The sequence below is a fragment of the Asterias amurensis genome, chromosome 2 (assembly GCF_032118995.1).
Source record: "Asterias amurensis chromosome 2, ASM3211899v1".
NCBI classification, from domain to species: domain Eukaryota; kingdom Metazoa; phylum Echinodermata; class Asteroidea; order Forcipulatida; family Asteriidae; genus Asterias; species Asterias amurensis.
The window spans coordinates 19509191-19769957 of NC_092649.1; the positions used below are offsets into that span (position 1 = coordinate 19509191).

The 260767-nt window shown below is 38.7% G+C and overlaps 8 protein-coding genes and 1 long non-coding RNA gene across 13 annotated transcripts; 3 read left to right on the plus strand and 6 right to left on the minus strand.

Moving 5' to 3' along the window:
• Positions 1-650: 650 nt before the first annotated feature.
• Positions 651-56875, minus strand: LOC139954116 (cilia- and flagella-associated protein 54-like). Of its 2 annotated transcripts, XM_071953779.1 has the most exons (61): positions 56691-56875; positions 54588-54693; positions 53288-53431; positions 52868-53039; positions 52311-52369; positions 51683-51826; positions 50680-50793; positions 49930-50031; positions 46515-46619; positions 44530-44731; positions 43517-43731; positions 42823-42982; positions 39737-39825; positions 39382-39516; positions 38528-38666; positions 37909-38004; positions 37292-37539; positions 36512-36763; positions 35962-36123; positions 35424-35609; positions 34645-34737; positions 33852-34034; positions 33094-33236; positions 32300-32447; positions 31419-31574; positions 30478-30678; positions 29517-29712; positions 28686-28778; positions 28108-28234; positions 27772-27886; positions 26946-27104; positions 26100-26204; positions 25588-25685; positions 24888-25102; positions 23838-24025; positions 22702-22929; positions 22008-22225; positions 21089-21342; positions 20399-20554; positions 19540-19728; positions 18373-18460; positions 17349-17531; positions 16571-16838; positions 15876-15962; positions 15271-15393; positions 14905-14958; positions 13927-14078; positions 12820-12956; positions 12491-12588; positions 11921-11984; positions 10032-10212; positions 9463-9668; positions 8503-8672; positions 7806-7997; positions 6768-6946; positions 6010-6246; positions 5543-5696; positions 4566-4845; positions 2887-3890; positions 2135-2218; positions 651-1143 (listed from the first exon to the last, which is right to left on the minus strand). In XM_071953779.1, the coding sequence occupies exons 1-61, from the start codon at positions 56873-56875 to the stop codon at positions 1021-1023; spliced, it is 10344 nt and encodes a 3447-aa protein (XP_071809880.1). In that variant the 3' UTR covers positions 651-1020. The 2 variants fall into 2 exon arrangements, with proteins under 2 accessions (XP_071809880.1, XP_071809881.1); XM_071953780.1 differs by lacking the exon at positions 46515-46619.
• A 1348-nt stretch (positions 56876-58223) lies between these two features.
• On the minus strand, positions 58224-64644 carry LOC139933966 (uncharacterized). The gene is made up of 4 exons (XM_071928215.1): positions 64401-64644; positions 63729-63842; positions 61678-61755; positions 58224-61095 (listed from the first exon to the last, which is right to left on the minus strand). Exons 1-4 carry the CDS (start codon positions 64440-64442, stop codon positions 60274-60276), a joined length of 1056 nt encoding a protein of 351 aa, XP_071784316.1. The 5' UTR covers positions 64443-64644; the 3' UTR covers positions 58224-60273.
• A 154-nt stretch (positions 64645-64798) lies between these two features.
• Positions 64799-71805, plus strand: LOC139954526 (uncharacterized). Its single transcript, XM_071954369.1, has 10 exons — positions 64799-64841; positions 65329-65432; positions 65634-65811; positions 66142-66293; positions 67599-67735; positions 68220-68323; positions 68651-70178; positions 70537-70662; positions 70800-70960; positions 71333-71805. The coding sequence occupies exons 2-10, from the start codon at positions 65383-65385 to the stop codon at positions 71468-71470; spliced, it is 2574 nt and encodes an 857-aa protein (XP_071810470.1). The 5' UTR covers positions 64799-64841; positions 65329-65382; the 3' UTR covers positions 71471-71805.
• A 199-nt stretch (positions 71806-72004) lies between these two features.
• Positions 72005-77221, minus strand: LOC139954527 (uncharacterized). Its single transcript, XM_071954370.1, has 3 exons — positions 77064-77221; positions 74244-74499; positions 72005-74009 (listed from the first exon to the last, which is right to left on the minus strand). Exons 1-2 carry the CDS (start codon positions 77133-77135, stop codon positions 74269-74271), a joined length of 303 nt encoding a protein of 100 aa, XP_071810471.1. The 5' UTR covers positions 77136-77221; the 3' UTR covers positions 72005-74009; positions 74244-74268.
• Positions 77222-77848: 627 nt separating this feature from the next.
• On the minus strand, positions 77849-130626 carry LOC139952173 (cAMP-dependent protein kinase type II regulatory subunit-like). Of its 2 annotated transcripts, XM_071951196.1 has the most exons (13): positions 130166-130624; positions 117178-117213; positions 111825-111880; positions 110866-110949; positions 103341-103382; positions 102751-102815; positions 98598-98739; positions 96860-96961; positions 95764-95838; positions 94564-94629; positions 85673-85730; positions 85221-85289; positions 77849-83201 (listed from the first exon to the last, which is right to left on the minus strand). In XM_071951196.1, exons 1-13 carry the CDS (start codon positions 130365-130367, stop codon positions 83086-83088), a joined length of 1113 nt encoding a protein of 370 aa, XP_071807297.1. In that variant the 5' UTR covers positions 130368-130624; the 3' UTR covers positions 77849-83085. The 2 variants fall into 2 exon arrangements, with proteins under 2 accessions (XP_071807297.1, XP_071807307.1); XM_071951206.1 differs by lacking the exons at positions 77849-83201; positions 85221-85289; positions 85673-85730 and adding an exon at positions 88911-92904 and having other exon boundaries at positions 130166-130626.
• Positions 130627-134564: 3938 nt separating this feature from the next.
• On the plus strand, positions 134565-139549 carry LOC139933991 (uncharacterized). The gene is made up of 4 exons (XR_011785667.1): positions 134565-134640; positions 136020-136080; positions 136659-136824; positions 137949-139549. It is a non-coding gene; the product is annotated as an uncharacterized lncRNA (long non-coding RNA).
• A 19860-nt stretch (positions 139550-159409) lies between these two features.
• Positions 159410-167686, minus strand: LOC139954160 (polyglutamine-binding protein 1-like). Its single transcript, XM_071953857.1, has 8 exons — positions 167384-167686; positions 166527-166625; positions 166049-166193; positions 165524-165582; positions 164949-165088; positions 161773-161866; positions 160761-160839; positions 159410-160305 (listed from the first exon to the last, which is right to left on the minus strand). Exons 2-8 carry the CDS (start codon positions 166597-166599, stop codon positions 160170-160172), a joined length of 726 nt encoding a protein of 241 aa, XP_071809958.1. The 5' UTR covers positions 166600-166625; positions 167384-167686; the 3' UTR covers positions 159410-160169.
• Positions 167687-167784: 98 nt separating this feature from the next.
• Positions 167785-179524, plus strand: LOC139952249 (uncharacterized). Its single transcript, XM_071951327.1, has 12 exons — positions 167785-168081; positions 168473-168608; positions 169361-169429; positions 170086-170162; positions 171276-171326; positions 171718-171782; positions 172145-172264; positions 172808-172888; positions 173353-173491; positions 174067-174149; positions 174755-174851; positions 175528-179524. Exons 1-12 carry the CDS (start codon positions 167872-167874, stop codon positions 175753-175755), a joined length of 1356 nt encoding a protein of 451 aa, XP_071807428.1. The 5' UTR covers positions 167785-167871; the 3' UTR covers positions 175756-179524.
• Positions 179525-179808: 284 nt separating this feature from the next.
• LOC139952231 (uncharacterized) lies at positions 179809-256228 on the minus strand. 3 transcript variants are annotated; one of them, XM_071951307.1, is made up of 63 exons: positions 256083-256228; positions 251078-251322; positions 249858-249946; positions 243771-243827; positions 242005-242123; positions 239945-240017; positions 239282-239430; positions 233547-233591; positions 233163-233346; positions 231752-231858; positions 230889-231046; positions 229974-230056; positions 229035-229089; positions 228645-228802; positions 227837-227953; positions 226989-227101; positions 226658-226709; positions 225956-226216; positions 224887-225003; positions 223929-224166; positions 223344-223498; positions 222431-222537; positions 221428-221539; positions 220834-220965; positions 220113-220265; positions 219511-219675; positions 218409-218517; positions 217559-217693; positions 216731-216863; positions 214786-216214; positions 213195-213367; positions 212725-212832; positions 211945-212225; positions 211433-211622; positions 207931-208054; positions 207442-207648; positions 206569-206740; positions 205938-206087; positions 205054-205158; positions 204720-204812; positions 203814-203999; positions 202411-203163; positions 201649-201942; positions 200933-201005; positions 200245-200418; positions 199115-199313; positions 198054-198133; positions 196922-197172; positions 195565-195626; positions 194828-195006; positions 194166-194346; positions 192837-193010; positions 191240-191556; positions 190162-190249; positions 189087-189165; positions 188399-188535; positions 187660-187817; positions 186220-186444; positions 185780-185843; positions 185235-185424; positions 184480-184602; positions 183605-183751; positions 179809-182437 (listed from the first exon to the last, which is right to left on the minus strand). In XM_071951307.1, exons 2-63 carry the CDS (start codon positions 251181-251183, stop codon positions 182178-182180), a joined length of 10908 nt encoding a protein of 3635 aa, XP_071807408.1. In that variant the 5' UTR covers positions 251184-251322; positions 256083-256228; the 3' UTR covers positions 179809-182177. The 3 variants fall into 3 exon arrangements, with proteins under 3 accessions (XP_071807408.1, XP_071807417.1, XP_071807400.1); XM_071951316.1 differs by having other exon boundaries at positions 216121-216214; positions 217559-217696; XM_071951299.1 differs by having other exon boundaries at positions 217559-217696.
• Between the last annotated feature and the right edge of the window lie 4539 nt (positions 256229-260767).

The window sequence follows — 260767 nt, forward strand, 5'->3', positions numbered from 1 at the left end:
AACTGTGTAATACAATCAGTGACTTCATTTCTACCATTGACCCTATTGGGTTTGAGCAATTAATAAACTTTTGGTTGTTTTTAAATGGAGTACCTAGCTTGTTTGGGGTGTCTCAGTCACAAATTGCCTAACTGTCCCTTACAAATAGTCTTTTATCTCTTGTCAATTGTCCTCTCTAGTCAAGGGGCAACAAGTTTCTGCAAGTGGTGGAATTCGAGAGGGGGTGGGGTGCCCCCGTACAAAAATCCAGATGTAGTGCCCCTCACACAAAATAAACACAGAAAACATGCTTCTCCCCACCCGCTGGAAGGCAAAATGCCCCACCCCCTTAAAGGAACACGTTGCCTTGGATCGGACGAGTTGGTCTATAAAAAGCGTTTGAAACCGTTTGTTATGAAACGTATATGGTTAGAAAGATGTTTTAAAAGTAGAATATAATGATCCACACAAGTATCTCTCAAAATTGCACGGTTTTCTTTTTACGTCGCGAACTATCACGGTCGGCCATTTATGGGGGTCAAAATTTTGACCCCCATAAATGGCCGACCGTGTTATTGGACGAGGTAAAAAGAAAACCACGCAGTTTCGAGGCATATTTGTGTAGATCATTGTATTCTACTTTTACATCATCTTTCTAACCATTTGCATTTTATAATAAACGGTCAAAAACGCTTTTCAAAGACCAACTCGACCGATCCAAGGCAACGTGTTCCTTTAAGAAGCTCTATGAAGTTGGGAACTAACTAGATTTGAAGTGACTCTAGGTCGACCCAAATAAATTTTGGTTTCAGACAGGCAAGCTTAACATAACATTTACGTTGGTTCGGCTCATGACAAGATCAACGTCTGAAACCGAGGCGCTCCAGAGTTGTTCCAAACAACTGCAACTGTAGATCTTTTGACTTCTAGCGCGTCCAGTCGCTCCTAACTGTTTCAGACGTCAAACTTTTCATATACTTAATTCCCAATTTGGTTCGGCACGGCTCTGGCGCGCCTGTCTGAAATGAGTGATAGTTTGAGCTATTGTTGTAGCATCGGTGCTAGCCACTCGTACAGCTTGCTTCCTTTCAGATGGTCTCCGTAGCTTGGATCAAACAACTGCTCTAGACTGTGAATACGAGGCAGCTGAACTTCAAATGGAATCTATAGGCAAGAAAAAAACATGGGACTTATTGAAATGATAATTAAGAATAATGAGAGAAAAAGACAGAATGTAAGACGCTAGTTTCAGAAGCCATTTTCGTGTTAATTTTTAAGAGTGTTTTTCTGGGGGTTGAACGAAGAAAAATTGACTTGAGCAGAATTTGAACTAATGACCGTCAGGTTAACGTGCAGGCGCTCTACCAACTGAGCTATCTGTCCCACCCCTTGTTGGCATGACAAATTTGGGTTGAAAAAATAAAATTTTATTAGAGTGGGATTTTAACTTCCGGATTAACGTGCCGGCGCTCTACCAGCTATCTAGCCCTATGTTGGCGGTCTCCCTATTTTGTCAATATTCATGTTCAGGGGTGTAAGTAAAAAGCCATACAACCCTTAACTGTCATGTTGCAAGAAACCACAACCAAGTTTACAATACAACATGGGAAGCGGCAGCAGAGGGATCACCCAAGGGGATGCAACTTTTTATTTCACGCATCAAGTAAAATACCCCAAGGGAAACTGACTGGGGTAAATTTAAAACAAGTTTTAGGGTTAAACAAAGAAAACTTTACCAGAGTGGATCAGAAGCAGGCATGATATTTGGTGCTAGGAAAACAGTAGGATCATTTGATCAAGTACAAGGGCTGACCTACATGAACACATGGTGTTGGCTTGAGAAGACCTGTTAGGCTATTTATTCCCAATTTTTTCAGATTTTTCCAATGGCAAACAAAATTGGAAATCAGACTCAAGTAGGTAGAATATCATGCAACCGTTTGCTTCCTGGTGTGATCCCCAGCTGTCACACCCAAGTTTACAATACAACCTGGGAAGCATTATTTAAATAATGTCTGAAATAATCATCCAAAATGAAACTAGAAGCTTAATGAAAGTATTGACCTGGGGAAACTGGCTTCATTGTCTTGTTTGCTGATGATTCTTTCCATCAACGCCAAAAGTAAGGAACTATTTTAATTGAGAGGTGTCTTACCGGTTTTGGATCTTGTTGATCTTGCTCCGGTGGTTTGTAGTTGAGTAGATCTTGCACCATCTCCACACACTGTTTTAACAAGGCCTAAAAATGACAGAGAATTAAGTTGTAAATGTCAAACTGAACAAATTCTCTTGTCCAAGAGAGCATCCCACGGTCTTGGCCGAGCGATGAAGCACACCAAACTCAAGCTTTGGTGTTTCTAATCAGAAGAGTGTGGGTTTGACGTGTGTGTCCTTTAAGCCAAATACCTTTTTAAGCAAAACACTTTATTGCTTGGTCATTTGGATGAGACGTAAAGCCATGTGGGTCCCGTGTGTTGTGTAATGTACACGAAAGGACCAACTACACTTATGGCAAAGAAAAGGTGTTTGAGGCAGTGGTAGCCTAATATGCTGTAGCACCTTGTAAACCTTTATACGGTGCTACATAATTTGTATGATAATTAAAACAAATTCTGTTATTCAAGAGTGTAGATACACACGCTATATAAGACTAAATATTATTATTATATAATGTTTATCATTGTCATTCTCTTATCTTGTGTATCTCTGAAAATCCTTAGACCATGAGTCAACATAAACAGGGACTAAACTTAAATTAATGTAGAACGCTTAGCAATCTTAGCTACAGTATCCTTACTGAGCTGTTGGTACTAATGGAATATTTAAACATTACGCTTGACATAAAATGATAGCTATTGATTTGTAAAATCCTGGTTAAATCTACAAACACAAAGACAAATGCCTTACCTCCAGATTTTCATCCCGTTTGACTTTTGCAGACAGCTGTGCAATGCGAGCTGTCCTCTTTGATTTCCTGTTGGTGGGTTTACCGGGCGTAATAGTCCCATCCTTAGTGGGCGTACCCGATGGGGTACTCGGTGGCTTGGGTTTCTCCACCTTCTCAGCTTGTAGGGAGATCTCCGCTTTTTGTCTGAGGACGGCAAGTCGATCGTGGAGATCTGTCACCACGGGCAGTGAGAGGGTCATACTGCCTACGATGGGACGGGGTGGGTCTGGGGTGGACGATTTCGCCGAAGACGCCTTCGGTGTTGGAGGGGAACTGATGGCGTAGAGTAACAGGATCTGCCTGATTGTGGATGTGCTTGAGTCGTGAGTGGACGGCTGATACCATTGTAGGTATATCTCATTCTCGCTGGACGATGACTGAAGTTTATCCACTCCTTTGGGGGCGTTCTTGTTTGTGTCATCCCCGGCTAGTTTGCTATTGAAACAAAAGAAATTCTCTGGATAGGTCTTCGACGGGATTGAGAGCTCAGTGGCTGCTCCTGTAAAAGGTAGAGCAAGACCTTGCGGTGGTTTGTTAGCCTGACAGCTCGTGGCGAACACTTGGAGGTGGGTGTTAAGGAATCCGAGCATGCTTCGTAGACGTATCAAGCTGTCTCCGCAGAGTAGAGGAAGACGGACAACCTCGTGGTTCACCCCGGTGTCGAACCCGCTGTGATTCACAAACCCAAGATCGAAGCCAGCTCCGAGGCTACCACTCTCGGCCTGGGGGCCCTCGGCGTCCACCCCGAGCCCCATGGAGTCTAGGTTACAGGTGCGCTGGAGGATTGAGGTGTAGCTCAATAGGTGGATCCAACTGATTGAGGATGGTTTGGTCGACCCCGTGATGAAAGGCAATGGGGACGGTGAACCACTGGATAAGAGGTCGTCTTCCAAGTCGGGCTTTAGCTCGTTTAAAGTCTCCAGGGTCTGCTTGATGCCAGTCGGGGGAGAACTGCTTCGCTCCACTGTAGAGGAAAAACAGAGGAAAAACAAACTTACAACACTCCAATTTAATTGATGGAAATTTGCATCGGGTAAAAATAGATTAATTTTGGTTTACCGACTGTATACTCAGTACTTTCCCGAGCTCTGTGAAAAATCACAGACATATAACTCGAGAGGGATTTGAACCCATGACCTTTGCAATTATAGATCAACTAGACCAACCCTCCAGTTATTTTCCAAATGTTTCTGGTTTTTGTTTTGCACAGAATGTTGGTTATGTGAGTGTTCGGAAATTCATAAGACAATGGGCTCCTCATTTCATTTTATTTCATTTATTTATTCCGGTTAAGAAGCCAAGGACTCTCAGAAAAGTGAACGTAGTCACTGTACTAGCCAAGAACCCAATGGAGAGAAAGACAATGAAGGAAGTTTAAGTTTTAGATGTGACAGGAAAATTGTTGGTAATTATTCTCTGAGTCAGGTAGGACTGAAAACCCAAAGAGGTAAGATGTCACTACTGGGTTCTTTTACAAGTATTATAAACAGGACCAATGGCTTTACGCCCCATCCGAAGCATCATGAAGCAATAAAACTGTCATGAATGTCATGTCATGAATGAAATTTAGTTACAAAAAACAAAAAAATTACACAAGTTCAAATAGTTGGTAACAAAACTTCAATTGCCTCTGAATTACCTTTCTTAGAGCTCTTCAAATCCTGCATCACGAAGTCCGGAATCAGACCTTTGACCCTGTCCTTTAAGGTCAGAGAGGTCAATGAGGGGTCACCAATCAGCAGAGCCAAGGTACGTTGGGCCAAGGCAACTGTAGTAGCCGCCTGTACAGCTGTCCAAGCTGCTGTTAATTCTTTGTTCCGTTCAGCGACGGCTTCTTTCTCGGCTAGATCTCTCTTGGTGGGCGCCTTGGAGGCAGTGGGGGTGCGAGAGCCTTTCTTGGAGGCAGACGAGGACGAGGTCTGAGGAAAGAGGATCAAACTCGCTCAAATTTCAGTTTCTTATCACCATTATCAAACTAAAGGCCCGGTCACACAGGCCTCCATAACGAGATCGAGAACGTTATCAATACACCCCCTCGATTGGTTGAATAAGTGTGGGCGTATTCTGTGCGGAGCAATTCAACCAATTCTCTTTGCTCCATTTTCGTTCTCGTTCTCGTAATCCGGGCCTGTGTGACCAGGCCTTTAGGTAGCATTAAGACCATTCATATCAGCAAGAGGCTGGTCAACCATTCAATTTCATCGATTGTAAATTATAGAAATTGCAGAATTTCAACTGAGGAATGGTGAAAATGTAGTCTTGAAAGTCTACTGTGGAATAGAATGACTGAAACAAGCCTGAATGAGAAGAAAGAAAATCTTAATTTGGGAGGCTAATCATCCTTACTCGCAGTTAAGAGCTGAATTGCAAAGGACGCGGCTACAACATGTTCGAGAAGCAGGCATGCAAGGGCGCCTTTGGCAGCTAGCCACATCAAACTAATTATGACCAAACAACTTGTTTGAATTAGGGATCTAGGGTGGTGTGGTTGATAAAATTGAATGTATTTTTGCCAAAATTGGTGAGGAAAACCTTTATTACTTGTTTACACACTTTTGACAAACGATTTGTAACGTATTTAAAAAGGAAGATGGCTGACGCAGAGTCCAGACTTACCCTAGATTTCTTCTTTTTCTCCGGTGACGGAATGTTTGCGGTAGCTTTAGGCTCATCACGCTCCGCTTGCTGTAACTCATTGATTACCTTCAACCTCTGGCTAGCGCTGTCCAGATACAAAAGGGCAATCTCTAGATAGGCTTGGCGTATCACACTAAAGAAGAAGACAAAATACTGTCATCAGTTTGGCTGAGAAAGAAGAAGGGCAATCCAAGTGCCCTTTGTTATGGGTAATAGGGTAACATAGAGTAATTTTATGTATCGCCTTCCGCGATATGCTTTGTTTCACCTGTACATAGTGGGACAACAGGTTCTGGAAAACATGCCTTTTGAAATCCCTTTCTAGGGTTATTCCAGACCTTTGTCCTATTTTTGCATCGGGGATGAAGAATAAAGTAATTTGCCTGTCGATTATGTTTTTGTTTTTTTTCAAAACTAACATCTACTAGACCATTTTGAACACCTACCCTAAATCATGATTAGCCCCCATGCTGACTCGGACAGCTTCAAGCAGGGTTATGACAACTGCCCTCGGTTGGTAGGCTCTACATCGTGCAAGTTGACGTTGGACCTTGCCGAGATGGAGTAAGAACTCCGCTACGAGGCTACCTTCTTGTCTGGCGCAGACGCGAGCTAATTCCAGCCCGGTGGAGAGAACCCCAGCGGCATTCAGCCAGGGATCAGGGCTGATATCACCAAGAGATCTGCAGAGATTAGGAAGGGATTAGGATTTACAAAAAAGATCTGATGATCAAATTCAAAATGCTGAAAAAGGGGCTAAGGGAGGAATGCAGGATTGAATAGGTGGTAAGGCCGGGTCTGAAATGGTGACTTCGGCTTCAGCTACAGTTAGATAGGCAGACTCGTGCAATCTAGCTTAAGCTGTCGCCGTTTTGGGCACGGCCTTACTCAAGGCCACTTCAAGGTGAGGGCTACACATAACTGACTTGGGCTCTGACCCGAATAAACCACATTGCCACCTACTCACGAGGTTACCCCCCTTCACAGTCTGTAAGGATATCGGCATGGGTATCATCTACTAGGACTCTGGCTCGTTGAGCAGAGCGCACTACCTTCCCAACAAGCAATTAATTAAGTGCACTGCTCAAGTGCACAGGCGGAATGACCGAGATTCGAACCCACACTCTGCTGCTGACAACACCAGAGCTTAGGTCCGGTGTACTAGACCGCACGGCAAAGACGCAAGATGCACAACTCTACTTACTTTTCAGCGTTCTTGGCTTGTTCCCGGGTAGCTTGTCGTGCCAGGGCATGGCCAATCCTCATCTTAACCTTACCCAAGTACAGTAGATGAGGTAAATAGATGTTGAGAAGAGGGTCCGTCGGAGTAGAGAGACATGGAGTGGAGATGTTCCTCTCGATCTTCTCACCAAGTAGCATCATCTTTCAAAATAAACAAAGAAAATATTTATTTCTGAAATCAAGTTTTTGGCCATGACATAAATCCCTACTCTCTGTGAATGAAGATGTATGTTAAATAACTTGCTTGCAGAAATTTCAGCTTCATTAGTCGTCAAGTTTTTGAGGGAAAAAATCACAGAGCAATGATTTCAGGAGAGTCGCGTAAATCCATTTCATGCTAATTTTCATTAAATTGTTTTACTCATTTCTCAAAAACTACAGCACCTCAGCATATAATATTTTAAGGGAAGCTTTCTATCATCATTACCTTTAAACCGTGTAAATTTCATGTAAATCTGTAGACGCGCCTGCGTACAACACCGGGGAACAGTTCCAAAATCATAAAGCGCATGACAAGTAGACTGCACTGAGCTTGTCATACGTACGTCCATGTGCAAATCACATACGCATTTGAAAACCGCAAAGATAGCATCTTGAACGAGACAGACCAGTGAAAATGGACCATGAGAATTGGTTGGCAAAAATAAGGAAACATCCTGCTGTTTTGTACCATCTAATGGTCGTGTAATGCAGATGCGTTTGTGCCTCTTCTTAGTGCACAACTCTATGGCGTTTGCCAACCAATGAGAGACTTTGGGACGCTAGGGGGCAGCAGACTTACCAGGTAAATTTCAACTATTTACGTAGTTCTGAGCGTGCGCACATGACCGAGAACAATGGATTTTACCTGGCAAGTCTGCTGCCACCGAGCGTCCCAAAAGTCTCCCATAGGGTCTGTACGCATGCGTGAGTGCAACTAGCATACTTCAAGGGAAGGGTCAATTTGACTCATGGTCATGAATATGTATGAGGTATAGTAATGTTAGATTCTTGAGCTCACCTGATTCAGTAGGATCTCCTGGGCCTCCGAGTAGGCAGCCAGGGTGTGCTTTGTGATCGGTTCACCCTTCTCCTTCTGGTAGGTATGAGCTGATAACCCTTGAAGATCGGTTAGCTGAATCTTGGCTAGAGCAAGGAGGAGACAACCAGGGGAAGACAGGGTCTGTTGATGCTCCAAGAGACTCACAACCTCCTGTTAGAAAGAGTCAATCAGAGTTGGTTATTTCCATGATGAGGAAATTCTGGGGGTTTTTCCTGTTGGCGTTTAACAATTTGATGTTTGAAGCATTGTCTGGTGTGGATCCTATGAAAAACTAGGTGCGAGTACAGTCATGTATAAAACTTTCTGAGAAGCGTTGTGGTTTCAAATACTATTCTCTGCCATCTTCAGGTGAAGAATTTGTGCGAAACATCAAGCCCACACCCCTTCTCTTAGCAATAAGTAACTTGGTTCTTTAACGTGCATAAAACAACACCTAATGCAAACGCATGGACATTTTCATTTTACAAAGGTCGTTTCCTTTGGAAAACTTGTGAGAGGGCACCGATTCCAAGATCAGGGGCAACAAAAGATGAAGTAATCATGGTCAGGTGACTTGCTGAAGTGCCAGGACCGGGACTTGAATCCAAACTCTACTCGTCATGTGAAACACCAGAGTTTGAGTCCACCAGGACACAACACATTTATCACATCATACCTGAAGAGTTTGTTTAATATCATCCAGCGATCGTCCTTCTTGTAGATCCAGAAGAGCGCCCTCCATCAGGAACTCAGCTTGCATCTCGTTGTCACCGCAAGCTTCAGCCTCCGTCAGTCCCTGCATGCAGAAATGACGACAGTCCAAGCCATCCAAAGGACTCACTGTACCTGGAGGTGCGAGAGGAAGTAAAGTTTAGATGAATTAATATGCAAACTTTTGTAGTAATGCATGCTCAGTGCAACGGGTGGCTTGGTTTAGAATCAAAACGAATACCATCCGTTTACAAGAACAGGTCTTAATCATACTCACTGTACCTGGAGGTGCGAGAGGAAGTAAAGTTTAGATGAATTATTATGCAAACTTTTGTAGTAATGCATGCTCAGTGCAACGGGTGGCTTGGTTTAGAATCAAAACGAATACCATCCGTTTACAAGAACAGGTCTTAATCATTCAAGCTAGGATCATAGATTGCTAAATAGTCCAAAAATTAATGATTGTATAAACTTATTCGGTGAGAAGCACTGCAGCTGTTGATAGTGTGAATTATTTTAAGACAGGATTCCCTTCCAAATATGGTTTTGATAATTTTGTCACCCAAAAAAAATTAGACCTAAAAAATTATTCATGCTTTAGTTGTTTCTCAGATTTGGTTGGTTTTCATTCAAGCATGCTGCGGCCAGAGATGTGGTTTTTACTTGCTGTCACCAAAACGTGGAACGATTTTAAGGTCATATGAAAAAACCCTGGATTTTTTGCTTTTTTCTCAGCGAGCAGAAACTCTGTTCACATGTCACTTTTACTATATCTTTCTTTATAATTTTGCCTACAAATCAACATTACGTTGACAAAATCCATAAATCATACTCATGGAAGAAAGGTCAACTATAATTCTAGTACAAGCTGGTCTTGCAAAAATTGATCATGAAATTTCATTGCCCTCTCCTCTAAAATACCTACTTTCAACCAACGACATGCCCCTGACACGCCCCATCAGGCACTTCACCAAAGCTAGACGGCAATCCAACCATAGCCTGGCGTCCAGACGTGATCTGCTCTGGAAGTTCTGGTACTGGTACTGACTGGGGCTTTCGATATCCATCGGGGTTGGTACAGGCTGGGAATCCATGTGGAGTCTCATCTTACTGCCCTTGAAGGATGACAACCTGTGTGGAGCACAAAAAGTAGCTCAACATATTTATGCTTACCAGAATATGTTTACCAATCAAAACACCATGTCACATGTACAATATATGACTGAAATGTGTTAAGCAATATTCCCAGAGTTTGCCCTTAACGTTTAGAGTTACTAGCCAGCAGGACCAGTTAGCTTGTCTTTTCATGGTCCATATTTTTAGGTTTTCTCTTTCAAAGTTGTCATTAGCTTTGGCATTGCAGGGTTAGTGACTAGTCCTAGGTAGCTTGGTGGGATTAAAACCCACAACCTTGTGATTGCAAGTCCTGCAGACTAACCAGTGGCCCACGGCAACTGTTGTCACCAGCGACGATATATTTCATCCCAACCTTACCTGCGTGGTACTTTGGATTTCTTAACCTCGTCAAACAAGTTGCTTCCTTGTAGAGCCGTCATAGCGGACAGGACGACCTGGGCACTGGTTGCTACTAGATGAAGCTCTCTATAGACTGACGCTAACTCTAGCTTAGCTAGGACGATAAGTTCCAACTCGGCTGCAGATTGACCCCCAGCTGCTGCTCATCAATAAAGGAAATAAATAGCATTGCCCAATTAGTTAATTACCCAATTGAGAACTAAGCAGAAGGGACAACCGTTTAAAACAATAAGGGAATAAAAGGGTAGCGACTAGTTTTTTCATGGCCGTTTAGAACCGGCAGGGTCGAATTAATCACACGGAAATTTGACCCTACAAGGTTTTAAATGGCCGTGAAAGAACTAGTAGTCTACCCTTTTATTCCCATTCATTCAAATACCTTTTTGGTTAAAAGGCGTAATAAAGTAAGAAACTCTGTAAACTTATCCGTTTCTGACGTGCTTGAGCTCTGTATGTTTCTACCTCCATGGTATGTACATGTTACATGTACATGTACGACATCCGCGTGTTGCATGCCTATTTCCGACAGTTTCCGGTCCTGTTTAGCGCATGCGCGTATAGTCTTGGTGCAACATGTTCTGCAACACAGCGCGGTCAACTCACCAACATCGCCCGTAACAAGAAACGTCTTGCATCAAGACTAGCGCGGAGTATCCGCTTTAACCGGTTATAAACACTGGTCATTATCAAAGGTTTAAACACCCCCACGTGACGCGCTCTCCACCAATAGGAATAGCGAAACTGTATGAGGTATTTATGAATGAATGTTAAAGGTAGGGTCATAGATTGTTAAATACTGAAAGAATTAGTGCCCATAAAAACTTACTTGGTGTGAGCACTGCATGTGTTGATAGTAGAAACTGATTTGACAAAGGATTCTCTTCAAAGTACTATGGTTTGAATAATTTTTCACCCAAAACATTTGGATCTGAGAAATGATTTATGCACAAGTTTTTCTACTGAGGGATTTTGTTCTTGCGAATGCTGTGGCCAGAGATGTGGTTGGTATCAGCTGTCACCTTTAAGCTAAATCTAAATGTGGATGGACTTGATGTCCATGTGAAAATACCATAACAGTTTTTCTGCTGTTTTCTCAGCAGATACATTGTATTCATTCTACAAGCATGCAACTTTGGGAAAATTTTCGAAGGCATAACGCAAGTGTGGAGCGGGGCAGTCGAAATGCCACGGGACATGAGACCCACAATGGTACCCAAGAAAATGTTGAGGTTTATTATGCTCTAAGGTGCATTGTTAGCATGTACTAGGCTTATTTTACATTATTGTAATTGTACATTGTTGTTGCCAGGCATATACTAAGTATTATTTTAGCGCCGATCATTTTTCAAAAACACGAAATTCAGCGGAAACGCGGAAGAGTTGCATGCCTGATTCTATGGTAAAGTAAGGAGACAAGTGGAAGAACCGAGACTCAAACCCACACTCTGCTGATCAGAAACAACAGAGCTCGAGTCCAGTGCTCTTAACCGCTAGGACATGACACTCAGATTGGGATTTCAGTCCCTACCTCTCTGCAAGGTTTTTCCCTAGAATAAAGCCCGGTTCATACTTCCTGCGAATGCGAAGCGAATTTGTTGTAAATTTGATGTCATTAACCCTCCTTTCGCAGCGATATTCGCAAGTGAGTTGAGCAAAGTTGAACTGCTGCGAAATATTCGTTGCGAATTTGTGACGTCAACATTCGCCTCGAATTCGCATTCGCAGGAAGTATGAACCGAGCTTAATTCTCTGGGGTTTTCCTCCCACATCTAAAAACTGAAACTTCCTTCCTTGTCTTCTCTCATTTGGATTCTTAGCTAGTACAGTGATTAAGTTTTCAATCTCACCTTGTCCTTGAATAATCTCGACCATAATCTTCAGTGTTTGTTCTGCAGTCCTTAACAATCCTCCCTGTAAAAATACAAATTACTAAAATTACAAATGTAATTAATTTTTTTTAGTGGTGTAAGGTATTTTCAGGCCCGTTCCTTAAATTTTGAAAAGGGTAAGGGCACCCAGGCATTTCTGTATAGCACTCATAAACATCACTCATGACACTCCAACATTCAGTATTTTCTTGAACCCCGGTATGTAGGTCAAGGTACATTTTGAAGTGTGAGACTGATTTCTTTACATAGCCCCATGTACTGGTTTACAAGGTGCTGTGGTGCATATGCTGCCAATTAAACCAGGAACACAAGGCAAACCCCTTCTCTTTATGATAAGTGCACTTTGTTCTTTTACGTGCGTTACACAACACACAGGACCTATGTCTTTACATCCCATCCGAATGACACAGCAATAATGATTTAGTGTTTGCTTAATTTGGGGGACTATGGGGCAGAGGGGGGGGGGGAAGGGGATGGATGGGGGGGGGGAAGGGGGTGGAGGGGGGGGGGGAGAGGGTTGAGATATACCTTGACAGCTTCCAATGTGAGTGGTCTCTTCCCTCCTGTAAACTTCTTGCCAGTGTCTTCAGTAATCGTCAGACTTTCCACTGAGCCTTCCTCGGATGCTAATGTAAAAATAGAAAAAAAAATAAACCCACAACGTCGTCAATTCATCAGGCAAACTCGGGAAAGTGTGATACTTCTAAAATAGCAAGTTATATACCACAAGTGAAACTGAATGGGAAAAACTATAAAAAAAAAGTGACTTGAGCGAGACTTGAACCAGTGACTTCTGCATTAACGTGACGGCGCTCTAGCATCTGAGCTGTCTATGTTTAGAGGCACCTCTTGCTTACCTAGTGCATTCTCTAATGTGATCTTAGTGTGAATCTTTTCAGTCTTCTTTGATACAATTGACGTCGGCGGTTTGCTGATTGTGGTACTGGTGGTTGGGCTTGGTTTCCGCTGTTGAGGCTCAGGAGTAGAGTTAAGTCTTTAAAACGAAGAGAAAAAAGCAAAACAAAGGAAACAATGAACACATTTTCCAAACAATAGTTTAAAGGCAGTGGACACTATTGGTAATTGTCAAAGACTAGCCTTCACAGTTGGTGTTACTCAACATAAGCATTAAAAAACAAACCTGTGAAAATTTGAGCTCAATCGGTCATCGAACTTGCGAGATATTAATGAAAGAAAAAACGCCCATCACACGAAGTTGTGTGCGTTTAGATGGTTGATTTCCAGACCTCAAGTTCTAAACCTAAGGTCTCGAAATCAAGTTCGTGGAAAATTACTTCTTTCTCGAAAACTATGGCACTTCAGAGGGAGCTGTTTCTCACAATGTTTTATACCATCAACCTCTCCCCATTACTCGTCACCAAGAAAGGATTTATGCTAATAATTATTTCGAGTAACTACCAATAGTGTCCACTGCCTTTAAAGGTAGGGTCATAAATTGTTAAATACTCCAAAAATTAATGGCCATAAAAACTTACTCGGTGAGGAGCACTGCAGCTGTTACTAGTATAAACTATTTTGAGAGAGATTCCCTTCGAAGTATTATACTGTAGAAAATGTTCATGTAAATCTGTAAACGATTCATGCATGAATTATTTCTCAGATGTGTTATAAATGATGTTCGTTTGCGATTGCTGCGGCCAGCGATGTGATTGATACCCGCTGTCACCTCCATAGTTGTGGATGGATTCAATGTTTTATAAGATAACAGTAACAGTTTACTGGAAGCAGAGGGGCAAAGTCTACTGGGTTCTTCTAGGTGCAATTTGCAACACACAATAATGGTTAAGTGTCTTGCTTAAGGATACAAGTGTCAAAACTAGGACTCAAACCCACACTCTGCTGTTTAGAACACCAGAGCTTGAGTCTGGTTCACTTGACCACTAGGCCACAACACGCCACCTTTTTATCAACAAACCCTAGAGGCAATCTAACAGTTAACTTACATGACAAAGTCTTGATCCGGCATAACTTGTATAGTAGATGAGATCGCTACCATGAGGTGTGCCTGAGCAAGGGACAGGTGACATGTCAGGTGGGGTCCGTACAGTGTAGCTAAGGACGGTGATAGTCTCTTGTCAATCAGTGTTTCTAACATCTGTATAAGAAACAGAGAAAAAATATTGAAATTACTGCTGGTGAAAAGACTATGCGGACCAAATTAATTCTTAGTTGACTTGCCTGCAGTAGAAGTCCAGCAACAAAGTCCAGCATTTTCCTGAAGCGGTCAGAGCATACTAATTGAAACACTGAGTCATTAACTACCGGTGCCCAATTTCATAGCTCTGCTTATCGCTGAATTTTGCGCTTACTATCAACATTCTCTGCTTGCATGGTAAGCGCCGAATTTCTGCGCAAGCTGTGTAAGGGAAGAATGGCTAGTAACATGGAGTACACACTAGCACAAGCCCAAATGCCCTGCTAACCCAAGAAATACGCTTGACGTAAGCAAGTGCCGATTCTTTGCTTAAGGTAAGCAGAGTCATAAATTTGGCCCAGGTTATTTCAGAACCAACACTACTCAGGAGAGAGATATTCACATAGAGTAATATCGCAAACTTATTTTAATAGCAGCATTTGAATAGCAGATCATGAGTAGATAGGTAGCATATTGTGCCACAGCACCTTGTAAACCATTACCGGTTGCTATGTTATAGGAGTAGGTCTCATAATTCAAATCGTAGTCCATCATACCTTAAGTGACTTGGGCATCACTGAGTGATGTATATTCGCGCTATAACCAGTATCAGCATGTGACCGCCAGGGCAAGGAGTGAAATACTGTGTTCAAAGCTGGTGTCTGGCGATATTCACAAGCCTTGAAGTGTGTTGTCAGATGTTCAGGCTACAGAGAGACCCTACTCTTTCCTTGAAACCCATCCTCCCCCCACTCTCAACCAATGAATATTTCATAGGATTACTTACCTTGAGATTGGTCGGTTCCATCACAGGCTTGCAGGAATTAAACTTCTGAGAAGACTGTAGAAAAAAATCAAAATTTAATCAGACATGGGGGCAGAATTTTACAGAAGAATTTCAATGCACAAGATATATATTGCACCCTGGATTAAAGATAAACTTTATCCAAGATATGATAGCAATATAGATTTTCTGCTTTTTAATAAAAGGGCATTTATAAATAAATGAGTAGCGAGGCGATAAAGAACATTGCCTTTAGCTCAGTCCTTTATCACAGGGCCACAAAAGATCTCATTGACTACTATTTTATTTCTCTTATAAAAGTAACAGTTTGGATAATCCAGAGTATTTAATGAACTTTGAGTTACTTACCATCTTTGATTCCACCTGTCTGAAGTTGTTATCGGCAGTCTGTGGTAGCCGTTCTCCATGAAGCAGACGAGATAGGACGGTAAAGGCTTCATTGTACAGACTCAATTCAGTCAAGATTCTCACCTTTTGTAAAGAAACAGTACAATTTATTAATAATATTGGTAGTGGGTTCTTATTTATTGCTCAAATTCATCACTCTTCATCGCGCTACAATTCCTAAGATTAATCCTAAGCTAGGAAGATTTTCGTGAAATCAATGGCTAGTCCCTCGGAAAAATTTTTCCTTAACCTTCAAGCTCCCTTTGGAGTATACAGCCTGTGCTGCCAAATACGTAGCGCACTAAGCTAAACCAATCACAAGAACCTTCATTTCGAAGTAATGTGGTTATGTTAAAAGATAAAAGTTTTTATGCCTCATTGTTTGAATCTGAGAGGCATAACGCTTTTCAGAGTGTGTATTCCTATTATAGATTATTCTTCCTGCGTGGACATATTTGCTCGGGAATATCGGTAGTATTTTAAAAGCGCGACATTTATATAGGATTAAAACAATTGAATGGTTTCAAGAACCAAAGGTATACTTTGCCTTTAAATGGTAAATGTACCTTGAGGATACGTCCATCCACAGCTCGTTGTAAATCTCTGCAGACAAAAGTTGTCATATACTGGTACAACGTCAGTAGAGGTAGAACCTACGACAAAAACAAAACAACCAGAGATTGAATTATCAATAGACATCAAGAGAGTAAACTCTTAATAAGTTCTAAAAATGTTCCTTGACAATGACTAGAGCAAGTAAGTAGGATTCGAAACTTTGAATGGTGGAAATACAATATGGAAAGGTTTGCGGTAACACCATGTAATGACTATCTCTAATGAGTTGGGGTGGTTCTGAAAAGAATCGTTGGTTTCAACTCGACGTTTCGATCAGTATCGTCTTCTGGAGAAAGCATTGAGACCAATCAAGAAGTCATTCCGCGGTAGTGAAGTTAATGACGAGAAGTTCCCTCGATCCAACGAAGCAAAAGTACTAGTCCCTGCAGATTTTCTACCTTCCAACCAGGCAGTGGTTAGAAACAGGACAGTTTCCTCGCTTTCCACCTTCAGTCCCTACCTGATTGCGTGGTTTTTCCCCTTTGGGGTTTTCCTGCCAAATCTAAAACTGTACATTTCTTCTTGTTTCTTATTCATCCTGTTATTAGCTCTAATTGTGCTGTTGGATGTGTAATCTAATCAAATGAAAGAATAGTTCTGTAAACGAAAATGTTGTGGATTTTACTTCAGAGTAAGAAGAGCTTACCATTAGGTTATGCCTGCCTCTGGACAGCTCCTCAGCAACCCATCTCAGCGATGCCAACAATGTCCTCCCATCACAGCGGTACTTATCCGATAGTAGGTCAACGCCTGGGATTAGGTACTGCACCTCACAACCCTCTCCGATCTCATACAGAGCATAGTCCCTGTCTGCAGTAGGGTGGGGCAGGGAGGCGCGGAATAACGCCTTGAAGAGGAACGCAGACAGGAAGCAGCTCTCCATGCGCAGACCAAGGTCAGAGGTCAAGATGTACCTGCGCAGAGTTGAAGAGAGATGTTTAAAAAAAACATTTACAGATTGACAGAAATTTAAGAGTGTAAATTGCAATCGTCAAGTCAATACTATTCAGTGCTAAGCAAGTTTTGTGCTAAAACAGGCTTTTTGAAATTGAGCCCTGGATGATGCAAAGTATATGAACAGTGATAAACTATAACATACTGACTTGTGACGATGACTAGAGCCAGCTATTCAAAATGTTGAGACCAATTAGAACTCATTCAGCGGTAGTGAAGTTAATAACGCGAAGTCCCCTTGATTCACTAAAGCTAAAGCAGTAGTCCCGGCTGATTTTCTACTATTTCGCCCAGGTAGTAGTTAAAAAGCAGGACAGTTCTTTTCAGAACTGAAAAGTCTCCCAAATTCAAAAAATCTACTCTGCAGTAGTAGAATATAAAGGAAGACAAGTTCTCTAAATAACACGATCAGCCTAGCAAGTAGACACACAGACGATGTTACCCCAAACTAAATATTTATTACCACTTACTGAGCAATCTTTGACGCCAGCACGGCCCCTAGAAGACAGCCCCACATCCCGCATCGATCCAGTAGCTGATTGCTGATGTCATACTGTGACCTTTGACCTGTCAGCAACTTACGCCATCCATGCAGACTGTCATTGGTATTCAGGATGAGATCCAGAGATTCCGCCCACCATTTAAATGCAGCTCTGTAGTATACAAAAACAATCTTTATCAAATATCAACATTACACCATTTTAATGCTGGTCTGTAAGTACAAAAAAATACTGATAAGATATCAACACTAAGATCACAAGTTTCTAAGGAAACCAGTGCACTAGTATAAAACGAAAAAGTAGGTGAATCCGTCTCAAATGGCTATTGAAACCAATCAGATTCTTTGCAGTGTGATTAAGGACCAAGCTGAAGATGAACAATGTGCAACTACCATGTCTCTCTTTTGGGGAGTCATTTCCTTTGTGCATATTTTGATTCGCCAATGTAGGTGAGTTGCACATTGTGCAAGGGGGTCTAAATAAAAGACAGCAAAAAAAGTAACTCGGCTGTTGTAAAAGCACCTATATTTTAAAATTGTTACTCATATTCTAAAAATTAAAATACCAGGAGACGGACAATTTAATTACGGTGATTTTGACACCTTGTTGTTACAATCAGTCGAGTATTGTTGTTGTGGTAAGTGATTACAAGTGAAAAGTGCCGATTTCCATTGTTGCAGTAATTCCTATTGACAAGAACCGCTTTTCAAAATTCCCTCTATAAGCTTTACGCTGAATCAGAGGAGAGATCATTCATGTCAATAGGAGTTACTGCAACAATGGAAATGGGCACTTTTTACCTGTATGCGCTTACCGCGACAACAATACTCGACCGATTCTAACATACAAGGTGTCAAAATCCCCGTAATAAAATTTTCCGTCTCCTGGTATTATCATTTTCAGATTATGATTAACAATTTTAAACTTGTAGGTGCTTTTACAACGGCCTAGTTACTTTTTTGGCTGTCTTTATTATTTGTGAACCAAATCTGACCTTATATTAGCAGCATGGTAGTACAAGTTTCCTAGTTCATGCATGGCCTGAGCAGCAAGGCCTAGCTGCTTCCTTGCTAGTAGCATCTCTGAAAGGGGAAAACAAAAATTATAACCACAAACATGAAAGTATGAGGAAAACAACAACCCCTTCATAAAGCTTAAAACCAAAACAAAAAAGATGTATATATGACAGCTTTGTTAACAACTGTTGTGTCTGCGATTTGGGATTGGACAAAGAAAATTAGGCTAGAGCGAAATTTGAACTTGCGACGTCCAGATTAACGTGCCAGCACTTTACCAACTAAGCTATATAGCTCTAATGTAGACAGTCTCTCTGTTTATTACTTGATAATTTCTAAGTAATATTTTTCCTGACGATGACAAGAGCAAGTATAGTTGAAACGTTAAGACAAATTAATTCCGAAAATGTACTCCGCGGTAGTAGAATATAAAGTAAGACAGTTCTCTAAAGAACAAAATCTACCTTGTAACATAACATAACAATTAAAATTTATAAGGCACTATTCCATCAAGATCATAGCGCACTAGAAGGAAATTAACATGGAAAAAGGTGAGTTTTAAGGACTTTACGAAAAGCAGATAGAGTATTAGATTCCCTAATGGCAGTTGGGAGATTGTTCCAAATCATCGGCCCAGCTACACTGAAAGCCTTTTGACCTACAATTTTGTTTGCTCGGGGAACATTCAAGCGAGTGATGTCACGTGTGGACCGAAGAAATTGTGGAGGAGTGTAATGTGACAGTAAAATGGTAATATATTGAGGTGTAGTTTTTTTAAAGCATTTAAAAACGAGAAGAGCAATCTTAAAATTGATTCGTTCTCTAATTGGTAGCCAATGAAGTTCCCTAAGTGATGGGGTAGTATGTTCTCTCAAGGGTGTGGAACATATTAAACGAGCTGCACTATTTTGTACTCTTTGAACTCTGTCCAATTCATATGAGGTTGCACCATTAAAAAGAGATTGCCATAGTCAATACGAGCGAGGACTAAAGCTCTGACAACATGATGGAGAGTATCCTTATCCAGGTACCGTTTGATTCTCCTGAAGTTAAGTAGATACACACATGGTGTTACCGCAAACCAAATATATATTGATATATTTCCTTCTCACAATGCTAGTTTTATAATAGAATAAACTAATTACCGATTGTTTTATCATATGATGTGATGACCACTCCAAGCTGTGACTTTGGTAAAGCCGACGTCTGTACCTCGGACATGATCTTAAACTCAGCTTTAGACAGATCAGGAGGAACGGTCATTTGTGGCTGGCCGTCGGTCTCAGAGAAACCAACTCGGCTGTTGAGAGTCTGATGGCTCGGTACGGCTGGTGCTATGTTTAAAAAATAAAATTAAAAAATAACCCAGCTGGAATTCAAGGTAAGGTGGTCTGTAGTAGAAGATATGGGCCACATTTTAGCTGCTTAGGCAGACAAGGCTGCTTAACAGCAGTCTTTCAAAGGCAGTGGAGACTTTTGGTAATAACTCAAAATAGTTCTTGGCATAAAACCTTACTTGGTAACGAGTCATGGGGAGCTGTTGATAGTATTAAACACTGTAAGAAATGGCTCCCTCTGAAGTAACAAAGTTTTCAAGAAAGAACTAATTTTCCACGAATTTGATCTCGAGACCTCAGAATTAGAATTTGAGGTCTCGAAATCAAGCATCTGAAAGCGCACATCTTCGTGTGACAAGGGTGTTTTTTGTTTCATTATTATCTTGCAACTTTGACGACCAGTTGAGCTTAAATATTCACAGGTTCGTTATTTTATGCATGTTGAGATACATCTAGTGAGAAGACTGGTCTTTGAAAATTACCAATAGTGTCCAGTCTCTTGAAGCTGAAATATGCACTCTTTTTCAAACTTCGCTACACTCACAAACTTTGTGGGACCAGCATCAACTTGCAACACTATCTTTATAATGAATCATTTCAGACAAACTGTACACACTGAAGTGCCAAAAGTATAAAGTAACTTAGCCTGGTTTATTTCTCCACTTACCATTTTGTTGTGTGGCTAGGTACAAGACGAGCAGTCTACGGCTATGCTGTAATGCTCTAGCTGTGTAGTTACTGGCACTCAGAGCCTGTTTGAATCCTGCCAGGCTGTCGTCAATATCCAATGGGACGCATACACGCTTGCCTGCATCTGATGCACCTTTAAAATAATATTAAAATACTTTTCTTAAATTTGCCAACATTTATCAAGATATTTTAAGCCAGCAAAATTAGAACAACCTTTGCAGTACATTCAATTTATTTAGCTTATAAATAGTTGTTCAAAAAAAGTCGGAAGCGATTGAACATGACCTAACCTAATGAAGTCCAAAATTGTTATCCACCAAAAATTACTATTTTACCAAAAATTATTGTTCTACCAACAATACACAAGGACATGTTCCGATATTAAACAATTTTTACTCACAAATACCTGGGACAGTTTATCCATTCTGATTGGTTGAGAGAGTTAGATTTGATAGATGTTTTAAAAATTTGGATCAGGAAAAAAAAATGTAGCGAGCGCGCTAATTTCATGGTAAAGTGCATATTTGGCATACATATTCACGAAACAAGTTTTGAATTCTTACATATTCATGAAACCATATTAGAATGCTTACATATTCATGAAATAAGGTTTAAATTATTCATGGTTTACAGAATCTTCCTATTGTATGAAACAATCCAAACTCACCTCCATAAACGTCATGTCCTTCCGGATCGATCCGTCCGCCAACATCTATTGCCTTGAGGTTGGTTGGATCAATCTCCACAATCAGTTGCACGTTCATGTAGTTCCTAGCTGTGATGGGTTCACCGCCGAGTTTCTCCGAGGCCAACTTGAAGTGCGGCTGGACGGGGGGCGGACCTCCGTAGGCCTGCAGACGCGAGATGAGCTTACGCTGGGCTTGGACCAAGAGGGGAGTCACATATTCAGAATAACGCTCTCTGTGGAAATTCAAGACAAATTGAAGACAATGTAAATATCAATCTTGCTAGTATTAATCAGAAACGGATGTGCTTTTAACTTGGATTTCTGTTAAGGGCATAAACCTAAAACAAATTCTTTGTAGCTTTGGGTTGGATAAAGGAAAATTGACTAGAGCGGGACACGAGTCTGCAACCTCCAGATTAGCGTGCCAGCCCTATGTATGTAGCCCTACGATGGGGATGACCCTATTTTGTCAATATCTTTGTTTGGGAGTGCCAGTCAGAAGCCATTTGACCTGTAACTGCTGTATAAGCAGGGATAACAACCAAGGGTATGATCTACTTTCGAGTCCATCATCCACTCTTCAACTGTTAGGCCAGATATCGGCGCATCTCACAGCCTTCTCCTTTGCTGCCCCCTGGGCCCAATTTCATGGCTCTGCTTAACGTAAGCAAAGAAGCAGGGAGGTCTGCGCTTACATCAAGCGTATTTCACAGGTTAGCGTACTCCACGTAACTAGACATTCTATGCTTACACGGCTAGCAAGTAACCAGAGAATTTGCGGTAAGCAGAGCCATGAAATTGGGCCATGGTCTTCAAGGCAGCACTGCTCCTCAAGTTTACATTATTACCGGGGGAAGATACCGAACACTTTGCTGCATTTTTTTCTTATTTGACTTACTGAGAGAGGACATTGAATCTCATGGCAATATCTGCTAGACATTCCCACTGCTGCTCGTAATACAACATCTCTAAGACGCGTAGGACCAGCCGTCTCATCCAGCGTGAATCCATCGTGCTGATGTCATCCAGGGGATTCTCAAACTTCAGACTAGCCCCGCCCTTCTCATCCGAGACAGTCCCCACCCAGCTGTTGACCAAGACAGGTTTCTTTGACTTCTATAATTGAGAGGAAAAAGTCAAGTCAACTATGATATTTTGGTTTGCGATAACACCATGTGTCTAAATGGGATTTGAGGCATTGCATGGTGAGGTATCAATGTATGGTTTGCGGTAATACATGTGTGTATCTACTTGCTGGGTAGATTGCGTTATTTTGAAAACTCATCAAGCTTTATACTCTACTACCGCAAAGTAGATTTGGCAGTTTTAAGCCAAGCCACAGCGAAAAATGTAAATCTCAAACAAGCATTTGGACATAAGGCATGGGTATGTTCTCCATGAACACGGTGACAAAATTTGCCAGGGAAGAGATTCTGAATAAAAAGAAAAAAGACTGAAATTTATTCGTCACGGGAGGGGAATACACTTTAACAGGGGTTTTCCTTAACTTTTTTTCACTCGCTGAACTGAAAACAATAGATGTTTTTTTAAAAGTCAAAAAGTTGGAAGAATCATATCCCTGATGTGAATACCTTCTGTACAGTTTCTGCTTCATTCTGCAGGCACACCATCATATCAAGTAAGCAATCCACAGCGACTAGGAACGGCTTCCACACCACACTCCTCAATGCCTCCACGGAGAGCAGACCATTGGTATGACCGCTAGCGAAGGTATGAAGGAGGGAGGTATGGGCGCAGTTCCAAAGGGCACGGCAGGCATTCTGAAGTAGGCTCCAATGGCTGCCTCGATGAGCAAGGACCTGAAAATAATTCAGTTAGATTCAGATAAATTTTGATCAACAGCTTTTTTTTAAAGTTTGTAATCTTTTCATTGCACTTTGATTCCTTTATTATCTCATTTGAAAAAGACGTCTTTTTACCCACCTCGAACCCAATCAGAGTGTGCATCTGTGTATCTGAAACGCGCGTACAAACGTTACGTGTACGAGGATGATGAATAGTCTGTTGGGGTGTTATAAAACCATTCCATTTTCCCTCGGCTGCGCCTCGGGAAAATAGAAGGCTCTGGGGATCACCTCGGGAGTCGTAGCTTTAACCATGGCACTCAAAGCAGTCAATATTTGTATACTATCAACCTCTCCCCATTACTTGTTACCAGTAAGTTTTTATGCAAATAATTACTGCCTTTAATTGGTTGCCTATCTCGCTACCAGGAATAGATGCTCCTTATAGTCGCTGATTCCACCTTTTGTTATTAGATTCATTCATCTGTTACTTTTTGTACCATTCACTGCATCTGATGAAGTAGTTGTTGCTGCGAAAGCTTATGCTGTTTTTCATGTAATTATTTTATCTTTTAGTGCTACATGTACTTCTACCCCTTGAGTGGGCGAGGCTATTCTCATTTTGCAAAGAGCACCTCCATTGGAAAATCTAAAAATCTATGGGAAACCTTTTAAAGGAGCATCAAAGGACCAAGGGCAACACAGGCTACGACCTCCATGTAATGAGAGACTTTTGAGATGCTGGCGGCAGCAGACATAATGGTCTTTTTTACGACTCTGAATGGCGAGCACATGCTCAGCATTGCCCGTGTAGTTCTGAGCATGCGCACTACTGTCCAAAAGTCTCGCATTCCAGGGCCTGAAAAACAGACTTATGAATACCCTGTGTTGACTACTTCATATAAAGAGCAACAGAAACTCGCCACTGCCTTCTTGAGATGGTCGAACGTCTTCTTGAGGCTCTCCACAGTGGCTTGGGTTGTAATACCAGCGTAGTCTGCATGATGATGATGTGCCTTAGCAGCTCTCTCACTATCCATAGAGCGATAGGTCCTCATAGTGTCCGATTCCTTGTCATCAGGGGGTAAGGGGACTACAGGCACCGGCTCACCTAAACACAGGAGTTAAAGCGCAACAATTTCAGAATACCACAACTTTTGGGTGTGTGATCTTGGCCCAATTTCGTAGAATAAGGTAACCAGCCAAGCTACCAAGTCACATGTAGGATGTGTGACTGGTATCCTGCTCTTTTCTGCTTAGCAGAAGCTTGTTTAGCAATATTTTCTGCTTAAGCAACTCTATGAAAGTGGGCCCAGTGTACAATTCCATAAAGCACCCAAGCACAAAAACTTGCTAAGCACAAAAAACCTGGCTGAGCATAAACAGGATACCTGCCAACATTCCATTAAGTTTGCGCTGTTGCAACTGGTGCTCGCTCATATTTTGCTTAGCAAAGACATTTTCTAAGCAATATTTTCGGCAAAAGACTTTTCATCTTTTATTGGGCCCTTTGAGACAAGGTTCCATATTTTAACCTGACACTACCTGTGATTCACATTACATCCACAAGTAACAATAATGGTTACAAATGCCTGGCTCTTACAGAAAACATCTCTTTCATATAAAGATTCTAACCTTGGATCTAACAAAGCTATTTTAATTTATTGTGACTCATGGTACATACACTTAAAGTAAGTAGTGCTTCTAGCCCAATGGCCCATAGAATGAGTGCCTTTTGCAGTCCAGATCCCAACCTAAGGTCTGACATCACTTGTTGAATGTGACTCATTTTACATCTACTTGCCCACTGAAGCAAGAGCAGCTCTATCTCTATAGGTAGTACCTTACACCACTTGCTGCATATATGTGACTCATGTAACAAGAGCAGCTACCTCTAAAGGAAGTTGATGTACCTTCCAATCAAGGACCTAATACCACTTGCTGAGTAAGTGACTCGTGTTACATCTACTTACCCACTGTAACGAGTGCAGCTACCTCTATAGCTGAAGGTTGCAGCTTATATTCGTCCCCAGCATCCATCTGTTGAAGCTGAACAATGACAGGGTCGTTCATGGATGGTCTGGTCTCATCTTGTCTGGTGGTAGCACGGGAAGGTCCGCCATCCCACCCAACGACGAGGGTACCTGCCGTCTCAAAAGTAAACCACTCATTGTCTAGGTAGGCAGATCTGAAAATAAATCATCACTCATTGAGTCATTTTTTTTTTTTAAATGGAAGGTGTTCTTTGGTTACATAGAGTTATATATAAGAACTAGAGGGCGCACTGGCCTTTATACACGCCCCGGCATGCGCGCAGGCGGCCATTTTCTAAGTTGAACAAACAGCATCGCGTGAGCGTTCAATAAAAAACCCTCAAACGTGTATTTCATATTCAACGCGCGTACAGAATGGCGTGCTTGTCATCTTGCGGTCCCGCCGCGTTTGTGCAAGCAGCATCACCACAGTGCGCCCTCTAGTTCTTATATATAACTCTTTGGTTGGTTATCACTTCAGGTAGATTTTTATCACATCATCAAAAGATTGGTTTATTTTCAGGAAACTTTCTGCAGGATCGGGGAGAGTCTGCAATCTTCAAAGCTACAGGATTGGAAGTATTGTACCGACTTCTGGAAGTTAACTGTATGCTGACCATTGTGTGACCTTTGACCTTACCTGTATATATCACCTGCTGCTGGTCCCATCAGTTTGTCTCTCTTTCCGATTTTGTTCAAGAATTGAGCGAAGTGGCACAATCCTTGCAGAATGTTTAACTGAAAGCAGCAAATTATAAAAATTTCTTATATTATAAGACTTTAAGACTAACTTCAAAATTCTGCCTGATTTTGATTGATTCTGTAGCGACTTAACTAAGCCATGAGGCCATGCATTCTGATTTCATCAGGCTTTAAAAAGTTTTGTAGACACATGTGCATTTGGGGTTAAACAAAGACAGTTAAAGGAAGGAACAGGGTGAATGGCTTCTGACTGGTACCCATGATCAAAGATAAAGATATTGCCAACAGGGATTCATAGCTCAGTTGATAGAGCACAGCAGGTGCCTGTTAAGCACAAAATTGACCGTTAAGCAGCTCTATGAAATTGGGCCCAGGGATCTCATGTAAAAGCACATTGATACATAAATTTCAAATGCTCCATATAAGAACTTGTTATTATTATCCCCTGACCTGTGTCCTCCATGGGATCTCATCAGCGCATATCTTCCTCAGTCTCTGCTTCTTCTTCTGGGTGTGATAGAACTCCGGAAGTATCTGCTCCAACTTCTCAAACGCCTGTCCACAAAAGTACCAACAACCACAATCAATAATGAACCAAACAGGGTGCAATCTACCCAACAACCACATGAACAGAGTTATACATAAAATAAACTTCTGGAACAGGGAATACTGCGCTTACGTCAAGCGTATTTCACAGGTAAAAATTTCATTGCAGCAGGTAGTTGCATTTTTGAGATATCGCTGAAAATCCGGAGCAAATATATGCAAGCAGGAAGAATAATCTTTTATAGGAATACACAATCTGATGAACGTTACTGACAATAATGCTGCTCAGATTCAAATTAGGGGGCACAAAACTGATACATTTTTTACATAATCACATTACTTTGAAATGAAATATTTCTCAAAATGCTTTATTGACCCATTTCACCTGACGTCATCATCAAAAAAATCTTGAATGCGCCATACTGGTGGGCAATTACACTGTACGTTTTTATATATAACTCTATGATGTGCGTTATGCAGTGAAAGTGCACGTTTTAGGCGATGCGGCATTAATACACATAAACCTAACTTGCCCACCAACATGGTGAGCGTGGATCAGTCGCCGCGTATGACGCGCGTGCAAGGGGTCAATACTGTTGAAAGCTGCTGTAAACTTCTACAACCAAAACTTGTTATGCCTGTAATTTTAGGAGTGATGACAAAACATATACCTTCACTTCAAGTTTTCATGACAAAAAACACACAAAGGTTCAAAAAGTCTTCTCCGTTTCCTTTTCTACAGTTTCTTACCTGAAGTTCCTTCTGCTCTTGTTGAGCCTTAGCAGCATCAGACATCTTCAACTGATTGGATCGAAGATGGACAAGAAGCTGAAATTTCTTCTTCTTTCTCCTGGGACTCTTGAGGTCCGACGGCGACTTGGCCGGCACTTGGAGGGTAGCTGGCTTGTTCTAAAATTATTCACAAATAAAGGTTATAATAAGGGGTCGTTCACAGTTATCAACATTTTCACAAGCGTAATAAAAACCGTACATATTTTCAATACCCCCTCCCTCCACCTTAGTAAAAGTGTACAAAGAATTTTGTTTCCTCAAACTATTCTAAATAGAGATACTTGAATATAAATTACATGCAAATCCTATTTATTACAAGCACAGGTATGAGCAACATAAGAACGTTCATCTTAAACAGATATCTAATCCGTACTTTCCTGCATTGGGAGAGGTTGGTAGTATAAAACATTGCGAGAAACGGCTCCCTCTGAAGTAATGTAGTTTTCGAGAAAGAAATAATTCTCCACGAATTTGATTTTGAGACCTCAGATTTAGAAATTGAGATCTCGAAATGAAATCAAGCATCTGAAAGCATGCAACTACGTGTGACAACAGTGTTTTTTCCTTTCATTAATATCTCGCAACTTCAACGACCGATTGAGCTCAAATTTTTAAAGGTTTGTTGTTTTATGCACATGTTGAGATACACCAAGTGAGAAGACTGGTCTTTGACAATTAACAATAGTGTCCAGTGTCTTTAAGAACACAAGTGTAACAACCAGGACTCCAACCCACACTCTACTGAACAGGAACATGAAAGCTTGAGTCCTGTAAGTTTGATTACCTTGGTGTATTCAATAACGGCAGCGGTGTATTTCTTAGGGTCATCTCCAGCTACCGTTACTCCTCCAGGCTGCTTAGATAAGGTGGCTTTGACTGCTGACAACTGCTCATTACGCCTTCAAGAACAGACAAGAATCAAGCGGAAAAAATGAGCAATGAGTTCCAATGTGATAGAGTCTTACTTTTTATGCTTGACAATGACGCAAGAAGAGGTGCGTTGGACATTCTGAAGTTTAGTAATTAGATATTATTTTTTTACACCAATCAAAAGGCTGTAGCAGTAGTTTGCAGTCCTATTCCATACCAATAACCTGAATTACTGTAACCATATGAATACCTGATAAGCCATAAGACACTATCCTCACACCACTCAATGGCAGTGTCTACAAGTCCTTCACTTAACGCCTTCTGCACGACCTGCACCACAAACTCAAGGAAACGAGCTCGGCGGCGAAACTTCACAACTGCAACACAAAACAAAATAATACATAAACAATAAAAGTACATTTGATAATCAGTTTGACATTATTGGCGAGTTTGACTTCAAGTAACATTACTATATATACAGGGCTCGAAATAACCCACCACACGCCCAGCAATTGACGTATAAAAGTGCCCCGTGCAATATTTTTAACAGAAATTTGTTTATGAATGAGAATAAAAGAGTTTTGACTTATTCTCAACAGGCGTTTAAAACCTTACACGGTCATGGCAAAAAAACAAAAAAACTCGCTTGTCTGTTTGAAACGGCCAATTGAGACCTCGTCGCAGGGTCGGAGCCATTGGATAAAGGAACTTGCCTTTGGCTTTATCAATTAAATCACGGCCACGACCTGGCTGGTTTTAAACGTCCGTTTAAGACATTGTCGGGAACTCTTTTATTCCTTTCCTAAAAAATATTTATAACTAGAATACCTTCTTTGTAGGCATATCTACTCGGCAGAGCAGCAATGAAAGCATGTAGGATATTAGGATCCTCAGACCCTGTCAGTTCGTCGGCGTTGTGAGCTAGAAAGAAATCAAGAAAACATTACAACTAGGTAGGATTTAAAGCTTAAGATGTTGAAGATACAATAAAGTAAGGTTTGCGAAGACACCATGCAATACATCTTTATGAGCTGTGGTGGTTCTAAGAGGAAAACCGGTGGTCTAACAACTCAACGTTTCGATCTGTATGCTCTGATCGTCTTTAGGAGAATGCTGGGCTCTGTTGCTGTAAGCTGCATTAAAATCCCCATCAGAAATCCTCTGAATCCCTATAAAGAGACCAGCATCTGAAATACTCTTCAGACTCCTGATGATGACTAGAGCAGGCTAGTCCAAATGTTGAGACCAATTTAGAACTCACTCAGCTGCAGTGAAGTTAATAACGAGAAGTCCCCTCAATCCACTATTAAAGCGAAAGTAGTAGAGTCTTGTGTTTCTTCTGCAAAACTGAAGTTTATTCTGTCAAGTCTCATATCTCTTTGGTCAAGCCGGGCCAATTTCCTACCTTCCGCCCAGGTAGTAGGTAATAAGCAGAACAGTTCTGTTCAGATTAAACTAGGGTAACAAATCTTCTCTGTGGCAGTAGAATAAATAGCAAGACAAGTTCTCGAAGATCAAATCTATTCAGCAAAATTGGTATACACACATGGTGTTACTTCAAACTGAATGTATACATTGATACCTCTCCATGCAATGTCTCAAAGCCCATAGGCTACATGATAAATATTTAGAATATGAGAAGTTCATGAGCATACATACCTAGTTTAGACAGCTTCAGCATGTGTGCTTCAAGGGCTCTCAGCTCTTCATTCTTAGGTCCCTCTACGTTATAGATGGTCTGGCCGAAGCGTCGAGGGCGTTTCTTCTTAACTGCTTGCGCGCCGCCCTGACCGGCGCCTCCGTCTACATCCTCAATGAAATCAATTGCTTCTGCTTTGCCTTTCTGCTCAGATTCCTAGGATGGAAATATACTACAAGAGTCAATGTCTGAATGCAACTCAAGTTTCATTCTTTAGGGTTTCAAACTTGACTTCAAACTTGCCCTCATACACTTAAGGCTGATGTTGTAAGCTTTGCATGGTGTGAAGGATAAAACCAAACTAGAAATAATAGTAAACTTGCAGGTACAACCATGTAATAATTCTCATTTGATGGAGTGTTGGCTCTGAAAAGAGCGGGTTTGGCCCTGGCGTTTTGACCAAAGAGATATGAGACTTGACAGAATAAACTTCAATTTTGCAGAAGAAACACAAGACTCTATCTTAAAGCCATTGGACACTTTCGGTACAGAAAAAAAAAAAAGGTTCACAGATTTACAAATAACTTACAGGGTTTACAGAAGGTAATGGTGAAAGACCCCTTGAAATATTATTCCATGAAATGCTTTACTTTTTCAGAAAACATTAAAACAATATCGATTCTCGATATCGAGAATTACAGATTTATTTCAAACACATGTCATGACACGGTGAATCGTGCGGAAACAAGGGTGGGTTTTCCCGTTATTTTCTTCAGACTCCGATGACCGATTGAACCTAAGTTTTCACAGGTTTGTTATTTTATATAGAAGTTGTCATACACGAAGTGTGGGCCTTGGACATTACTGTTTACCGAAAGTGTCCAATGGCTTTAAGAATTGCTTTCCATAGACTTGCAAAATAGTTTTAAAGTCCTAATGAAAGCTCTGGTATAAAAGAATCTTTGTGTAACAACTTCTCACCTTCTCAATAGCCAGCATCTTCTTTCCCGTCTCAGTGATGTAATTAGCCAGTGATTTCTGCTTCCAGACCCTTAGTACCTTCGCCATGTGGTAAGTAATAACAGCTATCATGTGATGGAGACTATCGGAGATGGATTGCTGACGACGATGGCGGAGGCTAGCTGGCATCTCTAAGAGGATGGCGTAGCAGCGAGTCAGAACCTGAGAAGAGAAAACAGTTAAGTAAACTCTGAGAAAAGTAGTCATATTGGCATTTTAGGACACCAAGTTTTTATTCAGATAGACCGTATGTATGTCCTAATCCCCATGTTTGGCAGCAAAGGATTCCAGTTGAAAACCGAGTCTTAGTAACACCGGCAATCACAGAGTTATTAATTCCTAAACACATACATCACTTTATCAAAACACAAAAACAAGACGAGTGTGTAGAGACAAACCAATGCATACTACACTTTATAAAAAGGATAGGCAAAGTCTCATTACGCATGTTTGGTAACCATGTTAGCGCTATAGTTACAATGGATAAAGTGTTGCATCGTAATATGTCACTCCATGGAAACACAGAATATGGCAAATCTAGTCACAAATCGATCGTGCAAAGTAGTGTGCTTACAAAACTTATGCACATTTGGTCGTGAAACATAAAAGCATTTAACATATTAAGAACTTGTACAAAAACCGACTTACAAAACTTGATTTTTAACCCACACAACAGGGCCTACATTTCATAAAGCTGTTAAGCAGAAAATACTGCCTAGCAAATTTTGTTGCTTAGCAAAAATTGAGATGGGCACCAGCCACAACAATGCAAACTTAGTTTAATTTGGGCTGGTAACCTGTTTCTGCTAAGCAATACTAGTCTGTGCTTAGCAAGTTTTTGTGCTTACAGGCTTTTGGGCCCTGTTCATAGCACGGTCAACGACAACTGCTTCTACACTTACCTGCACAACTGGAGTAGATGGGATCTTGTAGTGTATAATAGGAGCCAACAATCCATAGCACTGCACTACGGCTTGTAGGGCCAGGTTGGACTCATTTAGCCATCCAGCTAGCTCCATAGCTACTAGCATTCGCTCACACTCTGCTAACCGCTGTAACTGTGATTAGTAATCAAAAGAGAAGTGCTTAGAGGCACTGTAACTACTTTAAACTAATTGTTACCATAAAAACTTACTTGGTAACAAGCAATGGAAAGCTGTTGATAGTATGAAACATTTAGCCTTCAAGAAAGACTCTGCTAGGGTCGAAACATCAGGCCATTAACTATTTTTTGCAGTATAAAATATTGTGAGAAACAGCTCCCTCTGAAGTATTGTAGTCTTTTAGAAAGAGGTAATTTCTCACTCAAATATTTAAAGACTTTTAGCCTGAAAACTTTTTTAGGCATCTGAAAGCACACAAATTTGTGTAACAAGGTATTTTTTTTCTTTTCATTATTCTCTTGCAACTGCCATGACCAATCGAGTCCACATTTTCACAGACGTATATGGCAAATGGTTTATCTGCAAAAGTTGAATAGCGAGTTCTTGGAACAAGAAAAAGGGAGTAAGAGGTAGGCGCACAAAGATGTCTTTGTTGAGATTTCAATTTGAGCATGTCCATGATATATTCAGGAGCTTCTTTAAAAGCTTCTTCTTCCACATCTAAAATGTGATGAATTGATCAATGCCTCTTTATTTGAATCTGAGAAACAGCTCGGTGCCTCTCGCCAAGTAAGTTTTTACATCCAGCATTGTTTGGATTATTTAACAATCATGTTACATCCAAAAATATGTTTACTATTGTGTTACCATGACAGGACAAAACTAATGACTTTGCTAACCTGTCCTTTGGAGTATGGTCCTTGATCACAGAGTTTATCGCAGTAAATCTGTCCTTCCCTGACGCTCACATCAACGTTGATGAAGATACTAGTCAGAAACATTCGTAGGACTACCGGGGAAGCAACGCCACAGGTCTTGACATTCAGTCTGGGTAAAAAGAAACAAATCCATACCATTTCAAAAAACAAAAACATAATTTCAACAAAGTAGTATAGATCTAATAATAATAACTATTTTTTTTACAAACAGCTTTCATAACAATTGACCTAGGAAAGACTTATTTCTTCAAAACAAGCAATTAAAATCCTGGACCTTGTCTTTATGGAACAGGCGTCACATGAATGGCATTATTTGTCAGAAACTGTGTGCTTCATAAGTGCTGTTTATTGTTGGTTACTTTTAGACATTGTAATAGAAAATTACAATTTCTTTTTAGAGGTTTAGTTGTTGTTTGTTTGTTTAGATGATCTTCCTGTCAAGGGAACTCAGCAAACTCCCAAAAGGGGTTATAAACACCAAGCAGGTAACAGCCAATCACTCTCATACAAACATTGGTTTAACATCTATGATTATGAATCGCACTAATCAAGAGATTGTGATTCAGTAACTAAGACAACAATACTTATTTGAGTCATTGTGAAATCAGCAGCTAGCTTGGTAGGATTTGAACCCACAACCTTGTTAATGCAAGTCTTGTGGTCTGAACACTTGACCGTGGTGCCTTTTACCAAGGAGACAATGCCTTGGTGCCCTTGCTCTTTCAAAACGAAGCATCAGGAAGGGTTGGACTTACTTTCTGAGAGTAAGACGGAAGTCTTCTCTTGCGGTCTTCAGCTCAATATCAGATTCAGGAGGTGGTACTGGAGCTACAAAGTGATCCCATAGTACTCTACTTGCAGTCAGACCTATAGGGTAGCATCCCACTTGATATGCAGCCTGTTAAGAACAAAAAAGATTATATCAATCAGAAGACATTTAAAAGACATTTATATAGCACTAAAATAAAAATAAAAATTCAAAGGTGCTCAAGACAGTTACATGAAATTAATAACAATACACTTGTTGACAAATTATTTGAGCAGTTTCCTTGAAAATATGAATAGTCTGAGCATCCTTGATGTGATTTGGAAGAGTGTTCCAAAAGAACCACAAGGGAAACTGACTGGGCAAATTTTCAAATGCTTTTGGGTTGAACAACGAAAATTTGACTACAGGGGGACTTGAACCAACGACCTCCGGTTTAAAGTGCTGGTGCTCCACCAGCTGAGCTGAACAAGTTTTTCAACAACAAAAAGTGAAAATCACAAAGCAATGTTTTCAGGAGAGTCGTGTATTCTGTTGTACATGCTAAAATAGTTTTCGTCTTACTGAGATGAACATTATTTTTGTGAAATTGTTTTACTCATTTCTCAAAAACTACAGCAAGTAATATTTTAAGCTTTCTACTATCATTATCTTCAAACCGTGTAAGTTTAATGTAAATCTGTGGACTGTTTTGTTTTGTGTCGTACAAAAAGTATCAAAAACCTGTAATGACTCAGTAGCACCTACCTGACTAAGGAATGCCCATGTCATTAGTATTGGAAGGGGGTGGGATGCCAGGATAGACTTAGTCGTATCTCCGATGCTATCACCAATCAGGGTTCCATTGGCCGTGTAAGCAGCTACAGCAAAGACGTACTTCTCGTTAGTCTGGAGACCAGAGACGTGAAGCTCGCAATCGTACGCCGGAACCTAGAAGTAAAATACCAACACATCATCAGCCAAGGTCTCATTTGATAAATGAATGAAATGAGTACAACTTTTCTCAGTGAATCTTAGACTGGTCCCCTGTCTTCATCCGCAAGGATAAAATCAGACACTGGCCTTACAGGCCTAATGATTTCAATGGATACAATGATTTCATTGGATAAACGTGCTGTGATGTGTGCTTTTCATATTCGTGTTATGATTGGTCCGAGGTAATGTAGTGAGCATGGACTTCAGACCGTCTACATGCAGGGTAAGTGTGCATACTGTTGTGAAAATCATGTAGTATTGTTTTATTCACGTGTGAAAAGACTGTGAATCTTTGTGTAAAATTAATTGAAGGTCAAAGGTAAATTTGTAAGGACCTGTTCAGGCTAGTATTTGGCGTTAATAATTCACTGTACTCATTTAATATTTTATTCTACCATGCATAAACAGGTCACCGGATTGTGTATATACCAATTACGGATTATTCTTTCTGCGTGGAAGGTATGCTTTGCCTTTAACACTTTTAGTTTTTTTAATTTCATATACCACTACAACTCATCCGAGAGATTAAATCACGAACCTCACTTGATAGATAAAACAGTCTTACCTCTTCACCAGTGCCAGGTAAGAAGTAGTCATTCAACCTGACCTTAACGTTGCTACCACTAGCAAGTCTGCCAAACAACCTGTACCACGCCACCTAGATTATAACCACAAGACAATCAAACATTTATAGAGTAGAAATATAAGACTGTGTCCGAAATGGCGGCTGCAGCTACGGAAAGAGATCTAGAGCTGCCAACATTTGCATCTTGCAATCAAGGAGACTTTGTACAACAATTAGGGAGATATTTAGAATTACATTCACATGATAGGGCCAAAGTTTCAGGGACGTTTTCGAATTTGTTCATCGTAACATGGAAAGTTTGGTTTATTTTCAAGGAACCTTCTACAGAATCAGGAGTTGACAGCTCTGCTAGATTCTCAGGTCATCATGCCCTGAAGTGTGGAGTAAGGAGGCGTCCTTAACAACACCCTCAGCAACAGTCCAATTCTGCGCTTACGATCACAATTCCCCACTTACGTGCAAGCGCTGAATTTCTGCGCTAGCCTTGTAAGTGTAGAATGCCTGGTAACGCTGAGTACGCATACGCAGAAGCCAAAATTACCCGTTTACCCGTGAAATATGCTTGCCGTAAGCACAGAATTTCTGCTTCCATAAGCGCCGATTCCTTGCTTACGGTAAGCAGAGCCATGAAATTGGGCCAGGCAGGGACTGAAAACTCAATCCACATAGTGCCCCCGACGTGATTAGACCCAGGGTCTTTAAGGTGGAAGGTGAGTAACCTGTACACCAAACCGTTCTTAGAGAAGTTCTGAACTTACCTTTTGTTTTGGTTTGAAAGGTCCTGGTCTGAACACCATGGTAGTGTCTGTGCGGCTGAGGAGCAAGGGAGCTGGTGGGACGCCTGACTCACGGACACTGGTTGACCGGCCCTGCTTCTGGGGAGCATTGTTACTGAACAGTTTGAACTCCTGGTCTTGAGCTTTGGTCACCTGACTAATAGCGTCCTGATGATAAAGAATAATTGGGTTAAAATAAAACAGACGAGGAGTTACCATAGGAATGAAAGCCTGGATTCACCCTTGAGGTCAAGACCATTTTCATTTTGAAAGAGGCACTTCAATTGGAAGAGTCAAAAGGAAACTTTTGAAGGGGCACCAAGGCCAAGATCAGGGCCCAATTTCATAAAGCCTGTAAGCACAAAAACTTGCCAAGCAGAATCACGTTGCCAACAGAAATAACATTAAGTTTACATCGTTTTGGCTTGTGCCCCAATCAATTTTTGCTTAGCAAAGAAATTTGTTAAGCAGTATTTTGGACCTGAATTATGTGGTCGAAAACAAACAAAAAATAACAAACCTGTAAATATTCTGACTGTGCTTGAGTCGGGGTGCCAGACTTGGTCATGGATAAAGCCCTCTGCATGAGGAACAGAGCTTTAGAGACCATGTTCTTACCACAGCTAGAGAGAAGCTCTTCATGGGTGTCGATGTGGACGATGTGCCCATCACCTCGCTGAATCTAAACGTTCAAATCAGAGAGAGAAAAAATGTTCAGGAAAAAAGATGATTTTAGAATCATCAAACTATGTGTCACAATCACATTTAGTTCAATCCTAAACCATCTCAGCTCCCTGGGGAGTATACAGTATGTGCAACAAATTTGCGCTACCGAGCTAAATTAATTACCAGAACCATCTTTGCCCTAAAAGATACACATTTACCCCTGGGTGGAGAGAAGTTACGGCAATTACAGTAAAGTGTGTAGCTCAGGGACACAAATGTCATAACCAGAACTCAAACCCACACTCTGCTGAACAAAGACACCAGAGCTTGAGTTCAGGGGTCTTATCTGCTCAGACACGACACCCCGGGAAACTGATTTCCTAGCCCTCTCTTCCAATACATACCAGTTGCGGCTCACTTGTGGCTCTACTCTTCTGTCCTTTGCTGGACGCCGCCTTGGTCTTCACACTACCGCCGTTTAATGAGTTAGCCAGTTTGATGCACACTCTGTGGTACATGTACAGCAACTCAAGATGGAGATCCATGATCGTGTTGTGAACCCCCTCTGGATTATCAACAGCTTTCTCGGTTGTTGTGTCTTTATCGGCCGCGTCAAGAACGCCGGTATTTTTTGAAGACTTTGTAGATGTGGTGTCCTATTTAGGAAAAGACTTTAAGTTTGTAAAATAACACAAAAATTGCATGTTTTAAGACGGTACTTTGAAAGTAGGGTATTACTGTCAAAGACTAGTATCCTCACTTTAGTGTAACATGTGCATAAAATAACAAACTATAAGAACAAAAAATGGGCCAAATTGGTTATCAAAGTTGCAGGGAAAAAAATTACAATGAAAGGCTTCATGCCTGAAGCCTTTCTCAGATTCAAATTTTGGGGTGAAAAATTATCTCTTTCTCTGAAACTAAATTCCTTCAAAGGGGAAGGTTTCTATAACAATGTTTTATAATATCAATAGCTCTTCAGTGCTTTTTATCAAGTAAGATTTTATAGTAAATTCCAAAAGTTCACCCTGCCTTTAATATCAAATTTGCTCCAACTTTCAACTGATTTTGGCAAGACGCAATTTTTTTTAGTGCGTAGCTACTTTTTGCGTTTAAGCAGCTCTATAATTTGGGCCTCAATATCTAAGATGAACTATGCGAAGTGTGCTTTAAAGAATCCATACCTTAACCCAGCTGACATCAGCAATAGACTTCCCATCTGTAAGCGCCACAATCTGCCTGGCGTTAGACATCCCCTGAAGAGCTCGCTCTAGTATCTCCCGAGCGGCTAAGAGTTGCTCCCTGCCGCCCAGCTTCAAGATGGAGGCCGTGTAGAGAGACGTGCTGGTTCGACCCAGGCCCGTCGTCGTATCACGTCCGCCCTCGCTGGCTCCTTGTGATTTGGCCGGGGACTTGGGGACTGGGGTGGCATCTGCAGAAATAATAAGTGGATGATGATACACATTTGTCTTAGATCATGGGGTATTCAATACAACAGCAGAAGTGGATCTTAAATTATACAAAGACTGATGAGTGTGGAGTAGATTACAAAGATAAGTTGGAGCTTGGTCAGATAATAATTTACATGTAAGTACTGCATTCTTGTATTTGATTCTTTGCAAAACTAGTAGCCAATGCAGGGTCTGTATTAGAGGTGATGTACGCTTTGATTCATGTAAACAAACGAAGTATGAAGTCGTGGCCTTATACACACGTGGCGGATCCATGCAAAGGGCAAAATCAAATTGATTGTTCTTTTAATAAAAATGCTTTTAATTTATTTGTAAGCTATATAAGTTACCTTTCTGGAGAGTAGAAACAGACTGGTTATCAGCCTCTGTTGATTGCCTTCCACCGGAACCAGTCTCACCACTCATTGCCTTCATCTTCAACTTTCCTACAAAATGAAAAATATCAGGGGATAGGGTTCATACAACTCTACTTCTACTACATCTATATAGGACTAAAACAATCGAACTGTTCAAAAAACCAAAGGTATACTTTTTAACAAGATTTTAACATTAGTTTCTGGTGGAGGTCAAGATATGAATGTCTTTAATTTCTTTAAAGGCACTGGACACCTTTGGTAATCGTCAAAGATCAGTATTTTCGCTTGCTGTGTCCCAACATATGCATAAAATACAAAATCTGTGAAAGCTTTGACTCAATTGGTCAACACAAATCCAAGAGAATAATAAAAAGAAAACACACCCTTGTTGCACAAATTTAAAAGTATTTTAATATTTGAGAGAGAAATTACCTCTTCCTCAAAACCTATGTTGCTTAAGAGAGAGCCGTTTCTTACAATGTTTTATACTATCAACAGCTCTCCATTGCTCGTCACCAAGTAAGCTTTTATGTTAACAATTATTTTTAGTAATTACCAACAGTGTCCAGTGCCTTTAAACTTTAAACAGTACCTGTGTCAGGCTCATTAGCAGCGTTGTTCTCCAGGACTAGAGCCAGACGGATGGCAACCTCAGCCGTCACTCCAGAGTCCATGGTGCTAATCCCACACCAGTACATCACCTCGTGGACAATGCTTAGGATGTGAACCCACTAAACAAATCAAACAAACCGAAAGGTTCAGCATTATAAGACAGCTAAAAAACAACTCCATTTCATGTATTCGTTTTGGTAATCACTCTTAACATAAATGTTTTCTCGATTAGAAACCTCCGGCAGCTTCTGAATAGGTAGGATTTGAAACTTTGCATGGTGGAGATAAGATATAGAAGAGTTTGCGGTAACACCATGTAATAACAATCTCTAAATGAGTTGGAAGACTCAGAAGACGATCAGAGCATACTGATCGAAACGTCGAGTTAACCCAACGGTTCTTTTCAGAACCACCCCAACTTATTTAGAGATTGTAATTACATGGTGTTACCGCAAACTCTTCTATAGCTTCTGAATAGTATAAAGCATCTTGAAAACCATTTCACTTTGAAGTAATGTGGTTGTAAAAAGATATCAGTTTCATGCCCTTAAAATTATTATCTGAGATTGTGTGTTTCTATTAGGTATTATTCTTCCTGCGTGGACATATTCGCTCCAGATTTTTGCAACATCTTACAAACAATACCACCTTCAGAAAATTAAATTTTCACATGTTAGTTTGATTGTATACATTTACATTTATATAGGAATAAAAGAATAAAAGAATAAAACTGTTAACAAAAAAATTAAACAACAAATACATCTTTAGTGCTGCTGCAATGTTTTGGTCAATTACCATAAAGACACTGACAATGTTTCTCTTCAGTCTACTCACTTTATTAGGCTGATCAATCTTCTGCAGGTACTTCACACTGTCTGATGCTCCGGTCTGAACCTTCTGGAAGACGGACTTGCAACGATTCCAAAGGAAGAGTGTTGCGTCAGCTACCATGTCTCTATCAACAGATTCCTATGAAACAATCAAATGTATAAAGCTGTGTTCGCATTTTTGGTTCCATGCCTAGAAAAATCTTTACAAATGGGTCTCATAACTAAACAACAAAGACCTGTCTTCAAAAAAAAATAATTAAAGAGCACTTTGAGACGCCTGAAATTGCATTTCATTGCTTTTGTTGTTTTTCTTCAACCAGTGTTTACTGAGGATAATAATAATAATAGTAATGACTTACTGCCATTGGGTCTTTAGCGCATGAATAGAGCACCTCTGCCAGTTGCACCATGTCATCATTCAGTGGTAAAGCGGAACGCTGCTGAGGAGCTGTAAACAACAACAAATAAACAACAACAATTCATTTATCAATAGAATGAGACACAAGCAATTGGCTATGGGTTTTGAACCCTACATATTGCAACAAGTTTCATAACAATATTGTTTGTTTGATTTAAAAAACAGTTGACGGCCTGACGCTCCGACATTGGCAAAGTCTCTCAAAGGCTTTGTAACAGGTTAAAAAGGTATTGCATTCTGCTCTAGCAGTCATGCCCCTAGTGGGTGATACCCACTCGTACTGCATCTCTTTGGATATCATTGCCTGGTGCATGTTTCCCCTTACCTATGAACTGTCATCTTTTAGGAGGAATATCAATTCCTACCTTCAGCTCCACTGAGTTTCTGCATTTCTCTGTTTTTTTCCTTGTAGCCCTTTACCTAGAGTGGCTTTTAGTCTTGTTTTGGGCGAACTTGCATACAAAAAATATATAAACTAGAGATTGAGAGTTTGTGAACAAACTCAAGGTGTTCGGTTTCCGGGAGTAAAAACCTGGATTAAAAAACAAATATTACACCTTGCTTTGTTCTCAAGATTTGTAATAATAGATTCAAATTACAAAAACTGTCAAAACCACATGATTACGTCATCTAGTAAAAGTGTATGTTTGGTGACGTCATCGGTAATATTTGTTTTAAACCAGACCTTTGCCAGACTTGTATGGTGTGATGGTAAAGCATCAAAGGATGTTCATTTCGACCTAAAAGACAATAAACCACGCCCTTTCAAATCATTTCACAGTCACTTCCCGTTTAAACAGGTCAAAAGGTCAACGAAAGTTCACCAACATATCCATTTCTGTCAAGTACGTAAAGCCCTTTCATATGATGTACAGATTGTCAAAATAGCTTATGTAGTTTAGGAAATATGAACTTAGGAAATATTGACTGACGACTGAAGAAAAGACTGTAAGGGGCATGTATGTTTTAACCGCCTTGAACGAAGACTATTCTTCATGAAGCTTTTTCGCGCTCTATTGATAATATTTTTAAAAAAAAAAGTTAAAAAAAAAACGTGGATCAAAAATAATGATTTTTTGAAATAATAATTTGAATCTTTATTACTCAAGAATGGATGACGTCATGACCTAACTAACACATTATTCCACTCCTAATGCATATCTAACTATGTGCGAAGTTTCAAGTTCATGCGAGTTTGGGAAGTGTGCTTTTGTTCGAGGACAAGGGACGAAGAGAAGAAGAAGATGAAAATCTGGATTGTTTTATTGATTTGTTTGTACTAAAGTTTTGTTTAATCCGGCAGTTTATTTTAGCAAGACCACTCCTAATTGCTTGGGCCTTATGCTTTAACCATTCTGTTTTCTTTGAGTGTTTTGTATTGTAACATCCATGTCTGTGCATGGAGGTAGAAATAGATTAGTTTACGTAACGTCCTTTCCTACTAGAGAAAGTTTGAAAGGGCTTATGTTATTTCAGAGATTTTTTTTCTTCAAAATATTTAACTCAAAATAACTTGGATAGTTGTTTTAACAAATAATCAAAACAATTGATGATTATGCTAAGTTCAAGAAGTAATAGATATCGTAATACTGACGTGAATTCCGTGGGCCCAAAACGCCCTTCACCCGGGGGGAGTGGTCGATCGATGTAACGTCTCTATTCTTCTCGGTGTTTAACCAAAACATGACCAATGTTCGTCATTTTGTACTGTTGTTTTCTCACATAATTAAAAGTCCCATGAATCACTGAAGTAGGTGGCCATCTCAGCGAAACTTCGTCTTCAATTCCACATTGACCACTAAGCCATCAGAAGGGTAACATTTGAACAATTTGACGCTGAAGATTGAAATGAAATCGTTTTCGCAGCGTTCTGCATAGCTATATAGCTCTATGCATATCACGCTATGGCACAGAGTACAACAAACTTGGCAGCATGCCACCAAATAAATTATGCCTAATACACTACACGTGTACGCCACAAGTGTTACGCACAAAATGGGATCACGTCTGCGAGGCATTTACGGAATTTTTAACGAACTTTCCGATGATGTGTCGATTGTAACAACCCATCACGTAGATCAAAAGTTATGATTTTTTAAAATAATAAACTTTGAAAATTCATAACTCAAGAATTGATGACGTCATCGTGACATAACTCAAACGGTTTCTTCTCCTTATACATATCTAACTATGTGTGAAGTTTCAACTTTATATGTGCTTGGGAAGTGTGATTTTTTTAGCGGACAATCGCCGCTAATAAGCAGAATGGACGATCACTGGAGCGTGCTCTGCTGCACCGCTAATACACGTGCAATGTTTATGCACATACCAATGGGGATTTACGTTGTTCTTTAGACGTGAATTTTGAAATTTTCAACCTCTCTTTTGAGCCGGAAGACAACATCAAAATGGGGTCATGTCTGTGGGGCGTTTACGGAGTTTTCAATGACGATTCCGATGATGTTTCGATTGTAAAAATCCCTCATGTAGATCAAAAGTTATGATTTTTTGAATTAATAAACTTTGAATATTCATAACTCAAGAATTGATGACGTCATCATAACGTAACTCACACGGTTTCTTCTCCTAATAAATATCTAACTATGTGTGAAGTTTCAAGTTCATACGATGTTTGGAAAGATGTTTTTGTAGGGGGACAAGGGACGTACAGAAGAAGAAGAAGAAGAAGAAGAAGAAGAAGAAGAAGAAGTATCAATAAAAAAAAAAAACCGAACAAAAATAAGAGGTGTTTCGGGCTGTTGGCCCGAACACCTAAAAACCATGCCTGCATTCTTACACGGACTATGACTAGGGGGTGACCCTGTTTGATCCCCAGGGGTAGATGGCAATGTGCCCCTGGGGGTTGAATTAGGTCGACAGCCCAAATCAGTTAAGTGTAGCTCTCACCTTGAAGTGACCATTTTTTCCCATAAAAAATATTGTTATAATAAGTTTTCAAGAACCAGCTAATACTATTTTGGTTAATTGTTGAGATTAAGCTGATACAGTCGATGTGACTCTACTTACTCTGTGAGCGTGGCAGTGGTTGCGATGGCCCATCAGCAATGCTACTATCTTCAGCATGTGAATAAGGTTTCTTAGACTTCCTGGCTGGGTTGAGAGGATCCATGGCTTGTAGGATCTCAAGACTCTTCATCTCAGCGGTGTAGCGCTGATCATTCTGACCCTGCAGTCAAATCAAATACAGAGATATGTAGCATGGAGAATTTCAGGCTTTAAAGAATTATTAAATTCTTTGACGCTTAACAAAGAAAGTTATGCCATGTATTTTTTAATGTTTGTCCTCTCCACCACCACAATAATAAGATCCTTCTGTCTACAGCCAGTTCTCACCACACATATACCGAGGGATCAAGTCACCTGCACCACCACTTATCTCATCTATCTTGCAAAGTTTGTGGTGTTCAACATATAGGTGAAACAAGAACTACACTAAATCTTCCTAATCACTCCATTTCCGACATGATTTTACAGGGCATTAAGGCACTAGGAAACCGCAGACCGACTGTTTGTCTGAGTTTGGAGAAACTGTAGAAAAGACACCTCCAGACCAACCAACTATTTTTTTCATTTATACCATTGGTTGGTAAGCAGTTTGCAGTCAGCTAATTTTATTTTCTCACTTCTCAAAATTGTTCGTAAAAAAAGTGCTGTAAACGTCATTTCAATAAAGATAGAGCAGTATTCAAACAGTATGTACCTTCAGATATTCCAGGACCATTTCCACAAGAGTCTCGTACACCTCCCACTGTTCAAAGTTATATGCCCATTTGACAAACTTGACGATAGCACCGATGGGTATGCCATCCTTAGACTGGGCAGCTTGATCCATCAGGCTCTTTTTATCAGGTGTGACCCCTCCTAGGCTGATATCGGTGGCTGTGTGGGGGCCTCGTGGGTTGTGCCCTCCCCCTCCTAGAAAACAAACGATCAACAAACAAAAGTTAATTTTATTTTTTCTAAAAGATTTTGTGGTGTACATTAATAAGCCTGGCTACCATGGACAGGGCATCGTAATGATATCTCTCGTCAATAACCCCTTGTAGGGATGTACTGACAAAGTACGCTAATTGGCTACCAGGGCGACTACTTTGCATGAGTGCTTGTCAAAATTGCTTGGGAAATTGCAACTATTTTTATCCGGTTCCATTTATAATGCTTCATGTTTTTACATGGTCACCCAAAACTGCGTACAGTTAGACACATCACAAGATCGAAGAAGAATGAGAGGGCTCTTTTGCGGGTTACCCTACTTGATTGAGCGTGTGTACAGTGGATCCAAGGGTCATGAGCCAGCAAGGCATGCCGGGGAAAAAAAAATGGCGCGGCGAGACCGATCGACCCTGGGAAACGAGGTATGGTTACGCTGGCAAACTCTACCTGGTAAGTAGACACACACAAGGTGTTACTGCAAACCAAATATACGTTGGCATTATGGTTCTCCTGGCACAAATGAAGTATTGACATCGTAGATAGGCAGAATTCAACAGATTGCAATTTTTAGAACCTTTTTCTGACTATTGACCCCTTGCACGCGCGTCACACGCAGCGACTGATGCCACGCTCACCATGTTGGTGGTCAAGAGGCTTACGTGTAAACGCTGCGTCACCAAAAAATGCGCACTTCACTGAATAACACACGTTGACATTGACCACCAAAATGGCGCATCCAAGATTATTCTGATGATGACGTCAGGTGAAATGGGTTAATACCTGAAATAATCTCCAGACCAGCAAAGAACAGTTCAGTGTACGTGTCCAGAATGTGGTCCTCAGTGTCCGGAGCCGCAGGGCTGGTCAGTAACGTCCGGCGGGTACTGTCCGCTAAAGTCTCAATGATTGCCATGAACTGAGCAGCGCTGCCCTCGAACATGTCGGACAGGAGTTTCTCCACGGCAGTACGAGGCCACGGTAGCTGTAAGATTAGACAGATGGGATTAAGAGGGATCAAGTACTAGATTGCTGATGGCTACACTTACATTTTAAAAACAATACAAGTTTAATATAATTGGAACATTTAGGCAACAACAAGGTTAGAGACATGATATGTTTACTCCAGTTTCATAAATTGAGGAAACCTTCTATTTAAAAATTACCTTCTAGAGCCCTTCTTACACTCTAGCTCCAACCCCAAATAGACCGATCCATTAAGCTCAACCCCTTTGGGTATTGACCAATCACAACCCATTGCGCAACCAAAAATCTGACAAATTAAGTCTGTGAGCGTATGCTTGGCTTGTGCCGCAGAGTTGTGCAGAATGGCATTGGAGAGGCTCACATGTTCTTGCTGACACGTGTGCCATTGGCGGAGCCTAGTGGATTGGTCTATGGGTTCAAAGCATAAAAGTATTTTAGATCATTAATCAAATACAATAGATGTCATAAAATGTGTAAACATTTAATAAATAAAATGAGACTTGAATTTATACAGTAGAGCTGTCAATGAAAAAACTGATCAACATGCACTAAATAATATTCCTTGCAATTTCATGCATTCAAACAACCTGTTTATTAACATGTAATTCCATTGATTGGTCAGTGAATGATCATGTGGTATTCATGTATTTTCATTGATTGGTCAGTAAATGATCATGTGACATAGGGTCATCAGGTCAATCGGTGAGGTCAGTCAGACCACTAATGACCCATGCGTAAAAAGCCAATACTTTTCAGTTGTGTTTTTATTTATGAATTAATAGCAGTTGCCTCATGAAATTTGGCTGTGCCCGAATTAGCGGCTACCGCTATGGCTGGATAGCCGTGTCATCATGCGTTGAAGTATAGGACATCCTTAGCAACACCCTTAGCAACAGCAGTAGCAATAGCTGTAGCCACCAATTCGGATATGGCCTTTGTCCGTTATACATGCACTTAAGTGAATATCTGTGTAGCTCAAAACTTAGAATTTGGGTTACTTAAGAGAAAAAAACAATGCAAGCATATTTTTTTTTAAAGGAAATTGGCAGTGGGCATTGTAAACTGTAATATCTTTAATGTCTAAATCACACAGAAGCCATAGAGACCACAGCCTCAGTTGCCCCTAGTCTTGGCCTATGTGCCCCTTCAAACATTTCCCATAGATTTTTTCAGTGGAAGTGCACCACTTGCAAAATGTACATGGCCTTGCCATCTCTGAGTTGTAATTCCAGGCCTGTATCTTTCAAAAAAGGTAACGTTGCTTTCATAGAAAATACCACAATCATAGGAAGTCTCAGGGCTTGAATTTCCTTCATGAAGGGGCACAGCAAGTTTCATCCGGTAAGGGGCACTTCTATGAGGAAAATGTTAATTCATATTGGAACTTGAAGGGTCTCGCAACAAAAGCAAAGGGCACCACTGCAATTGCTGTGGGTGCCGTGGGTTCATTCGAGGCCTGTACATTCAAGGACTTTCTGAATCTTCTTCATTCATCCTGGTGCATTTTGTTGGTTGAACAGTTTATAAAAAGGGTAAGTTATTTCGTTTCATGTATCCATTGGTTTCTGAATAGAGTTGGACGAGTTTGGTCAACTCAACCTTTTAACCACATGAGAGTTTGTCAAATTTCGAGGCCTGAAGTCTTTACTAATAAAGACGAGACAGTTTGTTGAGATTTTTAAATTTGCCATAAACCTGCAGAGGAAAAGGTCAAAGGGTAAAGGTCATGATGGAGAGGTCACAGAAGATCGAGGAGGAGGGTTTGGGAGGAGGCTACTCACACTTCCTTGTTTTTTCACAAGATCATCGAGTCTCTGTTTGGAGCTTTTGTGCCAGATAAGACGGCCGTCACTGGCTATAATGGTCACTGTGCGGCATTCCGTCGGCTGAGTTTGCATGTATGAGATTCATTCAATTAACAATGTGTGTTTTTTATTGTTTAACAAAAATTGACACACTGTGGTGTAAAGGCCAGGCACAGCACAAAGATGTTTCGGGAGGGTGGTTTAGGGATATTTTTTATATTTAGTAGGTGTTAGAGTGTGTGAAAGATGGGAGTGATTGGTGTTGACGACACGGTGCATGTGAATGGTGAGTGAAAGTGTAAGATGTTAAATTTGCATCGGTGATAAAGAATATTATATGGCTATACCTTTCAATACAGCGATAAGTGTTAAGCACTGTATACTCAGCACTTTACCGAGTCCTGTGAAAGAATTCACAGTATATACAGTGTTAACACACATTGATGTAAGGGTAAAACCAAATATTATCCCTGATGCAAATGTAACATCTATTAAATTGTTGTGGGACCCGCTGCTAAGGATTCAAACTGCCTCTAGTTCGGACAATCTGGGTTGTCTAGTTGATGTATCTGCTCTAGAATAGCAAAGCTTGTGGGTTCAAATCCAACCCAAGTTAATTGCAGTGGATTTTTTTCACAGAACTCGGAAAAGTACTGAATATTCAGTGTTTTACACAGGTAAGTGTAAAGTAATTTACAAAAATAAGTGGATTGATCAGCATTGGTGAGCTGTCAATTAATAATAATAATAATAATTACAATAAGACTTGTAATGCACACGTATCCACCCTTCTGGGTGTTTAAGGCACTATTATGGATAAACTATTATGGATAAAAATCAAAGATATGCTCTGAATTTAAAGGAAATACAATTCTTGACGTTAAGTGGGTGAAGTAAGTTAGTTTTTACTGCACAACTATTAAAATCAGATTCTGTTGTTAAATACAAACAGAGACGTGTACCTCAGGTGAGCACAGAGATGTGTTTTTAGTTTTGGTTATTCAAGTAGTTGTCAAGGAAGTGTGCAAAAGACTGTTATGGAAAATTTGAGAGAAAAAACTGCTGGCTCTTTGAACTCATGTTATTTTAAATCTTGTTTGAGAAAGGTATTTCAGACATACAATGACATAATTCCCTGCATGTGTAACATTTCTAATGATGCTTTGATGGTGCAAATCCACTCCAATCACATCAAATAAATAAAGCCCATGACCATGATGACAATAACTGGAATAAATGCTTATGAAATTAAGCAAAATCAGCAAACTTCTTGTTGTTCAGCCTCTATCAACATGTTCTGAACAAGTGATCATGTCTCACTGCATCAACGTGAATATTTGTGAATAATTTTAGACTAAAAAAAAAACAATTGACTAGAGTAAGACCTGAGCCTAGAACCTCCTGACTAAAGTGACAGGGCTCTACCAGTGGCACTATGTAGCAGTGGGGTGTCGTGGCCGAGCGGATAAGAGCACCGAACTCAAGCTCTGGTGTTTAAGCAGAGTGTTGGTTCGAATCCCGTTCGTGACACTTGTGTCCTTGAGCAAGACACTTAACTATAATTGCTTCTCCCCACACAGGGGTAAATGGGTACCTGTGAGTGCAGAGATGATTCTTGTGATTGATTAGCTTAGTGCGCTACATATTTGGCGGCACAGGCTGTATACTCCCCAGGGAGCTGAGATGGTTTAAGGAATGCTTTAAGGCCTAGTGACCAGGGGTAATAATGTGGAAGTGCTTTGAGACATGGTGTATAAAGCGTTATAAAAACCTACTATTGTTATTATTATTATTATTATTTAGGTACATGTAGCCCTATGTTTGCAGTATTCATTTTTGTCAATATATTTGTTCAGGGGTGCCAGTCTGAAGCTGATTATGCGGAGTGCAGCTAGGGATTATTCTTTAAAAGATTCAGCCTTTATTATATCAAGACAAAGTTTCATGTGGTTTTGATCATGTTTCTGATACAAACTATTAGCTCTTTCACATTTTTAATTTAAATCTCAATTCTGGGACTTGAAGACTTAAACATTCAGTTCTATTTCTAGGAGCTGTGATATGGGAAAAAAATACAAAACAACAAAAATGCCAAACTCTTGGTGTCACAACAAACCTATTTTTTGCATGGTACGTATGTCTACTCTTGGTTGAAGCAAAGGCAGATCTAATATGAATATGCTGTAAGTCTTCAACCCTTTCCACTAGACTATACTCAACAATTAGAAAATTTCATTAAGTTCAAGGGCTTAGCTACACAAGGTACAGGCTTTTACAGACTTGTCTTGCTTTTTAAGAAAAGTTTTGGCTGGATTTATGTTTAGGGTGTAACAAACCAGAAATCACATTAAAGTAGGAAGAATTATATCATGCCACCTCAAAAACAAATCTCTCCAAGTAAAACAAAAAAAAACATCCCACACCAATTATCCTGATTATTCACATTCTGTAACCATATTCGAATGCTAATTATTTTTAGAAGTAAATTTCAGCTGAAGTGAATTTTAAGTGGATGAGTACAATACAAATTGGTTTGAGTAGTGGATAAAAACAGCATGATGTGCTCAAATTGGCAAGTTGTACATGGGCTTGGATCTTTTTTATAAACACAGCACGGCAAACATTAAGTATTAATATCAACCCATAAAGATAAACAGTCTCATCAAACAAAAAAAGCAATAATGATCAAAATAGTTTTTATCAAAAACTGTCATTTAGATGTGAATAATTTGTAAAAGAAAGTGCAAGTCTTGAGTGTATTTGAACTTTGGAACCTGTGTGTTTGAGTTTGATTCCTTTATTATGCATGAAAGCAATGTATGATGGACCACAAATGTTCAAATATATGCAAGACTTGAATGGTCTATTTAATAGATAAATTTTAGGTTTACTGTTCTTTAAAATAGTTAAAATAAAAAAACTGGTTCGGCCCAACTGTTAGATTTCTTAGAGATAATAGCAGGTTGTGTGCATCTTATCGTTGTTTAGAAGACACTACTCTTTCATGGGGAAAAATGGCGCAGTGAGATTGATCACCCCTGGGAACGAGGTTGATACAAGTTATGTCCAATTCTGCTCAGAAATCTAGCACAATTCTGCTTAGGAATCTAGCTTGTACAAGCACTGCTTAGCATATTAGGTTATAGCTCTAAACAAGAAGGCTCTAGGCATAAATGTTGGGAGTTTTGTGAGGATACTATAATATATTTTGACTCAATATCAAATAAATTTGCAGCAATCTTCTTTTTCCTAAGCATTTAATAATTAAAAATGTTTAGCTTGCAAAATGTTTAGTTTTTCACAACCAGCTGTGTTTTGAGTTTTGAATTTTTCAGGGGACAGCGCCCTCACATGGTCGCACATTAGGCCTTTACTATTAGTTCTGACTTACCGACTGGGCATCCTTCAGGTTGCTTCTTGTCTTAGGGCGGAGCAGGCCTTTGGGTTTTTTCCTCGTGTCAAAAACGGCCCGTTTGTACACCATTATGCCCAACTGCAGAGTAAATAAAAACATATAAGCTCAATCATTCATAAACTTGCTTCTATTTCATCTGACAATTCTCTCAGTTTTTGTTATAACTTAAAAACGTTTTTGGTTATACAAAGACAAAAATTGAATGGAGTGGGACTTGAATCTGCGACCTCCAGATTAATGTGTCAGAGGTCGCTGGTTTAAGTCCTGCTTGAGTAAACAACATTTTGATCCACCCAAAATTATTCTAAAATTTACCCAGTTAGTTTCCCTTGTGGTACCAACAGAAGGCTTCTGCAATAGCTGGTAACTATAACCTGAACATCTGACGTCACGCCAAATGTACCATTGACCTCTGATTCATTTCACACAGAGGTTCGCAGTCAATTCACATGTACATGTACACATACATGTATGAAATAGTGAATCAGACAAAACTACATGATGTGCACAACAATATGTTCACAAGCTGCATGCAGACTATCGAAAATACAAGCTGACACTACATCACCTCGGACAAATCATAACACCGATATGGAAAGCTAACTTCACAGCACGTTTATTCAATGAAATCATTGTATCCAATGAAATTATTGGGACTGTAAAACCAGTGCCCATGTTTAATATCTGCAAGGGTAAAGACAGGGGACCTATATAGATTATACCTACCTTAACAGCAACCTGTCTAAAGATGATCTCAATCTCGACACTAGGTGGCGCCGAGCTGATCTTCTCTAATTGACTCAACTCATTGACTTTAGTCAAGGCACGCCGAGCAAAGCTCTACAAAAATAAAAATATTTATAAGCATCATCAGCTATCCTTTACAAGCAGCCCAAGCTGGGCATGGCTTAACATTAAAGTGATGGTTAATGGTCGGGTCGTAGATTGATTTTACAAGCAGCCCAAGCTGGGCATGGCTTAACATTAAAGTGATGGTTAATGGTAGGGTCGTAGATTGATTTTACAGGCAAAACTATCAAGAAAGATACAAAAAAAGGTACATCAGACAATCACCTACAATACAGACATTCAAGACGCCACTCAAATCTCACCCATTTACAAGGGCTTACTATGCGGCGCCATGAGCTATGGTCGTTGGAATATGGCCACGTATATTAATGTTAATTGATTTCTGCCACTTCCCAGGTTATATTGGTGTGAACCCTGGCTTAAAGGCAGTGGACACTATTGGTAATTACTCAGAGTAATTATTATCATAAAACCTTACTTGATTACGAGTAATGGGGAGAGGTTGATAGTATAAAACATTGTGAGAAACAGCTCCCTCTGAAGTGACGTAGTTTTTTAGAAAGAAGTAATTTTCCAGGAATCCAGACCTCAGATTTAGAATTTGAGGTCTCAAAATCATGCATCTGAAAGCACACAACTTCGTACGACAAGGTTTTTTTTTCTTTCATTATTATCTCGCAACTTCGACGACCAATTTAGCTCAAATTTTCACAGGTTTGTTATTTTATGCATATGTTGAGATACACCACCTGTGAAGACTAGTCTTCGACAATTACCAATAGTGTCCAGTGTCTTTAACAGCAGTAACAGGTTGTATAGCTTCTGACTGGCATCAGAGAACAAACATGTTGACAAAATTGGGAGACCGACAACAACAATTGATTGATGTTTAAAGTAAGAACTTGATTAAGATTCTTACCTCGGCTTGCTGTGAAGCCTTGCAGTCGTAGTAGCAGTGACACACCGCAGTGTAGAGAGTAGCCCGCCATGAGAGGTACCGAATGGACAATAGGGGGACAGAGTTCTCCATACACATACAAGCCCATAGAAGGAACTCTAGAACCTTGGTTTATAGACAAAATAATCATAATTAATGATAACGAATAGTGGCCATTTTATTTTATTCCTTAATCCATCACAGCCCTCTGGGGAGTATACAGCCTATGCTGCCTTCACATGTACCCATTTATACAATTATAGTTAAGTGCCTTGCTCGAGGGCACACGTGTGCCTAAACAGGCATCAAACTCCCACTCTGCTGCTGAGAACACAAGACCTGTGGTCTGGTGGTGAATTAGACCAGAAAAGGTGTGCTTGTGCGCGTGCGTACTCCACGTTACTAGTTACTATTTGCTAACACAGCTAGCACAGTATTTCAGCACTTGCACAGTTAGCGGAGAATGGTGATCACAAGTGCAGAATTTGGTGGTAAGCATACCCATGAAATTGGGCACTGGTCAGGAATCTGTGCAAAGGTGACAAGAAAAACTGACAGGAAAGTTTGAGATACTTTTCTTTTCTGTTTATCAATACCACTGCAGTTTTACCTTTGCTGAATGACCCAGAGTCATCAAATGTCTGGATACACTGTAAATATGGATGGTTCCTGGAATGGTAAAAAATAAAACAAGAAATCAACATCATAAATATTTCAAAATACTGGACACTTTTTGAAGCATTAGACTTAAGCGGGCCTGGAATTACTACGAGGCCACAGATGTCATGGACTCTGTTGCCCTGGTTATGGCCTTGGTGCCCCATCAAAACTTGGCCTGCTAAAGTAAATTTGTGTGTGATCCCTTGCAACACGATAGCTAACGATTGTATGGCTTCTGACTGGCACCCTGAACAAAAATATTGACAAAATAGGCAGACTCTAACATAGAGCTACATAGCTTAGTTGGTAGAGCGCTGGCATGTTAACCCAAAGGTAGTTGGCTCTCATCCAGCTCTTGTAAATTTCTTTGTTCAATCCCAAATCAAAATAATAAATTATTACCTCTAGTTGTTAATTTTGCAACTTCAATAACTTTTTGGGTAGTGTTTGAGCAAATTATTTAAGAAGAGCTAATATCTTTTTTAATTGTCTTCATTTATAACGTACCATTATACACCAGCCAGCACAATGGTTCCCTGGGCAGTACAACCTGTGTGATAAGTCTAAGGAAGGCTAGAATCTTGAGGCACATCTTCACTGACTGTGTGTTCTGCAGTTTCGGATCGGTCAATAACACCAGCTGGTAGTTGCAGATACTTTTACCATAAAGTGCTCTGAACTGAAGAAAAAAATGTGAAGAGATCATTAAGTTGATGACATGTTGTGATGTGTAATTGCGGAGCAATTAAAAGCACCAAACTAAAGCTCTGCCGTTCTGATCAGCAGAGTGTGGGTTCAAGTCCCAGTTGTGGCACTATACAAGCAACAAACTTTACTATTATTTTGACTGGTCCTCAAGTGTTTTAACTGGCATTTGGGTAATTGACTACTGCTAAAGGAGAACGTTTGAATGTGTACAATACTTACAGTTAGACTAGCATTGTCAGTCTCCAGACCATCAGCGAAGAATATTTCTTTCACCATGTTGATGTCCACGATATCCTCAATATGCTGATCACCAAACTGATCTAAGTAGCGTCCGTAGCATTGCCACACTGCCAAGTTATACTCCTGCCAAGTAAAACATATATGACCAACAATTACATGCAGGGTTCAAATTAAATAATAATAATAATAATAATAACAACCGCATTTCTATAGCGCCTAACACCTCCAAAAGAAAGTCTCTAAACCAAAGCCCCCACAGAAATGGGAGTCTTTGGAACACTAGGTGGCAGCAGAATAATAACCAGGTAAATTTCTATAGACCTTATGCATATGACGTCATTTCAGTAGGGCGCCCTCACCTAGAGGTCAAAAGGAGGTTGTTCATTGGCCAATCCTGTGCGCCGCGCGTACAAATTTGTGTGTTTCGATTGTTTCGTCACCATTTTTCCACTAAGATGGCCGCTGGATGACGTTAATGCATAAGGTCTATTGGTTAGGTAGTTCAAATCATGCGCACCCTACAAAGAACAATGAGTTTACTAGGTAAGTCCGCTGCCTCTTAGCGTCCCAAAAGTCCCTCATCGCTGTGGTGCCATGTGCTTTTGAAAAAGTTCCAATACAAATTTACACTTTCCTTTTAGAGATCCCCTTACCAGAGGAAAATTGCTGTGCCTCTTTAAGATTTAAGTTCAAGGCATGTACATGTCTACAACAAAGTCACAGGCAATGCTGGTCTTGTCCAAGCCTGGATTTTCATCTTTTTGAGTTGACAAGGCACTTTCATTTTGCAAAAGGCACTTCCATCAAGGCCCAAGAAATCTTAAACAAGCCTGATGTTTCGTTTTGGGGCAAAGGCACAAAGGCATTTTCTCCTTGGTAAAGAGCACATTTGATGAGGAATTATGAATCTCTAATGGAACATTCAAGGGGCACCAAGGCAATGTCTGGAGGCAACAGAGGTGTTTGCCTTTGTCAACTCTGTGAAATATCAGGCCAGTTAAAGTCTATTGGAAACTATGGAAGGCTCAAGGCTAAGACCAGGGAATGGGGGTCTTTGGTTGCCATTTAACTCCAGACCTGCTTGTCTCAGCAAGATTCTCTGACACGACATTCAACCTTCATGCACAGTGACAGAAGTATCATTGGAAGTTTCAACAACATTTTTAAAATATCACTTACAATGACTTCTCAGCGAAAATAATTTTGACTTTAAAGATCAAGAAAGTAGAAATAGGACCCCAGTCAGATTGTCCAATGAAATAAGTGTGATAATTCGTACCTTGATAGTGACCAGAAAGTCTCCCATCTCGATAACTTTCTGCTGGTAGTAGGTTGTTGGAAGACGTGCTTCATAGGAATTCCACAGACTGAACAAAGTGTCCGCCCTTCATTGAATTTAGAAAGAAATTAAAAACTAAAGTCAACTTGACATAATCTACAGAGCCAAAACATTAACCATTCGTTTATTCTTCACTCTATGGTTCTTCTAAATCAACAACATTCAAATTGGGCTCCTTATATTATTACTATCCTATGCAAAACCTCTCAAATATGTTTTTTTGTAGCCTATAAATAAAGTATATATATGGAAAATTGTGAAATTGTTAAGTAGCTCTCCAAATCCAACAGTTTTTACTTGCACTATTTGTACATATTTCTGCACTCGACACCATTATATTTCTTGGACGCATGCGCAAACACGCAGTGCATCTTATCCTCGCATATGTGAGGCTGCACTTTTTAGGAAGGAAGGATGGTGTTGTTTCAACCATCTAGTTGTCTTGAGTGAGCTGTTGAGGTGGAGTTCAGACAACTTGTCTGTCGGTTCGCAACTTGTCGGTCGGTTCGGAAAACTCAACAAATGGCCAAGACTACCGTTGAATGACTGATCTCCATTTACCACACTTTTTACTTGGAAATATTTATTAAACGGAAATAAATGACTGAATTAGTATGCATTTGTTTGATTTAATAGTTCTCCATCTGGCTTTATCTATTTGATGTAAACATAAGAACATGCATTCATAAATACCTCAGACAGTTTCGCTATTCCTATTGGTGGAGAGCGCGTCACGTGGGTGTGTATAAACCTTTGTTTATGACCAGTAAAAAGTGTTGAAACATGTGCGTGACACGCGAGCTTGCACCTGTTCTTATAAGACAGTTTCTTCATTCCTATTGGTCGAGAGCAACGGCTGAAACAGTTGTGCCACATCACGCGACGCGCACGGCATTCCCTTATAAGGAGTTGTTTACCCAAGGGGGGGAAGGGCTTTACCATTTCATAGCTGGAGGGGTGTAGTGTTGAAAGAAATCATTGAACAATTATAATTTTGCATTTATTTTTCTTTTTGACCAAAAAGTGTTGATGTTTTTGATCGAAAAGGTATTGTAGCGGCAGTGCCGATCGACCGGTAGGGGGCGCCAGCACGACTACCCTTCGGAGCAACGCTAGTGGCCCAGACAAGCCGATCGTGTCTGCTCGCTGGAGAGGGCGCTCTCTGGCTTAGGTTTCTGTTTCATGTAATTTCATGACTGGTTGTGTGTAAATAAACCTCCAAAGAAACGGACAGAAAAGGCAGTTAATTGTACCTCAATTGTGTCATTAAACTGTGTACAACGCAAACCACGGTCAACGCTACAGTATTTATGAATGGGAATCAAAGTGTGTTGAATCAGTTTTCAACTAGTAGTGGTTTAATAAACCTGCCGAGGTCTGGTTCTTGATAATTTACCTCGACTTTGTCTCAGTAAAATTATCAAGAACCAGGCCTCGTTGGGATTAAACCACTAGTTGAAAACCTCTTGACCACACATTGATTCCCTTATTTATTGAGTTTATTTTATTGGCACACCACTACATGAAGAAAAATACTGGATTACAAATATAAACAATATGAAATTCTTAAGTCTGTCAACCTCTGACTCTGCCATCCACCGACTTGTCTTGGCCATGTTGTTGGCTATTCGTCGAGTTGTCCGAACCGTCAGGTTGTCCCACAAATAAAATGTCTGAAATCCCACTCAAACTTACTGACTCGGCTTCATTCATTTTGAAAAATTATTAGGCCCAAGTTTGTTAATGTAGGCCTATATTAAATTATTGACAACCATGACAACTATTTTCTCTTTCCTTTTTTTTGTCATCAATTTATTTAAAAAGTTAGGTTTTGTAACCAATAAAAGGGTGAAGGGAAGGCAAATGATAAACTTACTTAACGTCAATGGTTCTATATTCCTGCAAAAAGTTATAGCCTTTTCAAATAAATGAAACTTAAGTCAATCAACCCACCAAACCAAAAGCAAAAGTAAAACTAAAAACTAACAAGTGTCCGGATTTTGGGCAAATAGGCCTACAAGTTTTGTATCCAACTTTACTTACCCACGCGAAAACGCCTCGTCATCTTTTTTCCTGTAGCTTGACGAAGCTTTCTTTCTCATAAACTGCAAGAATAACTTGTATTCTTCCTGAAATGCATTGATTACGGGATTTTTATCCCCGCTATAAAAAGTGGAAGACGGTTGATTTACGGACAGAGCAGCTTTATGCTGCAGTATGACCGCCATCTTGGAAACACTCACTCAAAACTTGCAGTTGCTAAGGTCGCTTTCATTATTTTTAAAGGGGGAAACTTTGATTTCTTCCAAAGAGGGGAAATATTGGTCCTTTTGAATACTAAGTATAACATACACGTACGATGTTTTGTATTGAAATAAATAGAAAAATGCATAAAAAGTGTTGATAGGATGTGTTTGTTTGTATTTGAATAATCATTAGTTGTTAAATACATATTTACATAAAGGTTGTCTTGTCAATAAGCGTTGTGATAAATATTTGCATTCACTTTAATTAAATGAATCAGTCCATTAGTCAAAAAGTTTTAGCAAAAGTGTCTTTCGCGCCCTATTTATTAGTTATCGTCTGCTTACTCTGCTTTACCATTTCTTGTAACAAGGCAAACAACTAACAAGGCCATGGATACCACTAACTAATTAATTTCTAACAAACTTCTAAAATTATGAACTCGCTTTTCGGGTGACCCAGGAAACATCCAGTACAGAGAATCGTTTTTTTCTTTTCAAATGAAGCATTCATCTTTTTGTGGGGGAGTCCGGAGGGACGGGGGTAGAGGGACCTGGGTTTGTGGGGGGGAAGGGGCAATTTGTGTCACTTTTTGGGGGCGGGGTGGGGGAATTTCATTGTAGGTGAGCTTTGTGTGATTTGTTTGAGGAATCACATAATATTTGAATTTGTTTGTTTGTGGGGGGGGGGGGGGGGGGTTGGTACCTTGGAAAGCACTTGTAAACGGGAAACATACCCCGCCCCTTTGGCCCTGTACCTTCTTTTTAGGGCACACAAATATCTGGATGTGGGGCGAGGAGGGGGCACTTTCCTTTGATCAGGAAGCACTTTGTAGTTTTAAGAAAGCATTTGAAATCATTTGTTTGTGTGTGTGTGTGTGAGGGGGGGGGGTGCAGAATGTATTAGGACAGATTACTCCTCCCCACCCAGATGGCTTCAACGCTGGAGCTTTTCTCCCTTTTTTCATGGGCGAAGGGGGCTCTGGAAAACTTGGGGGTCGGACATGCCCCAAGGCCCTCCATCGTTGCTATTCCAACTAGCTAACTACTCAGGCTAGCTTCCTTTCTAAAAACATACAATATGTGGCTGTAACTATTAAAAAGGGATCCTACAACACCCCACCGCAACCCCCACCCCACCCTTCATAAGACTACCTTCCCGTTTAAGAAAATGCCAGATTGTACTCAAATCGGGACGAACCAACTTGTTGGGTGTCAGATCGAACTTATTGTCTGGACAAAATAAACACTTAAAAAAACTCCATATCATTTGAAAACATTTTATATTTGTTACTTGAAAATCACACACAATGAATACAAAATGATGTGATGAATCTTTTTTCCATTTTAGTTAATTGTAAGTAATTGGAATGCTGTCAAAAAAAATTATCAAATAAAATCTAGGAAACATAAAATACACAGCCAAATATACAGCTAGGTTTGAATCTTTTCACCACAATAATTGCTTTAAAAATAACTGCACAAAGCAAAATAATAATAAATTTTCAAGAAAACATTTTCTGAAAAGTATTTACAAGAATAAATGTTTTTTTGTGGGATGGTGATTATGAATTTATATATCAAAACTTTCAAAAAACTTATAGTGATGTGATGATAATACTGCCCCTTTTCAAATGTTTTCATCACAAACCAATGTTTTTAGTTATGCTAAGTTGAAACCAATGCTTTTATTTATGCTAAGTTGAAACCCATGCTTTTAGTTATGCTAAGTTGAAAAGTGTTAGTGCACCTCAACTTCATGGTCAATCGGCTTACAATACATGTAAATTGGATGTATATGAGTGCTAATTTGAAATTGGAAGAAACTCCATTTCATACAAAAATATACATTAAACTGAATGTTGAATGCTATCATCCCACTTAAAAAATACTACCCCGTACCAAAATAGTTGGGTTTTAAATTTATTTAAGACCTATGTGCTTCTGAATAGAATTTCATAATCATGATCAGTAAAAATATTGTTTACAAAAATGTTTTGTTAAAACCTGATTCATGTATTTTCAGCCTCATTATCATATTTGACTGATGATTTGTACAATTTCTTAAGATCAGGGGCAGGAATATGCAACAATTTACCCTCAAAAAATACATTTTGAATCGCATCATAACAGATGAAGCAGGATATTTCAGACACACTATATGAATGTTACAGTTAGCCAATTTCAGTTGCTTTTACAAAAGTCAGTAATCTTTAAAATCACCTGGAAGTGGTATTTTGTCAAAATAAAGCTTTTGTCACTAATATATGTGTTTTGATGAGTGGAATGTGAATAAACAGTTAACTAAGGTTCTCAAAAATTAGTTCTTATCTTATTTACAAATTTAAGAGTAGGCCCGACCCGAGAGGGCGCTGTTTGTGACGTCAATCGAGTCACGATTTTTGAAGAGAAAATGCTGCACAGAGCTGAAAAAGACATCGGATGGGACCACTAGGCACTATTGCTCTTGTGAGTCATACCAGCCATGCAGACTGACCCCATCTTAAGTTGTTTTGCTGCATCCAGCAGCAATACACTTGGTCAGCATTGTTGGAAAAATGCAAGAAAAAAACTTTTTTCGAAACGTACAAACTCTCGACTTGGACTTGAATGTACTTTGCACGTGTGTTTACTCTACGCATCAAGGCAAAGTCTGCCTAGATTGATGTCACAAAAGGGGTAGGCGGAGTCAACCCCCAAACAACTTTATCTATTTTTTAAACATATAAATCGTTACAAACAATTACTAAACAAAATTGTTTTATTGTTACTAAACATTTTATACTCTTATGTTTGAAAAAATAAAAATTCTATTTCCAGGTGACTTTAAACAAAAGGCAGTATTAAAAGTACCAACCTTGACAAATTTGAAATGGCGTTGACTCTTACAAGAAAACCGGAATGTGACAAACTTTCGCAAAATACCCAGGGTATTATTTTTTCCCTGAAAAAAAAATGCCAGTTCATAGAAGCTATTATGACATCTTATACAAGTTTTTATACCAAAAAGGGTTGAAGTTAAAAGCTACACCCCAACAGTAAACAATAATTAATCTTTGTTCAGGGGTGCTAGTCAGATTGGCTCGAATGGCACCCATGAACAAAGATATTGACAAAATAGGGGAAACCGCCAACATTAGGGCTAGATAGCTTTCCGCCTGAGAGTGCTGGCACCTTAGTGTGGAGGTCACAGGTACCAATCCCGCTTTAGTCAATTCTTCTTTGTTTACTTCAAAATCACAGAGTGTTCTTTCTCCAAACTAAACATAGATTTATCTCTGCTGAAAACCATTGTTTCTTCTGACGGTTTAGAGACATTTTCATCCAGCAAGCACCGCTCTATCACATTTAGGAAGATTCCAGACTGATTTTTCTAAGTCCTCTCATTCCGCCATTGGAACATCTGCTGAAGCTGACGGTGAACTAGAATAACTTGTGTCCATTCCTGACATTTGACCATTATGGGTTTGACCCATTGGTCTGGTGTCAACACTTGCATCCATTCTGGACTGTTCTGGCATAGATTGGCTTGGTGTGGTCCATGCAGTGGTTGGACAAACGGTACCTTTACCTGATGTCTGTGGTGGCATGGGTTGTCGGATCTCCTCCGGCGAACCTGTCTCAGCACCCCTGACCTCTGGAAAGGTCCCTGTAACAGTTTTAGGTCGTGGAGGGGTGGGTTCATGTGGCACATGCCACCTCATACAATCTGCCACGCTCGATCGGAATAACGGAGCTGAACCAGTTCTAGCTCTCCTCAGCGAGGTTAACGATCCACGCTGTTTGGGTCGGTCATAAATCGAATCTATCTTAGGGTTGATGTAAACGTGAGTTTTCTGGAGGGGGACCGGATCCTCTTCCACTCTGCCTGTATTCATGTTCGTGTGTACAGTTGGATTCGGCTGCAAATGCCTGTGAGAAATCTGGTAGGATGTAACCGGATTCTCTTGAACCATGTCAGCTGGATCTGAATATGGCGTTGGGAGAAATGCAGGCGCTGAAGCAGAGAGCTGCTTCGGGGGTTTGCTGACTGTTGGAACCAGGACTTGAGGAACTCTGCTCTTGTCTGAGTTTCTGTACGTTTCTCTGTATACTGATGAAACTGGACCGGCTTCTCTTATTTCTCTTTTGTGAGGAACCCATGAAATGAAGTCTGGTGTAAACTTGCCCGTCCTCTGATGTTGAACCTTTTTCTTGCCAAGACCCTATCGTGAAAACAAAATGTATATAAACAAATAAATTTTAAAAAACAAACTTCCGGATCCAACTATTAAAAGATGGAGGTTGTGCTGGGCAAAAATGCTGAGTTTCGGCAACAGCCCCTATATGCTGCTTGGAATAAAAACAGCACTCTGGAATCTTATAATGGACTTGAACAAAAAAGGACAATGGAAAATGTATATCCCTTCAGTCTGGTTGCGACATATGTTACATCATAACTTGGACTGGTTTTACAATGGTTTTCTGAGGCACTGGTGTTGATTTCACTTTTCAATGGGTCATTGATGAAAAACCTACAGGGATATAAACACTAGTTCAAATATCAAAGTAGGGACACCGCTAATTTTTTTAAGGGGCACTTCTATGTACAAAATAAATTGCGTTTGAATTGGAAATTTGCAAATAACACCACAGCAAATACACAAGGCACCACAGCAATTGCTGTGGGTGCCAGGGGTTATTTTCAAGGCCGCAAAAGATAAACAAGGATAAATAGTCAAATTAAGTTGAGTGATTTTAATCAAGTTGGCCTTTAACCTCCACGAGTAAACAACTTTTGAACTTACATCTTGGAAGGATGTTACAGTGTTCAGGAATGAAAACCGGTTGTCATGGTGAGAAAAGTGGTGTAAAGTTGGACGCGCCTGAAGTAGGAGAAATAACAAAAACATTGTGGTCAAATATTTAAACACAATACTTGAATTATATAACTAGAATCACTTTCTATCTCTATGTGTACAATAAGTAAATAAAAATGTGTTTTTCTTGCAAACACGATCCTATCGTTTATGTACTTTAGATTTAGCGTCCATGGTATTCAATACAACAAATAAAATAGCGATGTACTTTGTTACCTAAGCATGACTAAAGGAGCATTCATTTATTCAATGACCCATTGCACATTGTTTGTAGGATAGGAGTTGTACAAATATTTACTTTGTGTGTACAGTGGAAGGATAGGGTTTTCAGATCAAGTTGTACAAAGTCCGCACTGTGATCTGATGGTGACTGTTTCTGCATTGCTTTGATTGAATAAACACAATGCTGACATATCACGACTCTCTGATTATAGGATACGTTTATATATTTGAACAAAAAGTTGCCAAGCAACAAATCATTTTAACCAAGTTTATGATAAATTGGATACTTTAGTGGTGTGTCGTGGCCGATAAGAATAAAGCACACCGGAATCCAGCTCTGGTGTTTCTGATCAGCAGAGTGTGGGTTCGAGTCTTGACACTTAACCATTACTGGTTCATCTTTCGTTTAGTAATGCGTGTAAAAGAACCTAACAGTATAATTATCATAATGATATAGAGAAGGGGTTTGTTTCCAGAATGGTCAGGCAAAATGTGCGCCAACTCACCATGTATCGAGGGTTATTTTATTTCATAAAATAATTCTCATCATGCTCAACTTAATTGATAACTCTGCACCAGGAGTGTCTATTTATGACAAATATGGTGCATTATAAATGCACTCTGTTAGGCCCCCCTATAACAAAATATTTTTTATTCTGAACTATATCCAACTGTTATGCTCTTGTAATTTCTTAAAAAGAACGGAGTTCAGGCAGAGTGAACATAGTGACTAAACTCCGAGTACGTCAGATTTTCCAGTGGAGGATCTGTTGTCCTTGTGAATCAATATGTTTTAATTGTGTGTCCCTGACGACTACATGCTCCTAACAAAAGTAAGTCTTTTTCAGCAATGGAAGATCAATAATATCAATCAATAACATTCTCTCAAAACATTTGCTCGTTTTGCACAAGTCAGAACATGATACATGTATTGGAAAAACCTTATCTTGGAAAATGTAACCCTAGTCTTCATCTTCAATGGATAGAATATAATCCATTTTTATCTTGTTATTGGATAGCCTTGCTCAAGGCAGTCGAATTATTCACTCCGAAAAAAGACCGCCGCTGTATAAAACCCACCCGTATTCACTGTGCGTAAAACCCACCCGTATTCACTGTGCGTAACATCGCATGACACGATGCCCCCGTACACTATTCGCATGCGGAGGCCGTCAGGCCGACAGCCTTGTAGGATCTGTGTTGAAGCCACTGACCTCATTACTATAATAAGCAAAGAGTTCCCACGGTCAGCTCATTACCATAATGCCCGCGAAAGATGAGACATGTCTACATCATCACAAACCACCACCACGGACGCTCAGCGAGCATGATAGGCGTGTGTGATTGGACGTCAAAATGAATAATTCATTTGCCTCACATCCTGTGTTGTCTGATAGGTCTGACGAGCGATATACATATTCATGAGCTGCATACTAGCATATCCTAGAGCCCCCCCAATTTCGTCCACTATTGGAATTTTTTCAATACAACACATTAAAACGGGAAGATACAGACCCGACAAGGCTGTCGGCCTAACGGCCTCCGCATGCGGTTAGTGGTGTACGAGTGCGATGACTTGTGTGAAAAGTATTCGTGCGATGTGACAGTGTGTATACGGGTGGGTCATTCGGTGTGATCGCACACACCATGCACAGGATATACGGCGGGTGCGTTTACAGCTGCGTCTTTTCGGAGCGAATAATGCGACTGCCTTGAGCAAGGCTAGTTATTGGAGAGATATTGTTTCATATCCTTACCGTTAGTTTCCTGGTGAATTTTTCTGGAGGCGAGGGTTTCGCTTGCTGTCGATACTCGTTCACGAAATCATTCCTAGATTTACTCCGGAAATGACCGTAATAGCCTGAAGGGAACTGCAAGAAATACAAAATTTGACAAATTAGCACAAAGTGAATTACTGTTTCAGTGCTTTACATGACAAAAATATCACATTTTTGTCTTATATTTTTTTAATTTGCTGTTAAGTTCCGTATAATAAGCTACTTCATCATGATTTAGCTGATAACAATTTAATAAAAAGTTTAACTTTAATGTTTTTGCAATCTATTTTTTTTTCATCTTCTGATTTCTGCGCCCAAAATGTTTTACTCACTGAGAAGTATGTTTTTCCCAAAATGAATAATTGAAAATAAAAGATTAGCAAAATTGTCAAATCTAAAATAAACAAAAACAAAAACGATTTTTTTTTTTTAAATAAAGATATAATTATAATTCATGCTCAAAAAGTCATATTATTATAATTATAATTTGGTCATGGATATTAATAATGGTAAATACTTGAACAAACTAAAAAACAGTTTTTACTTTACCTTATCTGTTGAGAATAATTACACGTGAACAAGAAATCTCAAATCAAATGTAATGAATAGTCACACGTGTTTTATACTATAATGAATACAAACTTCACTTACCCAACTCCCTTGTGTAAAGTGCGCAGTCTTCGTCTTCGACATCCTTGCTTATGGCGATTTCTAACGCCAAAATAATCTTATATCTTGTGAAAGTAACAACCTTATTTCACCAACATGTCTTCAGTAAATACTCTAAAGCATATGGAAGTCATTAGTTTACGAAAGTTTGCGGCACAAGTTTGGTTTATTTAACATCGAAAATTGTTACTGCCGCTAGCCCAAAGGTCGTTTCCAGGGGCTGCCAATGTTGTTTGCGGAAGTAAACTGGCCGTCGCCAGTGCCTGTATGAATATTCAACAGCAAAGGCGTAAGCGCCAATCAGATTGCATGACACAAAAGTAGGCGTGACGTTTCGTAGTGTTTTGCTCATGCGCAGTAGGTATTGAAAAGTTTGAGGATTTAAATCCAAGATGGCGGCAGCGCAAAAGAGAAAATTTTGTCGTAAGTGAAAACAGGATACTAAATTGCGCCTTTTTCCTTAAAATGTGTGTGTGAATATTGATAATAACTTGTGAAGCATCTTACAATTATAGTGTTTGTTTGAGAAACTTAACTGCGTTGAACAATTACTCTGAGTTCTTATTGAAAAACAAAATGTTGAAAAGTGTTTTGATTGATTTGAAAAAATGTCGTCTGCTCCGCGAAAGTCAAAGTGTGCAGCCGAGCCGGACTGCAAAATGCAGTGTGATTCGGCGGGTCAGAAACTTGTTCGGTGATTTGTTGAAACGTCTTTTTGCCACTCTTTTGTCAGGTATTTTACCAATAAACAACTCACTTGAAATTTTGTTTCTAAAAATGGGGTATGCTGACGAGTGACGGAAGGCTAAGCCGCTTTGTTAGAAAATTGATACACAAAGTTTGTATTGATTTAATTTTGAAGTCAGTTGGTTTATTTATTAAATTTAAAGTTTGAATTATTTTTCTTCAGATTTGTAAAGACAGTCTCCAAGTCCAAACAAAGTGACTAACATCAAAGTCAAATATGTTTAACAATCAACTAAGTGCCAAGGAGCTCTACAGCACCAATCCAGCGTGAGTAATACTGTTTTTCTTAAACCTTTCTTTTTTTATTAACAGGGAATCAATTAAAAACCAGATTTATAATGTAGGCCTTCTTTCCTGTAATGCCATTTTTATGTGAAGTAATTTAATCACTGCAGTCCTAACACTGGACCACAATGACCATTCATTATTTGATTTTTAATTTTATGTGTGTATATTTTTGCTCTAAAGTCAGTTTCTGCAGCGATCTGGGTTCAGAAGTGACCAAGAGGATTCAGCTTTTAATTCCAGTCAGACTCTGAGTCAAAGTAACTCTCAGATGAATTCCCAGATGGAGAATTCACAATCCAGTTCCTTCGACATGTTCTCACAGATGATGATGTCGCAGGGTGTTTCACAGCAGACAGAGGTACTATCAGGCAACTGGTTATCTGCTTAGCGGCCAATTTCGTGCTTACTGTATGGTTTCAATTTCATAGCACTGCTAAACGTTGATCCTACCTCTAAGTAAAAGCATTGTCATAATTCTAATTGCAACAATGTATTTCCTACTATTATCCTTTCTCTAGATAACAAAAGATCATTTGAGTCTATTTAAAGACACTTTTTATCTTTTAGACAATTTCAAAAAAGGGTTTTATTTTGAAACTTGAAGATCAAAATGTCCAACCCGGATAAAAGTAGCTCTTCCATTGCAGAAAGTACAAGTAAATAAAACAAAATCCTTTTTTTCCAACAGAGTGCAAACAACCCACAAAAGTTCTACATGAAGTACATGTCCAAGGCACCGCTCTTCAACAAAGAATCTGACAGAAATATTCAGCCAAGAAAAAGAAGTTTCCAAGAGCGATTAGAGAATAATAAACAGAAAGCAAAGGAAAGAGATGACAGGTACTGAGACATACAATTTTGTTAGAATTATCCTTTTTTCTCTCGCCTATGCAAGAATGATGAAATATCCTTAGACTTGGGTCATCTATACCTCAGTCTCCTCTAGGTTCCCAACTCTCCTTCCCTGTGTTTGTCACCAACTGATTCAGTTCAGAGAGGGTTTTAGTTTAGGTTTCAGTCCCAGCTTCAGCCTGCATGCTTTTTCGAGCTAACCTCAACTCCTTCCCTAGTTCGAGCAGCATTGAGCCAAGTCCAACTACCAGTTAAAGGGATGCTGCAGTGAATTAAAACAAAACAGTTAATTTTGCTGTCATTTATTTCTGATATATGTATTGAACATCAATAAAATGTGTTTAGTTTTTTCCCGACATATCTCACTTGCGTAATTAACGAATAAGTCATGCCCCCCCCCTTTTGTGGATTGTTACCGCCCCCCTACCATCGACGTCACGTAGGGAATTCAAACATATCGTCGGCAAAAAGAGTCTGGTCCCTAACTACACGCGCCTGGTACCAGGCCACACAGTGCACACGTCTCTATATGCACACAGCCAGGGGGCCCCGACGGCTCGGGTTCCCGACATGACGTCACATGAAGGCTCCCTTTTAGGGGCGGGATGGGTTCCCCTAATCTCTTGAAAACCATTTTTAAAATACTTGCGCATTAAATAGAAAAAATAAAAAAATATTTCAGGTTTAAAAAGTCATGTTTAATCGTTAAAACCTTTAAAAAACCCACTGCAGCCACCCTTTAATCTCCAAGGCAGTACTTAAGCAGCATCCAGCAACAGAGTCCAGCAGCATCCTGAAGATGATCACAGCATACTGGTCAAAACATTGAGTTGTCAACCACTTGTTCTATTTCAGAACCAACACTACTCAAAAGAGATTTACACATGGTGCAACTCAAACATCATCTGATTATACCCCTCCTTGCAAAGTTTAAAATCCTACTGATAAAATATCAGTTCATTTCACTTTTTTATGCAAATTATGTGTTATATTATTATACTTTCATCATTTCTTAAGTTTTGGCAAGACTTCACATCTGTCTTGTTATTTCCTGTTCATAAATATGTTGACACGTTTTCTTTTCAAATTGAAGAAATGTTTCATTGAGTCATGTTTTGTTTCATTCCTGTATTCCTCTCAGATCTCAATCGTTATGAATCTATTCAGGTCAATCCTCTCTAACCTTTTCCATTTGTCGTATTAAAGACAAGAATAACATCGCAGTGGCATTTTAAAGAATCAATATTGTGTCTTCCTTGACATTGTCCCATTTTCTTCTTCCCTTTCGTCCAGGGACCTGATAAACACCTTTGTTACGCTTGTCAAAGATTGCACTGAGGAAGTCAGATCCGCTGCTACGGACATCAGAAAGAATGTTGATAAAAATATCTCTGATACAGCCAGTCAGTTCGGCGATCTTATTCAGAAAAGTAGGTTGGGTATTAGGTTTCACCTGTGAACATTGTTGATAAGATATAATTATTATCTAGCCTAATCTATATGGCCCTGCACCTTTCTGCGACAGGAATAGCATGATAGGTTATTTATAGCAATGTTGTGCATAATAAAACTGTTTGAAATATAATCTTCTCCATTTATGCATAAACAAGCAACAGAATTGAATGATGTATAGTACCTAAGTCGTTTCTTTTATTCCCCACTTGATGTTAGAATCTTGTACTTATAATATTTTTACTGAAAATATTATTATCAAAATGTCAAAACGAATGCATGAAGTGATATTTTTATAGAACTTCTGAATTCGAATGTATACCATATCCAGCTCATTCGAGTCAACAATTTCCTAATGAATAGAGACTAAAAAGTTTATGGCATATTATGGGAGTTGAAAATATTAATATTAACAAAAATTCTTATTCACGTTCCGACTTGTTTATGTCTTTTTTTTCTCAGTAAATGAAGATCTGAAAAGTTACCATGTGAAGTTATTGGGTGCAATGAAGATCACAGAAGACCAGCAGGCCACACTTACAGACCTGCTTCAAAACATTGCTGCTGTAAGACACTATCAAACTAATATTTGATATTTCGTTTTCTCCCTTTATAATGTTGAAGGTCAGATTTATTATATTGAGATTTGATTTTGATTGAAGTTTCCAGATAGTATGTCAGCGTATTTATATCCTTAGTAATTCCTGTCAACTATAAAACATTGCGACTATTTGGAGCATCTCGAATCTTTACGATTAATAATAACAAGATGCAAACTGATGCAGTAAATTATTTATCATAATATGATTGAACTTCAGTCTTACATTTGAGATATTGTTGATTTAAATTTTATTGAATGATATTTTATAGAGGAATATTTGCAAATTCCACAGAAAGATGCCAAGATTGAGGTTCTTGAGATGCAACTGGAAACTGCCAAGAAAGAGCGCGACGAGCGTGTCGTACACTCTCTCATAGAGGTGTACACAGAACAACAAAAGATAAACAGAGAACACATTGACAAGATGCAAGAGGAACAACAGGCTTTCTGCAAGACACAGATCCAACAGCTTCAACAGGACCAACATCAGAGAAGTCTCCATAATGAAGCCGGGTCATCAGAGGTCATCGACAAGAGGGTCCGAGGTCTGCAGTCAGGTCAAAGGTTAATGGCAGCACCGATGATGGACGGCGACAATCGACCACGCTCCTGGCAAGCTGTGGCTCAGTATGAGCAGAGCGGATGTCAGATTCAGTCAGGAAGCAGACATCAAGAGAGTATGATCAATCAGATTCATCCAAGCTATCATCTGATTGGTGGCGCTACTCGTCAGATGGTTGAACCAACCCTCAACCATGGTAGCAATGTCAGGCTTCAACCATCATGGCCAGCACAGCCAAGTTTCCAAAACAGAGAGTCTTACCCACAGTGTGGTCTTCCTTACACCTACAACCAACCAGCTGTGACTCAACCTAGGTTGCCAATTTCAAATCAAGGAGATGGCAATCTTGGCCCAGATGGTAGACCATCTGGATTCCACTTTCAACAGCAACATGAAGCTGTACCTCATTTGACGTCTCCGACAAGTTCAGCCACCACATCTGGACGGTGGAATGCGAACAAGGTGAGGCCATCACCAATTGCTGCTGTCGCTCCCCAAGTGATGAAGCCTCAAGAAGCTGTTCTTCCCACACAAGAACAACAAACCAATCAGGGAAATGAGGCACCAGTCCTTCAAGCTCCTACAAGAAAGAAGAAAGTTAGGAAGCCATACCAGGTTGCAGTTAAGTCCAAGAGGCAGTCAGCAAGAGTCAAAGCTAAGAAGCCTAATCCTGACACAGCTAACCAGACAAAGAAGAAGCCAGAAACTCAACCACGTATCAAGACAAGAAACAGTCAAACAGTCTCTGAAGTCAACACTACAAAGCCTCTCCAGGACCCAGAGGCGTGCCACTGGTTGAAAGAGGAAGATGTTTATGAGTTTATTGAACCTCCTCAAAAAACTCTTCCAGTGGTGAGAAAGAGGAAAGCACCAAAGGAGAAAAACCCACAGGAAAGGCAGAACAGCAGGAGTCAGCAAAAGGCTTCCACAAAGGTGTCGCAGAATGATGACATCTTTTCACAGAAGAGAGTTACCAGTGCAAAGAGTCTGAGTGCCAGCTCCATCAAAGCCCCGAAAGAAAAGTTAGTGAAGAGTCGACAGAATCAGACGAATAAGAAATCAAAGGAAATGCAACGCAAAAGTAGCTCTGTAGCTGAGATTCAGAGCACTTGGGCTGAAGACTTGAGACAGGGGTTGGTTTCTCGAGATGAATCTGAGATGGAAGTGGTGACTATCCATCAGCCAGCTTCAAAACCAGTCAGAAGGAAGCAGGTGCAAAGAAAAAACAAACAACAAGCATCCAAACAAACCATCAAAGGTAGGTTGGAGTCATCTTGTTTATAAACATCTCACATGCAGAATTATGGTTTTTCAAAATTGGAATAGATTTATTTTGAAAGAGGGGTCAGTTAAGTAGTTTCCCATCAGAATAAACCTTAAAGTACTGAGACCAGCATACTAATTCTAGTTGTGGAGCCAAGAATTCTCAGAACTTAATCACTAAAATAACCAAAATTTGGAGAAAGAACAAGGAGTGAAGTTTTAGTTAAAGGTGTATTTTTCCAGGGAAAACATAGTGCCCAGGGCAGGGTTCAAACTAGGGTCCAAGATTTGGAAGACGAGGAAAGAAACCATTCAGCCAAGTAAACCAGTCTTTCTCTTCTGTATCTGCTTAGGAGTAACCTCAATGAATCCAGCTAAGCAGCCATCAGCAGTGAGTCTAGACACTATGCAATCTTACTCGGATCCAGAAGACAGCTCTGAAGACATGATATTCTCATTGAAACTGCCCGATTCACCTTGTAAGTATCTTTATCAAGACTTTTTAAAATTACCTTCCAAGTCCAAATTCACAAAAGCAAAGAATGGGCAGAGGGGAATAATTGTTTTATCGTGTATTTTACTGTAACATTAGTACATTCAATAAATCTGTCATCAGGGTTTCAGAAGTCCAGTTCGAAGCAACAATCCCATAGGGATGTCTTTGAGGAACACGTTGTACCTACAAGAGGCTCGGATATATGCAGTACTCCTTACATCCAGATAATACAAGATGATGAGAGCAGTGATGAGACGGTGGTTACCCGCAAGCCACTTTGCGTAAGTTACATTTGACACAATTCTTTTAAGCTGGTAAGCACAGAGAAAATTGCTAAGCACGTAAGATGTTGGCTCAGCTGAAACAGATTGCATATAAGACGATGATACCTCCTGTGTCATTTTCTTCATCATCTTGCCTAAACAAGGCCCAAAGCAGAAAATATTGCTGTACACTTTTCTGCAAAAAATTAGCAGGATACCAGTCATAAATTGTACATGTGACATGGTAGTTTGGCTGCGATTCTTATTCTGATAATCATAATTTTGTTTTTGTGAAATTGGGCACTGGTGTCTGCTTTCACATTGTGCTTCCAAATGTCTCCCATTGACAATATTGCCTTTAACTGATTTTATGTTACTAACTTCTCATAGGTGAGTTTTAGGAGTAAAGTGAGCAGACAGCAAGAGAAGAAACGATGCCTGAGTAACTCTTCATCAGCCGCTATGGCCGAGATCAGCAACGCACTTCGACTACAACAAAGCAAGACCAGAAAAATCAAGACTTATTAGTATCAAGTGTTCTAAACTTACAAGTAAAACATGTCTCCTGAACATAAACTGATAGTCTCATTTGGTCAAAACTTTAGCAAATGAATAGATGACAAATTATTGAAATTATGAATCAGCATTACGTTTCAACCCCTAGAATTGTTAGCTTGGGAGGGCGCCGTCAGCGCAGTATTCGGCAGCAAGCAGAGACACTACATTTTATAGTAGGCTGTTGCCAAGATTAAGAACTTAAAGATGTTTAGAGTTCCTTGAATTTCATTTTATATTTGAAACTGTTTGTCTGCATGATTCATTGTTAGCTGTTCACATATTTTGAGAACAGTTTATTAGTAGGTGTAATAACTAAAGGGAGTTCTTGTTTTAGAGTTCTAATTTATGTAAACAATTGTTACTTTATAAAAAATAAAAAGTATTATTGACTTTTGTGATTGAAACCTCTCTCTTAAAAATACAAACTCATTTGAAACAGGAATTATTTTTATCCACATAATTTATCATATTAAAATGTAATATATATGATTAATAAGTTATTAAAACATACTTTGCAACAAATAATTTTCTTTTAAATTGCTGAATCTCAAAAACAAACAAAATGATGACTTGCATCTTCTGCATCTGATGAACCAAAAAAGTTTCGGTATTTCATATTATCTTACTAAAGTGTTTTTAGTTTGATCTTCTGTTATGACACAGACGGCATTGATTAAGACTGACAAAGTTGAACTACAAGTAGCTGGCAAGATGGTTGATAATTGTTGTTTGATATGTGAAACAAAAAACAGTCTACTTAATCCATATCTCTGTGTACATGATTGTTTAAATAGTAATTTCTAAAAGTTCCGTTAATAAATACATTTTAATGTAACAGTAAGCATGTTTGTTTTGCAACTTCATAATAGAAATAACTCCAAAAAGGGCCTGCTTTCAAAAAGCTGCTAAACACCACCCCAAACATAAAACAATTTTCGGCACAGCAAAATCTTGCTTAGTATAAGTTGATAACAAGCCAAAATATAATGTTGTTTGTGACTGGTGGTTCCCTGATCATTTCGGCCCAGCAGAAGAACTTGCCAATCTCTGTTTCTGCTTAACAGCTTTATAAGAATGGGTCCATTGTTTGTAAGCTTTGAAGAAATAGTTTAATTTTGTCAAAGTATCCAGACTTCTAAAAAAGTACCATGTAGATGTTGCCACCAATTTAATACATGATACGCCAATGATATACTTGTAAAGTATATGATCTAAATATACAATAATTTATTATGAAACAAATGAGGTTTTGGGGTAGACAGAAATTGTGTTAGCTTATCAAAATGAAGAGATGAGATAAATGTTATAAACACAGTAGAAAGACTCAATCCCAAGACTTGATTTGTAAATCGTTGTTCCATTTGGATGGAATAAAAACAAAATTGGTTCAAACAAATTAATGTGTTTAAAAAAAATCGAAGGCCTTGTATCAGCTCCTGGAATGTAAAATTGAACATTGCACCAAAACATGCATTTCTTGAATTATACACCAAGTTTTAATTTGTAACTGATTATTTTGACAATGCTTTATTTTTCTTGGAGAGTAACTTACTATGAACAACTCTGATGATTATCAGTGTTCCTAAGAATTTTGACAGTAGGTCAAATAGCTTTTTAGTAAATACTTTATTTATTTATATTATTAAAGTCAGTACAAAGCTCTACTACATGTATATATTTTGACATCAACTAAAATGTTAAGAGTTGTGCATCACCTCACTGCACCAATGAATTTGTTTGCACCTTTAAAAAGTGTCTGTTTGGTTTTCGGAACTGTTCAGTTATATTCCTATATAAGTGTAAAGATACAGTAAAACTAACCTGCAAGAATTTCATTTTCAAAGGTGGTTTTGTTTTTAAAGTGTCGCCAAAAATCTGTAGCTGTTATGTCCACCCAGGAAACATAATCTGTAAATAATTTTAAAAATCTGAGAAACATTTCATGCATAAAGTGTTTCTCAGATTGATTTTGTTTGCATCCCTTTCTCCAGCACCACATTCCTGATAAATTTCTCAAAATATTATACATTATCAACAGCTGCATTGCTTTTAACCAAGTGAGTTTTTATGAAAGGCATACCCTCCCTTAAGAACAAGGTACAATTTCAACATAGATTTAAAAAGATACAAACTATTTAAATTTGAAGTGTTATCATTTATGTAATTTATGTACAATATGCATTCACCCCCTTGAATAAAAAGTGAAAAACCAATACAATATCATTGCCTCCATTTTATTTTCTGGATTTTACAATATAAGTAGAGTTATTGTTAAATAGAACATTTTGGGTTGTGATTATTTGACTAGTTTGATTCAAACTCCATGATTGTAGTCCGTGCCGAGTTGGTAGTTGAGAGGTAAATGGTGTTCAGTGATATTCCGGCTCTATTGCAGAGGTGATGATTGATTTGGTTCTATCCCAACTGGCGTAGTCACAAGTAGCAAGAGTATTTGGCAGTTTGTGCTGTTCAGAGTTTACGCCCAAGAAAATCCAAACTGTTACTTGAACTAGAAATAAAGGACAGAAGAACAAAAAGATAAAATGTAACAAGTTGAATCCAAATTTGTGCATAAAATTATTAATGGCCCAAAGTTTCGCAGAGCCTTTCTTGAAATTTTGCTGTAGTATGCAGAATGTCAAAACAAATTGAGAAAACTTATTTAAAGACTTGAGACCATCATCTAAGTTTACATAAAAGAGACCCAACCCACCCTTCATAAACAGCATCTCATCTTACTCACCATATCAATAAGAAAGATCATTGTTTTAAGATTTGACAATTTTCTTCACTCTTGTGATGTACTTCTCGCTCTTTGGTCCCCTCTTGAACATCTCGGGGTCCTCCGCCATTCTGCGGTATCTCTTCATGCGAGGAGCGCGACGATAAGGATCAGTTCGTCGGACTTTCAGCATCCTCAAATCGGCAGGATTGATGAGACCCTGGTGGGCAACGGCCCGTCGGGTTCGCTCCAAGAGATCCTTGTCTAAGGTTTTGTCCTAGTAGAAAGAAGATGGGATCGTTGTAAGATCATGGCAAATCTGACAACAATACCAGCCTCTAACACTGTGTACATGTGTATAAGAAAGTAAAGTCTTTCCCAAAAGCCAATATGGCTCGTCATTTACACCCATTTGTACTCCTGGATGGAGAGAAGCAATTATGATGGAGTGCCTTGTTCCAGGACACAAGTGACATGATTGACCAGGCCAGGATTCAAATCCACATTCTGTATGTATAAGAGCTTCATGTATAAGATTTTAGAGTTGCCAAAGCCTGTTGGTGGGCTTCTCTAAAGTCCTGTTATTGTTTGTGCTCCTACATGTTGTCTGTAAATTTGGGTTTTATCATGAGATTTGTTATTGTGCATCAGCGCTGTTTGGCATGTTTGACTGTATCAGGTAGGAATGGGTTGCATGCATGCATTATCAATGTCTTTTATTCAGTTAACAATAGCACCATGTGTCTTTATTTACTTTACTGCTGCAGAGTGAGTTCTTAATTAGTTTCAAGATCTCAACTAGCCTGCCCGATTAAATCCAAAACAAGTTTCTATTAATTATAAATTAAAGATAATGAACTAATAATGAAAAAGCTTTAGATGGATTAAAGGAGACTTAATAGATTTTAAACCAAATCCCTATGGACAGGACAAGTGATTATTGAGCCGTATTTTGACCGCATTATCTCAATAGAATGTTTACAACTGCCCACCGAGCCCAATTTTAAATCTGGCCAATATGCAAACAATATCAAATGAATAAACCATATTAAGTTTTGATACCAAAAACTATGGCTTTTGAGCATCCAATAAGCTACAAATAAGAAGCAAAGCTTTGATCTTTTAAAGAAACTGAGCTTCATTTTGTGAAATTTACTTTTTTAATCATAAAAAATGTTTCCATATTGGTATGATTGGATTATTGAGTGTTTTTTTTTTTGTCTCCAAACATTAATATACTACTTCTCATAGTTTAGAATACACTTATTTGAATATTGCATTTGTTAGAACACTGGGTATCATACCTGAAACTTTGGCCAAATATCCAAGCTGATCTTCCCCAACAAAATAAAATGACTATAGTTGAATTAATGAAAGCAGGTGAATCATTGTGAACGGCTGATTTGATTATCTCTGACGTCTTTCAAATAAATTGACTCAGCGGACAAGAACACTGATCAACACATAGGCCTACATAAATTATGTGCAAATTTAATATATTCTTGTTTCATGCATGAATGCACATTGGCTCAATGTCAAAAAAATCAGTCAAGCATTGTGGAGGCTTGGCAATTAAAAACTAATTTTATGAGAAACAATTAAAGGCAGTGAATTGTGCTGGCTCTGATTATGTGCAGCAAATGTTTTAGGGGACTTTTCCCAACTTTTTTGTTTACATCATCATGACCCCGCCAAAAATCAGAACTAGAAAAGGTAACTATCCATTTAAACTAAAGGGTGGAGTAAACTTATTTGCCAACAACAAAAGAGTTTTGGAGGCATTGTACTTAGCTATTATTATTCTCTGCAATGAAATATGAAAAATGATGTTTGCCTCCTTAATTATAGGCCCAAATGTGCACTTCAGATTTGCCGACTCATAGCGTTTAGGAAAATATAATCAGTGCCGGCAATATATCCACTATTAACAAATAAAAAAAAATAGATGTTGATCCAGAATTTTGATAAAATATGAGATACCACATTTCAAAGTCTTATCTAAACTAGCCACAGTAACAGTTACACTTAGAAAAACGTTGACATTATTTTTCACTTTCTCATATGCAGATGTAAACACAAAACTGAACAGAGACCCAGTTTCGTACTTTTTATGTTTAACTAAATGCCATGTGTGTAAATAGTACTATTTGCCAAACTTCTACTTCTATCAGTACTTGCCATGTCCTTCAGAGTCAAGATGTAAACGCCAAGGGTAGCTGGTTGTGCGTGTATGGATAAGTTGTTTTTGTAAAAAGCAAACCTAACCCTGAAAAGTTTCCGTATGGCGCCACCACTTTTTCATTCGATATGAAATAACATAGTATCTAATTTACCTCAATGAGATATCCCTTTTTGTAAAAATGAGTGACAAGTTGGTGGCGCCATACGGAAAGTTATCCCCTAACCCAATAAGATGTGCATGACAACATGTATTCAAACAAACAGTATCCCATAAAATACTAGCCCCACTTGTGAGGCCAAGGCTAGCCTTAGCCACATAAGTGGGGCTAATAAAATACTAAACAGCTCAAACATTTTTCCTCTGGAAATGTAGCATGATGTTTCCCCAGCATGCCCAGATACCGTTTTATCTTTCATCGGCCCAAATAGTGGTCAAGGAGTAACATTTCCCACACTAGTGGGGCTAGACATTCATAAGAACCTGGTTCACATAATATGTGTGTGAAACAAAATGTGAACATCTTCACGTCAAGGTCGAATAGGTAAGGATAAGAAGTTGCAAAAATATTCTCATCAAATACAAAACATGGATTCCTTCCTTTTTAGTCTTATTTACGGAAATATGCACTTTAAAGAGAAAATTTGTACCACAAAACGAACCTTTAATGCATCAGCGAGGACAGCGTGAAACAGCAGTACGGAGAGCAGCAGTGCTGCCGAGATGTGCTTCATTTTCACTCCGTATATTTTGACGTTTGTCGCAAGGAAAAAACAAAAATGGCGTTCTATCTCCTTGAATGCTAGGCTGTGATGATGTTGCATGCATATCTCAATGAGCAAGTAATGAGATGCACGGTACAGAAGCAGGTTCGTGATAATTGACGAGCAGTGATTGGTCAATACGCGTGACGTTGTGTTGCATATTTATGAAGTGATATGAATAATTACTGAGAAATACAACGGTCAACGATTTACCGAGTGAACGGTTAAATGGAGGAATAAATTCCATGGTTAACCACAATACAAGCGATGTGTCATTGTCATTAATTGCAATATAAAATGTTGCACCACATGTTGTGAGCAGACGGCAGCTGTTCTCATGATCAAAGGGGGAAAATACATAATAATTATATTATCTTAGAGAGAACTTTTAGAAGCTTTACATCACCCAAGACTAAGAGCATTACAATAAATTTACTTTTAATTTTGGTACAAATAGATGTGCCTGTGCAACTTTTGAAGGCCAAAGTACAGAAGTCTCTACAATGTTACATTTTGGTTACTCTAAATTGTCCTTCAATGCACTAGAAAACTTATAAATGTTTCTCAGAATGAGTATTCCAACAGTCGGTCTGGATTTCCAGCGATACAATTGGGCAGTTAGAAAAAGTCTTGCACAATTAAAGGCTGAAATTATGAAGAAATAACACAACTATGGACTGTCATTTTTAAATTGATAAACTGGTTTATTCACAATCTCTTTTTTTTTATCCACAATATTTAAGATAACATTTAAATATATAATTTTCTAAACAAACATCGGCAATTTTTATACCGCAAAATGAACATGCCTTTTTAAACATCATAAATGCTATGTACGACTCCAACTCTGATGTGGCTCAAAATGTACATAATAAAATAACATTCTACTGATTTAAGCTTTCACCAACCTGGCTTCTAAAAAAACAAATAATATATACATAAGGCTAGTGTTTTTATGGCGTTGAGGGCATACTTATATTTCTTAAGTCATTTTTTTAAATTAAATGAAGTCAGTGGAGAGTGCATCTAAGTGATCACCATTTATATTTTCGCATCAACTGTCTTTTTATTTTTTAAAGTGTAAATATGACTCGACACCTTCATAGACTGGTGCCCTTGTGAATCACAACAGGTCAGAAATAAATTAACAGTTGAAGAGAGGGGACCCGTTTTTCTGTCAAAACTACAAGATGCGTCACTTACATTTAACATTCAAGTGTATTTTCCTAAAAGAGTCAGAAATTTGACCCCCAAAGAAAGTTTCACAATTTTGAGCACATTTGTTTTTCAACTAAAACCAGTGTACAATTAAAAAATAAAAATAGCCAGGTGGTTAAATATTTCTATCTGAAAAAATAATAATAATAATAATGACAAATTCCGTTCATTTCTGCCTTTATCATTAAAACCCAAAAAATAGCCGCACATTTGTAGGGCAGTGGAAGATTCAACACAAACACCGTCTGTTAAAATCGGAAACAGCGGTGTGGAAAAAGTTTTTTCAAAATTCAACACTAACTCTAAAGTTTGTGGATTAAAAAATCTCTTGAACAATAACGATTAACACAGAAACATCAAATTCTGTACAGTGTGATTAGCCGGCGGTGTTCAGTAATGGCTAGTGGCTGTTAGGTAAAAACCGACGAGCAATGAATGCAATGATAAGAATACCACACATACTCATGAGGCATTTGATAGCAACTACTCAAAACAAATTTCTGAAATTTTGTCTTTTTTGTTTTTAAACCAAACACAGGTATCTTTTTGAGTGTGTTTCCTGTTACAGCACAGGGAATCCATCTTGGCTCAATTTCATCAAGCCTGTAAGCATACAAACTTACTTAGCACCAAAAACGTTTGCTAAGAAAAAGTAAGTAACCAGCCAGAACACCATTTCTTGCTCAGTCTGGACATTTGCTAAGCTTTATGAAACTGGGCCCTGCATGGCTCTGCTTGTTTACAAAAGCAGGGAATTCTGCCCTTAATTTGTGCATGTGCCAATGCGTTCTCTACTTTTCTAGGCATTCTTTTTTAACACAGCTTAAGCAGAAATTTAGCTCTTGACCTGTAAGTGAAAATTGATGATCGTAAGCGCAGAATTCATCGAATAAGCAGAGCCATGAATCTGGCCCCGATGGAAACAAACCTGACTTTGATCTCAGATGTTCGCAAACATGTAAATGAGGAAGTAGCAACAGCTTTGAGCAACAGAAACCTATAGACTCACTGTAAATAGAATGACTTAGCTTATTTTCAACAAATCCTCTATAAATGAAAGCTCATCACCACCTAGATTTACCAATAATTCTCATCAAATACTAAACATCTATCCACAAATGTTTTTTTTTACTTATTTGTTTATATAATTTTTAATATAAAGTCTAATAAATGCAGTAAAATGTAAAATGGAATGTTTGTTTTTTCTTTCGCAGCTCAACCAGCGATGCGTATTTCAGAAACGACATAGTCTACTTCTCTAATCAGAAAAACTTTCTGGAATATGTTTCAGAATAGTTCCAGTGTCATTTCTCCCACGTCCTGTTTTCTACCTGGTATTTACTTGTATAGACTTGGCAAACTTGCTAAGCGGTACATTTTCTGCTTAACAGGTATCTGATTTGTAGTAATTATTCCAGCAGTGCGACACTTGATTTGTTGTGTACTTTTTTGTTAAGTAAGTACCGACAGATTTAGTGAAAGATTTGATATTTCTCCTTAATATTTGTAAGAAATTCATTTTGTTAACATTTTATTACTGATGCACCTGTGTACACTACAGGTTTCTGCACAGAACTTGGTTTCTGCACAGTACTGGGCCCAATTTCATAGAGCTGCTCAAGCAGAAAATATTGCTTGAGAGTTTCCTGCTTTGCAGAAATGAGCAGGACACCAATCAGAACTGTTATAAGTGACATAGTACACCATTCACAAATGTTACATGTAAGCATAATTTTGTTGTGCTTAGCATATTTGTTGTGCTTAAGCAGCTCTAAGAAATTAACAAAGGAAGATGATTATGACAAGATTCAAGATGAAATGTGTCTGGAGAGAAAATTGAGAGGAGAAAATTACAGAAATCTATTTTGTAAATGAAAACATACCTCCGAAAATTATCAAGATAATGTCTGAATCCTCAAGTTGTGACTTCTACATACAATTATTTTTTAAAAGGTTAAAAAGCACCCTCTGGAATCACTCAACTACAATGAACACCAACTGTTAAACTCGTTAAAAGAACGCTTCCAATAAAGGCCCAAAGTTATAAACATGAAAAAATAACAAACAAACAAAAAATATTTGAAAAATGCACAAAAAACCCAGTAAACTCCTCTAACTTGTTGAGGCAAACATTCAGATTTTTAAAATCAAATCTCTTGCTCGCTGTGGCAGTTGTTATAAAAAGGGCTGCTGGGTTGTGAACGAATTATTAACAACATAATGGTTCCCCTCTGAACAAACACCCTTCATACAAAATGCACGTAAAACAATTTCCCAGACCATCCAAATACGTTCTAGAATACTGAATAATTTTGTGTGTTTTTTTATTTCATGTTTTCTACTTTTATTTATTTATGTACTTTTTTAGCCGTGTTCTTACCGTGTTTTATCTAAATAAAGAGAAAGAAGAAATTTGTTTCACCTCCTTTTTCATTCAAACAATTTGTTCTTATCACGAGTACCATACTTCAACGCATAATGACGCATAATAACCATAGCCACCAATTTTGCCACCTTCTTATGTTTTCAAACAAAATGTCCGTAGAAACATTTTACCCCACAGGGAAGCAATTTTTGCTTGACTACCAGAGGAAGATAGTCAATTTCTGATTTAAACAAATATCTGCATGTTCGCTTCAGTGCACCCAACTACTTTTGTTCTCTGCTAATTCAAAATATTATTTTGTGAGATCTTGAACAAGTTTGTCACCACATAACATCTGGCCAGCAGCACATATCAAAAAACATTTAATCTTTTATAAAATGAAATCAACAACAAAAATCAGATATACTTTTGTTTCTTTTATAAAAAAAGAAAGATTCAAATTATAATAAATATTGCCAACTTCACATCATATATGTTCAGAAAAAAAATCAAAGTACTTATACAGCAAAAGTAGGGTGTGCTTAAAATGAGTGAATAAAAACAAAAGTGATCAGAGAAAACAAGATCAAGTCATAATAAATTAATGTGGCATACTAACGATACCATAGCAACAGTATCAGTAGAGAAGACCTAGTCCTTCGAACAAGTTTTGGTATGAGACTGTATATCGTTCAGGATGTAAGAAGGAAAAACATTGAGAGGACTAGTTTTTGTTTTCCTACAGCTAATCAGTAGGCCTGAGTCATCCATATCTTGTCAAATAGTAAATAAATAAAAATGACTAACATTTGAACCTCAGATGAACTAATATTCAAATTTGCGGCTACAGCTTAAACTCACTGATAAGAGTGTTGCTGTACAGCACTCCAACACAGAATGAACTGGAAATCTAACCATAGCTGTAAGCCGTAGCCGCCAATTTCGGATATGACTTTGGTCAATTTTTACACAGGGCCCAATTTGATAAAGCAAAAATAGGTTCCCAGTCAGAATACTATACAGTCACCCTGGCTACAACTGGCACCCTACTCATTCTTGCTTAGCAAAGAAATTTAATCAGCAGATCTTTCTGCTTGAAACAGCTTCATGAAATCGGGTCCTCATCATAACTTGGAAAACAAACACGTAAAGCAGCACTCTGCAAATAAACAACGTAACTTTTTAAAATACTTTATTTAAGTTACAGGCAGTCATGTCTGTACTGAGGCAGACTATTTATGGTTTTAAAATTTCATCTCTAAAATGCTGAGTGGAATAAGCATCATGTTAAAGTAAAATCGTCAATAGTTTGTAAAATTAAATATAAAGTGAATTTAGAAATTGTTTTTGTGGCCCAGCCAAGAAAGTGCCATGAGATCCACAAGTCTGGCTTTAACTTAATGTTTGGATACGCATTAGACTTGCACAGTCCCTTCCACTGTCTATATCAATACACCAATACAATCTTATTGCACTAACATGGCCAAGGCGCTATTTGAAGTTGTTGTTAACTTGTTCCCGCTTCTTTTTCTTTTTGTCAAATTACACAAATGGAATGGACCCTTCCCATGAAATATGCTAATGACATTCACGCATGCGTACAGACCCTTTTGGTTGGCAAACGTCATAAAGTTGTGCACTATGCAGACGCGCAAACGCGTCTGCGACACGCAGCCATTAGCCGTATACAAAACAGCACATTGTTTCCTTATTTTTGCCAAACAAAATGTTAGTGCGCACGCGCTATGTGCAATTGACATATTTCATGGGAAGGGTCTATTGGTCCTGGTTATCAATATTCTTAAGGGAAGTTACACGACAGTCCCCTGAGTTTCTTCCCATTCAGCTCTTGATTTATAAATGCTGTACCTTCCCCTAATACATGTATACCCGAAGGTTAAGCCCCAAGGCCGCTAAGCAAATTATCTACCCAACTATCTGGGCCCAATTTCGTAGAGCTGATTGAGCACAACAAGTAGCAGCTAAGCATAAAAACAGATATTCAGAGTAAGTTTACCAGCCAAAAAAGGCATTCCAAATACGCTTAGCGGCTGGCAACCCTGCTTAATTTTTGCTTAGCAGAATGTTTCTAAGCTATATCTTGCTGCTCCCTTAAGCAGCTCCGTTGAAGTTGAGACCCAGATGTAGTGATGAGTCCATTTTGGTTCGCTGTCCGTTGCTTGTGGTAGCTTCAGTTATAACCTTCGGGCATGTAGTGTGTCAGTTAATCCCTGTGTAGGCAGTTGGTCAGTTAGTGTGTTGTGAGGAGGTGTTTGAAGGGGGGGGGGGGTTGTTCTATGAGAGAAGGGGGTGGGGAGGGGGGAAGGAATAGCGTCATCATTTGGGTCCTTTGCCGAACATTCTTTCTACTTCCTCCTCGTAGTGTCCGATGTTCCTCTTCATGATGTCCATACAGGGACCTAGCAACCTCTCGAATGCATTCACATCTAGGACTGGATTATGGAAGGAAAGAGACAAGATTTATTGATAGTTCAATTCAATATTAAGCCATTTTGAGATATGGGGGAGACATTAGTATAACACTGTAAGGTTTAGGTAAATTTGTCTGTATACATGTACACCCAAGCCACACAGTGTACTTTTTTAGTGGCCACCATGTCTCAAAAAGTTAAATTTCAATTAATTATCCTCGATTCGCAACCTTTATATCAAACTTACAAAAACTACATTAAGTTCGGTTTTACCATAATACAGTACAAAATACACTACAAGCCACAATATGTCTCTAAACAAAAACTGACAAATTTCAATTTGATTAATGATTTCAAATATATTCACATCTACAACTGAACCAATACCTAAACTGAACCATTACATATCATGTGAGAATAATATTAATTTGGTTTGACCCCTTACACCAATGTGTGTAAGCACTGTCTAATATAATAATTAACCATTTTTATATAGCGCATAACACAAAGTGTTCAAACATGTCCCTATGCGCTGTAGAGAAATACAAATACAAGATGTAGGCCTACTAGGTAACAACAACAAAAATGCATGAATTAATTGTTTCAAAAATAAGTGCTAAAACATGTCCCTATGCGCTGTAGAGAAAAAAAGACAACAAAATACAAATACAAGATGTAGGCCTACTTGTTAACAAAACAAAAATTCATTAATTAATTGTTAAGTAAGAGCTAAAACATGTCCCTATAAGCTGAAGAGAAAAAAAAGACAACAAAATACAAATACAAGATGTAGGCCTACTAGGTACCCCAAAAAATGCATGAATTAATTGTTAAACAAGTGCTAAAACACGTCCCTATGCGCTGTAGAGAAACAAAGACAACAAAATACAAATTTATACAAGATGTAGGCCAACTTGTTAACAAAACAAAAATGCACAAATGATTTGTTAAATAAGTGCATCTTTATATCACAGGTTTATTACCCAGGTGGGATTGAATGCATTTTGTTCACAGAAAAGTACCGAGCATATAGTGCTTACACACATCGGTATAAGGAGAAAACAAAATATGAAAATACAACATAATAGATGTTAGTTTTGCATCGGGATAAAGAATACAATTTTTTTTTACCCATACACCGATGTGACTTAAGCACTGTAAACTCCCTAAATTCTGTGAAAATATTGCTGTTATAAGTTCACGGTATATTTTAAATGCATTCCCATCTACAGTCCTGGTCATAACTTGTTGATGACAAAATCAGCAATGTAAATGTAATCACAGAGAAGTAGAAAAATAACATACACATTACATAAAAGGTTTAAAAGACAGAACATGCTGTACAATTGTATCATACAATTTATAAAAAATGGAGTTTTGGATTAGAGTAAGATAAACAAATATCGCAAAGGACAAAAAGTTATAATCTAAGCATTTTTAAAGCGTTTTTGCACAGAAAAGGTACAGAAACGCTTCACAACATAGATATAAAAGCAATTTTTTTTAACAATATGAGGGTATGAGAATGAAATAAAAAACCTCTCACGAAATAGGTCTGGAAAGGGTGAGTTATAAAGGATTTTTTTAATTCAGTAAGTGAAATAGCATGACCTATTTGTTGGAACAGCTGCATAAAAACCTCTGGCAGATGAAGAGTATCTGGTTTGAGGTCTTGTGAGAATCCTTGTTTCTGAGCTGCTGTCAATTTCACAAAGAGAAAGGACTCATCTTATCTCGAGTTAGGACGAGTAACTCGTCCTAACTTAGGATTAATCTTAAGGTCTGCATGCTACAGTGCAGGGTTGGGACTCCTAAGTCCTAAGTCATAAGATTAATCCAAAGTTAGGAAGAGTTTTGTGAAATCGACGGCTGGCACGGAGTGGGCCTATGGGCTGGTAGGGAGTGCCAAGTTCAGTAAGGGAGCAGGTTCATTCCAACATTTATATGTGATGGTTAACAAAGAGATACTAGTACAAGATACATAATCCGTCAGATATATGTACAAATTGATAGAACCCTTGACAATGCTTGAATACTTACAGGCACATCTGACGGAGCCACAAGAGTAAACTGAGGCAGCACGTGGGTTGTTTGTGATCAAAGCTAGCTCTGTTCGACAAAAAGAAAATGAAAAACAGTTTTTGAAAAGCCCAAGGTTACAAGATAAAATAGACTCCTGATTTATACTCAAACAAATGCAGAAGTAGCATTCATTTCTGTTATTAAATGGACTCATGACATTTGGCTTTAAGGGAACTGTTGGCATTGGATCAGGCGAGTTGGTCTATGACAAAAGCTTGAAACTGTTTGTTATAAAATGCACATGGATAGAGAGATATTTTAAGAGTAGAATACAATGATCCACACATATATGGTTAAGGATTGCACGATTTTCCTTGAAACGAACATGGCATGCCATCTTATGAAGTCAAATTTTTGACTCAACAAAATGCATATAAGAACTTGTTATGATTTTTTACTACAAAACCTACCTCCAAAGTACTGGCCCTTGCTGTATGTAGCAATCTCTTTTTCTTTGGTGGGGTCATCCTAATAAAGGTAAAGAGTCAAGTTTCATCAATGTCACATCAAATCAAAACAAAATGTTCATCACAAGAGATCTATGACAAATACTTGTTCATTTACAAGAATCAAATAGATAGTCAAGAAATATTTATCTACATACTTTTTTACCTTAAACAAAAGCATACTTTTAAGCCTCACTAAGAAATTTTTCTAAATAGAAATAATGGCAATTTGTAAAGAAAACCAATCCTCATTCCGGTAGCTTTCAAAAACAGAAACAGAATTCCTCAACCCCACCTTTGTAAATAATGAGAACCAGTCAAACCCTGGGTATGAGGTTTCTAAATGCAGATTGTTGCAAGGGCGCTATTCATCACCCTATCCCAGAGCCTTATATTGAGAGAGTTATGACAACATGCGATTAACAGCCATTTTGTTCCCCAAGAGCTGCATGGGCGAACACGAGGTGCCAGACTAGTCTGCTCATTGGGTTGTGCTGCATCTGGAGACAACATGGCATCCAGCAACCACGTGACCAAAGAAAACTGGTCCCTCCATGTCGCAACTCTCTCTCATGTCGCATACAGCTCTGCCCTATCCTTAGCAACGTTCAGATATACACATCTTATCTAAAAGGTCTCAGCCCACTCACTTTTCTTGCGTAAAGAGTTTCATAAAAATGTCAATCACTAATGGAATTCACAACCTTCTACAATTTCTACAAACCTATTTCTAATTTGTATTCATAAAAAGATGGATCATCGAAACAAATTGGAATTAGTTGATTTGAAAAAATACATTAAAATTGTATTGCAACTTTGCAAAGGGCACCACAGCAAAAGCACAGGGCAACATGGCAATTGCTGTGGGTGCTGTGTGGGTTAGTTCAAGGCCTGTACATTTTACTCTTTGCATCTTATAAATTCACCCTCTTGCATTTTGTTGGCTGAATAGTTATGAAAAGGTGATGTTATTTCGGATTCTTGCATCAATTGGTTTCTGAATTGAGTTGGATGAGATTGGTCAACACAACCTTTTAACCATATAAAGAGATTGGAAAATTTAAAAAGATTGGAGTTAAGTTGCACAGTTGTTTAAATTTTATGATCAAGGCTGTTGCGAAAGTCTTTTTCTTTCCAGAGGAACTGTTCTAGATTCTAAGGAAAACAAAGTGAAAATACAGAAATTATATGAAACATTTCGGAGCAAAGTTATGTCAATAAAATAATACAAATTTGAAAATAAATTTTGTTGTGGTAATTTTAACAGTTTTGTGATTGAAAACAAAACGCATGGTGAATATTAAGAAATAAATGTTTAAAATGAACAGCGAATTATTCAACAAAAATATGTTAATAGTTAACAAACAAATGTGCTTCTTAAATGTGAACATTTTAAAATCAGAATTTCTTATTCATGTTCCAATGGACTGATGTCTAGCAAAAACTTACTACTAGCAAAGTAGAACTGAACATGGTACTTGAGGCATTGCATGGCAAGTTATCAATGTATACTTGGTTTGCGGTAACAACATTCTACTTGCTTGGTACAATGTAGATTACGTTCTTTAGAGAAACTTGCCTTGCTTTTTTATACTCAGCGGTAGTATAATATAAAGCAAGACAAGTTCTCAAAAGAACATAATCTACCGGCCACCCACCAAGTATTTGATACACATTGTGTTACTGCAAACCAAACTATAAAAAGAACTTAACAATAATAAATATTCATGGTTCTATGAACAGCTCCAAGCTATGTCTTGGAAAACGCATGAACCAATTGAACAACACTGCAAATCTGATGATAGTCTTATGTCACACAAAAGCAGACACAGTGATCTTGATGCAAGGGATGTATGATGAAACTATTTGAAGTTCTTAAAAAGTAGAACTCAAACTGGGTCAATAAATTTGCTGAAGGGCAATTCTTCCAGAGACATCCACAAGAACAAAAATAGTGGGTACTAGGTACCGTATCTTGACACCCACGAGGACACTAATAGTAATAGTGGGTACTGGGTTTGAGGTGTATCTGACACCCCTATTGAGAAAAAGGAATTGGGTGGAAGAGGAAGCCCCTCTGTATACTTACAGCATTCTGATAGTGGGTACCAGGTTTGAGGTATATCTTGACACACACAAGGACACTAATAGTGGGTTCTGGGTTTAAGGTGTATCTGACACCCCTATTGAGAAAAAGGGATTGGGTGGAAGGGGAAGCCCCTCTATATACTTACAGCATTCTCATAGTGGGTACCGAGTTTGACACACACAAGGGCACTAATAGTGGGTACTGGTTTGAAATTTATCTTGAGACACACAAGTGAACTAATAGTGGGTACTAGGTGTGAGGTGTAACTTAACACCCCCATGGCGAAAGCGGGTTTGGGTGGAGGGGGAAGCCCCTAACCCCCTGTGAATACTTACATCATTCTGAAAGTGGGTACCGGGTTTGAGGTATATCTTGAGACACACAAGGGCACTAAGAGTGGGTACTGGTTTGAGGTTTATCTTGATAGTGAGACACACAAGTGAACTAATAGTGGGTACTGGGTTTGAGGTGTGTTTATTACCCCCAGGGCGAAAGCGGGATTGGGTGGAGGGGGAAGTCCCTGTGTATACTTACAGCATTCTGAAAGTGGGTACCGGGTTTGAGGTATATCTTTAGACACACAAGTGAACTAATAGTGGGTACTGGGTTTGAGGTGTGTTTAACACCCCCAGAGCGAAAACGGGATTGGGTGGAGAGGGAAGCCCCTGTGTATACTTAAAGCATTCTGATAGTGGGTACCGGGTTTGAGGTATATCTTGAGACACACAAGGGCACTAATAGTGGGTACTGGGTTTGAGGTGTATCTCCAAGGAGAAATAGGGATCGGGAACAGGTGGAGGGGGAAGCCCCTCTGTATACTTACAGCATTCTGAAAAGTGAACAGCAACATGCATGAAGATGGTGGCGGTGGTCAAGTTTCACAGCGTACGTAGAAATAACGGTGGTAGTTGTGATGAGGTAGCCAAGAGTAATGGGCGACAGAGTTTTTTTAGAAAAACATGCCCCAATAAACAGCGAAGAGCAAGAATAAAACAGTAGTATACATAATGAGGAAAACTAAACAAGTATTTAATCAACAAAAAAATAGTAACGACAGTTATGTCAACTAAACACAGAGCATGCTGTGATGAGTTCAGAGGTCATGTCAAAGGTAAATTCTAGTACATGATTCGGGCATTTAATATATTTAAAGTGGCACTGGTAATGCACAGTATCTGAAGTTGTTATTTTTTGGTAATTCGTTTTGTTTTTCATAAATGAAGTTTGAAAATCTCTTGGGTACTTTGAGACTGGAATTATACTGCGAAGCAACTATTGGTGAAAGACGTCCAGGAAGCATCGTCATGGAAACGAAGCATGCTTTTAAATGCTCCCTGCATTGCCCCCATTTATTTGTTTTGAGCAGTTCATTCACTCAGTGAAGGGGGAATGTGTACTAATTAACAACTCCATGAAAGGAATCGACATCCGTTTTCACAAAACTTTACATAACTACGTAAGTCCACTTGCGCAAGATTTCTTGTGTCAATGGTTCACAACTTGCGCATATTTGCGTAAAGTTTCATGGAAATAGATGGGTGGTCAACTTAGACAGCTGCCAATCTAAGTACTGAGTAGCTTGAACTTGACATGACCTCTGCTGCATTCTCACATCATTAAGTTTGTCCTAATAGTACATAGCATGGCAAACAGAATAACATAACGAGAAACGAAACTAAAAAACAAAATATTCACAGCAAAATGGGCAAGTAACAAACCATTGACTGTCATGTTTTATTTTCCAAACCCACAACATAAAATGTTTATATTGTCAATTGATTTTCAAAAAAATTACCCCAGTTTAGCAACTATAGTTTTTTTAAAATTCCAATACTGTGAATTCAGAAATCTCTTCATAAAGAAAAATATACATGAAATAAAATTTGGAAGTCCATTCATTGATCACACTGATTTTCTGGCAATTGACAAAATGTTTTAAGCAACAAACAAATATTATGAAACTCAAACAACTAAACATTTAACAAAACAAAAATGGAAATTACAAGATCAGTAAATATTGTTAGAGTAATCTGAAAACTCTGTGAATGCTGGTGAAGAGTGATGACGAATTGACTGGAAATGGTGCAATAAAACAACAACATTAGTGATCAATAAATATGCATGCAGGTGAATTAGCATATTAATGATGTCATGCATTACATCATCATCTTCTTTGAGCAACCTTGGGAGGTGACTAGCTTGACTAGACTAACCAGAAACCATACAGTACAGGGAGATTGACTTTATCAAACCATGCACTGGAGTATGGTGACTATGGTCAATTTGAGAGTTACGCCATGGTTCTGGTCAAGTCTAGTCTCTCACCCGAACTTCCTCATAGACTGGCTCTGTTAATGTGTAGGAATCGGCAGTACTTTTTTGTTGTTGGTACACTGGGCATCAAACAAAGGTGGCCACAGAGTGACATGGGTATGTTTCAACCCTGTTCCCAGTGGTATACAGTCTCCCCATGTTACTTTGTTTCCAGAATACCCTGCTCGATCTTAACCCCTGGAAGTGTAATTTTGAAATGTTCAAATAGGTTGATATTTTAATTAGTTCTGTGGTTGATCCAATCTGTATGAGATGTATGCAGAGGGCGCTGTCAACTGGTCCCCATTCTTCTTTGATATGGTGTGTGTGCGGTTTAGGGTAACCATGTAAAAACATGATTCATTTGAAGTGGATTTCGTCAAAATACTTGCATTCCTACATGTGCAACAAGCATCGTGTACAAGCGCATAACAAGCACACTTCAAGCACTAAAAAGCGTTTTACAAGCGTGCGCACAGTCACTTGTTGTTAGCCAATCAGCATTGTTTTGCAGCAGTTCCCTTCTAGGGGTTAGTGACAAAAGGTATCGATAAGGCACGGTGCCCGTGGTAGCAAAGCTGTGGTCTGTTTAATCCCTTCAGGGTAACAACAACATAATCCCATCCTCTGAATCCAAACCCATAAGCCTTTTGGAGATATGGCGGACACAATGCTACAACACTATAAGGTTTGGGTACATTTGTGCGTAGTGACCATAGAAATAGAAAGTGTGTTTTTCAGTGAAGTGCGCATTTTTTTAGGCGACGCGGCGTTTACATGTAAACCTATTGACCATCAACGTTCATGGTGAGCGTGGCATCAGTCGCCGCGTGTGACGCAGGTATCACGTTCGCCATACCTCAAAAAGGCTTATAGCACAGATGATGCTGACAATTTCACTGGCTCTGAAATGCATGACATTCATTAGTTTTGCTACAAAATGAGATTATGTCAAGTCCAAGATAACGTTTTCAAGAATAAATGCGTACATCTCAGATGGTTAGTGAATCAAAATATATGCATGATACAAGTCAAGTCAGAAATGCTAATATTGTATGTTGCATAAAAATATAGACAGGGGAAATTAAATATCCGATGAGAACAAGAAAAAAAAGATTTATCTTTAGAGACAAACACTTTGAGATGTTTCTTAAATCGAGTCTTGTTGAATCTGCTTCTTCCTTCCACCCCCTTAAGGAAGGTTGTGGAAGTTGCAAAATTTAGGAAATGAATCTTAAAAGCCTGGAGGTTGTTGCGTTTTGTGCTGAAGGTGGTGCAGTGAATGGCAAACTCAATTTGATAAGATTTGTTTTTTAGTTCTTCGAGGGGGAAGGCAATCATAAAGTGTAAATGGCCATGGGGGCGAGGAAGAAATAATAAAAGGGAAAGGTTGAACCGGAGGGTGAGGAATACATGATTGTCTTTATTTCTATTTTACTTTATTATTTTTTTGTCTGGTAAAAAAATTATTTGTCACTCGGCAGTACAATTTTTGTTATTAAATAATAATTTCAAAGTGGCAGTTGCAGTGGCAGTTACCTTCAGAATACAAAACAATATTTGATAACTGAAAATAAATCATATTTTTTTATAGAATTTTTGTTAAATTTAGATCACTTGTATTACAAAGGGCTGCATAAAAGGGCTGCATGTTTGCAACGGAAAAAATCAAATTGAATTTATAATAATTTAAAGACACAGAGTTGTTACACGTACTTGCAAGTTTTTCCCCTTGATGTGTATTCGGTCCAAATAAGTAACAGAGAAACAGTTGGTTCAAAATTAAGAAAGGACTGCCCAAACATTTGACTGGGTAAGAAGTGTAACCGATACTCTGGGAACGTTTTATTTATATCGATGTAACAAGATACCTGGTCATGTTTTATGTTGGTGCAAGTTTGCGAAAGAGTTGATCAATGCGTTAAAAGGTTTTTTCCTTCATTTTATGGATTGCATGTACAATTTTACTTGGAATGTTACAAAATTTGTGACAGCAAGAGAGGAGCATGATGTTAAATCAATGATATCAGACAGCCCCCTCCCCCCTTCTTCTTTTGCAAAAGCAATCCAGCTTGAGCCAGCAAAACAGATGATGGCTGAATGACTTCTAGGCCCAATTTTTAGTTCTGCTTACCATTAGCAAAAAAATTGGCAATAAGGAAGCTGGACATACCACGCAAAGTCATATGTATTTCACAGGTCAGCAGGGAATTTTTCGCTTGTGCGTACTCGGCGCTTACCCTGTATGCAAAGAATGGTGATTGCAAGCGCAGAACTCAGAGAATTACAGAGCCATGAAATTGGAACAGGGCCCAATTTCATGGCTCTGCACAATCAAAAATTCCCTGCTAACCTGTTATATGCTAAACATAAGCGTGGAATTCCCTACTTCCATAATCACCGGTTCTTTGCTGACTGTAAGCAACAAAATCGTCTTGATGATCAAAATAAAGTGAAAGGTAAAATTAATTTCACACTTTAAATAGTATTGATTTTGTTTATTCCAACACATGCAATTAAAAAACAACCCAGCAAAGATTGTGCAGTCCTTCCCTATACTGAATGTGAACTGCCTCCATCCTAGAACCCATGCAATAAAGGAAGATTCCTAAACACTTCAATCAAAAGATCATAACGAAGAAGTTTCCCATCCCATCCCATGCTTCTAGATTAGAAGAAGTCGGAACCATGCGGCACTTATGGCAGCTACGAGCAAGATAAACCCCAGAGTATCCCTGATGATGTACAACATGCGTGAGGGGAGTGTAGGATGAGTGTGCAGGAAAGACAAGACCTTGTGATATAAAGGGTAGAATGAAAGAGAACACATGGGATGGAAGCATACAATGTGGAATAGGGCGGGTGCTTTTTAGTAATATCTAATTTAGGCCCAAATGTAAAGAGCTGATTAAGCAGTTTATGTTGCCTGATGACTTTCTGCTAAGCAAAAAACAGCGGGGAACAAGTTCCGAACGGTGTGTGTGATATGGTATTTTGGCTGGTAATCTTATTCTAATGACGCATAATTGTTTTGTGCTTTATAATCAACTTAAGCACAAAGAGGTTTAACAACTTCCTGCTACATGTAAGTCACAATTTGCTGTAGGTATGCACAGACGTGTTCGGTTTAAAAAAAAAAAAACATTCTTTGCAAAATTGCTTGTAAGAATTCACTCCTTTGAAGTACCACACAAAATTATTTTAAAGTCATTGACAGAAAAATGCGATTATGAAAATATAGGTGATAAAGAAATTCCAAAGAAAGACAAAAAATCTACCAAGAATGAGTTCAACCTTGTTCTGGAAAAACCCCCAAGCTAGATTAGCCTTCAAGTACCACACAAAATAGAACAGAAATTTTACCTAAAATGAGTTCAACCTTATTCTGGATAACCCCAAAGATAGAAGAAGAGTCAAAACTAACTCCGACAACAAAAATTGCCAAACTAAAAAAACGAGAAGTATGCCAATGTATGCCCTATGCATGCATGAGTATGCAATTATTGAAATCCCCACCGTCGGATCCTAACCGACTTGTCCATAATCATGCACAAATAATCCAATAAGAATCTTCAAGGAGTGAATAACCTTGCGCGGACGGCCATCGCCTCAAATTAATCTCAAACCACATTATTCATGCCGCCCCGGCTCCCTCTACTTGTGGTGGTATTTTACCGCAGGATGATCAACAGAACTGTAAATAAAACAGCCAACTTTCCTTTGGGCGTCGGGGCGTAATTCTACCTGTCTGTTCAAATACAGTTACTCTTATGATCTGTTCGTGCCTAAAAGGGCTCCATTCATTTCATTGTCGTCGACAAAGAAATCAAATCTTGCGTCTTTGATCAATCTTATCATTTGATATGACTGACAATGATAAGCATTTTGACAAATAGCCTTCAGAAGTTTGTCATGCATTGTAAACATATTTGCTTGGAAATGCTCTTAAATCAATGCAGAATTACTGGGTCGCTGCATTTGTATCTCATTTGCACTTTTCTTTCAAAACTATTGAGGTCAGTCTTTTGACCCCACCCTCCCCCCCCCCCCCCCCAAAAAAAAAATTGTTTTCCATTTCAATAAGTTAAAGTAACTAAGTTGCACGATTAAAGGAATAAGTGTTGTGGGTTTTGTGGTTTAGGTATTAGGAATCATGTGACAAATGACATCATCACACGACAGCCATCTTTGTCTAGCAACCTGAAGACACTACTACACACCACTGCGGAAATTGGTTGTGAGCACCAGTCTACAGTAAGCATGTAAAACAGCATCACAGACAAAATTGACTGCCATGTGATGCGTGTATGAAAAACAAATAACTGTGCTCAATCACGTTACAAGCATTAATGTGGTTAATATTTGTTATTAATATCTGAGGTTAAAATAGAAACAATGCAGTATGAAATTTCAAACAGAGTGGGGGGGGTGGGGTTGTGTATGGTGCCCTTACCTTGTTTTTCATTGTGATTCGTACGCTGCCATCTTCAATGAAATAGCACCCATCAGCGTCATCACCCTGAGGGGGGCACAGAGAGAAACACTTGGGAGATTGTATTGGCTTTAAGAATCTGTAATCCACCCGACCCATTTCCCTTCAAGTCTCCCGCATACCCAACGGGGAAACGTGGGATTTCATTTCATTTATTAATTTCACAGGTAACAATACAGTACAATGATAAAAACAATCAGGGGGCCATATTCATAGCGCTACCCATCTGTATCACTTGGCAGCGAAAAACAGAGTTGTGACGTCAAATGTGCTTTGCATTTGCAGGAAGTATGAACCTGACTTATAATAATAATAATAATAATAATAATAATAATAATAATAATAATAATAATAATAATAATGAAAACTTATAAAGCGCACAAATCCACAGAAGTGCTCATGGCGCTAAAATACAAACAATAGCATTAAATTAATATACAATAACAACAAAAATTAAAATGTAAACCTAAGTTGAGAGAAATCTAGAACATGTGGAATAGAATACAATAATACAAATGCAATATTTAAGAAAAACATCCTAAAAAAGGTAACAAAAATAACAATAATTAAACCATTGAATCAAATGCCTGTTTAAAAAGATGTGTTTTCAGTTGTTTTTTAAATTGGGTCAAAGAAACGGATGATTTTACTAGTGCAGTTTGTTCCATAGACGAGGGGCAGCATGTGAAAAAGATCGGTCTCCCCATGAATGTTTGGAAATGGGCTCAATAAGGAGGCTAGAAGTGAGTGATTTATAGTACAAGAGAAAACTCATGTTGCAAATATAAGCTTGTATCAGGCGGTCTCCCTATTTTGTCAAAGTCGTTGTTCGGGTGCGAGAGTCAAAACCCTTACAACCTTCAACTGACATTTAGCCAGTGATCACAACCTGGGAAACAGCAGCAAAGGGATTTTCTTATGAAACTTTTGTTTACAATTACATTATTATACTTTATACTCGAGTGATCACCATGGAGATTTGACACTATTTACTCATTTGATTATTCAACTGTGTATAGTTGCATTTATTTACATATTGATAAGGGGAGTTGGGAAGGGGGAGACACAGAAACTTCAAAGGCTTAAATTTATCAAAAGAATTTGGCTGGGGGTAAAAGAAGAGGGAAGGATTGGAAAGGGTGGGAGCAATGATCAACTTACCTGTGCAATTATACATTCACCATCTGCAAATTTTTTGGTTACTAAAGCATCGGCAAGATTCATTCTCTCATAGGGCTAGGATGGAAAAAAAGGTAAAGGAAAAGTGAAAATTCAATAATGACATTACATTTGCTTTTGTTTTTTGAGACACATGTAAATGCAAGGGTGAGAGCCACTGCTGACAAATCAAGTCTGAAACTGGGATCTATAGATCTTAAGAGGTACATTGAAACGATGGCATGTCCACCTTTTGGAAAACCACTGGAGTTATAGATTCCAAGGAGCTTCTAGGAACAGTGTCATCAGCACTAGAGAAGTAGATCAAAGAGCAGGATTTATTGAATTGTGAAAAAAAACCAGCATTTCCATATTTATCAGTTAAAACACCACCCACACCAAAGTTCAGTTTTAACTGTACCAAGTGACTGATCCTTCTCATGTCTGCTTAATAGCAGAAAATTGTTAAGCAACATTTTCTGCTGAAGCAGCTCTATGAACACGGGCCCAATCATAGATATGATTAAGCAGAAAATATTGCTTAACAACTGTCTGCTAAGCAGAAATGAGCATGATACCCTATTTTGGTAACTTTTATTCTAGAGCAAGCTAGTCGAAACAATGAGACCAATTTAAGAACTCAATCCGCTGTAGCGCAGTTAACAACGATCCTATAAAGCTTAAGTGGTAGTCCCAGCCAATTTTCTATACCTTTCGCCCAGGTAGTAGTTAAAAAGCAGGACAGTTCTGTTCAGAACTTGGAAGTCTCATGAACAATCTGAATAAATCTACTCCGCGGTAGTAGAATAGCAAGACAGTTCTCTTAAGAACAAACTCTACCTGGGAAGTAGATACACACATGGTATTACTGCAAACCAAATAGACTCAGTTAATATCTTCCTGATGTAAATGTTGGGAGCTCAAACCAAATATATATTTATTGACACTTCACCTCAAATAATACATAAGAATAATTTTGTTGTGCTTAACTATTTTTTGCTGCTTAAGCAGGTCTTGGATAAAAACTCGGGGCCCTGGAACCTTACCCATCCTCCGTTCCCCCAGGGAAACACTGACAAGATGTAGGGTTTCATCTTACCTCCAAGGATTTCAGCATGGAGACACTCTCAAGTAGCGTCTCGTACATCTTACGTTTCTTAGCAGCATTCTTCAGCACTATCCTCCGGAATGACAATCGATCCTGCAGGGGGGGGGGGGTCATTAGAAAGTGTTAAAGGCAGTGGACACTATTGGTAATTACTCAAAATAATTATTAGCCGAAAAACTTACTTGGTAACAATCAATGGAGAGATTTTGTATTATAAAACATTGTGAGAAACAGCTCCCTCTGAAGTAATGTAGTTTTGAGATCAGAGGTAATTTCTCACTCAAATAAATACAAGACTTCAAGCCCCTGAAGCCTTTTATTGGGCACCTGAAAGAACACAAATTTTGCAATGAAGTTTTTTTTTCTCATTTCACTATTCTCTTGCAACTTTGATCACCAATTGAGTCCAAGCTTTCACAGATTTGTTATTTTATGCATTTGGCAGGCCTGATGCTTCACAGATGCAGCGAAGGCGATTGCCTCAATGCCCAAGATCATTGCCTTGATGTCCTTGAAACGCTCCAGTAGAAATTTACAATTTTCTCATGGGTTGCCCTTTACCAAGGAGAAAATGCCTTGGTGCCCTTGCCCTTGAAACGCTCCAGTAGAAATTTACAGTTTTCTCATGGGTTGCCATTTACCAAGGAGAAAATGCCTTGGTGCCCTTGCCCTTTCAAAAACAAAGCATACAGGCCTGTGTTGGGATGTACACCAAGTGAGAATACTGGTCTTTGACAATTTATCAAAGATGTCTAGTGCCTTTAAGCTGTAATGCATTAATCATGGGGAGGTATCCCGGTTCACCCGATCTGGCACACGGTGTTGTGGAAGGGTTTGTGTAGCATTCACATCCTGGAGATGTAAAGTGGGTTGAATATCGCTCAACTAATTTGCAAGGTATACAATGGTGTTGCCGGGTTGGCGATTGAGTAGTTTTGGAATTGCAGTGCATACTGGCAAACTTGATTTTTAACACGTTGTATAGAATTTAAAAAGCTTTTTGCATTTATACTGTTGGAGTGTCTTTAGTGGGTTTGTGAGGGCATATGTTTGCAAACAGACTGTGCATGTTCAGCGGGTGTCAAGAACGAGACAATAACTACACTATAACTTGAAAGTAAACTATCTTCTCTTTAAAATCTAGTTTTAAGGCAAAATATTTGGTCCCTTGGGAAAAAAGTAGCACCATTTAATCGAGTATAAGGGCTTACCTGCTTACCTGCGTATGTGTACACATGGTATAAGCTGTAATGAACTTTTCAGGCCTTATTTAAAAAAAATTTTCAGACTTTCCAGCAAAACCTGAAGGCCCGGTCACACAGGCCTCGATAACGAGAATGACAATGAGAATGTAAACCATGCACGGCCTTGATTGGTTGAATGAGCAAGGGCATATTCTGCGAGGAGAATTTCAACCAATAGAATGGGTTCTCTTTGCGTCGTGATCGTTATCGTTTTTGTTATCGCTGGAGTGTAACCTGGCCTTCACAAATAACTTTTCAAGTTTTAACTATTGTATGAAGAATGTATTAGGGTGGGGGGGTATTGTAAAAGTGTATGGTTTGTACGCTTGTGAAAATGTTGATAATTGTAAGCTGCTCCAAACGTGTTCTCATATCACTGCATTGCCTATGGCATACTTCAACTGAATGTAAACCAGATACGCACAATACCCATGATGATTCTTCAACGTTTTAATGAGTGAATAATGGAATTAGTCAAAGCTTACCAGTGCCCATAGCGATCCCGGTGTCGTGGCAACAATCGTCGCTGCTCTGGGTGTGTTGTACATCAAAGCCAGCTCTCCAAAGCTACCCGTGTTGTTGTAAGCGCCTACTTTGTTGCCGTTAACGAAGATGTCGTACATTCCACTGTAGAAATAGAAAGACAGAACGTATTATTTTCTGGAATCAGTAAATAAGATTCTGGCCAGGTCTGGAATTACACAGAGGCCATCCATACCTCTTTTGCCCCTGGTCTTGGCCTTGGTGCCCCTTTAAAAGGTTCCCAAAGACCAATACGTATTCCAAAATGAAAATGGACTTGATAGCCATTCCATTTACACAGGTGTGATAAATTAGAAGGCTTTTTCTCCATTGATCTTAGTGGGAATAAGTAACTGAGGACTGATGAGTTATTCAAACACATCAACTCTTGCAGGTAGAAACTTAATACACCTAGGTGAAGAGAAACACATTATGGTTAATAGTCTAAGACCAACCTTCTGACTGCCAACTCCTCAATATTAGCATGCAAACTTAGGCAACTAACATACACATGTACAGTACTGAGGACTGATGTGTTTTCCAAGCTTTGTAAGTAGGAAACTTAATACACCTGGGTGAAGACAAGCACATCATGACTGAGAGGCTTGGACCAATCTTCAAACTGTCATGTCTATGAGGAGCTTGTAACCTCTGGCAACCAATATTATTCAAACACAAAGTCAACCATTGCAGTCATCAACATTAATACACCTGGGTGAAGAGTAGCACATTATGGCCACAGATGTGTCTTACTAAAGACACAAATGCCCAGCCTGCATGTAAAATTCAATCCCTAGTTCTATAGCTTCGGGTACCAGAATTTACATGTTTGTCCTTTGTGGGAGGTAGCTTGGCCAGGGTAAATAGACACAAGGAGTCAATTTAATATGTGAAGGGCCATCTGAGTTGTACTGTACAATGTTACATGTAGTCTAAATAACTGCTGACTAAGCATTTGCTAGGGTAAGTTTCAACTTGCAACTTGCAACGAGAGATGCTAAATACATACTACTGCTTTCAAAAACCTTAAAGGTGCATTTATACAATTATAGGCAAACCTATAGAGAAAGATACCATAAAATACATGTGAACATTCCAGCTGAATATAGTGTCTACTTGCTGAGAAAACAGAAAACAAATGATCACAGTATTTTCAAGTTTAGTGAGGTGACGGCAGGTACCAACCGCAGCTCACTGGCCATAGCATTTGCGAACAGTCACCAACCCTCAGAAATCTGAGAAACGATTCATGCATGAAATTGTTTCTCAAACTCAACAGTATTTTTGTGGTGAGAAAATTCTCCAAACCATATTACTTCAAAGGCAAATCTGTCTCTAAATAGTTTAAACTATCAACTACAATGCTTCCTTAGCTCATAAGGAACAGTATCCACATCCCTGTAAACCTTTCACTGAATTTTTTTTGTCTGAAAATCTGTGATCAACTCTGTTGCAGTCCCCGGTTTATTTTTGCAGTACATTAACTCTGTTGTGTACGATTTCAGCCAAAAACATCCCCCCCCCAATCGTCATGTACAATAGCTTGAAACGAATGACTCAAGAAGGTCACATGTCCCAACATGATAAAATAAAAGCTCTCTCACAATTAATACGCTCCAGCCATTCTTTAATTACTGCACATTCCATGCATGTGGCCAGCAGTACCTGGTTGTATGAATTTCACCTGTCAAGATGATAGATGACTGTGTAGGGGCCATTAGTGAAATTTCTCCTTAATTAAAGTCTCTACTTTAAAAAAGCAGTCACCAGATTGTTTTGAAAGAGTCTGTATCCCCCCCTAACGAGGCTGTCTTAAAGGGGCACACTCTCTTCAAACCTCTCAGAATCTCTCCATAATTAAAGTCACTTTTTTTTAACAGTCACTAGATTGTTTTGAAAGGGTCTTTGTATTACGAGGCCATCTTAAAGGGACATGATGGCGTCTTAAAGGGACACATTGCCTCCAAATCTCTGAGAATCGCGCTGTTTGAAATTGCTCCTTATTCTTTCAGGAGTTGTGGATGGTTCAAGCAAATGCCAACCCCCTTCCCTCCTTTATGTATGCTTTGCAAAATCGAGCCCAGACCCCAATATATCAACTACGATTTGGAGAAATGAACTTTGTGTTAAAGTTTCTTTTTCAAGAATAGGGACTAAGCAAGGTTAACCGACAAATCATCCAAATACATGTTTACAATTTTACGGTTAGGATAATCATGCAAAAGTTCACTCGAAGTTGCTGCAAAATGCATCTTTTGATGTCATGCATGGTTGTGTGAAAGATTGTTTTTTTAACTCAAATTTGTATTTATGAATCGGACAGTTACACATGTAACAGACTATTTCAGAAACGGTTACACATTAACAAAATTAACCGCAAAAGCACAGGCTTTAAGACATATCAGTAGAGAATAGTTAACAGTACAGTCAACAACGGATCTAAGGCCTTGCTTTCAGTCCCTGCCATCACACCTGATTAATTCATCAGTGATTTACTCTCGGGCCCATGTGTCACGATGCAACAAAATAACCTCCATGGCATACATTCAATTGAGTAGGTACATTAAGGCTGCCTACTCATGGGGAAAAAAAACAAACCTGCCTCAAATGAAATGATGGCGAGCTTAAGCCATGTGTTTTCCTTTTCACATGGTTCACCATCAGCCCGGTTCACCATAATCTTATAGGGCATACATTGTACAGTCACATGTTTTCCCCAGTGTTCTTGACTTGAGTCGCTTATTGACTTGCGACTTAATGAATAATGACTTGTGACTTGACTTGAGTTGCACAAAAATGACTTGAGAGTTGAGAACCGACTTGAATAAGTTGGATTTTACAACACATTCAATACTTGTTTAAAATGAATGGCGCAAATTAGATTAGGCAACGATGCCACTGCCGACTTCCCAATGTTTCATGGATTGAATTTATTATTCTGGTCTTCTACTATGGGGAAAATGTCAATTTGTTCAGTTGTTTAGGAACCTTGCACAGGGCACCACAGCAAAAGCACAGGACACCACAGCAATTGCTGCAGGTGCCATGGGTTGTTTCAAGGTCCGATTGCTAAAGTTACTTTTGGATAATACCAAATAGATGCACAAAATTGACGAGCAAATCGTGCAATATCTTGTCAGGTAAAAAGTTCACTTCTTACAAACATGCGGTCATGAAATGTGGAAATGATTCAGATTGAAGGCAAGACTGTTGCTTCAAAATCGGCCAAGGCCTGTATGCTTCGCATTTGAAAGGGCAAGAGCACCATGGCATTTTCTCTTTGGAAGGGCAATCTATGAGGAAACTGTAAGTATCTACTGCAGAGAATTTAAAGGGCACCAAGGCATCGAAGCAATCGCCTTTGTTGCCTACGTGAACTAGGCCTGATGCCAAGTCATGGGCCAAATTATAAACAAACAGAAAACGTCATCCCTCCTATACAGACAAAAAACACATGGCAGAAATTTGCAAAGTCCCACCCAATAATCTCATTGGTTCGTTGTCATGTACTATTACAAACTGATTTAAAAATTGGCCAATTCCACACTTCATTAACTGATTATTTGTGAAATTCTCACCCGATCTCATCGCTTCATTATAGTACTAACACTAATTGATTAAAAAAAATAACCCAATTACACACTTCATTGACTTATTAAATTCATAATTGAAATTTATCTCTCATTTATCTAGCCAGTATGTTGTGGTTTTATAATCATGGTGACTGCGCCATCCCTTTTTTATGTTAAAATTCCATTTCCATTTTGATAGCTTATTCTTATTAGCATTTATATACCAGTAATCATGAGTTTAGTTGAGAACAAAAACGGTAGACGAAAGACAGATTTATTTTGTATTTTGGCTGGTCGAAGCAATAATGTTTTCTACATTTCTACACTATCTCACGAATCGTGGTTCTGAATGACGTGCAAGTACTACTGTTGATACAAAGCACATACATGTACATGTAGTGCGCCCCGAGCCTGTGAAATCAGTCAACAAATGCAGGTGGTATGGATCTATTTCTGGGAAGTCCTCTTACCCCTGAGTGGAGGAGGCAGGAGGCAAAGGAGGGGGGGGGGGGAGAGAAGGAGAGGGGAAGATGAGGTATCTTACCTGTCAATGACGTAGAAGTTATCTCCATCATCGTCCTGATCAATAATATGATCGCCCGGCTGTGTCTGTGGTTACAAGATTCAGACAAAAATAGGAAGGATATGAGTTTGTGAAAAGTACAGAGAATAACGTGCTCTGGACAAATTTGACGATTCTTTTTGGTTTAAAGTAATAAAACACAATGGAAAATGGGGTGCCAGTCAGAAGCCATATTGCCGTGTGGACAGGGATAACACCCAAGTTTACGATACAACCTGGGAAGCAGCAGCCAGGGGATCATCTAAAGGGGATCGGGGTTTTTTACGTTAAATATCAATAAAGTAGATTGTTTTTGAACAAAGAAAAGATGGCTGGAAGGGGACTTGAACTACTGACCTCTGGACAATTGTACCGATTCTTTTGTTCAGTGCTTTCCTTTTGGAAGATTTCAAATAAGCAACTGTTTTGTTAAATTTGGGGAGGAGAAGGTAGACTTTGGGAATGTCATTTATTGACAGTTTGAATATAATATTTAGCTCTACTTTCATGCAGATTGGATATGAACCAAGTGACCTGCCTTAATTACTTATAAAGACACAGATTTTGCTTACCCGTTTTTCAAACATAGCGTCTAACACTTGTTGCATTTGCTCCTGAAATTACAAAAAGACAACAAACAAAATGAGTTCTATTTTTGCCAACAATGCATAATTATGTTAAAAAGAACATTAAAGGTAAGTTCATAGATTGGTAAATATACAACAAAATAAGCACTGCAGCTGTTGAAGCAATTTTAAGAAAAGCTTCCCTTCAAAGTAATATGGTTTGGAGAATTTTTCGCCCTAAACATTTGAATCTTAAAATTCTGTGGGCTGGTGTTCATTCGCAGAGTTTCAGTTGGGTCCCGCTGTCACCTCGCTATTAAAACATGGATTGATTCAACATTCTTGTACAAATAAACTGCCACTTTTTTTGCTGTTTTTCAACATGGACACTGCATTTTGCTGGAACTTATGCATATCACTTTTATTGCAGGCCTGGAATTCGTCTTTGAACATGTTAGAAAAGGCAAGGCCATTTTCATTTTGCAAAGGGCGCTTCCATTGAAAAATCTTAAAGTCTATGGGAAACACTTTTGAAGGGGCACCAAGGCCAAGACCAGGGGGGGCAACGTCAGCCACGGCCAAGACCAGGGGGGCAATGGCAGCCATGGCCACCATGGCCTGTGTGTAATTCCAGGTCTGTTATTGTATCTTTCTTTATAATTGTGTATTACACTGACCAAAAAAAACCAATCTATCACCCTACCTTTATAGCAAAATAAGTGGATCAACAGTCCAGACAAACAATGCAGCAGACAGCAGACATTAATATCAAATGCAATCAATTTCAAATTAGTGCTTGCCACATTAAATACTTTAATGGACTTGTCAGGAACCTTCATTGTATTGTGCAGTTATGATAACAATATCTACTCTCACACAAAGGTAACGTATAATCATTTATCAGCATTAAGAATAAAATTACCAACCTGTAAAACTGGTTTAATTTATTTAATAAAATCAATTAACCTTTCTTTTTTAAAAAGAGCCGTTTAACCTTTAGGTATTATACAGGATTGGTAATGAAGAGAGGTAAAATTGTTTTATTTTAGTCTGAAAGTTTTAATTATAAAGTTCCATACTGGAAAAACAATTCTGTGAAATACTTCCCCCTGAAATCAAGTCACAGAGAAAGTTTATATCTGAAAACCTTTAATAATGCAACAGATGATTTAAAGGCAGTGGACACTATTGGTAATTTCACAAGATAATTATTAGCATAAAACCTTTCTTTGTGACAAGTAATGGGAATAGGTTGATGGTATAAAACATTGTGAGAAATGGCTCCCTCTGAAGTGACGTAGTTTTCGAGAAAGAAGTAATTTTCCACGAATTTGATTTCGAGACCTCAAGTTTAGAATTGAGGTCTCGAAATCAACCGTCTAAACGCACACAACTTCATGTGACAAGGGTGTTTTTTTTTCTTTCATTATTATCTCGCAAGTTCGATGACCGATTGAGCTCAAATTTTCACAGGTTTGTTATTTCATACATATGTTGAGATACACCAACTGTGAAGGCTAGTCTTTGACAATTACCAATAGTGTCCACTGTCTTTAAATTAAGGACAATGAGTTCACCTGCTGAAAATTGTGCACGGTTTATCACTCTTTTCTCCAGAGACACAACACGAAACGGGTTCACCGATTTGTTTATTTCATGTATATATGGTTGACCGTGAACACAAAACATGTACACAGTCTCAGGCCTTAAAATTTGCTCTCAAAGGGGCACAGCAATTTCCCTCTAGTAAGGGGCACCTCTATGACTTACAAAATGTATGAGGCAATTGTAATTTTGAATTGAACTTAGCAAAGGGCACCACAGCAAAAGCAAAGGGCACCACAGCAAAAGCATACGGTACCGCGGCAATTGCTGTGGGTTATATCGAAGCCTGCTGTCTGCCACTTTTTTTTTATGATCATCTCCACCAATCCTTTATAATACCTTTAAGTTTATGTATATCTGAAATAACAAACTCGTATTAGGGAATTTACAAAGGATTAGAACGAATGAAAGATTGACAGCGAGCCCGCGCCGTCACTTTTTACAATATGCGTCTCGTCTGTGACTGTCAAAAGGCACTTTAATACTTTATCTTTAAAATCTCAATCAAATTTGTCACAAGATCCCGAGGATTCCAGCAGAGTCTTAAACACTTCAATGATCAGAGAGAGAGAGAGGAGGAAACTGAATTATGACGTTGTTAACTCGCTGTTGATCCCCGGCCAAACAGATACCGAGATGGTTCTTGAACAGCTGTGACGATCTCAAGATTTGATTAGTAGCTGGTGATAACGACGTTAGCTTTTTAAACAAGACGTCAGGTGAGATTTGAGGTTGGACTTTTTGGCGATGATGGAATAATTGCCGTCGTCATTCGGGAGGATTAAAGTGAGATCCAAAAGCAGGTACACGTGTTTGCCATTTCTTCTGGAACTTTGATTCTTTCCGCATTACAAGACAACCAAATCTCTGTACGCTGATGAAATTTCTAAATCGTTCTTGTGGGGTTGGGTTTTTTTCTATGATGGAATAATTGGCATCGTTATACAAGAAGATTAAAGTGAGATTCAAAAGCAGGTACATTGTGTTAATCTTTCATTGGTTGTATTAAAATATCTCCACTTGCAAATATTTGCAATTTCTTTTTGGACATTTCTTTGATTCCTTCCGCATTACTCAACAACCAAATCTCTGGACGCTGATTAGATTCATCAAGCATTCTTGTGGAGTGTGCACCACACTCAAGCTTTGGCGTTTCTGATCAGCAGAGTGTGGGTTTGAATCCAGGCAGTGACACTTGTTTCCTTGAGCAAGATACTTTACTATAATTTTTAATCTTTCAGATCGGACTTACGTCATAGGTCCCTTGTACTAGGATTGGTAGTGCACATAAAAGAACCCAGAACACTTATCATGGAAGAGCATGGGGTTAACCCTCGTGTTTCTGGTTCACATATCGGACGCCCATGTTTTCTATGGCTTGCGTGCTACAGTGATTCAGAAGACGATCAGAGCATACTGATCAAAACATTGAATTACCGCAAACCATTCCATATCGTATTTAATTTCCACTATAAAGTTTCAAATCCTACATAGAAGTGATTCAGTTCACTATGAGGTATCTTTTGTTTCAATACCAAGACTAATAACAACGCTTCCAGAAAAAATCTGACCCCTGTCCAATTTCATAGAGGTGCTTAAGCAGAAAAAAATGCTTAATCATTTCCTGATTAGCAGAAATGAGCAGGATATCAGTTATAAATGATACATATGACATGTTCTTTGGCTGGTAACCTGAATCTGGTAAAGCCTAATGCTGATGTGCTAAGCTATTTTTTGTGTTTTCAAAGTAGCTCTATGAAATTAGGCCAAGTGCACGACTTTAAATTGTTTGATGGTCCATCCAGCAGTCCTTCAAATGTATAAACTCTTACACATCAAATGGGATTAACATTTTATGTCGCAGTTTTCCTTCACACACACCGAGACTGTGCATACGTATGGTGTTGTTGCTACAGTTACTAACTATACTCAGTAACATTGCCACAGGACTACAAGCTGAATCAACAGCCGTTCTATGCGCACAAAAGTGGCACAGGGCTGGATGACCCATTTTACTGCACAAGGAGCTATCATTGCAGTAGAATGAATTTTAATTAGACAGGAAACGGCGGCATTGATCCATGGCGGTTTTATATCTGAAGGCATAATGACAAACTGTCTGGAAGAGAAAGGTAGCCGCTTTTCATGAATGCACGCTGGATGTTAAAATAATATTATTTGACAGTTTCAAGTACAATGTGTACAAGAAATGAAAATATATTTGGAAGACTATAGCTATACACCAAGTGTCCGTATGCAAATTATGATTGAAAGCATAAATTTTTAAGATAATGTAGCCCAACTTATTATTAATTCTCACCCATTGTCATGTTAAGTGAAATAGTAGTGATGTATAGAAATATGCAATAGTAACTGAGTAGCAACTTTTTCTTACTTTGGATTATGAAACCTGGGCACTTTAGCATGGGTACCTTGTTTTATTTAAGCATGGTTTTAAAGAACTCTAGTTGCACTTTGTGTGTTTGACAAAAATGTTTGGACTGTCTTTATTAGTCTTGCACGATGACAGCAAATAAGCTGGCAGTGCTCATACAATTTGTAGCAACGGATGTAGGTTAAATTTCCTTTGTGTGAAAAGGGCTAAACAACCCACATCAACTATGTACCATGCCCCCAAAAATGTTCCCACACTTTCATTGAACGCACATTTCCTCTAGTACAGAAATACACGCCCCCGCCCCCTCCACTAAAATCTTCTAAAGAATTCCTGAGATTCCCATAAAATAATTAAGATTATTACGACGGAGGGGGGGGGGGGGGGGGGGGGGCACACACCATGCCAAATATCAAGCACCAAATCTACTTGTAAAGATGTACCCCCCCCCCCCTAAACTCCTGTAAAGAATATCTGGGATTGTACCCGTAAAGAATGTCTGATAAGACACAATTAGGAGGCCATTCAGGGAATCATTTTTGCAGTACAAATATGATGAGCATGCAAATGTACGCACCGCCTAAAATGCACACTACAAAACACATGATAGGGAATCGGACGCCCATAATTTATTGCTGCGATGACGTTGGGTGAATTAAGTCAACAGACAGATTTTATCCAAGCCCCCCTAAATTATGCACAAGTAGGTGTTGAATTACACTACTGCTGTGGGATTCTGATGGAATTATTAATAAATGCGTGTTCCGCCCTAGTGTTAGCTTACTGCCTGCCTTTGAAGCCGTTTTTTTTTCTCTCAAACTGAACACCCTGCATGTATTCACCCAATTCATCTGACGTCATCATCACATTAAATTGGTTGCACCATTGTGATAGTCGATGCTTGTTCGTGCTATAGAGTGAAGTATTAATGTTAAGGCGATGCTACATTTACACGCATACTATTGACTCCCAGTATGCTTCGTTTTTGAAAGGGCAAGGACACCAAGGCAGTTTCTCCTTGCTAAAGGGCACCTTGTGTGGAATTTGTAAATTTCTGTTGGAACAGTTCAAGGCCACCAAGGCATTGACCAGGGGGCAAGAAGGCAATCGCAGAAGGCAATCGCCTTCGCTGCCTCCGTGAAGTATCAGGCCTGGAGACTGAAAAGCATGGCAGACTCATGTTACGATAGTGCAAAGAGGTCAATATTGATCATCATTTAGTAAACTATTGTGATTAATTTCCATCAAATCTGGACACACACAGCCAAACCCGGGCTCAAGCCTGGATAAATTTCATGCGAATGCGAATAATTATAAATGCGATACAAATGTTGACGTCACGTGGCTATTTTTCGCAGCCAATCTTTCACAGGAGTTGAGCACAAGTCAACTGATGCGAATTATTTGTTGCAAATTTTTGACATCCAAATTCATATTCATGTGTATATCGCATTCCTATGAACCGGGCTTAACACTGTAATAATTGTGGTTTCTCTTTTTACAAAGCATCCTCTTCGGACTAAAACAGTGCCTCATAAAAAGCAAATAAACCATTTTTAATGAATGTTTGAACAAACTGGGAGATCCATACTCTAGGTTAGGAGACGGACTCTCCAATAACAGACGAGTTATCGTGCTTGACATCACCATAGCAACGGCCTAACGAACGTATAGCTATGATGTATTTAACACCACATGTGCTGTTCCCATCAATTAACAAAAGGCTTAGAATAATAGTGCCTATAAGGTGCCAGCTACAACTATGTGCAAACCAACATACAACCACACATGTATACCCTAAGACCACAGGTTTTTTAAATTGGTTCTGTTATCAAATTAATTTTTTAAGAAAATTTAATTTTAGAAATTCTGGGTACATACCATCCCAAAAGATCAATAGATTCCATTGAACAGAGGTTGGTTTTAATTTAAAACTCAACAAAAATACATAAAAAAAACTTATTTTCTGTGTTTTTAAATAACGCCTGCCTAAGCCCTTATCAATTAATTCAAATTAACAGAACAACATATGGTGTTATTTTCCCGCAAAAAAATAATCTGTTGTTAAAAAATAAGTCAAACTTGTGGGTACAACCAGGTGATAAATTAATCTCTTTTGAGGGAGTGTTGGCTCTGAAAAGAGCTGGTTTCCCAGGCCCGATACTTCACGGAGGCATCAAAAGGCAACTGTCTCCATGCCCCCTGGTTGCTTGGTGCCCTTCAAATGCTCCAGTAGAAATTTACTGTTTCCTCATAGGTTGCCCTTTACCAAGGAGAAACTGCCTTAGGGCCAATGCCCTTTCTAAAATGAAGCACACAGGCCTGGGTTTGGTCTCGCCATTTCAAATAGTATATACTGTGCTCATCTCAATTCACAGAGGCAACAAAGGCCCCCTGGTCATAAGACTCTATCTGCCTTTTGTAAAGTCCTTAAGACTCACCTTTTTCCAAGTTAATTTCCTTCTAGTGCGCTATGATCTTGATGGAATAGTGCCTTATAAATTTTAATTGTTATGTTATGTTATGTTAATTCAAGAGAAGTTATTTATTGTTGCGAGTGTCAAGGTTTTAGTGAGCCAAGTTTTGCTTGAATACCTTGACGAGAGACGAGAAGTAAGAAGTAAAAAAATTATTAAAAAAAAACATGCAAATGTTAAGGATCAAGGGCAGATGAACAAAAATTAATAATACAGGGACTTGGCAAAGGAATTATTAAACAAGAGAGTGTTGAAAGCTACCACTCTCTTTTTATCACCATAAGAAATCATGATTGACCTTTACCTAGTCACACACAAAAAACTGTTTAAATTGCTTTTTATCCAATTTTCTAGTCGGGGTTAGATGAATATGAAATTTACTATTCATTGAAACTACAACTGACGCACAAACATTATTAAAATGTTTTTGTAAGATTGTGTGTGTATCGTCATGCTTGTAGGTAGACTGCTTGTATTTAAAAGCGAACAATTTTTCAGACAACTCTTCCCCCCCCCAATCAAAACACACTGGCATTGGGATGTATTTTTGTAGAGTCTTTGACAGAATTTGCTGCCAGGTGGAGGTCATGAAAGCCAATTCGCCTCAAGCAAGGCTACAAAACAGTCGTGGAAAGGGTGTTACAAGAAGAAAACATTAACGGTGAAAAGACTTTGAAATAAAAGTGATGTATGCAAAAAGAAAATGGCGCCGTCCATAAATACTCCTTTAATCTCTCAGCTGCCTGAGTGACGGGTATACAGCCCCGGACTACTGTGTAGCTCCAAAGGCTTTATCATACACAATATCAACCTCTACCAATTTACACCCTAGGTGAAGAGAGGCAATTATAGTACAACATCTTGCTCAAGGATACACCGGGATTCAAACTCACACCCTGATGACTAAACCACCAGAGCTTGAATTCAACGCTCTAAACCGCTCGGCCAGACACCCCCTTCACTGAGCACCAAATTTTCAAGGGAGAACTTAACTGTCATTATTTTGAAATTATTTTCAACACTGTTTCTCCCCCTTCAGTTTTACTTTAATTACCTTTTCTAACGCCCTAAATAAGAGGATGTTTTTCACAGATGCTGCTAGCCGCGCTCTCTGTTCGTCAGACTTGGGAAAGACAATCTGTGTACACAAAAACATATTACAATTACTGTATTAAATTATCATTCGCAATTTAAATGAATATTCATGACATGCAAAACTCAATTATTGTTTTATTGGCACGTACTTTGCTACCCTTCCGGACAAGTTGTTACATCTTTGTCTTACATGTAGTGACAGTGTAACGGCTCTCTCGCAACTATACTCTCGCGAGAATGCTGTTCTCTATGAAACTACTGCACTCGTGATTATACGCCTCTCTTAGTATTTATGTATGACGTCATAATTCTTACCCAAAATGAGGCTATGGGCACACGTCCCCCACCACTTCCAGTGGCTGGGCCCATAGCTTCGTTTTGGGTTAGCATTGTGACGTACCTCATGCATAAATATAAGACAGGCGTATAGACCCATTTAACCGGGGCAGTAGTCAGGAGCTAGAAAAATGCGAGAATAGTTTAAACACTTGAAAGCATGCATTGCCACAAACATTTAACGACTTGTCCACAAGTGTGTGTGTTGATCGTTCTACAATTAAATGGGTTTACACATCTGGGCCAAATTTCATGACTCTGCTTAACGCGGAAATCAGCGCTGCAATTCTTTGTTTACGGGGTAAGCACCGAATCTTTGCGGTAGCTGTGTAAGCAAAAAATAAATAGTTACGCACGCACACAAGCACAGATTTGCTGCCAACCTGTGAAACAAGCTTGATATGTTAGAGTGGAATTTCCTGCCTCCACTTACACACTCTTGTTACATACTTCATTAAATTTCGCTTTTGGAATAGAATAGCACTATATTGACCAAAACCAATCTGAATATGCGCAAGAGTCGCACTGTCTATAAACCCCTGCAATAGAATAAATAAAAGGTTAATAGAATAATATTATTACCTTTGACTCATTCTCCCCTTCTTCATCAGCTTCTGGGTCGTACTTTTCAGCACATACTACAAATAAAATGGAAAAAGGACTAAATATTAATGTGTACATTTATCTGGGTCTGGAACTATACGAGGAGGCCAGTGATTTTAGAGTCGGGCCAGGGCCTAATCTCAAATAGTTGAGTGAGACATTACCTCTTCTCAAAAACAGTACTTTAGAAGGAGCTGTTTCTTACAATGTTTTTTTTTTACTATCAACAGCTCTCCGTTGTTCGCTACTGGGTAAGTTTTTATGTTAATAATTATTTTGAGTAATTACCAACAGTGCCAGTGCCTTTAAACTGTTTTTTATTTATTGATGAAATGACACTATGACATTATACAACCAACATGCCCATATGTTGTCAGCTTATCCCAATCTTGTGCAAAACAAAACTGGCAATTCCTTGAATTCACAGTCCACGAGCAGACCCCAAACCGCATTTGCTGATGTGTAGTTCAAATTGCACCCGAAAGGTCAAAAGGGCACGACAGCAGTGAATAAAAAAGACTTCCTTGAAACTTGATGGGTAAACATATTTATTACGATTAATGCTCGCTTCTCCAGAAAAAAACATGATCCTAGGTCAATTTTAGTGCATGAGATCCATTTTTCTTTGAAGTTTTTGTGGAAATAAATTCATTGCTATCATAATTAAACCCTATAAGTAGGCTCTCCAGACACGTCACTGTAGGTTTTAAAAGCAGGATTTTTCTTGTTAGTTAAGAGTAAATATATCTACGGATAAAACATCAAGGCTATTCCGCCTAGAAGGCATTCCTAGTGACGATAATCAACCAGGAGGTGGATCCATGGAAGGAGAAAAAAAAAATCAATAGCAGGGATTCGTCCCGGCGACGTTACCTCCACGCAGGTATTATAATCTCCCTTAGTGGCGAGGATGCCTTTATAATGGTCCGGATCAATAACGGTGTGCCATCATGCATATCCAATCTATAGATGTATACTGCCTGAGACGTCCACCAAGTGTGGCTTCTAAACAACGCACACACTGAAGCCACCTGCTGTGTGCAGTCTGCTTGAATTGAGAGACTGAAGAGAGGGGGGGGGGTGGAGGGGGGTCGAGGAGTAGCCTTCAAGATGCTTCCCTTGTGCAGAACGTTTGACAATAAACAAACAAAAGATAAACATCAAAGAAGGGTTTCTCCAGTCATCTTTTGATGTCTTTGTCAATGTGGGACAATGGCAGTCTCGATGACAACGGGATAAGCCGGTAAATGTTGCTAAACGGGATTGACTGCTTTTGTCTGTGTGCGTGTTATAGTAGAAGGTGTTTCCTTGGGGTGGGAGTTGGCCCATCAAAAGAAACACCTATATTGCTCTTTTCAGGGATTCTGTCTGAAGGTTGCTCTTAAGGAATTATTTTTTGTTTGTTTTAAAGACACTAAGATTCACGCACATTTTGGTAATATCCTTTGAAGCGTCACAGGAAAGTAAATTGAGTTCCAATTCAAGGGTATGCCCCACTGTTCCACAAAATTGATAACAAATTCACTTTGATCAGGCGATAACTAATGATTGATGACAGGTGCCAGTCAAAGACTCTAATGGCATGGTTTGCAGATAATGCAGCAGCATGGGGTAGGACGTCCCTGATGTGGAATGGTCTCACAATTATGTCCCGTTATTTTAGCATGAGACTTAGCATGACTTCGGACTTGACAAATATTTTCTTATTGCCTCAATATGTACACTAATGCTACACGTATTTCAGGCCTGACACTTCATGGGGGCAGCGGAGGTGATTGCCTCCATGCTCCCTGGTCATTTTCCTAGGTGCCCTTGAAATGCTCCAAGGAGAAAATGCCTTGTTGCGCATGCCCATACAGGCCTGGTATTTAGCTTATACACTCAAGCTCCTTAGCGTTAGCAGAGGAGTGTCTGGGCATCTTTTTGGACACTCTGTTTTAAATTTCAGGGTGCGAAATTAACGGTTGCCCAGTTGCCCGGGGCAACCAAAAAATCATCCGGGCAACCTGTGATTGTGTCGCCGTTGCCCGACGGGCAACCTTATGAAAAACAACAACTTAGGCCTAACCTGCTTATATTGTGCCAGCTCCAAAGATCGTTTGAATTTTCCACACAAAAAAAATATTTATGATGTTCAACCATTTTTGTATATTCCACGACGTCAACCGGACCGCGAGCCATGTGAGAACTTTCCAGCATCATCATTCACGTATTAAATAATATGCGATGGCACAGCGCGGTTAAAATTGCAGTGCTGTGTAATAATAGCGGGACAGTAATGCACGTGCGTAGGGTACACGTACAGCATTTACAATTGGAATTCACGTTCTTGTTCTGTCCCAATTATAGAATCAGCCTAACTGCAAATATATGGGCCTTTACTTACCATCTTTGCTGTGTAGCAAAACACATAGTTGGGTCATTTCTATAGTTGGGACTGAACGCTTGCACCGCTGATCCTGGTCGCACACGCGCTATCCAGCAACCGCTGGTGCCGCGCAGTTGTCATGCTGCACAGTGTGCCGCGCACGGGACCATGATAAACATGCAAATGATAAACACGATGAATGGAGGCTACGGGCACACGCGCTTTCTAGAAATTGCGTTTTTCCGGGGATCACTGGTGCCATGCGTGTTATGCTGCACGCGCACATAACAAGCGTGTGGGAACAGCTAGCGAGCATGTGTGAGCGCAGATCCACTCGCTACTTTAATTTGCGTGGTTGACACTGACAGTTCTAATATTTTACGAAAGTTGCACGACACAAAGAATAACAATGAGCCTCCTAAAGTTTGGTTTCACGTTGGGTAAAAACCCAAAACATGTAAGAAGTGATACCGACGCTGGTTTTGTCAAGAGTTAGAGTAAGACTTACCTTTATCTCTTTTTTTTCGGGCAACCTATTTTTCTTGTGGGCAACCTATTTTCAGTTGCTGGTTGCCCTGGGGGCAACCAGCAAATTTTCTTAATTTCGTACCCTGAATTTGGACACCCTGTTTTATCTGGCATATATTGTAAGTGAACAGTTTGTGCATACATCAACTTTTTTAATTTGCAGCAAATTTTGACACCCTTTTACCAAATCCTGGCTCAAACCTTTAAATCAAGCTCCCCAATACCATTTTGTTTTTATTTTAAATTGTTGCGCCGCTAATGCTGTACCAATGCATTAATTCAAGCATTGTGCAAGTATGACTTGTGGAACACCTTTATAAATTTATAAGTGTTTCTCTATTGCATAGTGCTTCCTCTTGTTCATGTTGTTGAGAGGGGGTTAGGCACCAATGCAGGTGTCTTTTTGGATTAAATAGTCTGTATACTCCTGGAGGTAGATGGTATACAACCATTATAAAAGACCTACGAGGTTTTGAGTGTTTAGCCTACAAATATACATAGGGGATTATATTGTGTAAGAGATTAAAGAGCAAGTCTCTCCTACAAACTACTTCAGCAACCTCCATCAAGTTATTGAAATTTAACCCTTGGAATATTTACTCAGTGGGTCTCGGGGTCTTGATGTATTTAGCTGTCAAACTTTTCAAACTGAGCCTGAACAACTTCCTTGTTTGCTCGTTAGTTTGTGTGTTTATATAGTAATTAGTCCACAAATTAAGGACCAGAAAAACTTACATGTTGGTCAAGAGCGCTGGAGAGCTGTTAACATTATAAAACATTTAAAGAAACAACCCCCTTTGAAGTAATGTATTTAAGGAGAAACAGGTAATTTTTCACCCCAAAATTTGAATCTGAGAAAGGCTTCACTCAGGCATAAAGAGTTCTTGTGTTTCACAATTTGTTTGGAAAAAATCACCTGTAGGCTTATTACTCGGGTGGGATTCGAACCCACGACCTTTGCAATTCCAGACAGTGTCTTACCAACTACATATTACTTTTTGGTCAAGATGTATACACAATGAGGTATTATTCTTTGATAGATTATTATTCTTAGTTTTCGGTTTGAACAAAGAAAAATTTACTGGAGCTGGACATGAACCAATGACCTCCGGATTAAAGTACCGGAGCTCTACCAACTGAGCTATCCAGCCCTATGTTGGCGGTTTCCCTATTAAAGTCAATATCTAATTTGGGAGTGCCAGTCAGAAGCCATAAACCGTTGCATCTAGCTGCCCTATATTATTCTTCATTCATAAATACCCCAGACATTTCGCTACTCCTACTGGTGGAGAGTGCATCACGTGAGGGTGTTTAAACAGTTGATAATGACCAGCTGGAGCTGTTTACAACCGGCTGGCTTCTGCGTGTTGGGCGCGCGCATACGCCAATATTATCACGCGGAACGAGCAATTCATAGCTAATAGTAACAGTGCGTTACCTATTTCTAAGTGCGTGCGCGTAATCTATTTCTGAGCACGCGCGCGTGTACACACAACCCACGCGCATCAAACAGATTCTTCACAAATTAAAAAAAAAAAATACTTAAAACCTTGAATTTTCAATTAGTCAAAGTGTCTATAATTGTATTTTGTTAACACTTTTAACAAAAGGGCATTTATGACTTGGGAATAAAAGAGTAGTTCTTAAATATCCGTTTAAAACCTTGCAGGATCGTTGCCGGCGATAAAGGCCCTCGCTTTCGGCTCGGTCCTTTATCACAAGGCAACGACCCTGCCAGTTTTAAACAGCCGTTAAAGAACTCGTCGCTACCCTTTTAATCCCTTAACATTCAATTACAAACTACAAGACTGCCTGTACTTGTCTGTCCAGTCCATAGTTTACCAAAACTACTTAATACCAAATCCAATACCAAATCCAAAGGCTTCAGGCCAGGGCCCAAATTCATAGGGCTGCTTCAGCAGACAAAATTGCTGAATAACTGCTTGTATGGTAGAAATGAGCAGGGCCAAATTTCATGGCTCTGCTTACCGCCGAATTCTGTGCGATCACGATTCCCCGCTTACGTGCAAGCGCCGAATTTCTGCGGTAGCCTTGTAAGCGTAGAATGCCTATTAACGTGGAGTACGCACGTGCAGAAGCCAAAATTCGCCGCTAACCCGTGAAATATGCTTGCCGTAAGCACAGAATTCCCTGCTTCCGTAAGCGCCGATTCTGTGCTTACAGTAAGCAGAGCCATGAAATTGGGCCCAGGATACCAGGCAACACTGTACATGAGACATGGTATTGTGGTTGGTAACCTTATTCTAGTAAGAATAATTTTGTTGTGCCTAGCTACTTTTTTGTTTATGCAGCTCTATGAACTTTCAAGCCCTACCATGTAGCTCAATCAGAATATTGACAAAGACACCAATTTAAAAAAAAATATTTATTTGTTTATTCAAATAAGATGCTAAGAGTGAGAAATACAAGACTCACCTGACTTCCTTCTGGAAAATCTGTTTCTTGGAAGCTCTGCAGGAAAACAATCAGGAAAAGAAATAGCCGCCATTAGTAAAAGTTACATGAAGCTACTTGATTTCATAGTCCATACATAGCTCAACCCTCTAGTGGCGAACATGAACCAGTGTTGGCGATGATACAATCAAGCAGCCATTCAAAAAGTTTGTCAAACGAAATCAAAGGAGAACAGGTACTTCTGATAACATCAGGACAAATGTTCTCAGGAGATTGCTTTCAGCTGAAAGAAATGAGCAAAAAAAAACACTATTTGCTCTAACGCTCAGAGTTCGTAGTAAACAATTGCCGTGAACAGCTCCTGAAACTGAACAAATTACGGAGAGAGACGCAACTCCCTTATAATCTAATTCCCTTTGTTTTTGCAATCAATAAATCCTGTGTTTCATGCAGTGATGATGGTAGATTGTTAATAACAAGAGGCGTCAGCAATAATATTGCTTTTCAGTTTAAAGTCTCAATTGAAAATCATCCGGGTGACTGAGGAAGTACGATCGAAGACTCGTCCTATATTTTCTCGCTGAATGGTGTTTGAGGAATATGCTGTATCCATGGTGAAGATGTACATGTTACATGCATAGTCACGGGGATACAACGTCACGACAGGAGTAAAGGTTTCTTGCGAGTGAGACATAAGGTAAATCTATCAGACGGCTTTAAAATCATAAGACTGCATTTCTCCCATCTTACTCTCTCAAGAAGTACAATTCAACATCATTACTTGTTGAAAGTCGTTGGACAGACCGGTCTTTCAGACTCAAATTCTTATTGGCTGGCTGAATTTCAAGAAAAATCTCTAGTTGTGCAGTTTCAATGTACGTCATAAACTTAATGTGACTCGCTACGGGTCCTCAGTGAATATGGATAAACTAGACCTGTTTAACGAGCATTAAACAGTGTTGTTTTTTATGTTCAGAAGCACTAGGAATATAAATGCCCAGGGTGTACAAGACTTTCTGAAGCTATCCTCTATAGACTGAAACGGTCTCAGTATGTCTAGCCACACTGTACCCAGGGAGACAGAAAACATGGAATGATGTTATAACAGCCTTGGCAGTTTCCGACGATGCATTTCTTTTCTTCTAACACTGACGCAACGGATAGAAGAACAACATTTTAAAAACAGCAGCGAGAACAGAAGTGTCCTGGCTCATTGCAACGACTCAATTCGGAGAAAATAAATGCAGCGGCTATGAAAAATGCAAATGTTATGGTTGTTTTGATGACTTGGGACGGTCCCTCGTCATTTGGCTTTATCTCACGGGAGAGTAAAGCCAAGTCTCCGATGACAAACACGCCCGTAGTTACGGCCAAACTTTGGGCATTAATATGGTAATTGTGACATTTGCCAGGAGGCTCTTGAACTGGAGAAGAAGTGCAGGTGAAGCTGTTTCTAATTGTATTCCGTTTTGTTGTATCGCAGTATGGAATCATTTGTTCCTGTACGAGCGACTCAACGCCCCTTCGGCTTTAATATTACACAGCCGACAATATCCGACGTGAAATTTGATGTCTCCGGGCCATACCTGCCAGATTAATAATATTATTCTTGTCTATTCAAAATGCGATTTTTTTTCTTTCCAGGAGCAGCCCAGCATTTGGAAATTTGAAATTGATGTTTGCATTTGAACAGCAACAAGACGGAATCTGATTGCGAACTAAATTGGAAGCAATACTGGCAGCTAGGTATTGTCACTAAGGGAATCAATGTGTGGTGAAGAGGTTTTCAACTAGTGGTTTAATCCCGACGAGGCCTGGTTCTTGATAATTTTACCGAGACAAAGTCGAGGTAAATTATCAAGAACCAGGCCTCGGCGGGTTTAAACCACTAGTTGAAAACCGATTCGACACACTTTGATTCCCATTCATAAATAACTTTTCGGTCATAAATATCAACACTTTTGGTCAAAAAGTAAAATAAATGCAAAAATTATAATTGTTTATTGATTTCTTTCAACACAACACCCCTCCAGCTATGAAATGGTAAGGCCCTCCGCCGCCCTCAGGTAATCAACTCCTTATAAGGGAATGCTGTGGGCGTCCCGCGTATTGCGTGATGTGGCACAAATGTCCCGACCAATAGGAATGAAGAAACTGTCTTATAAGCACAGGTGCAAGCTCGTGTGTCACGCCCATGTTTCAACACTTTTTACCGGTCATAAACAAAGGTTTATATGCACCCACGTGATGCGCTCTTCACCAACAGGAATAGCGAAACTGTGCGAGGTATTTATGAATGCTTGTTTAATGAACAGTATTCTCACTTAGTGTCACATAACAACATGCATAAAATCACAAATATGTGAAAATTTTGACTCAGTTGGTCATTGAAGTTGAAAAAGAATAATGACAGAAAATACACCATGTTGCACAAATTTGCGTGTTTTTAGATATGTAAATGGCTTTAATGCCTGAAGTCTTTTGATATTTGAGTGAGAAATTACTTCTTTCTCAAAAGCTACGTTACTTCAGAGGGAGCCAGTTCTCACAATGTTTTTTACAATCAACAGCAGCTACCGCCTACCCATTGCTTGTAACCATGGAGGAAGGAATAGAAGGAGCTCGAACGACCCGCAAAACCGCAGAGTAACAAAAGAATACCCTGACAATGCCCCCGTCTAACCAGTGGAAAAAGATAGAAGACCTCCAGCTGGACGGCCGATTAACGAGCAGGATTAGATTTCTTTGTACCGAACGTGCGGTACCGCCGCTCTGCACCGTTGCCTTCGTGTAAAGTTGAATCATTTGAGACAAGAATTGTGAATATACACGTTTTCATTTACCGTTTGTGGTGTTTCACTGAAACATCATGGCATACTGTTTCATTTTTTTTTGACTTTCCGGTCACTAGCGGTGGTTAAAAATTTGGGTATTAGCACACGAGGGTGGTTGGTATTCAATTGTGTTTTTCGATTTGGTGAGCACAAGTGTACACAATTTTTATCAGGTCTCAAAAAAGTTGTTTGTCTGTATAATATCCATATGACATACGACACCATGGTTGAGTGAAGAACCAAGTGCGCATGCGCAAACTCACATACGCCAGTTCGCCCATTGTCTGTATAAGGTATGTCGGTGATTACGAGGTGTTGTTAAACGACCGCGGTACCGCAGGTTCGACTTTTGAAGTCCCTTCGTTCGAGCTCCTTCTATTCCTTCCTCCATGTTGTAACCAAGTAAGTTTTTATTCTAACAATTAGGTTGAGTAACTACCAATAGTGTCCCGTGACAGGTATTGTGTAGCCCAAGGAGCAATGTTTCCACTATGTAGGGTTGAAAATTTCTCCAAAGGTCTCAGAAGGGATGGGGGGTGACCCATTGTCATTTCCTATTATCCATCACTGAGAAGTGACCTCCAGGATGGACAGGAAGGATAAAGGTCACAACAGGTCAACCAAATGTCTTCAGGATTTAAACTGCTCGACTTCTCATACAAAAATTATTTCATTATTCAAAAGCAAATGCATCGATTAGAACATTGTTTCTGTGTTTGATTGGCTGACTATTGCGCCACAGTATCTTGTTACATGGTGTTTTGTAAAGGAGGTCTCAAACTTCAAAGCATAGCTCCGCATACCTTGTAGGAAAAATACAGAACGCCGAGTGTTGGATTTGAGCAACGATTATATTAATATATGAAATCACACGCCCAACGAGGTTGATGAAGAGCTATCCTTGGTTTAGAGTCGTGCTCAGCGTGCACAGGCCTACACATTGTTGGCAAATGCAATTAGAGATCCATACCCAATCAGATTTGATAGGAACAAAATGTGCTGTTCCCTGCCACAACACTATTGAAGGGCACAAGATTTATAAGCACTGCTTCAACCCCTTTTTCTTCTTTGTTTTCTTCTTAGCAGGAAACACTACAGAAACCAAGAGTCCATTTAGAAATATTTTAAGTGCTTGTTCGTGACTTGGCATGAAAACATTACGCTACATGAACACAGACATCTACAATGTGTGTGTAAAGTAATACAGCTTTTTTTAAATGTAGGGTCAAACATTTATTTTCGTCACCATAATGCTAATTTATAGGCACAAGTAAGACAGTAAAACTTAAAAGTCACATGTCAAAGTTCCAGCAGAATACAGTGTCTACTTGGGGTGTCGTGGCCAAGCGGATAAGAGCACCGAATTCAAGCTCTAGTGATTCTGTTCAGCAGAGTGTGGGTTCGAATCCCGGTCGTGACACTTGTGTCTCTGAGCAAGTCACTTTACTGTGCCCTGTGAGAGCAGAGTTTGTTCTTGTGATGGATTAGCTTTGATGCACTACATATTTGCGGCATAGGCTGTATACTCCCCAGGGAGCTGAGATGGTTTAAAGAATGATTCATGGCCCAGTGACCAGGGGTAATAATGTTGAAACGCCATGAGCGCCACTGCGTGACGGACCTGAGCACTATATAAGAAGCCATTACTATTATTGTTGGTAAAACAGGAGAAAAACAGACACAGTTGAGTACTTTCATAAGACTGTCAAATCCATCTATGTTTAGCGAGGTGTAACAGGTACCGACTGCATCTCTGACTGCAGCATTTAGCGAACAGACAACAACTGTCAGAAATCTCACGACTCAAATATTACCAAACCAAATTACTTCAAATTCGAAGGGAATCCTTTCTCAAATTAGTGGTTTCTATAACAGCTGCAGTGCTTCTTTTCAAGAATTTTTTTATGGTCAGTAAGTTTTGAAATAATTACCAATCTATGACCCTACCTTTAGAGTAAAAAAAATGTTCAGTATCCCTGTGAGTGTAGTGACAAATAGTGATTGTGGTTTATGGGGATCAATAATTTGAATTAGTTGCAGAAAAAAGTAAAATTGTTTTATAGTGTTTCTTATCAACAGTTATTGACCCACCCTTGCACAGACGTCATACCAAGCTTCTGTTAACATGCTATTAAGTTGCGCCATTAAGTTGTATCTGGGGCGTGTCATGGCCAAGTGGTCAAGCACACTGGACTCAGCTCTGGTGTTTCAGAGAGTGGGTTTGAGTCCTGTTCTTGACACAATGCACGTAAAAGAAACCCAGTGACCGAATTGCCCTGTCCCTGTCAATTTACATTGTAGAGTTTGTAGTTAATTTTTAAACACTGGTGGGTCCTTAGGAGTTACTATTTCCTTGGAAATACTTTAATTAGTAAGGATATGTGTTCTGTGTTGTGATACAGTAAATATCAAGGAATAAACCACTAAGGAAACAGACTGGACAATTTAAAATAATTTAGACTTGAAATACAAACATAAACACGTGCAAAAATGAACACTGAACATTCCAGACAAATATGCTGAATTTTTTTAACTCAAATGAATGAATGCTTGTCAAATTTCAACCTAACCTTTTGGCGGGTTTACAGTAATGAAGTCCTAGCTGTATTTTAATTGCCTTGAGACATGATTATTAAGCGTGGGTGGTGTTCGAAAGGAAAGCATCCTGAGCCTTCTTGTCCCAGCTTGTCTAGGATTTAAAAGATAACCCCCTCATACATCTCTGATAATACATGAGCTTAGCTCCCACAAAATGCGATACCAATCAGCTATTTAATGTACTGGACATTGATAACAAAATGGGAAAACAATGATTGTGTAGGTGCTACTTCAATAATAGGATTAGGGTAATCTTTTTCCTGTCATGTTTCAAAAGAGGAATTGTTTTCGGATTCAGGGGAAGGGAGCTCTGATTCAATATTTGTGTAAATGAAACAAGCAATTCATAAAAAGCTTGGTAGGAAGTTGTTGTTTATTGACCCCTTGCACGCGCATCACACGCGGCGACTGATCCGCGCTCACCATGTTGGTGGGCAAGTTAGGTTTACGTGTATTAATGCCGCGTCGCCTAAAAACGCGCACTTTCACTGCATAATGCACATCATACAGTTATATGAAAAAAACGTACAGTGAAATTGCCCACCAATATGGCGCATTCAAGATTTTTTTGATGATGACGTCAGGTGAAATGGGTCAATAGGTAAACGGCAAACAACAAAAAATCACAGTATTTTAAGACTGTCACTCCATCCACGTTTATCAGGGTGACAGCAGGTATTAACTGCATTTCTGGCCTTAGCATTTGTGAATGAACATCAATCATCAGAAATCATGCATGAATCATTTCTCATATTTAAATGTTTTGTTGGGGTGCAATATTATCCAAACCGTAGTACTCCAAAGGGAATCCTTTTTGTTGTGTATCTATGACTCTATGTATCTTTCCTTTTGCCAATTTCACAAACAATTTAGGGCTGTAGTCCTAGTTTAAGATTAGTCCTAGGAGATACATGTTTTAAAAACTTAGTTAGGACAAGTAACTCCTCCTACCTCGAGATAAGACTAGTCTCAATGTAACTCTTTGTGAAATCCACCCCTATTCTAACACAATCAAACAGAAAACAGTCTTAAGACAGTCATTTCAGCGCAGCGTGCTTAGAGGCCAAACATCCAACAATTTTGGTCTAGAACGCACTGCCCAGTTTTTAAAAAATTCTATGAAGAACCCTGTATAACAATCATGGTCATCTTGAATTGAAATACTCATCAAGTTGTTGGAGTGCATAGACTACTTGTAATATGGAGATGTTCTAACAATATAAAATCAACCTGATCAAAGGCTGTCTGATTACCCTGGGCCATAAAAGACGCTATCCATCAGCGCTAATCAAGTCAGTGTGTATAATGTCAATATTTATCCTGCCCATCCACTGAATAAAAAAATGGGGTCACATGACAGTGCCATACGAAAACAGTGTAGGTTTCAATTCTGAAATACATCTGATAAAATGTGTTTCAGAGATGGGGTGTACATGTAATGTAGTGGTATTGACCATCTTGACAAGCTAAAATTTTAATTTTAATGTCTGTGACTTTGACTCAAGTCAGAAACGATTGTCAATTTCACTGACTTGGACTCGACTTGGATTGGGGAAAATGACTTGTGACTTGACTTATAAAACAAGAAAGATGACTTGAGACTTGACTTGACTTGAGAATAAATGACTACACGGTGAAATTTCACTGTGGAATAATTCAAAAGGCACCAAGGCAGTGACTATGGTATGGAGGCAATTGCCTCTGTTGCCCCCATGCATGGAGTATCACAGGCATGAAATGACATACAAGTACAGTCATCTCATACACAAATTAAATGTGCATAGAAACGGGTTAAGCCAGTTCCTAACTTCCTACTTCCCACGAATGCAATGCGAATTTTGACATCACATATAATTTGCAACAGTTGAACTTAACTCCTGCGCAAAATTTGCTGCAAAATCACTCATATGTGACGTCAAAATTCACTTCGCATTCACAGGAAATATGAACCGGGCTTTTAGTCCAATTCATGCTGAACAATAACACCGCTGACAGGATTGAAGAGTGTTACATGTACATGTACAGTAACACATTCCACATAGTGTGTGGGTATAAATAACAGCAACTATTTCAGTGATGAAGCCTCAATGCACACTAACTTAAACCTTCAAATTTTAAAATAAATTCACAAATCACAACTGTTTTCTTAAGTTTCGGGGGTACGTAAAAAAATGGTAACAATGTAAAATACAAATCGACATGATTCTTACCAGGGGAAGATTCTGCCGACCCACCACTCCCTTCATGAGAGTGGCTCATGTTCCAGCAATATATAAGAAGAAGTAACCAACCAGTGCAAACACAAGCCACTATGCTACATACATTTAGTCCAGTACGTTAATCAAAGCTTGTACAATATAGGTCTCCACACAACAAACACAGTCACTGATTGCAGTTCACAATCCACTCCCTCCATGCAAAACAAACCAAGTGTACAGAACAGGCTAGTGGTAATTAAAGCCGCCAACTCCAGAGTTCAGAAAAGACTAATAATCTCAAAACCTTATCAGGTCGTTTGTGTATTACGTAGACCTGCACTCGTATACGCCTACTGAAAGCTGTTGCTATAGGTAGCCTCCTTTTAGCTTAACTCAAAAAACAGTGACCTGGCACACAAGTGCCTCTGTTCTTACTCCTATTACACTTAGCTAGTTGGGAGCAGGGAGGAAAGCTTTCATGACTGATGCCTAGTTCCTCCCTTATGGTAATTTGTTGCTTCCCATTTGGTTGCAGCGACCTTCAAGGATTCTTGAGGATGGATTAAAGGCATAGGACACTACTGGTAATAACTCAAAACAATTGTTAGCATTAAAACTTGGTAACGAGCAATGGAGAGCTGTTGATGGTATAAAACATTGTGAGAAACGGCTTCCTCTGAAGTAACGTAGTTTTCGTGAAAGAGACAATTTCTCACTCAAATATTAAAACACTTCAGGCCTGAAGCCTTATTTAGGCATCTGAAAGTACAGAATCTTGTGCAACAAGGGTATTCTTTCTTTAAACAAGGGTGTTTTTTCTTGAAACTTCAATGACCAGTTGAGCCCAAATTTTCACAGACTTGTTATTTTATGCATGTTCGGATACACTATGAAGTGTGAATACCTGTCTTTGACAAATTACTAAACGCATCCAGTGCCTTTAAAGTGTCACTCTAATTCAATCAAACACTGTGTTACTCTGTAATAAGATGATTCTCCTTGGGGAATTTACATTTTTGCAACAAGTAGGGTCATTTTGTTATCCCTGCAAATTTGGATTGTTTGTTTTGAGTTTTATGATATGTAGTTGTTGCTTTCCCCAGGGCATTTCCTATCAAGTAGGTGTACAAACTCCTCTCTTGAGATTTGCTTTTGTAAAGTCCCCTGCAGTATTACATATATATAAAATGTTCCAGTCACAATTTTATTGTCTGATAATTTTTTTTCTTTCTGACATTTAACCCCTTCCCGTAGCATTGACAATTAGTTTAATCTGCCCTAGATAGACACTCTAGTGTATAAAATGTACTTGACATCTTTTTGTAGGTTGTACTAATATCCAAAGGTTAATTTATGGAGTAGAATTTGGAACTGAGATTGCATTCAATTGCGACATTTGTCGTCACTCATTCCAATTTAGGTGTGGAAAAGAATTCCCATTTAACAAACTACTTGAATGCAACAGATACAACGTCAATACAAGTACCCCTTCAAAACCTGCCAGATGTAATGAATGATTCAAGAGTCTTCGCGGTTCAAATTTGATCATTAAGAAGACGAATTGGTATTTCAGGATTATGAACCATGTGGAAATCAAGAGTCCATCCACCATCTGGATGATGGGCACAGTCAATTCCATGAGTTTCAGTATAAAGCCAGAAGCCTCACTGAGCAAGTCTGGCAGTACAATGAATGTCTGTACATTTTAGATTTATTGAAAAGTTGTGGTCAAATATAAAAAGAGAAGAAAGTAAGAATATGTTTAGTTGTGCATTTTAAAATTTTTAAATTGTCTTGAAGTGCAGTAAAAAATATAATAAAAGTTTTGAATTTCTTTTTTTTTAATACAACCGAGTACACCCACGTACACATAGGTACTTGAATTATCAATGCTCTCTGCTAGCATTTCCCAAGCCTTGAGTGACCACACAAAGCATAGCAAAGCAAGGGCCTTCATGTACAATACATCACTAATGCAAAGATCAAACACAAGTCAAACATTTGTATTTCCATTTTCTGAGTTTGGAGTAGACCATGCAAGCAGCTTATTGACTCACAATTCATCCAAGTGTGTGGACAATGAAGACACCTACAAAGTGTATTACCCCGGAGTGTCACTTATGATCATTTTCGCCTAATGCAAATTACACTCATTTTCCTCCAACTGTGGTTGAGTGAATTATGCCATTTAACAATGCTTTGTAAAACAGACTGACTACATGAAAAGTATCCACTCAGTAGTTCTATAAGATAAATAATCAATGCTTGGGAGAGTTGGTAATGTTATTGTTGTTCCCATTGTTATGAAGGGGGCCAACCAAAAACAAATTGCCTATCAAACCTTTGTAGAATTAGAAAGAGTAAACATTGAAACATGTTGTGTGGCCTTCTCTGGCCATACATGACGGTGTGTTGAAGTATACTTTAAAAATTCACCATGTGTGTAGAAGTGTACTCTAGTCTTGGAATGTTGAATTACACTTATGATACCAGACTTTTACGATTGTAAATAATTTGAATGTATCTTTAGGCTACAAATTTTCACTGCCTTAATTTTGTGGAAGTTAATTTGGATCATTGTGTCCAATTTTTATCCATGTATCATTGTTGCATGCACATTAAACATACACGTATAGTACATCGACAGCAATAAATAAAAAGATGTACCACTAGACCACTGAGCTAGCCTGTGGTTAGCAGTTTCAATCCTGCTTTTATATTTTAGCAGCGGTTAACGCAACGACTTATGTCAATGTATCTGAGATGCAAAATTGACATTTGTACGTGTTCATCCAAAAAAGAATTCATTATTGAAAACAGGGAATTCAACCTGTGTTTAAGAGGAGAGTCGTATTTGAGAGTCGAAATTATAGTTAAATACAAATAATTTTGTTATTTTCCACCATTTTTGTAATGTTATTTTAGTCGTGGTAAGGAAATGTTGAGCTGTTTTTGTATTCCATGGTGTGTTATTGATGATTAGGTTATTGTTTCTTTTTACTTGGTCCCTTACTAAAATGTGAGGAATAACAAATGCAATCGGAGTTAAATGTTGCAAAAACAACCTTTTTATGCGCAGCTGCTTTCCAATCATGACCAGGGGTCGAAATTGCCGCTAGGCCGCTAGCCCGGGACTATCAGATTGACAGCCGGGCTACCGTTTCCCCCAGTTTTAGTAGCTCGGCGGGCTAGTGGAAAAATAAAGCAAATTTAACAATAAGTTGTAGAATTGTGTCTCGTTTTTATTTCATTATCGGACGATAATAAATATTTTGATATCGGATCACCTTCGCCCTAGCGCTGTCAAGAAGGGCAAGTCGATCATCATGTTGCCTAATTACTGTACTTACATGACACGTACACGCGCGCACACATGGTTTCGTATGTACACATATGCTGAGTGTCCACCACACACCCAAACGACGTTGTGCAAACTACGTTGTGCAACAACGGAAATACCCACCACATGCATAACATGCTAACCAACATCCTGCACGCTGTGATTGGCCGTTGATTGTACATTGATTTTACCTTCATAAGAGAACTTGCTAGACTCCAACACAGTACACATTCACATACCGAGAAAGAATTGCCACACAGTGTCCAGCATGTCTGCAGATTGGTACAACGTACAGCCTTGAAGCATATTCAAACATGTATAACTTTTGTTGATTGAAGGCGCGCGCGATGGCGGGCAAAGTTCATCAAATTTGTTCGAAGTTCCTTAATTCTGTGCATTGCTGATCATTAAACATCGATGATTTTATTGCAAACGAATCTCTTATAACAACGGAACCTCTAATCACTAGTTCTTGAAAAACATTTTTAATTGAAAAAGAATTATTTCGGCCAGACATTTTGGGATATTATAAGATTGTCATAATGTGGGTTTTTGTGGGGTTTTTTTTCACTTGGTCAAAATAGTACGTGAAGGCTATCCGATCACCAGCTTTCTAAACACCACACAGCGCATGCGGCATGCAATGCGGCATCCTTTTGGTTTTTGGCGCGGCGCACAGAGCAAAATGTATAACAAATTTTACACTTTTAATTAGTTTTTCAAATAGGGTTGTAGGTAGCTTTGGGCTGGGGATTAAAAACATTATTTTTAAGAAAAGGATTATCTGAAGCATTTGATGCTTTCACGAAAGCAAATTAAATCAATGCAATACAGAAGGGAACCAAAATCCAGCCAGGGCTACTGAAATTTCTTCAGGGCTAGTAAAAATTCAGGGTTACTAGCCCTGTGGTTGGGCTACCTGGAAAACGTAGTTAATTTCGACCCCCTAAATGACGCAGGGAAACTGCAATTCACATGAAGTATGAAGGCTTGAGGCTAGCCTTTAAGCCATTGGACCCTTTCGGTACAGAAAAAAAAGAAAAAGTTCACAGATTTACAAATAATTTACAGGTTTACAGAAGGTAATGGTGAAAGACTTCTCTTGAAATATTAGTCCATGAAATGCTTTACTTTTTGAGAAAACGGTAAAACAATATAAATTCTCGTTAGTGAGAGTTAAGGATTTGTTATAAACACATGTCATGACACGGCGAAACGCGCAAAAACAGGAGTTGGTTTTCCCGTTATTTTCTCCCTACTCCGATTGAGCCTAAATTTCCACAGGATTGTTATTTTATATATAAGTTGTGATACACGAAGTGTGGGACTTGGACAATACTGTTTACCGAAAGTGTATAACGGCTTTAAGAGATGTAAAACGGGAATAACGGGTACCGTGTATAACTATAAAAATATAATAATAATTATAGAAGTGAAGACAGGCAACTTGAAGACAGGTAGATTTACTACATTAACACAATTCCACTAGGAGTTTGTGGAATTTGACTGTATTGTGTTTTATAGTTATACTCAAAATGAAAAGTGTCAAATTATACTGACTGAGAATTTTGTAGCTGGGGTCTAGTTTAGAATTTTTAGATAGTTTTAAAACTAGTTCGGTTGTTTGAGGTGATTTTGTGAGTCTTATTTGTTAAGGTTATTTATAATATATTCCCAAATGTTTAATTGTTCACGTTACTAGATTAAGAACAAAAGACCAACAAATACTAAAAGCAGCAATTATTTTGGTAAACTTTTCGTATGTTGCCACCACTTTTTCACTAATTTTAAGATACTATTTTATTTCATAAAAGTGGTGACACGATACGGAAAGTTTTCCCTGTCGTATAATTAAATTTCTTTTCATAAAATTTAAAAAGACGTCAGAACCAAACTTTTATATTAGTAAAAAAAATCATGTAGTAGCCTAGCCGGTGTACTTGATCTTGCCTGCATAAAATTAAAAACTGAACAAAATGTTTTTTTTTTTAATTTTGTATGTCACTTCAAAATATTTTTTAAATCACAAAAAAACCAACCTGGTGGCTCATCATCGACATCTGAGTCTGCATCCGCAGGCTCCGAGAATTTCACTCCCCTCTTTCCCTTGTTACCACTTTCGTTCAATTTGCCGAAATGCGACGCCGCAAATTCCACCAAATCCTCGGGTCGTTCACGCAGGACCGCTACGGTGAAATCCTGCAGCAAGTCCGTCAACCCAGATGGTATCTCAATGCTCATGACGAACGCTTTTTAGACGCCGGTCGGATGTCGAAAACAGAGGAAAATTTGCAGGAAATGCACTGACAGTTCCCTGAAATTTTACTCCACCAAGTGCTCTATCCTTAGGCTAATAAACTGTTAAACTTTTGATAGGTGACTATTGGACATTTTCATGAAATGTGGAAAATATTCAACATGTTTGAGGCCAACCGGCAGATAGAACACACAACGTCTTCCTTCCTCGTTTGATTTACCCTCCACGCGCGTACATCCAATGTTCAGCATCATAGTATGAACATGTTCATACATGCGAGGTGACACTAGTGATGTACAGTGTTGAGGCGGTTGTCAGAATCTCACGTTGTGCGTCCATCCATCCATGATATGTAAATTTTTGGCACGAGCCATTCTGACGTCACGTAACCTTTTAACTTTTTTTATTGGATGGACGGAGGGGTTGCCCATGACAAAAATTAATATAACAAACTACCTCATAAGCTTCATCTAAAAATAGGCATTTACATAAAGGTTATGATCATCAATTTTTATAAGAATTATTTTTTGCATTTAGGCCTACGTTATTCGATTTTGGGCGCGCAGACGACAGCTGGTGGTTGGGGGATACGTTGCCTAGCAACATGTACTAAGCATAACAGTCAGGATGAATTAGTTATTCAAGACGAATACAGTTATTGATTTGGTGAGAAAATCAAATAAGAAAAGTCATTTTTTTGGCTGATGATATTTAGTTGTAAGAACTAAAAACCGTTGAAAAATGCAAAGTAACCTACTGCTCTCTGCGCATGTGTGGTGTTGCTAGTAGCATCTCAAGTCAATATAAATATAATCATATGGGGTATGATGGCCATGATGCCCGTAATGTTGTAAGTCAGAAATACACTCTATTTTGTGTAGTCATTGTTTTGTACACCAATGTATCGTTGATTGTGTTGTTGAATCAAGTTTGCGAATTAGGTTCTGAGTGTTTGTAATAAATTAATTTTACACTCGTTGTAACTGCGTGCATTTGAGATGTTCGTTTCCAAACAAAAGAGGGCGGTGTTCAACTTACACGGCACAGCTCTCCTGCTTAGCTCTGATGATGCAGCACTCACAGGGCACAGGGACAAGGACAAGAAAGAGACAACTTACTGTTATTATTCAGCGCGAAACAACCTAATACAAAAACTTTGTATTTTAAACAAGTAAATTTATGATTGAGTGCTTTTCAGTTTTTTAACCCCTTTCTTGTGTTCCCCCACCATAAGTAATTTAACGTTAGACATTATTTTGTTTTAACCCATGGCACAAAACAACTTGAGACAATAATATGAGACCATTTTCTTCATTCATCAATTAAAGGAACACGTTGCCTTGGATCGGACGAGTTGGTCAAAGTTTGCCTCGAAATTGCGTGGTTTTCCTTCTACTGTGCGAACTAACATGGTCGGCCATTTATGGGAGTCAAAATTTTGACCCCCATAAATGGCCGACGTGTTAGTCGACAAGGTAAAAGGAAAACCACGCAATTTCGAGGCATGTTTGTGTGGATCATTGTATTCTACTTTTACAACATCTTTCTACCCATATGCATTTTTAAAAAAACGGTTACAAACGCTTTTCAAAGACCAACTCGACCGATCCAAGGCAACGTGTTCCTTTAACCATTTCAAACCGATTGTTCACCGTTGTGTTTACTTTTACATTAGTTAGCAAAACTAAACTACTTTTTACAAGCTCATTGTCAATTGCAAAACTAGGGGCATTTTACTCATATTATTACAATGAATGATTAACATAGTAAAGTATTTTCCAATAATGTAATTAATATAATATCTACATGGTTTAATACTTGACAAAATGTTCATGTTCGTCTTCTAAATTAATATGAACATAGTTTTTGCTGAAAATAAATGGGTCCTTATACCATAAAAGTAGGTGCCGCGCCCTCTTGTGGTGAACTTGTTTATAGCTATTAAATAGCCCCCCCCCCCCCACCACCAACAGAGGCCATGACCTCCCCCCCCCCCCCCTCCCCAAGAAAACAAATCATGATATTATGTCGGTTTACGTCACTAGATTCGGGGTCTTTCAAACGTTTTTTTTTTTTTAAGTTTCCTTTGATTGTGCTTTGTTTATCTCTTTGGCAATTGCTTAAAGGAACACGTTGCCTTGGATCGGACGAGTTGGTCAAAACAAAAGCGTTTGTAACCGTATTTTATAAAATGCACATGGTTGGAAAGATGTTTTAAAAGTAGAATACAATGATCCACACAAGTTTGCCTCGAAATTGCGTGGTTTTCCTTCTACTGTGTGAACTAACATGGTCGGCCATTTATGGGAGTCAAAATTTTGACCCCCATAAATGGCCGACGTGTTTAGTCGACAAGGTAAAAGCAAAACCACGCAATTTCGAGGCATGTTTGTGTGGATCATTGTATTCTACTTGTACAACATCTTTCTACCCATATGCATTTTTAAAAAAACGGTTACAAACGCTTTTCAAAGACCAACTCGACCGATCCAAGGCAACGTGTTCCTTTAATAATTTGGAAATGTAAAATTAATGATAATAATTAAAGGGCCTATTAATTTTATGCAGTTCTCACACCCCACTCAAAAAAATAATAGTGATAAAACAAAATAATGAAGATTGTTGCTTCACAGTACAGACATAGCTAGAAGAAGAAAACTATATTTTCTTGCTCCATGGTAGTGTTTTTATCATGTGTAATCGTTGGAATCGATGTTTATTTTATTTTCTTCTTTTTACTTTTCATTTTCGACTCATCACTCTTTCTAAGCAAAATGAAATTTATCTCTAACACTGTATCAGTCAATTTATTTCTTGACTCGTTTTGAGAGCAATAATCCAGTCACATATCATTACACACTCCTTTGACGTATGGAAATGATCGAGACTCCGAAGTCAATTTCTCGCTATGCAGTTATCATCGATCCACGGACAACCAGTCCGTGCCACTGCACTAATCTGCCAGATTTTTGGCGCGTTTTTCTCATTGACTAGATTAAGTCTGATAATGAGATAGTCATCTGTTATCATCACGCTAATGTCACGGTCTATCTTCATCAACAACAACCATTGATAGTCGCCATATTGCATAATAAGGACACATTGTAATCATTGTTGATCACCTCTTGGCGGTTTTAAGAGCCGTTCAGAAGGTACTTCTTACACTGGTTTTGGAGAGGTTCATTAATTATGATAAACGGAATTGTTGTTGATCACTTTGGCGATTTGTAGAGCCATTTATTTCATTTGCATTTCTGATGTATATCACAACTACGTTTAAACTTAAGTTACACTCATTTAAGGCAAAATATATGCAAAATTTAGTATTCACAATACAACTGAAAAAGAGACAAGAACAAGTACACTGTAAAAAATTTGTGTGAATTCACAGTAGCTTTTTTGTTGGAAAGAATCAAAAATGAACAGCAGAAGTTGCCGTTTTCCTATTTCTCTGTGAATATACAAAACATATGCAGTCTCTAAACAGTGTCCTCCTATTCTCTGTAAATTTAAAGTAAGTCTGCTGTTGTAGGAACATTTTGTGACGGTACAGTGAACCCTTGAGGATTTGACACATTCTGCTGTTTCTGAACAGCCGGGTTGTCCTCTAACAGAACTAACTGCACTCTGATATAGCAGCTAATTGCCTTCCATTCTTAGCCACTATAATAAACTGCGGATTTAGGCTTTAATATCAGTGCTGGAAAGGGAAAACTACGGCCCTCATCATCGGTGTGGCGCGGGCGGGCATGTGTGGTGTAGGCTACTCAGTAAAGTAAAAATTGGAATGAAGACTCGTAGGCCCTAGTAGCCTAGAGCTAATTTTCGTCCGAAGATTACAGGATATGCCCCTACTCATGTAAAAAAGCATTGCATTTACTATCATAGGAACATTGTGGTGTCGGACTAGAAAGCTCTGAACTTTCCTTGGTTCATTGATAAAAAATTCATTTAACAGAGATCGTCCCCCCTAGCGTATCACACTACAGTGATTTTTCCCTGGTGGCCCTCAAATTTTTGCATTAAACAAAGAGAAGACGGGTACCATTACGAAGTTCTTGTCGTCTTCTGTGTGTGTGCGCGGCAAAAAGGGGAAAAAGTGATCAGCAGGAACTGGTTCAGACCGGCTGGATCTTCCGCCGTCGTTTGTGCGCGTGCGCTCTCTCCACCATCACGTCACATTGTGCGCTCATTGAACTTTTGGAAGAGTTTGTACTTGACCTTTGCTGATCAGTTTCCACGACAAAAAAATTACAGGTAAGATTAAAACACTATTCTGTGTTATTAATATGATTATTATTACTATTATTGTAAGTCACATGGTTAACATAAGCCTAACGCTCGTTAGGCTTGAACATAAAATATGACAATTGGAAAATTTATCATGTTTAGCGACAGACGATCGTCAGATCGATGATAGACGTGATAGATGACAGATTGTGTGTGTTTGTGTGTGTGCATGCATAACGTCAACACAACACACACAGACAGGCTGCATGTGGATTTGGGATGATTTGTTGTTTGCCATGGTCCATGGACATGAATTATAAAGTTGTTTTTCTGGTTCTGGAAATGTCTTGTCTTTTGCTTTACTAGCTTTCCAATTTCAGTTAATTAAAATTAGCCTACCCTCTGGCTCTAGTTTACTAGTAGTATTTTACAACATGTCTAGTCGATCATCTGACTGACAATACATAGATGTCTTACTCTTAGTAACATTACATTACAACTAAAAATCAGCAAATTAATTCAGTAAAATGAAAATGAATGTGATTATTTCAGTCACAATTTTTTATACTAAAAATTCCTACACTAGGCCTAGGCCTACCTATTAACCTTACTACTGTTTTTTTACTTGGTTGGCAAGCTGATTTATACTAAACTCACTGTGGTGAACATATGAGCAGATGAGGATGCATTAAAACACATTTTTTAGCCTGGCATGCCAGGGGCCGATTTCACAAAGCAATAAAATTCATCGCATGACAAATTTTCAGTATCACCATAGAGATTTGTATTGTGACATCACACTTTACTTAGCAACTACGATTGATTTGAAGTTACGATCAATTTGAGATCTTTGTGAAATCGGCCTCTGGTCTGGTAATGGTATAGTAAGTGACGATCCATTTTGTTTGTATCTTTTTGTCGATTGAGTGCTACTGCTAGTAGTAGTACTGTGTAGTACTGTTCTGTAGTAGTAGGTTTGTTCACAACCGCTAGAGGGCGCTGCGCGCGCTGGACCAATTTCCGTTAATGAAAACTGTGCCGCGATCTCAAGTAGTGCGCCAATTATTTAATAACTAATGGATCAGTTGAAAGTTTTCTTTAAATACTTTTCAAGTGGGAACATCTTCCAGTTCTGACTTAACCAGATATATTCGGCATTTGTTTATAGACAAAAGGTACAAGTACAACATCAATATTAAACCCTTACTTTTCAATATCATGAAATAACCAGTGAAAAATTCATCGCGTTTTGTATGCTCTTGTTATGAGAAATGCTGACAACAGCTTAAAGGGCACAAAGTATAGCAGTGTCATGGTAATTACCAATGTTGTAAATGGCCTCTGGTATTTATATATTTTGAATAATATACATGTTTGTGATTTGTTTTCTTTCTTTCTGTATAAAGGAAACTGCAAGAAGCTCTGACTTTGACTGTGACACGGATAGCCCTGTACTGGCCTATGCAGGTAAAAAATACCTTCGAAAATAACTGACATTTTAGTTCCCCAATTTAATTTCACCATTAATAATAACTTGAACATTGAATGATAATTTTCTCACCTGAAGTACATTTGAGTTGAAAATCAATCATACTTAAATTTTTGTGCATATGCTTACAAGGATAAGTATAGTATTACTGATGGAACTATGGTGTTTCCCATACTTAATAAAATCAATCTTAAATCAGATGGTTTATTGTTTCCAATAAGACATTTTGTCTACAGCTTTGTGCTCATATTTGAAATTGTAAAGTGAACTTGCCAACATTTTTCTTAAAAACTTAAACTCCCACACCCTGGATCATCTGAAAAATACTGCAATATTTTGTGGTCAACAAAAAATGTCACCGATTCAACATTTTAAGCCCACAGATTTCCTATGCTCATTAGACTTACCCCGTGTGTCTTAAAAATATTAACTGTGGGTAGATGTAAATAAAGATTTGGTAAAAAAAAATACCTCATTTTATAACCTAAACTGGTCCTTTTGTTATTTGCATTTGCAAATAAATTGATGTTTGTTTAAATGCTTGTTTCTGCTGCAGGTGACAACCCCTTCCTGAGCGCAAAATGTGCAGTCTGCATCGAAAGGAATCCACTACTCCATTGCAGTGATCTTCTCAAGGGTCTTCAGATGTGGTTCGTGGTGTTCTATGTTTTCAATCTACAATACCCACCTAATATTGCAGCTACTCCTGAGTTCATGCAAAGGTAATTATTTTGAAGCACTTGTATTATTCTTCATTTTGGCCAAGTGGAAACAACTGCAGTTCAACTGCACTTAAAGAGCGGCTTTAATGTGACGTACTCATTTTCCAATAGATATAGTCCTCATGTGAGTGGTGAAAAAATTACAAGTCTCTTACCTCATGTTAAAGTGGTGTAATTGCCATTCTATTCGATACCCTCCAGTGCAAAATTTGTCAACGTTCAAAACATCCTACATGACATCATTCAAGAGAAAAATGGGTTCATTTTTGTACCGGTTGTTTTGGTTCATTCGTGACTTCAATTTGAAACATGACGTCATTGGATTATCAACAACTAATGAGTCTTTTCCATCCAAGGAGGCATTTTTTGGAAAATAAGTATATCACAAAATTGAATTTGACATTAAAGACCCTCTTTAACTGTGTGATTAAGTCTACAGTGCACAATCCAATAAATTCAGTAAAACTGTTGGAATAAATCAACCACAATTATTTTGTTCATAAATGCCAACAGAGATACAACCGCTTTTGTTTCAGTTAGTTTACCTGCCAAACTTGTGTGACTTAAGACATGCAAGTGTAAACCGAAATGAATACTTATTTTACACGGTACTGCAGCAAACAGTGCAATAGTGTAATGGAGCATAAAAGTTGGATTTTTGCAAATATTAGTTGTTGTTTTTTTTCTGAGTGTGCTTACCCCCCATGAACATTTTGTTTGCATTTTTTTTTTCTGTTCTGTGGATTCAGTGAACGTTTTTGAGTCTAATGGTACCATGTTAGAAGAGTTTGTGAGCAGCCAAATTAGTTTTACACGCAATTTCACACCGTACTGCAGCTGACTGTACGATGGGGGGGGGGGATAGACGCTTTTGACTGGCATGGTGCAGCGCAGGGTTAAGAGCAATAGTCAAAAAAGAAAACAAACATTTTTTAACAAACATTTTCCCTCAAGAGTATTTACTACTGTTCACTTCCTTTAAGACTACAATCTGTTTAGAACAATGCCCATCAACGAGTATGACAAATAAGCATAATCATACAAATCAACTTTAAAGTGGATACTGGCATACAGAATTAGATTGATGTGTATAATGTACAGTTTTGTATCTTTTTTATGTGCAGACTGCTGTTCAAGATTAGACCGGAAAGAGGCAGCAAGAGGTCCTCCAACACCAAAGGAGGGCCCAATAACAAAGTTGTACAACTTTGTACCAAGCTGAAAGACTTTGAAGAAATGTGGGTGGTGTAGAAGTAAAACAGTTCAGATAGCACTAAAGTTGAATGTTTTTTTTTTAAACAGCACTACATGGTGTATGTAACAAAATTCCTGAGTGTTTTAGCTAGTTTTCTTGTTAAAGTGAACGCTTTAACTGTTTTTAACTGTTTCACTCTTGAACTAACAAGCAATAAAGTAGGATAGGTTTGTCTCAGTTCATGACCCCCCCCCCAAAAAAAAAAAAATAATAATAATAAATAAATAAATAAAATAAAAATAAGCTTTGAAATTTCATAAAATTTACTTGGTGTGACAAACATGTAAAAAAAAAACACTAACTGGGGGAATTTTTTTTTTACAGATGTTCGCTGTTACCCTGTTGGGCTTAATATCTGTGTTTTTCTCCATGCACTGATGTGTTCAGCACTGCATACTCAGTACTGGGTATACAGTGCTTATAATCTACATCAGTGTATGGATAAAAACACACAATTATAATTCTTTATCACCGATGCAAAATTAACATGAACATTTTCTCTTGGAACCAGTTCAAGTATGTACTGTATTTAATGTTTTTATAAGTATTATTGCTGCAATGCTTATAATAGACAGATTGAAATTGTATAATCATTAAAGACTGAAAAAATCTTCCCTTTTAAGTAATTTTAAACAATGTGAAAAACACAATTTTATTCAAAAACATCACCTTCAGTACACATTTGCACACTGGCAGAAATTTAGACAAAAGGCCTATACTTATGAAGTTGGAAATACTGAGCCAGTGTTTCCATTGTCCGATCATTTGAAACTGTATGTAAGTTGCCTCAAGCCGACCTTTGGGGGTTCAAATTTTTGGCAAACTTTGATTGATTTTCGATAAAGGGGCACTTCAGACCAAAACATTTCGCAGGATGCTTACAACCATGATCATCTTTGTAACAGTAGTCTTTAGGTTGAAAATGTTACACCATTTGTTATCAAGGTCATCACCAGTGTATGAACCTACCCCTAATTAATAGTTTTTCTTGAAACAATTTCCATTATGAATTGAACACAAACGTAGTACGAATCGTGTTTTTGTTATTGATGCAATATTTATGGACAATAGAGACTGGTTGAAGTCGGTAATGTGTAATAGTTAAAACATGCAGAGTTGTTCACTTATTTAAAGAGGAAGGGAAATGAGCAATTCATTTTTGTGATGTACTCCTTCTTTTCCAATAGATAGAGTCCTTATGTGATCAGTGGGGAAAAATATCTCTAACCTCACTTTAAAATGATGTAAATGGCCCTTGTATTCGATAACTTTCCGGGGCAATGGTTATCGAATACAATGGCAATTTACACCATTTTACAAGAGTAGAGACTTGTAACTTTCCCCCAATCACACGGGGACTCTACCAAAATTGAATTGGTCATTTCCCTTCCTTTAAGTCATTTTAAACAATAAATTATAATGTATAAAAAAAACATGCTGCTATCAATTTTTTTTAAAAGTATTATTCCTTGTGTACATAATGACGACAGTTGCATTATTTTGAGTGAATTTCAATTAAAGTTGAAAAAACTGTTAATGTTTTGTGAAACTGAGATAAAACGTGTGTGATATGTCTTTTATTTTCTTGTTTGAATTATATTAATGAGAGGGTGGTCAAGGTAGCAAAACAAAGCATTGTGTATACACAGAAGATTGGTCATCCTATGTGACATAACAGAGATTCAACGTAAACGCGCAGAAAGCAGTGTATGTTCTGTCACAGAGAGTTGTTCGTGTACAAAACACTATGTTGATGAACAAAATCCTTCAAATAAATCTACTGTTGTGCCACAGAGCTTCTACATTTTAGCCAACATCAATTACAGTGGATTGTGCTGTGAAGGTACAGTACACATCACAGGAGATTCTGATGTTGATGCACAGTGGAAAATCACAGTTGAATCTTCTGTAGACAAAAGTAGCCTCCGTAATGCCAATTGACAAAACAAACTACTGTAAATTAACAACATTTTTTTTAACAGTGTAGGTTGCAGAGTTTGCGAAGTGGCGTTTACTTTCCCACAGCAGTTTTTAAGTGACAATATAGGCCTACGTTGGTTTAGTGTTAATGTAAGAGTGGGCCCTGCTCTTTTAAAAATGTACACTGCAGCTTTAAAACTGTCCCAGTGATTTACAGGATTACTGTTTCAATCACCACAACTTTGATTAAAGAACGCCATTGAAATCAAGTGTCACAAGACGAGATCACATAGGAACCAAAGCAAGGCAGGCTAGCAACACAAGGTTTGACGACCTGGAATATGTCGCATAAGGATCCTAAGGGATATTAACTCAGTCTATCAGACGATAACACTCAGAAATTGGCGGGAAAATAGCGCGGGAACTCACGATGTTGATGATAGGAATTTGATATTAGTGGTGTAGTGATGAATTATGAAGCCTTTTAGAGGGAACATCATCACTCCACTGGTTAAGGATGCGCTACTCAGTGGTTACTTACCAACCTATGATTTACGATTTCTAAAATCGAATGCAAGAATAATGTTTGCCTCTGTAGAAGAAAAAAAAACAATATCTTGCTAGATTTAGCTGTTGGCAATAAGATAAGGACCGGTAAATATCAGACTAAAAGGTTCGTGATTATTAGATTAGATAGGAAGTAAGAGTCTGGGAGATAGACTCGTTTTTCAGATAATGGTCAATGCTCTCGGTGTCTTGGCTTATTTGATAACATCGCACAAAATAGGTCGACCTTTCAGTAATTTTTGTCAGTCAAGTCTTCGTTGTAAGAAAGGATGAACTAGTGGAAATGCGGGTAAAGCCTATTTTTGTGTGATATACACCCGTTTGTGCATAATATTAATACCACTTTGGCATAACACAAAACCAGTAGGCCTATAATGAAAATTCTGTTAGAACGAGAAAGTGTAGATTCGTAGATAGAGTGACGACAGAATGAAGGCAAGTATACAATGTAGTCACGAATCTACACTTAAAGGAACACGTTGCCTTGGATCGGACGAGTTGGTCAAAACAAAAGCATTTGTAACCGTTTTTTATAAAATGCATATGGTTGGAAAGATGTTTTAAAAGTAGAATACAATGATCCACACAAGTTTGCCTCGAAATTGCGTGGTTTTCCTTCTACTGTGCGAACTAACATGGTCGGCCATTTATGGGAGTCAAAATTTTGACCCCCATAAATGGCCGACGTGTTAGTCGACGAGGTAAAAGGAAAACCACGCAATTTCGAGGCATGTTTGTGTGGATCATTGTATTCTACTTTCACAACATCTTTCTACCCATATGCATTTTATAAAAAACGGTTACAAACGCTTTTCAAAGACCAACTCGACCGATCCAAGGCAACGTGTTCCTTTAAGATTGTTTTCTCTGACTTAAATATAAACATGCGAACACCATAATATTCGTAAAAAATAATCTACACCTTCATCAATAGAGTGACGTCAGAGTATAATAGTTGTTGAAACGTAACGTAAATTTTGAATTAATTACTTAGTTTTTAGTCTATTGCGAAATATTGATGGGTGGAGATGATTGCTGGCGTCGGGGTCGACAAAAGACCACAATTGAGACGCCACACTAAAGATATGAGCACTCCTCAGATTACACGATAATGTACTCGTTATTCCAACTATCAACCTCTTCCCCAAGGATATCTTACCCTGGGGAGAAAATGGAACATCATCAACTGATATAGGCGCCATTCTCCTGCACATTTTGGAGCCTCTTGTATTATCTTATAATTGGGTTAAAGGTACTGAACACTATTGGCAATTACTCAAAATAATTGTAAGCAAAAACCCTTATTGGGTAAAAGGCAATGCAGGGCTGTTGATAGTACAAACTATTGTGAGAAACGGCTCCCTCTGAAGTAACGTAGCTTTTAAGAAAGAGGTTTCCCACTCAAATAAAAAATGGCTTATAACTGAAGCCTTTTATGCATCTGAAAGAACACACGAAGTTGTGCAACAAGAATGTTTATTCATTCATTATTCTCTTACATATGTTGGGATACACCAAGTCCAGCGTGCCTTCGACCACTAAATAATCATAACAGAAGACGTACAATTCTTCTTTTAAAAAGGTCTTGGAAAGTCAAAGTTGATGAAAGCTTATACTAATTATGCCTCCTGAGGAATGTATTCCTATAGGGAATACGATTTCATGTAAGATAATTGAAGATTCTCGAACCTCAAACCATCAATTCCGTGCCCACTCACTCAACCACGTAGAACTTTCCAAAATGTAAGGAATTTGGAGAATTTGTGTGTATATCCACATTGATAACTTCACTTGAGGATGAAGCAAAGGTTAAACTAATCACTCAAACTGACCGTCAAGGGTCCTAATTATTCTTGCCATAGAAATTTCTTTAGTGAAGAGTTTTCGAATAGTTCAATTTGTCTTGGATCATGAAGGAAGATAAGTCGACCTCGAGAGCGAGAGTTCATTGAACGGTTACAGAGCCTCAAAACACGGCGGACGTTTGAGCTCCTGCGCCGGTCAACATTCTTATCTTATAATCTTAGCCTACAGGGCAATTATATTTTGGAGTTCTAGCATAGTGCCTCGATCAATTTCAATTAGTGTTTACTTGAGATGCAGTCTACCGCAGGAAATGAACGGTGTTTAAAACAAGAAAAAAAGAATCTTCAAGAAAAATCGAAAGGATAATCACGTCGACGGGTACCGGAGCTGGAGCAGAACTCTCCCGAGTCGATACCGGGGTTGACGTTTCTTCCTGCCCGTGGAGAACAGACTCTCGAATGGGGGCAAGGCACAAAGTCTCAATTGATCGGAGATGTTTTCATAAAAAATGATTAGGGCTTAACTCTTCGGGAAATTTGTTTTGGCTTGGTCGGGGATTTGTGTTGGTTTATTTTGTTGCGCATACAATGCTTACAAATGAAAACGAAACTTGGGACTCAGTTATTGTAGGAGTTTTAACGGCAGTCATGTTCCCAATGGTCATACCCAAACATTCCTGAACCGACTCTCGGCAGTGCATGCATTCAAATGAGGGAACCCGACTATTTTGACACCCAGCCTCGCTATGGTGAAATCAATAGCGGGGAAACCAAGATGGTGACATTTTCACCATGATGGAGGTCGGGTCAACCGATTCCTTTAGGCCTAGAGTTAGAAATCGACTTGCTTCTATTAGCCCGATCATGTGACAGTATCATGTGACAGTATCATGTGCCTCGTTTTGATCAGGCCTGGGGTATTTTGATATACGATCGAGAGCTAACACAACCTTCTTAACTGTACAGAATCTCTGCATGTTCCTCCGGAATAGAGAGGTATGGGACAGTACACGGGACTTTCATTAACTTATTTTACATTTTCTAAGTTTTTTTTTTCTTCTTTTTTTTTGGGGGGGGGGGATAAGGAATGGTTGGAAGTTGCCGCTATTTTGTAGAGCCAAAATGTCTACACTTAAATGGCGGACTGTATAAAACTAACCTGTGAAAACTTCTATTAAAAACGTGTGTATAGTAACGTTTTTGAGATACCGACGAAAATCCGGAGCGATTATGTCCGCGCTGGAAAGATAATCCGTTTCTAGGCTACACAATAAGAGAAACGTGTCCGACAGTAACGTATCTCAGAGATTAAGATTTTGGGGATACTTGAACTTATTTCTTTTTCCATAACCACATTACTTCGCAGTGCAATGATTCTTAAAATGCGTTATGCCGAAGGCTGCTGTATTTCTTACCCAGTAAATTTGTATTGCACTATAAGTGATTACCAAACGTACCTTCCCCTTAAAGGCAGTGGACACTATTGGTAACTACTCAAAATAATTTTTAGCAAAAAAAACTTACTTGGTAGCAAGGAATGGAGAGCTGTTGATAGTATAAAACAATGTGAGAAACGGCTCCCTTTGAAGTAACGTAGTTTTCGAGAAAGAAGTAATTTTCCACGAATTTGATTTCGAGACCACAAAGTTAGATTTTGAGGTCCCGAAATCAAGCATCTGAAAGCACACAACTTCGTGTGACCTCGTGTGACCAGGGTGTTTTTTCTTTCATTATTATCTCGCAACTTTGACGACCAATTAAGCTCAAGTTTTCACAAGTTTGTTATTTTATGCATGTTGAGATACACCAAGTGAACAGACTGGTCTTTGACAATTACCAGTAGTGTCCACTGTCTTTAAAGTGAACATTCAACTATAGTTAAGTAAATTTGTATTGGCATTATTTCTAGGTGATTACCAGACGCATACCTTCCCTTTAAATATAGGCCATATGTAAATCAAATGTATGCTGCATGGTGTCCTCAATTTAGATCGAACTTAAGGCCAACTTCACACACTGCGAACTGATTATGAAACTGACCACCCAAACAACCCGTTTAATTACACGAATCAGAAAGTGACAGCGTTGAAGGTCCATTCTTTACCGGGGCGTGAAACAAATTGATCATAAACCTTGACCCAAACTTCAAAGGATGCTCGGCGATTCTTGAATCATATGCCCTTTGCAAAACTATGGCCTCGGCTTTGGATTTGGCTTCAGGCTCCGTCCTCTCGTCTGAAGCCCCGAGCACGGATAATACGCAAAGCACGCGCATTGTCAAACAACCGCGGGGCCAAGCTAGCCTGAGCCTAATTCAAAGCCGAAGCCGTGGTTTCGTAAAGGACCATAGAATCATGTCACATGAGGCAATTTACAGGCAACCAGTTCCAGGCAAAGAAGAAAAGGCAATATGTTTGAATGTTCACATATTATTTATGGGGATCGTATAAGACATTGTTTGAAAAAAAAAATACTTATAAAGTGCTTCCAAAATGATACTGTATCATTCTTTGCAGTTTGTTGCTGCCAAGTTAGCAGGGCCTAATTTAATAAAGCTGTTAAATACTGCTTAAAGGCAGTGGACATTATTGGTTATAACTCATCATCATAAAACCTTTCTTGATTACGAGCAATGGGGAGAGGTTGATAGTATCAAACATTGTGAGAAACAGCTCCCTCTGAAGTGACGTAGTTTTTCACGAATTTGATTTCGAGACCTCAAGTTTAAAATTTGAGGTCTCGAAATCAAGCATCAAGCATCCTTTTTATTTGTTTTTTTATATACAACAGTTTATCTTCGAAGCAACTACTATCTGAGCAACCAGACTATCAAATTTAATTGCTGAAAACAACTAGCTCTCAACGTGTATTTCTCTCAACCACATAGCGTTAAAAGCAAACAATATCAACAAACAAAACAGAGAGACAAAATAATTGGCAAATGGTAAATTGGCTGTATTACTTCATCGCTCTTTTTCCCCCACGCCGCACAAAGTCCATTTCCCATTCGCGTATCTATGTCGGAAATAGAGGTATTTTGAGAATATATACATCGGTTTTGAAGTGCATTTAGTGTACATAGTTCATTCCCCTGAGTGTAAATAATGAGGCAATTCACAATGTATTACATAATCGTAGCGTAGCAAATATATTATTAAAATTTAATATTTTCCCCAGAGATATTTCACAGAAGCGTTGCCTTTATGTGGATATGGTACTTTGATAAGTGTAAGTTTGTTTTTGTGAATGTAGCATTCTTTGTTATTGTATCCACTTTAATTTCGATGTGGTTTAATGAGGCATGTGAACTGCATAACACCACAACGGAACATTTCCCGTAAAATATGATATTTCATGGGGGATTTACGAACAGGAATAACTAATGAGCTGAGAATTATCTTGAGAAATGGTTTGCATGAAAGGAAATCCTGAGGGAAGAAAACAATATTATATTCCGTTGTTTAAATATATTTTGGTAAACAATCTGGGGGAAACACAGCCGCACGGCAATGCCTACAGGTTGTGTTTCAGCAAATCATTGAATATATTATTATATTGAATAGAATATTCACCAATTTGAACTGCACTTTGCTAAAAGCTTCATAAGGATCAAGGTTTATTCATGGAATTTCGTTCCAGGAAATCAAATAAAAATTTCAAAGCATTTGCACATTATCCAGACATTGAACTTCTCAGGCTCATTAAATATGCACACGGTCTCATTTAATATGCAAAAGATATGAAACGTATTATAGGGCCTACCCCTGTAATTGCGTTTTCGTAAAAATTCAAGGGAGATGGCATTACATTTTTGCAATGACGTGCTATGAACACTAAAAAGCTGTGGCAAACGAGACGGAATTCAAAATAAAATGACGAAGGGAAATATTTTTTTGTTTTTTTTTGCTCATGTGTTTTTGCTGCAGTAATAAGAGTGTTTAAAACAACAAGGAGGACAACAATAACAAACTCTAAATGAGTGTGGGTTCGAATCCCCAGCCGTGACACTGTGTCCTTGAGCAAGACACTTAACCATTGCTTCGTCCATCGGATGGGACGTAAAGCCGTTGATCCCATGTGTTTGTTGAGTAACGCATGTAAACGAACCCAGTGCACTTATCGAACAGAGAAGGGGTTCGCCCCGGTGTTCCTGGCTGTGGCTGCTGTATGCGCCGTAGCACCTTAGTTATAAGGTGCTAAATAATTGGGTCTCAGAGTTCATCACTGCAATAACCTATCCTCCTGGAAGTTTGTATATACTCAGCGCCATGAGTACCTTGTTTGGTAGATACGTGCGCTATATTATAAGACTTTGATATTATTATTATCATTATTAACATCAAGGATGAAGAAGAAGAACAACAATAACGACGACGACGACGATGACGACAATGCAACACAACAGCAGTCAGGCAGGTGTAACTCCCTGCGCAATATCACCACAACTTAATACAGTGACGTCAAAGTATTCTTTTAGAAGTAACTGAAAATCGAAGACTTCTTAAGTGATGATTAAAGTGGAAATCGAACCGGTACAATCGACTGTCACTCAGGTCAACCCGTACTTGCAAGATGACAATACTAAACCACCGTGGAACGACGTAAAGACGGCCCAGAGATGAGTCAATATTTACAGGGGCACTTCAGGTTGCAAGACCCCCTCTCCATTTCGTGTTGTGAGAGCTCGAGCCAGTCATAAATCTTGTTGTGATGAAAGAAAGGCATCATCACCACACACAATACCCAAATGGCCGTGCACAAACATTATGCAGAAAGAGTGCTTGTATAATTTATGTCATCTCAACAAGATTTCTATGCATCGAAATAATCTGCAATTCACGCTGGGGAAAATGATTAATTACTTTCATAAATCATTCGCATATTTAATATGCACAAATTATGATGAGGGGATACGATTAAACACTGAAGGCTATGACAGAACATCAACAGATTTTGTACACATGAATAACTAGGCATTATGTTTGAGTGAATTTCTGCTAAATATTATGCACCCTATTTCAAAGCTACTTTTCATGTTTCTAAAATGTACTGATGGCTGTTTTGTTCTTCATTGGAATGTGTTTTAAAGTCATCTTCATAATCATTAAAGGTCTTGTGAAGTTCACTTAGTTTACACAATAATGCAACATGAAATATGTTTTTGCTTGGTATGATTTGACATCGGAAAAAATGATCTAGCTACAGTTTTAAAAGGACATGGCTTTGTTAAGCGTTATATATACAAACACATGGAGCCAAAATGTGTTGTCTTTAAGTCATTTTGAGACCATGACACTATTATGTTTGGGTAAGGTTGTCTACGTATGTATACACCAAAACCGAGCAGTGCACACTAATAACATTACATAACATAACATAACATAACATAACATAACATAACATAACATAACATAACATAACATAACATAACATAACATAACATAACATAACATAACATAACATAACATAACATAACATAACATAACATAACATAACATAACATAACATAACATAACATAACATAACATAACATAACATTACATAACATATCATAACATAACATAAGAATTAAAGGCAGTGGACACTATATTGGTAATTACTCAAAATATTCATTAGCATAAAACCTTTCTTGGTAACGAGTAATGGGGAGAGGTTGATAGTATAAAACATTGTGAGAAACGGCTCCCTCTGAAGAAATGTAGTTTTCGAGAAAGAAGTAATTTTCCACGAATTTGATTTCGAGACCTCAAGTTTAGAATTTGAGGTCTCGAAATCAAGCATCTGAAAGCACACAACTTCGTGTGACAAGGGTATTTTTTATTTATTCCATAGTTATCTCGCAACTCCGACGACCAATTGAGCTCAAATTTTCACAGGTTTGTTATTTTATGCATATGTTGAGATACACCAAGTGAGAAGACTGGTCTTTGACAATTACCATTAGTGTCCAGTGTCTTTAAGTCGCTTTTCCATCAAGATAATAGCGATATAGGCCTAGTGTCCACCAGAACTCAAAAAGGCTAATTAGTACAGCGATGCAAGACCAACCTTTGAAATTGTTCTGAATATGTTAAAATGTACACAACTATCTAGGCATTTAGCCTAATACGTATATACTATACAGTTGTCGCCTTGAAATTTCAATCAATACTACCTTATTGATCAAATCCTAGTCAATAGGTATGGTCTTTTCAACATGTAAAACGTGTCAAGAATAATTATTCGAGTTTTTAGCTTCATTTTGAATAAAAACCCACATTTCCTTCGGATGCGAAGTGTGGTGTTGTGTTGTTAATACAACAAGTTTGTATGGTGGATATTGGATATAATTATTATAATAAGGATATAGCCATGTTAGTCTTATATGAAAAACAAGAACTTAATGATAGCTCTTAAAGACTAATGGTGTTTTATAAAAAAAAAACGCATGAGCTTTCGTAGCTACAGCTTCTTTATCACATGCAATAAAATGGACAAACTAATGGTGGATATTGGATGCAGTCAATGTTTTTTCATGGTAAGATTACTACCCATTAAGTTACTTGACTTTGGATGCATTGAATATACAACCTTGTGATGAAATTAACATTTGTATATAATTACAATAGTTTAAATAAAATTCATAATTGCTTCCGCTATATACCGGTACGAGCAGTCACTATTATAGACCTGCCAGATATTATGCAACGACAACGATTTTAAATTGCTATTGTTCCTAAAAGCAAAGAATATTTTTATAGAAAATATAGTTTTATGGTCATTTAAAAATCCACGTCAAATTGAGGCCCATTGTGTATTTATAGGCGAGCATCCACGATAGCCTTGTAATCTTAAAGCACCAAACGTTCAGCAGACGCAAATTGGCTTTGTTCATTTGCTTTCTCATTTTCAGTAACAAAATAGGTGACTATTAAAATGTATATGGGATTTGAGGCATTTTGTGGTGAGGTATCAAATGTATTGGTTTGCGGTAACACCATGTGTATTTCTAGGTAGATTATGTTCTTTTGAGAACCTGTCTAGCTGCATAATAAATGTAGTTACGAATATAAACAAATCAATACGATATTGGTACACGAATAACAACTTCTTCTATAGGACCCCTCTCTCTTTGGAAACATCCATTTTATAACACTTTCTTACAAGATGTGGTTTCCAACATAGAGAAAGAATATCCACATTTTAAGTAATGCACAAACTACAAACACCTTGTATTTAATCAAATTAAAGCAGTTTATATAAAGCAATGTCGGTCCCGAGCCTACAAAACGAAACGTTGGTGGCCTTGGCTATTTATAAAAATGTTTGCAAGGTTTTTGTGTGTCCATAACACAAAGGCATCTCTTAATTGAGTTACACATATATAACCTTCCACCGTCGTGAGTTTTGTAAATAATAAACAAGTTTTAAAAGAGACTGTATTTATGGGATTCGAGGCATTGCATGGTGAGGTACTAGTTGGTTTGCGGTAACACCATGTGTGTATCTACTTGCAGAACTGAGAAGTCTCCCGAATTCCGGAAATCTACTCCGCGGTGGTAAAATATAAAGCAAGACAAGTTCTCAAAAGAACATAATCTAAATGACAAGTAAATACACACATGGTGTTACCACAAACCAAATATATACGAGACTACACTTCTTACCTATTGGGATGTTGCTGCATGCCATTACTCCACCGGTGGCCGTCATATTAAACACACAGTCAAAACACAAATATTATTCACCCGTTCAAAGCGTTTTCTCAGTCTTGTCAAGAACGTTTACACGCCATTCTGCGATTAACGTTTCTAGTTTCCTCTCTCTTTGGGAGATGCAAGAAGTCAGTTATAAGGTCCACACTGCCATCTCTTCTGGACTACATTGGTTGACAGTTTGTTGAGATCTATACACATCAACATGAGTCAAGCTAGTGGAAGAGCCGAGGAGAAAATGATAAGTGATGGTGATGATGCTAGCATCCTCTGTTTCGCGCGCTGTTCATTAAAAATCGAACCCCGAAGGCTGTGTGTGTGCCAGGTCGATGTATAGAGTAGAGAGAGGGTAACGTCACCACGTCATACACTGTGCGTGCGTTACAAGATAGGCATAGCGTAGTTTACCAACCCGAGTACTTTCATTTCATTATTATGGCTCAACTTTGACAGAACACAAACACAATAAAGAGAGAATGTTAATGTCTTTTCTTCTATTCTCAACTAATTTTCATGTCATTTTACATTTGAAAATAAATGGAACCACGTGGGCTATGTTGGTGCTGCACATAAAAAGGGGTCAAAATTATAGGCACAACGCAGTTTACCAAACTGACTGAGTATACTTTCATTTCAGCCTGTAGGTTTCCACTTGGGAAAAAAAGGCTGGCACAACAGGCTAAAAAATATAATGTTAATGTATTCTCTACTAATCTAATGTTCTCTACTAATCAAAAAACATTCTCGTGCAATCTTACATTTGAAAATAAACGGGACATGAACAACGTGGGCTCTGTTTGGTGCTGCATAAACTGGAGGTACAAAAGGTACAGCGAATTAGTTTTAGCAAACTGGGTACTTTAAAGGCAGTGGACACTATTGGTAATTACTCAAAATAATTTGAAAGCATACAACTTTGTGTGACAAGGGTGTTGCTTCTTCCATAATTATCTTGCGACTCCGACGACCAAATGAGTTCAAATTTTCACAGGTTTGTTATTTCATGCATATGTTGAGATACACCAAGTGAGAAGACTGGTCTTTGACAATTACCAATAATAGTGCGCATGCAGTGTCTTTAATTTCAGTCTGTATACATGCTCGACAGAACAGTTACACAATAATACAAGAAGATAATGTTAATGTCTTTTCTTCTTCATTTTCTCAACCAATTGAGTAACATTTTCAGGCCCATCTCACACTTGAAGATAAGCGGGACGGGAACCACGTGGGCTCTGTTTGGTGCTTCACATAAAGAAGGGTCACATTTATAGGCACATTGTGTACCAAAGGGTGCTTATTCTTTCATTATTCTGTTGCAACTTCGATGCCCAATTGACTCAAAATTTTGTACAGATTTGCTATTTTGTACATAACTTATGTAGGGATAAACCAAGTGAGATTGGTCTTTGACAATTACCAAACGTGTCCAGTGCCTTTAAGAAAAAGGAATGGTTGTCTCGTTGACAGAAAATCAATTCCCGAAAGTGACGTCATTAGAGACGGAACTAATCCCCAGATAAATTAGCTTCATAACAAGATATGCTCAACAATCCTTAATAATTTATTTCATTTCCACATAGACAAAATAATTTGCTAGACCTAAAATGATTCGACAACAAATAGAAGGAATGTAGAGAAATTAAGCACGTCTTTTTGAAGTGTATAAAAAACATTGTTTTGCACTATTCAAGCTAGACTTGGTACACAGGAAAACGGGTAAATATACAGCCTTGAAGTAGAGGTATATAAACCAATTATAATTTACTACACTCATAGTTAAAAAAAAATTCAAAGGGCCTACATAGTCAACCTACGAGAAATTTAATTTGAAGGTCAATGTGATTTGCGCCAGATTATATTTGTAGATTGACTAAATAGTTGATTTGAATCTATCGTTCTTTCCCCGTGTTGAATCAAATCCCTACGAAACCACAGTTAAAATGACGAAACCACAGCCAAAAGAGAATTGGCCCATAAATCACGTCGTATAATAATGGATCACATTTCTACTCAACGCACGCGACGAACAGTCCATTTATTTATATTTTTCATAATTTGGAGTAATTTTGCAGACGTTAATTTATGCAGCATGCAGGCTGTTTTGACAACCACTCTCATTTTCTCAGAAACTGAGACGATTAAACGGGAAGTGTTTTTGGCAAGCACTTTGTGGCCACCATTATGATGATGATGATGATAATATGCTACACACATTTGAAAATAGCCGTAAGCCACGTGGATAATATATGGTTAAACGTGGTCATCGAAGTTGCAAGAAAAGAGTGAAAGAAAAAAACACCCTCGTTGCATAGAAATATTTGCATTCAGATGACCCCTTTAACCTCTATCTTTCCTTCAAAGGGTGCCGTCTTTACCGGTCATTTGTACTATCAACACCTCGAGACCAAGTAAGTATTTATGGTCATTTTGAGGTATAATTACCAAAAGTAATTGTGGTTGTAACATCCAAACCAGCTTGTTTTCCCTATGTTTTCAAAGGGAAATATTGCTAGAGTAATTACACTTCAAAAACTGGGGTTTCAAACTGACTAGGTCTTGTCACATAATACAGATGTAAAGAGAATCAAGATTTACCACAAAGGCCGTTAAAACAGCACTAATTTCTGCCAACACAGTGACATTTTATGATGTTTTAACAACTATGATGTGTATTATGACTCTCTTTTTTTTTTTTTTTTTTTTTTTAAATATCTTTATTATTAATTATAATAACAAATGTGGCTTCTTTTATAGTGCACATGTCCGTCACTCAGTGACGCTCCTGCCCTGTAATACACAGTATTTCCTGCAAGACTCTGGACTATGTTTTTGAATTATGAGACCTAACCCTGATAGCACCATGTTATGTTTGTATAAGGTGTTGTGGCGCAATTTGATGCCGATCGGACAAGAAACACCAGGCGAACCCCTTTTCTTTCCGATAAGTGTACTGGGTTCTTGCACATCAGCTCAATGCACACTGCAAAACCTGGGGTGCTAAAATGACACCAGGGGCTGAAAATAATCAAAATTTACACCATAGGATGTTAAAATAACACCCATTTCTGCAAAAACAATTACATTGGTGATTTTTAACACCTATGATGTTAGTTTTGATTCTCTCTTGGGTATATTGTTAAAAGACCTCGGCTTTTTGCATTGCACCAAAGGGTCTAACCTTCCTTACTATACAAGTTTGGGTAAAGAGGATACACAAAGGGAGAGAGATTGTAAAATATTCCACATCTCCTTCCCCATCCTCGAAAGATCGACGATAAACAGAACTGAGTCCACGGTTGAACTCAACCCCACAATGGTATCTCCTTCATCCATTGGTGGCACGTGCGCCAGTTCCGTAACACCGTAATTGTATTACGTTAACGCACAGCCAAGCAAATTGATTACATTAAAGCTATACGAGTTACAATCCCGTTTAACACCTGCCTCACCCTGATGCGACCTCCTCATTCAGAATCAGCCGTGATCCAATTTCAGACACTTTATTTTTTTAGGTCGCATGACACCCTTTTCCCCTTGCTTTTACATGGACAGCTGTTCAGGGAAGGTGATGGGAGAATCGTTGGGTCCTTCTATACGCTAATTGAAACCCATCGGTTGTCTTTTGCTTAAAGGCACAGCTTTCTTCCACTGGAATTATTGTCACTAAGGCCATATTCTCACTTAGAGTATCCCAGCATTATGCATAAAATAACAAATCACTGAAAATTTTGAGTCGATTAGTCATTGAAGTTGCAAGAAGAAAAAACACCCTTGTTGCACACTTGTGTGCTTCCAGGTGCCTAAAAAAGACTTCAGGCCCCCCTGAAGGCCCCCTGAAGTCTTTTTAATACTTGAGTGAGAAACTAACTCTTCCTCAACAACTACGTTACTTCAGAGGGAGCTGTTTCTCACAATCAAAAGCTCTCCATTGCTCGTTACCAAGTTAGTATTTATGCCAACAATTATATTTTGAGTAATTGCCTTTAATGCCCAGTACCTTTAATTATCAGACAATAGAATAATGACTGATTTGTAATTTCATGACCAGGCTGAACGCCTAAGCCAGTCACAACAAATTGACTGATAAATGTGGTTGTCAGATGCGCGACAACTCGTACAACTGGAGGCACCAAAAAGTCGCCTCCGCGTCGAACCGTGGTCATGCATAATCCATCTATCAGGAGATAATCGCAATTTCATGATCATGACGGTCTGTCCTGCTTCAAATAATGTGAGATTAATAGCCTTCAATCCGGGTAGAAAGGAGAATTAAAATTGTTCCCTGCATATTTATGGATCATGATATTTTTTAAAGGCAAAGTGTATACCTTTGGTTTGTTGAACCATTCGGTTGCTTTAATCATGTAAATGTAGATATTATTGAAACTGACATAATTATGAACATTTAATTTCAAAATGTGGTGGTTTTTGACCTAATGCCGAAAATCCAGAGCGAATAATGTGCGCGCGCGGGTATAGAACATTCCCTAATACGAAAACAGAATATGAGAAGCGTAACCGACAGTAACGCTTCCCAGGTTCAAAATTTGGGTCATAACAACTGACATCATTTTACATCACCACATTATCTCAAACATTTTTACTATCGAAAGCTTCTGAATTCTCAAATTTTCGCTCTTTCTCGATATTTTGTTTTTGTCGAAACGTTTAAAACCAATGAATCCAATTTGAAAAATAATTTAAATAAATTATTAGTTGGGGATTGAGTTAATAAACGAACTGTAATACCATGATGATTGGCTTCAATAATTAAAATGGCATCCAGCCAAACTTCCTTATCCCATCTTATTATCCCCCCTCCCCCATGAGATATCGCCTAAGGGCGGACGGCCACTTTAAGGTGAGGGCTACATTTAACTGATTTGGTCGGTGGACCCAAATCAACTGTCACTATAGGGGCACACTACCACTGGGGCTGAAATAGGGTTACCCCCTTCTCAGTCTGTAAGCAATCATGGTTAAATGTCTTGCTCATTACTCAAGGGAAGTGCCATGACCGGGAATGGAGAATTTGTTTAATAAATAAAAAAAGTCAACAATTACTCCTAGGGCTGAAACAGGGACCCCCTCCTTCACAGTCTGTAAGGATTTAGGCATGGGTATCATCCACCAGGAGCCTGGCTGGTAGAGCAGAATGCACTGCCGGATGCACTGCCTTCCAGACTTTGGTTTAGACAATGGTTTAGTGTCTTGCTCATTGCTCAAGGGAACAAGTGCCATGACCGGGTATCGAGCATTTGTTTAATAAATAAAAAGTCAAAAATTAAATATTCCCAAATAATTCCAAAAGCACTTGAAAGGTACAATTGGACCGGGTATTGAGCTTTTTTTGTCTAATAAATAAAAAGTCAAACAATTACATTATTCCCAAATATTTCCAAAAGCAATTCAAAAGTATATAATGGTCACTCTAGCATATTAAAGTCTTATAATTTTTAATTTAATAACTATAATTAAAAACCACATGGGGAAAAGCCACACATCAGGTCGATCGGGTTCAGTCGTGCCGTAAATTGTCGCCATTTACGGCTCAGTTGTTTTCCTTTAATATGGTCCTTTCAAATAGCCAGAGGGCATATTATAATGATTTGTTTCTTAAACTTGGTCGTTGAGTCACACACTAACATCAGTCACACACTAACATGCCAAAGATGCAATGCCAAGGCTGATTCCAAAACGGAGCCTATACTGCTATAGATGGATATGACAGTTGCTAAGATAATGCTTTCTTCCAGAAACATTATTACCTACAACATGGGAGTGTACTCTTCCAGAAACATTACTACAAAAATAACTGGAATACACTCTTCCAGAAACATTACAAATCTATTCGAAAGGATGTTGTACTCTTCCAGAAACATTACTAAACCTATAAATGCAGTTTTCCAGAAACATTACTAAACCTATTTGAATGGATGTATTCTTCAAGAAATATTACTACCTAGAAACTTGGAATGCACTCTTCCAGAAACATTACAAACCTATTAGAAAGGATGTACTCTTCCAGAAACATTATTAAACCTATAAATGCAGTTTTCCAGAAACAAAACCTATTTGAATTGATGTATTCTTCCAGAAACATTACTACCTAGAAACTTGGAATGTACTCTTCCAGAAACATTACAAACCTATAAGAAAGGATGTACTCTTCCAGAAACATTATTAAACCTATGAATGCAGTCTAAACACCAGAAACATGACACAACCTATAGAGGATTGGAATGAATGTACTGTTTTAGAAGATTACTATACCCAGGGAAATGGAATGAATGTGCTCTTCCAGAAAAATTACTAAACATTACTAAACCTATTTGAATGGATGTACATGTATACTTCCAGAAACATTACTACACAGAAACTTGGAATGTACTCTTCCAGAAACATTACAAACCTATTAGAAAGGATTTTGTACTCTTCCAGAAACATTACAAACCTATTAGAAAGGATGTACTCTTCCAGAAACATTACTACCTAGAAACTTGGAATGTACTCTTCCAGAAACATGACCAAACCTATTAGAAAGGATGTACTCTTCCAGAAACATTATTAAACCTATTAGAAAGGATGTACTCTTCCAGAAACATTATTAAACCTATTAGAAAGGATGTACTCTTCCAGAAACATTACAAACCTATTAGAAAGGATTTTGTACTCTTCCAGAAGCATTATTAAACCTATAAATGCAGTTTTCCAGAAACAAAACCTATTTGAATGGATGTATTCTTCAAGAAACATTACTACCTAGAAACTTGGAATGCACTCTTCCAGAAACATGACCAAACCTATTAGAAAGGATGTACTCTTCCAGAAACATTAAACCTATGAATGCAGTCTAAACACCAGAAACATGACACAACCTATAGAGGATTGGAATGAATGTACTATTTCAGAAACATTACTATCCCCAGGGAATTGGAATGAATGTAATCTTCCAGAAACATGACCAAACCTATAGAAGATTGGAAGGAATGTACTCTTCCAGAAACATGACCAAACCTTTTAGAAGGGCTGTACTCTTCCAGAAACACTACTAAACCTATAAAATGCAGTCTAACCAGAAACATTACCAAACCTACAGAGGATTGGAATGAATGTACTCTTCCAGAAACATGAATGGAATGAATGTACTCTTCGAGAAACATAGGATTGAAATTAATGTACCCTTCCAGAAACACATAATTGGAACGACCGTGACCTAACCAGAACTAAACCTATGAATGTGCACTTTCACAAACATTGCTAAGCCTAAGAATACAGTTGGAAGACTCATCAGTCTTCCATGCAGAAACATTACTAAACCTAAGAATTAGGTTTAGAAGATTAGTGTTTCAGCATGGAAGACTCAGTCTTGTCTTCCATGCAGAAACATTACTTATCTTCTAAACCTAGAAGATTTAAATGAATGTACTCTCCCAGAAACATTACTAAACCAGTAGTCTACCAAGTCTTCCTTAAACATGACAAAACCCAGAGGACTGAAATGAACGTACTTTTCCAGAAACAAACTAAACCTGTAAAAGCAGTCTGTCAGAAATGACAAAACCTAGTGGATTGGAATGAGTGTAAAATCCAAGTTAAAACAGTAATCTTCAATAAATCAGTCTTCCAAAAACATGACAAAACCTAAAGAATTGGAAGAGTACTCTCCCCAAAACCATTAACTATATTTTTTAGTTTTCCTAAAAACCTGGAGGCGTAGGAATTTACTCATCCATATACGTAGCGGTACATCTTATTTCCATAAGATGACCATGGCCTTCCTAGTACAGTCTCAGAAGGATTTAAAAATAATAGGCTTTGAAGGCTCCAGGAATTCTTAAGCTATAATATTTCCCATTCAAATCTAATAAAATTAAATTGAACCTGGGTTTTTATTAATGGAAGTTAAGGGGGAGTAGAAGCGGCAATACAGCGGTGTTCTATTGAATAAATAACTGCTGTGTGAGTTCATCATGTCAATACTGATAAACATCTTGGGACATCTTTCAGATGCTGCAGGTAATGATTACAGACTGAATAAGTAACTGATATTATTTGAGAGGGGGATCATGGTAGTACTGGCGAAATCGCATGTATTTTTAGACAGGCTTATTAACTCCTACATTTTGAATAAGTATTTCACCTGTGGCCAAAACATCTCAAAGGAGAATCGAGCATTCAAAGAGTGTAGACAATTTGCAGTAGTTCATTTCTCCTACATAATGTAACAGCAAATATGCAAACAATTATCTTGCTTATTGGGACATACATTGGGTCAGTATTGTACAACAGTATGTACTCTGAATTTCACCTGTGAAAAGGAGAATTGAACATTGAAAGAGTACTGACAATTTAAAGGCAGTGGACACTATTGGTAATTGTCAAAGACTAGCCTTCACAGTTGGTGTATCTCAACATATGCATAAAATAACAAACATGTGAAAATTTGAGCTCAATCGCTCATCAAAGTTGCGAGATAATAATCAAAAAAGAAAACACCCTTGTCCCACGAAGTTGAGGCGTTTAGATGGTTGATTTCGAGACCTCTGGTTCTAAACTTGAGGTCTCGAAATCAAACTCGTGGAAAATTACTTTTTTCTCCAAAACTATGGCACTTCAGAGGGAGCCGTTTCTCGCAATGTTTTATACCACCAACCTCTCCCCATTACTTATCACCAAGAAAGGTTTTATGCTAATAATTATTTTGAGTAATTACCAATAGTGTCCACTGCCTTTAAAGTGGCTCCGAAGCAAAGATGCAAAAGAATACCTTGCTTTTGCAAATATTGGGTCGGTATTGTATATTTAATGGGTAATTATCATAGCATAGATATACATACAAAAGCCAATCTTTCTTTTGCCAGTTGTATAACTTTGTTATGTACACTGGGCCAGTAAAGTGTTCGGATAAAACCTCAATTTAAGGTCAAACAATTTCCCCCCTCACTCTTGTTTCGTAAAAATGTAGTTGTCAAGCAGAACAGGTTGGGGCAATTAATTTCTGTGGCGCTGGCACAGGATTGGGACTGAGTCAAGTCTATGGCAACATTAGTGGCAAGGGACTTCTGAGAACAGATACAGGGGACTTTGAAGACAGGGACATAGGACTTTTGAAGTCAAGCTCAAGGGACTTTTGAGGACAGACAGGGAACTTTTGATTCAGCACATTGTATTGCAAGAATACTCAACGTATATCACAAGATAAAATTAATTAATTTATAAAATAAAGACAAACTTGGCATTACAGTACTCATGTAATGAATTGATTTTATTTTTAAAAGAGGAGAGTTAAAGCAAATTGTTAAGCATTTAACAGTCATGTAACAAAGAAAAAAAAATTAAATCGAATGTTTCACGTAAACAAAATTATCTCAGTGATTTCTGAAACGGTAGCTTGCTGTCAGGGGATCCTCTGCATTCCAGATGCAAAACCTCCCACATGTTAAAATTCAGAAGATTTACAAACTCTGTGGATCACTACAAAGACAAAACTACAGGTTTGTACTCAATGTGGACTATTCCTCCAATCCTTTGGCGACTGCTTTACTTCTTTAAGAAACAATATGAAGGCTGTTTTGAGAAGATTAAATGACATGCTACCTTTATTCGGGGGGCACACTATTAATCCACTACTAGCCACCACGCGCCTGCACAATTCAAATCATGATAGTGGATTTTGTGTGCAGTACTGAACAGATACAGATACAAAAAATCCTGAGATCAGGAAAAATCCATTGAAACAGCATGCCGGCTCCAGATGATGCGCTGACATGAAACTGCGACACGGTGCGTATCAAGAACAAACATGTTCAACGGGTGATGTTCGTACACTAGGTTGCATCAGACTGGTCTAATTATTCTGAAGTTACAAATAATAATTCCCTTCCATCCAAAAGCTTTGGGTGATTTATTTCAACAGTCTAAAAACTATTCCATTAATGCCTCGGTCATGAAGAACATGAAATGACGAAGCGATCCTGATGTTACTGCAACTGCCGTTTCTTGCGCCAATTAAAAGCTACCAGCCGAACCACACATGAAATAGTCAATCACAATGTCTTTATGCACATTATTAAAAAGAACAAATTCACAATGGCTGTTTCATTTACCAGCATTGGCTCTTAGGACTGCACCAGGACTAGGGTAAGGTCTCATCTGAAATAGGGGTCCATTTGCCGTTACGTCTACTCCAGTCTTTGCTTCGTTTGTCTTAGGGAGACCCGAGGACCAGTTACCTCTGCAAAGAAGAAGAAGAAGTGTTTGAAAAACTGGTTTGATCCATTGGATCAAGCAAACACACATCCTCATAGATTGTTGTTGTTGTTGACGTAATGCTGATTTACAGGCAAAAATATCAAGAAATATACAATCAAAGTCAACTGTAAAAGTTTCAGCTGTATACAAAGTCTACTTGTTGAAAAAACAGCAGAAAACTGTTACAATTTTCACAAGAACCTTACCAACAAAAAAAGAATTCAGGTCTGAATCATTTCTTAGGCTTCTGAAAGCACAAATTTTGTGCAGCAATGCTATTTTTCTTTCATTATTATTCTCTTGCTACTTCAATTGAGCCCAAGTATTTACATATTTGTTATTTTATGCTATGATATATGGTGGGATACAGAAGGTGAGAATACTGGTCTTTGACAATTACCAAAGGTGGCTAGTGCCTCTAAAGCAAAGGTTATTTACCGTGGAGTGTCGGAATAACTGCTGGGATCCATCGGATCGAGCTCATCATCTTTCTTCCGCCTCTGTCTTTGATGAGAATCTGAAATGGAGGAGAAAAAAAAAAGCTCAAGGAACTGAATAATGAAGTAATGGAACAGATTAATTTCATTTATCAATTCTGGTTGCGAAGCCAAAGATTCTTCAGAAAAACTAGCCAAGAACCCAATGCAGAGAAGACAAGGAAGGCAGTTTCAATTTTAGATGTGGGTGGAAAAATCCATAAAACTTTTCGGCAGAAAACCCAAGCAGTAAGGTCGGGACTGAGAACCCAATCCACGTAGTGTTTCAAACCAGAGTCCCAGAGGTGGAAAGTGAGCAAAGATATCAATGCGCCAACCTGACCCCCTCCCAGAACAGTTGGTATAGACCTTTATCACGCTGTCACCATCTTGGTCATGTTCCCTGTTTTCAATGACAGTAATGAATGCTAACATTCATTGCGCATGGCACCAGACTATTATTCCAGCCTTAGTTTGGTTACAACGAGTTGGAATGGTGTAAGGTAAAGATGACCACACCAGTGCCAGTAGAATAAATAGCAAGGCAAGTACTCCAAGGAGTAAAGATGGAACCTAATAAACCACTCAAGGGATCTAGCAGAAGATCAAGTGGGGTGTCGTGGCAGAGTGGCCTAGTGGATAAGAGCACCGAACTCAAGCTCAGCCGAGTGTGGGTTCGAATCCAGGTCGTGACACTTGTGTCTCTGAGAAAGACACTTAACTATAATTGCTTCTCTCCACCCAGGGGTAAATGGGTACCTGTGAAGGCAGAGATGGTTCTTGTGATTGGTTTAGCCGAGTAGCACATATAATTGTCGCACAGGCTGTCTACTCCCCAGGGAGCTGAGATGGTTTAAGGAATGATTTAAGGCCCAGTGACCAGGGATAATAATGTTGGAAGCGCTTTGAGACACCCCTCGAGCGTGAAAAGCGCTATATAAAAACTGGTTAGTATTATTATTCTTATTACTTACCTCTGTCTTCTCTATGAGGTCTCTGATAGGGAGATGGTCTCTCATGTCTCTCTGTTTGTTTACGTAACTCAATACCCGGCCTCATTGGACCAACCTGATTAAAGAAAAACAAATTCTTATATTAGTGTTGTATAAAGTATCTTCTTTATGTTATCCATCACACACATTCATGCAAAACATTAGTATAGTATTAACACATTATATAATTCCAAAAGCTTGCAAATAGAATGTGTGTGGATGGAGGTCACCAAAAAGCCAAGCTTGTCGAGTGGAGTTCTTGTCGACTGGAGACCCCCTCTTTACACAATCAGCACAAAAAAAGACAAAACAATAATAATACTAACAATAATAACAACTTATTGTATAGCGCATTTTACAACAACCGTATCAATGCCTTTTGTATTATCGGTAGTGCCCTGGTCTTTAGGCCAATTACATTTCTTTAAGTATCATTGATTGATCTTATTTACTTGTTGATTGGTATAAATTAACTCAATGATTAGTATAACTTTGTGTATAAAAATAAGCCTGAGATAAGAAAGTAACAAAATGAGAAACATATGATTGGCTGTTGCAAAAAACTTACTGATGGTGTGTTGTTTCGACCCCAGCAAAGTTGTTTTCATTTAACTTTCAAGAAAGACTCTGTTTTAAGGTGTAGGGACACTTAGCCCATCATTTAGGAGGGGTGAGAAAGGAGCTTGGGGGTAATACCGGGAGTGTACTGTGGGTGGCTAAGATGTAGGGACACTTAGCCCATTATTAAGAAGGGGTGAGAAAGGAGCTGGGGTAATACCGGGGGTATACTGTGGGTGGCTAAGATGTAGGGACACTTAGCCCATTATTAAAGGGACACACCGGCCAAATTGGGCTATTTGGGCTACAAAATAGACTAACATATGACTTCAACGGTCTTCCAGAAATGGAGAAGATCAGTCCTCAAAAGAAATCATCAAATTTAGCCGTTTTTGAGCATTTTAAGACAAAAGCGCAGGTCGCGTGTTTGTTTTAACCAAAAAGTGGTACAAACAATCACGTGACCTTCCGGGCTAGTTTTACTTTCAGCCTTTTAAAAGTTACTTACTTAACCAAATTTTAATCTTTTTTTTTACAAAATTATTTACGAATAATTGACGAAAAAGATCATGTATTCAAATTATCGCTACAAAATGTAAATAATGGTGAAAAATCTAATGTAAGATTCACATTCAAAGAGCCCGTGTAACGGAAGCTTGTTATATGGCCGCTTTGATTTTTAAAAATAATTTTTCGCTAAATACGTGACATTTTGATGATTTTTTTATAGCAACCTTCTATAAAAACATTATTTATGATTCTACACCCTTAAATTGCGTAAACGGTGAGCCGATGTCTCCCTTTAAGAAGGGGTGAGAAAGGAGCTGGGGTAATACCTGGGGTGTACTGTGGGTGGCTAAGATGTAGGGGGTCTTAGCCCATTATTAAGAAAGGGTGAGAAAGGAGCTGGGGTAATACCTGGGGTGTACTGTGGGTGGCTAAGATGTAGGGGGTCTTAGCCCATTATTAAGAAAGGGTGAGAAAGGAGCTGGGGTAATACCTGGGGTGTACTGTGGGTGGCTAAGATGTAGGGGGTCTTAGCCCATTATTAAGAAAGGGTGAGAAAGGAGCTTGGGTAATACCTGGGGTGTACTGTGGGTGGCTAAGATGTAGGGGGTCTTAGCCCATTATTAAGAAGGGGTGAGAAAGGAGCTGGGGTAATACCTGGGGTGTACTGTGGGTGGCTCAGATGTAGGGGGTCTTAGCCCATTATTAAGAAGGGGTGAGAAAGGAGCTGGGGTAATACCTGGGGTGTACTGTGGGTGGCTCAGATGTAGGGGGTCTTAGCCAATTATTAAGAAGGGGTGAGAAAGGAGCTGGGGTAATACCTGGGGTGTACTTTGGGTGGCTAAGATGTAGGGGGTCTTAGCCAATTATTAAGAAGGGGTGAGAAAGGAGCTGGGGTTATACCTGGGGTGTACTGTGGGTGGCTAAGATGTAGGGGGTCTTAGCCAATTATTAAGAAGGGGTGAGAAAGGAGCTGGGGTAATACCTGGGGTGTACTGTGGGTGGCTCAGATGTAGGGGGTCTTAGCCAATTATTAAGAAGGGGTGAGAAAGGAGCTGGGGTTATACCTGGGGTGTACTGTGGGTGGCTAAGATGTAGGGGGTCTTAGCCAATTATTAAGAAGGGGTGAGAAAGGAGCTGGGGTAATACCGGGGGTGTACTGTGGGTGGCTAAGATGTAGGGGGTCTTAGCCAATTATTAAGAAGGGGTGAGAAAGGAGCTGGGGTAATACCTGGGGTGTACTGTGGGTGGCTAAGATGTAGGGACACTTAGCCCACTATTTAGGAGGGGTGAGGAAGGAGCTTAATCCTGAGGGTATAAAGTGGGTAGCTAAGGTGTAGAGACACCAACGATTTTGGGGTGCTGCAGAAGAATTGGGGGTAAACTAGCCCTGGCGGCCTTACACTTTCGTTTTGTACTACAGTGACGTCCTGGACATCAGGGTACATTTCTGGGGCGGAAAATTTTTACAGCTTCATAACTCAAATCTTACCTGCAAGAAAGCACCAATTTCAACAGATTCACATTCCATGGCAGCATATGTTTTTCTGCGGTGGGTTTTGATCGTCATATATTCTTCACAAATCCGTCATTTTCATGAAATAATGCAGCTCCCAACGTTAAGGAATTCCCATTTTTGTTTGTACTCTCACAGTCTGCCGTGTGTACGCAAGACGCACGACGCGCAAATTTTGAATTGTGTTGTTAACGCTGTGCAGTCAAGATACGGTGACCAAGAATTCATGCGTCTAAGCTTGCATCGTGCGTCTTGCACGCGAATGTATACGCGTACGCACGACAACAGACAACACTGTGAGAAAACGATCGAAACGGGAATTTTTTAACGTTGGAAGCTGCATTATTTCACGAAAATGACGGATTTGTGAGGAAAACATGAGGACCAAAACCCACCGCAGAAAAATGTATGCCGCCATGGAATGTGAATCTGTTGAAATTAGTGGATTGTTGCAGGTAAGATTTAAGTTATGAAGCTGTGAAATTTTTCCGCCCCAGAAACGGGCCTCAATAGTTAGGACTCTGTTCCTGTGTACAGAGAAAGAGTCCTATATAGGGCTAGGGGTAAACTAGCTTACCGATGGTGCACCATGTCTCTCTACTTGGTTTCTTGTTTCAGTTCCTGGCGGAAGTGGTTGCGGTTGAGCTTGCATCTTGGCTTTACGTTCTTGGAGTTCTTTCAGCTTCGTGGCTGATAGTGTTACTTGTGCCTTAGGATCTGAGAAATTGACAATGCATACAGTGAGTCAATGAAGTAATGTAGTTTTCGAGAAGGATGTAATTTTTTATGAATTTGATTTTGAGACCTCAGATTTAGAATTTGCGGTCTCGAAATCAACCATCTAAAAGCACACAACTTCATGTGACAAGGGTGTTTTTTCTTTCATTCTTATCTCGCAACTTCGACGACCCATTGAGCTAAAATTTTCACAGGTTTGTTATTTTATGCATATGTTGAGATACACCAAGTGAGAAGACTGGTCTTTGACAATTACCCAAGGTGGCCAGGGGTGGATTTCACAAAGAGTTAGGACTAGTCTTATCTTGGGTTAGGACAAGTTACTCGTCCTAACTTAGGACTATCCATGCAATTTAACTCTGTGTGAAATCAACCCCCGTGCCTTTAAGTTGACATTTGTCCACAATTGCTTACCTTTAGGTGAGAGCCAGGAGACCAAATCTTTGTCCGAGTCCCAATAATAGTAATAACCACTGTTTGAAAACAAAGAGAGAGAGAGATAAAGAAAATTAATAGACTTTGTAGCGATGCATTCAAAATGATTTCTTAAAACAGGATTTTAGCTTTGAATTTTGGTTCTTGCATGGATATTTTTTATTCAGATTTTCGGCGATATCTAAAAAAGCGACTATGAAATGAAATTTTCACATGTTAGTTTTATTATTTTTATATATATGTATATAGGATTAAAACCTTTAAGAATTTGATATTGTAATTGCTGTGTAACAGATGGAAATCGCATCGAGGATAAGTAATGAGTATACAGTGCTATCAGTGTGGGTAAAACTAAAATAAATATATGTTGTTAGTTTATAAAGTTCTTCATAATAATTGTAAACAAATTCGCAAGTCAGCCTTTGGCAGTGATGAAATGTTTCCTAACAAACCGATTCAAATCAAATCAAAATAAACCAAATCAACTGATTTGAAGACACTTGCCTGATGTGATCTTTGACCTTGAACCATCCCGAGGGGAGTGTCTCGCCCGCTGCTGGCGCAACCACTACATCCTCAGTAGAGGGCGCTGTTTGTTGTACGGGCGTGTCATCAGAGTAGTCAACAGCTATGATTTCCTCATGTGGATCTAGATGTTTGTGAAATTAAAGATAGGATCAAATGATGCCAGAGAGAAACAGAAGCGGGAATCTAGGCCAAATTTCATAAAGCCTGTAAGCACAAAAACTTGCTGAGCACAAAAATATTTGCTCAGTAAAAATAGGTTACCAGCTAGAATCCCAACAGTTACCATTGCTGCTAATGGTACCCCGGTCATAATCTCTAGCAATTACTTTGTTAAAAAACACAGAGTTCTCTTAGACCCTTGGGATCAGAACAGGATGAGAAGATACAGTTCAGCTGTGCGGCCCAATAAGTACATTCGTCCCAGGGAGAGTGGGACTGGGACAAGATGTCTCACCTTGTGAAGCGTTGTCTTCTTTAATCAGACCTCTTTTCTTAAGTCTTGCGGCTAGAGCAGCTGGGAGTGGCATCTTCAAACTCAAGATGTACAACAAATCTACAGGCAATGGCAAAAGAAAAGATGGCGATCAGATTAAAGGAACACATTGCCTTGGATCGGTCGAGTTGGTCTTTAAACATCGTATATAACCGTTTGTTATAAAATGCATATATGCCTATGGGTAGAAAGATGTTGTGAAAGTAGAATACAATGATCCAAACATACATGCCTCTAAATTGCACGGTTTTCCTTTTACCTCGTCGACTAACACGGTCGGCCATTTATGGGAGTCAAATTTTTTTTTTTGACTCCCATAAATGGCCGACCGTGTTAGTTCGCACAGTAAAAGGAAAACCATACAATTTTGAGGCAAATTTGTGTGGATCATTGTATTCTACTTTTAGGACATCTTTCCAACCATATGCATTTTATAAAAAACGGCTACAAACGCTTTTTATAGACCAACTCGTCCGATCCAACGATTCCAAGGCAACGTGTTCCTTTAAGTGTGATCACATGGGATAAATCAATTTTCCTTAAAACTTATTTTTTAAATGTCATTTATTTATGCACCCCCCCCCCCCCACCAATCCCCCAATTTGTATCCCATGGTTCCCAAAATCATCTTGCCCATTCTAATTCTTCTCTTGGATTGGAATGGATAATCATTCTTTCATGAATAAATTAATTAATATTAAAAGTACTTATAAACCCTGGTTTGGTGCTCTGTCTGTATATATTATAGTTTTTGCCAAAGAACTTTTTAATCAAAATTAAGTCGAGTGAATATTTAGAGTGAAACAAGTGAAACTTACGTTTTGTTATTATATCTGCTGACGACTTCTAGCTGCATTCGGTCCGCGACGAGTGTGGACTTTTCACCATGAAGTACAAAATATCTATAACCCATGGACCATAAGAAGTTTTACCCACAATGCCGTAAAGCAAACTTGTCGATTTATTTGTCAGATTTTGCCGTGCCATCAAAATAGTTTTCAAATTTCTTCCTTTTTAGCTTGAAAAACGTTACTTGTACCCTCTAGTTTCGTTGGTATATTATTTTTTTCACCACTTCTTGCTTCATTAAGATCAATAAAACAACTGAAATAAAATTATGATCAAAGTTGGTTTCATCTTATATTGGATGGAGTTTAGTCTTTTTCCTCTCATATACATCGATTGAGGGCGCTATTCATTTATTTAATGGTCAAGGAAACGTGTCCCCCCAAAATTATAAGTCGATAAAATCGAGTCAAGTTTACTCTGCAATTACGCTCTTAAAAACAATTTTTAGCTTCTCGACATGACAAATGAAAAGGGAGACGTGGGTAGTTCAAGAAAACGACGAAAAGAATCTCAAAAATCTCCGCGAAGTACACATCCAAAGGACAAAGTTGCAGCGACAGAGCCTACCGTCAATAGTGCCGAATCACCGGCGGTGACTGCGCCCAGCGAGACACCACCAAACCCGGAGTCTAGGCGCAGCGCAAAGAAAGCGGCCAAACAAGAAAGGGTAAAGGAAATTGTGTTTTTGAAAACTGTTGCATTTAAGTGTATTATATCAATTAGTTGTTGACCTTATGTATTTGAAAAACAAAATTAATTTAAAAGTACAAAAATTGTGTTTTTACTTAGGTTAGGTACAGTCTTTTGTTATAAATTTAAAATAAAAGTTTGTGATTTATTAACTAGACGACAATAGCAATACAATACTTTTAGTCATTGTGAAGTTGGCTCGCTAGCTACAACCTTCTAATTGCCAGCCATGCAGCATAACCACCATACCACGGTGACCACACAAGTGAGGCTAAGTCTTATGAATAAAAAACAGGGAATAAATTGATTTTTTTTTTACAACTAAAGTACATGTATATGCTTATTTTTCCACTTCCCTTTTCTTTCAGGATTCAGAAACTGCTCAGCGTGGTTTTTTCTCAAACTGTTTCCACATTGGAAAGTATGTAGTTCTAGTATTGGTCTTGCCTGCAATTCTCAACCATGCATCATTGTACAGAGAAGCAGCTGAATTAAAACCACAAGGTAAAAATAATGTACTTTCACTTTCATTCATGTATAGGAATTATTAGGGGGCAATGTTTACAAACGATGATACACTTGATTCAATTATTTCATTCCACTCACTATACTGTTCATGGACAATTTAGTCAGCATTAGTAAACTATATGATATTGGGGGCTATAGGTAAAAGAACATTTGTCTATCAGAGGTGTTTTTAAATTAGCTAAATAAAGTTAATGGTCTGACATTTTGACCCTAGCAGAATCTTTCTTGAAGGCCAATTGATAACACAACACCAAAACATGTATAAAACTGGTGTAACAAAAGCAGTAATGGAAGAGAGAGAGGGTGCAAAAAGTATACAGAAAAGTAGTTCTGATCATCAAAACCCTCTCTCCTCCTTCTGCAAGCTTTGGGAGGATGGAGGGTTCAGTTATCGCAACTTATGAAAAAAAGTAAAGCATGAAAACAACAAAGAAGGGGGCCGGTATATCCATATGAGTTTGGAAAAACAAATGACAGAATCAAAGGTGGAAAGAGAGACAAAAAGTAATTAAGGGCCTAATTTTTTTAGTTCAGTTCAGTTCAGCTTAATTGGTGAACAGTACAGACTAAAATGGGGCTATCTGTGAAGAAAAAAAAAAGGCAAAAACAACAAAATTGTTAGTTATTTCCTTCTAGACTATTAGCAATTTGTTACAAGGATGTTGTTTCAGAAAAATTAGCTATTACGCCATCATTTTGATTACATGTGTACCATTGTTTTTCTTCAGGTGAACTGTACGATGTTGGATGGAACCACAAGATGCTTTTACACTGCACTGGCACAGGCTCACCAACTGGTAAAAATTCTTAGTGTTGCTTCTCAAATGTTTTTGTTTGTTGGTTTGTTTGTTTGATGACTTTCCTCAACAAGGGCACTTGGTAGAGCTCCCACAAGGGAATATAAATGCCAAGATAGTAACAACCTACTCCTTGAACTACTGTCGGTCAAATCCTGGTCTTGACACTGTTGTCCTTGAGCAAGGCACTTAACCATAACGGCTTCGTAAAAAGTTGGGAAGGTAGTGTATTCTGCTTCTACCAACCAGGCTCCTAATGTGAAGGGTGTAACCCTGTTACAGCCCCAGGAGCACAATGCCCCTGATGACAGTTAACCAGGAGTACGTTTTAACAATCCCAACCAAAAACTGTTTCTGACGTCATAACCAAAACGGTAACCGAGCTCACAACTCGGTTATCGTTCAGTCTGAACAGCAGAACCAACGATCAACAACCGAAACAGTTTTTGGTTGGGGTCGCCAAAACGCACTCCAGGGTCAACAGCCCAAATCAGTTAAGTATAGCCCTCACCTTGAAGTGGCCACCCGGCCTTGGGCGTTGGGCGATATCTCATAAAATTAAAGTAAAACCCCCAAACCCAGGCTTACTGATTTAGTTAGTGTCCAATGTAAACTATTAGTATCTGAACATAATTAGTCCATCTTTGTGTATTTAGTTGTTCTTGATGCACCAACTGGTATGACGTCCGATGCTTGGTGTTTAATTCAGCCAAGGATCGCTAAATTTACTCGAGTAAGTAGAGAAAGTAGACCTCCATTCCTTTTAACAAACTGTTTTACGCAATATTGTTAAACTCGATGCCCTTGAAACTTTTACATTGAAAGGTAGAGTCATAGAGTGCCTTTTGCCCACAAAATGCTCGTTAATTATCAAGAAAGATACCATGCAAGTCTCATGTGAAAGTTGTACTGAATGCAGTGCCTCTTTGCTGAGATAAAAAAACAAAACAACTGTCACAGCAATTTCACAAGAACTTCACATCCATCCACGTTCAGCGAGGTGTGACAAGGAAGGGTCACCAATCCTCAGAAATCTGACAAACGATTCATGGATGAATCTTTTCTGAGATTAAAATGTTTTGGGGTGAAAAATTATCCAAACCATATTACTTTGAAGGGAATCCTCTTTCAAGATAGTTTATACTGCCAACAGCTGCAGTGCCTCTCACCAAGTAGGTTTGTATGGTCATCATTTTTTTTGGAGTAACTTATTTACCAATCTATGGGTATGTTCAGACAACGTACTAAGTTAGACCCGAACCGGTTTAACTTTTACGAGCAGCAGGGGGTGATCGTAAAATTAAAACCCCTTTGCGTTCAGACAGCACTGAGTTAAACCCGATCCGGTTTATCTTGGGTTTTAAGAGGTCAAAGAAAAGGCGACCCCGTTACTCTAACATCCTGTTTATTGTCCTGTTCATTGGTAGTCACCGTGTGTTTACGTAATGATTACGGAGGTCAATGGGTCGCCTGTTGTGAGTTAAACCGGATGTGGTCTTTTTTATTCTGTCCACACACAGTGTTAAAAGATAAACCCGAAGTGGTCTAAAGATAAACCCCCTCCCTGGACGGTTTATCTTTTGTGGGTTGAACTCAATTCGGACTAACTTTAGATCCGTTCAGACACACTGAGTTGAACTCGATCGAGTTGAACCATGAGTTAAACCAGATTTAGTACCGTGTCTGAACGCACCCTATGACCCTAAATTTAAGAGCTATCTTTTTCTAGTAACGTTTATTTTGAAGCTCAGTCCCACAACTAGATGATTAGTATTCTTACTTGAGAAGAGAGGGGTAAAGAGAGTGAAATTTGGTACATTGATGAATTATATTTTTCTATGTACAGGTTTGTTCTTATGATAGAGCTGGTCTGGGCTTCAGTGAGAGGACACCTGTGGTAAGATAATAAACATGAAATGATCCAGTCTTGTTTGTAGGGGTAATTGATCCCGCCGCACCAAATTATTTACTCGCACACACTGCCTGCTCATAACCCCTGTTACAGGTTGATTAAATTTTGTCATTTATGGCACATTTTAATTAGCCCTGTGGCTGATAAAATCTTCGCACACACTCAGGTCAGGTAACCCACAAAAGAGGCATCAAATCAAAGATAAACTGGTCCCCTTGCATTCTTTTTGATCTTGTGACATGTCTAACTGTAAGCAGTTTATGTAAAACATACTTGCTCTTTTTTTAGGGGTGGGGGATCACTTGCATTTTGACCCGACAACAATGAAAGTAATTATGGTTAGGATTTAACTGATTTTGTTCTTTGATTTGTCAAGAATTTTACTTCAGAATCCTACAGCGTTGTGAATGAAGAGAGAGGACAAGCTAGTACTGTGGAAAGGCAAGTTAACCATAAAGGGTTTCGATTTGAGTGTTTCCGGGTTTTTTTTATCATGAGTATCTTTAAGTAAAGCTGCGCTTTTGGGTACCTGTGAGGGCAGAGATGGGTCTTGTGATTGATTTAGCTTGGAGTGTTACATATTTGGCAGCCTGTGCTGTATACTCCCTAGGGAGCTGAGATGGTTTAAGGAATGAAATAGATGACCATGTGAACAGGGGAAATAATGTTGGAATAAAGTAAATTGAAACTTTGAATGTATTTTTTTCAATAACCTCTGCTTGCTCAGAACATTATATACTTGTTATAAACATTTAGTTTACTATTTCTTTTTCATTGTTATTTTTTAACCTCCCCTGTTTTAGAATGGTTGAGGACCTGTATCACCTACTACAAGTAAGCAGTGATCAGCCTCAACCATTTATTATGGTGGGGTCTGAATTGGGGTCCATCAATGCAAGGTTCTTCACTCAGATGTATGAGCGGTAAGTCTAAGATGGAAACAAGGACTATTGTTACATCAAAAGAGTTGCTTACTGAAATGGCGTCCATGGTTTTCATGGTTTTCAGCATGAGTTCCCCATCTTGCCAGTTCAGGGTTAAATAATCTTTGGACACAACAAGAGTTACAGACAGTCCTTATCCAGAACCAAAATCTGTCCAGATATATGAACTTCTAGTGAACTTCTGATTGCTCTTTTTAAACGCTGTGATATGGTTTTACCATGAATAGCATACCAAAATGCTTAATAATAATAATAATACTAATAATAACAAAACAGGGCTCGAGGAAAGATAAATAGTTTAGAATGTTTACCTATCATTAAGCCGAAGTAAATCTTAAAAGATTTTGACTTGTATTTTCGTCCTCTAAACCTATGTCTTTCGAGGTCCAACCTTTGCCAACTATACATACATTTTCGGAGATGTGTTATTAAATGCCAAAGGTGTTTGCACGGGTTTTGCGAAATTTGACAAACTCTCTATTAACCTTTCAATTAACTGAATTGAATTTTTCTTTGATACAGCGTTGTTTCCGACCTGGTACTAATCGATCCCCTTGCTGAAGGTATCTTTGAGATGGACAATGGAATATGGAGTAACTTTTGGTAAGTATAGATTCAAATCAAGTCTTTCTTGTAGGTCACTACCAATTAGCTAGTTTTTACGAGAGCTTTTGTGTATAGAGAAATTGAGAAGGAATCACACCTGATGGCAATCATGAGAGTAAACAGATTTCAATTGTTTAAATAAACATGGACTTGAAAACTCTGTTGAAAAGGTTTGATACCTTTTGTAGATCAAGTTTTTGGCCATGTCATGGTCACTTACTTACTGTAAATGACAATGTATGTTATTTATCTTAACTGTAGAAGTTTCAGCTTTATGTCATCAAGTTTTTGAGGGGAAAAAGTAAAAATCACAGAGCTTTGTTTTCAGGAGAGTTGCTTACATCTCACCGAGGCGTAAATTTTTTTTGCTAAATTGTTTTACTAATTTTTCTACAAACTACAGCACCTCAGCAAGTTTGTGTTTTCAAAAATGTTGACACTTTTCCACCTACATGTATTAGGTTTGAGCACCTACTGCCTTCCTTCCAGTCTCTTCAGCTCTCTGCTGCGATTGGTCTATCACGCATTGCCTTATTGTTAGGTCTCATGGAACAGCCAATCACAGGCAACGTTATACCAGACACTGTAGTCATGAGACAGGTGAGATATTTTCATTTGATTCAACATTTGTACAATTTGTAAACGACGACAAATTGACTAGAGTGGGACTCAAACCTGTGACTTCCATATTAATGTGCTTGTGCACTACCAACTGAGCTATCTAGCTATAATATTGGCGGTCTCCCTTTTCCTTTGTTTGGGGTGCCAATCAGAAGCCATACAACCTGTAACTGCTGTAAAGCCATGGATCACTCCCAACTTTACGTTACAACCCGGAAGCGGCAGCAGAGGGATCACCTTAAGGGCATGCAACTTTGTATTTCTGTGTTTTGGAAACACTTTTACAACGAGAAGTCCCCTCGACCCACTAAAGCTAAAGTAGTAGTTTTGGCCACTTTCCTACCTTCCGCCCAGGTAGTACTTAAAAAGCAGGACAGTTCTTTTCAGAACTGACAATTCTTTCAAATTCTGAAAATCTACTCCGTGGTAGTAGAATATAAAGCAAGACAAGTTCATAAAATAACATAATCTACTTTGCAAGTAGATACACACACAGTGCTACCGCAAACCAAATATAAAGTGTTTAATGTTGTTATTCTTTATTTTGTTTACAGAAATATTTACTGTGTCAGCCGCGTCATCTGAGTTCAGTTGTTGATGAGCATTATTTCATCAATCAGAGTTTAGCTCAATTAAGGTTAGTGATTCTGGTCTTTGGGTGGTCAGGTTGCTGTAGTGGTATCTTTCCTGGCCTTTCACCTCTTGGACCCTGGTTCAAATCCCGTCTGGGGTACTATGCGGATTGGGTTTTCAGTCCCCAACTGATTGCATGGATTTTTCTTGGAATAATTCTCTGGGGTTTTCCTCCCATTTCTAGAAAACGAAACTTCCTTGTCTTCTCTCCATGGGGTTCTTGGTTAGTACCATAGAGTTATATATAAGAACTAGATGGCGCACTGGCCTATAGTGTGCGCAGGCAGCCATTTTCTAAGTTGACAAAACAGCATCGCGTGAGCGTTCAACAAAAAAAACCTCAAACGTGTATTTCATATTCACTGCGCGTACAGAACGGCGCGCTTGTCATCTTTTGGTCCTGTCGCGTTTGTGCAAGCAGCATCACCAGTGCGCCCTCTAGTTCTTATATATAACTCTATGGTTAGTACAGTGATTAAGTTCGCTTTTCTGAGAACCCTTGGCTTCACAACCGTAATTGTTGAAATTAATAAATAAAAATTGCTTATCGTACAATTGTGTCAAACCTCGATAAAAGTCAACACCTTTATTTCCCTTTTGTTTCATCAGAACTGCCTTCCTAGTGAAGCCATTCCCGAAGTCTGTATCAGTGACAGTTATTACTGGAAATTACTACGACGAGCAACTGCCAAGCTCTCTTAATAAGGTAAAACAATAGACATGAGGCCACTTGGCTGCCATACCGTCACTCTGTTCAGCACCATGCATTATGCTATATTTGTGTGCTATTTTTATTAGTAGAGTGGTAATATGGTGGACTACTGACTAAATATTTATGTAGATTGGTGCTTCTGATCAGCAGAGTGTGGGTGCGAGTCCCAGTCAGGGCACCTGTGTCCTTTAAGCAAGATACTTAACTGTAATTGCTTTGTCCTTTGGGTGGGACATTAAGCCATAGGTCCAATGCACTAGGATTGGTAGTGCATGTGAAAGAACCCAGGTAGTACATGTAAAACTTGAACTTCATCTCTTGAAGGAGCACAGCAATTTCCCTTCGGTTAGGGACACCTCTATAAGGAACATGTAAATTTGGTTACATTGGTTTCATTACAAGAACCTGGTGCACTTATCGAAAAGAGAAGGGTACGCCCCTGGTGTTCCTGGTTTGATTGGCAGCATATTGTGCCACAGCACCTTTCAAACCATTACATGGTGCTATGTAAAAGGGAATACATGTAGGTCTCATAGTCCCTGAGTGATGGATATATGTAAGAAGCCACTAAATATCATTGTTATACCGCCATCTTTATTTTGACAAATCAATGATAATTTAACATAGATCAACCTTTTTTCAAAAATCAATTTTTGAATCCTTTGTGCAGGTATGGGCCAAAGCCCAACAGAATCTGATGTCCAAAGCACACAAGGACGCTAAGCATATTCTGATCAACGGCGCTGATCATCACATGCTGTACCGTAATCCAAATGCCATCGTGGAACCGGTCCGTAAACTTGTCAAACAATGGAGGGCTCGGCATAATGGAACGCAAGAAACTAGTGACAGTCAGAACTCTGGTTCTAATGGGACTGTACGGAGTGAAAAGTCATGATAAACAACAAGTACTTGAAATATTTTACTGTTTTTTTATATTAGGTGTATGACCAAGGTTAGTTTTCACAAAGAGTTAAGACTAGTCTTATTTCGACTTAGGACGATAGGACCAGCCGTACGTTTTTAATATCGCCTAGGACTAAGGCTAACTCGTGGTGAAATTACCCCCTGGGCCTGATTTCATCAAGCTGTTAAGCAGAAAAAATGCTTGACCTGTTTCTTTGCTGAGCAAAAATTGAGTCAAGCACACCAGCCTCAACAATGCAAACTTAATGTAATTTTGGCTGGTGACCTGTTTCTGTTAAGCAATTCTTTCCTGGGCTTTATGAAATTGGGCCCTGTACAAACACAAGCATTTGAGCTGAAGAACTCTCTTATTCAAATGACAGAGTTTAAATGTAAATTTAAAGGCTCATTAATTTTAAATGTAATGACAATGATGCCTTAAAGGGTGTATGTAACTTTTGTAGGACAAAAAACACAATGTCCACAGATTTACAATAAACTTACAGAGTTTGAAGATAATGATAGTAGAAAGCTTCCCTGAAAATACTACGTGCTGAGGTGCTGTAGTTTTTGGGAAATGAGTAAAACAATGTCATGAAAATAATTTTTGTCTCATGAGACGAAAATTATTTTAATCATTTACAAGCGTATTTTCATGACATTTTTTTACTCGGCACCTCAGTAAGTAATATTTAAAGGGAAGCTTTCCACTATCATTTTCTTCAAACCCTGTAAGTTTAATGTAAATCTATGGACATTTTGAAAAAGTACCCAAATCCTTTAATATTTACTTTTCTAAAATTTAAAGTTAGGGTTATAGATTCTTTTTTGTCAAAGTAATGCTGAATTTGTAATTGAAAAACTGTCAATAAATATACAATAAAAGTTACGTGTAAAAGTTTCAGCAGAATACCCAGCAGAATACAGTGTACTGGTTTAGAAAACAGCAAACCACCGTCGAGGTATTGTTTATAAAGAACTTCGAAACCCATATGCATTAAGCGAGGTGACAGCAGGCACCAACCGCATCTCTGGCTGCAGCATTCATTAACAGACTCCACGCCTTCATGGGAGTTTTGGAGATTCAAATTTGTCAAACTTTTATTGATTTCTAATCAACATGGCATTTCAGATGAAATGATTTCTCAGGATGCTTATTACCATCTTTACAAAAAGGCTTTTGGATAAAAAAAATACACCCATTCTGTTTGTGTTATTACCAAAGTATGATCCTATCTTTAAGATGTTAGAAATAGGTTCTTGAAGATCCATCTCTCTTGACAAATCGGGAAATAAGAATATCAGATGAGGATGAGGATGGGGGGGGGGGGTTGTTTCCAGGTATAAAGTAAAAACTCTAGTTACAAGCGGGTTACAACAGTATTTTTCAAGACCAGTAATATTTGTAATGATAGATATTTTGACAAATTTTTAAAAAGAGAAACATATTGAACTAGAGATTGAGAGTTTGTGAACAAACTCAAGGTGTTCGGTTTCCGGGAGTAAAAGCCTGGATTAAAAAACAAATATTACACCTTGCTTTGTTCTCAAGATTTGTAATAAATGATTCAAATTACAAAAACTGTCAAAACCACATGATTACGTCATCTAGTAAAAGTGTATGTTTGGTGACGTCATCGGTAATATTTGTTTTAAACCAGACCTTTGCCAGACTTGTATGGTGTGATGGTAAAGCATCAAAGGATGTTTATTTCGACCTAAAAGACAATAAACCACGCCCTTTCAAATCATTTCACAGTCACTTCCCGTTTAAACAGGTCAAAAGGTCAACGAAAGTTCACCAACATATCCATTTCTGTCAAGTACGTAAAGCCCTTTCATATGATGTACAGATTGTCAAAATAGCTTATGTAGTTTAGGAAATATGAACTTAGGAAATATTGACTGACGACTGAAGAAAAGACTGTAAGGGGCATGTATGTTTTAACCGCCTTGAACGAAGACTATTCTTCATGAAGCTTTTTCGCGCTCTATTGATAATATTTTAAAAAAAAAAAAAGTAAAAAAAAAAAACGTGGATCAAAAATAATGATTTTTTGAAATAATAATTTGAATTTTTATTACTCAAGAATTGATGACGTCATCATGACCTAACTAACACATTATTCCACTCCTAATGCATATCTAACTATGTGCGAAGTTTCAAGTTCATGCGAGTTTGGGAAGTGTGCTTTTGTTCGAGGACAAGGGACGAAGAGAAGAAGATGAAAATCTGGATTGTTTTATTGATTTGTTTGTACTAAAGTTTTGTTTAATCCGGCAGTTTATTTAGCAAGACCACTCCTAATTGCTTGGGCCTTATGCTTTAACCATTCTGTTTTCTTTGAATGTTTTGTATTGTAACATCCATGTCTGTGCATGGAGGTAGAAATAGATTAGTTTACGTAACGTCCTTTCCTACTAGAGAAAGTTTGAAAGGGCTTATGTTATTTCAGAGATTTTTTTTCTTCAAAATATTTAACTCAAAATAACTTGGATAGTTGTTTTAACAAATAATCAAAACAATTGATGATTATGCTAAGTTCAAGAAGTAATAGATATCGTAATACTGACGTGAATTCCGTGGGCCCAAAACGCCCTTCACCCGGGGGGAGTGGTCGATCGATGTAACGTCTCTATTCTTCTCGGTGTTTAACCAAAACATGACCAATGTTCGTCATTTTGTACTGTTGTTTTCTCAGATAATTAAAAGTCCCATGAATCACTGAAGTAGGTGGCCATCTCAGCGAAACTTCGTATTCAATTCCACATTGACCACTAAGCCATCAGAAGGGTAACATTTGAACAATTTGACGCTGAAGATTGAAATGAAATCGTTTTCGCAGCGTTCTGCATAGCTATATAGCTCTATGCATATCGCGCTATGGCACAGGGTACAACAAACTTGGCAGCATGCCACCAAATAAATTATGCCTAATACACTACACGTGTACGCCACAAGTGTTACGCACAACCAATGGGGAAATTTCGTAGTTCTTTATACAAGAAATTGTGAACTTTCAAACTCGATTTTGAACCAGAAGACGAGCTCAAAATGGGATCACGTCTACGAGGCATTTACGGAGTTTTTAACGAACTTTCCGATGATGTGTCGATTGTAACAACCCATCATGTAGATCAAAAGTTATGATTTTTTGAAATAATAAACTTTGAAAATTCATAACTCAAGAATTGATGACGTCATCGTGACATAACTCAAACGGTTTCTTCTCCTTATACATATCTAACTATGTGTGAAGTTTCAACTTTATATGTGCTTGGGAAGTGTGATTTTTTTAGCGGACAATCGCCGCTAATAAGCAGAATGGACGATCACTGGAGCGTGCTCTGCTGCACCGCTAATACACGTGCAATGTTTATGCACATACCAATGGGGATTTACGTTGTTCTTTAGACGTGAATTTTGAAATTTTCAACCTCTCTTTTGAGCCGGAAGACAACATCAAAATGGGGTCATGTCTGTGAGGCGTTTACGGAGTTTTCAATGACGATTCCGATGATGTTTCGATTGTAAAAATCCCTCATGTAGATCAAAAGTTATGATTTTTTGAATTAATAAACTTTGAATATTCATAACTCAAGAATTGATGACGTCATCATGACGTAACTCACACGGTTTCTTCTCCTAATAAATATCTAACTATGTGTGAAGTTTCAAGTTCATACGATGTTTGAAAAGATGTTTTTGTAGGGGGACAAGGGACGTACAGAAGAAGAAGAAGAAGAAGAAGAAGAAGAAGAAGAAGAAGAAGTATCAATAAAAAAAAAAAACCGAACAAAAATAAGAGGTGTTCCGGGCTGTTGGCCCGAACACCTAATTAATTTGAATTTGAAATAAAAACTATGTCGGCTCTAAACAAAACTCAAAGTACTTTATTCTCAATATTTATTTGTTCTCAAACAATTCTTCAAAAGCTGAAACAAAACTAATTACTCATTCACATATATTTCAGTTCTCAACTCAATTTTAACACCAAAAAATATAATTTACACTTGAAAACAAATGCTCTATTTTTTAATTGTAGTGATCCAATAGCCAAAATTCAATTTAAAATCCTTCAAACTTCAAACCCTATCATCTAGTAATATAATAATTAAATCACACATTTTAAATGGCAAACACTTTTATACAGTTATCTACAAGTTGAATACTTCAAACGTTATAGGATAAATTCCTGATTTTATTTTTCACACTGTGTAAGTAAGTGACTTGAATCTTGGTGTTGGTAAAGTTTTTACCAAATTGTCTCAAATATTCTATTTACACGGCTTATGACAAATAGTGATGTAAAATTGTTAATATCTTCACCAACAGAGAAAACAGTAGAGTTTTGTTAAAACGACTCAACAGCACCAAACAAGAGAAGAAAAAAATATTTTGAAAAGTCGAAACTGTATCAGTTCAGTAGAATATAGTAATAAATAAAATTGTCAATGCTGTTATGCTATCATTGCACCAAAACCTAATATAAACTACAAAGTATTTTGTTTTGCAGCATTCTTTAAAAAGTTCACAAAGTTTAACTTTAAGAATAATTTGAATAATTTGAAAACCAGACAGAGAGGCAAGAGAAATATAAAATTCCATGCATTTGAAATGCTCTAGGACAATCTTTCCAGTCCAAAAAACCCCCCAAAAATCTTTCTGGTAATTTCTTTATAAAATATTTGTTGCTCTTTGAATATACAAAAACAACGTCGCAACTGTTGTACGATTGACCAAAAAGTTAGTTAGTTTGTTTAGATGATTTGAAATGAGTGCGAGATCAATGGTACATCCGTACTGTGCAACAGTCAGGATCTTGATGTAGGCTTAAGGCCACTCTCTGGTGTAATTCACAAGCCTCGAAGTGCAGCCTCAGATGTTCAGTCTATCTAACCACTGGACCACAGTTACTGGATCTTTGTAGACATTAGATGGCAATATGAAACATAAGTAACGCCAGGATTTATAAACTCCAAATAAAGTATACAGTTAAATCTACTGGCCATCAATAGTAACTAGGCACAAAGTTATTTTGAACTAAGACACGCATACAGTTCACACCTCAAGGTTGCATTTATGTGCAATTGGTCATTTTATAAATCTGGGCATTGATATTTTGTGGAATGGATCGTGTTCAGGAGATAAAAAATTAGAAATTTTCTCTATGTGTACAAAAGTTTGTGACTTGCTGGAGAGAGCATTTATTCCTTTGTTGCATTTGGCGCATTTTGCATGAGATTTAATTGTTCACTTGGCAAGAAATAAGACATTAAAAGAAATCAAGATAAATTATTTGGCAATAGTTCAACCTCATTCATGGAGAAGAAAGCTTAAAGCCATTGGACACTTTCAGTAAACAGTATTGTCCAAAGGCCCACACTTCGTGTATCACAACGAATATATAAAATAACAAACCTGTGAAAATTTAGGCTCAATCGGTCATCGAAGTCAGGAGAAAATAACGGGAAAATCCCCCCTTGTTTAAAATAAATCTGTAATTCTCGATATCGAGAATTGATAATTGTTTTAATGTTTTCTCAAAAAGTAAAGCATTTCATGGAATAATATTTCAAGAGAAGTCTTTCACCATTACCCTCTGTAAACCCTGTAGGTTATTTGTAAATCTGTGAACTTTTTTTGTTTTTTCTGTACCGAAAGTGACAGTGACTCACCAGCAGAAAAATCTTGAATGTGCCATACTGGTGGGCAATTTCACTGTGCGTTTTCATATATAACTCTATGCTGCGCGTTATGCAGTAAAGTGTGCATTTTAGGCGACGCGGCGTTAATACACGTAAGCCTAACTGCCCACCAACATGGTGAGCGTGGCATTGGTCGCTGCGTGTGATGCGCATGCAAGGGGGTCAATAGGGGACTGTGGATGTAAATAGATGTATGAACCCAAAACAATCAACAAAGCAGTTTGGCAAAAACTTTGAAAAGTATAACTTGAAAATTAAATATGATATAAGAGTACAATATAAAGATACAGATAATCTAAGGACAACCCATATATCCTAACAAACACAACTTTAAGAAAGTTTAAATAAGAAGATATAAATGTCACCAATAAACTTAATTTACAATTCTTCACAAAATCTCCTAATAAACACAACTTCAAGAAAGTTTAAATAAGAAGATATAAATGTCACCAATAAACTTAATTTATAATGCTTCACAAAATCTCCAACAATCCCCAAATTAATTTGGCAAAATATTGTGAAAGTTTTACCCTCAAAATACAAGACAAACTTGGAAATAGGAGCAATTTCTTCCTGCAGCATCCGAAACTTAGTTTGGCAAAAATGTTAAAAAGTGTTCCCTTCAAAATAAAAGACAATACTACACTTACTTGGAATTGTTAGCAAATAATCAAATTAAAAATCGAAATTTCAAAACCAAAACATCTAACTTTTACCGGATGATTTTGTCCGACCATTTGTCTCAGCGGACCCACTTCCCTTACTACCACCTGAATATGGTCCATCTTCAACACTGATCCTCTTCTTTAATGTACGTCTTCGGGCCGTCTTAGCCCTCGGGATCGATCCGTTGGGCTGGGATGAGGATGAGGTTGAAGAGGAAGGAGGACGGGATGAGGAGACGTTGGAGAAATGACGTGGACTTAATTGACGTTGGGGTAAAGAGCTGATGGTACAGGATGAAGCTGCAATAAAAACAATTGAAAACGGATTTTAAATTTGTGATTATTGCCTTGGATAACATTTAATTGGCTAATTATTATTTATTTATTTAGGTATATATATTTTTTTTTATTTTTTTATTTTATTTAGTTATTTATTGTCAAAACCAACAACCAATTACAGAAAAGGGAATATAAACTTATTTGAACCATACATGTATATATAAATATAAATAGATAACTGTTATGAACCAAAAACATAAACGATTAGTGACCTAAAGTTGCAACCATAGCAGAGTAATCTTTAAAGGCTAAATGACAACACAACAAACATGGTATATACTTTAAGTGTAACATAAGAAGTCAAGTGGAACACATTAATAATTTATAGAGAGCTAGACAGAGGCAAAAAGCACAAGGAAAAAGCAAGGGATGAAAAAAAAAATGTAAACATAGTCCCACATTTTAAATCATCATACACGCTTATAAAATTGAATTAAAAACAAATCCACGTTTCCATTTTACAAAAGATTAGAAAGGAAATCATGCATTCTTGTTAATAATGGTTCAAGCACGGATGCCCGCCTGCAAAAGAGCAACATAAATAGATTACAATGGCATTTCAATAACACACATTATTCACAAAAAAATAATTTCAATGCAAATGAACAATTTATCAATTTCATTGTAAATAAATTCATTAATTTCATTGTAAATGATTTATTTATCTGAAACACTTTCACAACTTATAAAGATTAAAAATAACAAAACATACATTATTCCAGGGAAAACCTACACAATCAAGTAAGGACTGGAACCCCATTCAACATGCTCCCCGTCGGGATTCGAACCAGAGACATGAGTAAAACAATTTGACAAAAATAGTTGTTGTCTTAGTGAGACGGAAATTATTTTAGCATGTACAACGAATCTACGCGAAAAGATTGCTCTATATTTTTTTAAAGTTTTATTTTTAAAAACTTGACAACTTATATGAAGCTGAAACTTTTACAGGTAAACTCTATTCATACATCTTCATTCACAATGAGTAGGAATTCATGACATGGCCAAAAGCTTGATCTACAAGTACAGTAGGTATCAAAACCCTTTAGGGGCAAGGCCTGGGTTCCAATTTGACACAGGGACAAGATTTGACGATTGCGGGTGATAAAAGGTTTCAGTGGTTTTTACCTGATGTAGCTCTAGAGAGAAGCTTGGGTGAGTTTGACGATGAAGAAATCCTGGAGGTCTTAATGACAGCCTCTAGAGTGTCATCCATTAAGGAGGTGAAGGTTGCCTTATCATAGGCAGCATAGCATCCCTGCCAGGCTAGATAACCTACAATAAAAAAAGCAATACAACTCAATACTGGGTCAGCGTGGTCATCATGTGGTTAGTTGACTAAAGGATTTGCAACCACAAGGTCGAATCACACGTTCTCGATTTGTGCAATTAGAGATTGACTGCTGCCAGCTTGGAGTTTATATCCCCTTGTTTGCAGAGTTCCCTTGACGGGAAGATCATCTAAACATCAACAAACAAACAACTTGGCATCTACTCACATTATCCATTAAAACCCTTAAATAAGCAATGATACACTAAAGTTATTTCACAATTTTCGCCAAAGTACAATATCCTGAGGAAGTCAAAGTAACTTTGACATCCTAAAGACAGGTTCATTCCACAAATTTAAGAGGTGTGTGTGTGGGATGGGTGGGGGGGAGGTCTGGTCCAAGAGTTGTGTATTTGAGTCTAAAAAATATTATCACTCATACACTCTGTGCACAAAATTGTACATAAAAAAAATATCTACCAAGATATGGCAATCTATTCTGTGTAGCAAGCTTCCAGGCGTCTTGCTGACAGCATGTACAAGGTTTAAAACCACTCCCCCCTGCCAAGCCAGTCAAACTATGTGGCTTACTGGGGAGCCAGTCACTTAGTAGTGGAACCCTCCTGCATTTGAGTAATTACATGAGTTACTCCCTCACCTAAAAGATTTTAAGGTACGGGGTATCAGGAGGTTGGGGGGGGGGGTATTACCAAGTCAAACTTCTAATAAATACCTTCTGGATGTAGAATAATGATCATGGGTGTCGCACGGACACCGAACAGCTCAGGAACACTGACGGCAGAGGAACTTGAAGATATCTCCGTCTGATCAGCTTTGGACTCTTCGGTACCTTGACCTAGAAAATAAACACCACACAAGGCATTGGTACACTTTCGTAGATGCTGGAATTGAAACTCATAATTCTTAATCCGGCGGTTAGAGGTTCAAGTACCGCTCTAGTAAATCTTTATTTTTAAACCCAGAATAATGTAGAAATTTATCTAGTCCCTTTTCCTTGGGGTTTATTTCTTGATATTGGAGGTAAAAAGTTGCATCCCCTTAATGTGATCCCCTGGCTGCTGCTTCCAAGGTTGTATCAGAAACTTGGGTGAGATCCCTGGCTATGGTAGTTACACTTTGAATGGCTTCAAACTGGTACTCCCAAACAAAGATATTGGCAAAATAGGGAGACCACCAATATTGGGGCTAGATAGCTAAAGCAAGACAGTTCTCTTAAGAACAAAATCTACCTGGCAAGTAGATACACACATGGTGCTACCGCAAACCAAATACGTATTGATACCTCACCATGCAATGCATCAAATTCCATATATGCTATTATTTCTCGTGAAGACGAGCAGAGTATACTGTTCAAAACGTCGACAGAGATTTTACTCATGGTTGTATCCGCAAGTTTACTGTTCATGTTTATATTTACTCTTATGCTATTATTATTTTGTTATTATTATGAATCTCATCTCTGAATACCTTGTTGGGTTTCTGCTAATCCTAGTGTACTTCCAGGCATCATGCCACCATCGTTGCTGTAACAGCTACAGCTATGTCTGATCACACCATCATCTCTCCATCCACGCTGCATAATCTGCCTGGATAGACTCTGTATATGGGACTCACTGGAAGGCTCCGTGCTGTTACAGCAACATGAAACGCAGATCACCTGGAGAAAACAAATTAAAAAAGATCTATCAAGAGTCTAAGCTATGAAACTTAAAGGCACTGGGGTGGATTTCTCAAACAGTTAGGACTAGTCTTATCTCGAGTTAGGACCAGTTACTCGTCCTAACTTAGGACTTTCAATGCAACTTGTATATCTCCTAGGACTAGTCCTAAGTTAGGACTAGTCTAACTCTTTGTGAAATCCACCCCTGGACATGTTTGGTAATTATCAAAGACCAGTAATCTCACTTGGTGTTTCCCAACAAATGCATAAAATAACAAACCTGTGAAAACTTGGACTCAATTGGTTATCGAAATTGCAAGAAAATAATGAAAGACAAATTATTGGGTCATACCTTTCCAGCACGGTTCTTAGCATAGTCAACAAAGTGATCCATCGCTTTCATTGAAGCAAGACACCTGAGAGAAAAAAAAGACAGAGAGTGTTTCTATTAAAACCTGATCATTACACATGTATGTGAGGAGGTATGAACACACGTTAAAACAATATCATGGAATAAAAGTTAAACATGTTGGGTTGACGTTGGGTTTTTTTCCTCTTGAGTCGAGGACAAAATTAAATTTTAACTTTTTCATGCACTATTTAAGTGATGAATTGATCATATATGTACACATAAAAAAATAAAATAAAATAAAATAAATAAAAAACAGGCCACAATAGCACACTCAAGAGTCCTGTTTCCCATTCTGAAAATTAATGGTCCTTGCTGTTTTCAGTTTTTGTTTTACAACTATTTTTCTGGAAGAGTTAACCATTTTAATTGAGTATACTTACCATCTTGTCCAGAAGAGTAGCATCGTTGGGCAGCGGTTAGTGAGTTTGGTTGGGATGAGTAGATGTTGAGCTTTATCAAATACATCCATGACAGACACAGAAGCCGGAGGGACATGTCGGCTACTCACTAGGGGCTGATGGAGACTCATTAGGATAGACGTGGCATCGGGTGAAGCTTCGATAGCTAGGGTCTGCTGGAAGTTACAACAACCAGCTTTTGGATGTCTGGAAGAAGGGTCAAGAGAAAGAAAAGGGTGAACAGAAAGATGGCTTTAATAAAGAACAAGATGAGGATTACAATAAATTGGATGCAAAAATGGAAGATGCAACAACATGGAAGTGTCGTGGCCGAGCGGTTAAGAGCACCGAATTCAAACTCTGGTGTTTCTGATCAGCAGAGTGTGGGTTCGAATCCCCAGCCGTGACACTTGTGTCCTTAAGCAAGACACTTAACCATTGCTTCGACCTTTGGATGGGGCGTAAAGCCGTTTGTCCCATGTGTTGTGTAACGCATGTAAAAGAACCCAGTGAACCCAAGAGAAAGAGGGTGACAAGTTAAGGTTTTAAGGGGCATATATAATTATGTTAACTGTAACCTGTAAACCGCCCTTGCAGCCAGGGATCCCACCCACGTTTACGATACAACCTGGGGATAATCTTAAAGGCAGTGGACACTATTGGTAATTACTCAAAATAATTATTCGCATAAAACCTTACTTGGTAACAAGTAATGGGGAGAAGTTGATAGTATAAAACATTGTGAGAACTGGCTCCCTCTGAAGTGAAGTAGTTTTAGAGAAAGAAGTAATTTTCCACGAATTTGATTTCGAGACCTCAGATTTAAAAATTTGAGTCCCTAAAATCAAGCATGTGAAAGCACACAACTTCGTGTGACCATGGTGCGACAAGAGTGTTTTTTTCTTTCATTAATATCTCGCAACTCCTACGACCAATCTAGCTAAATATTTTGTTATTTTATGCACATGTTGAGATACACCAAGTGAGATGACTGGTCTTTGACAAATACCAACAGTGCCCAGTGTCTTTAAGGGGATGCAAATTTTTGATTCAAATAATAAACCATAAGTGAAATTCCCCTTACCGGTTGTACCATAAACTTGGGTGTGATCTCAGAGTGAATGGCTTCTGACTGGCACCCCCGAACAAAGATATTGACACAATAGGGACACCACCAACGTAAGGCTAGGTACCTCAGTTGGTAGAGCGCCGGCAAGTTAATCCCAAAGGTCATTGGTTCCAATCCCGCTCAAGTAAACTTTTCATATTTCAACCCCACATCATTTAAAATTTACACAGTCAGTTTCCTTTGGGGTTAATAATTAGAAATGAACAGTTTAAACTTGAACTCATTGTGCAAAAAGGAAAGACTTGAAAATAGGAATAGTAATACTTGTACTCATTGTTCATCCATGCACTTACCTGCTGTCCTTCCTATGTGTGGTGTGCAGACAATAACACGAGAAGGGTAGGAATGGACTAGTGTTGATGACAGTCACTTCTGATGGGTCACTATTACCGACTGGATGGTCAGTGACGGCTATGAGACAGATCTTATGTAACCCATCGTAGGCACTCAACTGTTAAGATAGACATTAAGTGATGTATGAAGCTTTGCATGGTGTGGAAAACAAGAACTATAAATAGTAAAATTTGCGGGTACAACCATGTTTAAATCTGAGATGATTCCTGACAAAAATGTCTGAAACTACAATCTAGATTTTGAAGATATATTGAAACGGTGCCATTTCCACCTTTTGGTTACACCTGGAATTAAAGATCTCAAGGAACTTCTTGGAACAGTATCCTCAACACTAGAGAAGTAGATCAAAGAGCAGGAGTGAACGGGGGCTGGGGCACGGGGTCCTTCTAAAATATGGCCTAGATCGTCTGAAGCTTTGAGCATGATTAAATAAATAAAATTTAAAAATAAACAATAAATAAAAAAGAATGCTTTAAAAAAAGTGTAGAATGAGCACTAACAAATTGATCATTTAATGCGTTCAGAGTGGCCACATAATACTTTGCCTTTTAACAAGATTTAATGATTTAACTTTTTCATACTTTGCTATTTGCGGAGACACTTTTTTTGCACTGACACATTTAATCTTGTTCAGCAATCAATCCTTGTGAAGAGGCTAGCCATTGATTTGTGGTTTACCTGGAGACATATCCGGTCTATGTTAGAGTGCAGCAGGAAGCCATGTTGTTTACCGTTGACTAATACTTTGAATCCTGATAGATTGACATCTTTCTTGTCTGGGATGAGATCCCACTCTAGATCCACTGATACTGTGCCTGTTGAAGAAAAGAAGACGTTTTGTTTGTACTTGAAAGCATGTCTAGTCAAGTTGTCAGGGTCACATTATTTTGCGTGCGAGGAAAAGAGATTTTCTGACATTTGAAAGCATGATTGCATAAAAAAAAAATTAAAAGTGAATGCTTTAACAAGATTAAGAATGAGCACACAAAAATAACACTCATTGCTTGCAGAAAAAAAGGAAAAACAAGAGAAAAAAAGGGCTTTTGGTAGCGAGGGCTTACGAGATATGGCCAGCATTGTAGCTGAAGTTACTCATGCCAATTCTCTTTACCTGTGCAAGACGCACGATGCACATTATCTTGCGTTGCGTCTGCGTGTTAACACTGTAGCAGTCAAGTGACCCAGAATTACATGCGTCTTGCACACGAATGTAAACGTGTACATTGTGAGACAACACTGTGAGAACACAATCAAAACGAGAATTTCTTTAACGTTAGGAGCTGCATGTTCCCTGATATCCAGGACGTCACTGTAGTAAAGACGAAAGTGTAAGGTCACCAGGGCTACTCAAACCAATTCTCTTTACCTGTATAAGGGAGAAGTGTCTCTAGTACTTGGAATAACTGCTCTTCCATCTCGGCTAAAGCTGATAAAGCGTCAGAGATCTGGTTAACAAATGAAATGAGGAGGTTAACAGTTGGGTCATAGATTCTTTTCTTTTTTAACATAATGCGGGTTTATAGACACCATTATCAAGACATACACAATTTAAATCACATGTTAAAGTGCTGAGTAAACAGCGAAAAACTATCATGATATTTTCACAACACCATTGAATCCATCAACGTTCAACCGCATTTCTAGTCACATTTCCATTTCTCATACGGGTGTGGGTTTGATTCCTAGTCATTGCGTCCTCGAGCAAGACACTTTGAACTATAGTTGCTGGGGTTAACTGGGTACATGTGATTCATTTTGCTTGGTGTGCTACATATCTAACCGCACAGGCTGTATAATCCCCAGGGAGCTGGGATGGTTTAAGAAATAAAATCACTGGCCCAATCTACCAGGGTCACTGAGTGACAGATTTGAGGGATATATAAGAAGCCACTAATATGATATAAGAAACACTTTCAGGAAGGGCACTAACGTTAAGCCATGCACAAGAAAAATAACTGGAGACTGATTACATTCCAGATGTCAAACATGTCGTCTTCAATAACTACAAAATGTTGCTGCTTGTGTGGTTATTGCACCCCCAAAACCCACTCCCATACATGTGTAACACCTGTCAATGTCATCCAGAATCATCTACAACCTGTTTTTGATTGTTTTTAAAGCACTCAATAGAAAAGCACCAACGTACATTCTGGATATGCTCAACATCTATAAACCATACCACAACCTTCGATCCGGAAATAAATATCTTTTTCAAGGAGTAAAATCTCATCGCAATGGGGTGACAGATTTTTATCTGTTCCAGCACCACATCTGTGGAATCAGCTACCTTTCATATTAGCGAATTAGTGATTCAAAACAGGTACACCTCATGTCCCTTCTCCTTTTGTTTCTCTCTTCTTTAGTTAAAGTGCCTTGGTGGATTTGTGCGCTTTATAAGACTTTGTTGTTACTATTATTATGACATTTTTAGAGTGACTTACTTCTGCAGCATGGTCTGAATGTTCTATATAACCAGGAGGCTGGCTTGAGCTACTTTCCTGCTGGTAACCGAACAGCTCCTGCAGCACTCTGTAGAGTAGAGTAGACATTCACACATTAATGGATACCAGGGACAGTTTCTGATTGGTCGAGAGTGTAGATCATGTGGCCAAGTGCCACATAAACAAAGTCAGAAGTAGACTGGTCCTCTGTCCTTCACAGCAAGGGTAAGGACAGGTGTTGGTTTTACAGGACCAGGGGTCGATTTCACAAAGAGTTAGGACTAGTCCTCTAACTTAGAACTAGTCCTAGGAGATATTAAAAACATATGTACAGTCCTACGTCAGGAAGAGTAACCAGTCCTAACTCGAGATCAGACTAGTCTTAACTTTTTGTGAAATCCGACCCTGTGCTTATTATGAGAACTTTGGTTGGTAATACTATGAAGACAAAAATTTCATGATAAGCAAAGTTTGTGCTAAGCAGCTCTATGACATTGGGCCCAGTGCTAATTATGAGAGCTGTTGTTGTCTTTTCTCTGTCAAGTCAGGGCTGTGAAGGACAATGTTCACTCCAGAAGCTCCAAAACAATTTGGAAAATTAATAACTTAGTGAGGCAGAGAAATCTGTTGTTCACAAAAAGTTCTTATAAAGTTCTTTACACACAGCGTTTCAATGCAGAGCTGTCAACAGTTGCATCTTGAAATCAGGATGATCTTGTACAACAATCACGTAGATATTTTGAATTACATTCAACATAATGGGAACGAGTTTTAATACATATATAGGATTTGAGGCATTGCATGGTGAGGTATCAATATATATTTGGTTTGCAGTAACACCATGTGTGTATCTACTTGCCAGGTAGCGTTTGTTCTTATAGCAAGACAGTTCTCTAAGAACAAACTCTACCTGGCAAGTAGATACACAAACGGTGTTACCGCAAACCAAGTATATATAAGGTTTAATACCCCAACAAATTTGCAGATTTGTTCATCAGAACATGGGAAATTTCTTTCGGGAACTTTTGGCAGAATAAGGGAGAAAAAAAAGAAAGAACGAAAAAAAAATCCTACACACCTGTGTCTCATATTAATCAGTTGGCACGCCTCCATCTCTAACGCTCTCCTCTCTTCCAGCCCTCTAACCGCCACCCTAACACTAGGGGGCGCTGGTTTCCTCGCGACATACTGCTTGTTCATTGGTCGGGATCGTATCGCCTTGCCAATCCCGCTGACGTACGTATCGAGTAGAATGGTGTGGGCGGCATGAGGGGAGAGGTTCGGGAACTCAGCGAACCGCTGGTCTGGGGACAGAGGTCCTAGTGTTTTTAGGGGTTGGCGTCTGTCTGGTGGACAGGCTTTCTGACCGGTACCAGACTCTTCCACACACATCACCTGCAAAGGAAGGGAATTTCTACAGTAAAATATGTTTGTCGATTATAACCAACAAGGGAAACTGTCTGGGTAAATTTTAAATGATTTGGGGTTGAACAAAGAAACATTTACTAGAGTGGGACTGTGACCAATGACCTCCGGATTAACGTGCTGGCGATCTACCAACTGAGCTATCTAGCCTAATGTTGACAGTCTCCCTATTTTGTGAAATTTGGGTAATTTAATTAAATTATCTTAAAACAATGATACTGTTCTGTTGACAATTAAAACAAAAAATATTCTGAAACCTCTGAACCCCTATAAATATGCCAATATCTCTCACACTCTTCAGTCTCCTGATGATGACTAGAGCAAGCTAGTTGGAACAGTGAGACCAATTTAAGAACTCGCTCCGCGACAGTGAAGTTAATAACGACAATTGTTCCCTCAATCCAATTAAGCAAAAGAAGTTGTCCCAGTCATTTTTTCTACCCTCCGCCCAGTTAAAAAGAAGGACGGTTCTTTTCAGAACAGAGAGGTCTTCCAAATTCCAAAAATTTACTCTGCGGTAGTAGAATATAAAGCAAGACAAGTTCTTAAAAAAAAAAAAAAATCTACCTAGCAAGTAGATACACACTTGGTGTTACCATGGAGGAAGGAATAGAAGGAGCTCGAACGACCCTCAAAACCGCAGAGTAACAAAAGAATATCCTGACAATGCCCCCTGTCTGACCAGTGGAAGATAGGAGACCTCCAGCTGGACGGCCGATTAACAAGCAGGATTAGATTTCTTTGTGCAGAACGTGTGGTACCGCCGCTCTGCACCGTTGCCTTCGTGTAAAGTTGAATCATTGGAGACAAGAATTGTGAATACACACGTTTTCATTTACCATTTGTGGTGTTTCACTGAAACATCATGGCATGTTTTTCCATTTTTTGTAAGTTTCCGGTCACTAGCGGTGGTTCAAAATGTTTGTATAAGCACACAAGGGTGGTTGGTATTCAATTGTGTTTTTCGATTTGGTGAGCACAAGTGTACACAATTTTTATCAGGTCTCAAAAAAGTTGTTTTTCTGTATTATATCCATACGACATACGACACCATGGTTGAGTAAAGAACCAAGTGCTCACGCGCAAACTCACATACTCCAGGTCGCCCATGGTCTGTATAAGGTATGTGGGTGATTACGAGGTGTTGTTAAACGACCGCCGTACCGCACGTTCGACTTTTGATGTCCCTTCGTTCGAGCTCCTTCTATTCCTTCCTCCATGGTGTTACTGACAACCAAATATATATTAACCTTATATTGTTGCACTTTAGCTCCTCCTGTGACCTTAGGCTCCGGCCAGCTGACCTTAATGGCGTTGAGTTTCGTTGTAGCTGCTCGGTGTAAGGCAGGAGGTATGACTCCTGGCCAGGTCACAATCGCTGGGTCAGAGTCCTTACTGTGTAGATGCGGGATGTAACACAAAGCCTAGAATAGTAAAAATAATATTAATAATAGTACAGTAAAAAAGACTTTTGTAAAGTGCCCAATGCAAAAAACCTCTATGCGCACAGAGAGAACATTAAAATATGCAATAAGTGAAAGATACAGTTATTACAAGTAAGGAGGTTATAAATAAGCAACTTCAAATCAAAGAGTTTTTAACAGCAGACACTTAACACAGTGTAAAGATCTAGCCAGGTGAATTTGCACAGGAAGACTATCCCAAAGAAATGGGGCAGCGTAAGAAAATGATCTTTGACCATAAAAATGGAAGACGCTCTTGTAGTTGAAAGCAATGACTGTTGAGATGACCATAAAGTCCCAGTATAAGTTAAGATAAATTATCCAGGAGATCGACATGTTTGACCTTTGAAGTTTTGTTATTTTATTTTTATAAATTGTATGAAACGTAACTTGGGAAATTAAAACTATGTTACTGATGTCTATTAAAATGCTTCTAGACCGCACCAGAACTTAGGGGTATTTAGAAAAATATATTTTCTTCAGCTAACAGCTTCACAAGGTGCCGCAACACACTCGCAAGCAACTGCTAGAAACACAGTGCAAACCCATCGAGTGTACAGGTTTCTTTTATGTGCAATACAAAACACACAGAACAAACCGCTTATGTCCCATCCAAAGGACCAAGCAATAATGGTTAACTGTCTCGCTTAAAGGGAAGGTACACATTTGGGAATTATCAAAGACCAGTCTTCTTAATTGGTGTAGCCCATCATAAGCATAAAATAACAAGCCTGTGAAAATTTGGGCTCAATCGGTCATCAAAGTTGCAAGAAAATGATGAAAGAAAAAAACACCCTTGTTGGACGAATTTGTGTGCTTTCAGATAGGAACAAAAGACTTCTAGCTAGAAGTCTTTTATTATTTTAGTGAGAAATAACCTCTTGCTCAAAAACTAAGTTACTTCAGAGAAAGTTGTTTCCCACAATGTTTTATATTATCAACAGCTCTTCAACGCTCATTACCAAGTCAGTTTTTAAGTTAATATTTGTTTTGAGTAACTACCAAACGTGTACCTTCCCTTTAAGGACACAAGTGTCATGACCTGGACTCGAACCCACACCCATGACCGAAGCTACAGAACTTCCAAGGACTCTAATATACTATCTTGTTACAAACCTTAAGCGTGAATGTGTACTCTTTACACATCTTGCCTGCCGTGAAAAGATAGGTACTCGTACCAGCTGGTAGTTTGTCATGATCTTTACCATTAAGTCTTAACTGGTAACCGATCAAGTGTGCATTCCCAAACTGCATTGGCTTCTCCCATTCTAGTATACAGCCACTGTATGTACAGGACCTAATGGGGGAAAAGGTGAAGACAAGTTGTGAATACATTTTGTACTTTAATTCTATTAAAATATCAAGATTTTCATTTTCAAAGACTTGTGTATTACATGCAAACTCTTTCAGTGCCCCTCTCAATTTTGAAATCAAAACCTCAAATGCCAGATTTTTTTTGTTTTTTTCGAAAAAAATCAGCATATTTAAAATGTACAAAAAAGTCTTTCTCACCAAAACAAATTCATCTTTGCTAGTTTGTGTTGCCTTGGTACATCCCAAAGTAAATAGTATTTCTTGAGTAATAATGCCTTCTCATGATGGGTCATACAGATACGATTGGCGACACTTTTTTAGTACAAAGTAGATATTAGATCGCATACTGCATAACCGATCGTATTGTACAAAACACAATACATTCTCTGTGGTGAACAGAACCACCAGAGTTTGGTGCTCTTATCCGCTCGGCCACAACTAGCCAAGATGGAGACAATACTCACCTGATTGTCAGATTGGGAGTAGCTAGAGGAGCGGAGGTCTGCACGGTGAGCTGTCTCGATCTGTGTATGACTCGATCTCCTTCATCTAACGCTACCACACTCACAAAATGATTAGTGCCAGCAATACAGCCCTTGATTGAGTATTGTGTAGCGGTGGGTTTCAGAACAGCTTCGAGCTCCTAGAAAAAAATATAAAGGTGTAGTCGTCAGTAAATACAGCTCAGGTCTGATATAAACAGTAACTATCCATGAAAGAAGAGGAAAAGAAAAAAACAGGCAAGAAAAACAAGAGGAAACGATAAAATTCCTATACTTTTGTACACAGAGAGTGAAGGAAAAAAGAGGAAAATCAGCTAAAAAGAGGAAATCTCATATGCTTGTATTAAGTCCTTGGAAAACAGAGAAATATTTTCTTGAGCACAAGGGCTGACCTAAATGAATGCATGGTGTAGGCTCTAATAGACATTTCAGCTGATTTAATCACAAGATATCGCCAAAAGATCAGAGCGAATATGTCCAATAAAACCTAATAGGAATATAAACAATCTGAGAAACATTACTGGTATTGATGGTTTTTACATGACCACATTACTTCCAAGTGTAGTGTATCACAAAATAACCAAAAGTTTGTATTGCCATCCGTGTTAAGAGTGATTACAAAATGTATATCTTCCCTTAATTTTTTTTTAAAAACCTCTTAACTGCGCTTTGATTCCCTAATTATAAACATAACCTACCTTTGGTCTAGCAACACTACTCCACAAAACTTTGATCCGATCCACAAGCTGTTGACTCTCCACTGTAAACACAAAGGAATTATACAACATTAACACTCTTTGCTACAGTGTCATGCTCCAAAATATTAACCTGAAGTTTTAAAGACGGAAATATTTCTTCAAAAAGATGGACAAACTTCTTTCCTCTGGATTTATTATAAACAAATAATTATTTTCTATTTAAAGTACCATTGCCTCATGTCCTTCCAAGATTTTATAGAAATATTGGAGTCATATGTAAAAGAAATTCTCCATCAACACCAAGATCCACATTGTTTTCAATCAACAGAATAAAGACAACTAGACATAGTTAAATGCGGGTAAGTCCCTGATCAAGTTTGTAACAGGCGCCCTCTATTGCCAATAAATTGTTATTCCTTATGATGTTGATAGAATACAGAAAGCTTCTCTGCCATACAGGTTTGAAACATTTTCACTTCTTTGATTGTTTCAATCAACGATAACAATAAGACAACTAGACTTGGTTCAATTCTGGTCTCGTGCTGAACAAGCACTTCTCGAGAAGAGACGTGTGTAGCTTAGAAATATTAAATGCATACAGAATTTTAGTTTGTATATTACACACAAAATGAAAATAACAAGATACACAAACAAGGACCAGACAGGCGCGCTAGAGTTGTGCCAAACCAAAGAGATTGGGAGCGACTCTAGGTCAACCCAAACAAATTTTGGTTTCGGACAGGAGAACTTAATATAACATTCGCATTGGCTCGGCTCATGACAAGGTCAACGTTTAAAACCAAGGCGCTCCGTGGTGATTCCGAACGACTGCAACACAGTTGATCTTTCGAAACTGTTTCAGACGTTGAACTTTTCAAAATTCATAATTTGGTTTGGCGAACACTTGAGCACCCCTTCTGAAACGGGTGTATGACACAGACATAGGCTTACTGCACAGCAGCAAAGTATTGGTCAAGAAGATCAATCGACAGAGAAAATGTACATATGACTTGAGGCTTTGCATGGTGAGGTATCAATATATGTATTTGGTTTGTGGTAACACCATGTGTGTACACACTTAACAGGTAGAGTCTGTTCTTTAGAGAGCTGTCATTCTATCCAATCTACTATCGCGGAAGAGATTTATCAGAATTTTTTCGGGAGACTTCTCAGTTCTGAAAAGAACTGCTGGGCGGTAGGTATAGAAAATCAGCTTGGACTGCTACTTTAGCTAATATAGGATCATTATTAACTGCACTACCACTTCTTAAATTGGTCTCAACGTTTCGACTAGCTTGTTCTAGTCAAAGTCATCGTCAGGAGAGAAAATGCTTCAAATAATGAAAGAAATGCTTACATCCAATGAGTGGTAGCCTCCACTCCAGTACAACCAACATCTCAGACAGCTCCAATACACCAACAGAGATATCCTCTGGACACAGTGAGCCGTGACTGCACCCATCACCTTGGCCTCGCTTACTGGTAGCAGCTACCTGGGCAATAGGTTGTGTCTCTGGGGACCAACAGGTTATTACCACTTCATCTGAGAGGTCCGAATCTCGGTAGTTGGGGTCTGCGCTCAACGCTACGATACTCATGTGGTATGTTCTGAAATACAATACGGAACGGAAATGTTTTTGAAAGATGTTATCATTTTTTTAAATATTTTTTTTCATGCAAGTTTGCCCTAAACAAGGAACAAAAATGTTCTTAAAAGATAATGTTATCATTTTCATTTTTATTTAATTTTTGTTCAAATGCAAGTTTGCCCTAATTAAGGATAAATAAAAGCCAATCTCAGTAAGGATGAACATAACTCAGAGGCTTAAGGTAGGAATTGATATTCCTCTTAAACAGTCTAGATTGCAGGATGGAGGGAAACATGCATCAGTCAAGGAGTCCAAAAGAGATGCAATACGTGGAATAAAGCTGTCGGAAAGGCTCTTCGATATACATCTCAGCAATGCAAGAGTGTATGGGTGCGAAGAAGCAGCAAGCCTGGTTTCACGCTCAAATATTATCCTGATAGGAGGAACCAGTTGGGACACACTGGTGGCACATTCACCATGAAAACATGTAAAATTTGCATTGGGGAAACAGAATATTATTTGTTTTTTACCCATATAACGTTAAATACTGTGTATGCTCAGGTACTTTCCTCGAGTCTTGTGAATACAAATCCGCACGCTGGGATTCAAACCCCGGAACTTTGTCATTCTAGAGCAGATGACTAACCATGACACCACTGAGGTTGCCCGATAGCTAAAGGCAGTTTGAGTCCTATGTTTCAGCAGGGGTTCCACAACATTCAAACAAAGGCATTCAGAAATTTTCTTATTACATTTCAGTCATCGATAACACCAGTATGGTACTTTTGTGTTCATTTGTATGCTCTGAGCAGTCTGGGTCTTTCTAGGTCTCATTTGTCCTGTCTGCTCTTAAAAGATGATGTACTAATTCTTTAGGAGAATAATGGGCATGATACGTACCTGTTAGGACGGCAAGGGATTGCAGCTTTGTAGTGAGATGCACTCAACTCCTGACCAACTTTCTTATCATTCATGTAAACCTGTTCAACGCAAACATAGAACAAATACATCTTTGTTTATGGATCCAAATTTACACTGGACTGCAGGCCCGAGGCCAGTGATTCTGACAGGAAAAGTCCAGTGGTTGTGTTTTTGTTCAAACGTTGACTTTCAGCCTAAAAAATTCTGGGATGGATTTCACAAAGAGTTAAGACTAGTCTTATCTCGAGTTAGGACGAGTGAACTTGTCCTAATTTAGGATTAGCTAATTAAGTTTTTAATAAGGGAATCGATGTGTGGTGAAGAGGTTTTCAACTATAGGTTTAAACCCGCGCTGAGGCCAGGACTTGATAATTTTACCGAGACGAAGTCGAGGTAAATTATCAAGAACCAGGCCTCGGCGGGTTTAAACCACTAGTTGAAAACCAATTCAACACACTTTGATTCCCATTCATAAATACCTTTTCGGTCAAAAAACATCAACACTTCTTGGTCAAAAGGTAAAATAAATGCAAAAATTATAATTCTTCAATGATTTCTTTCAACACAACACCACTCCAGCTATGAAATGGGAAGGCCCTCGGGTAAACAACTTCTTATAAGGAGATGATGTGCGCATCACGCGTATCGCGTGATGTGGCACAGCTGTTTCAGCCGTTGCTCTTGACCAACAGGAACGAAGAAACTGTCTAATAAGCGCTGGTGCAAGCTCGTGTGTCTTGCCCATGTTATAACACTTTTTATTGGTGTTATATCATCCGTTCAAACAACCCCTCGTGATGCTCTCTCAACCAATCAGAATGGATAAACTGTCTTAGGTATTTATGAATAACTCCTAAAGAGTCATAGGACTAGTCCTAAGTTAGGACTATCTTTGTGAAATTGACCCCTGGCCTTGTAAACAAAATCTGGTCAAGTGAATATTTTGAGCTTAAAGTTCTACAGTCTTGTGAATTCCAGCCCCCCCCCCCCCAATTTGAGCCTTTTGATTCTAAGCAAAGGGGTGGGATCCTTCACCCTACCTGATATCCCCTGACTGTCACCCCTCCATACAGTCTTGGTTCTCCCCATTCCAGAATGAATTCTTCCTGCATGACCGATGTGCAGCAGAGATTGGGAGGGTCAGGTGGTCCTGGTATGACACACTGAATGCTGGGGCTTGGTACGTCCTGCCACATGTCATCATGCTGGTTGGCTTGAATAGTCATCTTATAAATACATCTGAGAAAAAATACCCCAAAGAACAAAAACTAAAAGAGTCAGAACTAAATAAGGGAATAGAAGTGTAGAGATAAGGTCTAAATGCCTGTTTAAATAAAATCGGCAGGGTAGTGGCCATGTGAACACACGCCCACAACCCTGCAATTTACACTTGATCTCCTTTAAAGGCAGTGGACACTATTGGTAATAACTCAAAATAATTATGACCATAAAACCTTACCTGGTTGATGGTGTAAAACATTGTGGGAAAAGGCTCCCTCTGAAGTGACATAGTTTTCGAGAAAGATTGAAATTTCCACAAATTTGATTTTGAGACCTCCGATTTAGAACTTGAGGTCTTAAAATCAACCATCTAAACGCACACAACTTCTTGTGACAAGGGTGTTTTTCCTTTCAACATTATCTCGCAACTTCGAAGACCAATCGAGCTCAAATTTACACAGGTTTGTTATTTTATGCATATGTTAAGATTCACTAAGTGAGAAGACACCAATAGTGTCCAGTGTCTTTAAACCGATGTGTGGGTAGCACTGAATACTCAGCACTTGCAATGTACTTTGCAATTCTAGAGCAGATTTCTTACCAACTAGACCACTGAGATTGCCCAGTAGCTAGAGGCAGTTCGAATACAACAACATATATAAAATCTTTGCAGAATCAGCTGCTAAAACCTCAGCCTGTAGCACATTTTTGTGATATTTGTTCCCGTGACCAAGCATTTATACACCACAGTAGGACTATACTCCTCTGAAGGGATGTACTTATTGCAAGATAGATAGATAGATAAAATATATGATTCAAAGTGCCAAAGTTATCATTTTGTGTTTTAAAAACAATTCTGGTCTAGTAAAAATGTTGAGAAACGACAAGTCACCATTCCCCCCGCCCCCTCCACCTTCAAGCCCTGCTCTACATTGACATGCTGTATTACCTGTTATGATAAACTGGTATATCGTAACTGAGTGCAGTTTGAGGCAATGTAGCCACTCGCTCTTCGTCATCGGCGTCGTTGAACCAAGTAGCATCATATCCCACAATGCCTTGCTCCTCGGCTGTCCCACAATCCTGCAGAGCCCATTTTAAATGAATGTCCCCCTGAAGATCACTGTAATAAAATGTGAGAAAACAAAATTTCCATCAATGGATCTGGTGCAATATTTATAAGCTAATAACAGCATAAGAATGGCTTGGAAGAGGTGTTGATTCCGGGTCTCTTTTAGAATTTTAATCTACATGTAATCTAATCTAATAATTTAAGTGCACCGCATACAATTATCTCAGCACACTGTACACAGTGCCAGTTTAAAAGTTAAAAAATTACAGAGTAAAAAATTATCGTCAGATGATGTGTTTATCCACAAATCTTTTGCCAATAAAAAGTTCAGATTTTCGTTATGGCAATGATATTTTCATAGGAAAATGACTACTGAAGGAGCTCCTAAAGGTTAAAAAAGTACTGCAGGTGGGCACAGAATTTCTTTTAAAATACAGACCTCAAGTGGTAAAGAAAAATCTTGTCTTATTTCAGTAATCAAGGCTTCACTTGGGAACACCTGTTCATTTTGGTCATGTACAACATTTAAAAGCACTGAGAAGGGAAGTCCCAAAAAAATTCTCACCTATTTTCCTCCGACTCTTCATTATGTCTTTCTATGGAGGGATGAAACTTCGCACCCAGCTGCACAATATTACCTATATGAAGCGTGACATAGTTAAAAGTTAAAAGCTTAAAGCCAGCAGCTGTAAACTCATCTCACAAAAATCTGATTTCAAGATATTTCTGAACCAAATAATGATTTAACCCTCACTATAAGATTTGAACTCTGATTGAGAAGTTGTGCATAGATTTGAAATGCACATGGTGGTAATAAAAATAAGGCCGTTTTTGAATGAGCCATTTGAGAGTTAGATTTGAATAATGTCTGGTACAATGACTTGCTTAGTCAGGAGGTACTGCTTACATTTGAATTCCCCAGACGTATAGGTTTGTGGGGCAAGCTTTTGTACAGTAACCTCCAGATGGGCAAATCCTGGTAACACGTGCCAAATGTGTTTGGGGATTTGTTGTCTCGTACTACGCAAAGCTTGCACCAAAACATGTGACATTGCGACTGTCTTTATAATCTGAGGAATTCTGAAGTGGTTAACTTTGAGTAAAAAAAAGGTTCACACGCCCCAGCTAAGATTGTCTTAGCATTTTGACTTTGTGCGATCTCCCTCAAAATAACCCCCCAAAAACAACAGAACAAAATAAAACAAAATCAAGAAGAACAAATCTTACGTTAAAATGGAAAATACTCTTTCTGTTCATCCAGGGTTTCCTAGAACAACCTACCTGATTGATCTCTAGGTAGAGTAACGACGACAGTCTTAGATGCTGACTCGTCGAACATCCCTTCATACTCAGCAGAGGCTAATCTCATATGATGAGGCTTAGCGCTAGCTTTCTTTGCTAGTCCTTTATCCGCTGTCGTTATAGCAATCAAGACAATCTCATAAGACTGAGTCGCTGTGCATTGGATGGTATACTGCTGGGTGTTGGGTTTCAGGGTTGCGTAAACTGCTCCGTTGACCTCAAGTTTGTATGCGAGGAGGGTACGTCTGAGACACGTTGAGCAGACGGGATCATCTGACGTATGACAAAATCAAATCAGAAATCAATTAACATGATTGGTTTTTGGAGATGGTTCTTGTATAGATGTATTGCTTATGACGTCATTGACAACCATCTTTGATGAAAGGCTATCATTGGCCGAGAGTGAAGCGGAAGTCTCCTTCACTGGTAAAGTGATAGTGCACTAAACACATGCATTCAACTACCACCACAGTATCATAAAACAGGCTTGTAGTACTTTTGTTGGAAGTGTTAGTGACAACTGAACCTCCCTGGGCCCAATTTCATAAAACCTGTTAGCACAAAAACTTGCTTACCACAGAAAACTATTGCTTAGCAGAAACTGGTCACCAGCAAAAAGTCCATAAATTAACATTGTTGTGACTCGTGTCCCCACCATTTTTTGCTTAGCAAAGAAATTTTCTAATCATTAATTTCTGCTTAACAGCTTTATGAAACTGGGCCCTGGCAGGAGTGGCTTACCTGAGTTCCTGGAGGAGGTCACCAACGACGGTTTCTCCCAATACACATCGACCCACGATGAACCATAGCTGGTAACCATCACATCTGGCGCCACGCACGGCGCAGGTACTCTGGCCACAAACATCTCCGATTCAAGCCTCAAGAGGGCCTCCTTGCTGTGATGTCGTCTCTTCTTATCTCGTTTCTTCGACGTCTGTCCCCGTTTCTCCGTCTCCGAGACGACTGCCACCACCATAAATGAGTACATCTTTCCCTTAACTAATCCCGGGATCTCGCACGACGTCATTTCATTGACAACTTCTATCGTTTCATGAGGGTCACTTCTTTCGACCACAGCTCCAGTGTTCCTAACCTCCAACCACCGTACCTCATACCGCTTTAAGACACCCAGTTGTATCATAGGTGCCCTCCACAATAATGTCACCGCATCATCGCGACCGAATATGCAACTTAAACCACTAGGGGGCGCCAAACCTGCCGTCGTCATCTCAACGCTAACGCAAGGCAGCCATGGACAGTCCACAGGTACATCGTTCCAATCGTCTGGGAGACTCCTCAGTTTGGATCTCGGACTGACCATAGACACGGACCCTTCCTCAAAGTACTCATCCGTGATGGTGACTAGGTGGATGGTGTACGTCGTGGATTCTACGAGATGTTTGATTATTGTTGAGGTCACATCTGGGAGAAGGTCAGTATGGTGTGTGGTCTTGACAGAGTCATCTGAGAGCATTGTGACATAAACACGTAGACCTGAGGATGATAACAAAATGGTGTTTAAAGGCACTGGACACTATTGGTCATCACTCAAAATAAATGTTAGCATAAAAAACTTACTCTGAAGTAATGTAGTTTTTGAGAGAGAGGTAGTTTCTCACAAGCATGAAGCCTTTTTTAAATATCTGAAAACACACAACTTTGTGCAACAAGGGTGTTTTTTCTTTCATTATTCCCTTTCAACTTTGACGATCAATTGAGTCAAAATTTTTACAGATTTTTGATTTTATACAGATTTTATACAAGCTATGGTGTTTCAAATCAGCAGAGTGTGGGTTTGAGTCCAAGTCGTGACACCTGTGTCTTTAAGCAAAAACTTAACCACGATACTTCGTCCTTCGGGTGGTACCTAAAGCCGTTGGTCCCTTGTTTTGTGTAACGCATATAAAAAGAACCCAGTGCACTTATCATAAAGACACAGGGTCAGCCCCGGTGTTCCTGGTTTGATTGGAAGCATATTGCGCCACAGCACCTTGTAAACCATTCCATGGTACTATGTAAAAGGAGTAGGTCTCATAATTCAAACGTAGTCCCACACACCTTTCAGGAAAAAACTGAAAGTTGAAGCGCTTTGAGCATAACTGAGTGACGGATATGGGCAGTTTATACTAATACTATTATCATACCTATAACTTCCGCACCCCTTTCAACTGGTGCCTCCCATTTGAGCTGGACAGTAGTTGCTCCTACTGAGGTTACATCCAGATGACTTGGTGGCTGAGGTGGGCTGGCTGTAACGACCGTTGTTGACTCAGTTTGACTCCGTACTAGTACAATGTTGGACGGAGACACTTCACCTGTAATTTTTTTATCTAAAGAAATAAAAGTTTCATACACTTTTTATTACTTATTATTAATAGTATATGTTAAGTCTTAGATAAGACAAAGAAGATGTATCATCTGAATGACAGATGATATAAGGGCAGCTTTGAAGGAGGTAGAAAAGATCCACAAGTACTTAGACCTGGCCAAGGAACTTCCTAAGATTTGGCAGGTGAAAGTGAAAGTAGTCCCTGTGGTGGTTGGAGCACTTGGCACCATTCCCAAAACAATGGGGAAAAATCTTGATGAAACTGAGAAATGAAGGGATGAAGCCCAACTCGAGGAGTTATTGGCACAAAGGAAAATGGTCTTTTTCTTTTGCATGCTGTGATAAGATGAAATACAGTGAACAACATTATTATCACTGTTCATCAGGCATGCTTTAGAAATTTCCTCTAACTTTCTGAAACCTCTGCGGAGCACACAACCAAAAGCTGCTTAAATACACGCCAAGGGGTCAATCCAACAAATATGTCTTAGCCCTGTCAGGTTCCCATATATACACCTGGGTTAAGAGAAGCAAGTATGGTTAAGTGAATTGCTCAATTCAACAAGTGTCATGACCAGGAATCGAACCCACACTCTGAGGATTTAAAAGAAGGTAAAACATATTCCATTTCTGCAAAGCCCAACTTCATACAGCTGCTTAGTAAGTAGACACATTGCTTACCATATTTTAGTTGTATCTGTGTAACTTTGTTAAGACTCACCTGCTGTGTGATGTTGCTTATGCTTTCCTTGAGCTTGAACCGTGATGCAATACTTGGTACCAAGATCCAATCCATCAATCAGCAAATGATCATCTGTGTGGAGTTATCATAAATACAGGGAAGAGATTTGCTATGCTTTGTTTCACCCATACAAAGAGGAAAGAAGGTACTGGAAATCATGCTCTTAACATCCCGTTTTCTAATCCCTAATTCAAGACCTTTGTCCTTTTGTTTGACAAATTTGACAAACAATGGACAGGCTGCCACCATTGTTTATCACTAATTTGGAGGCAAGTGCCTACTTCTTCCTATTTTTGATTGTCTTTTTTCTTACCTGATGTTAGTTTTCTCTGCGGTGGTTCTCCCGTTTTCTTTGAAAGCTCCCACCACGTTACAACGTACTCCTCAGCTGCTTTATAATGTTTACGAGGTTTCTTCCCTAGGTGTCAAGAACAAAGAACTATTAAAGGCACTGGACACCTTTTGTTATTGACAAAGACCAGTATTCTCACTTGCTGTATCCAAACATAACAAATCTGTGAAAATTTTGACTCAATTGGTCATCGAAGTTACAAGAAAATAATGAAAAAATAAAACACCCTTGTTACACAAACTTGTGTGCTTTCAGATGCCTGAAAAGGCTTCATGCTTGTGAGGACAGTATTTTAATATCTGGTTGAGAAACTACCTCTTTCTCAAAAACTATGTTACTTCAGAGGGAGTCGTTTCTCACAATGTTTTATACTATCAACAGCTCTCCGTTGATCATTACCATGTAATTTGTTAGTTAACAATTTTTTCGAGTAGTTACCAATAGTGTCCATTCGATTGAACTCTTTCAGTTTCAAGGTCATACAAATACGATCTATTTTTTAAGTACTCCAAAAGTGTCATCAATCGCACACATAAGACCAATTACGAGAGGGCAACTTCACTAAAGAAATACTATTGACTTTGGGATGTACCAATGCAACACAAATCAGCAAGATACATTCTGAGAAGCGTTACACGGTAATGCAGTTTGAAATTTTGGGGCATAAAAACTGTTATATTTTTATATTACCTCCAAGTGAAAGGTTTCTCAAAATGCTTTATACTTCCAAAAGCTGCAGTAGGCTTCTAACCAAAGGTCTTGATTGCCATCAATCTTAAGAGTGATTACCGAACGTATACTTTCACTTTAAAGGTAACGATAGCATCGAGGTCACCCCAACTCACCTTTATCCCATACTACCATGACCGAATGACACCTCACTAACTCACACCAGATCCTAGAGGGCGCCTGTACGAGCTGGTCATATTTCACATTCAACGCTTCACTTTGGAAGATCAGATTGGGTGGATGAATCCTCAATACTTCAGATGCATCTGTCAAGATATGAAAGACAAACTTAACTGTTGTTCTTTAATTTTAAGAACAATCTGCCTGAGACTGATCAGCAGAGTGTGGGTTTCGAGTCCCAGTTGTGACACCTGTGTCCTTATAAGCAAGACACTTAACCATGATGCTTCATCCTTCGGATGGGACGTTAAACTGCTGTTCCTGTGTGTTGTGTAACGCACGTAAAATAACCCAGTGCACTTTACGAAAAGAAGAGAAGGGGTTCGCCCCGGTGTTCCTGGTTTGATTGGCAGCATATTGTGCCACAGCACCTTGTGCACCTTAACATGGTGCTATGTAAAATGAGAAGGTCTCATAATTCAAACATAGTCCCACATACCTTGCCGGAAAATACTGTATGTTAAAGCGCCTTGAGAGTCACTGAGTGACGGATATGCACGCTATATAAGCAGTCACTATATATATAGGAGATACTTTGAGCAGTATAAGAGTATATAACCACAGTACCTTGAGAGGATGGTCCATCATTGTCTTCGTCTGCAGAGTTCATCTCTGTTACTGCAAGTACTTGGACGGTTACACTGCTACCAGGCTTCAAGCCTGACAGGGTAGTACGAGTCGTAGTTGGAGGTAGAATGTTACTGAGGTGAGGTTGGCCATCCTTCAGGATGATGAATCCCTGTGGAGAAAAAAAAACACTGTCTTTGTCAATTTACAGCCGTTTTAGAGAGGTGCTCCAGAGTCGCACCAAACCAAATTCTGAATTAATTTCATGAAAAGTTTGATTTCTGAAACAGTTAGGAGCGACAGGACGCGCTAGAAATTGAAAGATCGACTATAAAAAACCTCAAAAACACACACAATAAAAATAAATTCTTAAATTGCACACAAATCCTAGGCGCTCTAATCTTACCCTGATCAGTGAGGTTTGGTACTACTCAAGTCAAGTCAACACCCTCAGCATGAATACACACCAGGTTGAGGTTCAATGATGAGGGTACATGTATTATATAAAAACCTCACAGCTCACACACACATATATAATATTAATAGGTTCTTATATTATGCACAAATCCTAGGTGCTAGATCGAGGCGCTCTAATCTTTACTAATCTTGGCTTCATTGAGGTCTGGAACTATAACCTCAGCATGAATATACTCCAGGTTGAGGTTCATTGATGAGGGTACTATGTAAAAACCTTACACCTTCCACTCTAGTCTTACCCTGCTACCACTCTTCCCTTACCCTGATCATTGAAGCTTTATTGAGGTCTGGTACTATCCAAGCAACATCAATACCCTCAGCATGAATACACTCCAGGTTGAGGCTCAGTGTTGAGGGTACTACATAAAAACCTCACACACATCACTCTAATCTTACCCTTATCAGTGAGGCTTCATTGAGGTCTGGTACAACCCAAGCAACATCAGCACCCTCAGCATGAACACACTCAAGGTTGAGGTTCAGTGTTGAGGGTAGAGGAGCAGAGGAATATGTCACAGTGAGGAGGTTGGAGGCTTCACTCATCACACCACATGTCACCTCATTAGGATGATCTTTCTTGACTGCCATCCATCCAGCATAGGCCTGTGGAAAGAACAAAGTCCAATTATCATCTATTCATCTCTTGGTAATTTTAAGTGGTTAAGGGTGTGGGATCAGCTGTCAATTTCACCAAACTCTTCCTTAGGACAGGTTTCTCGTTCTAACTCGAGTTAGGATTAATCCTTGCATTTTGTGAAATCGGCTGCAGGCTAAGGTTGGGTTTAGGGTCAGTGTCAGCAGGGTCAAAGAAGGGCCCAATTCCATAGCGCTGCTTAACGGTGAGCAGGTCTCAATCTTAAAGCAGGAAATCGAAGACAAACTTACTTTGACTGAGACGTTGTATTGTCTTCCATTATCTCTCAGGTTATGCAGTATATATCTGTGATTGTGTTGCTTCTTGGAACTCTTGGCTTTTATTTCACCTTGGAGTTTGCCGTCAATGTAAACACTGGATAGGGATATAACCAGAAAAACAGGGTAAAAATGTTACCACACAAAGGGAGGCTTTAAGGGATGCTACAATAACGGTCAAAATACTTGAGCTACCTGACCATGAATGTACCTTCACCGTTCCCCGCCCAATGTTCTCACCATTTGTGCAGGGTTCTTTCCCCATTTTAAGTAGGCTTTTAAGTCAACTAGTAAAAATTATTTTACAACGAATTTATGCAACTCTGCTGAAAACATTGCTCTGTGATTTTCACTTTTTTCTCTCAAAAACTTGACGACGAATGAAGCTGAAACTTCTACAGGTACATTATTTACATACATCTTCATTCACAGTGATAGTCAGGCAGCTTATGACCATATTTGAGATGGATGTGGACGTTCCGGACAAAAGCACCAAATTTTGTCCACGTGTTCCTTAATACCTAAGCTTTGCATTTTTGATAGGAACCACCTCACCAAGACGTATTATGGCGGCCATCTTGGATTTCCAAGATGGCCGCCATTTAAAAACCTGTTTTTGCCAGTATCTCACCTCCTGAGTCACCTAGGATCACAATTATGGTGTCTAGATATACATTTCCATGGTCAAGGAATACATCTTACCACTTAGAAAAGCAACAGTGCTTTATTTCCTTTGTATGGCGGCCATCTTGGATTTTTAAGATGGTAACCATATGAAAAACCCATATTTACCGGTATCTCGCCTCCAAAGTCACATAGAATCACAAATAGTGTGTCCAAATATATATTTCCATGGTCAATGGATCCAACTGTACCACTCGGAAGAGAAGCAGTGCCTTCTTTCTTTTATATAGCCGCCATCTTGGGTTTTCAAGATGGCCGCCATATGAAGAAAACACATATTTTATCAATATCTCACCTTCTAAATCACTTATAATCACAATTATGGTGACCAAATATACATTTACATGTTCAAGGAATCTAACTGTACCACTCAGAAGAGCAGCAGTGCCTTCTTTGTTTTGGATGGCGGCCATCTTGGGTTTTCAAGATGACCGTCATGTGAAGAAAACCCATATTTTTTATCAATATCGCACCTAAATCACTTATAATCACAAGTACAATTATGGTGACCATATAATATACGTTTTCATGGTCAAGGAATCCAACTGTACCATTTAGAAGAGCAGCAGTGCTTTCTTTCTTTTATGTAGTGGCCATCTTGGGTTTTCGAGATGGCCGCCATAAGAAGACAAAAACGTATTTGCCAATATATCACCTTTAAGTCACTTAGAGTCACAATAATGGCTTCTTAATATATATTGTTATGGTCAAGGAGCGCAAGTGTACCACTTGGAAAAGCAGGCCATCGATCACTTTCAATATTGCTGCCAAGTATAAACCCATTCAATATCTCACCTCCTTCGATCTGGATCACAAATTTGCTATTTGACAACTTGGGTCATACCCCCACCTGACCTAGTACAACTGCAAAAGGTTCAATTTCATAGCACACTGGAATCTGCATGTTTCAAATTACTTGAGAGAGCAGCAAAATGAAATGAAACTGGCTGTGTCTTAAACGAAAAATCACCAGTTGTCAGACAACTCTACCCTTGTGCCAGCTGGGGCTATTAAATACACTGGTCACCATTGGTAATTGTCAAAGACCAGTATTCTCTCTTCCCAGCAACCATGTATGGCTGGCCCAGATCTGGTCCACACGTGGCAGGTGATTTGAAAGTTTAGAAGAATCGGCCCAGTGACCCTCTTCGACCTAGACTTCGCAGATGGTATAGCCCTACTGTCTGACAACATCAAAGAGGCGCAAGAGCTACTCAGCAGAGTTGAGTCGGAGTGTGAGAAGGTTGGTCTCCATCTCAATGCCAAGTAGACGGAGTATATGGTATACAACATTGGGGATCATGCTCCGCTAAAAGACCTTAGGAGGTTCATCACTAAAGGAGGTGGACGACTTCAAGTACCTCGGCTCCACGATGCAGAGCACAGAGAAAGACATCAAAGTCCGTAAGGCGCTTGCATGGAAAGTCCTCCATGACATGAAGAAGATCTGGACATCTCAGCTCCCCAATGGTTTAAAGCTGAGATTCTTTCATGCGGTAATAGAAACCATCCTGCTGTATGTGTGTGAGTCTTGGACTCTCAACAAGGCGATGACCAAATCCACCAATGGCTGCTACACCAGGATGCTACGGATGGCACAGAATGTCTCCAGGAGGGATCACATCACCAACCTGGAGCTGGTCACTGTCTACGGCACCCAGAGCTACCAGCCAATAAAGTCATCGTGTGGGAGCCCACTCACGGCAGGTGCGGCCCCAGAGTACCCACCAAGACTATGCTAAAGAGGAGGAGCTAATCAGCTGTATGCAGGATAGAGTTGTGTGGCGTGTCAGCAATAGAGCCTGACTCAAACATGCTGCAACGCGACAACTTGGGTCGACTGAGTGAGTGAGTGAGTGAGTGAGTCTCGATGATGACAGCCAATTATTGGTTCCTGTGTGGACTTTTTTACCTGGTGCTTTCAAGGCCTTCATTAAACCTTAAAACTCCCAGATGGCCGCCATAAAAAAACATTGCTGCTGTTCTATTTGTATGCATTAGCCATGCAAATGTATGTATTTGACGTGACTTACAAGGTTACATGTAGATCTTGAAAACCCAAGATGGCCACTATAAAAAATCAAAGAAGGTACTGCTGCTCTTCTGAGTGGTACAATTAGATTCAGTGACCATGATAATGTATATTTGGTCACCATAATTGTGGTTATAGGTGATTTAGAAGGTGAGATATTGATAAAATACGGTTTTCTTCGTATGGCGGCCATCTTGAAAACCCAAGATGGCAGCTATATAAAAGAAAGAAGGCACTGCTTCTCTTCCGAGTGGTACAGTTGGATCCATTGACCATGGAAATATATATTTGGACACAATATTTTTGATTCTATGTGACTTAGGGGGCGAGATACCGGCAAATATGGGTTTTTCATGTGGTTACCATCTTAAAAATCCAAGATGGCCGCCATACAAAGGAAATAAAGCACAGTTGCTTTACTAAGTGGTGAAGATGTATTCCTTGACCATGGAAATGCATATCTAGACACCACAATCGTGATCCTAGGTGACTCAGGAGGTGAGATACTGGCAAAAACAGGTTTTTAAATGGCGGCCATCTTGGAAATCCAAGATGGCCGCCATAATACGTCTTGGTGAGGTGGTTCCTATCAAAAATGCAAAGCTTAGGTAATAAGGACCACGTGGACAAAATTTGGTGCTTTTGTCCGGAACGTCCACATCCATTTGCTAAGCTGCCTGACTATGAGTAGGGATTCATGTCATGGCCACAACAAAAACTTTAAACACAAAGGTATCAAACCCTTTAATGAAGACTTACAAGTATAAAGAGATATGTTTATGCTTTTGTCTCGGCCAGACAACGACTGCCGATCTCTCTTCCATTGAGCGTTCCTGTCTGATGACCGGAGGGTCCGGTAAGTCTGGACATGTCACCGTGATCAGATTGGATGCTTTAGTCTGTCCAGCGTTGGTCGTTACCATAGAAAGGCCAAAGTATTGCTTGGTACCTGAACAAAAGAAAACCAAACCAAATCTTTAATCAATTTGTCACATAAGGCAACTTACAGGCAACCAGTTTCAGGCAACAACCCAAGAAGAACAATTAGTAACAATTTGGTGTTGAGTGAAGACAAATTTGTTACAGCAGGACACTAACCTGCAACCTCTAGATTAACGTGCCAGAGTTCTACCCGAGATTCTGTCCCCCATATGAGAAATTAACATGGGCTGGAGGAGGATGATTCAAAAGAGGGCACTATTAAAAGTAGTTTGTACACAGTTCGCTATATGGGGGGACAGAATCTCCTGCCACACGTGCTCTAGACTCACCAGGTTGTAGATTCTTAATCAACTTCTCGGTCTTTCCATACGGGATAATCTCCGACAGTGGCTTGCCGTTCCGTATCATCTGATACCCCATGACGTCAATGTCCTCATGACAGACACCTGGTGTCCAGGACAGTGTGACTTCTTGTAGACCGACAGATTTAGCGAGGAGTTTCGGGGCTTGTGGCTGGCCACCTGTTGTGCATATGACCGGTTTGGAGCTTGCCTTCATGTGACCCTGATGAGTTGCATTCTTGTGGTGGTACGTGGCATGTACGGTTACGCTGATTGAGACAAAGAATCAGAGCAGTTATTTTTTGCGCGATTCCAAACTTATTTTTACACATGTACAAACAAAAAGGAAACACTTAAATTTTCAAAACCGTGCAGCGAGGGACCCATTTGGTTGCAAACTCCCTGTGGTACATGTCAGCTAATCCTGACAACTTATTTCCTATAAATTAAAGGGAAGTATACAATTGGTAATCACTCTTAAAATTAATGGCAATAACAACTTTTGGTTAGAAGCCCAACAGGAGCTTTTGATAGTATAAAGCATTTTGAGAAACATTTCCCTTCGCATTTTCCAATCTGGCCGTATAAAAAGATATTAGTTCTTACGCACCAATTTGAATCTGAGAAGCGTTATGTTCTCAGATTGTGTATTCCAATTTATTCAAGAAAATGTTGGTTATGTACATGTAACTTTCCTATTAGGAATCATTCTTCCTGCAGGGACAAACACACTTGTGGCACATTCTTTCATGAAACTTTCCGAGTTACCTGTAAGTAGAGTTTTCTGAGAGTCCAGTGAGTACAAAGACATGTCCTCTACCTGCATTCCAGCTATGGTGTATCTCAGTCTCCCCCGAGTCTGTAGTCATCTCTTGCCTGCATTAAAAAAAAAAAACTTTTTTTTTTTTTTTTAAGCGTCCCTTAAAGGGTAGTGAAACCTTTTGTAGATCAAGTTTTTGGCCAAGACATAAATCCTTACTCATTGCACATGACGATGTATAAAATTTAATTTACCAGTAGAAATTTCAGCCTCATTAGTCGTCAAGTTTTTGAGAAAATAAGTGAAAATCACAGAGCAATATTTTCAGGTATCGCATAAATCTGTTGTACATGCTAAAATAATTTTTGTCTCACTGAGTATTTTCTCAAAAACTACAGCACCTCATCAGTTAATATTTTAAGGGAAGCTTTCTACCACCATTATCCTTAAACCGATACGCCACTGAATATTTTCTTACCTAGAATGACTGCTGATACTGGTATCAAACTGCCTCCCCGCTACACACACATTATAATGATGTAGAACATAGGGAGTAAGATGACTTGATGCAATCTGCCAGCGGATGTGTAGTTCAGTGTTTATAGCCTGGCTGCGGACACTCACTACAGGCTTAGGCAGTGAGATCTTCTCCTGCTCAGTATTGTGAACAGTACAAACAATCAAATTATTAACGCCTCATTTAATTCAGAGCAACTTTTCAACCATTCAAATTTGGACTATAGATGGATTGCACAAAGCGTCATTGACTGCCATGTTTGATGATAGAAAAGGGCACACGTGTATGCGTGCTGCACACAACTCTCAGCCAATGATAGCCTTTCATCCACGCACGTTTCATCAAAGATGGCGGTCAATGACATCACGTGCAACCCATCTATTGAAAACAAATATTGGCTGCTTTGAGTGCTATGGTTAAAATACAACTTCAAAGGTAATCCACTGAGGGAAACTTTCAAACGCTGCAGGGACAACCGAGCAGCCCTTATATGCTGTTTGTGAAATAAATGGGTCATTCTGTCAAAAAAGGCTTTTTAAATTTGGCACAATTTCAAAGAGCTGCTTAAGCAGACAACTTGTCTAAAAAAATTCTGCTAAGCAAAACAAAATGCAGGATACCAGTCAAAGCTGTTGTATATGACCCGAGTCTGGTAAGCATAATTTTGTTACTTAATATGTGCTTTTTAAGCAGCTCAGACAATACTATAAGCTTTTTACTGCATGGGGAATTTACTTCTAGTTAAGAAAGCTTTTACAGAAAATAAAATAAAAAACACTGATTTGACAAAAGCAGAATGAAACAATCACAATAAGCAGGATTTATGAAATGGACCGAGGGCATTAGGACTAAAGGCAATGTCACACAAGGCAATTCTTTCAGGAAACCAGCTGCACTGTGTGCATAAGGAACACACGACAGCACAAGAGACATTCGTCTAGCTGAAACTCACTATCCTCAAGAAACAATGAAAAAATGAAATGTGAATGCATTTTCTTCTGGGAGATTGCCTGGAACTGGTCGCTATAAATTGCCGTGCTGTGACATGGCCTTTATGAATGACCCCTTACATAACACCAAGGTCCTGCACATGATGCCAATGATTTGCCTCATTTGACATCAGTGAACACGCTTTTTGAGAGTGTGACATCTAAACAAACAAATATGAATATAAAGACATTGAACATCAATATGAATAGTGCGGTGGAATAACAACCGTTTTAGACAGGCACGTCACAAGTCGCCCCAAACCAAATAGATAAGGAGCCACTCTAGGTCAACCAAAATAAAATTTTGGTTTCAGACAGGAAAACTTTACATAACATTTACAGCACCGGCACATGACAGCATTGCCATCTGAAACCAAGACGCACAAGAGTTGCTCAGAACGACTACAATGGTCGATCTTTCGGGCCAGTCGCTCCTAACTGTTTCAGACGTTGGACTTTTCATGTACTTAATTCAGAATTTGGTTTAGGACGACTCTGGGGCACCTGTCTGAAACGGGTGTTAAATGATGGGTAGCGTTATGGTGGTAACCACATGCAGATACCTGTGAATTCACTGGTTCCCTGTCACAGTCACTTTCACCTTGTCCATCATCTGAACCTGGTTCTGCCCCACCACCACCACCAGCATGCAGTGTGTTGGTTCGACCCGTCTGTGTATGGTCTGGTTCCCTGTCTTGTTCATGCATTGTTTGCTCATCATCAGATGCTTGATGATCAGAGCCACCGTCTAGGTCTACTACGACGGCATGTACATCAGGTTTATTCTTTTCATGAACGTCAGGTTTACCGTCTTCGTTAACATCATGCGTTACATCGGGTGCAACATTCTCATTGATTGACAACACATTACTTGGTTTACAAACGGATACATTGCCATGCAACATTGAGTCTCCAGCTGTGGTACTATCATGCACTACTACATCACTAAGGTGTTGATCTTCGGAAGGGGTACAGGGGGGACCTCCCTGGGGTGTGTCTGGGCAGTTTGGATCTTGAGAATGGGTAGAGAGTGGACTCCCCTCGGGCAAGTCTGTACCATTTGGATCTTCAGAATGGTTACAGGGGGGTCGCCCAAAGGGTGTGTCCCCAACATCACGATCGTTTGGATCTTCAGAAGGGGTGGAGGAGGGGGGTCTACTAAAGGGTGTGTCCACAATTTCATTACGGTTTGGTTCTTCGGAAGGGGTAGATGGGGGACTTCCAAAGGTTGTGTCCGCAACATCAGAACCCTCTTTCTCGGTGACATTTAGGTTTTTTTCTGAAAGGACTGGGCCTCCAAATTCTGCACCCGTTTCAGTGTCCATGACTGCTGTGTCTGTATTTTGATTTCTCAAAAACTCTTGCTCATCTTGTGACTTTTTGTCATTCAATTGCAAGTGGGTTTGAATAACGGTGTTTTCAGAGTCCTCACTTTGGGTTTCATGATTAAAGCCTTCGTTTAGGGTATTGTTCTTATCAATGGGTACTTCTAGGTCTTCATCTTGAGATGATTGGGTGCAAGAGGGAACCTTTAAGGCATCAGGGTCTGGGTTGCACTTTTCTAGTTGCTCAGGGGTGTTTTCATCTGGGGTTTGGGGTTTTTTACTTGATCCAGGATCTTCTTCCCTGGTAATTGATACATCGGGTTCTATACTGCTATTATCAGTGTGTCTCTGAGGTTCATGCTGGGAACCAGTGGGGCTACCCTCTTCTCTGGTACTCGGTATTTCAGGTTCAATACTGTTTGTATCAATATGTCTTTCGGGTTCATCATGCTTGGGACTGGTGGGGCTACCCTCTTCCCTGGTACTAGGTACTTGGGGTTCAATACTGTTGTTATCAATATGTCTTTCAGGTTCATCATGCTTGGGAACAGTGGGGCTATTCTCAATGCTTACACTGTCTGACTTTGAGTCTGTTGGGGTATCTGTCTGAGCTGTGGATGAAGGCTTGCTGAGGGCCTCCTCCCCAGTTTTGTTGAATGTTTCTTCACTGTAAAATAAAAAATAAAACAATACATAGCATAATATCAACTGGTGTGTGAATAAGTTCACCGTATATTTTGGGTCATTATTTATATATTTCTGGTAATACAATACAAGTGAACTTAATCACTGTAGCTCACAAGCCTGATGAAACCTGAAAACAAGGTTGCTTATTATGTGAACCAGAAACATCAAGGTTAACCCCTACTCTTCCAAGATAAGTGTCCTAGGTTCTTTTACTACCAACCCTAGTACACAGGACCTACGGCTTAATGTCCAATCCGAAGTACAAAGCAATTATGGTAACATATTTTGCTCAAGGACATAAGTGCCACGACCGGGATTCGAACCCACATTCTGCTGATCAAAAACACCAGACCTCAAGTCCAGTGCTTCAAACAGTTCAAGAAAATTGACTTCCAAAATATTCAAAAAAGTAATATGATGCGGAGGCCCAGAATCTGTTTAGGGACTATCAACCCAAAGCGGTTAAATCATTAAGAGAAGAGACTTGATTTATTACCATTCTAATGATCTTTTGATAATGGGATCATGTTGATCTTCTGTCAAGGCAGTCCCTGGAGCAGTCAAGGTTGAAGCTGAACCATCAAAACTCTCCTGAGGTGCTACAGATGGCAGTAATTCTACTTTAGGATCTAGGAATAGGAATACAAAATCAACATTGGTGAAAAACAGTACTCACCGATAATAATAATATTGATAATATCAAAGTCTTATATAGTGCATGTATCTACCAAACAAGGTTCTCAAGGTGCCGAGTATAAACAAACTTTCAGAAAGATAGGTAATTGAAGTGATGAGTTCTGAGACCCATTAAGCCATTTTATGAGTTATTTTTGAATATTATTTGGTAATGACCTTTACTTTGACCTTGGTTGAGTGGACAGTTGTAAAATCTTGCAGCCGCAATGGGCCAAAATTGTACTAGCCATTACGGGCCTCCGTGGTCTCTAACGGACTAAGGTGGTCATCTTAGTTTTTGTAATACACAAAATAACAATGATTAAAGGGAAGTTGGTAATCACTTTTAAAATTAATGGCAATGAAACTTTTGGTTAGAAGCCTACCACAGCAGCTTTAAAAGAAACTATAAAGCATTTAGAGGAATACTTCTCTTTGAAGAAATGTGGTTGTGTAGAAATGTAGAAGTTTTAATCCCCAAAATGAATCTGAGAAGCATTTGTATAAAATTATGTAGGATTAAAACAATCAAACGGTTCAAAAAACAAAGGTATACTTTGCTGTTGAAGTGTGGTTTGGTTCTAATACCGGTGCTTGTAATGTGTTAACTTCGTCAAAGTGATCTTGAAAGATAAACAGAGTAGTCTACCTGGAGGTTTTCCGGATCCTTCCTTGATGATGAGGTAGAGTTTACCAATGAGATTCCCTCCGTTGGGTACGTACATGTTGTCTAGACTCAGTGGTAAAGCTAGCTGTAGCTCATTAGACAGGCACCCATCAGATTCTTCTGGAATGTACAACAAAAGCAAGGTACATACATAAATAATAATTAATTTGGGGGGCTAATCATCCTTACTCGCAGCTAAGAGCTGAATTGCGAAGGACGTGGCTACAACGTGTTCGAGAAGCAGGAATGCAAGGGCGCCTTAGGGCTGCCAGCCACATCAACCCATTATGACCACGGAGTACAGCCAAGATCAAATGTTTTTGATTTTTCCCGAGGGAGGAAAACCGGATGGTCTGGAAAACCCTCGTGGCAAACATTGTTTTACTCATTTCCCAAAAACTACAGCACCTCAGCACATAATATTTTCAGGGTAGCTTTCTACCATCATTATCTTCAAACTGTGTAAGTTTAATGTAAATCTGTGGACATGGTGTTTTTTGTCCTACATAAAGTACCTAGACCCTTTAACCCCATCCTGTAATTGACACTTTTGTAACGTAGTATATAAAGTTTGGGTTTGAACAAAGAAAAATTGACTGGAGCAGGACTTAAACCAACGTCCTCTGGACTAATGTCGGCGATCTACCAACTGAGCTATCCATCCCTATGTTGGCAGTCTCCCTTTATAGTCAATATGTTCGTGCAGGGGTGCCCCAGTCAGAAGCAATACAACCGTTAACTGCAGTGTAGCCAGGGATCACAGCAAAGTTTATGATACAACCTGCGAAGTGGCAACCAGGGGATCACCTAATAATAACAAAGCATTTCTTACTTGAGTTTCCTTCTGTTAGAGCCAAGACAAAGACTGTGAGTGGAGCTTGGAGTACCTCTCTATGGGGAAGAATCATTCTGCATTTCTTGTACTGGCCAACAGTCTTAACCTGATAAAAACAAATTTATAAATAGAAATAATCTATATACTAATGCAAGTAGAGTGTCTATTAGTGTAACAAAAACTCCCAGGTGCCAGTAGAGATGGGGGCTGTAAATTTTCCTACAGCATTTTTCCGGTCCGGTGATAATACTTCGGGGGGTTCAAATTTTTTATTTCATTTTCTTATTCAATTGATTTATTTCACAATTTTTTTGAAAGAGGATGAAGGAATGCAAGGTATGAAAGCGGGGTTGGTGATTTCCAAAAACATGCTAACGAGAAAAACATGCGGCACCAAAACCTGGTTAGCTCTGCAATCTCGGCTTGCGCTCATCATACACTAGCGGGACTATTAATAATAATAACAAAAATGGCTTTTTATATAGCGCTCATATCTGTCACTAAGTGACACACAAGGCCCTTCAACATTCAGTATTTTCCTGCAAGATATTATGGAGCTACATTTGAAGTATGAGACCTATTCCTTTATAGCACGTTATGGTTTTACAAGGTACTGTGGCGCAATATGCTGCCGATCAAACCAGGAACATCGGGGCAACCATTGCTCTTTCGATAAGTGCACTTGTTTTTTTGTGTGCATTATACAACACACAGGACCAACGACTTTACGTCCCATCCGATGGATGCAGCAATAATAGTTGAGTGTCCTGCTTTAGGACACAAGTGAACAGAAACACAAGAGCTTGAGTCCGGTGCCCTTAATTGCTCGGCCACAACACCCCACGATTAATTAGTTCAATAATCAAGAGAAATCTACTGAATCTATCAAACTTGTTTCATCTGCACTCCCATGAAGCTTCATGCTCAACCAGGCAGTTTTTGTCAAAAGAGATTATTTGTATATATTTCTGGTAGTGAAACCAAGGATGCATCGTCAGATAAGTTATCTGTAAACGAGGGTGCTTGCTATGTGAACCAGAAACACTTTGGTTCACCCCTACTTATTGACACCTAGTGTTTGAGCTCCATCCATACTAACCTGGCCATCATTCTCCCTGCCATCAATGTAGACTACATACTGAGCTTTATCAGTCAACACTTCATCCATTGATGTCCAGACAAGATTAATCTCATCTTCCTGCTCGGTGATTTCACATGATAAGATTGGACCACCAAGTTCATACATTCCTGGACAGGTCACCTTCTGTAGACGTCAATAAAAAAAATATATAATTCAGTGATTGTCAAAACAAACACTAGGTGTACGGGTATCATTATTGGGTCATTGTTGTGTTAATGTGTGAACTATTTTGTATGAACTTTTGTTTTAACAAACCAAACGATAGCAAAAGATGTTGACCAAACACCTAATTACGATGAAAATTCTTTTCACACTACAAAGCCAATTCCCAGGACTTAAAACCCAATTCCTGGGGAATTTGCACCACACCGCCACCCCACAGAGCATTCAGTACGGTACCCTAATCCTAGGATTAACTCACTGCACCCTTGTGCCAAACAGGGGCTAGCTACTTTTTGGGAGTTCGCAAGAATTAGCAATACAAGTCGTAACTCGAGTTGTGACGTTGCAAGGTCTTTAATATGATATCAGACAAGTCAGAGAGAAATCAGATTAGGTACCAGTCTATTTGATTCCTGTGGCAGCAATGAAGAATCCTTTGGTTGTACAATGATAGATACAGTGTAGGTCTGGTTCCCAAGCAGTCCTTCTACTGTGATACTGTTACACGTTGGCGGTAGGTCATTGTGGTAGCATATACCATTCACAATCAGCTGTGGGTAGAAACATCAATTTATAAACTGTGGTCAAGTGGTTAGACTACAGGACTGGCAATCACAAGGTTGTGGGTTTGAATCCTACCAAGCTAGCCACTGATTTCACAATGACAAAAATAAGTATTGTTCTCTAGTCACTGGATCACAATTTAGTGTTTTGTGTAATTCATAATCATAGATTTTAAATCATTCTTATTTAGTGCATATCACTGTGAGGTCCCTAAAGGATGTAAAATGGAAAATCTACAATTGCACAAAGTAAACAGATATGTTTTCACGCATGGTTTGAATTGTTCTGCTGTTTCAGCCTGTTTAACAATCTCTGCACCTGTTCTTTAAAGAGACACAAATTGGAGTGCGTGTTAGTTAGGCATATTTGTGTGGATGGCTATATTCTACGTTTAAACATCTTTCTAACCATTTGCATTTTATAACAACTGGCTTCAACATTTTTTATAGACCAACACAACCGATCCAAGGCAACGTTTCCCTTTAACTAAATATTGGAAAGAGTGTGAACCATACGACTTGGTTAAGACAACATGGGGAGATAAATACATCTTACCTGATAAGACTTAAGTTGTCCTCTGTAAGGAATACTAGGCAGATCCCAGTAGATCTCAATAGAGCTATCGGATGCTGTATGCAACCAGCCACTGATGGAGGGTACACAGTTCCACCATTGCCACTTTATGGTCTGATTACATGAAAACAATAAAAACAAACTGTCATTTAACAACTTAACACCAGAGAATGACGATGTCCAGAGCAGACTAGTTGAAATGTTGAGACCAATTAAGAACTCTCTTCACGACAGTGAATCTAATTACGAGAAGTCCCCTCGACCAACTCAATGAAAAGAAAAGCCCTGGCCGATTTCCTACTTTCTACCTTGAAAGAACTGAGAGGTCTACCGAATTCGAAAAATCCACTCTGCGATAGTAGAATGTAATATAGCAAGACAAGTCTTCAACAAACGTAATTTACCCAGCAAGTAGATATAGACATAGCGTTATCGCAGTCCAAATAGGCATTGATAATGATAACTGCCATGCAATGCTTCAAATCCCACATATGATATGTTTATTCTAAAAGAAATTAGTAGATTTTCTTATTCAAGTCAAACAAATTTTTAATATAATTGAACAAACAATCTTACAGGTCCAGGACCACTGTTTTGCAGTTCCGCCTCAAAGTCTTCAGTTGCTATGGAAACAGAATCGTCTTCCTCTGAGCTATGGCCAACATTTCCTTCCAGAACCCAGAAACGTCTAAGAGACAAAGAAATAAAAGAAAAGATTGGTGTACAAGTTTTGAAAAAGAGTGTGTAATTGTAAAGGCACTGAACCCTATTGGTAGTTTTACTAATTGTCAGCATAAAATGAACTTGGTAACAAGCAATGGAGAGCTGTCTGGGTGGTTTTCTCTTTCATTATTCTCTTGCAACTTCGGTGACCAATTAAGTAAAAATGTTCACAGATTTGTAATTTTGTGCATTATGTTTGGATACACCAAGTGGGAATATTGGTCTTTGACAATTAATTACCAAAGGTGTCCAGTGCCTTTAACATTAAAGGTAGTGTCATACTTTTGTAATGACCCTATAAAAGAAATTGTGAAGTTTCTATAATAATGATAACAACTAGTTTTTATATGGTGTGTCATGGCCCAGTGGTTAAGAGCACCGGATTCAAGCTCTGGTGTTTGATCAGCAGAGTGTGGGTTCGAATCCCAGTCGTGACACTTGCTACGTAAAATTGGGGAGGTAGTGCTTTCTGCTCTACCAGCCAGGCTTCGGATTGATGATACCCAAGCCTATATCCGTATGGACTGTAAAAGGGGTAACCCTGTTTCAGCCCTAGGAGTAGGTGGCATCAGCCTCTGGAATAAAATAATTGTAGCCCACACCTTGAAGTGGCCTTCAGGCCTTGTGTGTCTGGCGACTTGAATTAAAAAAATATATTAAAAAATAGCACTTAATGAAAGGGCGACTCAAAGCATTTATCATTATTTTTAGACCTGTTTTTGAAATTTTTGAATTATGAGACCCAATTATGTAACACCATGGTTTACAGGTTGCTGTGGGGCCTTAAGAAGCAACTGCCAGAAATACGATAAGTGGAAATGCCCCCATTGATTAGAAGAGGCAACTTTTAACTCACTTTGATGTGAAGACTTTACTAGGTAAGGCTCCAGCGCTGATACCAATTGCTCTGATAATCAGAAGACCTGGACGTCTTAAAATAATTCTTCTGTCTGGTTTATAAACCTTCAAATACAACAAGAGATAAAGAGGGAATTTGTCAAAAAAACAAAAACCAATTAAATCCACAGAGCACTTAAAGGAACACGTTGCCTTGGATCGGACGAGTTGGTCTATAAAAATGCAATTGTAACAGTTTGTTATAAAATGCATATGGTTAGAAAGATGTTTTAAAAGTAGAATACATTGATCCACACAAGTTTGCCTCGAAATTGCGTGGATTTCCTTTTACTTTGCGAAAAAACACGGTCGGCCATTTATGGGAGTAAAAAACTTGACTCCGATAAATGGCCGACCGTGTTAGTCGATGAGGTAAAAGGAAAACCACGCAATTTCGAGGCATATTTGTGTAGATCATTGTATTCTACTTTTACAACATCTTTCTACCCATATGCATTTCATAACAAACGGTTACAAACGCTTTTTATAGACCAACTCGTCCGATCCACGGCAATGTGTTCCTTTAATGAGGAATTTCAACAACTTGTTTTTATCAAACTGTTGCGGTACCCACTGCTAAAATATAGGATTCTCGGTGGTCTAGTTGGTAAGCCACTGCTATAGCAATTGCTAATGTCATGGGTTTGTCTCCCAACCATGTGCCAACTGAGTAATATGCCTATGATTTTTTGTACAGCACTCATGAAAGTACTCAGTATACAGTGCTAACACACATCGGTATTAGGGTAAAAATCAAAACTACAGAAAAGATTTGGGGGTTTTCCAGGGAAATTTCTGAAGAATCAGGGAGAGTTGGTAGCTCTGTTTAATAGGGTCATGATGTCAGAGAAGAGATACAAATGTGTGCGTACCCTTGTTGCTTGGCCATGGAGTTCCGGTATAGAGCCATCTAATGTGTACAGAATAGTGACTGTCTGTGATAATGATTGCAACTCCACAGTGTGTGCGCGTTCAACAACACCTCCATTACTGCTAGATGTGATGGCCGGAACGGATGTCAGTGATTCTGTAAAATAACAAGAATGTTAACCTTAAAAAAGGTCGTTGCCAAGTGGTAAGAAGTATCGGACTCTGATCAGCAGATTGTAGGTCGCAGTCGTGACATCTGTGTCCTTAAGAAAGACACTTAACCATTGTGCTTAGTCCTTTGGATGGAGCATAAAGCCATTGGTCCAACTTATGCATGTAAAAGAACCCAGGACACTAAAGAGAAGGGATTGCCCTGTTGTCCCTGGATTGTTTAGCTGCATTTGGTGCGCAGCACCTCGTAAACCATTACATGGTGCTATGTAAAAGGAGTAAGTCTCATAATTCAAACACAGTCCCACACACTTTGCAGGATAATACTGAAAGTTGATCAAAACGCCTTGAGCATTACTGAGTGATATACGTGATATAAAAGAAGCCACTAATATTACTGTTATTAATAACCTTACCATCATCGAGTACATGTATAACTCCAACGCAACCCGGTGCTCCCTCAGACGTCTCATAGAATGTCCCAGGTTCTTCAAAGGTAAACATGTAGCTATTATTGGGTTCCGGGTTCCCGCTACTGAAGCCTAGGGGACCCTGCACAGGACTGTAAGGACGTTCATGGGTTGGTGGGTTGGCGTGGACAATGTTATGAGTCTCCGACTGACTTCCTTTCCAAGACCATAGCACTGACTGACCCTGTCATGTAATGAAGCAAAGTTGTTAAGTGGACAACATTTTAATAGATGTTAATTTCGATCAAGATTATTTGGTTTTTACAGTCAACTTGGAGGCAACCAACTAAAGTGCATGCTACAGGAGTGCTTTGGTAGCAGGTGAGTAACTTCTTGAACATTGCCTTCTGATGCACAAGAAAAATATGTGAACATTCAAATGGGAATGGATTGTCTTCAAGGAGATTCCCGGGAACTGGTTGTATGCAAATTGGCTTGTGTGACATGAGCCTCTGCCACAAAACATCAAGATACATTTTTGTGGGTGAGAAATACTTCTTTATTTAAAATATTCATACAGGTTTCGAAAAAACCTCAAAAAGCTGGTCATTTTAGGCTCAAACACAAACAAAAGCGGGCACTGAAAGAATTAAGGCAAGATACAAATTTGAAAATGTTCAATGCATCCCTACGAGGGGTTAGTGACATGAGGTATCAATACGCACGGTGCCATGAAAGGCTGAGACCAGGGCCCAATTTCATAAAGCATGAAAGCAAAGCAAACCCTTGCTTAGCAAAATTTGGTTACCATTCATATACCCCAGATTTCCCATTGCTGCGACTGCAACCCCACCTATTTCTTGCTTAGCAAAATGTGAAAATGTGGAAATGTGAACATGTTTAGACTAACGTAAACAAGTCTTGGGCCACCTAGTGTCCAAATCCTGCCATTGTATTAACTCACCCTTTGAATGTTGACTGTAGGAGGTTTGAAGCCTTTACTTGATACCATGACAGTGATGGGTCCACTGGGGTTGCTTACTACTACACTGCTTAACACTGTCTTACTGCTATGCTCATACTGTGGATAGAGAGTGGGAGTCAAGCAAAGATTTATCAATAACCAAGCATCAATGTGCTATGGTTTAGGCAAGGCCACATAACATGCGTAAGGGGCGTACTGTTTCTGAAATGTCTGTCCGTAGGTCTGGGTTTGTACGTCATTAACCATAACTGAAGAAGGAGTCGCCATATCAATTCCAAAATTGGTGTGTAGATTGGTCTTGGGATCCCCCAAAAAGCCAATTATTTTTAAAACCCTTTAGGCCAACAGTCAAAGTCATTATTGCTAACATAAATGAAATAGTTTCCAGACAAAGACTCAAGAAGGACTTGACATATATTATCTCCAAACTTGGTTTCTTGGTCTTGGGATCCAATTTTGGACCATCAAGGTCAAATGTTCAGCAATGGACTGGTTTGCGATGCATGCATGTTTACTAAAAACATCTGTTCTTGATCACATGTACAGTGTCTGCCAAATCTGTCTGGAGTGGCTAACGATGGACCTTTGTCATTAAGCCTTTGATAAAGACTCTTGTAAGGTCAAAACATCGGATCATTAAATATTATTTTCCATTTACACCAAAGGTCCTTTTGGTTGGTAAGTAGGGCCCAATTTCATAGAACCACTTCAGCACAAAAAAATGGCTAAGCAAAACAAAATTATGCTCACCAGAATAATGTTAAAAGCCAAAATACCATGTGTCAAATACAACATGTTACTGTTATCCTGCTTACTTTCTCTTAGCAGCAAGTTGTCAAGCATATTTGTCTGCTTAAGCAGCTATATGAAATAGTTCTTACCATAAGTATTGTTTGAAGCTTTGCATGGTGTGGATAAATAGGAAGAAACTATAAATAAATAGTAAACTTGCTGGTACAATCACGTGTAAATTTTATTTTTTTGTGTGTGAGTGTTGGCTCTGAAAAGAGCCAGTGTTGTATCGACATTTTGAACAGTATACTCTTACCATGAATTTGTCCGTCTTGTTTGAGAACGCTTTGCTGTAGTAATGATACACCCCAGGGTTAGAGAATCTTAACGCACAGCATCTCCTGGGAGTCACTATGTCCTGAGTGTACGTCTGTAACTCAAAGACTTGCTGGGTGTTGGTCAGCTGGGTCAAGCCATGCTTTCGCAGCACCGGCCAGACCCAAGCGACGCAATCATCCATCTGGGCAAGAACTGGATCTGGTTGTAAGTGGTTCTTGGATACGAGGACTTGGTGGACCTAGATATACGAAAGGAGAAAATCTGTTTATTTATTAGTTTGATACCCAACAGCGGATGCCCCCCAAGTCAAGGTAAAACTATCAAGAACGAGGCCTCACCACATTAAAACCAATTCGTTTAAAACCAATTCAACACACTTTGATTCCTATTTATTGTTATAAAGTTGAAACTAATCCAATGGTTTAGCTTCAGCTCAACTTGGCTCTGCATTGATTTTCCATGAATGTGTTTGTGATGTGTTAGTTTTAGCCTCTTTCTTGAAAGGAGCTTTCTTATAAGGTTTCCTTTAAGTACAGCTTGGATAAAACTGTTTCCAAAAAGCATGGCAGAATGTTGACTGAAAACCAAAGATCAAGAGAAAAGGATGCAGTAAATCTTTCTTGCTACGCAGACAAACTGATTTCTCTTTCGTGGGAGCTTGGTTTATTAAACTCTTTACCTGAGCTTGTTCAACCATCACGACGGCACCGTACATCTTTGGCAAACCAGCGCTACAAGAAAAAAGATGTTACAAACATTAGTATTCATAAATACCCCAGACAGTTTTGCTACTCCTATTGGTGGAGAGAATGTCACATGGGGTTAAACTGGCGATAAAGACAAAGCAGGAGCTGTTTAAGACCAGCTGGCCTCGCGTGTCGGGCATGCAAGCTCATGTATGCCAATTTAATTACAAGTAAACGCAGAACGCAATTTATAGCTATTAGTACCAGCACGTTATCTATTTAATCTTTATGAGCACACAATATATGAAATGACTCAGGTCCTACCTTTGGAAGTAGACGACAGCTCCTGTGCTGAGTTGACTGACGAAGGCAGCGGGACTGTCTTGAGGGAAACCACTGCAGAATCCATCCTTGATTGGGTGACCCTGATGAGATACCTACAGCAAGACAAGCATAATCAAACTTGAGCATTTACCAGCTAAAAGGCTACCAGCCAAAACACACTATAAGCAACTGGTGCCCAGCTAATGTTAGATAAGCAGTGGGCTACCAGCCAATACACCATGTATTGTACACAATCAGCAACTGGTGTCCAGCTAATTTTCACTTATTGAAGAGGCTGTCAGCCAAAATACCATGCAATTAAAACAATCAGCAATCGGAGCCCAGCTAATTTTAGCTTAGCAGAGAGCCTACCAGCCAATACACCTTGTATTGTACACAATAGTGCCCAGCTTATTTTAGCTTAACTGAGCCATAATTTCCGTTAAGCTACACTAATTGTACTCAAGTTCAATAGTTTATAGAATGTGCAAATGAACCCTGGCCTGATAAATCGTGATAATTGTGTCCTTGAGCGAGGCACTTTATCATAATTGCTTTTATCCACCCAAACCAGGAGTAGAATTTGGTAGTGGTTAGAGCTCGTACTGAAGATAACCTGCAATGAACTGGCATCCTGTCCAGGGGGAGGGGGGGGGGGACAGAAATGTTCTCAGGCGTTTAATAATAATGAAAATGGATATAAACACCAGCCTGATGAGCCATATTGGCTGTAGACAGACTTTACTTCTGGAAACATATATTCTATTTATAAATATTTTTTCCATCAAAGAAATGACAAGGATCTGTGAGGTAGGTAGGTACACAATGACTTTCATATAACTGTTTACCTGTATGATATTATGCTGCAGTTTAGTGTCCTCCCAGATCCACCATACTCTATCACCAGGATGTATCGTTAACACTTTAGGTTCAAATCCCATATCGCTAACTGCAATACAATGATCCTGAAAAAAAAAACCAAGAAAATTCACTGCTTATAATTCATCTCCAACGAATCCAATCAAATCCTCATTTCAATAGACCTTAACGTCTATGGGTAGGGCACCCTCGACTAGAGGCTGGTCCCCTGTCTTTAACTGCAGGGATAAAGACATGCACTGGTTTTTTAAAACCAGTGATTTCATTGGATACAATCATTTCACTGGATAATCGTAGTGACGTAAGATCCGTGTTTTGATTGGTCTCAGGTGATGTTTGGCAGCTGCACTTGAGGTCGTATGCATGCAGCAGTGTATGCACGTAATGTTTAATTATTACATGTAAATATGTGTGCTTCTCTCCACGCAGGTAGATGGGTAGCTGTGAGGGCAGAGATGGTTCTTGTGATTGATTGAGCTTAGTGCGCTACATATTTGGCAGCACAAGCTGTATACTCCCTGGGAGCTGAGATTGTTTAAAGAATGAAAAGGTCCAGTGATCAGGGGTAATACTGTTGGAAGCGCTTTGAAAACACAGTGTAAAAAGCACCAAAAAATAAATTTATTATAATTAAATGTATGTAGGATTTGACTGCAAATCATCATGTAAAATGAATGCTAGGTCAAAGGTAATTTTGGAAGGTCATTGATGTAGGCTAATGACTGAATTCATTTTGGTAAAAATACTGACAGACAGTGGTTAAGAAACATGTTATACCTTTTGTCCAGGGTTAACAATAACAGAGCAGCATCCGACATTGTTGGCGGTGTCCGATACGCGGTAGTGGTACACACCAGGTGTGTTCAGCTGAACAGTTGCCATGCCGATGTTGGTTACCATAGCAGCAGCCTCTTTGGTTAAGTGTTTACAAAAATCTGTGAACAAGAGATAATGGTCAAGGCCCAGTTTCATAAAGCTGCTTTGCAGAAAATACTGCTTAGTAAAGCAACAAATGAGTGGGGCACCAATGCATAAAACCGATGCATAAAACAGTTTATGTTAAGCAAGATTTGTGCTTATTTTTATGCTTAAAGGCTATATGAAAACAGGCCCAGATGTTTACACAAACGGAAAGAGTTGATATATACATTGTTACATTGTACTCACTGTTACAATCCACTTCCGGAAGTATTTTGTTGTCACTGGCAACACAGCTATCAACCTGTGATCAAAAGAAAGACGCATCATATCATTTTGGTTGGTTTTTGTCCCTGTAATGCTTTTTATAGGCAACATTATATAGAAAAATACAATAAAAGTCACATGTGAAAGTTTCAGCTGAATACAGTGTCTACTTGCTGAGAAATCAGCAACAACGATCACGGTATTGTCACAAGAAAGTTGAATCATTCAAGTTTAGCGAGGTGACAGCGGGGCACCAACTGCATCTCTGACTGTAGCATTTGGGAATGGGTAAAAAAATATCCAAACCATATTACTCCGAAGGGAACCTTTTCTTAAACTGATTTTCATTAATGATAATAACCGTATTTATAACGCGCCTTTTACCAAAGGATACAAAGCGCCAGGTATTATTACTTCAAGGAGTGGGATAAAGTTTGAGATATAAGACCTAATCCTTAGCACCATGTAATGGTTTACAAGGTGCTGTGGCGCAATATGCTGCCAATCCAGCCAGGAACACCGGGGCGAACCCCTTCTCTTTACGATAAGTGCACTGGGTTCTTTTACATGCGTTTACACAACACATGGGACCAACGGCTTTACGTCCCATCCAAAGGATGAAGCAATGGTTGAGTGTCTTGCTTAAGGACACAAGTGTCGCAGCTTGGGATTCGAACCCACACTCTGCACATCAGAAACAACAGAGTTTGAATTCGGTGCTATTAACCGCTCGGCCACGACACTTCCAACATCTACAGTGCTTCTCACCAAGTAACTTTGTAAGGTCATACATTTTTAGGAGTGTTCAGCAATGAACATGAACATGTATGACCATAGCTTTTAGTCCAAGGATTAAGTCTTCTTAGAAATTATTTACAGGTTGAAAAAGAAATCAAGTGAGAAAAGAAAAATGTTTCAAACCTGCATGACAGAGAAGCTTTCTTGTATTCTATCAACATCCCACGACCACCAGATCCTATCACCACTGCTGATTACACTCAGATCTGGAGATGAAAAACAACTCATATTCAATATCAGAAACAAAAGGCTGCAAGGTGGTTCCAAGACCAATCCACAAACCAAGTTTGCGGTTTATATGCCAAGTACTTCCCAATGTATCACTTTGAAAATGTGTTGACACACACAAACACACTTACAAACACCTGCAATCTGGGACCTGCTATTGTCCCTGCTTTGTTAGTATTTGAACTTCTTGGCAACAGCTCCCAATAAGCCTTTTTGAGGTATGGCGGACGTGATACGCGCGTCACACGCCACGACTGATGCCACGCTCACCATGTTTGAGGTCATTAGGTTTGCGTGTCACACGCCACGACTGATGCCACGCTCACCATGTTTGAGGTCATTAGGTTTACGTGTAAACACCGCGTCGCCTAACATGCGCACTTCACTGAATAACATACGTTCTATTTCTATGGTCAAATTTACCCCAACTTTACAGTGTTGTAGCATTGTGGCCGCCATATCTCAAAAAGGCTTATAGTGTTGTACACCACTAACAATGGGGACCTTTAACCAACCAGACACCCAACTGCCCTCTTTTGATAGTATGTGCTCTGCTCGAAAGAGTATACCTAGGGTGCGTTTTGGCGGTGTAACTTATAACTATTCGGGTCAGTGGCCAATAATTAAACCAATGCCCAGGTCAATCGAAATAGTTATTTTTTTACATCCGACAAAACACACCCTTACCAACGCACACCCACCCACACATGGAAGGGCAAGGACAGTATATGCCACTTCAGCTTGGCCACTATTGTATACAAAAAGATTGAGAGCAGGGGGATGGGATGAGAGAGTTGTTAGTGGACAAACCTGGGTAGAATCCTTCAGCAGTCACTTCAATATGATGTTCTTTAGCTCTCGGTTTGACAATCACGACACCCAGATATTCTCGGTTATCTTCGTAGTTATTATCACAGTAGTAATACACGCCAGCATCGTGGAATATATGAGACAGCATACCAGCTCGGCTGTAGCAGGTAGATAAATCTTAAGTTTAATATTTCTGACTTTGAGCTAATTAGGTGAGGTGTGCACTTCTCAGATTCAAATTGTTTGTTGTGATCCTTAGCTAAACGGAAGATAACAGTTGTATGGTGTCTGACTGGCACTTCTAACAAAGATATTGACAACTTAAGGAGACCGCCAACGTAGGGCTCAGTTGGAAAGCGAAGGCACGTTAATCCAGGAGTTGTTGATTCAAATGGCACTTTGGTAAATTCTCTTTGTTCAACCCCAAGTCAAATTAATAATCAGAATCAAATTCAAATATAAAGTTTTTGATAATCGTTACATGTAATTATATTTCAGTCAAGTTCTTGTTGAAAATGGTTAATTTAATTGTCATGATAAAATTAGAAAATATATTTTTCTATTTGTTCCAGAAAAAAAAAGTTAGTACATTAACTTCCAGCCTCAACTTGGTTGTTTGTTTTGAGGCCAAACAAAATGGCCACCTCATAAGAGAGCATCTCAAAAGAACATTCTCTTGGGAACACGCCCACAATTTGATTTATAATTGATAACAGCTAAAATGTATATTCATGTGTGTCTGTCTTGATCACCGATGGAAAATGCTACTCAGCATATGCTGCCATCAAATTAGAGGTAAGTAGAAGTTATTACATTGTGAGTTTGTTAAGACAGCGTTATGTTGTTTTAGTTTAACCACTGACCTAGGAGCATCACTGCAGAATCCCCCTTTGACTGGTCTTGGGAACGGGTCAGGAACACCTTGACCAGTAGGAATGTCCACTTGTAGTATACGGTGTTTCTTCTTACACTGTCAGTAAGTAATAGTGCATGGTGTTAAAAGTTAAGTGTGCAATTAACTAGTTCTTACATGTATAATAGCCCATTTCACAATAACTATCTAAATGTGCTTTACATTAGTTCCCTGGTCCATGGGCCAATAAAACTCTTTTAATCTTTCTCAGCTCCCTCTGGAGTATACAACCTGGGCAACCATAGCTATCCAAAAGCTTTTTCAAACTCAATATCAACCTCTACCCTCGCAGGTACCCACTTATACCCCTGGGTTAAGAGAATCAATTATAGTAAAGCATCTTGCTCAAGGACACAAGTGTCACGACCGGGATTCAAACCCACACTACGATGACTTAACCACCAGAACTTGAATTGGATTCTCTAAACCACTTCGCAGTGACACCCTACATGCAAAAGCGCCTATGGGCATGGTCATACATGATCCTCCAAGGAGTTTTATAAAGTGGCTCTAGAGTCCAATTATATTTTGTGATGCAATCATTTCCCAATGAATATAGAGTCTAGAAAACAATCCACAAGTCTCTAACCTCATGTTAGGATTGGTTCAGTAATGTATCAATATAAACTCCACCTGTATTAGTTTTTTACTGAAATTTATATAGTTTTGATTTATTAAGAGACTATATTAGTATATTATTCAAGATTATCTTTTCCTCATTAAATCTGTGAAATCCTCAATTAAAGAAAACAGAATGTCCCGACGGGATAACATAATACCCAATTGGATAACAGAATATCCAGATAAGTATTATAGAAATTTAACATGGTATTGGAAGTTGACAAACTAGTGTCCGAGTTTGTCAACTTCCAATACCGAGGGGAGTTAATATCGACTAGTTACCCAAAATAAACCATGTTATATTTGTTTTACTATACTTCATACATATGTCAGTTACCAAAACATGATTTGGAGCAAGGGGAAATGACGACTGTGAAATAAAATGCCAAGATAAGTTTGTTCAGGTGTTGGATGTCGCTAGAGAGAGCAATGTTCGTGCCTTTATACAAAACAGTACCACCATCATAACAAGTAAAGCGCATGACATGTAGAATAGCGCCCTGGGATGACATCGCACAATGGTAATGCGCATGACAAGTAGAATATCTCTCAGGGAGCTATTCTACTTGGCCTACGCATTTACCACTTGCGTGAATACTCACGTGCGCGCTTGGTAATTAGCAAAATTAATACCTGGCAATGATGATGGACCAATGAGAACTCGACTCTTGGTCATGAATATGTATGAGGTATAGTAAAACAGAATACCCTGCTTGGGGTAGTTTACAGGCACAACCCACCTTAAACCTATCCCACAGCCACCACACCCTGTCTCCCTGAGTGATTGTAATCAACCTAGGGTTGAATCTCCTATCAGTCACTTCAATGTAATGGTGCCTCTGTGTTGCTTTGACATGAACAATGCATAACTGCATCGCTCCGTTCTCAGATCCTTCAGACTGGAAATAAAATAAACCAGGATTCCTGCAAAACAACAAAGTTACAACAATAGTTTTAAGACAGATAACTTTACTAATTTGCTTATTTACACACCCAAATGTGTACATGTAAGTGCTAAAAACAGAATGAATACATTGTAGGAAATGATAAGAAATGTTCAGTTTATGTAGGAAGTAAACTCCAAATGGGGAGAAGTTTTCATAAGAAATACTCCAGTAACTTACAGGAATTCATGCTTGTATGATCCAGACTGCATTGGAACAGATGTTCTGTATAAGAAAAAGAAAAACAGAAGCACTTTTGTTGACAGTAAAAAATGACAGATTAAAAAGCCACATTATGTAAATTGTATGTGTATTTATACATAAACAATATTTATAAATGATGAAAATGGGATATTCTGTTAAGAACTGAATAGTAACAACTAAATAAATAAAAGTTGTACTCAATCAAGTGAAATTTCATTTAAAGCCATTGGACACTTTCGGTTCAGAAAAAAAAATAAAAGTTCACAGATTTACAAATAACTTACAGGGTTTACAGAAGGCAATGGTGAAAGACTTCTCTTAAAATATTATTCCATGAAATGCTTTACTTTTTGAGAAAACGGTAAAACAATATAAATTCTCGTTAACGAGAATTACGGATTTATTTTAAACACATGTCAATGACACGGCGAAACGCGCGGAAACAAGGGTGGGTTTTTCTGTTGTTTTCTCCCGACTCCGATGACCGATTGAGCCTAAATTTTCACAGGTTTGTTATTTGATATAGAAGTTGTGGTACACAAAGTGTGGGCCTTGGACAACACTGTTTACCGAAAGGGTCCAATGGCTTTAAAGATGGACTATAACAGATTATTGATATAGCCAATATTATTATTTTTGTACAAGAAATGTAAAATAAGGACTGATATTTTAGTAGTATTCAATAAAACCTTTTCCTTCATGCAAAAAAACCACAAATTCGCGCAGCGTACTCCGACCCAGAAAACTGAGTTTCGGCAAAAGCCGGTGACCCACGAACCATTCATACACAGTGTGTGACGTCACACCACGTACCGAAGCTCTGTACGCAGTGTGTCAGGTCGATCGTGTGCGTGCAATTTACATGTACATTGAATGTGGAATAACATCGGACACTATAGGCTGCATTTTTTTGACACAAAAAACAGCGAAAATGTCCGATGGCAGCGGGTCTTGGGAAAACCACAGTATAGATGAGGAAAAGGCATGTCAGGGAGGCACTTCAGAGGAAAGTGAGGGCTCTAGCGATAAGGGGAGCTCACCGGACGAGAGAGAAGCCGAAGACGTGTTATGAGTACATGTAGTTAACCAGCCTGGGGACGATGATCGTCAGGCCGAAGACGATGAGCCAAACCCTGATGATCGACGGCTAAAGACAGACTGGTAAGGCCACAAAACGTTTCATGAATTATACTGAATGATGCTTCGTTTGATCGGTTTATTTCTGCTCCCAAAAATAGTTAAAGGCTATCCTTGACTAAATTAAAACATGAACGAACATGATGGACAAGGTTTATTGTTTACCTCCATTCACGTTATAATACATGTGAACAACACATGCACTGACTTAGGCAGTAGAAATGTGAGGGGAGGGGTAATTTTTGTCTTGCGTTTTATACTTTGTTGGCAAAATTCATACATTATCAATTTAAACTGATATTGTAGATAACCTATGTTGTTGTTTTTCTCCACCAAGTAACTGCGTGGTGGTTGACACATGTGCATACACAAATATCTCATGTACATGTATGTAACTGCTACTTTGGATTATGATTGCATTCTGGCATGGGTATAGTTTTAAAGCAATTCAGGTACACACATGCAATATTAACACTTCACCATGCAAACCACAAATCTGTTGTTAATAATTTTGTATGAATTCTTTTGTTAATAATTTTGTATGAATTCTTTTGTTTTGTTTTACAGAAAACACTGCAATGATGATTATCAGCAAGTGGTGAGCTTAGGACTATCTTGTCCGTTCAACCGCTGCCACTGACATCATGTTTGATGGCAGCAACACGAGGACGTTTCCAAACCCTCGTGTACAGTACAGTGGAAGGATTTTCGTATCCACCAACGGATTAGGCAGCTTTGCTTTGGTTTATTTGTCTTCAGTCGTAACAATTTTCCAAGTTATAATGATCCGGAGGGAGTGAGAAATAATTTGATAAGCCATAATAATTTACGTATAAATGTACATGTATATTATTTCATTTTGTTTCTTTCAGATGGGTGGGTGGTTCAAATTGATTAATTTAATTTGAACCACCCACCCCTCTGAAAGACACAAAATGTAAATTACTATGGCTTATAAAATTAGGTGTGTGGTTCAAATTGATTAATTTAGCACTTATGTGCAATAAACTTGTCCCCTGTTGTCAACAATACACTATGATTAACATGGTAACAACATTCAACTTGGTTAGCAGAAATATAAAAACAAAACAAAAAAAACAGAAGCCATGTACACCTCCATAATAACGACAACACTAAAACTGTATGTATTTGCAAATGACAATAGTTTATTTTTGAGTTTAAAATATCAAAATTGAAAAAAGGTTGCCTAGTGATAGCGAAATCATCTGAACATTCCATCATCAAAAAAAGTTAACTATACAACCCTGTCAACGCCCCTCCCCCCCAAAAAAGAAAACCTAAGCCATGTTATGTACCTAGTTAGCTGTGGTTCTCTTTGTAAATTAAGTTGTACATTAAAAGAATATAATAAAATCATTGTGTACAGACCATGTCATTCTGTTTTTAAACAAAGTTGATTGTACTACCCTGGTTACCCCCCCCCCCAAAAAAAAATATATATATATATAAAAAATAAAATAAAAACGCACATCAATGTGTACAAGCTAGGGCCCAATTTCATGGATCTGCTTACTGTAAACAAAGAATCGACACTTGCGGAAGCAGGGAATTCTGTGCTTACGTCAAGCGTGTTTCACAGGTTACCAGCAAATTTTGGCTTTTGCGGGTCATGGGTGCATACTTGGTTTATACCAGGCATTCTACGCTTGCAAAGTAAGCGCAGAAATTTAGCCTTTGGACGTTAGCAGAGAACTGTGATCACAGCGCACATTTTGGTGGTGAACAGACCCATGAAATTGGGCACAGGTCATTCTTTCTTTAAACAAAGTTGATTCTACTACCATGGACCCCCCCCCCCACCAAAAAAAAACACCCAAAAATCAATGTGTACAGGCTAGCTAGGGCCCAGTTTCATGGATCTGCATACTGTAAACAAAGAATCGGCACTTGCGGAAGCAGGGAATTCTGTGCTTACATCAAGCGCGTTTCACAGGTTACCAGCGAATTTTGGCTTTTGCCGGTCATGGGTGCATAGTTGGTTTATACCAGGCATTCTACGCTTACAAAGTAAGCTCAGAAATTTAGCGTTTGGACGTAAGCAGAGAACGGTGATCATAAGCGCAGAATTTGGTGATGAACAGATCCATGAAACTGGACACAGGTCATTCTTTCTTCAAACAAAGTTGAACCCACTACCTTTGAACCCCCACCCACCCCCCCCCAAAAAAAAAAAAAAAAGCTGTTGCATCCTTTTCCGGCTGGTGAAGGTTGATGTCAATGACACGGGGGTTACACATCAGCTGCGGATGGAGTTGGTTTCATGTCTTGTCACCCTGCTGACAATGAACAAGTGCATTGTGCATGCATTCTTTGCGTATCTGTTTAATGAAAAATAAAAAACAAAACCAAATAATCGTTATGTGGGATTTCTTGAAAATTTACAAGGCAGAAATACAATCTCGGAAGGTTTGACGTAACACCATGTACTGACAATCTCTCTTTTGAGTTAACGCAAAACCAGTACAAAAGGAGTCCACATGCAACAAAACCAAGGGGGCAGGTTTTCTTTATGTCTGATAGAAAACATTCATTCCTGAATTAGGAGAGAAAAATTCTGAATGACCATGGATGGGCAATTATATGGATGGGAGTTTGAACATATTTTTGAGCTGTGCCTTAAAAAAAAAAAGCGAACAATTCTTAGGCAGCTTTGGCAAAAACAATGTCCAGCAATCCAGCATAGACCAATATAAATACATGTCAGCGAGGCCAATAAACTGTTAACTGTAACAATCAATTTTTAAATGGATTAATATAGTGTTCACACATGGTTGAGCATGAACATGCCAGAAACGGAAAACCAGGGCATAAACATGCCTAAAGCACTTGGGTGGCTACATGGATTCATCACTCAACAGAGTCAATACACTATGTAGCTATTTTATGGTAGTCAGGTCAGATTCAGAGCATGCACATCGTGTCAATTGACAACAAGATGATTGTTCCTTGCATGAAAAGGGTAGAGATTGTTTACTATTTTTCTTATTACAATTACATGTACATGTAGGCCTATTGGGCCTGAATTAATAATGGAGATAGTTTCTCAGTAGTAGATTTAAACAAATTATTAACAAGTACTTACCAGGCTTTTCTCCCTCTCGTTTCTGTAATGCCACTTGATTCTTTTGCTGTTTCACGGCCACTTGCGACCAGGGCCACGGCAGAGGGACCCCGCCGACGTCGTAGCATTCACAAGCAGCACTGGCTGGGGCCTCGTGGTAGAAGATCCCCCCTGAATGCTCTCGATGTTTAGAGGTTTAAATTTCGGAATCGATCCAGGCTTCTTACACAAACTTTGAAACTTCTAGTGCATCCACAAACAACTAAATAGTCGGCAGTATTTATAGCTGATACATTAGAAACAAAAAGCTTCGTAGCACACACGCACGCCTATAGTGTGGATGAAAACGCATACCCAACACACGGAGTAACATGGCGTAATCTTTGTTTACTCTCGTTGCTTCATGGGTATGACATCACCATTTTTGACCGCGTTCATGACGTCCGCTGGTTTACAAATCCGCTTGGATTTCAGTGTTGGTTTAATAGCTGGGAACCAGTACAGGGCAAGAAATTTCAAAATCGAAGAATCGAGGTCAAATTTTTTCGGTCAAATTGTAGCAAAATTATTTGGAGAAAAACATGACCACAACAATGAATTGATAGCTGAACACAACATAAACAAGTTCTGATAGTGATTTTAATGTAGGAGTACCGTTATAGTCCATCTTTAAGGTAAGTGTCATTTAGTGTTGCTGTGGCACAAGGAGTCTACATGTATATTTCTGGTAATGAAACATGGATGTACAGTACTGTAATACACATTGTATCAAATGATAATTCTGGTTCTATAAAGCCAACCTGACCTTATCCTTGCAGATAAAGACAGGGGGACCAGTCTAATTGCTATTATCTCTGGCCTCGAGTTAGCCTTAACATCGGATGTCACACTTTGAGGCTCGTGAACTACATTAGAGAGTGCTGATGACCCTTTGGCCTTTCATCATTTCACATGGCTTTCATGGTTCTGGAGATTGGCAGTTAAATTTGACGTAAATGTAATAATAATAATAACAATTGTGGCTTCTTATATAGCGCACATGTCCGTCACTCAGAGACGCTCCTGGGGCTGTAACATACAGTGTTTCCTGCAAGATGTGGGACTACGTTTGAATCATGAGACCTAATTCTGATAACACCATGTAATGTTTTACAAGATGCTGTGGCGCAATTTGCTGCCGATCGGACCAGGAACACTGGGGCAAACCCCTTCTCTTTTCGATAAGTGCAATGGGTTCATTTACATGCTTTACACAACACATGGGACCAACGGCTTCACGTCCCACCCAAAGGACGAAGCAAAGGTTAAGTGTCTTGCTTAAGGACACAAGTGTCACGACTCGGAATTCGAACCCACACTCTTCTTAACAGAAACACCAGAGTTGAATTCGGTGCTCTTTACTGCTCGGCCACGACACTTCCATGTGTGTACATAAAAACCAATACCTATTCTTATTCTTGTGGATAAGGACAAAGGACCATTCTAAACTCACCCTCCAGTGGTCTTGACGATTCCATAATGTTTAGGGCACAGCTTGATTTCATTAATGACATGAGGTCTCTGGCAGGAATTCCACGTCCATTTGACACTGTTACCTTCATGGATGTGAAGAACACTCGGCCGGAATTGATCGTCTGTAAGCTGGAAGACATCATCAATAAAAAAAATCAATTAATTCAAGCACAAAAATCATTTTTACTATCACTTCAATTATTGAATTGCGCATCAGATTTTGGTCGTTTATGGATATTAAATTTCTCTGTAATCCAATAAGCCAATTTTAGGGGTGTGAGATTTGAAAATTATCTGGTACAAAGACGTGCCAGAACAAAATTTACCCCAAAAATTTGAATCCTTCAGACTATAGAGACAGTTGCTATGTCACATGATTAGGGCAAGCTTTTGCGTAGTTAACTGAGAGACGGTGAACACCCATACACAATTCTGAATGGATGAGTATCACACAATGGTACCAGGGTTTCCTCATCTGGAGGTTACTTAACAAAAGCTTGCCCCGAACCCTTTGACATACATGTACAAACTGTCTATCTGTTTGTGTCTTGTGTCATACAAAAAGTACCCAAACCCTTTAAACTACAGTCCATCCTTTGATATATTTTTATTGAGCGGGTTCCACATGTTACTTTATAAATACCTCTGCTGTGATGACAGATCTTGACTTGACTGTAACAACCAGAACCTTATTACTGTTGGCTTCATACCCATCACTATCAATAAAAAAGGAACAGATATCAAAACAGAAAACAAAAGTAAATCATGTTAAAGGAACGTTACAGAATTGGTTTTTGCTAACAAAACAGTACTCTGGCAGTGTAAGCACTTTATGTAATCCAACATATACATAAACTGACAAACCTGTCGAAGTTTGAGATGGTTCGGCCATCTGAGTCACGAGAGAATAGGGAAAACCCAATTACACATTTTACATTGCATCGATGCCAAAATACAAATGAATAAAGCGCTCACTGAGCGATAAACTCCAAACGCGAAGTTACATTATTTATTTCTCATCAAATATGACATTTCAGAAATATTTCAAGGGATATTTTCAACTACATGTATCATCATCATTAGACCAAGTAAGTTTCATGCAAATCTGTGATCTTCACGATTTGTTTTTCCCTTACCAATTCTGTAATGTTCCTCTAAGTTTGCATCAGGAATAAAGAATATTTATTTTGGTTTAACCCTTACACCGATGTGAGTTACCACCTTTTGAAATGAAATTTTCACAAGTTAGTTCTATTGTTTAACATCTACATTTATATAGAATTATCGCGAACAGTTCAAAGAAAACAAGGATATACTTTGCATTCAGTGTAGAGACACAATTTGAATGATAAATGTTGACATTTTATCGAACATGAATTGCAAGAGGAAATTAACAAGGAATACTTCTCGCCGACAATCTCCCATGGGAAATATGCCTAACTGTCTTCTCAAGCGACGACTTGCTTAGAGAATGAACTAAATCCTTATTAAATTTATTCAACCTTAAGGCGACGGATAAGTTTTTTTCTTAAAATTAATTATGTATAGGATTAGAGCTTGAGCCTTTAATAATTGCTTCTAGAAACCCTTGTTGTGTGTGCCGAGACAGTATGCAAGTTATGCATTATTCACTGAAGTGGGGTTTTAAATGTTCATGTCAAGAAAGAGTGGATATTAAGTCTTCGTCTGTTCATGCAAATCCAAAGAGGAGAAAACCTTTAAAATAAATTTGATGGATTTCAAACAGGGTAGTTCAAGATAAGGAGCTTTTCAGAATTGTCTATTTTTTAAAGCAAACATGATTTTGTTTTTCTCTCAATATTGTTGGTGGATTTAAGTCAAAAGAAATAACTAAAATATGTAATTTAGTTTTTAGCCATCATAAGGCTAGATAATCTCAGTTTCCGAGGTCCCAGGTTCAAATCCAGCTTGAGTCTATTGTTTTCTTTGTTTAACCCCTCAAAATAGGTCATAGACCTTTTTTATTTATTTCCATTTTTATAATGACCTATTGTCACTGTGGTCAGGTGGTTGGACAGCAGAATCCGTAGGTCCGAATCCCGTGGGCTACGTATAACCACACTCACAATGACTACAATAACTTGCATTGTCATCTTGTAACCAAACAACTCTTTCTTGATTTGTGCAACTCATAATCATAGACATTAAACTCACAGGACACTATTGGTAATTGTCGAAGACCAGTCTTCTCACTTGATGTATCTCAACATATGCATAAAGTAACAAAGCTGTGAAAATTTGAGCTCACTTGGTTGTCAAAGTTGCGAGACAATAATGCAAGAAAAAGTACCTTATTACATGTAGTTGTGTGCTTTCAGATTCTTGATAAAGTTTGAGACCTCAAATTCTAAATCTGAGGTCTCAAAATCAAATTTGTAGAAAATTTCTTCTTTCTTGAAAACTACACTTATTCAGAGGGAGCCGTTTCTCATAATGTTTTATACTATAAACCTCTCCCCATTACTTGTTACATGTACCAAGTAAGGTTTTATGCTAATAATTATTTTGAGTAATTACCAATAGTGTCCACTGCCTTTAACCAGTGTTTGTATTGAAAGAGATACAATAACATTAAGGGATGTTGCCGAGTTCCCTTGACAGGAAGATTAAATCAAATGACGAGTACACAAAATTGAATTTGACCCAAACAAATTGTTGCATTGCTCCAATGAAACCACGCACCTGATGAATTTGAATTCTCCTTGTAAACTGAAGTTAATGGTGAACGTTCCAGCAGAGGTTGGTGAGCCACTGTTGTAGCCACCTTGGACGGGGTACACTGTTTGGCCATCAAACACCACCTGAACATCAAATAATAATATAAATAATAATAACAAGAATAAAAAAGAACCAAAAGTATCAAGGCCTTAGTGCTTTATCACACCTCTAAAGCACTCAGTATTTTTGCCTGCAAGGTATGTGGAGCTACTTTTTGAAGTATGAGACCTATTCCTTTATAGCACCATGTAATGGTTTACAAGGTGCGGTGGCGCAACATGCTGCCAATTAAAGCAGGAATACCGGGGCGAACCTCTTTCTCTGTATAATAAGTCCATTTGGTTAGGCGTTATACAACATTTGGAGGAGGCATTAATAATAGTTAGGTGTCTTGATTAAATATACAAGTGTCACAACTGGGACTCGAACCCACACTCAGCTGATCAGAAGCACCAGAGCTTGAGTCTGGTGCTTTTAACTCCTCGGCCATTGCAAGCCACAGTTACGTGTACTAAATCATCAAAAAATACACATGGAAACCGTTGAGGCCATTATTACTAATTAATGTATGCTCAGGTAAATCCTGTCCTTGAAAACAATATTGAACATGCAGTGAGGGAACATGGTAAGCTTGCAAGCACGATTCTCAAATATTGTTACTCTGTTTAAATATGATCTGCACATGTTAAGTGTACACATAACGCACTCGTCAATCCATTACATATTGAGTGTGGCGCAAAATATGTCAAATCCATTTTCATATTGATTGTGGCAAACAACACTTCTGCACACAATATTAATAATGTTTCAAAAATTTATGGAAAGCTCTTGTTAATATAGGACTTCAGAAAATGAAGGTAAAATTATTGAAAAGAGAAGGGTTGACACAAGGTGTTAAAGGAATGGATGGGAAGGTAGTGGGTGGAAGGAAACAGAAAAAGACAGACAAATTGGGTGATAAGGAAACCTTGTGTGGAAGGCAAAGGGAAAAGCAAGGCAAACCGGGTAATATGGAAACCTTGGGTGGAAGGAAAAGGGAAAAGCAAGGCAAACGGGGTAATATGGAAACCTTCGGTGGAAGGAAATGGGAAAAGAAAGATAAAATTGGTAAAAAATGAAACCTTGAATGGAAACAATAGAAAAGGAAACCTTTGGGGTGGAAGGAAAAGGACAAAGAAAGGAAAACTGCGTAAAACAAGGAAACATTAGGTGGAAGGAAAAGGAAAAATAAGGGAAATAAAGGAAAACTGGGTATATGTAAGGTAAACTAGGATGAAATGAAAAGGGAAACGAAAGACAAACTAGATCCATGTATTATGGAAACCTTGGGAATTAACAAAATGATCAGCCAGTAAGGTATTGATGGACAGGTAATGAGAAATAGGAGGAAGAAAAAGGGAAAAGAAAGAAAGGCAAACTGGGTAATAAGGAAACCTTGCAAATGATTTTATAATTAGTAAGAAAGGAATAAATTGGAAGATAATGTGAAATAGGAAAGAATGGGGGGAAAAAAATTGAAATAATTAGCTCCCAACTGATCAACAATCAAATCAAATTGTGGTTAAAATCACTGAAACAACCCCAGGAAATAACAACAGGGAAGTCCTAAATGCTTCACGTTCAGCTTTGAGATGCTGGTCACTCAAACTAATTGGCAAAAGTCATTTAAAAATTCATTAAGTCCACCACACGGAAAAATTAATAGTGATTAATATTTTATGAATACATACCTGCCTGATGTTATGAGCGATCGTGCCTGAAGCGACATTCCAATTAATCTCCACCGTCTGAAACAAAATCCGTAAATAAATTAGCTCATGCTATAAAGGTAAGGTATGAAAATAAGGAATGAAAACACCCAAGATAATTGTATAGAATTGTGTGCTTTCAGATAAATGAAGCCTTCATCAGATTCAAAATTGTTGGTGAAACCTTTCCTCAAACTAAGTTACTTTAAAGTGTAATGTTTCTGACAATGTTTTATGACATCAATATAAACCACAAGGGAAACTGACTGGGTAAATGTTTGAAATGATTTTGGGGTTGAACAAAGAGTTGACTAGAGTGGGATTCGAACCAACGACCTCCGGATTAACGTGCTGGCGCTCTACCAACTGAGCTATCTAGCCCTATATTGGCGGTGTCCCTATTTTGTCAATATCTTTGTTCGGAGGTGCCAGTCAGAAGCCATATTAACGGTTGTATGGCTTCCGACTGGCACCTCCACACAAAGATATTGACAAAATAGGGACACCGCCAATATAGGGCTAGATAGCTCAGTTGGTAGAGCGCCGGCACGTTAATCCGGAGGTCGTTGGTTCGAATCCCACTCTAGTCAATTCTTTGTTCAACCCCAAAATCAATGTTTTATGACATCAACAGCTCTCTAGTCGTAGTGCTCAAGTACATCACAGTTTTTATGGTCATTAATTATTTGAGTACACCATAAGTGTACAATCCCTTTGTGTAATTGTAGGACTCTGTGAAAATTGTATTCTTGACAAATTGAAATCAGAATAAAAAAAGTTATTCACAAATTTTTTTATGACAATCCTGAGAAAAAATTCTATTCAGATTTTTGAGGAGTGAAATAGGCTAGTATTCGTTTTCTTGATCAAAATCTAATTTAAAAAAAAATCATTTTCAGCAGTGCATGGCGAGATTTTTCATTTTTTAATTTGAGATTTAGATTTGGATTATAAACTAACATCGCCCTACAAGTTTCCCAGCAAAGAAACATTCAAATTAGAAGTGAAATCAACAAGAAAAAAATCACTGCTCAGAAAACCAGCCTGTGTCGTGACATAAATGACCTCAAAACACAGACTGGATGAAGGTTGTTTATTTTCGTTGCTATGCAATTTTCCTTGTCTTGTTATGATCAAGTCCATAGTGTGACGTCACAGCGCTGTGTTCCTAGGTGCTCAAGGGCTCTTAAGTGAAACTCTGCATCTTTGCCCAGCGTGGCCCTGCTCAAATTAGTTTGTTTTTTTTACATTATAAAACCTTTTTTTTATTTTAGTTTTACTCAATTATTATAAATAATCACTACACACTTGTTTACCTTTCTTTAACAATAATGTTAATTTTATTCAGGTTTATGTTTTGGTTTGAATCCCACTCTAGTCAATAAAGTTTTTTTTTTTACATAACTCAGGAAAAAACCGAGTTTACAGTGCTCAATACACATTTAAAAAAAAAATCATATATTCTTTATCTCATTAATGAACTACCAATTAAATTGTTGTATCCACTCCTAACACAGCGGCCTATATTGGTGGTCTAGTGGTAAGATGCTCTAGCAATGCAAAGGTTGAGGGTTTGAATCCCACTCGAGTGATTTGCCCGTCGATTCTTTTTTTCACAGAACCCTGGAGGCTACTGAGCATACAGTGCTTTTACACATTGAGTTGCTCTCCGATTAATTTTTTAGGAAATTATGCTTGCAACTTTGACACTATCTCTATTTAATCAATAAGAAGTTTATTTGAAGTAGCTATTAATAGAGGCATACATGTAAAGATGGAGCTACCGCAATGATGTAAATGTAAGGGAGAAATTTACTCCGGCATTTTTTCACCCCGTAAGATATGCTGAAATAATAAAAAAAATTCTGGATGTTTGGCTAGCTACTACCTGAGTAAACATTACCACATTTAGACTTTGACAGCTTTATTAAAGCGCTGACATCCTTTGGTAATTGTCAATATACCAGTCTTCTCACTTGGTGTATCCCAACATGCATAAAATAACAAACCTGTGAAAATTTGTTGCAAGAGAATACTGGAAGAAAAAAAACCTTGTTGCCCAAATTTGTGTGCCTTCAGGTGCCTAATAAAAAGCTTCAGGCCTGAAGTCTATTAGAATTTGAGTGAGAAACTATCCGTCAATAGGATCCGTTTCTCACAATGTTTTATACTATCAAAAGCTCCATTGCTCGCTACCGAGTAAGTTTAATGCTAACAATTACTTTGAGTAATTAATAATAGTATCCAGTGCCTTTAAGACTCAATGGAGTAGTAAAATTCCGAAATGAATGAAAGAGAAAACAATTCTGACTAATGCAGTTTTCACCACAAGGGATTTTTTATGAGATTTTTATGTCAACGGGGCGCTTCATCCAGAAAATGCGGTGTGATGGTTTGCAATTAATAAGAGTCTAAATGCATACAGGTACAATTATGGGTACACATTTTGTTTTCTAGGGCCCATTTTTTTTAACAACAGTTTGAAAACCACTGATGTAGCTGTTATCTCAATGTTATTTATGTATCGCTTTACAATTGCTGTGTCAATGATGAAACAAATTAATGTGATTGAGTTCGTCAAATACAAGATCTGCAAAAAGTTTCTCAATATTCAACTGTTGTCTTTGTAACAAAAAGTGTACCAATGATTGAGGCAGTGTACATAATAAACATTATAGGCCTTATACGTACTTTAGTTGTATTCCTTCCCATTCCCTTATTGGTAAAAACAAAGATATAATAAAAAATAATACAATAAATTTAAAATATCTAAATAATCCATTATAACATCCCTCATTTTCTCATTGTTGTTTAAACCTTGAAAGGTTGATATTTACGTATAGGATAATGCCCGAGGTGCGCGCCATTCGTACCCACGAATGGCGCGTTCACCGAGGGCATTATGCGACTTAACCCACACCTGTGACGTCATGCTATTGTTAAAATCGCTCCATTGTTTCGCACGAATGGCGCGATATTGTTTAATTTTTAAGTCAATTGTTTGTATGTATTACGTAAGCTTGTTCACTCCAGTGAACACCACTGGTGGTGTGTGAACAATGGACGAAGACCAACATTTAGGAAATATGCTCGTTCCTTGGATAGTGGCATCATAGATCGGGAGCGAAAGTGGCAGCAGATAAGTGATTTTGTTTCTTGACTTTAAGTAAATTTATACAAGTTAGTGATAGAAACAGACTATCAGATGATGTTGTAGCCGACTTTCTCGGTCTACAAAAAACCCAAAAGGTGAAGTTAAAAGAAGTGACCTACCCGCGTACAAGCCTGTGGTTTCAGATTTGTTTTTAATAAACAAATTTAAGCTACCTTTATGATCAACAATTTCAGTTGAATTCCTGTTATTTTATGATGATATTGAAAAAAGTATCTTTGCAATCTTAAATTTTAGGGTCTTTACTCACTTACCATGTTTGTGTATGATAAATTAAGCATTTTGAATTAATAAAAACCAAAAACAAAAATACTGGTTAAAATGAAATTGATTTATCTGACTTTAAGACCTGCTCAAATTACTGTTGTAGTTCTATGATTATTTTTTAACATCTCAGCTAAATAATAATTTATTAATGTAGCTGTTCACTTGTGGAAAGTGTTAACGATCATTTTGCAATACATGTGTAGCTTTATTAACCTGTGTTAAAAACCATTAAAAACAAAATAATATGGTCCATTGCGTCATTGACTTCATCTACTTTATTCCCTAACTCTTTTATGCACAATGGGTGAATAGATGTACCCATCGCGCCATTCGTGCAAAATAATGGAGCGATTTAACAATAGCATGACGTCACAGGTGTGGGTTAAATACACGCTAATGGCAAACCACTTTAAATACACTTGACTTCATCAGTAAAATGCCTCCGGCAGCCTAACTCTTTGCATTATTGAATTTAAAACGATCCTTTTATCCCCAAAATTTGCTGAATATATTCAAGCTACGAAAATCTGTAGATGTCCAAAACGCAAGCATAATATTTTGTCCTTCGTATTTGAGTAATTTATTGAGTACATGGCCAACCTACATGTACAAATGGTGTAGGTCTTGTTTGATTGTTCCCACCAAGGGAACTTAGAAATCCCACAAAGGGGATCTATATCAATCTTTCTCATTTCATTTCATTTTTATTTCTGAATTCTGGTTGTGAAGCCACGGACTCTCAGAAAAAAAAAAAACTTTAATCACTGTACTCGCCAAGAACCCAATGCAGAGAAGACAAGGAAGGAGGTTCAGTTTTAGATATTGGAGAAAGAAAACCAAGAGAATTACAGCATGGAAAACCCAATTCACAAGTGGGATTCGAACCAGGGTCCTAGAGTTGGAAGGTGAAGTAAGATATCACTAGGCGAACCTGATAGCCCTGAGTGAGGGGGGATGTAAGAGGGGGCAAGACATCTGATTGGGGGGGGGGGGTGGGGCTAGGCTAGGGTGTTGAGCTTGGGAGGTGGGTGTGGGGGGGGGGCGCCAACCAGTTACACCACTAATACTATTGTTACATGTATTGCCTCTCCTTTGGAAGTCTTGTTTCAACTCGAATTAGTATAAACCATCATAAAACCAGTCATCCGTTAAATTGATTGGGACAAACACAATGTCTCTAGAAATTTAATTAGGGAGAATCAATTTTCCCTCTCTCACTTTACATAAAGGCTTCATTGTAACTTTAATGGCTCTTTTGTTTTTCAAGGGGAGAAACCAGTTTGTTGTATGTTTCTATGGCTACATCGCTACGGTCAATTCAAGCATGTGTGTTTATTGATTCAATAACCAGGGCGACACGATGCAGCTTTGTCTAAAAGATCAATACTTGCTTTTAACACTACCCCTGCATTCGCCGTCTAGTAACACCTGGACCCAATTTCATAGAGCTGCTTAAAGGGTAATATGTACTTTTTCCTAACAAAAAACACAATGTCAACAGATTTACATTAAACTTACACAGTTTGAAGATTATGATAGTAGAAAGTTCCCCTTGAAATTTTACTTACTGAGGTGCTGTAGTTTTTGAGAAATGAGTAAAAGTTATAATTTTCGTCTCAGTTTTAGCATGTAAAAACGTATTAACCAGTTATGCTATGGTTTTGGTATAATATCATAACTGGTTAAGGGGATTTTACATGCTAAAATAGTTTTGGTCTCATAAGACCAAAACTATTTTGTGACTTGTTTTACTCATTTCTCAAGAACTACACAACCTTAGTTAGTAATATTTGAAGGGAAGCTTTCCACTATCATTATCTTCAAACCCTGTAAGTTTAATGTAAATCTGTGGACATCTTGAGAAAGTACCCGAATCCTTTAAAGCCATTATACACTTTCGGTAAACAGTATTGTCCAAGTCCCACACTTCGTGTATCACAACTTATATATAAAATAACAATCCTGTGGAAATTTAGGCTCAATCGGACATCGGAGTCGGGAGAAAATAACCGGAAAACCCACTCCTGTTTTCGCGCGTTTCGCCGTGTCATGACATGTGTTTATAACAAATCCGTAATTCTCGTTAACGAGAATTTATATTGTTTTACAGTTTTCTCAAAAAGTAAAGCATTTCATGGACTAAATTTCAAGAGAAGTCTTTCACCATTACCTTCTGTAAACCCTGTAAATTATTTGTAAATCTGTGAACTTTTTTTTTTTTTTCTGTACCGAAAGGGTCCAATGGCTTTAAAGGCGGATTTGGGTACTTTTAGTAACACAAAACACAATGTTCACATATTTGCATTTAACTTTCACCATTTGAAGATAATGATAGTAGATAGCTCGCCTTAAAGTATTACTTCCTTAGGTGCTGTAGTTTTTGAGAAATGAGTAAAACAATTTTCCGAAAATGCGCTTAACATGCAAAAATAAATTTTGTGACTTGTTTAGCTCATTTCTCAAAAAATACAGAGCCTCGGCCAGTAATGTTTTAAGCGAAGCTTTCTACTATCATTATTTTCAAACTGTGTGAGTTAATGTAAATCTGTGGATATGTGTTTGTGTCCCACAAAAAGTGGCAGGATACAGAATTACTGTTTTGTTGCTAAAAAGTAAAGAGAGAAATTTACCTGTCCCTCAGTGAGAGTGACATCTCCGGGAGAGAAACCCAGCTTGGTCAGACCGACTCGGACAACATCAGCTGATGAACCCCCCTTTCCTGAAACAAATAAAAATAATATTTCATAAATACCCGGGACAGTTTGTCCATTTTGGTCGGTCGAGAGGGCATTAAAGACATGGACACTATTGGTAATTTTCAGAGACCAGTCTTCTCACTTGGTGTATCTAAACATAATTTATATGCACAAAATAACAAACCTGTGAAAATTTGAACTCAATCAGGCGTAGAAGTTGCGAGATAATAATGGAAGAAAAAACACCCTTGTCACACGAAGTTGTGTGCTTCCAGATTGCTTGATTTCGGGACCTCAAATTCTAATTCTGAGGTCTCAAAATAAAATTTAAATATTTTAGTGGAAAATTACTTCTTTCTCGAAAACTCCTTATTTCAGAGGGAGCCGTTTCTCACAATGTTTTATACTAGCAACAGCTCACCACAAGTTTTTATGCTAATAATTATTTTGAGTAATTACCAATAGCGTCCAGAGCCTTTAAACACACATGATAACAAGCGCAGAGTGTGAGTAGTAAAACATTATCCTCAAAACATTCCTGCATTTTCACTCCTTTCCAAATTCCATGCCCCGAAAAACGACAAAAACAAACTGCAGTATTACATCACCTCTTTTTGGGGCCTGTAGTACAAGTTTCCATCAAGCTTTCCTGTGTTTGTTGTGATTATTTGAAAGAGCTTAGGATGGTCGCCCGGGACTGTAAAATACTAGTTGTCTAAAAACCTATTGTTGGTGAATGCAGCTTCATACGGTAACTATGACTATTCTTAAAAAAATTCCTTACATTTTAACTCCTTTCCAAATTCCATGGCCTGAGAATTTACAAAAACAAAGTATACATCACCAATCATTTTGTTTTTTGGTCGGTAATATAGTTATTGCCCGAGCCTTCCTGCGTTTGTTGTGAATATGAAGGAACTTAGCACATTCATCTCGGACTCTAAAACACACATGGCCTAATTACCTATTGGTGGTGAATGCCCGGTAAGTTTGCTTGCTTTTTTGTACCCCAAAATTACAAAAACAAATACAGTATACATCACCTCTCATTTTGGCCCGTAGTATATTTTCCATTCAATTCTTCCTGTGTTTGTTGCAATTATTTTCAAGAGCTTAGGACATTCTGCGGAGACACTGTTAAACAAACTAATTACCTTTTGTTGGTGAATGCGACTTGGTCCGGTAATTATGACTATTACTCCGTGGTTTCTGGCTCGGTGTTAGGGATGCGGAGGAGGTTTTAGACGCACCAGTCCCCATGGTGATGCTCCAATTACTTTTGGCTGACTGTGTCCAAACACAAGTGGCTACATCTATAGTATATCCAGCTGAAGGTCATCATTAGGAGAGTCAATTAAAATACTTTGTCAGTGTTCCTCCCACTTGTGTGTGCAGGTTTCTATAGAAATTGAGAAAAACAGATATTTTACAGTATTAATTTTTGTTTTTACCCATATACATCGATGTGTGTCAGCACTGTGCACCTAGTACTTTCCCCGAACTCTTTGAAAAAAGAAAAAACACCAGGCCTTTTACTCAGGTGGGATTCGAACCCATGACCCTTGCAATTCTAGAGCAGTGTCATACCAACTAGACCACCGAGGTTGCTTGGTAGCTAGAGGCAGCTAGAATCCTATATTTAGCAGCGGCCAGCGGGTACTGCAATGATTTAATAGATGGACATTTGCATCAAAAATAAAGAATGTATTTTGGTTAAAGGGTGTATGTAACTTTTGACAAAAAACATAATGTCCACAGATTTACACTAAACTTACACAGGTTGAAGATAATGATAGTAGAAAGCTTCCCTGAAAATACTACGTGCTGAGGTGCTGTAGTTTTTGGAAAATGAGTAAAACAATGTCATGAAAATAATTTTTGTCTCATGGGACGAACATTAAATTAATCATTTACAAACGTATTTTCATGACATTGTTTTATTCATTTCTCAAAAACTACAGGCCTCAGTAAGTAAGATTTGAAGGGAAGCTTTCCACTATCATTATCGTCAAACCCTGTAAGTTTAATGTAAATCTATGGACATTTTGAAAAGGTACCCAAATCCTTTAACCCAACCGATGTGTCTTGGCTCTGTATTACTTTTCCGAGCTTTGTAACAAAAGCCACATTTTTACAGAAAGTTTGTTTAATTTCATTTCAAAGGTTGGTAGCATTTTTTGAGATAAGTGGTTACATGTACATGTATATATGTATGTCCAGGCAGGAAGAATGGAGAGTCAAAACTACCTTGGTGTAACCACCTTTGGTGTGGAGCTTGTGCTACCAAGCTTAATGGCAAAACAACTCAAATTTATTTCAAAGATCACGTCTAGGCAAATTTGGGCCGATTTCCTGTGCAAAGTTTTAATGCCATACTATGTATGGTGAATATTACATCCTATCTTGGCCTCTTTTTACACTTTTATTTTGTGGCAAAAGAGCTCCGTTTTTTTTTTCCCTCAAATAGTATTTTTTTTTTCATTAGGAAAGAGCCGCGTAAGGGCCCTGCTATGCAACACCACAAACAAGTGTTGATACAAAGGTCAACAACCAACTTATTGATCTGGTTTCTATGGCAATCACCATTAATTGGTACCCTGTCAGAATATTAAGGACATTCCTCTATTGTTAGTTAAGAATGACAGACTTCATAAATCTAAAAGCTAGAAATACAATTACACTGATTGATTGGTGAAATTTTCACCTCGTATTTACACGATACAATGAACGCTCAGTGATTAAATTTGCTTGGCAACCGTCTATAAGACAATAGACTGTGCATGTGTATTCAAACATCGAGGGCCATGCTGGTCCAAACCCTAGCCTACTGAATCAAAGATGCTAATATGTAGTCATTGTTCAAGATGTTTTCTCTTTTTTTTTATACACGCGAGACTAAAGCCCGGTTCATACTTCCTGCGAGTGCGAATGCGATACGAATGTTGACGTCACAAATTCGAATTATTCACTGCAGTTCAACTTTGCTCAACTCACTTGCGAATAACGCTGCGAAAGGAGGGTTGTGACGTCAAATTCACGTCAATTTCGCTTCGCATTCGCAGGAAGTATGAACCGGGCTTTACACAGTCTATAGCCAATGGAAATGTCTTTGTTTGTCTGCATTCTTGAAGGGGTTTGCCATTATGAGTTTGTACTCTGGAACAATTTACCATACAACATCCGCCACACTAGCTCACTAGCAGTCTTCAATAAATCTGTAAAAACCCACTTGTTCAATTTATTTGTTTATTTATTTTGTTTATTTCATTACTTGTTGTTAATTGTGTGTAAAGCGCTAAACTAAGTATCTAGCCCTATGCTGACGGACTGATGGTCTCCTTATTTTGTTCAGCGACCGTGAAAAATTACTTCTTCCTCAAAATCTACGTTACTTCAGAGGGAGCCGTTTCTTACAATGTTTTATACTATCGACAGCTCCCCATTACTCGTTACCAAGTAAGGTTTTATGCTATAGTTATTTTGAGTAAAATTACCAATAGTGTCCACAACCTTTAAGTTTCATTCATAAATACCCCAGTTTCGCTACTCCTATTGGTGGAGAGCGCGTCATGTGGGGGTGTTTAAACGGTTGATAATGACCAGCTGAAGCTGTTTATATCCGGCTGGCTTCCGCATGTCGGGCGTGCAAGCTAACGTACGCCAATATTATCACGCGGAACGCAATTCATAGCTATTAGTAACAGCGTGTTATCTATTTCTAAGCGCGCGTGCGTACACACAACCAATGCACATCAAACAGATTCTTCACAAAGTTTTTGAAAAAAATATTTAAAACCTTGAATTTTAATTGTCAAAGTGTCTATAACTGTATTTAAAGGCAGTGGACACTATTGGTAATTACTCAAAATATTTATTATCATAAAACCTTTCTTGGTTACAGTAATGGGGAGAGGTTGATAGTATAAAATATTGTGAGAAACAGCTCCCTCTGAAGTGACGAAGTTTTTCGAGAAAGAAGTAATTTTCCGCGAATTTGATTTCGTGACCTCAAGTTTAGAATTCGAGGTCTCGAAATCAAGCATCTGAAAGCACACAACTTCGTGTGACAAGGGTGTTTTTTTCTTTCATAGTTATCTCTCAACTCCGACGACCAATCAAGCTCAAATTTTCAGAGCTTTGTTATTTTATGCATATGTTGAGATACACCAAGTGGGAAGACTGGTCTTTGACAATTACCAATAGTGTCCACTGTCTTTAATAACGCTTTTTAACAAATGGCATTTATGAATGGGAATAAAAGAGTAGTGACTCGTTCTTAAACGTCCGTTTAAAACCTTGCAGGGTCGTTGCCGTGTGATAAAGGCCCTCACCTTCGGCTCGGGCCTTTATCACACGGCAACGACCCTGCCCGTTTAAGAACTATTCTTATACAATGATGTGATTTATAAGATGATTCCTATTTACTGTAAAGGGAACCCCACGCCAAACATCTATTTTTTAGAGTTAAGCCCACTTTATACTTCCTGCGAATGCAAAGCAAATTTTGAGGTCATGGCTTTTTTTAAACAAATGTTTTGCAGGAGTTGAACACAGTTCAACTGTTGAGAACTATTCGTTGCAAATTTGTGACGCCAAAATTTGCTTGTTATTTGTAGATAGTATGAACGGGGCTCATACTTCCTGCGAACGCAAATGCAAATACGATGCAAATTTGACATTAATTTGACGTCACAACTCTGTTTCACTGCAATATTGCAAGAGAGTTGAGCACAACTCAACTGCTGCGAATTATTCGTTGCGAATTTGTGACGTCAACATTGAATCGCATTCACATCGCAGGAAGGATGCACCAGGCTTATCGACCACTGAATGCATTTTTCTTCCATTCTCTATCTACCTTCACTTAAAAGTGTCCTTACAAGTACAAAAGTGTGTTTAAATGAATTACAACACAATAGGTTTTCCTGACCCATTTCAGCAAAAATAAATTCAGCTACTATTGTGCAGTAAACGATTTCCTTGTACAGCAGAGCAAAATGCTACACAAAATGTATTAATTTGCTACTAAAAAAATGACTGTACGCTACTCAATATTAGCATTTAGTGCATACAAAAAAAGCTCAGTCTAAATTTCTTGCTATTATGCAAAGTTGCTGGACAAAATTGTTCTCTGTTGTGCAGTCAATTTTGTTTTCACGACACTCGATTTAGTTTGACTCATTCAGGTTCGGTTCACTCATTCTTGTCAACAATTCAAGACTAGTTTTACCCTTCTTCAGCTGAATTTCTACTATATATAAAGCCTGGTTCACAAATTTGCAATGAATATTTCACATCAGTTGACTTGTGCTGAACTAGTGCGAAACATTCGATGAAGAAAAAAGCCCTGTGACGTCAAAAATCGTATCGCATTCGATTCGCATAAATACTGAGTAGCTATCTGCACGGGATAGCCACACCAGGCGTTTGTACAGTAGTTAACAGATGTAGATGAACCGGGCTTAACACTGATGAAATTGAATGGTTGACCAGCCTCTTGCAGCAGGCTTTTGGTAAATTATAATGTCATACTGTTTATACCGGAAGGTAAAGATTCAGAATAACTGTGAGAACTGTTTTTGTTGTGGAGATGATTTTCAATACCCACGCTAAGCTCAAAGAGAGTACAAAAGAACACATTTATAGAGACTGATTTTGGCAAGATTTGATTTCTAAAATAACTGTGTGCATAATACACTATAGGATTTTGTACTTGACCAATGAGGTTTGCAACTTTGCAGAGACAACATCGCCAATCGGCATCAGTTATCATGTATGATGTAGGCCAAACAAATTAAAAATTCCCATTTCTTTTAGGTCTTAGTCATTAGCTGCAGTGCCAGTGTGGTCTGAGATTGTGAAAAGAACTGGTGATTTTTTGACAGTTATTATTAAAACCGTGCACTGGTCCTTAATTCCCAGAACCACCACAGCTCACAAGAATAGATTATGATTATGGAGCAATAATAAACTGCTCCGTGAAACCCATGATTGATCTGCAATCCTCACCAAACTTTGAATGGTGAAGATACACAAAATCAGATCAGTGTCTCACTCTTGATTGCATCTTCATCAAAGTTTCCAATCCTACTTTTTGTATTTGTGCTTTGTCTTTTTTTTAATCGAAGAGATAAGACTAAGAGATTAAAATAAATTTACCAGATCCTAGTGAAGGTTGCACATTGTCCTCAGGTACGTCTCCAATCCATTGTGAGAGTTGCTTTGCTAAAATACACAAATCGCTCCACTGTCTCGATCCAGTCGACTGTCACAAAAATGCCTGGGAAAAAAACATCATTTTCACACAAAAATTGTATACTGCACACAGGCCAGGCACCCTGACTTACTCACTGAAGAGTACAACCGGCAAATCTGTTGTTATGGTACCTGTCTAAATGCAATTAGTTATTGTGCGTTGCTGATCGGCAGTGTCAATATTGATTTATTTTTGAGAGTTTTCTTTCATGCCAAAAAGCTTATCTAGATTTGTGAACAATACAACAAAATAATATAGGGGAAAACTCTGTCTTGAAATGATAATCGGAATGATATAATAGCTAGGTGATTAGCAAAGCGCCAATGCAAACAGAACAATATTTTCCCCACTGTTGCAGTCACTTTAGACACGCCCCTTATTTGGTGCTCACCTCATATGAACAATGGGGGCGCTATGTTAAAATAATGGTCTTTGATTTCTGATCATTAATTTCTGTAAGGTGACTTGACGACATTTTCATCGGTGACAAGTTTTCAATAATTTGGTTCACAACTATATTTTGAATATTTTTTGCATGATGTTTATCAACAATTTTGCATCGGGGATAATGAATAGTAATGGTTTTCACCGGATACGTTACCAGACCAGCCTTATAAGCCACGCACCACTTTGAGCATCCGTCATAAAACGTCGACGATTGTCTGCTTTAAAAAAAAAAAAAAAAAAAGTTTCTTAAACAAAGATATACGATTGTTTGAGCCAAAACCATTTCACTCAGCTCTTCTGTCATACGTTACCCTTTTTTATTGTCACACACGCGCTTAGAACTGGGCGCCATGAAGACTGCAGCCGTTTCCTGCAAGAAAAACTCATATCATGAAAGATTAGAACACACAAATTAATAATTCAAGTAAAACCATTTTCACTTCAGCTTTTCTTGGTCCCGATACTTTGCTGTTTTTTCTTCTCACGGCGCACAACATTGTGATGGAGAACATATGAACAAGACACAGTTACCTGTAGGTAGGACGATACAACAATTGTGGGTTATTATTGTCTGTGAGAATTTTTTTGTTATTGCTGTGGGAAAAAAATTGTTAGGCTGCGGATAAAAGTGATTAAAAAATCCTGTGGATAGAACAAAATATTGGTTATTAGAACTCTGTTGGTACCTGACCTTACCCATCATGACCTTTATACTTGACCTTATACTTGACCTTATACTTGACCTTTCTGCAACCAATGACGTTTGTTGTTGTGTGTTTACTCCTTGGAATCATCTCTCATCAAGTCAGATCATCGTCAGTGAAGATTGCCTTGGGCACATGGCTTGAAGCTGTAGTGGAGAAAAAAATCCTAGCCAACACTAAAACTTAATAATTTAGGCCTTGCTATATACTTACTTTCCCAATGATAATTACCTCGGACGACCATGGCATAGATGACAGTTTCTTTTCATCATCAGTGGCGAAGACATCAAAAGGGGACGTCAAAATACTCTCCACATGGAATGGCTTTGTAGTATCTTCTAAAAACACGTTGCCGCAGCGCTCGATTTACATGACCTATTTTCGTTCCGACATGGAGGAAGAAAATTCCTCCATGGTTCTAAACACCCTACTTATTTCTGAAAAGCTTATTCATTCTAATGTTATGCTTTAGGTTCAGTTATTTTTTTTCAGTTTATTTTTTCCAGACGAGGGAGCGCCAAAATATGTCTGAGAGCAAGAGCTAAAATAATATTTCAATGTATTGGTATCTTGTGACGGATTCATTCACGGAGGTTTTTTCTAATTATTTCTTCGCCCCTGCAGTTTTATGTGCTCACCCCCACGTTTGTAGTATGAAAATGCAACTAACTTTACAGTCCTATCAAGTTTCCGGGGGGGGGGGGGTGGTGGTCAAACTAATTATTGTTTGAGCGAAAGCTCAACATCTTGTTTGTTACATTAATTGGTCTTCCTTAAGAAAAAACCGTTTTGAACAATGTGTACTCCAATGGGATTAATAACTTGTTACTGTTATGAGAGTCAACACAATAATGTTGTCTAGAAAAAATAACTCCAATAGTGTCAGTATCTTGTATGTAAAAACAATACAGAGATTTTCTCGCAGTTTCAACCTTATTTTTTAATGTCTCTCCAAACTTTATTTAATTTAAAAACAAGGGTGTACTCAAGCCGGATACATTTTTACAGTCTACCTTTTGCAAGGCTTTGTAAAGCCAAAAAATAAAGTTGCGTTTTTATTATGTTTCTTTCAAGCAGTCTTGACTATTGATGTTCGAGCGTCCCCTTTATACTAAATACAAATAAATAAATAAATAAATAAATAAAGAGAACAGGAGAAAAACGTTTGGTTTTTAGGCCCTAATTTTACAGTAACACCTAAAAATATAGTTTAGTGTTGTTTGAAAATCATGACAACTTATACATCATAACTGCAGCTCCAACAACCCATGGAAATTGTCCAATTGATTTGGGACATTGAGTCCTCTTAGCACCACATGGCTGCGACCATTGTGCCATGAAAAGAACCATTTTAGACCAGCCGGGAAAGGGGACGTCAATTTCGTAAAACAGAAAACTAGTTGACAACATCAACAAAAACTCGTAGAAAACCCTGTACATGAGAAGGGAGGTAAAACACCTGCTAGCATTGGGAGGGAATTGGGTTAGGTATTCGCTTACCGTGGTTGCCTTCATCTTTACCTTTGACGACATTTCTTCATAGATCCATAGACACTACACACACCACATTAGTTCATTGTTTCTTAAATTAATTGTCTCTCAAGTTCAATGTTTCTGTTCATAACACATTTCTTGACAACTTGTTCACAGACTTTCTTTACCTTGAGTACATCCTTCCTTCACGTCTTAGATCCACAGACAAAAACACAAAACACACAAGTTCATTGAAGATACTTCAACAGGCCCGTCCTTCACTCCAACAGTTGAATTGTCTTGTGAAAATTAGTTCAGTTCAAAGTCATTTCATGTCCAATTCTGCAAGATTCCAAGGTAATTTCATGGAGCTCACAAACCAACGAGTGCTCAACACCAGAGCGGGTCCATCTTTAAAAAGTCTATCCTGCGTTTCTCCGTCAGTGGCCGCTCGGTGGAGCTCAAGCTGGTTGCATGCTCAACAACAAAATTACTCACAACTTTCTCTTGCAATGGCTGTCAGACGTTAGCCAATAAAGTTTAGGTCAACAAATAATGAAATTGTCCACAAGTTCATCTGAAACACCGAGGTCCAAATCCAGTAGAGAGAAGTGGGGTCACATCATGGCCGGTTCGTTGTCGCGTGCAACTAAAAAGCAACTTGCAGTTCATACAGCGTCAGTGGCTTTTTGGTCGAGCTTTCCTCTTGAAAGAGACTCCAAAACAATGCGTTTTTTCTTCTAACTGTGCAGCTTAAGAAACTCTTTTTGTTCCACTAAATGGTTGTTGTCTCTAAAGGGACAGAAATGAAGTCAACCATTCTTTGTCCGTAGGTCCCTGGAGTTTAATTCGTGCACGAGCCACGAGCTAATCCTGTCTGAATAGTCCTTTGTTACGTTGAAACATGTGGAAACCCCAAATGTTTGCCCTTTCAAAAAAAGTATGCAATTGTGACTTGAATTGAACCGCGCTTTTTCGAAGCTCCACAGGTGATCGTCTGCTCATTTGACGTGACCTGGAATGTAAGCCACGCCTACTTCAGTAATGAACATATAGTGAAGCAACTGCGCGTGCGTGCAGCAACGTCGGCGATTGGCTGGGGACGGGACCTAACTTTTTCGTGGTCTCGTAACATAGCGCCCTCAATCGTGTCTTATTCAGCCAGCCATTATTCACGAACTAGTTGCAGCGATGAATTAAGGAATGGACTTTTGACTCAATAAGCTAAGGACATCGATGATGTCTAATAATCTTTATATGGAGTATATACTTTTTGGTGATTACTTCACAAGTTAATTACTATAAAAAGTTGGTAATTAAGAGCACTGAGAGCTGTTGGTAATAATTATTATAAAACACAATTAATATTTGTCTGTTGAGAAAGAGGTATTATTTTGACCGTGGATTATACAACAACACAGTACACCCGTGTTCTTTTTCTGTGATTATTTAGCGTCTGAATAGAGCTTTTTATTACGTAAAATCATCATTACTTTCCACAAATCAAGAAGACAGAAACTAGGGCAGCGGGTTTAGCTAGTGATTTAGGTAGCGATGGTGCCGGTCGACCGACCGGTAGGGGGCGCCAGCACAACTTAACGGTCGACCACCGCACCGTACTGCCCCCCCCCCCCACCCCACCCAGCGCTCCATCGTTAAGTTGTGCTAGCGCCCCCTACCGACCCCTACCGACTTTGAGAAAGACTTTAGGTATGAAGCCTTAGAAGTATTTATAAAGCATCTGAAAACACACAATTATATGCAACAAGGTTGCTTTCTTTCATTATTTTCTTGTAACTTCGATGATCCATTGAGCGAAAAATGTTCAGGTTTTGTTTTTTATTTTTTTATAAATAAATGTTGGGATACACAAGTCAGAATACTGGGTCCAATTTCATAAACCTGATTAGGCAGAAAGTACTGCTTGACAATGTTTCTTTGCTTACTGGGGCAAAAATTTAAAC

Bases quoted from the DNA above. Each gene is read 5' to 3' on its own strand.
- LOC139952249 (XM_071951327.1), top strand. From the start codon at position 167,872: ATGACAAATGAAAAGGGAGACGTGGGTAGTTCAAGAAAACGACGAAAA. The intron at 169,430-170,085 runs GTAAAAATTCTT...TTGTGTATTTAG, and splicing joins TGGCACAGGCTCACCAACTG to TTGTTCTTGATGCACCAACT. The intron at 172,265-172,807 runs GTAAGTCTAAGA...TCTTTGATACAG, and splicing joins TTCACTCAGATGTATGAGCG to CGTTGTTTCCGACCTGGTAC.
- LOC139954160 (XM_071953857.1), bottom strand. From the start codon at position 166,599: ATGCCACTCCCAGCTGCTCTAGCCGCAAGACTTAAGAAAAGAGGTCTG. The intron at 165,089-165,523 runs GTAAGCAATTGT...TCAATTTCTCAG, and splicing joins CTCCTGGCTCTCACCTAAAG to ATCCTAAGGCACAAGTAACA. The intron at 161,867-164,948 runs GTAAGCTAGTTT...TTCTTTAATCAG, and splicing joins AGAGACATGGTGCACCATCG to GTTGGTCCAATGAGGCCGGG.
- LOC139954527 (XM_071954370.1), bottom strand. From the start codon at position 77,135: ATGAAGCACATCTCGGCAGCACTGCTGCTCTCCGTACTGCTGTTTCAC. The intron at 74,500-77,063 runs GTTCGTTTTGTG...TCTTTCTACTAG, and splicing joins TCCTCGCTGATGCATTAAAG to GACAAAACCTTAGACAAGGA.
- LOC139952173 (XM_071951196.1), bottom strand. From the start codon at position 130,367: ATGAGCATTGAGATACCATCTGGGTTGACGGACTTGCTGCAGGATTTC. The intron at 96,962-98,597 runs GTAAGCTTTGAC...CCCCCCCTGCAG, and splicing joins CGGGATCGCTATGGGCACTG to GATCGATTGTCATTCCGGAG. The intron at 83,202-85,220 runs GTAAGTATTCAA...TCCATAATCCAG, and splicing joins TGGCTCCGTCAGATGTGCCT to TCCTAGATGTGAATGCATTC.
- LOC139933966 (XM_071928215.1), bottom strand. From the start codon at position 64,442: ATGTCGAAGACGAAGACTGCGCACTTTACACAAGGGAGTTGG. The intron at 63,843-64,400 runs GTAAGTGAAGTT...TATTTCTTGCAG, and splicing joins ACTTTACACAAGGGAGTTGG to TTCCCTTCAGGCTATTACGG. The intron at 61,096-61,677 runs GTAAGTTCAAAA...TTTTCACGATAG, and splicing joins CTGTAACATCCTTCCAAGAT to GGTCTTGGCAAGAAAAAGGT.
- LOC139952231 (XM_071951299.1), bottom strand. From the start codon at position 251,183: ATGGGGACTGGTGCGTCTAAAACCTCCTCCGCATCCCTAACACCGAGC. The intron at 230,057-230,888 runs GTTTGTCCACTA...TTTCATCTCCAG, and splicing joins TGCTGAAGGATTCTACCCAG to ATCTGAGTGTAATCAGCAGT. The intron at 201,943-202,410 runs GTAAGCCACTCC...GTCATACGTCAG, and splicing joins GACCTCCTCCAGGAACTCAG to ATGATCCCGTCTGCTCAACG.
- LOC139954526 (XM_071954369.1), top strand. From the start codon at position 65,383: ATGTTTAACAATCAACTAAGTGCCAAGGAGCTCTACAGCACCAATCCA. The intron at 68,324-68,650 runs GTAAGACACTAT...CAAATTCCACAG, and splicing joins TGCTTCAAAACATTGCTGCT to AAAGATGCCAAGATTGAGGT. The intron at 70,663-70,799 runs GTAAGTATCTTT...ATCTGTCATCAG, and splicing joins GAAACTGCCCGATTCACCTT to GGTTTCAGAAGTCCAGTTCG.
- LOC139954116 (XM_071953779.1), bottom strand. From the start codon at position 56,875: ATGGCGGTCATACTGCAGCATAAAGCTGCTCTGTCCGTAAATCAACCG. The intron at 54,694-56,690 runs GTAAGTAAAGTT...AATTCAATGAAG, and splicing joins GACGAGGCGTTTTCGCGTGG to GGCGGACACTTTGTTCAGTC. The intron at 32,448-33,093 runs GTAAGTCCAACC...CTTTTTACCCAG, and splicing joins TTCCGTCTTACTCTCAGAAA to ACTGAATGTCAAGACCTGTG.